General features: G+C 43.6%; 3 protein-coding genes and 1 long non-coding RNA gene across 7 annotated transcripts in view; 1 reads left to right on the top strand and 3 right to left on the bottom strand.

The window, feature by feature from the left end:
• dop1a (DOP1 leucine zipper like protein A) overlaps positions 1-96296 on the bottom strand; it is a 98428-nt gene extending 2132 nt beyond the window's left edge. Inside the window, exons 1-36 of one of the 4 annotated variants that reach the window (XM_055639496.1) lie at positions 95333-96296; positions 87149-87337; positions 82239-82420; positions 77938-78108; positions 75946-76135; positions 75167-75265; positions 73546-73645; positions 70941-71047; positions 69518-69629; positions 66320-66440; positions 63877-63996; positions 63046-63157; positions 58336-58365; positions 51673-51903; positions 48707-49328; positions 47632-47906; positions 45070-45222; positions 42009-42109; positions 40389-40648; positions 35397-37428; positions 33390-33501; positions 26778-26951; positions 25112-25237; positions 22669-22803; positions 21348-21403; positions 20349-20453; positions 17522-17588; positions 17258-17402; positions 13857-13939; positions 12626-12735; positions 10970-11119; positions 10707-10768; positions 8025-8177; positions 6585-6721; positions 4940-4995; positions 2754-2918 (exon numbers count right to left, since the gene is read on the bottom strand). In XM_055639496.1, the coding sequence (XP_055495471.1) occupies positions 2754-2918; positions 4940-4995; positions 6585-6721; positions 8025-8177; positions 10707-10768; positions 10970-11119; positions 12626-12735; positions 13857-13939; positions 17258-17402; positions 17522-17588; positions 20349-20453; positions 21348-21403; positions 22669-22803; positions 25112-25237; positions 26778-26951; positions 33390-33501; positions 35397-37428; positions 40389-40648; positions 42009-42109; positions 45070-45222; positions 47632-47906; positions 48707-49328; positions 51673-51903; positions 58336-58365; positions 63046-63157; positions 63877-63996; positions 66320-66440; positions 69518-69629; positions 70941-71047; positions 73546-73645; positions 75167-75265; positions 75946-76135; positions 77938-78108; positions 82239-82420; positions 87149-87286 (6992 nt within the window). In that variant the 5' untranslated portion in view covers positions 87287-87337; positions 95333-96296. The remainder of the gene's footprint in view (positions 1-2753; positions 2919-4939; positions 4996-6584; positions 6722-8024; positions 8178-10706; positions 10769-10969; positions 11120-12625; positions 12736-13856; positions 13940-17257; positions 17403-17521; positions 17589-20348; positions 20454-21347; positions 21404-22668; positions 22804-25111; positions 25238-26777; positions 26952-33389; positions 33502-35396; positions 37429-40388; positions 40649-42008; positions 42110-45069; positions 45223-47631; positions 47907-48706; positions 49329-51672; positions 51904-58335; positions 58366-63045; positions 63158-63876; positions 63997-66319; positions 66441-69517; positions 69630-70940; positions 71048-73545; positions 73646-75166; positions 75266-75945; positions 76136-77937; positions 78109-82238; positions 82421-87148; positions 87338-95332) is intronic. The other 3 variants (XM_055639498.1, XM_055639497.1, XM_055639499.1) reach the window with 3 other exon arrangements.
• Positions 96297-109445: 13149 nt separating this feature from the next.
• On the bottom strand, positions 109446-245516 carry LOC129699571 (zinc finger protein 292-like). The gene is made up of 8 exons (XM_055639495.1): positions 245335-245516; positions 203169-203323; positions 193031-193109; positions 161386-161521; positions 144671-144873; positions 142971-143107; positions 140393-140534; positions 109446-117033 (listed from the first exon to the last, which is right to left on the bottom strand). The coding sequence occupies exons 1-8, from the start codon at positions 245506-245508 to the stop codon at positions 110074-110076; spliced, it is 7986 nt and encodes a 2661-aa protein (XP_055495470.1). The 5' UTR covers positions 245509-245516; the 3' UTR covers positions 109446-110073.
• Positions 231232-244205, bottom strand: LOC129699572 (uncharacterized). Its single transcript, XR_008723882.1, has 2 exons — positions 238906-244205; positions 231232-231596 (listed from the first exon to the last, which is right to left on the bottom strand). It is a non-coding gene; the product is annotated as an uncharacterized LOC129699572 (long non-coding RNA).
• A 36136-nt stretch (positions 245517-281652) lies between the features above and the next one.
• Positions 281653-287299, top strand: LOC129699870 (uncharacterized). The gene is made up of 2 exons (XM_055640010.1): positions 281653-282231; positions 284083-287299. Exons 1-2 carry the CDS (start codon positions 281917-281919, stop codon positions 284392-284394), a joined length of 627 nt encoding a protein of 208 aa, XP_055495985.1. The 5' UTR covers positions 281653-281916; the 3' UTR covers positions 284395-287299.
• Positions 287300-288358: the final 1059 nt, after the last annotated feature.

Raw genomic sequence — 288358 nt, 5'->3', positions numbered from 1 at the left:
ATCATGGCTGATCATCTAAAATCAGTACCCCGTTCCTGCTTTTCCCCCATATCCCTCGATTCCATTAGCCCTAAAAGCTAAACCTAACTCTCTTGAAAACATCCAGTGAATTAGCCTTCACTGCCTTCTGTGGCAGAAATTCCACAGATTCACAACTCTTTGGGTGAAAACGTTTTTCCTCATCTCAGCCCTAAATGGCCTACCCCTTATTCTTAAACTGTGACCCCTGGTTCTGGACTCCAACATCGGGAACATTTTTCTTGCATCTAGCCTGTTCAAACCATTAACAATTTTATATGTTTCTATAAGATCCCCTCGCATCCTTCTAAATTCCAGAGAATACAAGCCCAGCCTACCCATTCTTTCATCATATGTCAGTCCCGCAATCCTGGGAATTAACCTAGTGAATCTACGCTGCACTCACTCAGTAGCCACAATGTCCTTCCTCAAATTAAGAGTATTGCACACAATACACCAGGCGCAGTCTCACCAGGACCCTGAACAACTGCAGTAGGACTTACTTGCTCCTAAACTCAAATCCTCTCGCAATGAAGGCCAACGGCCTGCTGTACTTGTATGCGTACTTTCAGTTACTGATATACAAGCACAACCAGGTCTCGTTGCAACTCCCCTTTTCCTAATCTGACCTAATTCAGATAATAATATGCCTTCCTGTTTTTGCCACCAAAGTGGATAACCTCACATTTATCCACATTATACCACATCTGCTCACTCACCCAACCTATCCAAGTCACCCTGCAGCCTCATAGCATCCTCCTCGCAGCTCACACTGCCACCCAGCTTTGTATCATCTGCAAACTTGGAGATGTTACATTTAATTCCCTCATCTAAAACATTAATACAGTGCCCTCCATAATGTTTGGGACGAAGACCCATCATTGATTTATTTGCCTCTGTACTCCACAATTTGAGATTTGTAAGAGAAAAAAAAAATCACATGTGGTTAAAGTGCACATTGTCAGATTTTAATAAAGGCCATTTTTATACATTTTGGTTTCACCATGTAGAAATTACAGCAGTGTTTATACATAGTCCCCCCATTTCAGGGCACCATAATGTTTGGGACACAGCAATGTCATGTAAATGAAAGTAGTCATGTTTAGTATTTTGTTGCATTTTCTTTGCATGTAATGACCGCTTGAAGTCTGCAATTCATGGACATCACCAGTTGCTGGGTGTCTTCTCTGGGGATGCTCTGCCAGGCCTGTATTGCAGCCATCTATAGCTTATGCTTGTTTTGGGGGTTCGTCCCCTTCAGTTTTCACTTCAGCATATAAAAGGCATGCTCAATTGGGTTCAGATTGGGTGATTTACTTGGCCACTCAAGAATGGACCATTTTTTAGCTTTGATAAAGTCCTTTGTTGCTTTAGCAGTATGTTTGGGATTATTGTCTTGCTGTAGAATGAACCACCGGCCAATGCATTAAGGAGGCAATTAAACACACCTGAGTAATTACAAATGCCTGTGAAGCCATGTGTCACAAATATTATGTGCCCTGAAATGGGGGGACTATGTATCAACACAGCTGTAATTTCTACATGGTGAAACCAAAATGTATAAAAATGGCCTTTATTAAAATCTGGCAATGTGCTCTTTAACCACATGTGATTTTTTTCTATTACAAATCTCAAATTGTGGATACAAAGGCAAATAAATAAATGATGGGTCTTTGTCCCAAACATTATGGAGGGTACTGTATATATTATAAATAACTGGGGTCCCACCACCGAGCCTTGCGGCAGTCCACTAGTCACTACCTGCCATTCTGAAAAGGACCCATTAATTCCTACTGTTTGCTTCCTGTCTGCCAACCAGTTCTCTATCCGTGTTAATACCCTACCCCTAATACCATGTGCTCTAATTTTGCACACTAATCTCTTGTGTGTACACGTTTCTAATCCTTAGTTTACTTTAGAGATACAAATTATACAAATAAATAAACTGCCCTATTCCCTCTGGCACTGATACAAAGCGGATAAAACAATAGAAGGTAAGTGAAGCCCTTGGTCAGAGTAGATTGAAACCTTTACCCCCACCTTGGGATAATATGTGCATGGGATACATGCAGAACCCCAAACTGCAATTACATTAATTAACAATTCAAGAAAGATGTCTTGCACTCATATCCATGAAGAGTTTAGTTTAGAGATACAGCATAGAAACAGGCCCACGAGTCCACACAACCATCCATTACCCGTTCACACTAATTCTATGTTATCCCACTTTCTCATCCACTCCTTACACACTGGGACAATTTATAGTGGCCAATTAACCTACAAACTCGCACATCTTTAGGATGTCGGAGGAAACACGCGGTCACTGAGAGAGCGTACAAACTCCACGCAGACAGCACCGATGGAACCTGGATCTCTGTCATTGAGGCAGTGGCTCTACCAACTGTGCTATTATACCACCCAAAGACTGTTCAAATATCTTCTGCACTGATAATGGAACATTGAAATTCTTACTTACCCATACTAATTAAAAACCTATTAACCTCAGCTTTTAAAATTCCCAATGACTTGGCCTCAACAGCCGTCTGGGGCAAGGAATTCCACAGATTCACCACCCTCTGACTAATAAAATTCCTCCTCATCTCATTTCTAAAGGTAGGTATTTTTATTCTGAGCTTAACTTTCAATTAACAATCAATAACACAGATGTTTGCTCCTCTTGCCCTGGATAGCATCCACTCAAGTGATAGTGATGTCAGTGTGGCACTTTTACTTACATCTGAAACTGGGGAAGGTTCTCAGAAGGTAAGGTCAGAGCCAAATCCAGGAACTTGCACGCAGAGAGATAGAGGCCAAGCCAGCGCTGGTTGTTGTAGGAGGTAGAGAACCCATTCCCACCCATGTAGGTGGTCTCTAAGCCCGATACCGAGGGGCCCGCAGTTCTGAAACGTAGAACAGATTGAACATGGTAAAACAGACACAAAAAGCTGGAGTAACTCAGCATGTCAGGCAGCATCTCCGGAGAAAAGGAATAGGTGACATTTCGGGTTGAGACCCTTCTTCATACTGAGCGTCAGCAGAAAGGGAAATGAGAGATATAGACCAGATTAATGGAATATATGCAAAAAGTAATGATGATCAAGGAAAGGTGGAGCCCACAATGTTGGCTGTATAACGAGTTATACGGACAATGAATCTCAACAGGACGACGGTGAAACCAGTACGACAACTAGAGTGGGGGAGAGATGGGATGCAAGGATTACAACGACTAGGGTGGGGAAGGGACGGAGAGAGAGGGGATGCAAGGGTGACGTTAAATGTTTACACTGCAGCTGCTCCCTGGGAGATTTTGTACCATCTCAACTCAGGATTCAGCTTGGAGCGGCAAACCCATGTGGGCGTTTCAAAAGGGCACTGGGCAAAGATCGAACACACAAGTACTGTGTACAGATCTTCATCTTTTAGCAAAGTGCTACTGTGTATCGTGGAATGCAACAGCAGAGGAAACCAATATCATGGAAGCAAGTGCAATTCTGATCATTTAAGTTATATTACAATTTTACTAAATACATAGAACAGTATTGCACAGGAGCAGGCCCTAACCCTAACCCGCCATGTCTGTGCTGAATATGACGCCAAGATAAACTAATCTTCTCTGCCTACATGCAATCCATATCCCTCCTTCCTCACATTTCCATGTGTCTATCTAAAACACTTAGACAATAGACAATAGGTGCAGGAGTAGGCCATTCGGCCATTCAATATGATCATGGCTGATCATCCCCAATCAGTACCCCGTTCCTGCCTTCTCCCCATATCCCCTGATTCTGCTATTTTTTAGAGCCCTATCTAGCTCTTAAAAGCATCCAGAGAACCTGCCTCCACCGCCCTCTTGAGGCAGAGAATTCCACAGACTCACCACTTTACCTGCTTCAATCAATACCATGTTTTCATGCCCTCAAACATGCTCTGTTGTTTGTAAATATTGAGAGTCGTCTTCAAAGTGGTGTGTTAATGACAAAAAACTTGCAATCTTAAAAACAATACGTATTTTCATATTTAAACTTCAACTGAAAATGGCAGATCAGAAGCAGAGACCAAGGGTCAAGTAACATGACATTCTAAGCCTACGTCTCCTAGGGGACACAGTGACGGAGCGGTAGAGTTGCTGCCTTACAGCGGCAGAGACCAGGGTTTGATTGTGACTATGGGTGCTGTCCATTCAGAGTTTGTACATTCTCCCTGTGACCGTGTGGGTTTTCTACGGGTGCTCTGGTTTCCTCCCACAATCCAAAGATGTAAAGGTTTGTAGGTTAATTGGCTTCAAAAATTGTAATGTCCCTAGTGTGTAGGATGTTCGTGAATGAGATGAATGCTGGTCGACGAGGACTTGGTGGGCCGAGGGGGCTTTTTTTTGCTCTGTAAAGGTGCTTGAGGTGGATGAGGGAGCAGTGGGCACCCATGGGATGGAGGTGGCGCCTTTCTGAAGGTTAAACCCTCTAAAAGTTCAGAGAATTAATCACGGAGTTTGTCACAGGGCTGTCAGCTTCACTGGTTATCTAACCTATCTAGCCTCCAGCAGTTTTATCTAGCCAAATGAATGGATATTTTGAACGCAGAGGTTGACAGATTCTTGATTAGTACGGGTGTCAAGTTATGGGGAGAATGGGATTGAGAATGAAAGATAGGTCATCCATGAATGAATGGTGGAGAAGACTTGATGGGCCGAATGGCCTAATTCTGCCCATCGACCTTATGAACTAACCTATCCATGCCTCTCATGATGTACTATACCTCGGTCATGCTGCCTCTCAGCCTGCTTTGCTCCAGAGAAAATAGCCCCTTCTATCCAGTCTCTCTTTGTAACTCAAGCCCTCCAATCCAGGCAACATCCTAGCTCTACCACTGTGCCACCCCAAACTGCTCAGTAGACAACAAATACATCACTTTGGGTGACCTTTACCTGGAAATGTCTTCATCTGCAGTTAGTTCCTGTTCAATCAGTAAAAATACCTGCACCTTAATAGAAGGAGGAAAGAAGCAGAAGATGGTGAATGTAATCGCACTACTGCAACACCTACTATTCCCATCCATGAGAGCTCTCCCGCCTCAGTCAGGGGGAAGTCAATGCAACAGAAGAGGTGGCGTAGATATAAATGATTGATTGATTGCATGGTACAGCATGGAAACAGTCTCTTCAGGCCCGCTGAGCCCACGCCGCATCGATCACCCGTTCACATTTATTCCATGTTACCACACTTTTGCATCCACTCCATACACTCATTTCCAGCATTTGCTCTGGTTTTGATTTTCACTGCAGGGAATGAATGAGAAAGTGAGATAACATGGGAGGGACAATTACAGAGGGCCACTTAACCTACAAACCCGCATGTCTTTGGGATGTGAAAGGAAACTGGATGAAACGCACGCGTTCACAGGGAGAACATGCAAACTCCACACAGACAGCACCCGAGGTCAGGATCGACCCTGGGTTGCTGGAGCTGTGAGGCAGCAACTCTACCAGTTGTGTCACTGTGCTGCCTTCCCCTTGTGAAGGCACCGATGGAAAGAGCTCACAAAGCTCTCAGTAACCCCTTTAATAATGGAAGCATTCGCTGCTGAAGGACACGAGCAGAAATGCTTGGACTGACGTTTGCAACAAGAATGTGGAACAAATGGCTTCCAAATGACATACATTTAAGGCAAAAGGTGAAAGATTTAATGGGAACCTGAGGGGTAACATTTTCACACAAAAAGTGGATGTATAGTACGAGCTGCCAGAGGAGGTAGTGGAGACAGATACTATCACAACGGTTAAGAAATATAAGACAGGTACATGGATATGACAGGTTTAGACAGATATGGGCCAAAATCAGGCAGGTGGGACTAGAGTAGATGGCGCATGTTGGTCGGTACGGGCAAGTTGGGTCGAAGGGCCAGTTTCCACGCTATGACTTGCTGCCAATAATGTGTTGAACACTCTCTGTGTGAACTGAGCAAGTTATATTGTCTGCTGAGGATTCCTTTGGGAGGAAAAGGGAACAAATGGCCAAGATCAGACTTTTCAGAGACTTGGAGGTTGCAAGATGGCGACTCTGCCTGCTGTTCCAGAAGGGGATCTACTGCATGCATGTATAGAGACACAAGGAACTGCAGATGCTGGGGTTTTGCTAAGAACATAAAGTGCTGGAGTAACTCAGGAGTCAGATGGCATCTCTGGAGGAAACATACAGGCACCATTTCAGGTTGGGACCCTTCTTCAGACTTGCATTCAGTGCTGCCTGACCCACTGAGTTACTCCAGCACTTTGTGTTCTAGAACATAGATGAGTACAGCACGAGAACAGGCCCTTCGTCCCACGTGTGTGCGAACATGATGCCATGACCATCACTTTTCCACCTGCACATATTCCATATCCATGTGCCCATGCAACAGTCTTTTAAACGCCACTAACGTATCAGAATCAACCACCACCCCCAGCCCGTTCCAGTTCTATCAGCATGAACACTATGATTTGACCAGATAGCATGAAATACAAGCATATTACTGTATCTTTGTACACATGACAATAAATCAACTAACAACAAAACGGGTGCGTGGAAGCTTACCAGTTCTGTGATCATGGTGGGCCACAGTGAGGTGAGATGACGTGCTGAGATCCGTAACAACAAGACACGGAAGAAGAGGAAGACCTGGGCGTGGAGAGTGGGGACCTGCGGAAGGCGGAGACTCTCCACCAGCCGTTCTGGAACAGAGCAGAATATCAACATCAGCCGACCACCCTGGCAGCTCACAACTTGCATAATTCTTTATTAGGACTTGGACTGAAGAAAGATTCTGACTTTCGACGTTACTTTACTTTAGATTTTACATATATAGTGTGGAAACAGGCCCTTTGGCCCACCGAGTCCTCACCATCCAGCAATCACCTTATACTGTACACTAGCACTATCCCACACACTAGGGACAAGTTGCAATCCTTACCAAAGTCAATTAACCTAGCAACCTGCATGTTTTTGGTTTGTGGGAAGAAACCGGACGGTCAAGGTTTCAAGGTCAGTTTATTGTCACATGTACCAATTAAGGTACAGTGAAATTTGAGTTACCATACAGCCATACTAAGTGAAAAGCAACAAAACACACAACCACATAAAATAAAAGTTAACATAAACATCCACCACAGTGGTTCCCCACATTCCTCACTGATGGAAGACAATAAAGTTCAATCATCACCGGGAGAACGTACAACTCTACTGACAGCGCCCGTGGTCAGGATCAAACCCAGGTCTCTGGCGCTGTAAGGCAACAACTCTACCACTGTGCCACAGTGTTGCCGTAAATCGTCAAAGGCAATGGTCAAATGGTGCTAAAACCTGGCGACTGTTGCAGAGACCGTCGGCTTTTTCTATGCATTATGTGCTTAACCAAGATTTATACTTATGTATGTCAAATCTTACTAATCTGTACATAAAAAAATAATCTCACTCTACTTGGTACATGTGATAATAAAGGAACTGTATGGTAAGGCAAAGAGATAGACATGATATTCAAGGTGCAGCCTGTATAATTGAACCAGGGTGCCTCTACTCTTGCACTAAAGTCTCTTGCAAGAAACAGCTATTTGCACATTAATTGCCCGTAGAACATTGTTAATTTTAATTCAGATGAAGGGAAGTGGGCACAGGCTTATACAAGGTTAGACTATGCATGTACATGATGGGCTGAATGCACACCTCTGACCTTCATAAAACTTTGTAATGTCAAAAGAACTAGTAGGATTATCATATGTATCATCAAATCCTAACAGTTAGTTGGTTGAGGAATGGCAAATGGGGATGTTCTCCGCGGATGCTGCCTGACCCGCTGAGTTACTCCAGCACTTATGTTTCTTTGGTATAAACCAGCATCGGCAGTTCCTTGTTATTACGTTTCTAGTGTGCAAGTTGGGGATATGGGACTAGCGCAGACGGGGCAACTTGGTCGACAGGGACGAGTAGGGCCGAATGGACTGTTTCCGCGCAATTGACCCCGGAGGGAGGCTCACTAACCTTGTATGTCCGGCAGATATTTCTGGTACTGGTCCACCTCGCTGCTGAAGATGGCAAAGGCCAGTCTCTTCAGCAGCATGGCGCGCTGTTCCAGCTCCGCCTCACGACTGGCAAACAAGTTGAGGGAGCTGCTCTGTGCCACGGCCACACGAGCTGCGGAAACACAGGAGAAGGCCATGAACACGCGGCAGCTGCTGCTGAAGCCCTCACTCACCTTCTGTCACACATTCCACAGGCAAAACCAGCAGCAATCCAACAGTTTCTCCTCTGCTTTCAGTATGGAAACAGGCCCTTCGGCCCACAGAGTCCATGCCAACCACTGATCATTCACACGAGTTCTATATTATCCCACTTGCTCATCCACGACCTACACACCAAAGCAATGCAGTCACAGGGAGAACGTGCAAACTCTGTATAGACGGCACCCATAGTCAGGATCAAACCCGGGTCTCCAGCACTGTGAGGCACCACTGTGTTCTTTGGGTGAAGGAGATACATCTGAGGTCTTTCAGATTTATTGGCAGCCAGCTTACATATGACCCTTGTGATATGAAAAATGTTGTTTTTGTTAATAGATGTTGCCTGATTTGCTGAGTGTTTACATCAGTTTCAGCTTTTATTTAACACCAAGTCCAGTCTTAGCCACCACTTTACTTCAATTGTTAAAGACTTTAGTATCACCCTTTAGTTTTCTCTCTTCTAGAAAACAGACCTGGCCTGTGCTGCATTAACCCTCCAATGCTTTGCTTCCTTCCTTATTGGACTTCTGAACCTACATGTCACCTTTAACCAAAATACACAAAGTACTGAAGTGACTCAGTGGGTCAGGCAGTACCTCTGTTGTGCTACTGCAAGTAAGATACAGGTGGAGGCTGGCAGATGGGTGCACAAAGGCCAGAGACGCTAAGGTTACAAAAGAAAGTCAGATAAGGAGACGATGCCAGTCCAGGTTGTGCATGGAATGTGCAGCCGCTCAGGAATGAGCCTTGCTGATCTTGATGACGCTGTCACCTTTAACCAAAATACACAAAGTACTGAAATGACTGTGAGGTCAGAGGAAGGGATGTATGTGGGGGAAAAAGCAGATAGTGGGAGAAATGGGCACTCATCATCCAGGTGGGGCAAAGGGAAGAGAGGGAGGAGAAAAAAGAAAGTAGCGATGGGGGTTGATTGTTAGTTACCCAAAATTGTAGAATTCAATGTACAGAATGTTGGGTTAGCTACCTAAGTGGAATATGAGGTGCGGTTCCTCCAGTTTACGTGGCCTCACTCTGGAAATGGAAGAGGCCCTGGACAGAAACGTCGGTATGGGAATGGGACCAGGCAATTGAAATGGGCACCTTTAAACTGCCACCTTTAATGATTGGTATCCTAGATCCGTTTGTTTCTCATCTCCCTTTTATTCATGTATAATCCTCATCATACAAGTGGATTCATTATTCTTCCTATCAAAATGATAGCATTAATTTGGCAATGAAATGCCCAGTACTTTTGGTTCACTGAAATGAAATAATCAGTTAAACAATATGGTTAACTTAAAAATAAATGTGGCATGTCTGAAATTGTTGAACGTTTTTGATTATAAACTCTGTGCATTCTGACTAGCAAAGATATCTGAAGAAGGGTCACAACCTGAAACATCACCTGTCCAATTTCTTTAGAGATGCTGCCTGACCTACTGAGTTACTCCAGCATTTTGTGTCTATCTTTGGTATAAACCAGCATCTGCAGTTCTTTTGTAAAGTGAAGATATCTGATTGCGCTTGCAGCTGTAATGAACCAATTGCTAACTAATTTTTCAATTATTCTATTTATTGGCCTTGTGTGCAAAATACTTCATACCGAAAAGAACAAATAACTTCCTTTTACACTCATGATACTGTTAAGACAATAAGATGAACAAGAAAGGTAAGGTACATGAGGATTAGAGTATTGTGAGCAGTTCTGAGCCCCATATCCGAGGAGGGATGTGCTGGCATTGGTGAGGGTCCAGAAGTGGTTTACAAGAATAATCCCAGCCATGATCATATTGAATGGCGGTGCAGGCTCGAAGGGCCGAATGGCCTACTCCTGCACCTAATTTCTATGTTTCTATGAACGTTTGACGGCACTGGGCCTGTACTCGCTGGAGTTTAGAAGGATGAGGGGAAGAACCTCATTGAAACTTATTAAATAGTGAAAGGCATGGGTAAAGTGGACGTGGAGAGGATGTTTCCACTAGAGGGAGAGGCTAAGACCAAAGGGCACAGCCTCAAAATAAAAGGATGTACCTTTAGAAAGGAGATGAGAATGAATTTGTTTAGTCAGACGGTGGTGAATCCATTACCTCAGATGGATTTTTTGGGTGGGTGTTTTTAAAGAGGAGATTCTTGATTAGTAAGGGTATTGCTATATTTAAGGTATGGGGAGAAGGCAGGTACAGGATACCGAGTTGGATGATCAGCCCTGATCATATTGAATGGCGGTGCAGGCTCGAAGGACCGAATAGCCTACTACTGCACCTATGTTCTATGTTTCTATGTATTAAAGGTTACGGGGAGAAAGCAGGAGAATGGGGTTGAGAGGGAAAGATAGATCAGCCGTGATTGAATGGCTGAGTAGACTTGATGGGTTGAATAGACTAATTCTGCACCAATGACATGAACTTATGAGCAAGGGCAGTAAATCAGTGCCGATACTTACTCATGAGGTCCCTGAACGTAGTTTTGTCATGGGTCATCAGATGGTCTATGATTCCTCTCCAACTGCAAAGTGTGAAATGTAAAAACACAAGTCAAATTTACTGTGCAAGCCTTTTCTCAAACTAGGCAGAGGCAGCATTTAATCAAAAATGAGATTATAGATATATATTACTAATATTCTTTTAACTGGAAGAAGTGGGTCTAACTCGGTTTGCTTTACGCCCACATAAACTGTTGAGACAAGCGACCCTAATCACTACTTACTGACTGACGCAGGATGCATCCATCTGGAAGAAGTTTGGGTCCATGAAGAGATCAAATGCTTCCTTTTTCCAAGCCCGCCTGGTATACTGATAACCGCTCAGGCTGCTGACCAGTTGCACGCATGCTCGGTAACTTGGGGCGTTGTGGGCACTGGAAGAGAAGCACAGAAATCACAGGACCAGAGGACTGTTGCCCTATGGTTCACCCCAAACAAACACACACAGTCCTTGTCATAGAAAGCAACAGAAAGTGGAAAGGGGGTCTCCTCCTCCCTTCCTCCCTCCACGTACAGAGCTCCACCTCAATTGGAATGAATCACCGATCTTTCAGCAGAAGACAGGAGTGGTGGAGCAGCGGAGGAGGACACCTACAGCTTCACTTGGCCAGGCCGACCCTGCAACGCTGCCAGGACAACAGGCCTTTATGGCCAGCTGCAGTATGGACTTTGAAAATGGTGTTAAAACCTGGCGACTCTTCTATATGGTCTGCCAGCTATTTCTATACACTGTGTACTGAATCTGGATTGTGTTTATGTACAGTGGAGATTTACTGAACTGTATGCAAAAAAGGAATTTCACTGTGTACCTTGGTACATGTGATAATAAAGAACCAATGAACCTTTGATAAAAAGCCAATTGGAAGCCGTCTGTTATCAGGCTTGTGAACGATCCTTCCACAAGTGAAGGTACTGTCCAGTTCACCTCGTCCCCATTGTGGACATTGGACTTTTATCTTTGGATTGATTTGCTACAATGCTGAGAACTACATTCTGCACTCTGAATCTTCCCGTTTGCTCTACCTATTATACTTGAGTTTGATGTAGAAGCAAAGTAGTACAGATGCTGGTTTACAAAAGAAGAAAGAGAGTGCTGGAGTAACTCCATGGGTCAAGCAGCATCTCAGTAGAACACGGCCAGGTGACTTTTCAGGTCGGGACCAACCAGTCCGAAGAAGGATCTCAACCCAATATGTCACCTATCTATTTTCTCTTGCAGATGCAGCCCGACCTGCTGAGTTACTCCTGCACTCTGTGTCATAAGTATGACTTGATTCTATTTATGTATGGTATATCTGTTTGTTTGGATAGCATGCAAAATATAGCTTTTCACTGCACCTTGGTACACATGACAATAATATACCTAAACCTAACTCCCTGCGCTGGTGAGTGTAGGAATAGGAAGAATGTACAGATAGTTACAATAATTGGCCTCTGTAAATTGCCCCAGTACGTAGGGAGTGGATGAGTAAGTGAGATAAAATAGAACTAGTGGTAAGATAGAACTCTGGGTGGCACAGTAGTAGAGTTGCTGCCTTATAGCGCCAGAGACCCAGGTTTGATCCTGACTAAGGGGGCTGATTGTACAGAGTTTGTATGTTCTCCCCATGACCGCATGGGTTTTCTACGGGTGGTCCAATTTCCTCCCACACTCCAAAGATGTGCAGGCTTGTAGTTTAATTGGCTTCTGTAAAATTGTCCCTCGTGTATAGAATAGAACTAGGGTGACCCCTGCCCGCCACAGACTCGGTGGGGTGGGCCGAAGGGCCCGTTTCAATGCTGTATCTCTAAATTAAAGTAAGAAAAATCCCACACTGGTCCAACTTGCTCTACAACAACAAAATCACAATCAGATTCCATGCAAGTGGTCAAGTGCATACCTGTGGTTGCGGAGGTAGGGTACCACATAGTACATGATGTTCACTAGTAAGGGAAGCACTCTCTCCTTTTCATCACTGTGGAACACCATGTCCAAAAGATGAGCCAACACCTGAAAGACAGAGAACTTCAACGGTGGTGCAACGGTAGAGTTACTGCCATCACAGCGCCACAGACCCGGGTGCGATCCTGACTATGGATGCAGCATTTTACGGACTTTGCACATTCTCTCCATGACCGTGTGGGTTTTCTCCGGGAGCTCCGGTTTCCTCCCACACTACAAAGACGTGCAGGTTTGCAGGTTAATTGGCTTCGGTAAAATTATAAATTGTCCCTGGTGTGTAGGATAGTGCTAGTATACGGGGTGATCCTCGCTGGTCGGCGTGGACTCGGTGGGCCGAAGGGCACGATTCTGCACTGTATCTCTTAATGAAACTAAATATCTCATCCTTTGAGTGCACAGTCTTTTACCCAGAGTAGGGAAATCAAGAACCAGGGGACATAGGTTTTACGGTGAGAGGGAAAAGGTTTAAAAGGAACCCGAGGGGAAATGTTCTCACTCAGAGGGTGGTGGGTATATGGAACAAGCTGCCAGAGGAGGTAGTTGTGGCAGGTACAATTACAGCATTTAGAAGACACTTAGACAGGAAAGGTTTAGAGGGATTTGGACCAAATGTGGGCAGATGCGACTGGCTTACATGGGCATCTTGGTCAGCATGGATGAGCTGGGCCGAAGGGTCTGTTTCTATGTTGTATGACTTAACAACAGGGTAAACTAAATAGGCTCACACCAATAATGTTATTGTGATGTGGTACAGGACTATTCTAATGAAGTCATAAGTTATAGGAGCAGAATTAGGCCATTCAGCCCATCAATTCTACTCCGCCATTTAATCATGGCTGATCAATCTTTCCCTCTCAACCCCATTCTCCTGCTTTCTCCCTGTGACCCGATACCCTTATCACAAATCTATCAATCTGCACCTTAAAAATACCCAGTCACGACCCCCACAGCCATCTGTGGCAATAAATTGCAGATTCACCCTTTTGATTGAAAAAAAAATTCTCCTCGTCTCCTTTCTAAAGGTACATCCTTTTATTCTGAGGCTACGGCCTTTGGTCCTAGACTCTTCCACTATTGGAAACATCCTCTCTATCCAGGCCCTGTCTGGTCTAGTCAATGTCTTCAGTAGGGGAAGAGAACAGGGAAGCATGATGCAAAGATTTACATACCTCAGCTAATAAAGTTAGTGCATGCACACTATAGACCGAAGGTGCGACACTGGATATCTCCATTACTGGGATCAACATGATGTCTAGAAAGGATAGAGAATAAAACAGCATTTACTGTACAGCATGAAAGCAAAAAAATAGTGCAATCATTTTTAGGGCATTTTCTCCAATTAACAATTAAATACCACAGATCATTGTCAATCTTGATTACAAAGATTCATTTTAGTTTGTCTACTTCATTCTTTAACAATATCCTCTGACAATGCCCTTTGTAATTGAATTTGTACTCTGTGCAAGATTCAAGCACCTGCAGTTTCTCAAAAGTAGTCATCTCCTGCCTTGGAACAGCAGCCAACATAATCAAAGACTTGTCCCTCCTCGATCATTCTTCCTTCTCTCTGCTCACATCGAACAGAACGTACAGAAGCTTGAAAGTGCACAACACCAGACTGAGGACCAGCTTCTTCCCCTCCGTTATCAGGCTTCTGAACGGTCCTTCCATAAGCCTGGGTACTGTCCAATTCACCTCTACCCCATTGCAGACATTGGACTTTGTCTTTGGAAATGATACACTACAATCCTGAAAACTATATTCTGCAATGTGGAGAATTAATCACATTCCGTTAATCAAAAATGCTGGAGAAACACAGCGGGTGAGGCAGCATCTATGTAGCAAAGGAAATAGGTGACGTTTCGGGTCGAGACCCTTCATCTATCTATGCTATATCTGAACTGTTTGGATGGCATGCAAAGCAAGGGTTTTCACATATCTTGGTACAGGTGACAATAATAAATCTAGACATTCATGTGTCTACAAGGCTGGCAACTAGTTGTCATTGACGATGATTATGAATTAATACCTCCCAACTAATGACAATTCACACGGGATGTCAACGAATATGCTCTTGAACAGTGTACAGTAGAGAGCACAGCCCTGGTTTGGCAACTTGAGCCCAGGAACAAAGAAAACTGCAAAAGTGTTGAACACTGGCAAGCCCATCACAGGTACTGATTACTGATCTCCCCACCATCAAAGGGATCGACAAGAGTCCCTGCCTCAAAAAGACAGCGAGCATCATCAGACACACCATCCTGGCCACTCTCTCATTTCACTCCTGCCTGAAAACTGTAACGTCCAGGTTCTTACCAACAACCATCGGGCTATTAAATACTACAACCTCCAAATAAGCTCTGAATTACATAGACGGGGTTACTATTTGTTTTTTTATATACACTGAACTTTTTTGTTGGTGTTTATCGTGGGTTTTGCAGCCAACTATGTTTACATATCTGTTGTTACACAAAAAAGCTGGAGAAACTCAGCGGGTGCAGCAGCATCTATGGAGCGAAGGAAATAGGCAACGTTTCGGGCCGAGCGGAGGTGTTCGGCGAAACGATCGCCCAACCTCCGCTTGGTCTCACCGATATAGATCTGCTGACATCTAGAGCAGCGGACGCAATAGATGAGGTTGGAAGAGATGCAGGTAAACCTCTGTCGCACCTGGAACGATTGCTTGGGTCCTTGAACGGAGTCGAGGGGGGAGGTAAAGGGACAAGTGTTGCATCTCTTGCGGTTGCAAGGGAAAGTGCCCGGGGAGGGGGTGGACCGAGAGGGAAGGGAAGAATTGACAAGGGAGTTATGGAGGGAGCGGTCTTTGAGGAAGGCAGATATGGGGGGAGATGGGAAGATGTGGCGAGTAGTGGGGTCACGTTGGAGGTGGCGAAACTGACGGAGGATTACTTCTTGTATGTGACGGCTGGTGGGGTGAAAGGTGAGGACTAGGGGGACTCGGCCCTTGTTGCGAGTGCGGGGATGGGGAGAGAGAGCAGTGTTGCGGGGTATGGAAGAGACCCTGGTGCGAGCCTCATTTATGGTGGAGGAGGGGAACCCCCGTTCCCTGAATAGTGAGGACATTTCAGATGTCCTGGTGTGGAACGCCTCATCCGTGGAGCAGATGCGGCGTAGACGGAGGAATTGGGAGTAGGGGATGGAGTCCTTACAGGAAGCAGGGTGGGAAGAAGTGTAGTCCAGATGGCCATGGGAGTCAGTGGGTTTATAGTGTATGTCGGTTAGAAGTCTATCACCTGCAATGGAGATAGTGAGGTCAAGGAATGGTAGGGAAGTGTCGGAAATGGTCCAGGTGTATTTGAGTGCCGGATGGAAGTTAGTGGTGAAGTGGATGAAGTCAGTCAGTTGTGTGCGGGTGCAGGAGGTGGCACCAAAGCAGTCGTCGATGTAGCGGAGGTAGAGGTCGGGGATGGGGCCCTGGTATGTATTGAACAAAGATTGCTCGACGTAACCTACAAATAGGCAGGCATAGCTGGGGCCCATGCGTGTGCCCATAGCTACGCCTTGTATTTGGAGGAAGTGGGAGGAGTCGAACGTGAAGTTATTGAGGGTAAGGACCAGCTCCGCTAGGCGGAGGAGAGTGTCAGTGGCTGGGTATGGGTTGCTTCTCTGGTCGAGGAAGAACCGGAGGGTTGTGAGACCATCGTGGTGGGGGATGGAGGTGTATAGTGATTGGACGTCCATGGTGAAGATGAGGGGGTGAGGGCCTAGAGAATTGAATGCGCGGAGACGACGGAGAGTGTCTGAGGTGTCTTGAACATAGGTAGGGAGGGATTTAACCAAGGGTGATAGGATGGAGTCAAGGTATTTGGAAATGAGTTCGGTGGGGCACGAACAGGCGGAGACAATGGGTCTTCCGGGACAATATCTATATCGGTGAGACCAAGCAGAGGTTGGGCGATCGTTATTAGGTTGGGCGAGTTATTAGATCTATATCGGTGAGACCAAGCGGAGGTTGGGCGATCGTTTCGCCGAACACCTCCGCTCGGTCCGCAATAACCAAGCTGACCTCCCGGTGGCTCAGCACTTCAACTCCCCCTCCCACTCCGTCTCCGACCTCTCTGTCCTGGGTCTCCTCCATGGCCACAGCGAGCAGCACCGGAAAATTGGAGGAACAGCACCTCATATTCCGTTTGGGGAGTCTGCACCCCGGGGGCATGAACATCGAATTCTCCCAATTTTGTTAGTCCTTGCTGTCTCCTCCCCTTCCTCAGCCCCCCTGCTGTCTCCTCCCATCCCCCAGCCTTCTGGCTACTCCTCCTTTTCCCTTTCTTGTCCCCACCCCCCCCCCCCCCCGATCAGTCTGAAGAAGGGTTTCGGCCCGAAACGTTGCCTATTTCCTTCGCTCCATAGATGCTGCTGCACCCGCTGAGTTTCTCCAGCTTTTTTGTGTAACCTTCGATTCTCCAGCATCTGTAGTTCCCTCTTAAACACTTTACATATCTGTTGTTCTGCTGCAAGTAAGAATTTTATTGTTCTGTTTTGAGATACGTGACAAGGAAAGAACACTCTTGACTCTTGTCATTCTATGCGACCGTTCCGTTAATCGTACCTTCCACGTTTCTTTCCAGGCTGCTTCCTTCCACGAGGATTTGCGGAGAAGGCTTCACCTCCAGGTTCCTCCTGAGCCAGGTGGTCTGCTCCAGCGAGGACCCTGCGATGATCCCAATGGCCTCCACTATCTTGTGGGTGACATCCTAGGAAAACAAAGAGGCGCACTCAGGCCGTTAACCTCATGCAGGGGAACTCAGATGCACAAGGACAGTTCTGTCCATTAATTTAAAAACCATATTTACAATATATTGACCACTCTGACCTGGAGATCCCTTTGGTCTTTTTTGCTTTCCAGATTGGGGTTCTTCATGATGAACTCATTGAGCACTCTAAAGACGTCAAAGAACAAACTTGTATTAAAGAGACTCCTGCATGCTTGGCACATGCGAAATGTCACGTGCTCATTAACTGTTTCTTCATAATGTGCTTTTTAATTTATAGGCAAAGGAGCCAAGTCAAAATCCTATAAACAGTAAAGGGCCTGTCCCACCAGCACGCGATAGCATGCGTCTAGCGCGACCAAACGTGGTTGCTTGAGGCGTAAGGCCTCGCGGGGCCAGTCCCACTTCGATCAGCGGAGGTGTATGGAGTTGTGCGGGGCTCCAAAACTCTTGCACTGTCCGAAAATCCCGCGCGACAACGGCCTGTCGGCCCGCAGCCGCATTGAGGCCGTACGCAACGTCTTGACGGGCGTATGCAGCGTCTTGACGGCGTATGCAGCGTCTTGACGGCGTACGTCTAGTGCGTGCCGTTGCGTGATGACGTCACCGCCCGACGGCGTGCAATGTTCAAATTCAGCGGCCCGCCTCCTGCCCAGCTGATTGGTGAGTATGATGTCGGGATCAGCCCCAGACAACTCCATACGCCTCCGCGGTTGGAATTGGGACCAGCCCCGCGAGGCCGTACGCCTCAAGCCACCACGTTTGGTCGCGCTAGATGCATGCAATCGCATGCTGGTGGGACAGGCCCTTAATGCAAATAACCTGCTAATTGGCTGTGGTGTTATTGATTAAAGAGTAAATGGTTACCAACAGTTACACACAATGCCTATAATTGTCTCCATACAATGTATTTTTTGATGTTGCAAATCCCCTACCTCTTGGGTCAACTGGCTACTTTACCTCTACAAATATAGACATTCAATAGAAAAAGATACAAAGTGCTGGAGTATCCCAGCAGGTCAGGCAGCATCGCTGTAGAACATGGATTGGCAATGTTTCGGATTGAAGAAGGATCACAACCTGAAACGTCACTGATCCATGTTTAAAGATGCTGCTTGACCTGCTGAGTTACTTTGTGTGGTTTCTTTTTTGCAAGACAACACCTGCAGCTCCTTGTTTCTCTATGCACTCGACTGCTTCGGCTGCAGATCATGAAACAACTTCAAAGAGCATTACCTCCATTTGAAACACCAAGCCCAATGAATTAATGACTAAAGAATCAAAATGGATTTGTGAGGCACGCGGTCATAGCGTGACAGTTGTACACACAGAAGAGGCCATTCAGCCCATCACGTCCATGTCGCCCATTGTACCTATCAACACTAATCCCATTTATCCACATTAGGTCCTTAGCCTTCTATGCCGTGGCAATTTAAGTAGTTAATTTTACTTTAGCTTAGAGATACAGCATGGAAGTAGGCCCCGTGGCCCACTGAGTTCATGCCAATCATTGATCATCCGTTCATACTAGTCCTATGTCATCCACTTTCTCATCCACTCCCTACACACCAGCGGCAATCTACAGAGAGCAATTAACCTACAAATCACAGATCTTTGGGTAACGGGAATACCTGGAGAAATCCCACATGGTTACAGGAAGATCGTGCAAACATATTTGTATAAGTGCTTCTTAAATGAAATGATGAAAAAAAAAAAATGAAATGATTCAATTTATTGTCATTGTCAGTGTACAGTACAGAGACAACGAAATGCATTTTTAGCATCTCCCTTGAAAGGGAGACACAGGGCGTCGCGGTGTGCCCGCGCCTGCCGCGGTGTGCCCGCGCCATGAGTATCAGCCTCCACCACCCACTCAGGCAGTGTGGACCATATTCCAGCAACCCCCAGACAGTTTGTTCTAAACTATACAATTATGGCTTGCAAATCTTTAGATGGGCATTGAGAACACAAGGAACCATATTTCAATGCAAGATTAACAACTTTATCATTCTTCACTTCACACTGGAGTTACAGATACCCGGATACTTTGACTTTTATTTTCTATCGCATCTTCTCTGTTGCTAAAGGATTGTGACTGGTGGACCTCCATCATATTTCATGACCCAAGTGGAGGCCAAGTAGTAGATCTCAGACCAACCCTGTTCTCCATATTTCCCTGCCACCTATACTCCCCCAGAGGCTTACTAGCAGCCCTCTGCGGTTGTACCACCAACCACCTGAACCAAGGATTGTCAATGGTTCAATTATACTTTATTGTCACCTACCTAGGTACAGCAAAATTCATTTTTTGCATACAATCCAGTAAAATCTTATTAAACACAAGCACAAAGTAAGTACAAGAGAGTAAGAATAGGCAACCATAGTTTGATTTAGTTTAGAGATACAGCATAGAAACAGGTCCTTCAGCCAACCGAGTCCGCGCCGACCACCAGTCACGGAGAACGTGCCACCTCTGCACACACAGCACCCTTAGTCAGGATCGATCCAGGTCTCTGGTGTGGGGAGGCAGCAGCTCTACTGCTACGCTGCCGTGCTGCCCTTAAACTGTATACCATGTATCCTTCAATTTTTAAACTTCTTAAAAATAAAGACTTAATCTAAAAACCTTTGGGCCAGATATGGTTGGTATTAGCGGCCCACTAAAACCAACATAAAGGTAGATTGAAATTCTCTGTTCTTCGGGCATAACAATATTTCCTGAACCTCTGTACCTACCACTTTAAAAGTTCCTTGAACAAATTCTTCGTTGAGTTTAGTTTGTCACGTGTACCTTGACATAGTGAAAAGCTTTTGTTGCGTGCTAACCAGTCAGCGGCAAGACAATACATGATTACGATCGAGCCATCCACAGTGTATAGATACAGGATAAAGGGAATAATGTGAATAACATTTAGTGCAAGATCTTACCCGAGGATGAGGAATTGTCCAGGAGGGGGTAGATAAAGTTGAACAGAGTCCTTCAGCAAGGTCAATAGTGACGGCCAGCTATCAACTAAAGTCTGTACTGGGATCCTGCAAAAGGGTAATACCTTTATGGTGCAGCCATCAGATAGTCACAGTCATCAAATGATATGGCACGGAAATGTGAGACGTATTTCCAATCTCACAATGTACCTTGATACAGTGAAAAGCTTTGGTTTGCATGCTATCCAATCAAATCAGATAATACTATACATAAACACTATCAAGCTAAACTCATGTACAAGTACATTAGGTAGAGCAAAGGGGAATATAGAGTGCATAGTTCTCAGCATTGTAGTGCACCGTTCCAAAGACAAAGTCTAATGTACGTTAGACTTTGGAGATACAGCGCGGAAACAGGCCCTTTGGCCCACTGAGTCCACGCCGACCAGCGATCATCCCTTACGCTAGCACTATTCCACACACTAGGGACAATTTACAATTTTAACCAATGCCAATTAATCTACAATCCTGTACGTCTTTCAAGTGCGGGAGGAGGAAACCAGAACACCCAGAGAAACCCCACACGGTCACAGGGAGAACCTACAGGCAGCACCCATAGGCAGGATCAAACCCTGGTCTCTGGCATTGTAAAGCAGCTGTATGTTCTCCCCGTGACATGCGTGGATTTTCGGTTTCCTCCCACACTCCAAATACTTCCAGGTATGTAGGTTAATTAGCTTGGTAAATGTAAAAATTGTCCCTAGTGGATGTAGGATAGTGTTAATATGCGGGGATCGCTGGTCAGCAAGGACCCGGTGGGCCTGGTTCCGTGCTGTATCTCTCAACTAAACTAAAAAACTAAACTATAGCTCAGGCCTTGCTCGAGTAGTGGCAACATACTTGTAAATCTTCTCTGCACACTTCCCAGCTTACTTTAGCATATAGGGAAGATAAATCACCTGGTTATTAGGTATAAATGATCATATAATTGAAGCAGATTACCTTTGTACATATGCATAGAAAAACTGCAACATACAGACTTCCAGCGAGAGCTGTTTCTGGAACATAAGGAGCATGGAACAGTTATAAGATGCGCAAAGAAATTTAAACATCGTTTTTTGAATCACATTTACAAAGTAACCTTTGGTTTCCATTATATTTTGATTGATACATGTTATTACCATCCCTGCAGTCCTCTCTGGAGCTTCGCTGTACATATATGCACATCTCTACAGCCAGTTGAAAGCATGGGTCCAAAGAAAAGCAGTGCAGGAGGGAACAGGTTGTAAATTATCCATTACAATGGATCATTTAAAACCCATCTTGCCACCGTCTAAAACTCTTTCCCCAAAAAATATCCAAGTCCATCAATGCAGAGTCACTCTGAAGAGCTACAATGTGAAACTATTCAGAATACTTAGTCTTTAGTCTTAAGAGATACAGCGCGGAAACAGGCCCTTCGGCGTTCACCCCTTACACCAATCTAAACACACTAGGGACAATTTTTACAATTTCCAAAGCCAATTAACCTATAAACCTGTACGTCTATGGCGTGTAGGAGGAAATCGGAGAACCCGGGGAAAACCCATGTGGTCATGGGGAATTGTACACACTCTGTACAGACAGCACCCATTGTCAGGATGGAACCCGAGTCTCTGGCGCTGTAAGGCAGCAACTCTACCGCTGTGCCATTGTGCCACCCCAATTCCTAATGACACCACTGTTAATTTTGATCCCGAGGCAACCTCAGAATAATATCCCCATAGTTGACCAGCAGGCCTGTATGATGTGTACATTATTCACAAGTTGCTGGTATCACTACAGCACTTTGACCGAGATGGTATAACATGAGTAGGAGACTGGGCTAAGGGGTTAAATGGAATACATTGCCTCCACAGTGTATGTGGAGTCAACACAAAATACATGGATTACATACGACATAGAACCAAGGACCAATTATGGGAATCGAGAATCGAAGTACAAGTTATGGGGAGAAGGCAGAAAATGGAGAAAGATAGATCAGCTATGATTGAATGGCAGAGCAGACTTGATGGGCCGAATGATCTAATTCTGTTCCTATAATTTATGAAATCCATGTCATTTTGCTACGACTCCATATGTACTGTGGAGGTTGATGTATTTTGCCACACCTCTTGACCTCACCTCCTGCGTATTTTATACCATGGCTTAGTATTAGATATTTTCAACTGGGGGAAAATATTTTGTCTACCCCAGCTATGCCTCATACTTTTGTATGCTTCTATAAGTTGTACACCAATTAATTAATAATACATAATGCGAGTCATATATTTAATACACATACCTTCTCCTTGGCTGAGGTTGGAGGCTGTTTTAACACTTCCTTCACAGTCTGTATAACAGTCTCAGCTCTCATTACACTAATCGAGCGCACAAGTTCCACCAACAATAACTGCTCAGAACAGGGTACAGGAATAACCTTTAAAAAAAATTAAGTTGAAAATGTATTTAACATCCTGCGTGTTGACATAAATCAATATACAGAAAGTCAGCCTGTCACAACAGTGGTGATGTAGAAACAAGGAACTGCAGACGCTGTTTACAATAAAATAAATAAAGTGCTGGAGGAACTTAGCGGGTCAGGCAGAATCTGTGGAATTCATTGCAACAGAAGGCTGTGGAGGCCAAGTCAATGGATATTTTTAAAGCTTGATAGATTCTTGATTAATAAGGGCGTCAGGGGTTATGGGGAGAAGGCAGGAAAGTGGGGTTTACATGGAAAGATAGATCAGCCACGATTGAATGGTGGAGTAGACTTGATAGGCCAAATGGCCTAATTCTGTTCTGACAACTCATGAATTTATGAACATGAATAGGTGATTTTTATAGATAAAAGCATGGAAACTGACCCTTCGACCCAGCTAGTCCGTGCCGACCAACATAACTAGCACTATCTGACAAGCAGGGGTCATTTTACAGAAGCCAATTAACCTACAAACCTGCACGTCTTTGGAATGTGGGAGGAAACCAGAGAAACCATGCGTACAAACTCCACATAGACAGCACCCGATGTCAGGATTGTATGCAGGTCTCTGGCGCTGTAAGGCAGCAGCTCTACCTCTGAGCCACTGTGCCACCGTTGTTTCTTTGGTGATGTTTCGGGTCGGGACCCTTCTTTAGACTGTGTGACTCAATTTGACGAATGGTCCCGACCCGACACTTCACTTATCCATGTTATCCGGTGATGCTGCCTGAGCCGCTGAGTTACTTCAGCATTTTGTGTCTTAACAGTAGTGATAATGGCAATTGCTATCAACCAATACAGGCACGTTGCATTTTACGTTTATCCGGAAAAGCAGCGCGTAATTCACAAATTAAAGATATAAATTTAAATATTTAAATAGGCTTAAATGTGAGTGCATTATTTCAAAAATACATCACGTAAATTTGGTTTTAGTATTAATTAAACAAGCGTGTTATTTCAAAAATACATAAATTAAACACACGTCAGATGCAATGTGCCTGTGCTCATCTTATGACAGTAGGTGGTGGTACCTTTTAAAAGTTAAATGTCATTATTTTGTTTTCCAGCCACGTAACACATGTGTTAATGGTGTGATTTTGTCAACAAAAAAAAGCACTACTATCAAGTTTAATGCTCAGGAATCTGGGAGGCACTAAGATATGCAGTGCTTGTGAACTCGGACAAATATGAAATTTATTTAATCTTCAATGCTCTCACATAATTCAAAACTGAATTAAAGTCTGTAAAATTGTGCCCAGTGTACATTGCAGGGCAAACATTTTTATCCTAAGCGGCAAATTCCCTCTGGCTGAGTGACTGACCCAAAATCCTGTTGAACATAGGGTCCCAACCTGAAACATCACCTATCCATGTCCTCCAGTGATGCAGCCTGGCCCACTGAGCTACTTCAGCACTTTGTGTTCTATCCTTTTTAGCTGCTGAGTGTTATGCATTTTGCCATTTACTTTACTTTAAACTTTAGAGATACAGTGTGCAAACAGACCCTTCGGCCCATCAAGTCCACGCTGACCAGAAATCACACCGTACACAAGCACTATCCAATACACGAGGGACAAATTACAATTTACAGAAGCCAATTAACCTATAAACCTGTACGTCTTTGTAGTGTGGAAGGAAACCAGAGAAACCCCGCACGGTCACAGGGAGAACGTACAAACGCTGTGCAGACAGCATCCACAGTTTAGATCGAACCAGGATCTCTGGCACTGTAAGGCAACAACTCTACAACTGTTCACAAGGAATTCTCCAGAATCAGTGAAGCAACGAAGAAGATGATGATGCTAGAATCCTGAGCAAAACACAAAGTACTGGAGGAACTGGTTTGGAGCCTTCTTCAGACTGATCTACAAACAATGAAGGGAAGTTAGACAAGTTTTTAGCGGCAATATTTTAAATACTTTCCATTAACCCATTAGGGTAATCTTCCAGATTAATTTGCTCAAGCTGCCCCATAAATGGGGCTTTTTTCCCCTGAGAGTGATACTTAAAAATCATTGAGGATAACGTCAGTGCAGATATTGAGAAACCATTCCCATTGGTGAGGGATCAAGGACTGGTGAGTGCAGGAGATTGGAAAAAGGATCAAAAAGTGACATTTGGAAGAATTTTTCTTACACTGATACAACATGAAACAGGCCCTTTGGCCCATCGAGTCCATGGCAACCATCGATCATCTGTTTACACTTGAAGATCCCCCCCCACACCCTGCTAGACACCAGAAACCAGCAGAGCGCAGTCCCACCTTGTTTCTGCTGGTATTTGAGTTCTCCCTTCTCTCATTCCAGACAAACGCAATAGCAGCCATGAAGTGTACGCCATGGTTCATAGAGATAGGACCAAGGAGCTCCAAGATCTGTTGCCGGAGACTCTAAATGGGATAGAAAGGACACGGACTTCATTGACAATGCAGGGAGACCATTCTCTGAGATAAAACCAGAGTTGAATTAACATTCACATTAATTATGAATGAATTAAAAATAAATGAATGAAGACATATGAATTAATGTTCATATTGCATTAAAAAAGCGAGCAGAAGTTACAAGATAGTCCTTTCATTTAATTTTCACACAATTGTATCATCTTTACAATTCAGCAAGATTGAATTTTGAAACATGCAAGATATACAGAAAATGCTGGAGTAACTCAGCAGGTTATTCAACAAGCATCTCTGAAGAAAAATAAAAGGTGACGTTTCAGGTCGGAAACTTTCTTCATACTGAATGAAGAGGTGGGGGCAGGGGAATAAACTGGAGGTGAGAAAAGGCCAGAACATGTTCTCTGGGGAAGAAGTGATAACAAGAGGGATGCAAGCACGCGACCAGTGGAACCGGAAGGACAACTAGTGTGGTGGAGGGGGGCAGGAGTTATTTGAAACAATCGAGAAATCAACGTTCACAGAGCTGAGTTGTAAGCTGCCCAAGCGGAATATGAGGTGCTGTTCCTCCAATTTGCGTATGACCTCACTCCTACAGTGAAGGAGACCCAGGACAGAAGGGTCAGTATGGGAATGGAAAGGGGAGTTTAAATGTTTGGCAACTGGTAGATTGCGTGGGCCAAGACAGACTGAGCGTAAACGTTCACTGAAACGATTGCCAATATATAGGAGCTCACACTGGGAACGTGGGTACAGTAAACACCCGTCAGCCTCTTAAGCTCGAGTTACATAGGCACTGTCGTAAACTGTGAATCAGTTTCTTCTGTCTCTGCTAAATTTGTATCAATCAAAGGCTGGATTTGGTCGCAAAAAACACCCTTGGTGGTTCTTGGGTAAATCTGACAACTGGTAACTGTACAGGAAATTGATGCCAGAGTTACCTTATACTTGTATCTCACTGACATGCTGGACACTCCGCTGAGTCTAGTGAAACAGAGTGGGGGGGATACACAGTGGATGGTATCCAAACACCCAAAGTAATTGGGATCAGTCTATCCAGTTACAAGTGGAGTTTCTACATTGTTGTGAACCACAATTATTGTCTTTTTATTCATGTTGTCATTACTTATTAAAGCTTTATAAAAAGATAGCCTTATAAGACCATAAGACACAGAAATATAGTGATGTCACTCGCAGCACGAGTAACAGCACGCAGACCCATTGTGACGTCATCAGCGAAAGACAGTTGTGTTTTAATTCAAGGTTTTGTCAGAGGCGGGGAACGTGTGGGGATTAAATAAGGTGCCGGACCATCAGTGGTGGACCAGTAATTTACTGTAGGAAGGAACTGCAGCAAGCAGTCATGCAGAATCTGGTTTAAACCGAAGATAGACACAAAAAGCTGGAGTAACTCAGCGAGTTTGACAGCGTCTCTGGAGAAAAGGAATAGGTGATGTGACGGTTCGAGACCCTTCTTATAGTCTGTAATTTAATGTATCAACTAAACAATGGGAACTTCCTGAACAGCACCCACCTTCGTGGAGCCCAGATTGATGGTAACAGCAGAGGCCACAGTGGTTCTCTCTGTTGAGTCCACTGCCTGTAGGACCCCCCACAGTAGGCTCACAGACGACATGATGGTGTACAGGATGAAAAGTATTCCATTACGTGCTTCAGTCAGGTACTTCTGGTCCACCGTGACCAAGAACTTAAAAGGAAAAGCAGGCAATTAACTTAAAAATCTTAAGCATAGTGTCAACCTCTTTCATTGTATTTCGGATATTCACAGTTATCTTGGATACTGCCTGCCTGCACTTGTCATGCTTTGATACCTCCAGAGGAAGAACTATTGAGGGTTAGAGGGTCTCAGTAGCAGGACAAATTTACATTGACCACACAAGGAATTGCAGATGCTGGAATCTTAAGAAAAACACAAAGTGCTGGAGGAACTCAGCGGGTCAGGCAGCATTTGTGGATGGAAATGGACAGAAGACAATTCGAGTCTGAGGAATTGTCCCGGCCCGAAATATAAGCCTTAAGTAGGGTCCCAATCTGAAATGAGAGTTTTTCATGTTCTTCAGAGATGCTGCCTGACCTGCTGAGTTACTCCAGCACCCTTGTGTTTTTATTAAAGTATTGATAATCGAGTTTTAATTGTACTATTATGTAATCTAAAGTCCTTACATAGAACAGTACACAAGAACATGGCCTTTGACCTACAATGTCTGTGCCAGACATGATGCCAAGTTAAACTACTCTCCTCTGCCTGCACGTGATCCATATCCATGTGCTTATCTAAAAGCCTCTTAAAAGATCAGGCAGCATCAGCAAAGATACAGCACTGAAACAGGCCCTTCGGCCCACCGAGTCCACGTCACAGGGGGACGTGCAAACCTCATACAGACAGCACCCGAGGTCAGGATCAAACTCGGGTGGTGCTGTGAGGCAGCAAATCTACTGCAGTGCCATTGTGTCATTATTATCAGATTTGATTGGATAGCAGGCAAACAGCAGCTTTGCAATGCATCTCAGTACACGTGACAATAATATACCTAAACGTAAAACCAAAGGTTCTCTCTGCGACCACGCACGTTTCCTCTGGGTGTTCCAGTTTCCTCCCACATCCCAAAGACGTGTGAGTTTGTAGGTTAATTGGCCTTTGTAATCGCCCCTGGTGTGTAGGGAGTGGATGCGAAAGAGGGATAACATAGAAGCAAGAGCCTTTGCATAACAGACTTTGTCTTCGCAGGCCTGGATAGAATTAATGTGGAGAGGATGTTTCCGCTAGTGGGAGAGTCTTGGACCAGAGGAAATAGTCTCAGAATAACAGGATGTATCTTTAGAAAGGAGATGAGGAGGAATTTCTTTAGTCAGAGCGTGGTCAATCTGTGGAATTCATTGCCACAGACGGCTGTGGAGGCCAAGTCAATGGATATGGTGGAGATTGACAGATTCTTGATTAGTACAGGTGTCAGGGGTTATGGGGAGAAAGCAGGAAAATGGGGTAGATTGATCAGCCATGAATGAATGGCGGAGTAGACTAGATGGGATGAATGGCCTAATTCTGCTCCAACAACCTGTGAACTTGGCACTCTGGTGAAAAGGTGACCAGAATACACTCAAATCGTTATCACTGCACTACATTGCATTAATCGATGGATGCAGCTCTTTGCAGTGGACTCATGCTCCAGTAACCTGACCTCCTAACTCGGCTTTCTGCTGCCTGTAACTCACCGAATTTCTCAATGCTGCCGCCTCTCCCTGTGTACATCTGGGGAGACAAAAGAGACGAAAGGGACAATAGCAGAAAAGTCGGATGAAAATGGAAGAGTGAGGAAAGAAACAGACAGTGGAGAGACAACAGCAGGAGATGAAGAGCCTGGCGAAAGGAAAAGAGATGGAGTTAGCAGGGAACGAATAGAGCATCATGTAAGTGACGTGAACATACAAGATAAATGGTAGGTCAGGAAAGGAGGAACGTTAGTGAAATAGTACAAGGACCCTCAGGAAACCTAAACTGGAGTTAGAGCAGTGCTCACTGTCTGGTTCGATGTCGGCTTGTTCAGGCCTGCCCTATAAGCACAGACAAGAGGTAAACTGTCCACCACCAACTACTCGTGAAAGCCTGGTTCAGACTCGTTCACACCTGATTCAGACCTCATTCAGGGCATGTCCCCCAACAACTATCACCAACTTCTACAGGTGTGCCGTAGAAAGCATTTTATCGGGATGCATCACAGCATGGTTTGGGAACAGCTCCACCCAAGACCACAAGAGATTAGAAAATTGTGGACGCAGCCCAGACTATCACGCGAACCAACCTTCTTTCCATTCACAATTCACGCTTCCTCAGCAAGGCCACCACCAGATTCAAGGGTGAATCTCACACCCAGTCACTCCCTCTTCTCCCCTCTCCCATCAGGCAAGAGGTACAGAAGTGTGAAAACGCCTGCTATCAGGCAATTGAACCATCCTATCAACAACTAGAGAGAGGCCCTGAGCTACTATCTACCTCATTGGAGATCCTCAAGCTATCTGTGATCAGACTTTACTGGACTTTCTCTTGCACCAAATATTATTGCCTTGAACATGTATCTGTACACTGTGAATGACTCGATTGTAATCATGTATAGTATTTCCGCAGACTGGATGGCATGCAACAAAAGCTTTTCACTGAACCTAGGTACACGTGCCAATAAACTAAACTATCTACTACTATTTGTGAAAGCCTGGATTTCGAGGGGAGTGGGCATTCCAGAATGAGAGCACTAACCTCTGGCTGATACCGACCGGCCAGTTCATACAGAATTCTTTTGAAAATTCAGAATCATAGAATTGTACAGAACAGTACTGGACCCTTTGGACTCACCTTGTCCGTGCCGACCATGATGCCCATCTATGCTAATGTATTTGCCCCCATTAAAACCCGTATCCCTCTTCAACTTTCTTATCCAAGTACCCCTTCAAATGCCTTTGAAATGTTGTAATTGTATCTACCTCTGGCAGGTACACATTCATTGGCGGGGGGGGAAGAGAGAGAACTATCCACCCTATCAATGCCCTTAACATTTTCAAACATCTCCAAGATCACCCCTCAGCCTTCTGCATTTGATTGAGAATAAACCCGGTCTATCCAATCTCTCCTTATAATTACAGTCCTCCATTCCGGGCGACATCCTGGTGAAAGAAACAAAGTGCTGACTCAGTGGGTCAGGCAGCATCACTGGAGAACATGGATAGGTGACGTGTCGAGTCGGGATTCTTTCTTCAGACTCTTTTTCCCGTCCCGAAACATCACCTATTAATATTCTCCAGAGATGCTGCCTGACCCACTGAGTTACTCCACCATTGTGTTTTTCTTTGGTATAAACCAGCATCTGCAATTCATTGTTCTAACATCGGGGTGAATCTCTTCTGCACTCTCTGTACTGCCACCACATCCTCCCTTTAATGTAATCATGTGGTACTCTACAATGATTTCTCCTCAACATTGGAGGAACCAAATGCAAATTGAGTGGGGTGACTGCTTTGAGGAACACCTCTGTTCAGCCAATGAGGCAATACCAACCTTCCCGTTTCCTGATACTTTGCTTTTCTATTGCATTCCCACTCGGGCCCATTGGTTTGTGGCCTCCTGTACCGGAACAAAGAGGTCCATTGCAAGCACCTCACCTCCTGTCTTTAGAGATACAGCGTGAAAAGAGACCCATCGGCCCATTGCGTCCCCACAAACCAGCAATCACCCCGTACGCTAGCACTATCCTGCACACGGTGGCAATTTACAATTTATAGCAGCCAATTAACCTGCAAACCTTTGGAATGTGGGTGGAAACCGGAGCACCAGTAGAAAACCCACGTGGTCACAGGGAAAACATACAAACTCTGTACAGACAGCACCCGTGGTTAGGATCGAACCCGGGTCTCTGGCGCTGTAAGGCAGCACCTCTACTGCTGTGCCACTGTGCCGCCTTGTCTGGGCATGTTGCAGCCTCTTGGACACATCTTTAGTTTCTACATCTTCAGGTAACCTGATTTCTCTGCATCAGTCATCCATGTGCACATAAACTGGAGCACCTTTTGAGGGGGTTAATCACCTACCTATTGGATCAGGGTAAGCTGGAATTCTGTCGGATAGAGTCAATTACTCGGGGGAAAACAACAGCAATAGGCAGTGTTAGTAACTACATTCAAACTCAGGGTTATATGGACTGAAACATTTTGAGAGATACCGCATGGAAACAGGCCATTCCAAGTCTGCACCAAGCATCGATCACCCATACCCGCTAGTTTAGTTTAGAGATACAGCGTGGAAACAGGCCCTTCAACCCACAGATTCCGTGCCTACTATCAATTCCCCATGCACTGGTTCTATCCTACACACTAGGGACAATTTAGAGAAGCCAATTAACCTATAAACCCACACCTCTTTGGAATGTGGGAGGAAACCGGAAAAACCGGAGGAAACCCATGCCGTCATAGGGAAAACGTGCAAACTCCACACAGACTGCACCAGAGGTCAGGATCAAACCTGGGTCTAGCAGTTGTGTCTCCCCCATTTCTTTCACAGACGCCACCTGACCCGCTGAGTTCCCCCAGAACATTGTGTTCTGCTATTCATTAGTTGTGGCTGCGACAAGTAATGAGATATATGAATTGAGGAATGTCATAGGATCACAGCACCATGCAGTGTAGAAAGTGATGCTTTCAGCTTACCGAGTACACAATAGCAATCAAGTTCCCGATTTTAATTTCCACACACTCCCATCAACTATCCCCAGATTCTACCACTCACTTGCACTCTAGAGGTGAACTAACCTACTGAAATGCATATCCTTAGGACTTTGGGAGGAAACCTGGGCAAGTTGTGTCGGCATGGGCAAGTTGGGTTGAAGGGCCTGTTTCTTTGCTGTATGTCTCTGTGACTCTAAAGTGCCGGAGGAACTCAGCAGGTCAAGCAGCATCTGGGAAGGGAATGGACTTCTTGAATCTGCAGAAAGGTCTCGACCAGAAATCTTGCCTGTCCATTCCCATCACAGATGCTGCCTGACCCTCTGAGGTCCTCTAGCACTTTATGTTTTGCACCACGGCATGGTGGCGTAGCGGTAGAGCTACTGCCTCACAGTGTCAGAGAACCGGGTTCGATCCTGACTACAGGTGCTGTCTGTACGGAGTTTGTACGTTTTCCCCGCGACCTGCGTGGATTTTCTCCGAGATCTTGAGTCTCCTCCCACACACAAAGACGTGTAGGTTTGTAGGTTAATTGGCTTGGTGTGAATGTAAAAATTGTCCCTAGTCTATGCAGGGTAGTGTTAATGTGCAAGGATTGCTAGTTGGTGCAGACTGGGTGGGCCCTGGGGCCTGTGTCCGCACTGTATCTCTCAACTAAAAACTAAACTGAGCAACCAGATGTTTAAATTAGGTTAAACAGTACACAGTAACGATTCAAAAATTATGGTGGAAGCATAACAATTAAACAAGCGAAAAGGAACGTACTCGGTTTGGAATTAGACTTTCCTTTGCATAAGGTATTCCTTTAATTCGCAAGTGGTACGTTGGAGCATACAAATGTAAGAATTATGTCATTAGACTCACGCAGTTGTGCTGTGAGTAACAGAACGCAATCAACAGTACAAAGCAAATCGGGCACCGCTCATAACAACTGGAACGTGGACTGGACTTGGAAAATGGCGCCAAGCATGAACCCTCTAGCATGCAGGCTCTGTAGAATATTTCTGTACAATTGCGAATCGGGGATGGTATGGCAATACTCTATTGGACTGTTTGTAAGAAATGAATTTCATTGTGAGTTTGCACTTTGCACATGTGGTAGTGAAGCACCATTGAAAGCAGCAACCTGCAGAAGCGGAATGCCTAAAACCCATGGCAATGTGGGCCCAACTAAAGCCATCACAAGGTGGGCTTTTGCTTTACAGTTGTTCCCCATACTGCATAATAATTCAAATACAGAGGGAAAGGCAAAGAGACACAAGGAACTGCAGATGCCAGAAACAAAAACAAAATGCTGGAGGAACTTAGTGAGTCAGGCAGCATCTGTGGAGGGACAGATGACATTGAGTTTGGTTGCTTCATCAGAGAAGAAGAAATATAAGGATCAATCACCAGAAAAGGTGTATCACTAAAATAATACCGTGACATTTTCTTTCCATTTCAGGCTGCGTTATTAGGTTACAGGATGCAGGGTGGCACAGTGGTGCAGCTGGTAGAGCCACTGCCCCACAGCACCAGATACCCAGGTTTGATCCTGACCTCGGGTGCTGTCTGTGTGGAGTTTGTATGTTCTTCCTATAACAGCTTAGGTTTCCTCTGAATGCTATGGTTTGCTCCCACATCCTAAAGACGTGCGGGTTTGCAGGTTAATTGGCCTCTGTAAAATTGCCCTCAGCGTGTTGGGAGTGGATGAGAAAGTGGTATAACATAGAACTAGTGGGAATGGTGATTGATGGTCGGCATAGACCTGTTGGGCTGAAGGGCCTGTTTCCATGCTGTATCTCAAAGAAAACATTAATTTCTTCATTTAAAAAAAATGATCTTAACATATTTATAGCCCCAGATAAATGATTTTTTTGTGTGATATAGGAATAGTTTTGCTGCTTGCAAAGTGTCAGTCATTGAATGAGTAACTCACCTGGTGGTACTGTATGGACGAGTCCAAGAGGCAGTAGTGAATAATTGTGGTCATGCCTTCTAGGAGAGTGAGAATCATATCAGGTGGAACACTCACTGCCATCCATGTGGGCCTTTGGAAAACCAGATAAAGTGGATTAGAATAGACTTGGACTTTCAAAACAAATCAAAAAGCTAAAAAAGTGTCAGAGTAGCTGAGCAGGTGAGCCAGCAACTTTGTAAGACATTGATAGGGTCCCGATCCAAAACATCGCCTTTTTCGAACTAAGTTGGTGACATTTCGGATCAGGCTCCTTCTTCTTAAGAAAGGTTCCGACCCAAAATATCACTGATTGAATCTGAAGATGGGTCCAGACCCCATATGTGTAGGAAAGAACTGCAGATGCTGGTTTAAATCGAAGGTAGACAAAAAATGCTGGAGTAATTCAGCGGGTCAGGCAGCATCTCTGGAGAGAAGGAATGGGTGATGGTTCGGGTCGAGACCCTACTTCAGACTGATCCCATTGCTTCTCTCCAGAGATGCTGCCTGACCCGCTGAGTTATTCCAGCATTTTGTGTCCAGATATGTTGTCTATTGAGTTTGAAGATGGGTCACAACGCAAAACATCACCTACCCATGTTCTCCACAGATGCTGCTCGGCATGCTAAGCTACTCCAGCACTTTGAGGGTTTTTTTTTTTAAATGTAAACCAGCATTTGCAGTTTCTTGCAATCCCAAAGAAAACATGTGAACAAAATACACCCTTCAATCTGTGCACTGATTTATTTCACAGGTTGCTTAAATTTGATCTGAACTTGATTGAAAGATACAGCATGGAAGTAGGCCTTTTGGCCCGAGTCCACACTGACCATCGTTCACCCATTCACATCTATATTACTAAAAGTCTGATCTTGACTGCTTTTGGCCCACTGTGCTGCGATTTCTGAGAGAACGTCGCCACCTCTGGCTGTAATTTTTTGCCACCTCGCTCAGAGCCCCCTTCTGCCTTCCTGGGCCAGAGGATTTTTCCCATCGATGAAAAATCAGAGAGATATTAATGTTTTTTTTGTTAATTGCCATTCTCTGTGCTGCCCCTGCTGGAGGGAGGGGAAGGGACTATAAAAACAGGAAGTGGTGTGCCTCACTCAGTCTCTGCAAGTTGGAAGAAGCCATCTCTCTGAGCTCTGAATAACACTGAACACATGTCTACTCAACTGTGAGTGCCCTTAATGTGGTTTGAAAATGAAAATATTGTTGGTTTGAAGTAAAATGGCACTGCCTGCAAATGGTTGTTTGGGGGGTTTGGGTTGAAGTGAAGACACTGCCTTGCACCCTGCTTGAAATGGTATGAAACTGCACTTGAATTTTGTGGCCTAGCACTCTGCTTGAAATGGAATTTCAAGGAATAGCTAGCTGTGAGTCAACTGCCAGCCCACCAGCCGTGAGTGAGCTGCCAGCACATCAGGCTTGAGGGACTGAACTGCCACCCCAAGAATCCATTTGTTCACACTAGCCCTCTGGAGACCAGTAGTCACTGCAGCCAACAACACCCATACCAGCGCTCCAGAAAGCCCCCCCCCCCCCAACTTGTCACCAATACTGGAATTGGTGGAGAGGTGGAATATTGCGTCGGGACACCACCCCTCCCGTGTGAACATGGGACCCAACGGGTCCCACTTAGTCTAGTTAGTTCTATATTATTCCTCCTTAGCGTTCACTTCCTACACGCTGGGGCCAATCTAGGGGCCAATTAACATCTTTCCTCCCACGTCTTTGTAATGTGGGAGGAAACCGATGTGGTCATAGGGAGAATGTACGAACTCCACACAGACGGCACCCGACTATTAAATTGCCCCTAGTGTGTAGGGAGTAGATGAGAAAATGGGATAACATGGAACTAGTCTGAACGGGTGATCGGGTGGTTGGCGTGGACTCGGTGGGCCGAAGGGCCCGTCTCCATGCTGCATCTTTCAATCAAATAGAATAAAAGATATCAAACCAAACCACTATGACATGTACAGCACGTACCTGACGTTTGACATCCCAGACTCATACTTGTACTGATGGATCAAGTTGTCCAAATTTCGGCCCAGCTGCAATGTCACGGCTGTCACCACTCTCTGCAGCACTTTCCCCATGTACGGAAGAACTGATGTGATCAACCCAATCCACTGAGGGTCCATTTTGCAGGAAAATGGTTGATTCAGTGCTTTAATCACAGCGGAGATGAACATAACCTGAGAGGTAATGGGTTGGGAGTGCAGGTATTGCAAGGAGATGTGCGGTTGTTGCGGATTGCTGTTCTCCAGATCAGAGGTGACAAATTCGTAGCCAGACTCGCCGTCCTCGGAGGCGACCATCACGCGGTACTCCAGCACTATCAGCCGCTGCACCAGCTTCAGTAACTGAGTCTGCAGCGTGCTGCAGTTGTCGATCTCATCCTCGGAAAAATTGATTATGCTGTCTTCAGACAGCCCCTCTTCGATGGCCGTGACGTTCTTCCCTGCCGTTCGCAGGTGGTGCCATTTCTGGGCACTGAAGACCGACGACAACAGGCAGTGGAGCACCACTTTCTGAACCTTGCATTTCAGTAACATATCCGAGATAAAGCTGGCAAAACCCTTGGCCGAACCCTCGGTCACCTTCGCGAGCTCTGTGAAGAGCAGAGTCAGGATCTGGATGCTGACAATCTGCAGGTTCCGGTTCCCAGACAGATCTTGTTGGGTGACTTTCACATGGGTTGGGTAGTAGCTCCTCAGGAAGTACAAACAGAGAGAGATGATGATCTCTATGTACATGGAGCTACGGAAGGCATGGCTGGAGTCAAGTGGTATGTGGCTGTAGAAGTCCCTGCCCATGACCGAGATGCGGTGCCTGGCCATGAGGTTCTGGAGCAGGGAGAGCTGTGGAGTGTAGGTATTATTTACGCTTGTGGTAGCGATTGCGTTCACAAATCCTGCCGGGTTTGCTTTCAAGATGGCTTCAATGGCAGACAGAGCGTGCAAAGCCCTTGTAGAATCGCACACTTGGAGGTAGAGCAAAACGTGCTGGTATAAAGGATGAATGTGAAATTTTGACGTTTTCCAAATTCCTGGCGATCCCACATCACTCTCCATTTCAGACACCTCTCCCTCACCACAGCTATACCAGTTCTCTAGATCGAGGCTATCACCAAAGAACACGTTAAGTGTCTTCATTTTCTCGTTCTGAGCTTTCTTCTTGTCATCATCCCTCTTTCTGTTGACTCTTACTTTGGGCTTTGCCCCGGGGGGTTTAGGAAAATCTTTGAAACCAAGCTCTGTGGCGGTTAGTTTCTCCATCGCTCGCCCATGTTGTCCTAACTGCTCACCGGTTGGGCTCTTTTTCAGTGCCTGCACCTCTTCCGCAGAGAGGCTGTAGTTAGGGGAAGGGTTCTCTGAAGTTGCAATTGCCGGTGACGATCTGGGTCTGCTTAGACTTTCAGTCACGCTCCCAATGCCACCATCCGTGGAGGCCATCAAACCCTCTGGACCGACACACTGAGCCACCTCATTCAGGGCACTTCGAGCAAGCATGCTTTTACTCTCACCTTGGACAGTGTTGTCTGCTGTCTGTACATTAAGGTTCGATCCCACTGCACTGATTTTAGTGGAAGTCAGAACCTGGTATTCAAGAGGCTCGGACTCATCTTTCAATCCATTGACAATAGCGTTGATCAAGTCTGAAACCACTTGCTGGACTATGTCATCCACCGAGTCTTCTGACCAAATCTGAGAGCTGCTTTTCGTTTTGGAAGTGCTCATGGTCATGGGTTCGGCCTCATAGCTGTTGTTGTCTCCGGCTGAGGATTGGGAGCAGCCAGATTCTGAACTGTGCAACATCTCAGCCTGCTGATCCTGCAGATCGGACTCTGACACTCCCAGGGGCAAGGTCTCGCTACTTGTGCTCAACATGGACAACCTGTCGCTCAGAGGGTTCACCGTGAAGCTGAAGCTTTCCATTTCTTCTGCAGCAAATAATTTGCTTGCAGGTCCTTTAGCAGATGGATGCTTACCAGAGTCAAATGACAGGTGTCCAAAAACTAGGGGATTAGAAAGAAAGTTAACTTTAATGCATATTAACTGGCTCTAACATTATTCACTTGAACAGAAATCAAATAAAGGCACTTCACATGTTAAGCATGTTTGATTCATGCATTTTTGGAACACACTTGTCATTTAATACCAAAGCCAGATTTATACACTCATATTTCTGAAATAATGCGCTCAAATTATTTCTGGAATAACACGTTCAAATTTACACCTGGCAGCCTAGTCGTGCATATAATAATTTACACATTTTTGAATTACGCGCTGTTTTTCCAAGTAAGCCCTGTGTGAAATGCATGATGTCTGTACATGGACAGGAAAGGTTCAGAGGGACACGGGCCAAATGCAGGCAAATGCGATTAGTTTGGAAGGACATTTGGTCGGAATGGATGAGTTGGGCTGATGGGCCTGTTTCCATACTGTATGACTCTAAAGGGCCTGTCCCACTGTACGAGGTAACTCAAGAGTTTTCCCGATTCGAACTCGGAGAATGTCCGTAGGAGTTCGTGGATGTCTCGTAGCGGCTCATACGAGTAAAAAGTAACAATTTTTTTCATCACGAGTATATTTTTCACAATGTTGAAAAAACGTCACGAGTTTACCGGATTCCCCGGGTACCTACCGTTACTCGTACGAGCCGTACGGGACATTCACGAACTCCTACGCACCCGCTACGGACATTCTCCGAGTTCGAATCAGGGAAAACTCGGGAGAACTCTTGATTTACCTCGTACAGTGGGACAGGCCCTTGAGTCTTAAATTATTAAGATGCAGTAGGCATATTTAATACCGACCAATTCCAGAGAACAATACATTTGTTCAAGATTTCTTTTCAATGCAGATACTGCTAGTTAATTTGGTAAACTCATGGTTAAGTTTTTCTTTCTTCATTATTAACAAATAGCACACTAATAAAATTATGTAATCTGAAAATGAAGACTTCAATAGTTCATAATGAAGCACATAAATAGACAAAAAATATTCAATTGTCAACTTTGGTATCAACTGGGAAAAAAATGTTGCGAATATTTGATTTCTTTTCTGTTATTATTATCACGTAAAATAATTAGCACTTAAAAGACTGTGCATGTGTTGGTTGGGGAAGATGGGAAGACTAGATCAGAAGAGGGTTTAAGACAGGAATGCTGCCTGGATTTGAGGGTATTAGCTACAGGGAGAGGTTGGACAAACTTGGATTGTTTTCTCTGGAACTTCAGAGGTTAAGGGGAGATTTGATAAAAAAATATATAAAATTATGAAAGCGATAGTTATAGTCCTTTATCATGGGGCCAAATTCTTAAAGACTAGTTTTTTTTTATTCGTATGGCTGGGACAAAGTTTAAAGGAGATGTGTGGGACATGTTTATTTTACACAGAGTGCAGTGGGTGCTTGGAATGCACTACAAGAGGTGGCAGTGGAGGCAGATACAGTAGTGGCATTTAAGAAGCTTTGAGATAAGTACACAGATATCCAGGGAATGCAGGGATATGGATCACATGCAAGCAGAGGGGATGAGGTTATCTTGGCATCATGTTCAGCACAGACATTGTGGGCCTAATGGCATGTTCTTGTGCTGTACTATTTTATGTTCTATATATGAGGGACTTTAAATTACATAATAAAATAATTATAACTCAATGATCAATACTTTAATAAAAACACAAAGCGCTGGAGTAACTCAGAGGGTCAGGCAGCATCGCTAGAGAACATGGATAGGTGTCATTTAGGTTGGGACCCATCTTCAGACTCACGTTTCGGGTCAGGACCCTTCTTCAGAACTAAATCCCCACCTGTCCATTCCCCTCCACAGGGAGACACAGTGGTGCAGTGGTAGAATTGTAGCTTTACATGCCAGAGACCTGGGTTCAATCCTGAGCGGAGTTTGTGCATTCTGGCTGTGACCGCGTGGATTTTCTTCGGTTGCTCGATTCTCCTCTCACATCATGAAAGGTGTGCAGGTTTGTAGGTTAATTAGCTTCTGTCACTTGTCCCAAATGTGTAGGGTAGAATAGTGTATGAGCACTTATTGATTGGCATGGACTCGGTGGGCCTACTTCCACACTGTACTGTATATCTAAATCAAACTAAACAGATACAAAACTAAGATACTACCTGACACGCTGACATACTCCATAGTTTTGTGTTTTAATTAAAATATTGATAATTGAGTTTTAAATGTTTTATTATGTAATCAAAAGTCCTTCTTACATAGAACATAAAATAGTACAGCACAAGAACATACTCACTCATAAGTTCATGTTATAGGAGCAGAATTAGACCATCATGTCTACTCCACCATTGAACCAGACTGATTCCTGGGATGTACCAGACTGATTCCTGGGATGTACCAGACTGATTCCTGGGATGTACCAGACTGTCTTATGAAGAAAGACTGGATAGACTTGGTTTATACTCTCTAGAATTTAGAAGATTGAGAGGGGATCTTATAGAAACTTACAAAATTCTTAAGGGGTTGGACAGGCTAGATGCAGGAAGATTGTTCCCGATGTTAGGGAAGTCCAGGACAAGGGGTCACAGCTTAAGGATAAAGGGGAAATCCTTTAAAACCGAGATGAGAAGAACTTTTTTCACGCAGAGAGTGGTGAATCTCTGGAACTCTCTGCCACAGAGGGTAGTTGAGGCCACTTCATTGGCTATATTTAAGAGGGAGTTAGATGTGGCCCTTGTGGCTAAGGGGATCAGGGGGTATGGAGAGAAGGCAGGTACGGGATACTGAGTTGGATGATCAGCCATGATCATATTGAATGGCGGTGCAGGCTCGAAGGGCCGAATGGCCTACTCCTGCACCTAATTTCTATGTTTCTATGATCATGGCTACAGCATCTTGTTTCTCCTTATCAATATTTTAACAAACTGTGAATTAAATGAAAATTCAAAATAGATTAATGACTAGACTTATCATATAACAATGCTAATTAAAAGGACACTCACTATCAACTGTATTGATTCCTCCAAAGTAATTGTTTCCATCTTCTTCCACAGGAGTGTTCTTGGGTTTTGTGACGTGCCACTCCATTTGCATCCGTTGCACAGAGATGCGCTGGGTTTTTGGGTGCAGGAGCAGCAGCAGGAGTGGTTCAAGGATTCTTGCAATGTCATGTCTCTGGATGACCTGATTCAGCCAAGCCTGAGCCACTGAACAAATGGAACCATCCGTACTGTTCAGGCTATCGAGCATTATGGAAAGAGATCTGCAAAACACAACTGTAAATGAAAGCCTATTTCTATTCTCCAAGAGATGCAGACTGACCCGCTGTTACTCCCAGCATTTTGTGTCTATCTTCAGTGTAAACCAGCATCTGTATTTCCTTGGTACACAAAAAAGCTGGAGAAACTCAGCGGGTGCAGCAGCATCTATGGAGCAAAGGAAATAGGCAACGTTTCGGGCCGAAGCCCTTCTTCAGTCTGAAGAAGGGTTTCGGCCCGAAACGTTGCCTTCGTACCTTCGATTTTCCAGCATCTGCAATTCCTTCTTAAACAATCTGTATTTCCTTCCTACACTAAATGTAAGCACAGCTTGGCAAATGCCTTGTTTTAGTTGTACAGCTTGGAAACAAACTTTTCAGCCCACCGAGTCTGTGCCGACCATCAATTATCCATAAACTAGGGCCTTTCCTGTGCTGTACTGATCAATGTTCAAGTGCAAGAAGTGGTTAGAAATGTTCTGTTGTTGAGATAGGATTAGGGTTGTGTAGGTTGGTTCAAGAACCTGGGAGGTAGCTGTTCCTGATGCTGGGGGTGTGGGACCTAACTAACTAGTGTTTAGGGTGTTTAGTTTAATTTAGTTATACGGTATGGAAACAGGCCCTTTGGCCAACCGAGTCCATGCCAACCAATGATCACCCGTACACATACAAACTCCAAACAGGCAGCACCCCAAGGTCAAAATCGAACCCGAGTCTCTGGCGCTGTGAGGCAGCAACTCTACTGCTGTGTCTCTCTGCCCAGAACTTTGACAGGAGTTGACGGACTGAGTTTTTTTGGAGAGGTTGGGCAGGTTGGGATTTAATTCATTGAGTCATAGAGTCATACAGCACGGAAACAGGCCCTTCAGCAAACACGTTCTTGCTGACCAAGATGCCTCATCTAAGCTAATCCCATTTGACTGTGCTTGCCCATATCACTCTAAATCTTTCCTATCCATGTACATGTCCATGTTAATGTCCTTACAGTACCTACCCCAACTACCTTCTCTAGCAGCTCGTCCCAAATACCCAACAGATCTGCAGATCTGTCCTGTATCCCAAATGTTAATTGTTCCACATTGGTGTCTGAGCCTTCAAAGCCTCAACACACCTCCAACTCTCTTATAATACGCCTCTGTGTGGAAAAGGTTGTCCCTCAGGTTCCCATTCAATCTTTCCCCTCCACCTTAAACCTGTCTCCTCTGGTTCTTGACTCCCCTACTCTGGGTAAAAAAAACAAACTCTGTGTTATGCAGCTCTCTGGCTCTATTATACAAATTGCATCTTGCATCTTCCATCTATTAAACATTCCATGTTTAAAAATACGATTCCACCACAATAACACAGGGCTTATAAAATCACTGACCTGTCAAAAGTGCGTTTAAAGGAAGAAGATTTATTGATGAGAAGGTCCCGAGTAATGTGCCAAAGCACTGAAAATTTTAAGTGTGCTTCCATTCGTATTTTCTATAAGAAAAGAAAGATAAACGTTAAAACCGCGTGCAGTTGCGGTAACACAATGCTCAGTTTTGGTTCCATTTTTACTTAAGCACAAGAAGAAATTGTCTGGCAGGTAAGCTGGGAAATGAAGGGGAAAAATGTAACCTCATTTGAAACCAGCTATAAAGAACTTGTTTAGTGAATCTGCAGATCTGTCTTCTTCTGTACCCCAGATTTTAATTGTTCCACATTGGTGTCTGAGCCTTCATCTTTCAAAGCCTCAACACACCTCCAACTCTCCTATAATAAGCTTCTATAAACCTTCTTCCTTGACCAAACGTTTGCCCTAATGGGGGCTTGACAAAAATGATTGGCTTCACTGCTATGAAAAACCATGTGATACTTTACTCAGTTATAGTCATACAGCAAGGAAACAGGCTCCTTCAGCTCAACTCGTCCATGCAGTCCAAGATGTTCCATTTAAGCTAATCCCATTTGCCTGAATTTGGTCCATATCCCTCTAAACCTTTCCTATCCACGTCACTGTACAAGTGTCTTTTAAATATTGTTACAGTATCTGCCTCAAATACCATACACCCACCACTCTCTGAGTGAAATACTTGTCCCTCAGCTTCCTATTAAATCTTGCCCTTCTCACCATAAACCTATGCCCTATGGTTCTTCATGCTTCTACCCTGGGTAAAAGTCCATTAAGTTAAAGGCTCCAAGTAAACAGTTGTTGCTAGTATATCCTCAATGGTAGTGATATAGTTTATAGTTTATATTTTATAGTGTAGGTAGTGATTTACAATTTTACATGTCAATTAACCTGCAAACCTGTACTTCTTTGAAATGAGTGAGGAAACCGGAACACCTGGAGAAAACCCACATGGTCGCAGACGGCACCCGTAGTCAGGATCAAACCCTGGTCTATTGTGCTGTAAGGCAGCAACCCTATCGCTGCACCACTTTGCTGCCCCTAAAATTAGTTTTAATATGTTTTCTGGGTGTTGCAAACAATACAATTGGAGACGTGTAAGATGGAAGAGAATGTTTATTGTAAGGGACTCATTTTGGTTCATTTAATCAGGTTTCTTTCACCTGTGTTATAGAGCAAACCTCTCCCCGCCGCCTCTCCCTCCCCCTCCCTCCCACCTGTCTCTATCCGTTACCTGCTCTCCCGTCTCCACTCGCCTCTCCCTCCCCCCTCCCCGCCTCTCCCTCTCCCCAACCCCCTGCCTCCTCCTCTCCCCTCCTGCCTTCCCCCTCTCCCTGTTGTTGATTCCATTAGGATGTGCTACCTCAGATCACATCCATGTTCAAAGGATCTCAACCACACGTTGTTCTTGCATTCACCCACAAAGGGCCCAACACATGCTGCAGGCCCCAGGATACTTCAATTTTACCCATATCAGCAAGGCACACAGATATATCTGGTGCCTGTCATTCGGAGCTTCACATGACTGCATGAAAAGAGTCACTGTGTCACTCCAGCTGTAGGTTTAGCAAGAGGTTCATGTTATTGGAGCAGATGTAGGCCATTCGGCCCATCAAGTCTACTCCGCCATTCAATCATGGGCGATCTATCTTTCCCTCTCAACCCCATTCACCGGCTTTCTCCCCATAACCCCTGATGCCTGTACCAATCAGGAATCTGTCAATCTCCACTTTAAAAATACCCAATAACTACCTCCACAGCCATCTGTGGCAATGAATTCCACAGATTCACCACCCCCTGAAGAAATTCCTCCTCATCTCCTCGAAAGGTACGCCCTTTTGCTTTGAAGATCAAATCCAACACTAGTGATCTCCCTCGGTGCCATTGGCTGCAGAATTATCTCAGATATACCGAGTTGAAACCTTGTACGACAGGGCGGCAGCGGTAGAGTTGCTGCCTTACAGCCCCAGAGACCCGAATTCGACCCCGACTACGGATACTGTCCACGAAAAACAACGCCCGTGGGTTTTCTCCGGGCGCTCCGCTTTCCTCCCTAATTGCAAGGACGTGCAACATTTGTAGGTTAATTGGCTTTTGTAAATTGTCCCCAGTGTGTAGGATAGAACTAGTTTACGGGGTGATTGCTGGTCGGTGCAGACTCAGTGGGCCAAAGGGCCTGTTTCTATGCTGTATCTCTAAGCTAAACGAGGCATAGAAACATAGAAATTAGGTGCAGGAGTAGGCCATTCGGCCCTTCGAGCCTGCACCGCCATTCAATATGATCATGGCTGATCATCCAACTCAGTATCCCGTACCTGCCTTCCCTCCATACCCTCTGATCCCCTTAGCCACAAGGGCCACATCTAACTGCCTCTTAAATATAGCCAATGAACTGGCCTCGACTACCCTCTGTGGCAGAGAGTTCCAGAGATTCACCACTCTCTGTGTGAAAAATGTTCTTCTCATCTCGGTTTTAACGGATTTCCCCCTTATCCTTAAGCTGTGACCCCTTGTCCTGGACTTCCCCAACATCGGGAGCAATCTTCCTGCATCTAGCCTGTCCAACCCCTTAAGAATTTTGTAAGTTTCTATAAGATCCCCTCTCAATCTCCTAAATTCTAGAGAGTATAAACCAAGTCTATCCAGTCTTTCTTCATAAGACAGTCCTGACATCCCAGGAATCAGTCTGGTGAACCTTCTCTGCACTCCCTCTATGGCAATAATGTCCTTCCTCAGATTTGGAGACCAAAACTGTACGCAATACACCAGGTGTGGTCTCACCAAGACCCTGTACAACTGCCGTAGAACCTCCCTGCTCCTATACTCAAATCCTTTTGCTATGAAAGCTAACATACCATTAGCTTTCTTCACTGCCTGCTGCACCTCCATGCCTACTTTCAATGTACCATGACACCCAGGTCTCGCTGCATCTCCCCTTTTCCTAGTCGGCCACCATTTAGATAATAGTCTGCTTTCCTGTTCTTGCCACCAAAATGGATAACCTCACATTTATCTACATTATACTGCATTATACTGGAGGCAACCATACCTTGTCTTTGTTGAGCAGTTGCTGACTTATGACATCTTCGCACACGCTGGAGGATGGAACGAGATTATGCAGCTGATAAAACAGTTCCACGCTCCTCTGATAATATTGGGGTGTTTTTTCCCCAAGCTGGTTCCAAAGTGCCACTGCCACTTGCTTAAGGGGAAAAGAAAAGAAAATCAATGCCAATTTAATTGTTAATTAATAAACTGTGCAGCATATACACTTGCTATAAATTTAATACTGACATTCCACCATAGATACAATATATTAATTTAACTTTCTTAATTTTAGGCTATACTTTTAGACAAAGACAAGTTAATGCATCTGTTCCTGCCAGCAATCTGTCCTGTGCCAGGACAACACGGTGGTGCAGCGGTAAAGTTGCTGCCTCACAGCGCCACAGATCTGGGTTCGATCCTGACTACAGGTGCTGTGTGTACAGAGTTTGAACATTCCCCCTTTGGCTTCTGTAAATTGTCCCAAGTGTGTAGGATAGAACTAGTGTACGGGGTGATCGCTGGTTGGCGTGGACTCAGTGGGTGGAAGGGCCTGTTTCCACATTGTATCTCTAAACTAAACATTTGCCCATTCTAGTTGGTTAGGTCCCACACCAACAACTTCAGAAACGGTTACCATCCTATAACTATCAGGTTCTTGAACCAACCTACACAACCCTAACCCGACCCCAGAACACCTCTTGCGTTAGATCATTGAACATAGAACATTACAGCACAGGAATGGCCCGCTCTGTTCACAATGTTTATGTCAATCATGATGCCAAGTTAAGCTGATCTCAACTACCTGTAAACAATCCATATCTTTCTATTCCCTGCACTAATGTGTGCCTATCTAAAAGCCAATTACACACCACTATAATCTCTGCCTCCATCACCATCCCAGGCAATGTGATCCAGGCATCCACTACTCTCTGTGTGAAAAACGTGCACACTCGCACATCTCCATTAAACTTTCCCCTCTCACCCGATAGCTATGCGCTCTAACGTTGGACATTTCCACTCAGGGAAAAAGGTTATGTCAGGGCTCGAAATTAACGGCTGTCCGGGTGCCAATGGCGACCTAAAACCCCACCGGGCAACCTAAAAGCCGTGCCATTTTGCCCGTCTTGGCAAGCACCCGTGACACCTATCGTTCAACTCTGAGCGGGCCTCCCTCTCTATCTCTCTCTTTGTCACTCTCCGTCTCTGCCCGCCATCCGTGTCCGGGTCTCCGTTCTCCAGCTGCTCCTCATCCGCCGGACCAGAGAGTTACGGAGGGAGCGGTCCCTGCGGAAAGCTGACAGAGGAGGAGATGGGAAGATGTGGCCAGTGGTGGGATCCGTTGGTAGACAAAGTTGGAAAAAATTAGCGGGTGAGGCAGCATCTATGGAGCGAAGGAATAGGCGACTTTTCGGGTCGAGCCCCTTCTTCAGGCTGATGTCGGGGGGAGGGCAGGAAAAAGAACGGAAGAGGCAGAGTCAGTAGGCTGTGGGAGAGCTGGGAATGGGAGGAGAAGGAGGGAGAAAGCAAGGACTACCTGAAATTGGAGAAGCCAATGTTCATACCGCTGGGGTGTAAACTACCCAAGTGAAATATGAGGTGCTCTTCCTCCAATTTGCAGTGGGCCTCACTCCGGCCATGGAGGAGACCCAGGACAGAAAGGTCGGATTCGGAATGGGAGGGGGAGTTGAAGTGCTGAGCCACCAGGAGATCAGGTTGGTTATTGAGAACTGAGTGGAGGTGTTGTGCGAAGCGATCGCCAAGCCTGTGCTTGGTCTCACTGAGGTTGATCATACGCTGAATAATCCAACCTGATTTTTATTTGGAAGTGGAAAGAAATAATAGAAATTACATTCATTGCAACGTGTAAAAAGAGTTGCGATACTGTATTGTAATTTTGCTGCATGTCATTGTGGTATATATCATGTCTTGATTGGTGAATATGTTTAGTTTGTGACTTTATTTGAAGCAGAAATAATATGTGAATGCTTCATTGACCATAATTCCGACTGGTAACTACGCACTTCGTCCGAGCACATTATCGCACGTGTCATGCAAACCGTCTTAAATGACCACCTAAACTGTCATTTGGCAACCTAAAAAGCTGCCTAGGTTGCCTGGCTGGCATCAGAGAGCCCTGTATGTGCTTGGGTCCTTGGATGGAGTATATAATGTTGTCAAAATACAATGTTTAAAGATTATAATTTAGTTCCAGGTACTGCAGCGGTAGAGTTGCTGCCTTACAGCGACGGAGACCCAGGTTCGATCCTGACTGTGTAGAGTTTGTACACTCTCCCTGTGACCGCGTGGGTTTTCTCCGGGTGCTCCATTTTTTCTCCCACATTTCAAACACATGCAGGTTTGTAGGTTAATTGGCTTCTGTCAATTGTCCTTAGCGTGTAGAATTGAACTAGTGTACGGGTGATTGCTGGTTAGCGCGCACTCAGTGGGCCAAAGGGCCTGTTTCCACGCTGCACCTCTAAACTAAACAGAAGCATTCCAAAATACAAGAGAAGGCAGAGAGTCTTCACCATTCACAGCTCGGGATCTTTAAAGACAGACTCACCTTGAAAAACTCTGTCTTTTGAACCATAAACTTGAGGTTTCCCTGCGTTAGTGGAGGCATGATGACCACCGCCACCGTGCCCTGGTTGGGACTCCGAGGCTGTGCGGATTCAAGGCTGTTCAAGCATTCTCCACTCACTACAGCAACGGACTGTGCGAGTCCAACTAAGTCAAGCACCAGAGAAATGGCAATACTCTGAATGCTGAAGTCGCTGGCAAAGCAGCAGGCGGTCATCAGAGTCTGGAGCCAGACCGGCGGCTTTACCGATGCACAATCTACACAAAGGAGAACAGACACGAGTCAAAACATTGTGCTGTCACAAACATTGAATCAACAGCAGACAAATAGCAAAAATTAATTCATCCCACTTGCCCCTCTCATCTCTCACTTTTGCTGCGTGCGTGATGGTCTGGGATGTGACTATGCTGTTAGCCGTAAATTTGAGCGCGTTATTCCAAAAATACAAGAACGTAAATCAAACTTTGGCATTAAATGAACAAGCGTGTTATTTCAAAAACGCGTTGGTCAAACACGCATAAAGTGCAGTACCTGTACTAACAGTGAGGATCACATAGTAAGCAGCATAAAAGCATTGGCTAACCTGAGATGCATGCAGGAAGCATGCCTGCAGGACGGGGCTCCTGCAACGGCGACTTCCCCCGCCCGAGTTGCGGGGTTGAAGAGCTCCTGGAGCGGGGCCTAACATCACTGCCCCGCGCGGCTGGAACGGCCGCGGGACACTGCGAGCGCACACCGGGGGCTCCAACATCAAGACCCGGTGTGCGACCTTGCACCACCCGGCGTGGCTTTAATGGCCGCGGGACAATCACCATCGCCAGCCGGGGGCTTTGACTTTGACTCTGACATCGGGGGGGGGAGAGTGCAGTGGAGAGATAAGTTTTTTTTTTGGCCTTCCATCACAGCTATGTGATGGATGTTTATGTAAAATTGTAAATTATGTTGTGTCTGGGGTCTATTTGTGTGTAATGTATGGCTGCAGAAACGGCATTTCATTTGGACCTCCAGGGATCCAAATGACAATTAAATAGACTATTGACTACTATTGAAAACTTACCTGTTTCTGACTTATTACTATGAGGTGAAGAGGCCTGACTTCCTTCTGCAATGTAAACAGGAAAGCTGGAGCACTCAAAGAATAGTTGGCATGCGGCAGTGAAGGACTGATGATGCTCCTTGGAGCCCAGATGTGGTTCTGTCACTGGAAACGTTGCATCACCTTTGCCAGCAAGGTCCTGCTCATTAGTCTGACTTCTCTCTCTACATGGGTCCGTGTGGAAATCTGTTGAAAATGCTTCGCAAACTGTTTCACAGGGAATAATGTAGAGGGTAATCAGCTGGGTCAAAAACTGCTCAAAGTATTCTAAACAATACTGCATTGTCGTCTTCTGAGTAGAGGTTGCCACGGGCACGGCCACTTTATCTTCCTGCGACGGGGAAGATGGGACCACGGTGTCCTCAGACCCAACAGTGGAAGCAGTTTCGGTCTCCGACGAAGTGCTGCCCTGTGGCACCGACCCAGAAACCTGTCCCTCAACTAGAACCTTGTCAAGGTCATCGGTCTTGTCCGCTTGGTACTGCACAAACTCTGTGAATCCACTCTCCGACGACTGGCTACTTGGAGGGTTTTCCCCGTCTTCAAACACGTCACCAGAAGCCCCAAGGCCGGCTGATGAAGCCTGGACAAAGAAATGAACGGCATGAAAACTATCAGGAAAATCAAGGAGAACATTTCATATTTCGACACATCATTTTTGGAGAGAAGTGCGAACATGATGAGATACGCCAACCACACAAATAAGGTTACAGATCAATGGGTGGGATGCTGTTTAGTTTCCTTTGAGATTCAGCTTGGAAAGAAGCCCTTCGGCCCATCGAGTTGACACCAACCATCAAACACACGTTCATATGTATCTCTCATCCACTTTCAATTCCTATTGCGGGCAATTTTACAGTGACCAATTAACCTGCAAATCCACATGTCTTTAGGATGTGGGGGGAAACCAGAGCAACTGGAAGAAACCCACGGAGTCAGAGGGAGAACATGCAAACTCCACGCAGACAACACCCGTAGTCAGGATCGAAGCTGGGTCGCTGGTACTGTAAGGTAGAGTTTATTATTTGTAAGTTATCATGTGTGCCGAGGTACAGTGAAAAACTTTGTTTGCGTTCTATTCGCTTAAACGACATTTGTTCACCAGAGAATGCTGCAAAAAGACACAAAGTGCTGGAGTAACTCAGCAGGTCAGGCGGCATTATTGGAGAACATGGATAGGTGAAGTTTTGGGTCGGGACCCTTTATTAGACTGATTGTGGTGGTGGGGGAGGGGGGGGGGAGAAAGCTACAAGTTAGGAGGATCAGGACAAACCTGGGCTATGATAGGTAGATACAGAGATGGAGGGGGGGGGGGGGGGGGGGGGGGGGTGGGGGGGGCAGAGGGGGGGCTGGACAAATGCCAGAGGTGAAAAGACAAAAGGTGCGATATAAGGACTGAAGAGATGTGAATTGTGAAGCTAGAGGAAGGAATATAGTTGGAAGGGGAGAAATGGGTGTGAATCCACGTGGGGCACAGGGAAGAGAGGGGGAGTGAAAATATATATAAATATAAGGGGGGGGGGGGGGGGGTGGTTAGTTACCTAAAATTAGAGAATTCACTCTTTGTACTGTTAGTTTGTAAGCAACCTAAGCAGAATACAAGGTGCATTTCCTCCAGTTTGTGTGTGCTCTCACTCTGGCAATTAAGGAGCAAAGAGCAGTAAGGGAATGGGAAGGAGAGTTGAAATGGTTGGCAACCGGGAGAACCAGCAGCAGCGTTGATCGAATGCTGGTGTTCTCACTTCACTTTACATTTCAGGTTTACAGCATATGCATTATTTTAATTTTGTTTCTATCTTACAGACGATTTTTCCTACTGGGCCATGCTGTTCTAAAGTCACATGCCCCATTCATCTCCCGATATTTGTGAGTATAACAGCCACAGTCATGTTGCAGCTTTATAGGACTTTGATTGGGCCGTATTTGGTGTATTGTGTGCAGTTCTGGTCGCACTATTACAGGGAGGATATGGAGGCTTGAGAAAGAGTGCAAAAGAGATTTACCAGACTGCTGCCTGGATTAGAGAATATAAATTATAAATGGAGGTTGAACAAACGGATTGTTTTCTCTGGAGCGTGGAGGCCGAGGGCGACCTGACAGAGGTATATAAAATAATGAGATATTATAGTAGCTAGTATAGAAAGACACAGCCCTTTTCCCCCGAGGTTGGAAATGTCAAGGACGAGGAGGCCTAGTTTTAAGATGTGAGGGGCAACATAGGTTTGTTTTGAAACACACAGGAGATTTGCGGGATTTTGATGGGCACATGAATAAAACAGGCAAGCAGAGGAGATGAGTTTTTTTTCTGCACAGACATGGGAAGGGGATACTGTGTGGTTTTACTTCTAAACACACAGATATTCGAAAGAGAGATAACTTATTCTAAGAGGACAACACTGTTTATTAGATGGTATCAAATATAAAACAAAATTAATTAAGTTTAGTTTAGACTAGTTTAGTTTAGTTTATTATCATGTGCACCAGTGTACAGTGAAAAGCTTTTGAGCGTGCTAACTTGGCATCGTGTTCTGCACCAGACAAGGTGGGGAGCCGAAGGGCCAGAAAAGTCCAATACTGTGTCTGGGGTTACGAGGTAGATCTAGGATCACTAAAATGGAATGAGATATTCCCCAAAATAACTTCAAATAGAGAGAAATCCTGGAAGTCCCTGCCCAACAGTTTGAATTCTGTTCTGGGAAGGCAATATTACACAATCTGACACACCTGTGTCTGACAATGAAATAATCAAAAAATGAAGTCTAGCAGGTAATAGGCTTGACACAGTGAGGAGGGTTATTTGTATAGGAAAAGGTATAGGTGAAAAGGTATGAATTAATTGCGAAGTTTAGTTTAGACTAGTTTTGTTTAGTTTATTATCATGTGCACCAAGGTACAGTGAAAAGCTTTTGTTGCGTGCTAAAATGTACCCTTTTCTCTTCCGTCTGTTGGGCAAAGTTGGAGTGTCCTGGGTAATGTAGTCTGTTCTCTGCCCCGGGTGACAGCAAGGGCGGTTGTACTTTGCTCAGTATCTTGGAACACAGCTTGAGACAGTCGGTGAGCTCAGAGAGGCACAAAGCCTGCAGGTGGCTGGACAGGGCAGACACCATCCGCACCAACAGCTGGGGCAAATGTTCCGTTTGGATCTCAATGTAGGTCTCCTAAGGACGAAACAGACGCCTTCAAGTAGGTTATTTAAAATAAGAATTGCAATTTGCCTTTCCAACATAAAAGATAAAATGGCAAACGTAGCTATTAATTATTGAACTGAACTCAATAAAGCTGGTAGACAAAAATGCTGGAGAAACTCAGCGGGTGCGGCAGCATCTATGGAACGAAGGAAATATGCAACGTTTCGGGCCGCACCCACTGAGTTTCTCCAGCATTTTTGTCTACCTTCGATTTTCCAGCATCTGCAGTTTCTTCTTGAACTCAATAAAGCTGGATTGTTCTCAATAATCTGCAAAATGGATTTTCAATATCAATTTACTTTGCTTGCACAAGAATTCAAGAGATATTTACACCTTCAGAGTTGTCCAGCTTCTAGTCACATGACTTTAACGCTCTTTCAAGACTGGAGTACTGAAGGGAAACAAATGCTCTGTGTCATATCCCAGACAAGCAAGCAGGATAGGTGAGAATTTCTCAACAGGTCATTGCTCTAGGTCATTAACCAAACAGGGTTAGTGTACTATTAACACAAGGCAAATTATAATCACCAAATAGTTGCAAATCAAGTTTGCAAACTGAAGAGGTGCTATACAGTCCTTGCATTGCTCACAAACCATTCATGTAATTGAACTGAATGACAACAAGCACAATGAAACAAAACGGGTTCGCCTAGATATTGTGTACTATCTCAGTGTAACCTACTGATCCTACACTTTTGTACTTCAGAATGATTGTGCTTGCGTATAGTAAGATTTTGACTGAACAGCAATAACCAACCTGATCTCCCAGTGGCTCAGCACTTCAACACTCCTCCAATTCCGAATCCTACCTTTCTGTCCTGGGCATCCTCCACGGCCAGAGTGAGTCCCACTGTAAATTGGAGGAGCAGCACCTCATATTTTGCTTGGGTAGTCTACGCCCCAGCGGTATGAACATTGACATCTCCACTTTCAGGTAGTCCTTGCTTTCTCCCTCTTTCCCCATCCCCTTCCCAGCTCTCCCTCAGCCCACTGCTTTCGCCTCCTCCTTTCTTCTTCCCGAACCCCCCCCCCCCCCCCACATCAGCCTGAAGAAGGGTCTCGACCCGTAACGCCGCCTATTCCTTCACTCCATAGATGCTGCCTCACCTGCTGAGCTTCTCCAGCATTTGTATCTACCTTTCCAGCATCTGCAGTTCCTTCTTATACAAAAATGAAATTTTGCTGAACCTAGGTACATGTGACAATTAAGCACCACTGAAATAAAACAATATCAAGACCTCAAGCTTTAATTGATTAAACTGATTTAAAGATCTTCTTCTTCTTCTTGCATATGGCGTGCACAGTCATCCACTCCCTACACGCCAGTGCCAATTCACAGAGGCCAATTAACCAACAAACCCGCATGTCTTTGGAATGTGGGAGAAAACCGGAGTCCTCAGAGGAGACCCACGTGGTCACAGGGAGAATGTACAAACTCCACACAGACAACACCCGTGGTCAGGATCGATTCTGGCTCTCTGACACTGTGTGGCAGCAGTTCTTCCAGATTATACCATTGTTAGCTGAATATAATTAGTCAAGTAAAATTAAAAGCAAATATTTAGCTTCATGAACAGCCAATTGCAGAAGGGATCAGGAGCCCCAACGTTTATTTTGACACACCTCATATTCCACGGGTAGCTTACAACAAAACAGTATGAACATTGAATTCTCCAATTTTAGGTAACTACTTAACTTTCCCCCTCTCCCTTCTTCGACCATTTAACACATCTTTTAATTTAGTTTTGAGATACAGCACGGAAACAGGCCCTGCAGCCCACCGAGTCCACGCCGACCAGCGATCCCCGTACATTAACACTATTGTACACACACTAGGGACAATTTACAATTTTACCAGGCCAATTTGTCTACAAACCTGTACATCTTTGAAATGTGGAAGGAAACCGGAACCCCCAGAGAAATCCCATGCAGTTCACAAGGGAGAACGTTTAAACTCCGTACACAGCACCCGTGGTCAGGATCGAACCCGGATCTCTGGCGCTGTAGGTCAGCATCTCTACCGCTGCATCACCTGTGCCAGACCTGGACTCACACCAATTTCTCCCCCCAACCACTCCCTCCACCTTCATTCCTTGCTCTAACTTCACAATTCGTAACTGTTCAATCCTTTTGTCTCACACATTCTGCCTTTTAACCTCTGTCCAACCATCTTTCTATCAAACAACCCTCCTCACTGTGTCATCCTATTACCTGCCAGGCTTTGTCCTACCCGCTACCCCTATCATCAGTTTAAAGAACGGTCAAGACCCGAAATGTCACCTATCCATGTTCTCCTGAGGTGCTGCCCGACCTGCTGAGCTACTCCAGCACTCTGTCGTCATTTCTTTTAGTTATTTCATTGTTCAGATACAGGCATCGTGGACAAAGCCACCATTTATTGCCTATCTGCAGTTCACCACAATATCAATCACTACAGTTCTGCTGAGAATAACCACTTAACGCTGTTGGGCAGGAACTTCCAGGATTTAGACCCAGTGATGAAGAAGGACTGGTGATACATTTCTGTCAGGGAAAGGTGCAACTTTTAGGGAAGTCTACAGACATCCCATCATCAACTAGAGAATGGTCCTGACCTACTGTCTACCTCATTGGAGACCCTTGGACTATCTTTAATCAGACTTTACTGGACTTTATCTTGCACTAAATGGTATTCCTTTTATCCTGTGTCCGTACATTGTGGACTACTTGATTGTAATCATATGCAGTCTTTCCTCTGACTGGATAGCACGCAACAATGAAGTTTTTCACTGTACCTCGGTGATAATAAAAAAAACTAAACTAGAAAGTTCTCCCAGGAGTTAGCCTCCATTATAATAGAAACAAGGAACTGCAGATGCTGTTTTACAAAGACGATCACAAAGTGCTGGAGTAACTCAGCAGGTCAACCAGCATCCCTGGAGTACATGATGGGTGACAGTTTGGGACCTAGTCAGGTTGAACCCGAAGAAGGATCCTGACCCAAAACGTCACCTATCCATGTTATGATATTATGATAGTGTGATGGTCATTTGTACCAATGCCATAGTTTAGTTTAGTTTAGTTGAGAGATACAGCGTGGAAACAGGGGCCGAAGCCCACCGAGTCCGTGCTGACCACCGATCACCCTGTTCACTGGCACTATCCTACACACAAGGGACTATTTATGCATTTTTACCAATGCCAAATAACCTACAAACCTGCACATCTTTTTAATGGGAGGGGGAAAGGGCACACGGTAACGGGGAGAACGTACAAACTACGTACAGACAGCACCCATAGTCAGGATCGAATCTGGGTCTCTGGCGCTGTAAGGCAGCAACTCTACTGTGCCACCATGCGCCCTAAAGACAGAGGTCAAAATGTACTCCACCGAGGTGATTGATTGATTCACTCACTATCTGTTAACTAGACAGCTGTCCAACAAATCTCAGTGAGTGTTGAAGCTACTAAGCCACTAACCGCTGTGCAAACTCTTGAAAAAAAACCCCAATGCATTAAGAATTGAATGAGTTAAAATGAACTTGCAAATTAATTCTAAAACAGTTTTATTTGGGAGTAATTGGTCATGGTGTGATTCTATTTTACCTTGCACAAAGTTGTGAGCAAATTACCATAATACAGAAAATAAAACTTATATGTTACACCACACTCTTCAGAAATGTTAATGCATGAATGGCAATGTTCAGATATAGCTATATCAGCAATAAGTATTATAATCAATAGGCTTATGTAGAGGATATGAAGCTCTCTAAATGGCTGAGATAATTTCTGAAACTATATAAAAATCTGCGTGACTTTTCTTGTGGCATCAGCAATAATAATCATATGCTCAAAAAAATATTAATTTAATGTTATCCAGTAGATTTGCACAAGTTTCTGAAAATTCAGTCTTCATTTCAAAATTTTATATGGAGGTCATGTTATTAAACTCCAGCAAAAATATATTTTAATCAAGAACTGAATTGGTATTAATCTGCAACAGGCCACCTGCAATAAACAGCAACAAATGACTCTTATCAAAGTAATAAGTACCATTTTACATCATAGAGAGCACTGTAAACTATCCAGTCTGACTCTTCGCAACATGTCCACAGCATTCCACACAGGGTCCACACACACCTTCCTCAGCACCTCTCCTCCACTATTCTGACTGAACTGCCAAACTATTTTCATATCAACTTTATTTTACCAGTTTCAATAATAATAATAATTCGCTGGACTACGCCTGAGATATATCCTTAGCTTTGTTCACTCATTCTATGAATGGTACAGCATGGAAAAAGGCCCTTCAGCCCATCAAGTCCATGCCAGTCATTGATCATCTGTTCACACTAGTTCTATGTTATCCCACCTTCCCATCCACGCCTTACACACATGGGGAAAATTTACAGAAGCCAATTAACTTACAAACCTGCACATCTTTGGAATGGGGGAGGAAACCGGAGTACCCAGAGGAAACCCTCACAGTCACATGGAGAACATGCAAATACCACACACAAACAGCACCCAAGGTCGGTATCGAACCCGGGTCTCTGGCATTGTGAAGCAGCGGCTTTACACCGAGGAGAAATTTATTTAGTCAGAGGGTGGTGAATCTGTGGAATTCTTTGCCACATCAGGCTGTAGTGGGTATTTTTAAGGCAGCGATAGATAGATTCTTGATAAGTACAGGTGTCAGAGGTTATGGGAAGAAGGCAGGAGAATGGGTTTAGGAGGGAGAGATAGACACAGCCATGATTGAATGGTGTAGTAGACTTGGGCCGAATTACCTAATTCTACTCCTATTCCTTATGTTCTTGCCCACTGCGCTCCTGTGCCGCCACTTAGCTCTCTTTTATTTTCCTCTGTGTAATTCCCTTGCTGACATAATTTGATCAGGTTCCACATATATAGGGGAGGGTGATCTTTAGCGAGATTGCAGAGAAGCTCCAGGTTGATATCTGAGTGGATACAGATGTAGGAAGGATGTAGAAACAAAGAACTGCAGATGCTGGTTTATGCTAAAGATAGATACAAAGTGCTGAAGTAACTCAGTGGGTCTGACAGCATCTCTGGAGAAAAAGGATGGATGACGTTTCGGGTCGGGACCCTTCTTCAGACATTCTATGTCGCCCCTAACCTGTTTATCTCTGACTCCAAAATTAAACTGGACCATCTGCGCTCTTCACGTAGTGTTTGGGCCAGACATAAGGTTCTGACCTCAGACCTGCTTCATCTCCACGACTGGCTACAGTCCCATGGCAGCACCCAACTCAAACCCTGTATCAGCAGGAATTTCTGCTGAAATTTTCCTCTGTGCCTTTGTAAATCCTAGACTAGACTATTTGAATATCCTCCTGGCTGACCCATGTTTCACCAGACACAAAACTGTGCGCTCAATCCATTTTCCTAAACTCACACTTCATGCCAGTGCTTGCATGCTGACACTGGCACCCAGTCCAATACTATCTGTATATACCAGGTTCACCGCCTGGATTACAGGGTATTAGCTACCGTATAAGGAGAGGTCAAACACACTTGGATTGTTTTCTCTGGAGTGTGGGAGAGGAATTGTGAGAGGTAAAGACAGGGTAGACAGCCAAAACCCTTTTCACAGGGTGAAAATGTCAAAGACTACAGGGGATAGCTTTAAGGTGAGATGTGCAAAGTTTAAAGGAGATCCATGAGACCATGTTTTATTTACAAACACCCTGCCAAGGGTAGTGGTGGAGGCAGACATGATAGTGGCATTTAAGATGCTTTTGGATATGCAGGGTATGGAGGGATATGGATCACGTGCAGGCAGAGTAGATTAGTTTCTCTGGCATTGTGTTAGGTCGGACATTGTGGGCTGAAGGGTCTTTTCTCATACTGCACCATTCTACGTTCAATGTATCATCTTTCAATCGAAGGCCGACATATAACTATGTTCAATTTTAAATAGAAAATTAGTTATCTCTCCATTTCCAGTGTCATTTGCCCCTTCAATGTTAATAGCTCCGCAATGGAGGCAGTGTTTTCATTCCCACGGTCTGTAGGCCCTAAAACCCCCTCTGTAAACTTTTCTACTTATATCTCCTCTTTTCTTTTTGCTACCTACTTGATATCTCTTTCATCAACCCATTGCCAAAAGATGCTTTGATTCAGTAACGTTTATGTTAGTTGCTTTGGGGTGCTTTGCTAAACAAATATCACAACAGAAATCTAGAGACAAGAAACTAGAGATGCTGGTTTACAAAAAATACTTTAACACAACATAAATGCAATTTATTAAAAAACTGAGCCAGAAAATGTAGCATAAACATTTGTTATATAACATGGGTCCTTGAACCCACTTCAGAACTGCATGCAATGATACATCTGTCGAGCTGATGAGGATGCAGAAAGATTAGATGAAGTGAGACAAGGATGCGAGTCCCATACCTGACACAGTACTCTCATACTTCGAGTAGGCTTTAAAAAAAAGAAAGCAGACAATTATAAAAAAAAGCATAGTCGTCACACTAACGATGACAGCAAGAAATTACTGCAGCATTCTTGATGAACCCTTGCAGTTCATACATTTTCTCTTTTCCTCTCCCTCTCAGTTTGCCCTGTTTCCAGTTGAATTGAATAGAATGCCTACATATAACTACGTTCAATTTTAAATAAACAATTCAGCACTTATTCATTGCAAATGAAGATGAGAACAAGATGATTAAAATATGAGCAACATATCCTATGAGAGAGATCCTTAAAAACAGAAGACTTAACAAATTTAATTCATAAAATCACACTCAAGTGACACACTGCTTGATATAGTTTAGTTTAGAGATACAGCGCGGAAACAGGCACTTCGGTCCACCGAGTCCACTCCGACCAGCGATCACCACACACTAACACTATCCTACACTAACACTAGGGACAAATTACAAATTTACCAATTAGCCTCCAAACCTGTACATCTTTGGAGTGTGAGATGAAACCGGAGCACCCAAAGAAAACCTGCACTGGTCACGGGAAGATCGTACAAACTCCATACAGACAGCACCCGTAGTCAGTATGGAACTCAGGTCTCTGGCATTGTAAGGAAACAACTACACTGGTATTTACCCGGTTTCTTATATCTGCCACAACTCCCAATAAGGAAGAGACAGAATCCTCCAACAATTTTGACCATTGGTCATTTAAGAGTGCGCTGACTGAGAAATAAGAAATTGTCCCTGATAGAACAGGGCAATGGTCCCTGATAGAACAGGGCAATCGTCTGTGTGGAAGCCCAGCAGGCAGATGGTGCCTTCACAAGAGCAGATAGAGAGAACACAGTAGCCATAGCAGTCATGACAATTCCACTATGCATATATCTGAAAGGGAACAGCCTTGTATTTTCTAAAGATGATTGGAATGGGGATTAACTTGATGGAAAGACACAAGGTGCTGGAGTAACTCATCGGGTCAGGCGACATCTTTGGAGAATATAGAGAGACGGCAATTCAAGTCAGGACCCTTCGTCTGATAACTTGATGGCACTTGGGTTTAATAATACAAAACAGAAGTCCCAAGTTGGATTGCGAACTTAGAATGCAATGGTTGAACTATGCATATTAAGGGGGGGGGGGGGAAAGAAAATTTCTATACTTACCTTTGAAAGGTAAACAAACATTTTTCTCCATAAATATTATCATGTCAATTATTGTATTTCACATTGGGTTTTAAAAACTAGATCTGACTCTTGAATCACAATGGTAAAATGGCAAAATCACATTGCTGTGTAAATGTATCTAAAATACTCAATGTTGTTGGTTTGCAGGTTCAACATCAATAGGAGTACAGGCTCCGAGCTTCCATGTATTTAGTGGTTATTGAACAGCTAATGAATATAACGCTGTTTTTGACCCATTACAGTGCCATTTGTGGGAGCTGGCTGGTGCGTTTCTGATATTACAATTGGGAGTACACTACAATGCTCAGGGACTGGAGACTGTGAGATGCTCGCTAGAGTTGAAAGCATTTCCGTTTCTTGCTAAATTAGGCCGTCGATAAAAAGTCAATGCTCTAAGTTTGAAATTAGGTTTGTAGTTGCCCCCTTGGAACTAAACATGCAATGCAATGCTGCAACAAAGGACACACAGGTCTGCGGATCAATCAAATATCAATCTGCCAGTCAAACTATTCATAGTCATACAGCGTGGAAACAGCCCAACCTGCCCACACCGACCAACATGTCCCATCGACACTAGTCCCACCTGCTGCCATTTGGCCCATATCGCTCTAAACCTATCCTATCCACATGTCCATGTGTTTCTTAAAAGTTGTGATAGTACCCGTCTCATCTACCTCCCCCGGCAACTCATTCCATACACCCACCACCATTTGTGTGAAAATATTATCCCTCAGGTTTCTATTAAATCTTTCCCGCCTCACCTTAAACCTATGTCCTCTGGTTCTTGATTCCCCTACTCCGGGCTAGAGACTCTGGATGTTTACATAGCTATACATAGCTCATGAAAGAAGCACAGACTTATATTAACTGGTGCAAATTAATCTGACGTGCACTCGGAAGCTCCTGACAAATCTACATGTGTGTACACCTAACCATTATAGTGGGCTCAGAATTTATTGTAGTCAGTTAGTAAAATCCAATCCTCCATTTTATTTCAATTACGCCTGACCCTTGAGAAGAAGTGGTTAATGGTACAGAAAAGGCATTACTATTTAATGTAGTTATATGAAATGCTACCAATGGACACCCTAGCAGATACAAGGGAAAACATTAATTGTAACGCATAGTCTGTGCAATGAGTGTATGAAGGAGGGAACAGGAGCAGGATTGTGGGGGATGGGCTTCATTTATGTCATGTGTGACATCAGGATTGACAGAGGAAGAATTAATTGCTGCTCTTTCAAGAACGACTGTAACCTGTAATGTACAGGCTCAAGAATGAGCTTCTTCCCAATGACCATCAAGCTATTGAACACTACAAACTTCAACTAAACTCCAAACTGTCTTGGGAACATGGGCTTTGTTTGTTTTTGCACAATAATTGTTTTTTAATTTATTGAACTTCTTTTGGTTTGTTTATTGTGTTTGGTTTATGAAGGGGTTGTCACGAGGAGGTAATGACTCCTTGCCAGAGAAATCTTTATTTTTGGAAAGGAGATAGAAATGGGCAATATGGGTTTGGGAAGAAAAAAATTCCATGGAATAAAAAGTATTTTGATTATAAAATGCGACACCATTAAGACCTACTAATAAAGGCATATTGGAGATCTCCAAACAAGCTTTAACATATTCAAAAATCATTCATAAAAAATTAGTATAGCCTTCAATACAGATTGCAATGTAGAAACGACCACTGCTGTGTGCCATTCTGAGGCACAACTAAACATGCCGACTAAGTTAGGAACACTAAATACTCCAATTACAAGTACAGGTCCGGCACCCTTGAAAGGTTCTGGATTGTCCGTTTTGCTGAACCAACAGAGATCGCCTTGGGGGACCGAGATACCAGCCCCAAACTCGGCAGTGGATGCCAGCTATGGGAACAGATCCACCAGCTCCACCGGACTGGAATTCCAGAGCCCAGGTCGCCGGCAAATTCGACCTGAAGACCCATTGAGGTCGGGATTGCATGCCTCAGCCAGCCTAGCTGCCACATTTTTGTTGGGTCTTCCCGGGGGGAGGGGAGGGGGCGCGGATTTTGTCTGGATTAATCGGTGGTGGACCTATCATACCCTTCTTCTCTCTTTTCTGTGCCTTCCCCACCCTTGTGCAAGCCTATTTCTCCCATTATCGCCCATCCCCCACAATCCTGCTCCTGTTCCCTCCTTCATACACTCACCTCCCATTCCTGAGTTTTCCCATTTCCCTTTTATCCCCCCTCCCCGTCTCCTTCCACCTCTACGCCTCCCTCTGGCTTTACATTTCCCCCTCCTCCTTGCCTTACACCCTTTTGTAACTTCCTCCACCAATCAGCCTATGCAAACCTCCCCTATACCTGTAGCCACCCATCATTTGCCAGGTTTTATCCCGCCTCCCACCCCTCTCTTCCAGCTTTCTCCCTCTATTACAATCAACCTGAAGAAGGGCACAAACCAGAAATACCATCTGTCCATTTCTGCCGGAGCCGCCAAGTTGCTCCAGCACTTTCTATTTTGCATAACATGCGATTCGTTGACAGCACTTCAAAATCTACACCAAAAGCAATCTAATTCAAGGGCTCGCTTCATGCTGTGTAAATGGAGTAAGACTACATGCAGCTCGACTTAACTACCACTTTGCTGTTCTTTCCCATAAAAACACTATATTTTGCCACGTGCCAAGAACAGCACGTTTTTATCTGAATAACTAATAAGGTACGTCAGCAGAGAATGTAGACATAAGGAACTGCAGATGCTGGTTTACAAACAAGGTCAGCGGGTCTGGCAGCATCTCTGGAGAATGTAGACAGGTGACATTTCATGTCGGGACCCTTCATCAGACAGTCATTCAGAGTTCTCCAGAGATGTTACATAACCTGCTGAGTTACACCAGCACTCCGTGTCTTTTTTCTGGTATTACCTACTGATGTGTTGCAGGTTCCCATAGTTCTCAGCATAAAGCCTAGCAGGTGTATACTATGGGCATTCGGTTAAAGGGTCAGGGCACTGCACAAGTTGCAAACATCAACAATAGCAGGGTGTTGCGATTAAAATCCCAGGCGAAGAAACTAAGACCATAAGGCATAGGTGCAAAATTAGTCCATTTGGCCCATCAAGTCTGCTCCACTATTCCATCATGGCTCATCTATTTCTCTCTCTCAACCCTATTCTCCTGCCAAAATCCAACCTAAAAAGAAAATTGTCTTATAGTCATACAGCATGGAAACAGGCCCTTCAGCCCAACTCATCCATGCCGACCAAGATGTCCCATTACCTAGTCCTATTTGCCGACATTTAGTCCATATCCCTCTCCTATCGTGTTGAATAAAATGTAACTAGAATGGTTATTAAATTGTTAATGCTAGCTTAAAGGTAGAATACACAAAGCAAATTCTAATCAGTAGCCACTATGTCAAGACATTGACCTGAACTGTACATTTGTGTTTGTAATCTCCAGTAGTTTTTAAATTCTGCTGCTTATAATGACAGAACATGATTCGGTGAGATCCTTACCAATGATACTATGTCCAAGAGGAAGTCCACCAAGAGACAGAATTCACCCAGAGAGTAATCTGACGCTTCCTTGCCACGAGACGAAGCCTGCAATCTTGCATTCAGTGTTCTCCTAGCGAGGGAAGTACAAGACTTTAGACTTTAGAGATACAGCGCAGAAATAGACCCTTTGGTCCATGCTGACCAGCAATTACCCCATATACTAGCATACCCTACACACTGGGGACAATTTACAAATTTTACCGAAGCCAATTAACCTTAATTCTTTGGTGTGTGATAGGAAATCGGAACACCTGGACGAAAACCATGGAGAACATACAAACTCCGCATAGACTGCACCCTTAGTCAGGATTGAACCCTGGTCTCTGGCGCTGTAAGGCAGTTACTCTAGCGTTGTGCCACCCCTACAAGCTTAGTATTATTTGTCAATATTAATGCAGACTTGATCTTCCTAATGTATCCTGTCATAAACACGCAATTAAAGTGGATACTAATAGAAAGATTCTTTCATTTCCGTGCTTTGTTCACACGAGCAAGATTGTTCTATGCTGGGTCAATTCTAAACTCAATCTCCAAATTATATTCTGCATCCCAATTCTCAATGCTCATTTTGCCTATTATTGACAGTTTCCTTTTTTTGTGGACAAAAAGTGCCGGCAAGCATTTTAATTAAAAAATCTCCATTCGTCATGCCCTTTGATTTTATTTAAGTAATCATTTTGGACAGGCTAGACCAAAATCTAGCAATCATTCCACTAAAGTCGTTCTGAAACCCTGAAATAGACAGTACGGCTCTGGAAAAACTGCAATAGTTATTTAATGATGACTTACCTACAACATTCTTCAAACCAACGAGCTATATAGTCCCACATATAATATGGTTCAAATGAATTAAACAGAAGATTTGCTGTTTTAATAAGCTCTGAAGTTTTTTTGTTCTCTCTCATTTTACTGAAACAAAGAAAAATATAATCAGTGCTCTGCTGAGGTTGGAAAGCATTGGTAATATTGAAATATTAAAATGCAAATGATTTTACTTCTTTAAACATAATTAGTGATTATATTTCCAATATATGGGCAGGTTTCCTCAACACCGACTCAATTTACACATCACGTTGCCTCTGGAAAGCAGCCAACATAGTCAAATTCCCAGGATGCCGGGAATGTCACATGTTGATAGAATGGAGCGGCTGGGCTTGTATACTCTGGAATTTAGATGGATGAAACATATAAGATTATTAAGGGATTGGACACGCTAGAGGCAGGAAACATGTTCCCGATGTTGAGGGAGTCCAGAACCAGAGGCCACAGTTTAAGAATAAGGGGTAGGCCATTTAGAACGGAGATGAGGAAACACCTTTTCACCCAGAGAGTTATGAATCTGTGGAATTCTCTGCCTCAGAAGGCAGTGGAGGCCAATTCAATGGATGCTTTTAAGAGAGAGCTAGACAGAGCTTTTAAAGAAAGGAGTCAGGGGATATGGTGAGAGGGCAGGAACAGGGTACTGAATGTGGATGATAACAGTGAATGGCGGTGCTGGCTCGAAGGGCCGAATGGCCTACTCCTGCACATTGTCTATTGTCAAAGACTTTTCTCACCCTGGCCATTCCTCCTTCTCCCCGCTCCCAAATGGCAGAAGGTACAGTGGCTTGAAAGTGTACCCCATCAGATCCAAGAACACCTTCTCCCTCTCTGTTTATAGGCTTCTGAACTTCCATGAGCTAAGGTACTGTCGATTCACCTCTACTCCATTGCGGACACTGGATTTTGTCCCTGGAACTATGATGCTACAATGCTGAGAACTATATTCTGCACTCTTGTATTCTGCACTTTCCATTTACTCGACTTATCGCACGAGTTTGGCTGAATTATATTTATGAACAGTATTATCTGATTTGATTAGACAGCATGCAAAAAAAAAACAACTTTACACTGTACATCAGTACATGTGACAATAATAAACCTAAAATATTCCCTCCATCTGCAAGTAATATTTCACACTAGTTAACCGTTTATTAATGTGGAGCAGAGAAGAGGACAACATCTTCAAAGTAGGCATACCGCCTGAAGAAGGGTTCCAATCCAAAATGTGACCCATTTCATTTCTCCAGAGATGCTGCCTGATCCACTGAGTTACTACTGCATTTTGTGTGTAACCATTTATTAATATAATTTAAAATACGTGTTCAGTCAAGCAGCCAGTAATCTACCGTACAAAATGAAAGGTTATACTGGATTTAATCTGTTGCACTGGAGTTAAGGGAAGAGCGTGCACTAATACACTGTAGGAGTTGGAACATATGCTGTTGCCCACATTCAAACTCACACCTCTTTACTTTCTGACCTACATTGGCTCGAGGTGAGGTGATGTTTCAGATTTAAACCTTTTAAGCTTCTTTTTAACTATGTGCAGTTCTTGTCGCCCCAATATGAGAATGAGGAAAGTTTGGAAAGGGTTGACCAGAATGATGCCAGGATTATGGAACATTGACTATTGGTAGAGGTTGGACAGTCTTTTCTCTGGAGCCCCGGAGGATGCTGGGAGACCCGGTAGAGGTACATAAAATTATGAGGCATAGAAAGGGTACTTTTTCACAGGATGGAAACATCAAATACGAAAGGGCAGAGCTTTAAGGTGATTAAGTTTAGAGAAGTTGCACTGGGCAAGTTTTTTTTTTTTTTCACACAGAGAGTGGTGGGTGCGTGGAACGTGCTGCCGGGAGTGGTGGTGGAGGCAGATACGATAGTGGTGTTTAAGAGATTTTTGGATGGGTACATGGATATTCCGGGGATGTAAGGATTTGGATCACGTGCAGGCAGATAAGTGTTGGCATCATGTTTGGCACAGACATTGTGGGCCGAAGTACCTAGTCCTGTGCTGTACTGTTCTATGATCTGTGTTCTAGGTTCCTACAGAGCCTTGATCATAGAGCAGGAAACTTCTTTACACAAGCTTTTCACTGTATCTCAGTTAATGTGACAATAATAAACCTAAACCATCAAAGGTTAAACATCCCCAGGTGAAACAAAAAATGAGGGAAACACTCAGCACAACAGGCAGAGAGGAACTGTGCGAATATTTCAAGTCAAAGACCCCTTGTCAGTCTGTTGCAATGAATCACAGGCCTTAAACATTGACTCCATTCTCTCTCCATTTCTCTGCCCCATTTACAGCATCAACAGCTTTTTGCTGTTCAATTCCAAGATATAATTAGTTCTGACAGAAATAATTAATTCTGATAAGTTTGAAAGAAACATAATTACGTTATTATACCTGCTTAACTGAGTCTGGTCTTTGCTGTAGGAAGGTTGTGTTTTCAGATTCAGTTCAGCTTTGCACTGTGAATGCAATGTCTTGAAAACTTCTATAAGTACATCTTCTAAGATTGCTGGCCCTGGAGTGACAGAAACAGCTATATAAAGACACGGTAGGAGGCAACTTCCGTTGAACAAAGCTTTCACAATGCAATTAGCAACCTCAAGAATCAACAGTGTTTTATTGTCATATGTCCTGAAACGGAACAATAAAATTCATACTTACAGCAGAACAACAGGTTTGCAAACACAGTAGACTTCAGAGATACAGCGCGGAAACAGGGCCTTCGACCCACCAAGTCCATGCTGACCAGCGATCACCCCGTACACTAACACTTGGGACAATTTACCATTTTTTACCCCAAAAGCCAATCAAGCTACAAACCTGTACGTCTTTGGAGTGTGGAAGGAAACCGGAGCACCTGGAGAAAACTTACATTGTCACAGGGAGAACGTACAAACTCTGTACAGACAGTACCTGTAGTAGGGTTAAACCTGGGTCTCTGGCGCTGTGAGGCAGCAACTCTACCGCTGTGCAACTGTGCCGCCCTTACTCAATAAATAATATAATAACCAACAAATAAAGTACAATACATAAAAAGCCCAATATAGTACAAAAACAAAACAAAGTCCAAAGTCATTAGTGCAACCCAGGCATTTCATTTTTCAGAGTTTGTCATGTTCAATAGTTTAGTTCAGTTTAAAAGTACAGCGTGGAAACGGGTGCTTTGGCCCACCCAATCCACGCTGACCAATGATCACATACAGTAGTTCTATCTTACACCCTTGGGACAATTTACGTCATTGGGATGTGGAAGGAAACTTGAGCACCTGGAGAAAATGTACGTGGACACAAGAAGAATGAACAAACTCCTTACAGACAGCACCCGTAGTCAAGAATGAACCCGGGTCTCTTGTGCTGAATTGCAGCAGTTTTCAGACTCCTATAACTTCTTCCCATTGGCAAGAGTGAAATAGGAGCATTGCTAGCATGGTGTAGGTCCTTGATGAATTCCCAACTGGTATTGGAGTCAATTGAACCAAGCAGCATTGCGTTCTCTCAACAATGCAAGCAGCAGGACGTTACATTAAGTTAATGCATTACAGTGCATATATCGTAGACTTATACAGAGATAGAGTATTTTCTGCTGACTGGTTAGCATGGCATTAAAGCTTTTCATTGTACCTCAGTACACATGACAATAAACTAAACTAAAAAAAACAGACCCTGGTGCCTAACTAACCCATGCCAACCAAGACACCCCATCTACACTGGTCCCATATGCCCGTGTTTAGCCCATATCCCTCTAAAGTTTTCCTATCCATGAACCATCCAAATGTCTTAGTATTAGCAGTGGCTTCATTCCACCTTATCTATACCACTCATGATTTTATAAACCTCTATAACATCACCCCTCAGCCTCCTTCGTTCCAGGGAAAATTGCCCCCCAGCCTCTGAAGTCTCCACTTATAGCTTTTCAGTCCCAGCAACGTCCTTGTGAATCTTTTCTGCACCCTCGTTAGGTTAATCACATCCTCCATACAGACTGGCCACCAGAACTCTGCACACAATACTCCAGGTGTGGTCTTCCCAAAGTTTTGTACAACTCTATCAGGACGTCCCAACTCTTGTACTTAAAACCTTGTCTGAAGAAGGCAAGTTGTACACTTTTGTACGCCTATGTTAGTACTGACAGGGAACTGTCTACTTGTACTCACCCCTATCTCGGTGTAGGAAGGAACTGCAGATGCTGGTTTAAACCAAAGATAGGCACAAAAAGCTGGAGTAACTCAGTGAATCAGACAGCGTCTCTGGAGAAAAGGTTGAGACCCTTCTTCAGACGGAGAGTCAGGGGAAAGGGAAATGAGAGATATAGACAGTGATGTTGAGAGGTATAGAACAAATATGTAAAAAAAGTAATGATGATAAAGGATAATGGCCTGTTCCTAATCAAGAATCTGTCAATCTCCGCCTTAAAAAAATCCATTGACTTAGCCTCAACAGCTGTCTGTGGTCAAGAATTATCTTCTATTTATTTATTTATTCTTTAATTGTTGTTTTTTGTTCTCTATCTACTGATCACTCGGTGAGAATGGCCAGGAACATCGGCCTCCGTAGAGGCAATTGCGATGGCCTCAATAGGCCTGACTTCGGGGTGAACTTGGGGTGGGGACTGGACATTGTGCCTTCCCCCACAGTGGTATCCACTGTGGGGGGGATGATTTTTTTTTTGTCTGTAATGTAATCCTGTTAGTCTTTGTCCAAGATGGCTGCCGTGGAGGGAGAGTGGATGCTGGCGCGCTTTGGCTGCTGCTGCTCTCTCTTCACATTGTGTTTTTGATTTTCTGTTTTTGGACTGAATTCTGTTTTTAGTTTGTGTCTCTGTGATGTCTTTATTATTTATTTTACTCTGATTATATGTTTATATTCCTGTTAATCTATGTAAGGTGTCCTTGAGATGTGTGAAAGGCGCCCAACAAATAACATTTATTATTATTATTACTGTGTGTTTGTTATGATAAAATTTGAAAAAAATGAAGCTGTACAATAATTGTATAATTGTAGATGCCGAGCGATTTATCCGTGTACAATTGCTTCTAATAAAAATAAATTATTAAAAAAAAAAAATAATAATTCCACAGATTCACCACCCTCTGACTACAAAAATTCCTCATCTCCTTTCTAAAGGTATGCTCTTTTATTCTGAGCTGATCCTAGTCTCTCCCAGTAGTGGAAACATCCTCTCCACATTCAATCCCTATTTGATAAGTTTCAATGAGGTTTTCCCCTCATCCTTCTAAAATCCACCGAGTGCAGGCCCAGTGCCATCAAACGCTCATCATATGTTAACCCATATATAGGACAAACAAAAGTGAGGACCTAGCACCGATCCCTGTGGTACACAACTGGTTACAGTTCAATCAATCAACCCTTCATTAGAAAGCATTCTCTTTCTCCTTCTAAGCCAATTTTGTATCCAATTGGCTAACACACCCTGGATCGCATGTAATCTAACCTTCCGGACCAACCTGTCACACAGAAATCTTGTCAAAAGCCTGGCATGCAGACAACATCTACTTTTTACCCTGACCACCCTCATCCCCTCCCTCCCATTTACTTATACTTAAGAAGTTATTCCAGTCCACAATACAATACCCAGTTCTGGCTTGTCGAGGAGACTGATAAGTATACGAAAGGGTTTCAGATCATGTGACGGTATACGTTCTTCCTCTCCGCATCCTTTTCCTTGCAAGATTCCTACCATGGCCTAAAATCAAGATGGGGGGGGGGGGGGGGGGGGGGGGGGGGGAATGAAGGGGAAATAAGTCAGGTTAATCGGTTCAACAAGAAAAATCACCAGGTATGCATTTTTTTTTTGTCTGTAATGTAATCCTGTTAGTCTTTGTCCAAGATGGCTGCCGTGGAGGGAGAGTGGACGCTGGCGCGCTTTAGCTGCCGCTGCTCTCTCTTCACATTGTGTTTTTCATTTTCTGTTTTTGGACTGAATTCTGTTTTTAGTTTGTGTCTCTGTGATGTCTTTATTATTTATTTTACTCTGATTATATGTTTATATTCCTGTTAATTTATGTAAGGTGTCCTTGAGATGTCTGAAAGGCGCCCAACAAATAATGAAAAACGCCCAACAAACATCCATGCAGCACAGAAACAAGCCCTTTAGCCCACGTCCATGCCAATCACAAACAGCATTTACACTTAGTCCTATGGGAATCCCATTTTAGTGTGCTCACATTCCCATCAATTCCCCCCACATTCTACGACTGTTGCATTCAGAGCGCCTGGAGTTACCCCCCACAGTCACAAGGAGATGTTTTAAAGTCCACATACAGGCCGCACGCGAGGTCTGGATTGACTCCAGATGTTGGAGGTGTGATGCGCAGACACAGGCCTTTCGGCTCACGATGCCGACCAGTGCTTTGCCCGTACACTAGCCGACACACACACACACACACACACACCAATTTACAATTTTACCAAAGCCAATTAACCTTCAGACCAACATTTCTTTGGAGTGGAGGAGGAAACTGGAGCACGTGGAGAAAATCCACGGGGTCACAGGGAGAACGTACAAACTCCGTACTGAGTTTGTCAACTCCGTACATTCAAATCTCTTGATTTCACATTTATAACTTCTGCTTTTGAAGGGTCTTCCCATATTTACCATGACCAGACATATTTACATCATTATCAAATGCCACGTTTTTCCAACCTCCCTTTATATCGACAGAATCCCAAAGTGTGGCACACTAAGTGGATTTGCTTTACTCCTGTATCTTATGTGTTGAACATTTAGATATCTCCCATTGCTGAACTAACTGAAGTTCAGGTAAATTCCTCTTCAGCACCTTGATTTTTGGCAAGTTTTGTCCTTCATCCATTTTCAGCATGAACCTGGTTAGATTCTGGTCACTATTTCTAACCCCCACCTCACCTCCTTTCCCTGTGCCACACCTGATGTACACACATTTCCCCTACAATTCCATCCCCAACAGATCTGAAAACCACCCCGAAAACCCCTCTGCAGAAAGAAGTTCTTCAAGGGCAAGAACAATAAATGTACCTGAATCAGTAGATCTTTGGAAAAGGTATTGAAATAGTAGATTGCATGTTCCTCTGGATTGCTGTGCCTTGTGCTTCTGGGGCCTATAATGCCATTGTTATCCAACCCTAAGTAAATTGAAGAATAGAGTTAAATGTACACAATCAAAATGTGTTCGTAGATCTAACTACTGCACCAATGCATTGACTTCAGATTAAGTACAAAAGCTTTTTACTTACCAAATTATAATCCATTTAAAGAATGCAAAATGAAAAGTTACATATAATTTGTTATTCAATGATTACAAAATTCTCCACAGATTTTTTGGCTTTTGGTGGAGTAAAATATCTTGACATTAAATGCTTACATCTTAGTATGAGTTGATGTATGTCAATGTGCCGAGATACAGTGAAAAGCTTTTGTTTGCGTGCTATCCAGTCAAATCAGACAATGCTGTACATGAATACAATCAGCAACACACAAATCCAACAGGTAGAGCAAAGAGAAATATATCAGTGTGCAGAATATAGAGTTACGGCATTGTAGAGTAACAGTTCCAGAGAAGAAGTCTAATGTCCACAATAAGGTAGGTTGGAAAAATCAGGACCACACCTTAGCTTATGGAAGAACCGTTCAGAAGTCTGATAACAGAAAGAAAGAAGTTATTCCTGAGTCCGGCGGTAAGTGCTTTCAAGCTTCTTATCTTCTGCCCGACAGGAGTAGGGAGAAAAGGGAACAACCGAGGTGGAAAGATCCTTGATTTCTGTTGACTGCTTTCCTGTGGCAGCGTGAAATCTGATTCTGAATCACACTGCCGGCTTCACATTCTTGAGAAAACACCCTGGATGGTTTATAAAATGTTATAAAACACTAATCCAGAGTCTCATTTAAATTCAACACACAACTGCTGCAACCAATTTGAAAAGAATGAAGTGGGAAACTGATCTGAAGACAAGACGGGCCACAACAAAAACGACAGTAATAGAGTTTTCCCATCGCCAATCTTTAGACTTTATTCTTAATTTTAGACTTTAGAGATACACCGTGAAAACAGGCCCTTCAGCCCACGCCGACCAACGATCACCCCGTACTCTAGCACTATCCTACGCACAAGGGGCAATTTACAATCTTACTGATGCCAATAAACCCACACATCTTTGGAGCATGGGAGGAAACACACGTGGTCACAGGGAGAACGTACCAACTCATTTATAATATATAGACTAATACTAAACTGCACGCATCGCAATTTAGCTACTCTTATAAAATTGTTACAGAAACATGCAAAATACAAAAAAATTCCGACCTCTCCCATTACAAGGAATGCGTGTAAGACTGAGTACAGAAACAGACGAGAATCCAATCTACACTTCTCAATGGGGCATTCTGTACAACAGCATCATCTACAACTGTGGATGGATAGGAACTGGTAACTCTTATTAGAGTTCTCATAGCTATTATCAGAGTTCTTAATTTGCCCACAGAAAATGTCTTGTGAACCATGTGATACACCATCCAAGATAAACACAAAATGCTGTAGTAACTCAGCAGTTTAGGCAGCAGCTCTGGAGAAAATAAATAGGTGACATTCCGGGTTGAAACCCTAAATGGCTCGATTGTAATCATGTTTTGTCTTTCTGCTGACTGGTTAGCATGCAACAAAAGCTTTTCACTGTACCTCAGTACACGTGACAATAAACTAAACTAAACCAAGCCACTTCAGATTGAGAATCAGGGGGAAGGGAAACTTGAGGTATGAAAAGGTTAAGAACAAGTTTCAATCCTAAAGGTAACCATTTCCTTTTCTTCAGAGATGCTACCTGACCCGATAAGTTACTACAGCATTTTGTGGTGTGGCGTAAACCAGCATCTGCAGTTCCTTCCTACACCATCCAAAAGACTTACTGATATTCAGAATGGAGACTGTTTGTCAAGGGAACAACAGGCATATACTGTTTAATATGTCACATTCAGATACACAGTTGTACCACAGTAAGTGTTCATGACCACGGAACATCACGAAGAATGGACAAAGAAACATTGATTACTGTCATGTATCCTGTATCTGTACACTGTGGAGGGTGCCATTGTAATCATGTATAGCCTTTCTGCTGACTGGTTAGCACACAACAAAAAGCTTTTCACTGTACCCCGGTGCATATCACAATAAACAATAAACTAAATAAACTGCTGAACATTGAAAAGAGCGTAGTATCTGGCAGCACAGTGGTGCAGCGGTAGAGATGCTGCCTTATAGCGCTAAAGATCAGGGTTCGATCCTGACTACAGGTGCTGTCTGTATGGGGTTTGTACGTTCTCCCCCATGAGGTTCCCATGAACCGGTTTTCTCCAGTTTCCTCCAACACTCCAAAGACGTACAGGTTTGTAAGTTAATTGGTGTGGTAAAAATTGTAAATTGTCCCTGGTGTGTGTGGGATAGTGCTAGTGTGCGGGGATCGCTAGTCGGCACGGACTCAGTGGGCTGAAGGGCCTGTTTCCGTGCTGCATATCTAAATGTCTACATTTTCACCATTCCCTAGAATGATATATATCGTCAGGTGAGCTGGGAATAACACAGTCAGAGTTAAAGCATAGGTATATACTTGCAAAAGTGCTTCCAACTCACCCAGAAGCCATGCATACAATCTGCGATTGAGGGACATATCTCTCCGGAGGACCACGTGTAAAGCTGCAGATAATATCTGTATCATATCAGGGCGCGTGGCCTTATGAAATAAAAGGGAAGAAAATACATTTGCATTAATGTAGGAGGTTTGATACTGAAGTACGTTTTGCTTTGCAGGACACCTCCATTTAGTCAGCTGATGTGTCCCAAACTTCCAATTGATTGTTACTTCAATTCTCCAGTTCTCCAGTTCACCCCCTCCCCAACTTCAACTTTCTCCACAATCCCAATGAATCTCAACATGAGGTACCATAACAACATTTAAAAAACATTGGACAGGTACATGGATAAGAAAGGTTTAGAGGAATGTGGGCCAAATGCAGGCAAATGGGTCTGTTAGGCCCACACCCCAGCTTAGAAGGGGCATCGTGGTCGGCACGGACAAGTTGGGCTGGTGTATATTAATATATTGCAGCTGAGTCTAAACTAAAATGCATGGACCAATTTAAACATTCAAATAATAATTAGTTCAGCACAGCAATCCACTGTTTTTCTGCCACTAGCCACCATGTAAAAATCCTGTGCTATCTCTTCCCTGACTTTTATTAATATGCAGAGATGCAATTCATCTTGGTTTAACCTTTCAACCTTCCTTAATATTCAAATTAAAAGATGCTTTCTTTTTTAAAAAAGTATGTTTATTTGTGTCATGAATTGTGAAATTATCCAAAAGCTTCCATGTGCAATGATATTTGCATCTTTAATGGGGCGGCACAGTTGCACGACTGGTAGAGCCGCTGCCTCACAGCACCAGAGACCCTGACTCGGGTGCTGTCTGTGTGTGGAGTTTGCACGTTCTCCCTGTGACCTCGTGGATTTCCTCCGGTTTCTACCACATCCTAAAGGCATACAGGTTTGTAGGTTCTGTAAAAAAAAAAATGGCCCTGAATGTGTAGGGAGGGGATGAAAAAGTGTGATAACATAGAACTAGTGTGAATGGGTGATCGATGGTCAGCATGGACTTTCCTTGCTGTATATTTTAACTACGAACAATAACATTCTTACCTAGAGATATCTGAATAATGCTGGGTTTTACATTCTTAAAAAAACACGTCCTTTTTGTAAGCCTTAGGCCCACCGATTCCACCCTGACCAGCGATCACCTGCATATTCGTTTTATCCAACAAACTTGGGGCAATTTACGGAAGCCAATTACTTTGCACGACTTTGGAATGATGGAGGAGACCAGAACACCAGGAACAAACCCATGTTGTCACAGGGAGAACGTACAAAATCTGGTCATCAGGATCGAACTTGAGACTCTGGCGCTGCAAGGCAACAACTCTACTGCTGTGCCACTATTCCACCCAATACTATTTCACTGACACGGCCAGCATTATCTCCTTGGGCCATATCCAGCATTGATTTCAAAGCCACTATTTTCATTGGCTAATTCACTCTGTAAAAGGTGTGTAGAGAAGGAGTAAACATAAATGTATTTGGAATCTGACGGTGATGCGGTGAGCCAAGTGTCACATTGTAAAGTTCTATGATTCTCTCAATATCCCAGGCATTTATAAATTTGACTTATTTTTAGGTTTCCTAATTGAAGTGTTCATACCTGATACAGATGAAAAGGGAAGCAGAACAAGATGAGATCCAAGGTGCTCCTCTGCACCAAGACACTGGAGTCCTGCACCGAAACACTGACTGCTTCAACCTACCAGAATGAACAAGAAAAATAGCAACGTTGTTCAAATCAAGAAAACTTAAAACTACTCTGGATTCAAAATCAATTATGATTGTTTATTCAGCACCCTTATGCAGTTTGTCTCGATGTTTGTCCGTTACTTTAGTTTAGACTTTAGACAAAGAGCTTGGAAACAGGTCCTTGCCGACTAAGCGGGTCAGGCAGCATCTCTGGAGAAATGGAATAGGTGAAGTTTTGGGTCGGAACCTTTCTTCAGACTGAAAGATCAGACTTGGAATGACGGTGGGTGAACTGGATGTGAGAAAAGAGCAGAACAAATCAGGGCCGGCAACAGATGACCTCAGGAAATGGTGGAGCCCATTATGGCCCATTGTTAGCTGGGGAAGGTGTGAGAACAAAAGGGATACAAGGAGGGGAACAGTCTCTTCAGATTGCATCCTGCCACACAAAAGTGTAATATATTAGGAACATAGAGCACGGAAACGGGCCATACCATCCCAATCAAAGGAGGATACTCAAGTATTTGAAAAGACTTTATGACCCAAGTTTTAACCAAAATCACTCAAAATACGTGTCTTCATCCAAAAGAAGCAAATTAATCTTACATTGACTTTTAGATTTAATTCACTTCACCATGACATGGATTTTTTTTTTTAAAGTGGTCTACATAGTAACAAAATTCTCAGTACCATCAGCTCAATGTCGCTACCAATGATGTAGAGTTGGTCTTCCATGGAAAGTTTCCGGTTTAGATGAGAAAGCACAAAGGTGATTCCAGGCAACCGTACAGCAGGACTGGTTAGAATACTCCCCCAAAGTGCACCATAAAACGCAGACTGTTCCACGGCAGCCGCTACCTTCTCCAGCAATGAGTTAGCCCTGTGTATAAAGAAAGACAATTTAATCATTGTAAGACACAGGGCATTCATCCGTGATAAACACAAAGTGCTGGAGCAACTCAGCGGGTCAGGCACCATCTCTGGTGAAAAAGGAGGGGTGACGTTTCGGCCCGAGACTTTTGTTTTAGCATTTATCACCAGCAATTTCATTTATCTAGGTAGCCAAACCATTTAGTCTTGTCTTATTTCTAGGAACATTATTATTCACAACTTGCAGAGGCAGCAATAACTTGCAAGTATTTTATATAAAAGGAGCCCTAACCTGCTCAATCTTTGCTGTATCTCTCCAGCAAACCATCACATCCTTGGGTATAAACAGCAGTTCAAAGGCATACATTTGAGGAGACTCCAGCTCTCAAACAAAAATATTTAAATACACTAATGGTGTGGGGCGGCACAGTGGCGTAGCGGTAGAGTTGCGGCCTTACAGCACCAAAGACCCGGGTTCGATCCTGACTACAGGTGCTGCCTGTATGGAGTTTGTACCTTCTCCCTGTGAACGCACGGGTTTCCCCGGCTGCTCCTGCTTTCTCCCACACTCCAAAAGACGTACAGGTTTGTAGGTTAATTGGCTTCTGTAAATTGTTCCTAGTGTGTAGGTTAGTGCTAGTGTACAGGGATCACTGGTCGGTGTGGACCACTGAAGGGCCTGTTTCCGCGCTGTATCTCTAAATTCTAAAAGATGTAAAAAATGCTGCACCTACAACTCCATTTTGAACGTTGGAGATTGCGGCAACAGAGATCAAAAGCAGCAATGGGAGGGATATCTATTATTTATTAATTCATAGTGTGGATGATGCAAGGAAAACCAATATTCATCACCAGTCCCTGATTGTACCTGACAAGGTGTTTCACTGCGTTCATCTGATGAAGACTTCCCACAGCGTGGTTGGTTCGAATGCTCCAGGATTAGCACCCAGGGATCAGCATAGGACAATAATACATTTAAGTCTGGGTAGTATGCAATTATAAGAGTGAGGACACACAGCTGGGGGATTGTTTCTAGATGAACGTACAGCTGACCAAAATAGAATATTATAAAAGAGTTCTTCAACAGCAATCAATAATAGAATATGGTTACTAGATGATGCTTAAATGATCTAATGATATACGGGTCTGTGATATTTTAAAATATGTGCCAAACAACCACACAACACTAACTAAGCTATGGACTGTCTTTGGTTGCACAAAGGACTTCAGGCTTTCTTGCACTATTGTTGGGGTTATTAATTTGTTGAATTTTTGTTTATTATATGTTATCTATCGTGTTTACAGATGACACTGCGGAAGAGTTGCCGTCTTACAGGGTCAGAAACCTGGGTATGATCCAGACTACGGGTGCCGTCTGTAAGAAGTTTGCAAGTTCACTCCTGTGACCCCCATGGGTTTTCTCCGGGTGCTCTGGTTTCTTCTCGCACTCCAAAGATGTACAGGTTTGTAGGTTAATTGGCTTCTGTAAATTGTCCCTCGTGTGTAGTGTGCGGGTGATCGATGGTCGGCATGGACTCCGTGGGCTGAAGGCCCCGTTTCCATGCTGTATCTCAAAACTAATTGGCTTCTGTAAATTGTAATTTGTCCCTAGTGTGTAGTATAGTGCTAGTGTACAGGGTGATTGCTGGTCGGCACGGACTCGGTAGGCTGAAGGGCCTGCCTCCATGCTGTATCTGTAAAGTCTAAAGTCTTGTCATCCTGCTGCAAATAAGACTTTCATCGTTCCATTTTCGGTACACATGACAATCAAATACTCGTGACTCGATAAATACTCAACTCACAAATCCTCACCTGTCATAGTATTCAGATCCTTCTTCCAGGCCTGGTAATGTCCCAGTCAACAGTCCCTGTAATCCTGGCTTCAGAGTTTTGCCCAGTGGCAGGAAGTAGACTTCATATAAACTCAGAAGCGCAGGTTTAACAGACATTGCCGCGTTGCCAAGAAGTGGGAAAAGGCCAGAACTGAGGAGAGAGTAAAATAAATTCCAATTATTAAGGATGCTACAAATCATTCTCCCCATCTCTACTGAATGCACCAGCTCTCACCGGATAAGACGCAAGAAACTGGAATCTTGTCTTGAACAAAGAGACGCACCACCAGAGAGACACTCGTTGGGACTGATCACTCCGAGAAGGATCCCGACCCGAATCATCACCTGTCCATTCCTTTCACAGATGATGCCTGACCCGTTGAGTTCTTCCTGCACTTTCATAAATTATAGGAGCAGAATTAGGCCATTCGGCCCATCAAGTCTACTCCGCCATTCAATCATGGCTGATCTCTTTTCCTCTCAACCCCATAAACCTGCCTTCTCCCCAAAACCCCTGACACCCTTACTAATGAAGAATCTGTCAATCTCCGCCTTAAAAATATCCATTGACATGGCCTCCACAGCCGTCTGTGGCAATGAATTCCACAGATTCACCACCCTCTGGCTAAAGAAATTCATCCTCATCGCCTTTCTAAAGGTACATCCTTTTATTCTGAGGCTATGGCCTCTGGTCCAAGACTCTCCCACTAGTGAAAACATCCTATCAATGGCTTTCTCCTGATGGACCCAAGACAGTAAAGGAACTTTTTTTAACATAAATGAATGACTTGAACCACCAGTCACACTGGGTGCCACTAGAGTCATGTCCAAATTAGAATGGGACACAGTCAAAGTTCCTTTCCCTTATGCCGCTGTCCCACTTAGGAAACCTGAACGGAAACCTCTGGAGACTTTGCGCCCCTACCCAAGGTTTCCGTGCGGTTCCTGGAGGTTGCAGGTGGTTGCCGGAGGTTGCAGGTAGTGGAAGCAGGTAGAGTGACTGATAAAAACCTCCAGGAACCGCACGGAAACCTTGGGTGGGGCGCAAAGTCTCCAGAGATTTCCGTTCAGGTTTCCTAAGTGGGACAGGGGAATTAAGGACATCAATGAACACATTGGGCTTTCCATAGATTGAACTGACTGAAAGATTCAGCTTGGATATAGGCCCATTAGCCCACTGAGTTCACACTGACCACTGATTACCCTTTCTGCAACTCCCACATCTGCCTCCTTAACCAGCTCAGAACCACAGGGACGTACAACATGGAAACAGGTCATTCGGCCCATCATATCTATTCTAACCAGTGGGCACCCAGCCATTCTAACACCATCTCCAAGCACTTGGCCCATATCCTCATATGCCCAAGTGCTTCATGCGCCATTCCAGAGTATTCTTAAAAGCTGTCAGTGGCCCAATTTCAACCACTCTCTCAGGGAGTGCAATCCAGGTACACACCACACTCTGGGTGAGAAAGGATGCCTGCTGTAATCCCCAAAATATTTTCCCTCTTGCCTTAACTTCATCTTGTTTTACTTACTTTGATGAAAGCATAGCATCATTGATCCTAAGGGACTATCTAAAGACGAAGTTGTGCAAAATCTAAGGTCGGCAGTGTGATATTCAACATGTTCACACGTAGGGTATAGGCTACATGGAACGAGCTGCCAGAGGAGGTACTTAAGGCAGGTTCTATAACAATATTTAAAGGATACTAGACAAAGTGGGACCCGTTGGGTCCCTGTCACATGGGAGGCCTGGTCCCCCAACGCGACCCTTTTCCCAACGTAATATTCCACCACGCAACCATAGCTCCCACGGGAGGCCTAGACCCCTAACGCAACCTATTTCCCAACGCAATATTCCACCACTCACCCATTCCCCCAACGCAAGGCATTACCCAACACAATAACTTGTAAAATATCCCATCAAAGTGAACAAAACTTGATACAACACACCACGGGACAATGGTGAGTAAGGTGGTCTAAAGATTGTAGCACCATCATGTACCGTTTTGATGTAATTCAGGGCATGATTCACACGCAGACACACAGACTCACAAACAAAATGAGAGTTTTAGTAATATACTAGACTAAGTGGGACCCGTTGGGTCACAGTCACACAGGAGGCCTGGTCCCCTAACGCAATCCGTTCACCCAACACAATATTCCACCACTCACCCGTAGCCCCCAACTGCGCAGGCTCGGCTCATTTCCCCTTATCCCCCAGCACTCCATCGCCCTCTTCACCCTCCATCTTCTTTCCCCACTCCTCCTCTCCTCCCCTCCCCCAATCCCTCCCTCCCCTCCCTTTCCCCTCCCTCCCTCCCCACTACCTCCCTCCCTACCTCCCCCTCCTATCCCTATATCCTCCACCCCTCACCTCCCCCTATCCCCCCCACTATCCCTCCTCATTGCCCTCCTCTCTATTCCCCACTCCTTACTTCCCCCACTCCCCCCCCCCCTCCTCCCCCACTCTCCCTCTTCTTTCCCCCTCTCCTCCTACCCTCCCCCAATCCCTCCCTCACCTTTCCCCTACCCTCAGTCACCCCCTCCCTCCATAATTCCTCTCCCCTCCCTACCCCCCTCTCTCCCCCCCCAACCTCCCCTATCCCCCCCCCCTCCCCTACTCTCCCCTCCCTCCTCTCCTCACCCCCCCCACTTTCCCCTCCCTCCCTACCCCCTCCTCTCCTTCAATCCCCCCCCACTCTTCCTTCTCACCTCCCCAGGATCTCGAGGTTGCCACTCCTCTCCCTTCTTGCACACCCCGGAGGAGCATCAGCCATCGGTGCCCTCAGAGCCAGGCTCAGCGCCGAGGCCTCAGGATCCCCGGCAGGAACGCCCTGCCGGCAGACAGGCAGGCGGCAGGAAGGTGGGCGCTGGCAGGGATGTGGGCCGCGCCAGCAGGAAGGTGGGAGCTGGCAGGCAGGCGGGCCGCGCTGGCAGGGAGGCGGGCGGTAACTGACAGCTGAGGTTTTTAAACCTTAATAACTTTTAAAATATACCACCGATCAGAACAAAACGTGGTGCATTTGCAGCACAGGACAACGGAGAGTAAGGTGGCGAAAAATCGTAGCACTATCGCGTACCGTTTTTGCGCAATTGTGCAAATAACGCAAACCAGAAGATAACAATATGAGAGTTTTAGTTATGTATAGATACTAGACCAAGTGTCACACGGGCTAGTCCCCAAACGCAATATTCCACCACTCATCCGTAGCCAATTGCGCAGGCGTGGCTGAAGGGTTCCCGTTGTGACGTCAGAGATCCCCGTTCTGACGCGAGTCACGGCAACCGTCCCCAACTGCGCCTCGCCATCCCTTCCTACACCTATCCTCCTCCTTTCCCCCCCATCCCCCAACACTCTCTCCCTCCTCTGCACCCTCCCTCCTCTTTTCCCTTCCCTCCCTCCCTCTCACCTCTCCCTCCCTCTCCCTCACCTCTCTCCTTTCCCCTACCCTCAGTCACTCCCTCCCTCCATAACCCCCCTCCTCTCACTCTATCTCCCTGCTCCCCCACTCCTCACCTCTCCCCTATCCCACTAAACACAATGTTTAAATAACACTTCTCCTGCCCGCTCTCCTTACAACAATGTAACAAATCTCTCATCGCACTGGGTGGAACACTGTTGACGGGCAGTTTATGTAAATTAGATCCCATTGTGACGTCATATGCTGCTAACTGCCAGTGGAACACTGGTGAGGGACAGTTTATGTAAATGAGATACCATTGTGACATCATAGCTGCCAACTGCCACTGCCACTGCAACTTCAAACTGGATTTTGTAAAGTTAAAAACGCGAATAACCTGTAAAATATAACATCAATCTGAAGGAAACTTGATAAAAACACATTACAAGACAACTGTGAGTAAGATGGTAAAAGAATTGTGTACCGCTATCGTGTACCGTTTTGGCGTAGTTCCGGGAGCAAATACACGCGCACGCAGACACACAGAATCACAAACAAGATGAGGGTTTTAGATATATACTTATATAGATTTGAATAGGTACATGGATAGGAAATGTTTAGAACCAAATATGGACATGAACCAAATATGGACTCGTGGGACTCGCGTAGATGGGGCATCTTGGCTGGCATGTGCATATTGGGACGAAGGACCTGTATACATACTCTTATGACTCTATGACCATTTGCGGCAATGTTTTTACAATCAAATTACTTTTAATTACTTTGGACATTAGTGACCTGATGTCTATTGCACTCATTCCTTGCTTTCAAACATGTACTTCAGTTCTTTTAAAACAAATTAACCTTTGCACACCTGTACAAGAAGAGATCTTTGGCCAGTCTTTTAGAGCCGATAATTTTGAAAATGATCTCGTAGGTCTCCAGAGCTTTTCGGTGAACACCACTGGGCAGAGCTGGGTGAAGACACTGGGCCAAGCGCTTGCCAATAGTTAGCTTCTTTGGGACCACTTGGTACTTTGCATTGTTCTGTAAAACCTGCATGTAAAAAACAAAATCAGTGATCAGACACTAGATGTTCGATACTAAGACAACAATCCTTGCACAGAGTTCAAATCTAGCCAAACCTATGATGGTATATTTCGCACAAATTTCAGCTGCCTATAAATAAACCCTTAGATTTTCTCGGGAACAGCTCTGTTATCAGGCTCCTGAACAGTCCTTCATTAAGCTAAGGTATCAACAGCTGGAATGTTTGTCTTTGGAAAGGTCTACAATGCAGATAGATCTTGCACTTTCTCCCCATGCAATTGTATCTGTACCGTTTCTGATTTGTTTGGCTAAAAGCCTTGTAACTCAGGCGGCATGGTAGCATTTCAACACTAGGGTTACCGATTATTCTCTAATGCAGGCATCATTTAAATTTGTAAATGAAACATTACTCTTAGCAAATAATAGCAGTGTGCCCTGGAATTCATTTTATATTGGCTTATTGTTGTTAAACCCCTGTAAGATGCAAGTTTTATTTCTAGAAATTAATTCTGTACAAACGTTCAGACTGCTGAAAAAAATGTAACTAAAAGCAGTCCTCAACCAGATTATTTTCTTGTACACACGAGCAGAGCCACATTTAAGTTCAAAGAAACAAAAAAGCATTCGGCATTGATAAGTATGATTAACTGTCCTTTAATTACTGAGGTTCAGAGCTAAATAAAGGTCTAGGTTTCTCTTTGCTCACAATGAGTTTGTGGAATAAACGTTAGAATGTATTCCTCAATGTGAAATAAATGGACTTCTGTCAGAACGAGCAATATCTTGACGAGATGGTACATTATTGTAGATGAAATTCAGCATTATTACATGTACAAACCTACAGGTAGACAATCTCTTTGTTCACACGCATATTTATCAATTGAATTGAAAGATACAGCATGGAAACAGCCCCGTCTACCCACCGAGTCCACTCCGACCATCGATCACCCGTTCACACTAGTTATTATGTTATCCCACTCTCACATCCACTCCCTACACACCAGGGTAATTTACAATGGAAATTAATTAACAAACCCGCATGCCTTTTGGATGTGGGATGAAGCCGGAGCACCCGGAGGAAACCCCGTGCGGTCACGTGAGAATGTACACACTCCACACACTGACAGCACCCAAGGTCAGGATCGAACTTAAGTCTCTGACACTGTGAGGCAGCATCTCTACCAGCTTTGCCACTGCGCCTCCCAATATTTAAAAACTGAACTAAAAGCAATCCTCAACCAGATTTGTTTATTGGACCTAGTGAGCAAAGCTGCATTTGAATCCAAAAGAGCAGATTTCTTTCACATTAGTTAATACATTCTATTGTGATTTTATGCCATTTTATTCCACAAACTCATTTACATCCTGAATTTTTAAGAGCATTAAAAATGCAATAAGAACTCTCTGAATTCAACTGCTTAAGTTGCATCAGCATTTCAATACGGGATTTAGCCCATTGTGTGTAGGCTGAAAATAATTATTGTATTATTCTTTGAACTTGTAATTGTCTTCAGTTGCTACATTAGGAAAGCAACTGTAGTACTGGAGTCATGATGATCTGTTGTAGAAAGTATTATGCATTATTCTGCAGCTGAAATTTGTGGGTGTATGGAACAAGCTGCCAGAGCAGGTAGTTGAGGCAGGTACTATAGCAACATTTAAAATACATTTGGACAGATACATGGATAGGAAAGGTTTAGAGGATATGGGCCAAATGTGGGCATTTGGGATTAGTGGAGATAGGGGCATCTTGGTCAACATGGACAATTTGGGCCAAAGGACCTGTTTCCGTGTTGTATGACACTTTTTGTAGCTTTTCACTGTACCTTGGCACACGTGACAATAAACTAAACTATGACTCAGTAAAGTTTTATAACTTTGTCGGCGCCAAAACGTGGCAACATTTGTGTACTGCCTGGATGAGGTCTGCTGCATGAGTTTACTGGGTTGTATGCAAACCAAAGCATTTCACTGTACCTAGGTACAAGTGACAACAAAGTATAATTGAATAGCTACTGATCAAAATTGGTCAAATTATTTAATTGATCATCAGTAAAGCATGACAGGTATTTACTTATTTCCTCTTCCCACAGTCTGTACTAACCATTGTGAGTGATACTTTTGCTTATAATTTTCTTTAAAAGAGCAATACAGAATTTTTAGATTTAGACTAGTGTTATAGCATAAGAAAAGCAGCCACGGTTGTGCAGCAGTAAAGTGCTGCCTTACAGCAAATGCAACGTCGTAGACCCGGGTTCGACCCAGACTGCGGGTGCCGTCTGTATGGAGTTTGTATTAGTTCTCCCCGTGACCGCGTGAGTTTTCTCAGAGATCTTCGGTTTCCTCCCACATTCCAAAGACGTACAGGTTTGTAGGTTAATTGGCTTGGTATTAATGTAAATTGTCCCCAGTGTGTGTGTACGATAGTGCTAATGTGTGGGGATCGCTGGTCGGTGCGGACTCGTTGGGCTGAAGGGCCTGTTTGCGCGCTGTATCTCTAAACGAATCTAAACTATATTAGACCTAATGTACAAAAATTGCGCTGCAGAAGATGTTAATAACATTTCTTCTTGACTCATCTATGGTTTTCCTATTGATTACAACCAATTGATCTATGACCATTGTTGATGTGGCAATTTCACCTCTCATTCTTTAGCACAAAATCTAGGCTGATACGGTAGAGCAGTGCCAACCAACATGCCTAGGAATGTTTGTCCCATTTCCCTACGTTTGGCCCAGATCCCTCTAAACCTTTCCTATTCATACACCTATCCAAATATTAGACATTCAATTGAGAATGGTCCCAGGTGTGGCACCATTTTAAAGAAGAGTTGTGGCCATTATTTGTCTTTCAATTTACTTCCTTAAAACTAATTATGCTCCATCATCTCAATGCAGTCGAAGATACATACAAAAAGTTGGGAGTAATTCAGCGGGACAGGCAGCATTTCTGGAGAGAAGGAACGGGTGACATTTCGGGTCGAGACCATTCTTCAATCTGTCCCGCTGAGTTATTCCAGCATTTTTTGTCTATCTGTGGTTTAAACCAGCATCTGCAGTTCTTTCCTACACATCTCAATGCAGTCCACGGGGACTTGCGGTGTGTTTTTCCACAATACAACCTTTAAAGACGTTATGTGTAGCCTAGATTCTGCAGTTCAGATATAAAAATGTTTTTTTCCCCTTTCATCAGCTGTCACTCATCAATTCATTTAGTGAAATTAAAGATATTATAGAACTTGCATCATGATGACTAATTTAGTTTTGTCATCAAAATATTCAGTGGAAAAACTTAATTTGAATAAGATTCCAGTTTTGAAATTCGACAGTTTCTTCCCAGCTGTTATCATGCAACTGAAGCATCCTAGCAACTAGAGAGTGGTCCTGAGCTACTATTTACCTCATTAGAGACTCTCGGACCGCCTTTGATCGGACTTTGGTAGACACAACATGCTGAAGTAACTCAGCGGGACAGGCAGCATCTCTGGAGAGAAGGAATGGGTGACGTTTTGGGTCTTCAGACACTTAATCGGACTTTACTAGACTTCACCTTGAACTAAACATTATTCCCTTTATCATGTAACACTGCGGATGGCTTGATTGTAATCATATATACTTTCCGCTAATTCGTTAGCATGCGACAAAAAGCTTTTCACTGTACTTGGTACACGTGGCAATAAAGTAAACTAAAACAACTCCTGTACATGGCAACTGATATAATTGACACAGAGGACTAATACTCCATATTCGTTGAAGTAGCAACACCTAAGAAAATGGGCAGTGTCTTGGTTCAACATCTCTTCTGAAAGACAGTGTAGCACTCTTTTGCTTCTGTATTGGTGTGTAAGCTGATATCTATGCATCTGATCATAAGACATAGGAGCAGAATTAGTCAATTCAGCCCATCGAGTCTGATTTGGATCATGACTGATATTGTTTCAACATAGACCACAGTTTTTAAAAAACTTTATTGGAAGTACATTAATACTCCCAGATTATCCCGATATTCTGTTTGCATGGATTAACTACCAACTTTCCAGCAGAGAATAGACCTCTAGAAAAAACTCGTAACTGAGCTATGATGTAAATGCCTAAGAGACCAAATTGCTGATGTTACTTATATAGCTGACTTCAGAGAGCTCTTCGGTAAGCAAAAAACATTAACGAATTCAAAAACACGTGACCCACATTTTCTTCCCAGCTGTTATCAGGCAGCTCAACCATCCTATCAACAACTAGACAGCAGTCCTGAACTACTATCTACTTCACTGGAGAACCTCAGACCATCTTTCATCGGACTTTACTGGACTTTATCTTGCACTAAACGTTATTCCCTCCATCATGTATCTGTACATTGTGGACGGCTCAATTGTAATCATGTACAGTTTTCCACTGCCTGGTTAGCATGAAACAAACGCTTTTCACTGTACCTCGGTACACGTGACAATAAACAAAACCAACTTCATTCAGGCTATCGATGTGTCATCTATATGTCTCATTTCCCTTTCCCCTGACTATCAGTCTGAAGTAGGGTCTTGACTCAAACCGTCACCTATTCTTTTTCTCCAGAGATGCTGCCTGACCCACTGATTTATTCCAGCTTTTTGTGTCCAACTAGATTAGGTTCAATATGTAATATGTAGTAGAAAGATCAGGAACATTTCAACTTCATAGAGTAGTAATTTTACAATTTCATCTAAATCAATATTAAAAGTTCTCAGTTCCTGTGCTTACCTTGTTAAGTTTACCCAGTGCCGATATTAAATCTGCCCATTCACTAGAATATTCAAAGCTTTTCAACGCTTTATCCACTGCTGCTATGTAGTTTCTGTATTTAGAGTCGCCCAGTAGCTCCAGTTCCTCCGTGTTCATCCTTAATTACACGCCTGACGTCCAACTCCAAACTCATCAAAGGTCATTTACCTGGAATGTTAAAGAATGTTAAACAACAAATATGAAGAAAATCCTTAAATTCAGCAGGAAATTTTATTTAATTAATAGATGTTTAATTGAATGAAGCTTTATGGTGGTTTCCAATATTGCTCTGAAGAAGTGTTCATAAGTTCAAAAGTTATAGAAGCAGAATTAGGCCATTCGGCCCAACGGCTCTACTCCACCATTCAATCATTGCTGATCTACCATTATTTTTCAACTCCATTCTCCTGCATTCTTCCTGTAATATTTGACACCATTACTAATCAAGAACCTGTCAATCCCCACCTTAAAAATAGCCAACGACTTGGGCACCACAGGCCTCCGTGGCAATGAATTTGACAGATTCACCGCTCTCTGACTAAAGAAATTCCAGCTCATCTCCTTTCTAAAGGTACATCCTTTTATTCTGAGGCTATGGCCTCTGGTCCTAGACTCTCCCACTCATGAAAACATCCTCTCCACATCCACCACTAATGGAAACATCCTTTTCACAACCAGAGGATGGGGTCCGAGAAGTCTGAAAAAGGGCCCCGTGCCTAGTCATCACCTATCCACGTTCTCCAGGGATGCTGCCTGACCCGCTGAGCTCCTCCAGCACTCTATCTTCTTCCGTTATTGCTACATTGCCTACTCTCAATCAGCAAGAAAGTGTCAACAATCCTGCTGTCTTGTCCCAAGTATTCCAGATATCAAGGAGTCCGAATAAAATTCATGTCCATGGGTATTAGTGTATTCAACTGTATCGTAGAGGAAAATGGTTCATCCGTCGTAAAACATTAGAAGAGGATTGACTACCCGCCATTGCAGTGTTCAGTTTTGTTGACAAGTCCTCAGATGTGAAGCAACTGGTGTCAGAATACAGCATGTGCTGGATGTACAGGCATGAGTTAAATAATCAAAGCAAGTCTCACCGACTTTTCTTTACATTCAACAGTATTACCAATACTCGGACTCTAACCTCAGTAATTGCATTTGGTGTTCCCATAGTGGTCTCCTGCACATCAGCGAGACCAAGCGTACAATCAGTGACAGTTTCACCAAACATTTACGCTCAGTCCACCAAGGCCTATTGGATCTCCCGGTTGATAAAAACAATTTTAACTGTCCTGGACCTCCTCCATTGCCAAAGGGAGGCCACACGCAAACAGCAGGAACAGCACCTCATATCCCACTTGGGTAACTCACAACCTAATGGTATAAACATTGAATTCTCCAATTTCAGATAACTAGCCTGCAAACATTGACGTTTGGCGTAGACTCTGTGGCTCAATGGGCCTGTTTCCATGCTGTATCTTTCAATCAATCAATTTAGAAACTTTGTCATTCCTTCATTGTCAATGGGCATTAGCAGCCCCACAGGGACCTCAGAAATTCAAGAAGGTGATTCACTACAACCTTCTCAAGGCTAATTATGCGGGTAAATTATTGCTGGTCTTGCCCATAACATCCAGATATCATCAAAAAACATTGTCTGTGCAATTTCTTCTTAATTTAACAGAGAATTAAGTGATACATTTGCACAGCAGAATTTGGAAAATTACTATACTGCCATTTAAGAGGTTTTTGGATAGACACATAGATCTCCAGGGAATAGAGGGATTATGGCTCACATGTTGGCAGAGGAAATTAATTTAACTTGGCAGCATGGTCGGAATGGAATTTGTGGGCCGAAGTGTCTGTTCCTGTGCTGTAGTGTACCTTTCTATATTCTATGTTCCAAAGCAGACATTGCTTGGTGGATTTACAGTGCCCTCCATAATATTTGGGAGAATGACCCATTTACCTTATTTATTTACCTCTGTACTCCACAATTTAAGATTTGGAATAGAGAAAAAAAAATAACAAAGAGGATTACCAATAACACAATTCTGGAGATAGGTCCATAGAGTTAATTAATAAAATATTAAGTAAGGTTAATTTCTGCACCCTGATAGATTTAGTTCATCCTCTCTTTTCCTATTGATCATTAAAAACTATTCAACATTATTAAAAATGTACAGATTTGATTAAGCTTTTACTGCAGGTACTGCATGAATTATAGTTGGCAACATTAAGAAATTTGATTCCAGTCACAGCCATCTAACCCAGAGCATTGCATTTAATGAGTAGCGGAAGTGGATTTACAGTGCCCTCCATAATATTTGGGAGAAAGACCCATCATTTATTTATTTACCTCTGTACTCCACAATTTAAGATTTGGAATAGAAAAAAAAAAATAACAAAGAGGATTACCAATAACACAATTCTGGAGATAGGTCCATAGATTATAGAGTGTAATTGTTCATCCAGTCCTGGATTCAAGTTTCAGTCCAGCTTCTGTGTTGAACCAGTTTACCCTTTTAGAAAATCAATAAATGGAGACCATATTCTAGCAAATAGTTCTGATTTGTCAATTAAGACAAGTCTAATTTTTTCCAAGTGTAAGGTCTCAGACATTTCCGTGATCCACATGTGGGGGTTGTTGGATTTTTTCAAAATTTTAATATTAATTTTTCCCCAAATGTTATACTATAATCAAGGAAATGTATTTGATTTATTGTAAGTTTTATGCTTTGTTCTGATATTCCTGATATTATTAGTTTTGGGTCAGGATCCAATTGGGTGTTAACAATTTAAAAGATATCTGTCCAATATTTTTAATTTTTATGCAGTTTACAAAAATATGAGTTAGATTAGCTTCTAAGCATTGACATTTGTCAGATAGGGGAGATGTTTGGAAAAATTCTGTTTAATTTTGTTTTAGAATAGTGCAATCTATGTAGTACTTTAGATTGTATTAAAGAGTGTCTGGCATTTAACGAGCATTGATGGATATGTTGTAAATTTTCAATTTATTTTGTAAACTTTCACAAAATGTCTTTTAGACATTGCAATTGTACTCGTCTCAACTATCCTTCTGACAGCTCATTCCATATATCTGTGTGGAAAAATTGCCCCTTAGGGCCCTTTTAAATCTTTCCCTCTCTCCTAAAAACCTATACCCTCTACTTCCAGCCTTCCCTACCCTGGAAAAAAGACTGTAACCATTCCCTTATCTATGCCACTCATTATTTTATAAACCTCCGTGTGGTCATCTCCTTCTGCCTCCCACACACCAGCGAACAAATCCACAGCCTATCCAGCTTCTCCCTATAACTCCAACCCTCCCGTACTGGTCACATCTTTGTGCATCCCTTTGTTGTATCATTCTCAGATTCTAAAGAGCAATGGCTGATTTAAAAAAAGATTTGAAGTATGCTGTAATGCATTTCCATCCGTCATACCACCCTCACACACACATCCAAGGAAATTAGTAATTTGAGGAAATGAGACTGGGCGGTGCAAGTAATGCTGCTGTTGCACCACGCTAGTGACCCTGACCTTTACAGCTGTCTCCGTGGAGTTTGTACATTCTCACTGCGAGTGGATGTGTTTCCTCCAAGTGCTCCCCTTTCCTTTCACACCCTAAAGAACGATGGGAGTTGTTCACTGCCTGTTGTAAATTACTTCCAGTGTAGGTGGGTGGCAGGCAAATTGGAGAAGTTAGGAGAAGGTGAGGCAGAACAGGCTACAGGGAAATAAGGTGGGGGGGGGGGGGGGGAGGTCGTGAAATAGGACTGATACACAGAACCAAATGCTCTATAATATGTGAAAGATCCAAGCACTTTGAACCTTGGCATATTATCTTTCTAAAAATTGCACTGCCCTGATAATACTGAGTGGATAGCACGCAACAAAAAGCTTTTCACTGTACCTCGGTTCACGTTACAATAATAACTAAACTAAACTGATAGCAACCAACACGTTTTGATATAACCAACACGTTTTCCCCATAAAATACCGTAACCTTTTATTTATGGCCTGCACTACAATTGTTTTTTTCTTGACTGTTATGCATTAAGGGTTAACTGAGCACTCTCTGTGAACAAGTGTTCAGTTCCACTTACTAGTTTTGGTCACATTCACCGCAAAGTGGGGATAACTAGGATTTAATATTCCATACGAATCTGGCATCAAACAACAACTAGGGCAAAACACAAGGTCAGACTTAAGGCACCAAAGAATAGAATAGTCTACCCATGCTTCCTCCCGCCACTCCTCAACCATTACAATCATCCACCCAAATAAAAAGCAAGATGGATTGGAAGCTTCAACGATGATAGACGGAACAAAATGCTGGTATAATTTTAGATCCAATGCAACACAAGTCACAATTCTAGTGAAAGGAACAATGTGTTATAGCACATTGATTAATAAACATACCAAATGATTTTGCCTTGTTTGTTTATGGGTGATTCACAAGCTGACAACCCAGTAATGTGATGTGGGAGCCAACGTAAAACATCACAGATAAATTGAAGAGCATTCACAGTATATAGGCCTCCATTTTTGCCTGCTTTCCTTCATACAAACAACAAAAATGTAAAATGAAAATCCTTGCAAATCTGGAATTTGAATTCTTATTCCCACATACAAATTCATATTGAATCCAATCAGTGCAGTGAAATTACAGACCATACAACAGTCACAAAAGCTTCCTTGTACATCAGTTACTCTGCAGCCACATGCTGTCAGTAGTGGGTGGGCCTTCACAGACAATAAGCCAGTTATTTTGCTTCCTAAATTATCATCTCAATTGTAGTTTACAAGCATAAGATTGTTTTCTTTAAAATCATCTATTCTGCAACGTAAAGAATGCAAACCATTCTCTAAGTTCCAGAGGGGACTTTCTTTCCAGTTAAATAATTTCACTCTGATAGAATCATAGAATTGTTCAGCTCATCTGAGTAATTCAGTGGGTTAGACTAGCACATATCTGGAGAAAAGGAATAGGTGACATTTCGGGTCGGAACCCTTCTTCAGACCGAGAGTCAGGGTAAAGGGAAAAGAGAGTTATGAAAATGTACATAGTAAAATGATTGAAAAATATGCAACAGCAACGATAAACAAGGAAGGGTGAAACGCACAATGGTCCATTGTTGGCTGTTGGGAAGGTAATAACCTATTTACTGACTGCCGGAGTGCAGGTAAGGGTTGGCAGTGGTAGCGGTAGCAGGCGTGGCCTGGAAACGGCTGGGTAGGGATTGTGGTCAGCCTGGCGGTGAAGCAAGGCGGTGAAGGCCGATTGGTCCATCCGCTACAACCAGAATCCGTTAGAAAGAGGTTCGTAAAACAAGGGTTTACTGTAATTTATTTCTCAACCTCAAACATTCATAGTCATCCACACATGACATGGGAAGCCAGATGACTCTGGAGAAGCCAAGAGTGACAATTTATCACACAGTAACTAAACATCCAGACAGCAGCAGCCTCAAAGTTCAGCAATCAGATCTAGACTTCATAGAAAAGAGTAACGCCAACCAATTACAGAAGAAAATTCTTACTGTAAGTTAGGCGGGCAGAAAATTTGCACTTCATTTTAGAAATCTTAAAACAAAAATTTAAGTTGCAAAGTGTCAGATGGATTGGTGCAACAAATCAGACACCTAGCAAAAGAAAAAAACTATAAAAGAGCCAACCTAGAGTTTTATGGAGGAATAAAAACAGAAAAGCTTCAAGAACTCAGTAGGGTAGGTAGCATCTGTGGAGACAGAAACCAAAGGTAGGCCCAAAAAGCTGGAGTAACTCAATGGGATAGGCAACATCTCTGGAGAGAAGGAATGGGTGACGTTTCAGGGTCGAGACCATTCTTCAGACTGGTTAGGGATAAAGGAAACGAGAAATATAGACAACGATGTGGAGAGATAAAGAACAATGAATGAAAGATATGCAAAAAAGTAAAGATGATAAAGGTAACAGGCCATTGTTAGCTGTTTGTAGGGTGAAAATGAGAAGCGCTTGGGCAGCTTACAGCCCAGTGGTATGAATATTGATTTTATCTTATTTCAGGTAGCCACTGCATTCCCTCTCTCTCTCTCTCTCTATCCCTCCCTCGCCCAAATCACACTAGCTTCTCGTTTTCACCCTACAAACAGCTAACAATGGCCTGTTTCCCTTATCATCTTTATGTTACCAGACTTTGAATAATGGCGCCAAAAATGGCAACGCCTACATGTGTGATATATGCAAAAAGAATTTCACTGTGTAGTTGCATATGTGACAAATAAAGCACCATTGAACCCTTGAACGTGTCCAACAATAACTTCTCAATTGCCATGTATGCTGGTCTATCTGTGGTTTAAACCAGCATCTGCAGTTCCTTTCTATACATCTCAATGCAGTCCAAGGGGATTTGTGGTGTGTTTTTCCACAATACAACCTTTAAAGACGTTACGTGTAGCCTAGATTCTGCAGTTCAGATATAAAAATGAAGTATTTTCCCTTTCATCAGCTGTCACATCAATTAATTTAGTGAAAAAATATATTATAGAACTTGCATCGTGATGACTAACTTAGTTTCGTCATCAAAATATTCAGTAGGAAAACGTAATTTGAACAAGGGTCCAGTGTTGAAATTAGACAGAATATTTCTGAAATATAGTGAAATATAGTGAACATCTCTGATTCAGGGACAGTTTCTTCACAGCTGTTATCATGCAACTGAAGCATCCTATGAACAACTAGAGAGCTGTCCTGAGCTACTATTTACCTCGGACCGCCTTTAATCGGACTTTGGTAGACACAAAATGCTGAAGAACCTCAGCGGTACAGGCAGCATCTCTGGAGAGAATGAATGGGTGACGTTTCGGGTCTGCAGACACTTAATCGGACTTTACTAGACTTCATCTTGAACTAAACATCATTCCCTTTATCATGTATCTGTACATTGCGGATGGCTTGATTGTAATCATTTATACTTTCCGCTGACTAGTTAGCATGCAACAAAAAGTTTTTCACTGTATTTGGTACACGTGACAATAAAGTAAACTAAAACAACTCCTGTACAAGGCAACTGATATAATTGACACAGAGGACTAATATTCCATATTTGTTGAAGTAGCAAAACCTAAGAAAATGGGCAGTGTCTTGGTTCAACATCTCTTCTGAAAGACAGTGTAGCACTCTCTTGCTTCTGTATTGGTGTGTAAGGTAATATCTATGCACCTGATCATAACACATAGGAGCAGAATTAGTCCATTCAAGGCATTGAGTCTGATTTGGATCATGTCTGAAATTGTTTCAACATAGACGAGAGAGAGAGAGAGAGTGAGTGTGTGAGTGTGTCCAGCTCGCGCGGTTTCAACGCTGACGGTCGATCCAGCTCGCTCGTTTTCCAGGCGAGTGCCCTTGAGCTTGAAGGTCGAAGGCACTCTTCTTAACTCGCGGTTTAGGTCGCCGCAGTGCGACAGCCCCTTTACGAGGATCTTGCCAGGACGCGAGGGCCTGGCCTATTGGGAGAAATTGAGTAGGCTATGACGCTATTCCTTAGAGTGCAGGAGGATGAGGGGTGATAGAGGTGTATAAAATCATGAGAATAGATGGGGTAGACGCAGTCTCTTGCCCAGAGTAGGGAAATCGAGAACCAGAGAACATAGGTTTCTGGTGAGGGGGGGGGGGGGGGAAGTTTTACTGGGGCCCTGAGGCATACCTTTTTCACATAAAGAGTGTTGGGTGTATGGAATGAGCTGCTGGAAGAAGTAGTTGAGGGGGGTACTATTGCAACGTTTAAGAAACATTTAGGCAGGTACATGGATGGGACGGATTTGGAGGGATATGGGCCAAATGCAGACAGGTGTAGATGGGACATATTGGTAATTGTGGGCAAGTTGGGCTGAAGGGACTGTTTACACGCTGTATGACTTTATAACAACTTGGACATCATGAAATATGGCGCCAAAACATGGCGACTCTTTGTCTACCGTCTCAAAGTACTATTCCTATACACTTGTACTTAACTAAGGCTGTGCTTATGTATAGTAATATTTTTTCTAAACAATATGCAAAAAGAGAATTTCACTGTACATCAGTACATATGACAACACAGTACCATTGAACTACGTAGTGAAACATTGTCATGGTCAACATTAGACTGGCGGGGTGCCTCTGACACCAGTGAGCACTTACCTGCCACTACCCGGATGTTGCCTGCTATCACCTCACGCCTCATTGCCCAATCTCACCACTGCACAAATTACTGCAGTCATCTCCTCTTCTCCCATTTAGTTAAGATGCCGATTGTGGACAGGACGGGCCAAGATCAAATGGTAGCGATTCCAGAGACTTCTCCCACAACCCTAAAATCTCAGCAGTAACTGACCCTGTGGTAAATCAGCTGCTGCAAACTTGACAACGACCCGGCAATAAACCTGTTCACTGCGAACCAGCTGTAATGTAGTGGATGTAACAGACAATCCAGAGCTAATCCAGTGGATAGTACATGGTTATAATTCAGTGCACAGCACCCTGCAATAATTCAGTGAACAACCTAATGATAAACCCAATTGACAGGAATCCTGTAGATAACCTGATGGACAGGTGATTGACAGTAATTCATTACCTTGTGGTAATCCAGCGAATAATACCTGGAGAAAATCTCAAGGACAAATATCCTGTTGTTAATCCATTTGATGGTTCCTGTGATAATCTTATAGGCACGTATCCTGTGGTTAATCCATTGATAATCTGATGATTATCAGTACCTGGTGATAATCTCCTACACAGGTAATTTGTAGTTCACCCAGTAAATTATACTTGGTAATAATCTTGTACACAGGTACCCAATAGTTAATCTAGTGGATGATACGAGTTGATAATATACCACAGTGGTTACTCCAGTACACAGTATATGGTGATAATCTTGCACACAGGTACCCTTTAGTTAATCCAGTGTACAGTTCCTGGCAATAATTGTATCACAGGTAACCTATGATTAATGCAGAAGCCAGTATATGGTGATATTTTGTATGCAGGTATCTTGTAGTTCATCCAGTGGATGGAGCCTGGTGATAATTTGTACAGGGTTATTCTGATAGTTCATCCAATGATACTCTATGGTTAATCCAGAAGATGGTCACTGGTGATAACTTGTACACTGCAGTTAATGGAATGGACAGGTGCCCCGTACTTATTCCAGACGACAGTATGTGGTGACAGTTTGCACTCAGGTATCTTGTAGTTATTGCAATGGGCAAGTGTCCTGTAATTAATCCAGATGGCGGTAGCTGGTGTTAACTTGTACACAGATACCTTGTAATTAATGCAATGGACAGGTGCCTGTAATTAATCCACAAAGCGGGCACCCAATGGCAACTTGCACCAAGGAATTCAACGGACGGGTGCCCTGTAGTTTATCCAGAAGGCGGGTACGTGGTGATCGTTGACACCCCGGTATCCTGAGGCTCATCCAGCGGCAGCGACCTGGAGGTGATGCGGCGGACAGCGCTGCCGTGTCCGGGGAGCGGGGGGACGGGGATCCGCCGACTATCTGGGAACCCCGTAGTCCGGCATGGCCCGGCGGGCGAGTCCCGGCTGCCGCTACCACCAACACCACGACCACCAACACCACCAACACCACGACCACCAACACCACCAACACGACCACCGTCAACGCCGCCGCCGCCGCCGCCGCTCTCCGGCTCCAAGCGCTTCCCAAGCTGCCGTGCGATGTGTGCGCCGCTCTCTCCCGTCCCCCAGTCCCGCTCCGGGCTCCTGCTACACTCACGTCCCACTATTGGTTCCCATCACGAATGATGCACCCGGCCTTCATTTACCCGGCCTAAGCTGCTCCACGGAGGGACACCCGCACCACAGAAGACAAGGGCGTGGAGGGGAATAAGTGTCCAAGGGTCAACAAGTCACGTTGCAACGTCATAAGACTTTTATTAAGCCACATTTGGAGTATTGTGTGCAGATCTGGTCGCCCCATCACAGGAAGGATGTGGAGGCTTTGGAAAGGGTGCAGAGGAGGTTTATCAGAAATGAAGCCTGGTGAAGGGTTTCGGCCCGAAACGTTGCCTATTTCCTTCGCTCCATAGATGCTGCTGCACCCGCTGAGTTTCTCCAGCTTTTTTGTGTACCCTGGATTAGAGGGGTTCGTCTTCAGGGAGACGTTGCACGAATTTAAATAGTTTCCCTTGGCGGTCATAGGCTGAGGGGAGACCTGATAGAGGTGTATACAATTATCAGGGGCATAGATTGGGTAGACAGTCAGAACCTTTTCCATGTCAAAGACGTGCGGGCATATCTTTAAGGTGAGAGGGGCAAAACTTAATGGCGATGTGCAGTGCATGTTTATGTACACAGAGCTGCCTTGAATGTGCTGCCAGGGGTGGTGGCATAGGCAGGTACACTTGTGGCATTTAAACGTTTTTAAGGGGATGGAAGGATATGGATCACATAATTTTACTTGGACTCATGTTCTGCACAAACATTGAGGGCTGTAGGGCCTGTTCTATATGTTTCATAATGACCGTGTTTTACAATGAAGAGTTAAACATTGATGAGATTCATAAAATGCGAGGATCAGCATTCAATTTGTGCAAATCACTGCTTAATGTGCTTAAGTACTACTTAAGCGATTTAACCAATAAGAGCACGTCAATGGATTCCGTGAGAACATGAATAGGTGATTAAGTTATGTTTTGGGTCAGGACCCTTCATACTGGAGAAGTGTCCTCACCCGAAATGTCACCAATCCTTGTTCTCCACAGATGCTGCCTGACCCGAGTTACTCCAGCATTTTGTGTTTTTTCCTTGGAAAACCTACAACTGCATTCCCTTGTCTCTACAAAAGCACATTAATAGGGAGGTTGCACGGCAGTCGGGTCACGTACTGTTGCTACACTACGCCAACTGGAGTACACGTGATGAACTGCAGGGAAGCACTGACCATTGTTTCCAGCGTAGTGGGCCCGTTAAAACCCGCCGAAATTGTCAATTTTTGCACTGTAAATAATTATGGAAATCGGGATAAGTGTGAGAGACATTTAGCCTACTTCAGAATTCCAAAAGTGAGGAGAAATGACAGTAGATAGAAGCGAGAGCTGAAGGGACAACAACAGCCGAAGTGCTTGGCGAACATTGGCGGTACAGATATCGAGATTTAAAATATAGGGAATTATCACGTTTGCTCACTGCATTTTCATCAACAGGCATTATAAGATAGTTTTTTCTTGATTCCTTGGGCATCTAAAAAGTTTCAGAAGTGATAAATCTGGCTGTAAAATTTTTAAATCGCCCATGATTCTCAAGTGGGTTTTTACATACAAAAAGAAAACGCCTCTGAAGCAAAATTTATTTTAAAAAATCGCAAACCATACGTGGGTTATGAATTACATTTTACTCAGATTCAAGCCAAGGAATGGCATTTCTTAGCTGTTAATTGGACATAATCAACCTCAGCAAATTGACAATATCCTATTGATAGGGAGTGGGTGTTTAAGCTGTCAGAACATTTTATTATTTGCCAAAATATACATTTCAATAGCATAATGATAGAAAACTTACTTTCCCACACACCACTCGTAAGTCTGGAGATTTTTTTAATGATAAATTTAGCCAGAAAATTTTTCTTTTTGCATGTAAAAACCCACTTCAGAACCATGGGCGATTAAAAAATTTTACAGCCAGATTTATCACTTCTGAAACATTTTAGATACCAAATGAATAAAGAAAAAACATACATAATGCCTTACTGTTGATGAAATGCCGCGAGCAAATGCGATAATTCCCAATATTTTCCAATTTGATATCTGCACGGCCAATGTTCGCCAAGCACTTTAGCTGCTGTTGTCCCTTCAGCTCTCACTTCTCTTTATCTTCATTTCTCTTCACTTTTGGAATTCTGAAGTGGGATAGATGCCTCTCACACTTACCCCGACTTCCACAATTATTTACAGTGATAAAATTCACCATTTTGGCGGTTTTTAACAGGTAAGAAAGTACTCGTTTCATGTATTAACAACATATACCGGAAGCTGCGATGTCCTCCAGATGGATCGTTCATCAAGCTCTTTGGCCCGGTGACCTTACGTGCATCCCCCCCTATAGTGGGTTGTCCAGCAACTACCATAGATTTTCCTGTGCATCTTTCATTTTAAAGTAAATATACACTTGGACAAGGAAAGAGTTTACTTTGTAGGTCTTTGCAGACAAAATTAATTCCTTATTATTCATATGAAAAGAATCCTGGTAGAGTGATTTACATCAGTTCTGAGTTCCATACCTACATCATTCCGCTGGAGGGAAAGATTACAGCAAACTAACCTGAGGGTTCGGTTGGAATGAATCTGCCAATTTATTTCTGAAGTGATGAATAATTTAGTCAGCTGGCAACTGGTTTCTGCGGGCTTTTGTTGATTGGGATCATTTAATGGGTTAATTGGTGATGCTGCTTAACGGAACACCCATTTATGATGTGTCATAATGGTTGTTTGTTACTTTGGCCACATAGAATGCCTGCTTGGGCTGAACCTGCCTGCCTTCACTTCCAGCACTGTGTGGAGCAAAGCTCCTCTAGTATCTTTGGTGTGGAGTTTGCACGTTCACCCTGTGGCCGCGTGGGTTTTCTCCGGGTGCTCTGGTTTCTTATCACGTAGGTTACCAGAATGCTGTCTGGATTAAAGGTTATTAACTAAAAGAGGAGGTTAGATAAACTTGGATTGTTTTCTCTCGAGTGTCAAGAGGCTGCGGGGAGACATGATGGAAGTATTTAAAATTATGTGAGGCATAGATAAGGTAGACAGTCAGAACCTTTTCTCCTCGGTGAAAAAGGCAAAGACCAGAGGGCACTCCTTTATGTGAGAGGAGCAAAATTAAAAATGATGTGCGGGGCATGTTTTTGACAGTGGAACGTGCTGCTAGGGGCGGTGGTGGAGGCACAGTGGATGGCTCGATTGTAATCATGTATATTCTTTATGCAATAAAAGCATTTCACTGTTCCTCAGTACACATGACAATAAAATAAAATCAACTAAGACATATAATAGTGGTATTTACTAGGATGGCGCATGGACATGCAAGGAATGGAGGAAATGGATCACGTGTTGGTAGAGAAGATCGGTTTAACTTGGCATCATGTTTGTTGCATATATTATGGGTTGAAGGGCCTGTTCCTACGCTTTACAGATTCATAATAACTTGGCTCATTGCAAGTTTTATAGTAACTTTGCCTTTATCTTTGCCCTAATAATTTTATAAAACTTTTATAATGTTGCCATTCTACTTCCTGCACTCCAGAGAAAGATCCCAGCCAATCCAGTCTCTCCTTATAACTCAAGTCATCCAGTCTCATTAAAATCTTTGTGACTATTATAAGTGCCAGGAGTATCAGTGGGAACTGAATTGTATTTCTAGCCCTGATGCTTGGCTTTCTCTCTGCACGAAATTGCAGAGTTGTGGATATAACCCACTCTTTCACACAGACCAGTGTTCCCACCATTGACTGAATCTACACATCACACTGTCTGAAGAGGGCAGCTACACTGCAAACATTTGTGATGTGGAAGGCAAACATTTATGGAGTGAAGTCTGTAGGCCAACAACAAATTGTCTCTGACAAAAATGGGAGGGTGCAGAACAGATTTCTCATGAATTTGCTGACAACGAGACAAGACAGTGTTCCTAGGCAACAAATTCAGTGTTTTACGTTGGTTGTACTTCTGCACTAAAAGTAATTCTGCCTCTTGCTGCGTAACCTTGGTTACTGATTGGTTAAGTATGCCACCACTCTTGATTAATTCAATAAGCTTCTACGACATTTTCCCAAACTACACAGTGCCAAATGGAGAATGGGATCTTTGAATTTTATATAATGAGTATGATATATTTCTATACATATAGCAACCCACCTACACATCCAGAGGAATGTTCTTTGGAAATTACTGTGGCACCAGTGAATTTCATTTCTGAAAATGTAGACTCAGATTAGTTTCTTATATACACCAGGGTGCATTAAAAATCCTTGTTCGCATGATGATGTAAGAGAGTAAACAGTATACATGGCAATGATAGTTAAAGCAATAAATACAAAAGCAAAACAGCAGGATGGTGCAAAGGTTGTAGAGCAATCTGAAGAAGAACAATTTAACAATGACTGAATGAGGTAGAGTTAATAGTGAGAGTGCACGGCAGAACCTCCAGAAAGGGGGTAAGAAAAAGGTGATTGGTTCAGGAGTCTGATAGCAGTGAGGAAGAAGATGCGAGTGGCATAGTGGTAGAGTTGCTGCCTTACAGAGACAAAGACCCGGGTTCGATCTAGACAATGGGTGCTGTCTAGATGCATGGACAGTGGAGGAGAGGTGTGGATGAGGAGTATCTGGCGAAAGGCTGAAAACAGGTCCAGGAGAGCTAATACACCGTCACCAAAGATGCCATGTGAACTTTTGGAAAGGGTCATTTTAGTTCTGTGGCCGCAACAGGCATCTGACCAGAGGTTTCACAATGGAACTCTGCAGGACAAGGAAACTCAAGATCTTGGATTAACCAAGTTTGCAACTATTCATAATGCTGAAAAGAGCATTCTTCCCAAGCTACATTTTCACTTGCAAGGACATCTGCTTTGGTCCACTGCGACGCCTATAGGTACAAAACTCATGGCAGATTATGCATCTTGCAGGCTTTTCAAGAACAATCAATCAGCCACACACAATGGGGGTGGGGTGTCAAATGGGATAGTCGAGGATGGAGTTAAAGGGAAAGGGTTTCTTAAATGTGTGAGTGTAGAGACAGAGGGGTGTAAAATGAGGGTAGAAGCAATAGGTAGCAAGGTGAAAAGTAAAAGTGGCAGGCAGACAAATTTTGATTTTTGCCCTGGATTTGGCTGCCTGCCACTTTTCACCTTGCTACCTATTGCTTCTACCCTCATTTTACACCCCTCTGTCTCTACGCTCACACATTTAAGAAACCCTTTCCCTTTAACTCCATCCTCGACTATCCCATTTAACACCCCACCCCCCTTGTGTGTGGCTGATTGATTGTTCTTGAAAAAGGGCCAATTTTCAACATAATTGTATAAGGGGTAAGAGTGTTGTAAAAACAAGCCTGAAGGCTTTGTGCCTCAATGCAAGGAGCATTCGTAATAAGGTGGATGAGTTGAATGTGCAGATAGCTATTAATGACTATGATATAGTTGGGATCACGGAGACGTGGCTCCAGGGTGACCAAGGCTGGGAGCTGAACATCCAGGGATATTCAATATTAAGGAGGGATAGACAGAAAGGAAAAGGAGGTGGGGTAGCGTTGCTGGTTAGAGAGGAGATTAACGCAATAGAAAGGAAGGACATTAGCTTGGAGGATGTGGAATCGATATGGGTAGAGCTGCGAAACACTAAGGGGCAGAAAACGCTAGTGGGAGTTGTGTACAGGCCACCTAACAGAAGTAGTGGAGTTGAGGATGGCATCAAACAGGAAATTAGAAATGCGTTCAACAAAGGTAAAACAGTTATAATGGGTGACTTCAATCTACATATAGATTGGGTGAATCAAATTGGCAAGGATGCTGAGGAAGAGGATTTCTTGGAATGTATGCGGGATAGTTTTCTAAACCAACATGTAGAGGAACCAATGAGAGAGCAGGCTATTCTAGACTGGGTATTGAGTAATGAGGAAGGGTTAGTTAGCAGTTTTGTTGTGCGTGGCCCCTTGGGCAAGAGTGACCATAATATGGTTGAGTTCTTCATCAGGATGGAGAGTGACATTATTAATTCAGAAACAAGGGTCCTGAACTTAAAGAAATAGTGACTTTGAAGGTATGAGACGTGAATTGGCTAAGATAGACTGGCAATTGATTCTTAAAGGGTTGACGGTGGATATACAATGGAAGGCATTTAAAGACTGCATGGATGAGCTACATCAATTGTTCATCCCAGTTTGGCAAAAGAATAAATCTGGGAAGGTAGTGCATCCGTGGATAACAAGGGAAATCAGGGATAGTATCAAAACAAAAGATGAAGCGTACAAATTAGCCAGAAAAAGCAGCCTACCAGAGAACTGGGAGAAATTTAGTCCAGCAGAGGAGGACAAAGGGCTTAATTAGGAAAGCGAAAATAGATTATGAAAGAAAACTGGCAGGAAACATAAAAACTGACTGTAAAAGTTTTTATAGATATGTGAAGAGAAAAAGATTAGTTAAAACAAATGTAGGTCCCTTGCAGTCAGAAACGGGTGAATTGATCATGGGGAACAAGGACATGGCAGACCAATTGAATAACTACTTTGGTTCTGTCTTCACAAAGGAAGACATAAATAATCTGCCGGAAATAGCAGGGTACCGGAGGTCAAATGAGATGGAGGAACTGAGTGAAATCCAGGTTAGCTGGGAAGTGGTGTTAGGTAAATTGAATGGATTAAAGGCCGATAAATCCCCAGGGCCAGATAGGATGCATCCCAGAGTACTTAAGGAAGTAGCCCCAGAAATAGTGGATGCATTAGTGATAATTTTTCAAAACTCTTTAGATTCTGGAGTAATTCCTGAGGATTGGAGGGTAGCTAATGTAACCCACTTTTTAAAAAGGGAGGGAGAGAGAAAACGGAGAATTACAGACCAGTTAGTCTAACATCGGTAGTGGAGAAACTGCTAGAATCAGTTATTAAAGATGGGATAGCAGCACATTTGGAAAGTGGTGAAATCATTGGACAAAGTCAGCATGGATTTATGAAAAGTAAATCATGTCTGATGAATCTCATAGAATTTTTCGAGGATGTAACTTGTAGAACCTGTGGATGAGTTATACCTGGACTTTCAGAAGGCTTTCGACAAGGTCCCACATAAGAGATTAGTATACAAACTTAAAGCACACGGTATTGGGGGTTCAGTATTGATGTGGATAGAGAACTGGCTGGCAGACTGGAAGCAAAGAGTAGGAGTAAACGGGTCCTTTTCACAATGGCAGGCAGTGACTAGTTGGGTACCTCAAGGCTCAGTGCTGGGACCCCAGCTATTTACAATATATATTAATGATTTGGATGAGGGAATTGAATGCAACATCTCCAAGTTTGCGGATGACACAAAGCTGGGGGGCAGTGTTAGCTGTGAGGAGGATGCTAGGAGGCTGCAAGGTGACTTGGATAGGCTGGGTGAGTGGGCAAAAGCATGGCAGATGCAGTATAATGTGGATAAATGTGAGGTTATCCACTTTGGTGGCAAAAACAGAAAAGTAGACTTTATCTGAATGGTGGCCGATTAGGAAAAGGGGAGATGCAAAGAGAACTGGGTGTTATGGTACACCAGTCATTAAAAGTAGGCATGCAGGTGCAGCAGGCAGTGAAGAAAGCGAATGATATGTTGGCATTCATGGCAAAATGATTTGAGTATAGGAGCAGGGAGGTTCTACTGCAGTTGTACTGGGTCTTGGTGAGACCACACCTGGAGTATTGCGTACAGTTTTGGTCTCTTAATCTGAGGAAAGACATTCTTGCCATAGAGGGAGTACAGAGAAGGTTCACCAGACTGATTCCTGGGATGTCAGGACTTTCATATGAAGAAAGACTGGATAGACTCGGCTTGTACTCGCTAAAATTTAGAAGATTGAAGGGGGGATCTTACAGAAACTTACAAAATTCTTAAGGGGTTGGACAGGCTAGATGCAGGAATATTGTTCCCGATGTCGGGGAAGTCTAGAACAAGGGGTCACAGTTTAAGGATAAGGGGGAAATCTTTTAGGACCAAGATGAGGAAAACATTTTTCACACAGAGAGTGGTGAATTCTCTGCCACAGAAGGTAGTTGACGAAAGTTCATTGGCTATATTTAAGAGGTAGTTAGATGTGGCCCTCATGGCCAAAGGGATCAGGGGGTATGGAGAGAAGGCAGGTACAGGATACGGAGTTGGATGATCAGCCATGATCATATTGAATGGCGGTGCAGGCTCGAAGAGCCGAATGGCCTACTGCTGCACCTATTTTCTATGTTTCTATACGATATGAAGACAGGTCAATGAACTGACTTAGCTTAGTCTTTGGCTTTCATAGTATTGGAAAAGGTGTCAGACATTAACAGTCAAAGACTCAGCTGGCTTGGGACCATTTCCAGGATATTCGAGATATGTTGATAGTCTATCACCAAAATGGAAGATGTTATACTTGAAGGACTTTGAAACAGCAACAGTGAAAGAAAACGAGAAATGTCTGAGATTGGAAAGAGAACACTTTTATAGGGCTACTAGATTAAGTGGGACCCGTTGGGTCCCATGTTCACACGGGAGGGCTGGTCCCCCGATGCAGTATGGGTACTGTGGGCTGAAGGGACTGGTTAGTATGGACATTGTGGGCCAAATGGATTCTTGAGGTGGCAGCTCAGTCACTCAAGCCTGATGTGCTGGCAGCTCACTAATGGCTGGTGGACTAACAGTTGACACGGCCATTCTTTGAAATTCCACTTCAAGCAGGGTGTAAGGCAACCAAATTCAAATGCAGTTTCCTACCATTTCAAGCAGGGTGCAAAGCCACCAAATTCAAGTGCAGTTTCTTACCACTTCAAGCAGGGTGCAAGGCCACCAAATTCAAGTGCAGTTTCTTACCACTTCAAGCAGGGTGCAAGGCCACCAAATTCAGGTGCAGTTTCCGACCACTTCAAGCAGGCTGCAAGGCCACCGAATTCAAGTGCAGTTTCATACCACTTCAAGCAGGATGCAGGGCAGTTACCACAACCAACAACAGCCATTTTTTTTTTGCATTGCAGCCTTTCAAAGACGTTACCACCACCAACAGCCATTTATTATTGCAGTGCAGCCTTTCAAAGCAGTTACCACCACTAATAGCCATTTTGTTTGCAGCCTTTGAAAGCAGTTACCACCACCAACAACAGCCATTTTTTTGCAGTGCAGCCTTTGAAAGCAGTTACCACCACCAACAACAGCCATTTTTTTTGACAGTGTAGCCTTTCAAAGCAGTTACCACCGCCAACAACAGCCAGTGTTTTTGCTGTGCAACCTTTCAAAGCAGTTACCACCACCAACTGCCAGTTTCTTTTGCAGTGCAGCCTTTCAAAGCAGTTACCTCCACCAACAACAGCCATTTTTTTTTACAATGCAGCCTTTCAAAGCAGATACCACCCCAACAAGCCATTTATTTTCCAGTGCAGCCATTTAAAAGCAATTACCACCACCACCAGCCATTTGTTTTTGCAGTGCAGCCTTTCAAAGCAGTTACCACCACCATCAACAGCCTTTTTTTTTTTGCAGTACAGCCTTTCAAAGCAGTTACCACCACCATAACAGCCATTTTTTTCCAGTGCAGCCATTTAAAAATGGTTACCACCACCAACACCAGTATTTTTTTTTCCCAGTGCAGCCATTTAAAAGCAGTTATCACCACCAACAGCCAATATACACTTTTTGCAAGCATTTTAGAACCAATAGACACTTTTTGCAAGCATGTTAGATCCAATAGACACTTTTAAAGCAGTTACCACCACCATCAACAGCCTTTTTTTTGCAGTGCAGCCTTTCAAAGCAGTTACCACCACCAACAGCCATTTTGTTTTACAGTGCAGCCTTTCAAAGCAGTTACCACCACCAACAACAGCCATTTTTTTTCCAGTGCAGCCATTTAAAAAAAGTTACCACCACGAACAGCCATTTTTTTTTGCAGTGCAGCCTTTCAAAGTAGTTACCACCACAACAGCCAATAGACACTTTTTGCAACATTTTAGAACCAATAGACACTTTTTGCAAGCATGTTAGAACCAATAGACACTTTTTGCAAGCATTTTAGAACCAATAGAGACACTTTATGCAAGCATTTTAGAACCAATAGATACACTTTTTGTAAGCATTTTAGAACCAATAGACACTTTTTGCAATCATTTTAAAACCAATAGACACTTTTTGCAAGCATTTTAGAACCAATAGAGACACTTTTTGTAAGCATTTTAGAACCAATAGAGACACTTTTTGTAAGCATTTTAGAACCAAGATACTTTTTGCAAGCCTTTTAGAACCAATATACACTTTTTGCAACCATTTTAGAACCAAAATAGACACTTTTTGCAAGCATTTTAGAACCAATAGACACGTTTTGCAACAATTTTAGAAACAATAGACACTTTTTGCAAGCATTTTAGAACCACATTAAGGGCACTCACAGTTGAGTAGACATGTGTTCAGTGTTATTCACAGCTCAGAGAGACATGACCCTCAGGCAACCTCCATGTTGCAGAGACTGAGTGAGGCACACCACTTCCGGGTTTTATAGTCCCTCCCCCCTCCCACCAGCAGAGAGAATGGCAATTAAAAAAAAAACATTAATATCTCTCTGATTTTTCATCGATGGGAAAAATCCTCTGGTCCCGAAAGGCGGAGGGGGGCTCTGAGCGAGGTGGCCAAAAATGACGGCCGTAGGTGGCGGCGTTCTCTCGGAAATCGCAGCACAGTGGGCCAAAAGCGGTCAAGATCAGACTTTTAGTAATATTGATGTCCATCCATATCTTTACGAGCACTTGATATTTTGTTTTTAAAATTCTCTCACCTTTTAATTTTGTACCATTGGGAGTCCTATCGCCATGTTATCAGTTGCCGATCTCCAACAGCAATTTGGAAGAAATATTAAACCAAACATTTGAAAGGTAGATATTTATCATTGGTGTCCTGACCAATACCACTACTCATCACTAAATCAGACACTTGGATATTATCACAGCTGTGTGCTAAATTGTCTACGTTATAATAATGACTACGCCTCACTGGGTGTTAAAGAGTTTATGAGAGTTGAAGCAGTTGTTCCTTTTCAAAGGCAGCTTCTTTTCCTGTTTTCCTCTGGTTCTCTTGACAGAGTGTGGAAATGCTAAAAACACTCTGCAAACGAGTAATCTTTTAAAAATATTAATTAACGATCGGATAAAAACTCTCTTCTTTTCAATTCAGTCATGCAGCATGGAAATAGACCCTTCAGCCAAACTCGTCCATGCTGACCAACACGCCCCATCTAAGCTATACCCATTTGCCCACATTTGGCCCATATCCCTCTAAAACCTTTCCTATCCATATACCTGTCCAAATGTATTTTAAATGCTGTTATAATACCTACCCCCTCTGGCAGCTCAATCTATATATATGCACCACCATCTGAGTAAGTTAATTTGGAATTAGGTATATGTAATGTATCAAATTTAACAAACCAAAAATCGATGGGAATTTCAAGTTGACCTTAAAGTAGGGGGAAAAAAATCAGTAGTTGTAGTGAGAGCAGGTAGTCTCAGCATTAAAAATTAATTCCTTAAGCAAATTTATTTCAATATTTTTTATATTAATTTAACAAAACAAATGCATTATTTAAAGTGACATCTAATTTTCTATTTTAACAACTCACCTAAACACTACTGCATTATTTACAATAACAATACTGTATTCAAATATATAAATGAGATACAATTATAAATACAGGCTAGTATACAAAAGAAAGGAATGTTTTCCCCAGTTACAGACTGTCAAAAAAAACCCTTTGTTTTCCCCTGATACCATGTTATATGTTTTGATTAAACCTTTGGCAAGTTGCACTGTAAGCTGTACATGTCAAGATGGATTTCTGGTTTGTCAAATGGACAGTACTATCACTCTGCTGATCCGGCGATTTAAAACGGTATGGGAACTCACACCAGACACGTTAATATCCTGAGCAGCTATTCAAAGAACGTTCAAACACTCAATATAGGTAGTTAAGTTCAGAGACAAAATAACTAACTTCAGCAACAGAGCTCCAGGGCAGTAGAATTGTGTGTAAATATAGCATTGCTCCCAGCATCAACGTATCACACTGAATCACGTTGCAGCGTGACCTCTGAACATTAACCTTCATTTATATTCAAATCTATCACCCAGCTTTTCACATGAAAGTTGTCATCGGGAACGTTGGTTACTGCAAAACCAATCATCAACACTACTTTTACTCTTAGGTCGGGTACTTAGTTTCAAACATTTTCTACAGTATAGTATTGACAGTATAAATCAGGAATTCTAGTCCTGACCTGTTTCCATTGAAGATTTTTATTAGATCAACCATTTACCAATTTTAATAGAGCTTAGCTATATTACACTGCTTGTATTGCTGGAGCTTGTTCTCAAAACTCTCACAAGATGGGGTTGTAAGAGAGAGTATCCCATAATGTACATGCAAAGTAGTTTGAATTCTCTGCAAAACTTACATACTTCTTCCCACTCCAAAAATAAAAATGGTTGAATATCGTTTGTAATGTTGTATCAGATAGAACAAAATATAGCAGAATTAATAAAATACAAACCATTGTAAACTTTGCAAGAGACCTTTATTATAGTGACGTCCAATATTGTGCAGAACCAGCCTGGTAGAAGGTCAAGAACTTGAAACATTAGCTCCACATCTCTCTCCATTTGGATGCATAACTTGCTGATTATTTCCAGCAGTTTCTGATTGTATATGTGTACAATTTATATTTATGGATTGTGACTAGAAAGGCTTTGTAGTAAATGGGATACAATCTCTTTAAATATGTACAGAATGATAAAAGTACAGTTCAAGCCATATCATACAGTATTTTCATCATGCTCAGGAATACTGACCTGTCAGGTTATTAAACAGAACCTCCACAACATTCCAAGCCTAGTCCCTCCTTTGTATACAATTGTCTTGATAAATCACATTTGTTTTATATAAACAGAGCAACCGTTCTGTGTCATAATTTAGTCCCATAGGGATTCCGTTGAATACATTGAACATGGCCACTGCCACATTAGATTTTGTTTAAAAAATTATATTAAAAAAGACATTTACAAACATGCTTTGGTTAAAATGTACAGGCATCCTTTTGGTTCAAATACTATCAAGGATCAAATGAAAGCAAATTACAGCCTCTAATGCCTCTTATTTACTTCAATACATACACTAAGTCTTACAGAATTATGTACTCTTAACAGCGAGTCTTTCCTTTATACTCTTAACTTGGGCCAGCATGTTAAAGTCTACCTTTACTCGCTTCAAGACCACTGTGGGTTGCATGTGCTGCAGCTGTTTCTCGGTAAGCTCAACGCAGTTTGAGTCTGCCTTGTCCATTTTAAATTTGATGTTCTTTAAAATGTGTACAGATAAAGGTGTCGCATAATTAGCCAGGGTCCGTTGTTTGGTGCTTTGATCACACAATTTATTTGCAACGGGCTGCCTGTTGTTGTCGACATGAACCAACAAATGGACGTCTTTTTTGACAGGATGCTTTGTTGCCGATCTATCCCCATCACCTGCCAATGCCAAGGATGAATTTATTAACCTGCTGCCCACCATTTTCTCAGTGTTAACAGCAGGACCTTTATTGGTCAGAGCTTTTTTCTTTTGCTTCCGAGCAGATTCCTCGAGGAACTTCAGGAAAGAAAATTCAAATCCCATGGGCTTAAATGTACTTAAACCTAAAGGCTTGTGATGATGTGCCTTGTGTGTGCATGGGCTGCCCTTTGGAGGACAAACCTTTCTCTGATGGAGAGTTTGGTTTGAATTATCTTTCAACAGCTGCACGGGGGTTTCATCAATTAATTTCTTTTTCCTTTTATTCTGTGTGCCCTCTTCTGTACCTGAGAGATCCAGGAGAAGACCTGATCTTTTCTTACAAAGCTGATGGCGGCTTACATCAGTGAATTTACACTCACCAGCCATCTCTTCCTGCTCAGTTTTAATGCATGTGCTACCGTTGCCCTTAATAAGTTTAGCATTAAGCAGCTCTGAAAATTCATCAACGGAACTCCTGAAGGAGGTATCAATCTCCAGCTTTTTACTGAACATCTCAGTCTCACCTGGCTTGATCTGCCACTGAATCACATCTCCACTGACAGCATACTCCACTGATCCTTCTTCATGGCTAATTATGTCTTCAGCTAATTTTCTCCCTTGGACATTCAGATACCTCCTGCAAGTTATCAGATGATTGTGGTACTGACTCACAAATGCACTGGATATTTTGTGATGAATCCTATAATGTTTTACCAGGCTGTGTTCACTGGTGACGATGGATGAACAATTCTCAAACATACATGGATATTGCTCTTTCGGAGACTTGCTGCTACACATGGCCAAGGCTTGGATCTTACTTTTAAAAGTATATCTACCAACTTTTTTGGGGTTGTTTAACTTATCATCAATTTCACCACTTTTCATATTGCTGTCATCTGAAACAAAATATTCACTTGATATACCCTGATTCATAGCATCTTCACTTTCACTCAGTTCCTCAGTTTCCAAATAACTTCTTCCATCCACAAAATCATCTCTTAGAAAGTTCTCTTGATCTGATGGTATGATTCTCCTGGGTCTCATTAAATGAGATTGATGAAGTTCCCTGTGCTTTGTAAAGATATGCCGTAAAAGATTCGATCTGGTGGCATAGGTACGATCACAGCCTTTACAGTCGCACTTAAAACATGCTGCATCGGCATCACTTTGTGGACTTTCTACGTCTATGCCATGGGCCACCAGAAGGTGTTTAACAAAGTTCCAGAACACGGTGAATGAAGATGTGCACTGAGCTTGGTCGCAATGAAACTTTCCATCACTCGAAGACATAATTTTTCCGATTTCATCCGTGGCAAGATTGTGAAGCCCAGAGTAGTGTTCAATGAGATCAGTAGCTCCTTGGAAAATCCTGCAACATTCAGCAATCTGGCATTGAAACTCTTTGACCTGGATGTTGTCACTTTGGTTGATTTCTTGTTTTATTTGTGTATGAAGCAGCTGTTGGTCAAATTGGTGCACAGCCCGATAGTGCAGAATTAGATTTTGTTGTATGGTGAAAGCGGCAGAGCAATCTTTGTGAACGCACCTGTACGGTTTGTGAAAGTTATTGACATCACACACTGTCCTTAATTTTGCAGTTGACTTTTTGCACTTCTTTTCTCCGGGCACCTTGGTAAATGCTGTTATACCTCCGGCTTTTTCAGATTGCTCAAAACCTCCCTCATATTTCCTTCCCCGCAGTGATATATCCAATGGTTGCACTGTAACACCTTCAGGTTTTTCTAGACGGACAAAGGGGTCCTTTGTTTGCACGGGGTTCATCTCTGCTGAGAGAGGGGTGCCCGGCACCCCCATGGGTGCTGGAGAGGAGCTTGGCAGTCTCATGGTCACTGGAGAGGGGCCCGGCATTCCCACGGAGAGTAGTGAAGAACCCAATGGCCTCACAGACATGACAGAGGAAGTTTGCGGCATGATGGCCAATGTAGAGGAACTTGACTGTCCTAGATTTGCGGGAGAAGTTCCAGGCAACGTCACGGACACCAGTGATGATCCCGCTAATGCCACTGACAACGGAGGCATTCCAGGCAATGTCACTGACACCGGAGGCATTCCAGGCAATGTCACGGACACTGGTGAAGTTCCTGGCAATGCCATGGTCACTGGAGAAGTTCCAGGCAATGCCAAGGACACTGAAGAAGTTCCCGGTAACGCCATGGATACCGATAATCCCGGCAATGCCACAGACATCAGTGACGATCCTGGCAATGCCATGGAAACTGGTGAAGCACCTGGCAGCCCCACAGACACAGCAGAGGAACCCAAGAGTCCCACAGAAATGGGCAAGGAGACAGTCGAGCCCATGGACAACAATGAGAGGTCTTCTGATCTGGACGGTAGTGGGAAAATAGCTTGTGGGTTTGATAGTATTCTGGAGATGGTCAGTGGCCCTGCAGGCCGGAATGGGACATCTGCTGTAATGGGCAAAAGAGCCGGTGCCCCATGTACTGGGATGGACTGTGGCACTGCTGGCAGTGGGGATGCACAGTGTTGTGGTGTTGTCAGAAGGGCTATGTCCGGTAGCCCTGCTGGTATGGTGGAGACATCCTGGGGCTTCATGGACACTGGCAAAACAGGCTGCGGCCACGGCAATAGTGGTTCAATGGCCAGCAGCTCTTTGTTTGACGGAGGGCTACTGTGCGGCGCAACGGGCAACGGTGTGCCCCCTTTGGGCCCTGCCAGGAGTAGAGGGATCTCCCGGGACCCTGCAGTTGGTACGAGAGCGCCTTGTGGGCCAATGGGTTGCACTACAGTATTCTGGAGTTGTGCTGTTAATGGGGAACAATCCTGCAGTCCAGCCAGAAGCATCGGGTCATTCTGTGAGTGTCGCTGGTCATAAAGCACTGCCTTTTCACTATGTGCCCCATGTAGATGGAGACTGATCCCAGCATTAATCTCAGTGGGAGCTGGAGGTCCTGTCTCCAACTCATTCAGAGCAATTGGTTCATCCTCCCGTGTACCATTAATGGCAGACTGAGGCATGACTTCTTGCAGTGATGGTAAAGAATCTGTGATCTTAAACTGGCCCTCCAATTTGCTGCAGTATACTCTTTTAATTCTCAGTTTGACCAGCTCCTCCCGTGTTACGTGATGCACCAACTGGTAGTGGGCTCGAAGGTTCGAGTTCCTTGTGAAGGTTTTCTGACAATTTGGAACGTGGCACCTAAATGGAGCGAATCTCGTCTGATACATCTTTATTTCCATTATTTGCTCCTTGGAATACTGATGCACTTTGACATAATGATTCGTCAGGGCATCTTTAGTCATTGCACTGTAGATGCAGCCGGCTTCCTGGCAAATGAAAGGTTTGATGAGGTTGACTTTCACTTCTTTCTCATTCTCGGCTTCACCGACCTGCTGCGACGTGTTGGTCTGTGCGACCGTCAGGCATTGATCTATAATATTGGGACCACTGGTACAATTGTTCGTTGAGGTATGTGCCACAATGTTCAAGGAGGATGCTGGTGTCCCTGAACACGGGGTTTGACATGGTGCACCACCTGTGTAAAGCTTCTCATGGTACTCCAAGTTCAGGTTCTGCAAGCCCAACAAAACTTCAGCTATTCTTATATCTAATGTCCTAAGGTCTTCAGAGTGAGATGAATTCTGACTCGTTTCTATCTCAGGAAGGGCATCGTTGGTAAAGAACACAGATGGCTCACAGCTGCTTTCCAAATTTTGTGGGTCAACCTCATTGTCAACATATGTTCCTGAACAGAAGTTGGACTCAAGTGGCTGTTGCATGGGTTCACAAGATGAATATGCAGTCGAGCTGCTCATGTCTAGCATTGGTGGGACCTCAGTGCTGAGTGGCATGTCTTCAGCAGCCACAAATGACCTTGGACTACACACAGTTGTGAGTGCCTTTGATATTGTCATGTTGGTTGAGTTTTCCTCTCCTGCACCCATCTCAAATTGGGGCTGGAAAGTCTGCTGAATTACCGGTGAATCAAACGTTCCAGGAAGGCTGGCAATTGGGAGAGTCGTGTTTGGCTCAAATATACTAGGATTGTAGTTATTCTCCTGTGCTGATGGAAAGAGCTCATGACCAGCAAATTGCTCTGTACTGTCCCCCATTTCCAATGACTGAAGGAATGTTTCACCAGTCAAGAATGTATCCGAGATACAGGTAGGTTCGTGCGCTTGTGGCGTGAACACATCCGATGAAAGGATTTTTTCAGCCATATATAGAGCCTGTCCGTTGTTCTGATTTACAGCTGAAGAGATTTCCTTTTTATCATAAGGCTTACAAATTGCCCGCCGCGATAAATGACCTCCTAGAGATTTGGGATTGGTAAATTCTCTGTAGCATCTGCTGCAGATAAACTTGTCACCTTTGATGATTGCAGGCCATTTTGCACGCTTGTTGTGCGTGTGTTTTCTCTTCCGGGATTGAGCCAGGTTCTCGCTTTCAACTGTTAAAGCCGTGGATACGGGCAGCTGACAAGTAGCACCTTCTGCGTTCAAGGAGCCTTCAGCTGTCGTATCTGAGATCCTCTCATTTGGAAAGTACAATGTATTTGAAGGCTTTTCCTGATTTTGACATTTCAGGGGATTTCTGATGTGCTGGATTTTTGGTAAATTCTGTTGCTGCTTCATGATTTCATAGTATTCAGGATGGGCAGCTTTGATATGTTTGTTCACGCTACGTGAGCAGGTATAGCTCCGACTGCAGCCGTCAACCTTGCAGTTGAACCTTTGGACTAATTTTGAGGCTTCACCAGCTGAGGTTTCTGCAGGCCATGTTGGAATAGGAGCATCCTCCCCTTTACACACAGTTTCTGGCATAACACTACGAGTTAGGTGGATGCTCGCTGTTTCTTCATTCTTCACAGTAACACAGTGCTCATCTTTAGGAAGATGATTGTGTTCTTCAATGGAAGGTAAAACATTCAGTTCCTCTGACATAGTAGGTTTAGGTTTGGCAGTTTCCTTTGGAACACAATCAATAGTAAAACCATTCTGGTAAACATGCGACTCAAAGCGTGGCTCCTCTTCTGTCTTTATTTGTAATAACAGACCACGCTGATCAACTCTACTTGAAGCAAATTGGTCTGCTTGAAAAGATGAACTATTTTCAACTTCAACCTTCACACAAGTGTGTGTGGTGTGACCAACTTCATGCTTTTGCAGTTCACTCTGGGAGTAGTAGATGTTTCCACAGTTTGAAAACTTGCAGGTATACGAGGAATTGTGGTAGTGTTGTGCTTCGTGATCATACAACAAATAAGACTCTGTGAAAATTCTTCCACAATTCTGAAACATGCACTTAGCTTTGAACAGCAGATGGTCTTTCCTGTGTCCTACCAATTCAGAGTAAGTGCCAAAGCTTGCATTGCATTCCAGTTGTATACAGACATAGGGCTTTGGGCCGCAGTGGATTTGCAAATGTTCATTCAGGTGAGAAACACTGACAAAACGCCTGCGACAATACTGACAAACAACTTTATTACTTTGCATTTTGAGAAACCGTTTTGCTTCTTCATCATTACCATGACCTTTCACATGTGCAATTAGGTTTTTAAAATACTTGAAGGTTTTGGTGCAGATAGTTACGGGACAGTTAAAATCTTCAGTTAAATCCACTTTTTGTGCAGTTATCATTGCAGGTTTGTATGATTTGTCCTTGCCTTCATCATCAGAACCATCGCTATCACTGAAGACTACAAAATCCTCACCATATAAGTTGTTCCTTTTAATAGGACGATGTTCTTGCTTCTCTATTTCAGCCGTTTTTTTATCTGCGGTACTGAAGTCAATCAAACTCTTTGAAGGCCTCCCAACCCTCCTTTTTGGTTTGATAGAAGCCATTCGCTCTTTACAAGACTGCTTAATATGAAACGTAACATGTGGAACAAAAATCTCCTTTTTCTTGAAGCTTTTGGCACATATGGGACAGTAATAGTTTCCGTCCTTCACGTGAGTTTGTGCGTGTCGGATAATTCGGTGGCCCAGAAACTCTCGGTCACATAACACACAATACTGCATATAAGCCTGCCAATTCTTAAATCTGGCAGACACCACGCCTTTCTCCATTTTACGTTTTTCCTTTGTCTCCACTTTTTCAGATGAACCATTCTGTACTTTCATAACATCACTGTAAAATTTAGGAAGTCTGTTGAGTGAATGTTCTTTCATACCGTCTTCTGGATGGCTCTCATTGCTTTCGAACAGGTCACTGTCATTAAGTTCATCAATTGAAGACACAATGGATGCTTCCTCTCCCATCAATGCCAGGCAATGACGCTTCAGAGTCTTCCAGTCCCAAAATTCAGGATCAAAGGGCCAATGAGTTTTCAAAACAAGGAGGAGTTCACACCTTAGTGAATTTGGGATCGGACCATTTTCGTCGTCATACTTCTGATCCGGCTGGTTGTACAAAGTCTCAACTGCATAGTATGCTTCGACTGTAGGCTCGAGGAGGAATTCGGTCAGCTGGCATGCACGTCTGACCTCTAAATAATCAGGCAGCAAGCACGATACTGTCTTGCAGATTGATGTTTTTACCGAAGGATTTTCATTTGATTCCATGCGTAGTGCTCTCACACACAGCTCAATGCAAGCTGAAAGTCCAGCATCCCCTGCCTGTAATGGAAATGCAATAGGTTACTGCTCAAATCTTGATTTGATATTATCAAAATGTGATCACATGGATAACTCAATTAAGAATCACACAGTTTGCACTGATCCTAGATAAAAGAAAGATTTGCTTTCCAGACTCATTATCCACCTGAAAACTAAACAGCAAATACACAGTTCACTTGTAACATAACATTTGATTTCCATTATCATTTATTATGTGGTAATATTGAATCTGTTCCAGGGATCAAATGAAGAACAATCCGTTAAAAATGTAACTTAGAAATTAACTTAGGGCTCCACAGTGGCGCAACGGTAGAGTTGCTACCTTACTGCGCCAGAGACCTGGGTTCGATCTTGACCACGAATGCTGTCTGTATGGAGTTTGTGCATTCTCCCTGTCAACGTGTGGGTTTTTCTTCAGGTGCTCCGGTTTCCTCCCACACTCCAAAGGTGTACAGGTTTGTAGGTTAATTTGCTTTGGTAAAATTATAAATTGTCCCAAATGTGTAGGATAGCATTAACTAATGTACAGGGTGATCGCTAGTCGGTGCGAACGTGGTGGGCCCAAGGGCCTGTTTCCTCGCTGTATCCCTAAAGACACAAGCAATGCTGGGAACTGGGAAAAGCACTACACATAACGATACAGCATCAGAGGTATTTCTGTCTAATGTTCGTTGATGCTTCATACCTAATGGCGAGAGCAGGAACAGGGAGATATGGGACCTGAATGTGTGGCTGAGGAACTGGTGCACAGGGCAGGGATTTAGATTCTTAGATCACTGGGATCTGTTTTGGAGTATGGGGGAACTGTACAAAAGGGACGGATTGCATCTTAACAGGTTTGGGACTGGCATTCTGGCAGCCAGGTTTGCCACTGCTACACGGGTGGTTTTAAACTGAATAAGGGGGGTGGGGTTTCAAATGGGATAGTTGAGGATAAAGTTAAAGGGAAAGGGTTTCTTAAATGTGTGAGCGGAGAGACAGAGGGGTGTAAAACGAGGGTAGAAGCAATAGGTAGCAAGATGAAAAGTAAAAGTGGCAGGCAGACAAATCCAGGGCAAAAATCAAAAAGGGCCACTTTTCAACATAATTGTATAAGGGGTAAGAGTGTTGTAAAAACAAGCCAGAAGGCTTTGTGTCTCAATGCAAGGAGTATTCGTAATAAGGTCGATGAGTTGAATGTGCAGATAGTTATTAATGTACTATGACCAGTATGAAGTGTTTAAGAGGGAACTGCAGATGCTGGAGAATCGAAGGTTACACAGAAAAGCTGGAGAAACTCAGCGGGTGCAGCAGCATCTATGGAGCGAAGGAAATAGGCAACGTTTCGGGCCGAAACCCTTCTTCAGACTGATCAGGGGTGGGGGTGGGTGGGGACAAGAAAGGGAAAAGGAGGAGTAGCCGGAAGGCTGGAGGGGGGGAGGAGACAGCAGGGGAGCTGAGGAAGGGGAGGAGACAGCAAGGACTAACAGAATTGGGAGAAGTCGATGTTCATGCCCCCGGGGTGCAGACTCCCCAAACGGAATATGAGGTGCTGTTGGGATCACGGAGACGTGGCTCCAGGGTGACCAAGGCTGGGAGCTGAACATCCAGGGATACTCAATATTCAGGAGGGATAGACAGAAAGGGAAAGGAGGTGGGGTAGCGTTGCTGGTTAGAGAGCAGATTAACGCAATAGAAATGAAGGACATTAGCTTGGAGGATGTGGAATCGATATGGGTAGAGCTGCAAAACACTAAGGGGCAGAAAACGCTAGTGGGAGTTGTGTACAGGCCACAGGCCAAAACCTAACAGTAGTAGCGGAGTTGGGGATGGCATCAAACAGGAAATTAGAAATGCGTGCAACAAAGGTAAAACAGTTATAATGGGTGACTTCAATCTACATATAGATTGGGTGAATCAAATTGGCAAGGGTGCTGAGGAAGAGGATTTCTTGGAATGTATGCGGGATAGTTTTCTAAACCAACCTGTAGAGGAACCAGCGAGAGAGCAGGCTATTCTAGATTGGGTATTGAGTAATGAGGAGGGTTAGTTAGCAGTCTTGTTGTGCGTGGCCCCTTGGGCAAGAGTGACCATAATATGGTTGAGTTCTTCATTAGGATTAGACATTGTTAATTCAGAAACAAGGGTCCTGAACTTAAAGAAAGGTAACTTTGAGTGTATGAGCCGTGAATTGACCAAGATAGACTGGCAATTGATTCTTAATGGGTTGACGGTGGATATACAATGGAAGGCATTTAAAGACTGCATGAATGAACTACAACAATTGTTCATCCCAGTTTGGCAAAAAAATAAATCAGGGAAGGTAGTGCATCCGTGGATAACAAGAGAAATCAGGGATATTATCAAAACAAAAGATGAAGCGTACAAATTAGCCAGAAAAAGCAGCCTACCAGAGGACTGGGAGAAATTCAGAGTCCAGCAGAGGAGGACAAAGGGCTTAATTTGGAAAGGGAAAATAGATTATGAAAGAAAACTGGCAGGGAACATAAAAACTGACTGCAAGCTTTTATAAATATGTGAAGAGAAAAAGATTAGTTAAAACAAATGTAGGTCCCTTGCAGTCAGATATAGGTGAATTGATCATGGGGAACAAGGACATGGCAGACCAATTGAATAACTACTTTGGTTCTGTCTTCACTAAGGAACACATAAATAATCTGCCGGAAATAGCAGGGGACCGGAGGTCAAATGAGATGGAGGAACTGAGTGAAATCCAGGTGTTAGGTAAATTGAATGGATTAAAGGCTGATAAATCCCCAGGGCCAGATAGAGAAAACGGGGAATTACAGACCAGTTAGTCTAACATCGGTAGTGGAGAAACTGCTAGAATCAGTTATTAAAGATGGGATAGCAGCACATTTGGAAAGTGGTGAAATCATTGGACAAAGTCAGCATGGATTTATGAAAGGTAAATCATGTCTGACGAATCTTATAGAATTTTTCAAGGATGTAACTAGTAGTGTGGATAAGGGAGAACCAGTGGAAGTGTTATATCTGGGCTTTCAGAAGGCTTTCGACAAGGTCCCACATAAGAGATTAGTATACAAACTTAAAGCACACGGTATTGGGGGTTCTGTATTGATGTGGATAGAGAACTGGCTGGCAGACAGGAAGCAAAGAATAGGAGTAAACGGGTCCTTTTCACAATGGCAGGCAGTGACTAGTGGGGTACCGCAAGGCTCAGTGCTGGGACCCCAGCTGTTTACGATATATATTAATGATTTTGATGTGGGAATTGAATGCAACATCTCCAAATTTGCGGATGACACGAAGCTGGGGGGCAGTGTTAGCTGTGTGGAGGATGCTAGGAGGCTGCAAGGTGACTTGGATAGGCTGGGTGAGTGGGCAAATGCATGGCAGATGCAGTATAATGTGGACAAATGTGAGGTTATCCACTTTGGTGACAAAAACAGTAAAGTAGGCTATTATCTGAATGGTGGCCGATTAGGAAAGGGGGAGATGCAACGAGACCTGGGTGTCATGGTACACCAGTCATTAAAAGTAGGCATGCAGGTGCAGCAGGCAGTGAAGAAGACGAATGGTATGTTAGCATTCATAGCAAAAGGATTTGAGTATAGGAGCAGGGTGGTTCTACTGCAGTTGTACAGGGTCTTGGTGAGACCACACCTGGAGTATTGCGTACAGTTTTGGTCTCCTAATCTGAGGAAGGACATTCTTGCCATAGAGGGAGTACAGAGAAGGTTCACCAGACTGATTCCTGGGATGTCAGGACTTTCATATGAAGAAAGACTGGATAGACTCGGTTTGTACTCGCTGGAATTTAGAAGATTGAGGGGGGATCCTATAGAAACTTACAAGATTCTTAAGGGGTTGGACAGGCTTTGAGAGGCTGGTGAAGAATCACATCTGCGCCTTCCTCCCTCGGAACATGGATCCGTTGCAGTTCGCATACCGTCCGAACAGATCCACGGACATGTGGTCTCCCAGGTCTTGCACACCGCTCTCTCCCATCTGGACAGCCAGAAGGGGGGTTACGTGAGGATGCTGTTCATAGACTACAGTTCAGCCTTCAACACGATAGTCCCCACCAGACTGGCTGGGAAGCTAATGGAATTGGGGCTCAACACCTCCCTGTGTGCCTGGGTCCTGGACTTTCTCACCGCCAGGCCCCAGGTAGTCAAGATGGGAGGGAATACATCGAAATCCCTCACCCTGAGCACAGGATCGCTCCAGGGTTGCGTCCTCAGCCCCCTATTGTACTCCCTGTACACACATGACTGTGTGGCTAGGTTCAGCTCCAACTAATAATTAAGTTTGCTGATGACACTGTGGTGGTGGGCCTGATCTCAGACAACGACGAGAAGGCCTACCGGGAGGAGATGGCTGATCAAGCACTCTGGTGCCAGGATAACAGCCTCCTCTTGAACATCAAAAAAACGAAGGAGCTGATCATGGACTTTAGGAGGGCACATCATCCGAGGACGTACACTCCATTGAGGATAAATGGCGATCCTGTGGATAGGGTGAACTGTTTTAAATATCTGGGAGTCCACATCTCCGAGGATATGACATGGGCATCACACGCCTCAGCACTCGTGAGTAAGGCAAGGCAGCGTCTTTACCACCTCAGGCAATTGAGGAAATTCAGAGCGTCTCCGAGGATCCTCCAGTGCTTCTACGCAGCGGCGGTGGAAAGCATCTTGTCCGGGAACATTACCATCTGGTTTGGGAATTTCTCTGCCAAGGACAAGAAGGCTCTGCTGAGAGTAGTGCGTTCGGCCGAACGCACTATGGGAATTTCACTCGCCCCCCTGCAGGAACTATACAACAGGAGGTGCAAGTCCAGAGCAAATAAAATCATGGGAGACCCCTTCCACCCCTGCAACGGACTGTTCCAGCTGCTACGGTCAGGCAAACGCCTCCGTTGCCATGCGGTGAGAACGGAGAGGTTGGGAAGGAGTTTCTTCCCAGAGGCCATTCGGACTGTAAACACCTACCTCACCAGGGACTAACATTACTGAACGTTTTTCCTTCCCTTATTTATTATGTAAAAGAATATGTGTGTTATGATTGTGTTTATAATTTGTTTGGTTGTTTGGTTGTTTGTCTTTTGCACAAAGGTCCGCGAGCATTGCCACTTTCATTTCACTGCACATCTCGTATGTGTATGTGACAAATAAACTTGACTTGACTTGAGGCTAGATGCAGGAAGATTGTTCCCAATGTTGGGAAAGTCCAGAACAAGGGGTCACAGTTTAAGGATAAGGGGGAAATCTTTTAGGACCGAGATGAGGAAAACATTTTTCACACAGAGAGTGGTGAATCTTTGGAATTCTCTGCCACAGAAGGTAATTGAGGCCAGTTCATTGGCTATATTTAAGAGGGAGTTAGATGTGGCCCTTGTGGCTAAAGGGATCAGAGGGTATGGAGTGAAGGCAGGTACAGGATACCGAGTTGGATGATCAGCCATGATCATATTGAATGGCGGTACAGGCTCGAAGGGCCGAATGGCCTACTCCTGCACCTATTTTCTATGTTTCTATGTCTATGTTTCTACAAAAATTCATTCTTGCATTGAGTTAGTGCTCGTGCACTAACAACTCGACTGCGATCATTTAACAATAGCCAGTGTTTCTAAGTGTAGATGAAAAAACAAATAAAATTAGAAAATGCTGTAAACAACAGCAAGAAGAAAGAGAATGAAGATTAAAATTTCAGGTCTAAGATTCTTGGTCGGAACTGGGAGAGATGAAAAAGGTCTTTGCAATTTGCGGTGAAGCTGATGTGAGGAATGAACAATTTGAAGGGAATATCTGAAATAGAGAGAGATCGGTTCAAATGGGATAATGGGGCAGTTAGTGGCTAGTTCGGTTTCTTCATCAGTGTTGTGTGTTACTGAAAGCAGAGCTGCCGGTCAGGTTGTACTAATGGAAAGAGAAACCTGAAGTTGGAAAATTCAATGTTGATTTAAGTTTAGATCACACGCTCTTCTCTGTGTAAATCAGAACCGTCCAATGCTACTGCAGGTCATCCATCTGTCATTTTGGCTCAGTTTTTTCTCTCTATTAGTACAGCCCAAACAACCTGACCCACAACGCTGCTTTAAGGAACACAGAACACAGGCAAAGAGGCACAATTAGCCTTCAGCTGCCCCGTTAACCCATTGAACATGGTCTCACCATATCACACCTTTTCTCTTTGTTGTTTCTATTGTTCCAACCATCTTCCCTGAATCTAAACATTAGCTTTTTTAAAATTAATTCTCGTTCCCAGTTCTGATGACGGGTCTCAGACCCAAAACATTTCAGTTTGACCCAAGATGTGTAGATATAATTTTAGCAACAATGCCTCACTAAGGTGATTGCCTTAGTCATAACAATTATTATAACGCCTCACTGACAAAGAGTGGCTCCACTCAGAGTTCATGGAAATTTTGTAAACATCTTAAGAGAACATTTGATTAATCAGCAGCATTCTTTCCCAGAGAACCTCCAGATTATCTGTGGTAGACAGTGCAGCACAGGAACAGGGCCTTCGGCCGACAATATCTGTACCAATTCTGTGTAGGAAAGAACTGCAGATGCTGGTTTAAATCAAAGGTAGACACAAAATGTTAGAGTAACTCAGCGGGACAGGCAGCATCTCTGGAAAGAAGGAATGGCTGACATCTTGTGTCAAGACCCTTCTTCAGACTGGTGTCAGGGGAGTGTGCGGTACAGAGATAAAATGTAGTCAAACCGTAAGACTGGTGGGAGAACTGGGAAGGGAGAAGGGATGGAGAGAGGAGGAAAGTAAAGGCTAGAAGTTAGAGAAGTCAATGTTCATACCGCTGAGGTGCAAGCTACCCATACGAAATATGAGGTGCTGTTCCTCCAAAAGGTCAGATTGGGAATGGGAGGGGGAGTTAAAGCGCTGAGCAACCGGGAGATCAGGTAGTTTTGGCAGACTGAGTAAAGGTGTTCAGCGAAACGATCCAGCCGATATACAGGAGTTGACACCTGGAACAGCAGATATAGTAGATGAGGTTGGAGGAGGTGTAAGTTAACCTCTGCCTCACCTGAAAAGACTGTCGGGGTCCTTGGGCGGGGTCGAGAGGGGAGGTAAAGGAACAGGGGTTGCACCTTCTGCAGTTACAGGCGAAGGTACCTGAGGAGGGGGTGGTTTGGGTGGGAAAGGACGAGTTGACCAGGGAGATGCGGAGGGAATGGTCTCTGCAGAAAGGAGTGGAGATAGGAAGACGACGTGGCTAATAGTCGGATACCAGGTAATCTGAGATGTCCTTATTCTTTAGGGAACGGGGGTTCCCCTCTCCCATTATAGATGAGGCTTTCATTAGGGTCTCGTCAATATCCCGCAGCTCATCTCTTGCTCCCCCTCCCCTTATTCGTAACAAGGAAAGAGTCCCCCTTGTCCTCACCATCCACCCCATCAGCCGTCGCATGGAGCATATAATCCTCCGACATTTTCACAATCTCCAACGGGAACCCACTCCTGGTTACATCTTCCCATCTCCACCCCTTTCTGCTTTCCTGTTACCCATTCCTTCTCTCCAGTGTCTGCATCAATCATGATGCCTAAACCAAAATTCATCTGCCTGCACATAATCTATATAATTCCCTGCATACCCATGTGACTATCTTAAAGCCTATTAAATTCCCCAAATGGATTTGCTTCACCCAACACTCCATGTAGCATGTTCCTGGCATTCACCACCCTCGGCATAAAAAACTTGCCCCGCATATCTCCTTCAAACTTTGCCCCTCTCACCTTATAGCTATGTCCTTTGGTATTTGATTTTTCTATCCTGGGAAAAAGGTTATGTCCACCCTACATATGCCTTCCACACTTTTATCAGGTCTCCCTGCAACTTCAGTGTTTCCGAGAAAACAATCCAAGCATATCCACAGTATCACTGGTTCATCACTTCAGACTCCCCAGCCCCGCACGGCCCGATTTTACCTTCTCCCCAAAATTCACAAACCAGACTGTCCTGGCAGAGCCATTGTTTCTGCGTGCTCTTGTCTCACCAAACATATTTCCACATACCTCGACTCCATCCTACCCCCTTGGTCAAATCCCTCCCTACCTATGTCCAAGACACCTCACACGCTCTTTGTCTCCTCCATGACTTCCGTTTTCCAGGCCCCCATTCCCTCATCTTCACCATGGATGTCACTCTACTCCATCCCCCACCAGGAGGGTCTAAAAGCCCTCTGTTTCTTCCTCGACCGTAGAACCAACCAATCCCCGTCTACTGATACTCTGCTCCGCTTAACGGAGCTGGTCCTTACCCTCAACAACTTTTCCTTTGACTCCTCCCATTTGCTCAAAATCCAAGGCCTAGCTATGGGCACGCGCATGGGTCCCAGCTATGCCTGCCTCTTTGTAGGGTACGTCGAACAATCTTTGTTCGAGGCGTACCGTGGCCCTATCCCCGAACTCTACCTCCGCTACATTGACTCTACCTCCTCTACCTCCTGCACCCACGCAGAACTCACTGACTTCATCCATTTCACCACTAACTTCAATCCGGCACTCAAATTCACCCGGACCATTTCCGACATCTCCCTATCGTTTCTTGACCTCACTATCTCCATCGCAGGTAACAGACTACTGACCAACATCTACTACAAACCTACTGACTCCCATAGCTATCTGGGCTAAACTTCTTCCCCCTCTGCTTCCTGTAAGGACTCCATCCCCTACTTCCAATTCCTCCGTCTGTGCCGCATCTGCACCCAGGATGAGGCTTTCCAAACCAGGGCATTAGAGATGTCCTCATTCTTTAGGGGACGGGGGTTCCCCTCTTCGACTATAGATAAGACTCTCACCAGCGTCGCTTCTATATTCCGTAGCTCCGCTCTCACTCCCCATCCCCCCCACTCGTAACAAGGACAGAGTCCCCCTTGTCCTCACCTTCCACCCTACCAACCGTCACATACAACAGATAATCCTCCGACATTTTCGCCACCTCCAACGGGATCCCACCACTAGCCGCATCTTCCCATCTCCTCCCCTTTCGGCTTTCCTCCGTAACTCCCTAGTCAATTCGTCCCTTCCCACCCAAACCACCCCCTCCCGGTACTTTCCCTTGCAAATGCAGGAAATGCTGAACTTGTCGCTTTACCTCCCTCCTTGACTCATTCCAAGGACCCAAGCATTCTTTCCACGTGAGCAGAGGTTTACCTGCACCTCCTCCAACCTCATCTATTGCATCCGCTACTCTAGGTGTCAACTGCTCTACATCGGCGAGACCAAGCGCAGGCTTGGCGGTCGCTTCGCCCAACACCTCTGCACAGTTCGCATTAACCAACCCAATCTCCTGGTGGCTCAGCACTTCAACTCCCCCTCGCATTCCATATCCGACCTTTCTGTCCTGGGCATCCTCCATGGCCAAAGTGAGCCCCACCGCAAATTGGAGGAGCAGCACGTCATATTTCACTTGGGTAGTTTATACCCCTGCGGTATGAACATTGACTTCTCCAATTTCAGTTGTCCTTGCTTTCTCCCTCCTTCCCCTCCCCTTCCCAGCTCTCCCCCACCCTACTGTCTCCACCTCTTCCTTTCTTCTTCCCGCCCCCCCCCACCCCCACATCAGTCTGAAGAAGGGTCTCGACCCGAAACGTCACCTATTCCTTCTCTCCATAGATGTTGCCTCACCCGCTGAGTTTCTCCAGCATTTTTGTTTACCTTTGATTTTTCCAGCATCTGCACTTCTTTCTTAAACAAACTCTGTAGCTAATACCCTATAATACCCTGTAGCTAATACCCTATAATAGTAAGATTAAACGAGAACTTACCAGTTCGAAGTTTGATCGTTATTTTATGAGGAGTACGTTGAGGGAATACGTGAAGAACCCCGCCAGGACGCATGCGTGTCATTCTTCAAAGCAGCGGTGTGAAATCACAGATAACTGTAATGACTTAAACATAGTAAGATTAGAGAAGAAATACCAGTTGAGTATATGATCATGGGTGGGAGCGGAGGGCACGTATTCCCTCAACGTACTCCTCATAAAATAACGATCAAACTTCGAACTGGTAAGTTCTCGTTTAATCTTACAATTTTACTTCGGAGTCACGTGAGTGACTACATGAAGATTTCAAAGCTCTGTGATTTCATGCCGTGGAAACGAGTCCATGCATCACATCTGCCTTAATGACTGTAGGAGGAATTGTGTCAACATATTTTAGACATGAATCCGACATTGAAATCCATTAATTGATTAACACAAATTATAGCCCCTATTTATGGGGTAATTAAATTACAGAACATAAATTGTTTCTGCAAATGTTCCAGGTTTAATGACTGGTTTATGATAAAATAGTTGGAACGTTTTTCCCCTGACCATCCTGCTGCCTTGAGGATTTGGTCTATTGGTACATCCAACTGCATAGCTGCTGATGTAGCTGCAGCCCTGGTGGAATGAGATTTAAAAATATTAGTATCCATCCCAGCCTGTATTAGAACCTGTTTCAGCCATCTTGAGGTGGTCTGGACCGTCACTCTTTTGTGTGGTTGCTTATGGCTGATTAAAAGTGCCTTCTCATTGCCTCTGATGATTTTCGTGTTCTCCATGTATAACGACAAATGTCTTACTATACAGAGACGATCATCTGTTGGGTAAGACCTAAATTCTATATTGAGGCCTGCTGATCCCTGTCTGTTCTGCTTTACTAATTCATAAATATGAAACGTAATATTTTCAGATGAAGAAGTCATGTGTCCAGTCTTAATTTATGTAATGACTGTACCCTTTGTGCCGTGACCAATGCCATTAGCATGACTGTTTTTAATGTCAGTCTATGTAGGGACAGAGCTGTTGCTGGAGACCAATTCCTGAGCATCTTTAGGACAATACTCACATCCCATATTTGGGAGTACCTGGTTCTTGGGGGATTGGTATTAAAAATTCCCCTCATAAGTTTTGTTACCAGTGGGTGAGTCCCAACAGAGTGACGCTCTGTTCCTTGCCATAGATAAGTTGATAGGGCACTTCTGGCGCAGTTGATGGCACTATAACTGAGCCCCTCATCATAATGGAGGCCTGCCAGGTATTCCAGAACAGACGGGATGTTCATATCTCTGTAGGTGATGCTGTTTTTGTGATAATACATCTCCCACTTCCTGATATAGACCAGATACTGTTTTTTGGTGGACTGTCTGTCGCCCGCCGAAATCATGTTCACTGTTCGGTCCGCCAGTCCCAGCTGTAGTAGTGGTATTTTTAAACTCTACAAATTAATTGGCTATATTTAAGAGGGAGTTAGATGTGGCCCTTGTGGCTAAGGGGATCAGGGGGTATGGAGAGAAGGCAGGTACGGGATACTGAGTTGGATGATCAGCCATGATCATATTGAATGGCGGTGCAGGCTCGAAGGGCCGAATGGCCTACTCCTGCACCTAATTTCTATGTTTCTATGTAATAAATTCAAATAGTTATGGCATGGGTGGTTATCCCTTGTTACGGGATGAACCAATAAGTCTGGTCTATTCGGGATGGTGATACATGGTTCTAATACTATGTTCAGTATCACTGGGAACCATGGTTGAGTAGGCCAATCGGGTACTACCAAAATACCAGACGCAGAGTCTTGCTGTATTTTCCTTAATACCCGACTGATGAGGCAGAAAGGAAGGAATGCATGAATAAACAATTTCCCCCCCCCCCCCCAATGCAGCAAAAATGCATCTGTCGCCACTGCCCCAGGGTCTGGTTCCCACGAAACATAGTTTGATAACTGGTGATTAAGCCTGGATGCGAATAGATCGATATCTAGTGTTCCATATCGTGCTGTAATATCAGCAAATACTTTTTATTCAACATCCATTCGGTGTTTTCATTAAATTTGCGTGACCTGGTGTCTGCCACTAAATTTAGTTTACCTGGTAGGTAAGTAGCTGATATCCAAATATCTCTCTGGATACACCACTGCCAAATTGTATTAGCCAGATTGTCACATGATGTTGATTTGTTTCCACCCATGTGGTTGATATATATATATTGATATATATGCAGATGATACCCAGCTTTATTTGCGGCTGAGGGGGGAAGATGCCTTTTCTGTAAAATCGCTTCTGTCTTGTCTTGATGACATTAAGTCCTGGTTGGCCCTAAACTTTCTTGGATTTAATGAAAAGAAGACAGAGGTGATTTTATTTGATCCCAATGGCTGCTGTGAACCTTCATTTGTTGATTTAGGTCCATTGTCAAGGTACGTGAAGCCAACAGTTGTGAACCTGGGTTTTAGGATGGACAGTGACTTTAAATTAGATCGCCAAATATGCGCGGTGGTTAAGTCCAGCTTCTTTCACCTAAGGAAGCTGGCGAAGGTGAAGCCCATTCTCGAGCGGCAGCATTTTGAGACAGTAATCCATGCCTTTATTACATCTAGGCTGGATTACTGTAACGTGCTCTATTTTGGTGTTGCTCGTTCTTCACTGGCTCGTCTCCAGTTGGTTCAGAATGCTGCTGCTCGCCTTTTAACAGGGACTCGAAAGAGGGAGCACATATCGCCAATTCTGGCCTCCCTACACTGGCTCCCGGTGCACTTTCGGGTTCATTTTAAGATATTGTTATTTGTTTTTAAATCTCTGAATGGGCTCGCCCCGCCTTACCTCTCTGAGCTGCTCCACCCATACGCTCCTGCCCGGTCCCTCAGGTCAGCTGGTCAGCTGCTCCTGGAGGTACCGAGGTCTAGTCGGAGGCTCAGAGGGGATAGAGCCTTCTCTGTTGCTGCTCCGGCACTCTGGAACACCCTGCCGTTGCACATCAGACAGGCCCCCTCACTGTCCATCTTCAAATCCAGTGTTAAAACGCATTTGTACTCCCTGGCTTTTGACCATGCCTGAGGCTTTGCTTCTGTTTGTGGTGTTTTTGATGTTTCTTTATTTTACATGTCTTTTCCTACTATTTCTTTTGATTGTTATTTTTGGTGTGTATTAACTTTTTTGTCAATGATTAGTGATGTACAGCACTTTGTTGCAGCTATGTTTGTTTTTAAAGTGCTCTATAAATAAAATTATTATTATTATTATTATTATTATTATTATATGCCACCACGGTGGTATTGTCAATCTGTAGTCTAACATGCTGGTGATATGACCCAGTACAATATGACCTTAGGCCATAGAATGCACCCAACATGTCCAGGTAGTTTATGCCCAGTGTTAGTAATAATGATGTCTCCTGAGCAGTTCATCTACCTCCACAGCTGGAGATGGAATTGGTGGCACCCCAACCAAGTGCACTGGCATCAGTTTGCAGCACCATAGAAGGGTTGCTGATAATGATTGGATTGAAACAAAGCCAAATGTTATCTATCCACCATTTTAGTTCCATTATAGCTTTGATTGGTAGCTTCATTGGTCTGTCAAAATGACCAGCATTGATTTTGAGTGCTTGTATTTTTGCTCTCTGTAAATGTTGGTAATGTAAAGGTCCAAATTGTGTGGCTGGAAAAGCAGCCACCATTTTGCCAATTACTTTTGCTACCAATTTGATGGACGGTTACTGATGTCAATGATGTTATTGCAAGCCTCTATTAAGTCTATAGCCTTTCCCTTTGGCAAAGTCACTGACATGTGAACTGAGTCAATGGTGAACCCCAAATAGTCCATAGTAGTGGAAGGCGTTAATTTAGATTTAACTGGATGGATAATAAACACCAGTTTTTCAAATAACTGTTTTGTGGCTGTTACAGTTTGTTTGGCCAATTCCAAAGTTTTGCCCACAATAAGTATGTCATCTAGATATGCCATGACCATGTGTTTTCGTTTCCGTAGAAACGCTAGGGCTGGTTTCAAAATTTTAGTGAACAGCCTGGGGGCTGATGTTAACCCATTTGGCAGCGCTCTATACTGCCAGAGCTGTCCCATCCAGTTGAATTTTAAGTAACATCTGTGGTCACCTCGTATAGGCACTGAATAGTAAGCATTTATTAATCGATGCTAGCCATGAAGTAACCTTTGGAAATCAATTGTTTAGCAGTAACAAAGGTTTCCATTTTAAAATGAATATATTGTACAAATGTATTCAATTTGGTCAGATCTATGATGATGCGACAACCACCATCTTTTTTGTTTTTGGTAAAGATATTGGATACGAATTCTAGCGGTTCGTGTTGGGATTTTTCAATTACCCCTTTTGCGTAAGGCCGCTCCAGTTCAGCATGCGCTTCTGATTTTTCTTTACCGGAAAGTACGAACATTCGGTTCGGTATATGTTGAACTGGAGGGCTGTACTTGTATATCCCTGGATACTGCTTAAAATATAAGTATCGGTAGTTAACATACTCCATGCATCCAGAAAGGGGAGTCATTTCCCCTGAACCTCCATGCTCCCTGCAATTTGTAGGGAACCAGACCCACCTACCTCCATAGTTACCAGTGGCAGGTTTACTTCTTTTTGTAAATCCTTCGTTGATGTTGAGGCGTCGGTGTCTGGGTTTGTGGTTTGGTTGATGTTGGAGGTTTGCGTATCTTCCAAGAAGGCCGGTCTGGGCCATGGCCTAAAAAAAGACTCATGTTTGGTGTACCGGACCTTCGAGCTTTCACCTGTCGGTCTTGTTCTACTGGTGGGTGCGTAAGGGTACTGTCTATGGCCGTGTGTTGCAAAGCAGTGCCAGTGCATCCTGTTGGTCCTGCGACATGTCCTTCTCATCCACTATGCGGGTGAAAGCTGTTATCCCCGCTGTTTAGGAGTTCCCATATACAATTATTTATTACAGGAACATTCAGGGATATACAGTTACCCGATGTCAGGTATCCTCCAGGTTTTGGCCAGTCTGGTCTGGCTGTATGAAGTTGGACACCATGTCCAGTAGATTTTCACGTTCCTGCACCCCCTGCACAATTGATTTCTGTTCTGCAAACCCCTCTTCAGGATCGGCCCAGAACTGACCCCCAGTACTCCCCTCTGACGAGGGAGAAGCACTGTGCAGCCCTACAAGAGGTGCTGCTGTGGGTTTTACATAGAGCCCACAGTGACTCGACTCCATCTCCCGGAGCCTGTCACGTTGGAGCAAATGCTCCACACATCGCTCCATCCGGCTCCAGCGCTCACGGTCGCTGGCCGCCCGCGGCTGCTCAAAGTCGGACTCATCTGAGTCCACGACTTTGATGGTTTTTTGTTTTGCCTTACCGCCCGGCCGCGGAGTGGATCTGGCCAGTGCGGAGGCGACATCGGGCACAACTGATCCCATTATAGGTGATTCAAGTGCCGCTGGCCGCTGCTGACCCACCAGTTTGTCGCAGCCCTCGTTGGTTTCTTCGACTTTTTCATGTTCCCTACCTGTAATCAGCATGGGAAAACACAAAAAGACCGCAGAGTACTCTTACCTGCAGGTCCTGGTTTAAATTGTCGCCACGGGGGAACGTCGTTCCACCCCGCCTCCTGCCGTTTTCGACTTGTCAAAGTCGACGGCCCCATTCTGAATAGTCTCCCGCCCGGCCGTGGTGTTCTGGCCGGCGCGGGACCAAAAGTCGGCACAGCTGATCCCACTTACGGAGCTTGTGCCTTCAGCTGCTGCTGGCCCCCGCAACTTCGCAGTCCTCCCCAGCCAGCTTTACTCGCAGCACTTGTGGACACTATTTTGTCCAGCATCCCCCCCTGTGTAAAAACAGCACGGGGACAAAAACTACCGCAGAGTAAATCACTTACCTGCAGGTCGCGGTTTCAAACTTACCGCTGTGGGGGAACGCTCCACCCCACCTGTCGTTTCGCAAGCGTGAAAGCGATATGACGTGCATGCGTCCTGGCGGGGTTCTTCACGTAGTCACTCATGTGACTCCGAAGTAAAATCCAAGCATCATTGTGGTAAATCTCCTCTGCACATTTTTCCAAACCTCCACATCCTTCCTGCAATGGGGTAACCAGAACTGTATGCAATATTCCAAATGCAGGCCAATCAAATTCCTATAAAGCTGCATCATGACTTCCTGACTTTTGTACTGAAAGCCCCGACCAATCATTCATACCACTTGTCCTATCTTTTTCAGAGACCATCCTCTTTTCAGCCTAAACCTGATTCTCAGAGTACCTCACCTACTGGCGTGCCGGATTTAGACATTTAGACTGAGAAAATACAATTCTTAACATGCCAGAGAGCAGTTAATTAAGCAGCAATGGTTACAGAGCTAACTGATGAAAAGTGAAATACTCAGCTGTTTAAAATGAAGGCATTAACCAAAAATCTGAAAGATTGGGTAATGCCTACACTAATCAGTCAATTCTGCACATCATCTGTATTGCTGTTCAAATGAATCATGAACAATCCACTGCACTGATCTTGCTGCCAATTCACATCAACAAACTAGGCTTAACTGTTTTCCCTTGGCAGATTAGGAAATCACCTTGAAAAATAAATGTAATTTGCCCCCAAAAAATTGTTCTATTAAAATACAATAAAAAAAACTGCAAGGTCCACTGAGCACATCTTTCAAGAATTAGTCTTTTTAAGAAATTCTGCTGATCAGATTATGGCTATATCCTTTTCACCCCAAATACTGTATAATTTATTTCAGTGAGATACACAAGCATTTTTGGACTAATTGGCTAAAAATAATTTAGGAATACTGATATTTTATCTTGGCATTTAAGAAAATATAATGTACCTTAATTTTATTTTCTTCGGCAGATTGAAAATGCAGAGATCATCATCCAAATGATCTACTTTGAAAAATAATTACTCTCTTTCACACCACATTGGAAAGAAACCGAAAAATTGCCATCACTCTAAAACAACAGATATCTCTTCCCTCCAACAGAATCACATACAATTGGGATCAGACCTCTTGAATAACTGGATTGCTAGGTTGCTGAAATAATCAAAGGCAGGAACAGCAGAGGTCATAATTTGTTAATCGCTGCTCACAGGAAAAGTGTCAGATACTAACAGTTGAAAGGTTCTGGTAGAGAAGCTGGGACTGTTCACCTTGTTTTACGTTTAAGTTACTGTCACATATTGCAAGGGAGTCTGAGAAGATTAGGTACAGGTGCACAAGATCATTATAGAGCGAGTTAGGACAAGAGGTTGAATTTGTTTCAAACAGTGGACACAGCAAAGACTAGAAATAACAAACAAAATAATGGCCACGATTTGGGGAATGTGAAATTTGAAACTTATTGCCTCAAAGAGTGGTGGAAACCACCCCCTCTCCTGGTACTTTCCCTTGCAACCGCAGGAAATGATACACTTGTCGCTTTAACTCCACCCATGACTCCATCCAAGGACCCAAACAGTTTTTCCAGGTGCGGCAGAGGTTCTCCTGCACCTCCTCCAACCTCATCTATTTCTCTAGGCGTCAGCTGCTCTACATCAGTGAGACCATGCGTAGGCTTGGCGATCGCTTCGTCCAACACCTCCGCTCGGTTCGCAATAACTAACCTGATCTCCCGGTGGCTCAGCACCTCAACTCCCCTTCCCATTCCGAATCCGACCTTTCTGTCCTGGGTCTCCTCCATGGCCAGAGTGAGGCCCACTGTAAATTGGAGGAACAGCACCTCATATTTCGCTTGGGTAGTTTACTCCCCAGCGGTATGAACATTGACCTCCAATTTCAGGTAGTCCCTGCTTTCTCTTGCTTTCTCCTTCTTTCCCCTCTCCTTCCCAGGTCTCCCACAGAGCACTGTCTCCGCCTCTTCCTTCTTCCTGCCCCCCCCCCCCCCACCACCACATCAGTCTGAAGAAGGGTCTCGACCCAAAACGTCGCTTATTTCCTTTGCTCCATAGATGCTGCCTCACCCGCTGAGTTTCTCCAGCATTTTTGTCTACCTTCGATTTTCCAGCATCTGCAGTTCCTTCTTAAACAATCTTTCTCTCAATGTCAGCAAGACAAAGGAGATAGTGATCAACTTCAGGAAGCGAAGCAGTACACATACCCCAGGTTGCATTGATGAGGCTGAAGCATAGATGGTTGAAAACTTTAAATTCCTAGGAGTCAATATTCAACAACTCCTCCTGGACCACCTACATTGAAGCAACGACCAAGAAAGCACACCAACGCCTCTACTTCCTTAGAAGTTCGGCATCTCCCCTACAACACTCACCAACTTCTGCAGATGCACCATCAAAGGCATTTTATCAGAATGGATCAAAGCTTTGTTTGGGAACAGCTCCATCCAAGACCACAAAAAATTGCAGCGAATTGAGGACGCAGCCCAGACCATCACACAAACCAACCTCCCTTCTATTGACTCAATTTATAGCTCATGCTACCTCGGCCAGAGGAGCAGCATAATCAAGGACCGTGGCCACTCCCTCTACTTCACTCTCCCATCGGGCAAAAGGTATAGAAGTTTAAAAGCGCACACCTCCAGATTCAGGGACAATGTCTGCCCATCAGTTGTCAGGCAACTGAATCATCCTACCACAACCAGAGAGCAGTCCTGAACTAGTATCTACCTCTTTGGTGACTCTCGGACTATCCTTGAGCGGACTTTGCTGGCATTATATTGCACTAAACGTTATTCCCTTATCATATATCTATCTACTGTAAATGGCTCAATTGTAATCATGTATTGTCTTTCAGCTGACTGGATAGCACGCAACAAAAGCTTTTCACTGTATCTCGGCATACGTGAAAATAAACTAAACAACATCATGAAAGCTCTACCCAAAAAGGTGGCAAAATATTATAATCAATGTACAAGTTATCAAGAATGAGAAATGTTATAGATTACAGAAAAAAACCTGGCAAAGTACTGAGCATAACTGCTTGCTCAATGGAGCTACAAACAACAGGGGAAATGGCTGCCTTTGCTGCTGCAGTTTTCCAGGATTGCAGAGAACTGCTTACAAATGCACACTGGTTTTAATCTTCTTGAGGCTTCTCACAGTCTATTTACTTCACCCATCCTATTAATGTATGTTGTTGTTCATTTGTACATATTTAGCTAGCCCTTAAAAGGAATATTTCATATCACATTAAAGTCTTGCTGTCAAGGAAGCAAGCTTCACTGCTTCCGTAATTGTTAATTGAATTGGCCATTGCTTTTGCCTGTAAAATAATGACTATATTTTTAAAGTAATCAGCTGTGGCGTGCTTCAAGCATGGACAGCCTTATGTAAGCACACATTCTAACAATGCATGCTCATTGTATAAAAGCAAGGAACTTTATAAAACTACCTTTCATATTTTTACTTAAGAAGGAATTGCAGATGCTGGAAAATCGAAGGTAGACAAAAGTGCTGGAGAAACTCAGCGGGTGAGGGAGCATCTATGGAGCGAAGGAAATAGGCAATGTTTCAGGTCGAGACCCTTCTACAGACTCTGAAGAAGGGTCTCAACCAGAAACGTTGCCTATTTCCGCTCCATAGATGCTGGCTCACCCGCTGAGTTTCTCCAGAATTTTTGTCACCTTCATATTTTTACTTATTTATTATGAAACAATTGATACAATAATGGTTTATATGAGGCTCTTAGATAGGCATGAATATGCAAACACATGCAAGTAGAAGGGATTATTTTCAATAGGCATCATGTTTGGCACAGACAATGTGGGCCAAACGGTCTATTCCTGTGCTGCACTGCTCTATGTTCTCTGTATGAAACTTGAGACAAACATTCAACCCATCAGTCCTACTCCCCCTATCCTTATTTCCCTGTGACACTGCGGTGTATTATCTCTCAGATGCACATCAACTCCCCTGTGATTCTGAACCTCAACAAGTGATAATTTACAGTTGCCAATTACCCACCCAATATGCCTTTGGGATGCGGGAACAAAACTGAGCATTATGGGGAAACCCAGAAGTGTTGACATGGTTAGAAGACTTCCAAACAAGGTAGATCGTGTCTTAAAATTGTCCATTTTGAAGAAGCATTTTGGCAGGTACATGAATGGGATAGGTTTTGAGGTATATGGGCCAAACGTAGATGGGACTAGTGTAGATGGAACATGTTGGATGGTGTGAGCAAGTTGGGCTGAAGGGTCTGTTTCCATGCTGTATGGCTCTATGAGATGGTATAGATGATTGATAACGGTAGGGCAGTGGATGTTGTCTACATGGACTTAAGTAAAAACTCAATTTGGTGCCTCATGATAGGCTTATCCAGAAAATTAAGGCAAATGGTGACTTTGGTAGATTGGATTCAAGATTGGCTTGGCCACAGAAGTGGGTAGTGGTGCAGGGATGTTCCACAGGGAACTTCTTGGATCTCTGTTGTTTGTATGATACATGTATGCAAATCAATGGCGAAAATGTAGGTGGCCGATTAGTAAGTTTGCAGACAACGCAAACATTGGACGAATTGTGGTCAGTGGGGTAGGTTAAAGGACTCAGAAAAATATAGACTAGTTGGAAACACGGGTATAAAAATAGCAAATAAAGTTTAATCTGGACAACTATGAGCTGTTGCACTTTGGAAGGTCAAATGCAAGAGGAAAGTATGCAGTAAATGGACAAGACCTTGGGTACACTGATGTACAGAGCAATCTTGAAATCCATTGCTCCCTGAAAATGGCAACACAAATAAACAGGGTGATAACGGCAGCACACGGCTTGCTTCCCGTCAACGGTCAAGGCATTACAAGGCATTAAATCCCTTCTTAATGATGTTGAAGCGGGCTCTTCTGTCTGTACATGCTTTGTTTGATGATGTTTTGACTGACTCTATTTATATGTTCTCTGTTGTTTTTAAATTATTGTCTGTAACTGTGGAACTGTGCTGCTGCCTGTCTTGGCCAGGACTCTCTTGTAAAAGAGATTTTTAATCTCAATGAGACTTCTCCTGGTTCAATAAAGGTTAAATAAAAAATATAAAAGAAGGGAAGTCATGTTGCAGCTTTATATAACTTTGGTTATACCCGAGTAGGGTGCGGAGTTCTGGTCACCCCATTACAAGAAGGTTGTGGGAGCTTTGACGAGGGTGCAGAATAGGCGCACCACAATGTTGCTTGCAATATGAATTATACGGATTGGACAAACTTGGATTATTTTCTCTCGGGATTCAGATGTTGAGGGAAGATCGTATAGAAATTTATAACATAAGAGGTTGAGATAGGTCATAGTCATTCTTCTTCCCCTTAATGCATCATAGAATGAAGCCCCCGAGCTTGGAACTCAAAGGATTGCAACCTCCATCAGAGGCAGGTCAGGTTATCTCACGAAGGTAGTATTTACAGCCAAGAGTCTTACAATTTAGCGTAATGAGTGACAAGTTTCAGCAGCAAATTAAATGGGGAGATACTGGAAATTAATTGCATGGCAGCATATCCAAGTAACTTGAGTACTGATAAAGGTCAAGTTGTATTAAACCTTTGTTTGAGCGCCTCTTTTCCCAAAACGTCAGTTGATAACCGATATATGCCCTTCATAATATTTGGGACAAAGACCCATCATTTATTTATTTGCCTCTGTACTCCACGATTTGAGATTTGTAATGGTAAAAATCACATGTGGTTAAAGTGCACATTGTCACATTTTAATAAAGGCCATTTTTATACATTTTGGTTTCACTATGTAAAAATTACAGCTGTGTTTATAGATAGTCTTCCCATTTCAGGGCACTATAATGTTTAGGACACAGCAATGTCATGTAAATGAAAGTAGTCATGTTTAGTATTTTGTTGCATATCCTTTGCATGCAACGACTGCTTGAAGTCTGCGATTCATGGACATCACCAGTTGCTGGGTGTCTTCTATGGTGATGTTCTGCCAGGCCTGTGTTGCAGCCATTTTTAGCTTATGCTTGTTTTGGGGGCTAGTCCCCTTCAGTTTTCTCTTCAACATATAAAAGGCATGCTCAATTGGGTTCAGATCAGTTGATTGGCTTGGCCATTAAGAATTGACCATTTTTAAGATTTGAAAAACTCCTTTGTTGCTTTAGCAGTATGTTTGGGATCATTGTCGTGCTGTAGAATGAACCGCTGGCCAATGAGTTTTGAGGCATTTGTTTGAACTTGAGCAGATAGGATGTGTCTATACACTTCAGAATTCATTATGCTACTACCATCAGCAGTTGTATCATCAATGAAGATAGGTGAGGTAGTACCTTCAGCAGCCATACATGCCCAGACCATAACATCCCCACCACCGTGTTTCACAGATGAGGTGGTGTGCTTTGGATCTTGGGAAGTTCCTGCTCTCCTCCATACTTCCATCACTCTGATATAAATTAATCTTCATCTCATCTGTCCACAAGACCTTTTTCCAGAACTGTGGTTGCTCTTTTAGTAAACTGTAACTTGGCCATCCTATTTTTGCAGTGGCTTGCATCTTGCAGTGTAGCCTCTGTATTTCTGTTCATGAAGTCTTCTGCGGACAGTGGTCATTGACAAATCCACACCCGACTCCTGAAGAGTGTGTCTGATCCGTCGGACAGGTGTTTGGGGATTTTTCTTTATTATAGAGAGAATTCTGCTGTCATCAGCTGTGGAGGTCTTCCTTGGCCTGCCAGTACTTTTGCGATTAGTAAGCTCTGTAGAGCTCTTTCTTCTTTATGGTTCCAAACAATTGATTTTGGTAAGCCTGTTTGGCTTATGTCTCTAACAGTTTTATTCTTGTTTTTCAGTGTCATAATGGCTTCTTTGACTTTTATTGCCACAACTTTTATCCTCATGTTGATAAACAGCAATAAAAGTTTCCAAAGGTGATGGAAAAACTGGAGGAAAGATCAGGTGCTGTGAGCTCTCTTGTACCTGCCTTAAGGAGCCATTTAAACATACCTGAGCACCTGTGAAGCCATGTGTCCCAAACATTATGATGCCCTGAAATGGGGGGACTAAATATAAACACAGCTGTAATTTCTACATGGTGAAACCAAAATGCATAAAAATGGCTTTTATTAAAATCTGACAATGTGCACTTTAACCACATGTGATTTTTGCTATTACAAATCTCGAATTGTGCACTACAGAGGCAAATAAATAAATGATGGTCTTTGTCCCAAACATTATGGAGGGCACTATAAATTGCATTTAGAAAACCAGTAGGGGAGTTGTCCAGCTATCTGGACCAACACCATGATTGTAATATCAGCTTAATTGACCTTCTATTATAGATATGTAGGAAGGAACTAAATGCTGGAGTAACTCAGCAGGTCTGGCAGCATCTGTGCAGAAAAAGAATAGGTGGAGTTTCAGGTCAGACCAGCTATTTTTGATGGGTGTATATGTATGGTATCTTGCTGTGGAAACCTGTTGCCATATCTATTTAAAAAACAAGTGACTACTTTCAAAATTAATTAATTGACCTAAGAATTTTCAGACAACTTAGGATGTGAAAAGACACTGTATAAATGCTAGTTTGGTCTTATCTATAATTGCAATTTTGTGAAAACTAAGGATTCCAGCATCAAAGCCTAATCATTCTATCGTGTTCAAACCAGGAATTAAATTGTAATTCGTTTCCAAAATGTATGTCACGCAACTTTGCGGCAAAAATGTATTCATACCTCTGACTGTATGACTTTAATTAGGAAGAAGATGTGATAAACAGTTTTAGATAACATGGAGAACTGCCGACAGCACTCCAGAAAGGTAAATGAAGACGATTCCATCCGCTGCTGCAATTTGCTCCAGAAGAGTGTCAGCTCCCTGAAAACAAAACAAAAGTCATTAATAACTTTGTGCACTAGGGTGGGGCACAAGGAACAATATGGTCAACACATTAATTAAAAAATAAAAGGCAGAGTGCAGAGTTGCTACTTAGATTGGATTAATTTGCTTGCAGAAGCCAAAATGTTAAAATGTCATTTCAAAATTTGTGGGCAACATCAAATTTGGGCTAATGATGTGGAAGGATGCAACAATTTACAAGAAGCCACGATAAACTTAAAAAAAAGATGATGCACATTATAATTTAAATAGATGTGGAAGTGGTCTATTTGAAGAATAATGAAAGTGGCATATGGTTTGCATATTGAGTCTAAATGGAGCAACAAGGTCCATGAATTTGGAGCTCCAATCACCAAAAGTAAAATTTTATTGAGAACTAGCCCAAGTGGGATCTGTTGGGCCCCATTCCCCCAACGCAATAATCCACCACTCACCCGGGGGCGGCATCTGAGGAAAGTTCTAGAATTTATTTTTTGTAAAATGGTGTGGGGCGGTGTTTGCACTGGTGGAATGAAATCAATCTCAATGAAAAATTCTTTAAATAAGGTAAACACAATAGTGTTTATGAACACTATTCAATGAACATGGAAAAATCTTAAATTGATTTTTTGTCATAATAAAACCAAACCTTAAAATAAGCTAAACACAAAGTTAGGTGTCAATGAACAGGGAATAATTGGATCAAAAAGTATATTTTATATCCGAATAAAATCTATGTAAATAAAAATTGCGGTCTTTTTTTAAAATAGCATTTTTTTAAAATAAGCAAAACACAATGTTGTCAATGAACCTAATCACACTGTTAGTCGTCAATGAACCTAATCACACTTAGTCGTCAATGAAAACAAAAGGATTCGAATAAAATCAATGTTAATAAAAAGCGGTCTTTTTTTAAAAATGCAACTATAAATAAAATCTGTCTTTTTTCTTTAAATGTTATATACAATGATAGCAGTTAATGAAGACTGAAAAATAATGAAATCAATCACAATGAAAATTGCATTTAAAAAAAAAATGAATCTTATCTTTAAAGAATTAGCAGTTTATCTACTGGACCAGTAAAGAAAGAGCTGGGGACAAGCGGCGTCGGAGGAAAGTTCTGGAATTTTTTTTGTAAAACGTTTTGGGGCGGCATCGGCGCTCCACGGACTCTCTCTCTCTCTCTCTCTCTCTCTCTCTCTCTCTCTCTCTCTCTTTTAAAGTTAAAGATGTCAATAATACCAGAGACAGGAGCCCCCTCGGAGCCAACCACCCCCATCAACCCCACAAGGGAAATGTGTGTTGGATGGAGGACTGTTGAGATCCCATTGTGACATCATAGCTTCAACTGCCAGCAACTGCCAGCATGTGGAATGTTCACGGCAGCGTATGTAAATGAAATCCCATTGTGATTGGAGGACTATGAGATGCCATTGTGACATCATCATTAGAAGCTGCTAGAAAACTCACAGCAGAGTGACAGTTATTCTTCTCAAACTGGGCTTTAAGAAACTTGTAAATGTCAATGACTTGTGAAATACAACATCAAATCTGAAGGAAAGTTGACAGGGCCGAACGGCCTGTTTCGAAGTTGTATAACTCTATGACTGTATCTGGTGAGTGGTTTTAAAAGGCTGACAGAAGGATGACGTGGAGGTCTTTGGAGAGGCTCTGGCAGATAAAATGTTTAAATGGTGTCAGGGGTTAGGGGGAGAAGGCTGGAGAATGAGGTTGAAAGAGAAAAATAGATCAGCTATGACTGAATGGTGGAGTAGCCGATGTGCCAAAAGGCCTAATTCTGCTCCTATAACTTACAAAGTTATGAATATGAGAATCTAAAATTAGAAGTCATAAGTCCAAGACAATTATTAAACCCAATTAAAGGGGTGACAATTTCTTTTCCAGTGGATAGAATGGGGTATTTGCTATCATAAAGAATGGCTGAAGGAATTCAGAAAAGAGTGGTTTTGATGGAACAAGAAAGGGGTAAATACCAGAGGTACAGATAATTTAATGTGACATAAGGAGGCATTTTTGAGCAGCAATTTGTTAACTTGGAATGCACAGTCTGCAAGGGTCTGTAAGAAAACACAGTCTGTAAGAAAACATTTAATCGGGACTTTTAAAAGAAAACAGGATAGATTATTGAAATAATTTTTTTTTTAAGGAGATAGTGGGAAAAACTGGAAATTAATAGTATAGTTCTACCAAAGATCTAGAGAAAACACAATTACTAGATTGTAGATTAAGTTGTATTTAAGTAGACACTTGCTAAGCACATGACGCAGAACGAATGGAAGGATGAGCTGATATTCTCTGTTCTCTCTACACATGCTTGCTTTCTCAGCTTCCCAATTCTGATGACGGGTCAACAATGTGAAACGGGAATTGTTTTTCTGCAGAGCAGAAAAATCAATGGTGAGAATAGCGACTGACCAAGCACAGTATAGATCTCCTTCCTGAAGCTGCCGTGTGAGGAAGGCTGTGCATAAGATGAGGGCTAAATTCTCCTCCCCATCTGACTCCAGATTACAAATCATCTCCAGTGCATCCTTGCAGTCAACAGCAGAGATCTTTAAAGGAAAAAAAACCAAAAAAACATGGGTTCAAATTAGAATATATTTTCTACAATAGCCAATTCAGCAATAGAACAAACAATCAAAATGTTGGAATATTAAAAAATTATAACATGTATTTGCTTCATATTGTGTGGATGGCCATTAATGACATGCATTTACCAGCATCCATTTGTGCTCAACGTCTACTAAAAATGACGAGAGAGCACTGAGCAGGAGCTGATTAGAGTTCAGGACTCAGTTTCAAAATCTTTTTTGACAGATTGAGGTGGCCACGTTAGCACCAATGATACCATGTGTAAAGAAAAGGGGAGGTGCTAACACTACTGTGTATAACACTAGAAATGTTGAACATGGCACTCAGTATAATTTTGCACATTTTTATTTAGCATGTATTTTGTAATCTGAATAAAGTATACAGAGGCTTGTTAGTGCCTAGAATGTGCCGCCAGGGCTGGTGGTGGAGATAGGCACGTTAATAAGCAGGGAATGGGGGCAGGGGGGAGAGATATGGATTAAGTGCAACAGATAAGAGTTGGTCTTGGCATCACGTTTGACACAGACATTGTGGGCTAAAGGGGCAATTTCCATGTCGTACTGTTCTATGATGAGCATTTTTGGAGCCAATGCCTCAATAGAAAAAATACTGGGGATTATTTTAATTCCATTTCCTGCTGTCATCCAGAGCTACAAACACTTATCAACATTTCTCTACCCTTCAATGTTTTCTTATTTTAAGGGTATGATGGTGGCACAGTAATCCAGGGACATGGATTAAAATCCAGAAACTCGAATTCAACCCCTACCATGGCTGCCGTAAAATTTTAATTCAGTTAATTACACAACTGAATTAACAAAAGGTTCTTGAAGCTTACAGAAAACAGCTCTAGCAATGCTCAGACTGTGGTGTCCTCAACATCGGGAAGATTAAAGCGATCAGCTTTGGTGAGCACCTCTGTTCAGTCTTCAGGTCTGGCCCTGAGATCCTAAGAGCTTGTCATTTTAATTATCTCACTCTTATCTGAAACATCCACTGAGTTTTCCCAACAGGTGCTGCCTAAGCTTCTGGGCATTTCCAGCATTTTGTGGTTTCATTTCAGATTTCCTGTATCAGATTCAGATTTCCTGTTATTTTGGCTTTGCAATAAATTTGTTTTCCCTTTAAACTTTTGTGAACGTTGCAATCTCACCCATCAACATTTATCTTGAAGGAAAAACCAAGAGGTGAACATCAATGTGATCTAGCATTCTGACCATGTATCTGGGAATCCATTGCTCCATCTACATTTACTGTGATACAGCTGATGTTGTTTTATTTTTTAATATTTAAGCATTTTAAAGGCAAGGACAACAAATAAATACATTTTATTAATAGCCTTAGAGTTAAATGTTAATTGATTGCAGATATATATCAAAAAACTGTTTGAAAATGGTATTGCTGAATGCGAAGGACTCAGAAAGAATACACATGTATGCCATTGTAGTCATTTGATTTTTTTTCTTCAGGGAACTGGCTCTAAGAAAAAACAAGGAGGATATCAGTAACTTAGTCATGCTTACCTCATCCATCAAGATTTCACTCGATGATGAAGTACAAAGACAGGTTAGGTAGGTCTGTTTAAAAATGCTCTTTGTCCCAATTTCTGGATGTTCTGCACAAACTTTTGCCAACTTCGTAGCCTGATCAAATCTCTTTCCTTTAATGAGGTGTCGGATTCGCATTTCAAGAAGGGCTGGACCCTCCTGCGTCAGAAATTCATTCACTGCAAAGATCACAATATACATCAACATCCACAATGTTTGCTGCTATCAAAGAATTCTATAATTTACAGGTTTTTGTAGTCTACTGTCAACTTGTGTCGCCTAGCTCCACCCACTGCACTTGAAGCACTCACTGCATTCTCCATTGCACAGCAGGTGCAGAGACCCAGGCGTTTACATAAAACATCAGAAGGTGGGATCAGGTACAACATCAACCAGCTGCAGAAATCAATCTGAACCCAGAAAGGTTTTACATTCAGTAAATAGTTAGATAGGGCAGTCTGCCGAAGGAATGGTGGTCATGGTGTCAGATGAATTCTTGACTTTCCTCAAATTGTATCATTCAATCTTGTGCTTCACACGGGCAAGTGGACATAATTTTGTGGTTTAGTGGCAATTTGGAAAGATGTCAGTTTTGACAATGCAGCCCTTTCCAAAGTATTGCATGGCAGATAAAGCAGAGATTAAAGTATTACATAGACTTTGCAAGATGAAGAGCACATGTTTACGGGAATCCTCAACCAGTCTTGATGACATACAGCACAGAAATAGGTCCTGTGGCCTAACTTGTCCACACCTGAATGAGAAAGAGGGGTTGCACCTAAACCCTTAAACTGGAGGCAACCAACATCTTGCAGGGATGAAATCATCTCCCTTACATGTGTCCCCTTACAGGTTCCTCATGGTGTGCTGGCCTGGAAGGTTGGATCATATGGGATCTAGGTTAACCAAGCCAATTGGATACAACATTGGATTAGTGGAGGGTGTCAGAGGGTGACGGTGGAGAGTTGTTACTTAGATTGGAGGCCTGCGACCAGTAGTGTGCAACAGGGATCAGTGCTGGGTCCACTGATGTTTCTCATTGATATTAATGATTTGGATGACAATGCTGTAAACATGGGTGGTAAGTTTCAAAATTGACGATGCAGTGGACAGTGAAGAAGATATCTAAGATTGCCAAAGGATCGAGATGAAGTGTGGATGTGGGCCAAGAAACAGTAGATGGATCTTATCTATGACAAGTGCGAGGTATTGCATTTTGGAAAGCTAAACTAGGGCAGGACTTACATTGTAAATATGGTAACCTTCATTGGTCAGGGCTTTGAGTGCAGGCATTGGATGTCATGTTATTACTGTACATGTCATTGGTGAGAGGGAGTGGGGCATAGAATGACAGTGCAGCAGATTGCAAGATAGAATCTGATGAAGAAAATAGGATAAGCATACCCAGTCTAAAGAACAGAGACAGGTGGAGAAATGAGAGAGGGCTGGTAGATTTAACTGCATTTACTTTAATGCACAAAGCCTCACAGGTAAAACGGATGAGCTGCATGCCTGGATCCGCACATGGGGATATGGTATTATTGCAACCAAAGAGAAAAAACATCCTGTTTTCTTGCTCAGGGTTTGGCAACATGGTGCTGTAGACAAGATTTACACTGGACAGAGGCATTATTAGAGAAAATATCTCACCTCTTGAGAATTTAAAGTTCTGCTCATCTGAGATCAGTAATAAACTAATCTCTCTAGGTTGCTGCAATACTAATTTCTTACCAAATGGTGGCGTGATTACCTTTTTCAAACATATATTGAAATATCAAATGCTGTTTGTGAATTTATTCACTATGTGGTGCTGCATACAACTTCACATTCCAGCCTGAAATCACATGACAGGAATAACCACTTGCAGAATAAATCAGTGAGCCTTTTAGTTCCATAGTGCAAAGCAACCACATTACTAATTGCCTGAAACGTTCTGGATTAACTCAATGGGTCAGGAATCATCTCTGAAGTAAGATGGATATTGTTTTGTAATTGCTCAGATTGATGTGGGAGCGTCAGCATTAGTAACATCGCCCTTATCCAGAAAGAATGATGGGATATGTTTCATTTGGCTCATTTCAAAATATCGAAGAATGATTTTGATATATGATTTTTCCCCAATTTTCCTAGTTATACTTAGTCTTGTTAAAATATACAAAATGTTTCATTTAATTTTGCTTTAACCCTTAATGTAAACCTCAAAGAGGCAAATACACTGTCTCCACCATTCAAAATCTGGCTCAAAACATCGCCTATCCACTCTCTCCTCAGATGCTGCCTGACCTGCCGAGTTCTCCCAAAACGTTGTCTTTTGTTTAGTTTAGTTTAGAGATACAGTGCGAAAACAGGCCCTTAGGCCCACCGAGTCTGCACCGACCAGCGATCCCCGCACATTAATACTATTCTGGGCTCATGTTGTAGACCTTCCCGTGGTGAGCCCTGTCATCTGACCTCAGTCAGGGTAATGACAACAAACAGAGACAGCAGCAGTGCCGCAGCTTAGCGTCAACCCTGGAGCATGTGCCCTTTTTAGGGTGGGCACCGACAGATGTCGAAACGGATGGCATTACCCTGCTGCAGACTTCTGCTGCCTCAAACGCAAGAAGAACACTATCCTACACGCACTAAGGACAATTTACACTTATACCAAGCCAATTAACCTACAAACTGGTACCTCTTTGGAGAGTGGGAGGAAACAGAAGATCCCGTACAAACTCCGTACTGACAGTCAGGATCAAACCCAGGTTGCTGGCGCTGCAAGCGCTGTAAGGCAGCAACTCTATCGCTGGGCCACTGTGCCGCCCGTTTTGCTCCATATATAGCTGTTTTACTTCAGCTTTTTTCTAACGCTTTACAGAAATATTGGTTGATAAAAAATACATCTATTGATGCTCCTGAACACATCATCAGTGATGTAATCTGGGGTCATTGGGTGTTTCGGGGCTTTCAACATCAGACACCCTCACCCAGGCGACCCAGCCGTGGTTGATCAGACCACGACTTGTGTTCAGGTGGCATTTGCTCCTCCCCATGGACCTCCTCTCCTGATCCAGAGCCAACTCGAGGCCTTCTCCGCTGCCTCTGTGGTGTTCTTGATGGCTCTTCTCCTCTCCATTCCGTTGATGCCCAGCGCACTCAAGGCTTTGTAGAGCAATTGGCCTGCAATACCTCTGCAACTAATCTCGATGGGCATACACCTTGCCTTCCAGCACTGCTTACAGCAGTCTAAGTTTATGTCATTGGAAAAACACTGTTTTGGGCTTTTTTTTTCATTGTGTTGCCAGCAATAGCTGAACAAATACATTCAGGGATCTCCTTCCCTATCCTGCTAATGATGGAGCTTTCATTATCAAACAATCCACCAAATGGCTGATTCTGGACAAGTGCGATTTGAGATTTGAGTTGAGATGCTGCAGTAAATTATATCATAAATATATTTAAAAGTGCCTTGAAAGAGGAATGTTAAAATAAATAGCGAATAAGCAGGTGAATGTAATGAGATCAGGATGTACGAAACTATACTGCCACAGACTTGTTCTCTCAAAATTCCATCATTCTAGTTTCCTGTAGTATTATGTTTATATAATTAAGATACAATTTCTGAAGATTACCACCATCTTGAAATGGTGCAAATGTAATACAACTGCAATGCGGCATTTATTATATCAATGTTACACCCAACTGACAGTTTTTGGTACTGAATGACATGTGCCAGTTTGTAATGGGTTCTTACAAGTGGATACTCTATCCATCACAGTCTCTCCCCGCTGCTTGCTGACTTTTCTAAGGTCACGAATACCAACATACAGGGAGGTTTCCACTTAACAGTAACAAAGCAGATCCAACCATGATATACAGTGCCCTCCATAATGTTTGTACCCATCATTTATTTATTTGCCTCAGTATTTCACAATTTGAGATTTGTAATAGAAAAAAAATCACATGTGGTTAACATAGAAAAATAGAAAATAGGTGCAGGAGGAGGCCATTTGGCCCTTCGAGCCAGCACCACCATTCATTGTGATCTTAGAAATTAGGTGCAGGAGTAGGCCATTCGGCCCTTCGAGCCTGCACCGCCATTCAATATGATCATGGCTGATCATCCAACACAGTATCCCGTACCTGCCTTCTCTCCATACCCTCTGATCCCCTTAGCCACAAGGGCCACATCTAACTCCCTCTTAAATATAGCCAATGAACTGGCCTCAACTACCCTCTGTGGCAGAGAGTTCCAGAGATTCACCACTCTCTGTGTGAAAAAAGTTTTTCTCATCTCGGTTTTAAAGGATTTCCCCCTAATCCTTAAGCTGTGACCCCCTGTCCTGGACTTCCCCAACATCGGGAACAATCTTCCTGCATCTAGCCTGTCCAACCCCTTAAGAATTTTGTAAGTTTCTATAAGATCCCCTCTCAATCTCCTAAATTCTAGAGAGTATAAACCAAGTCTATCCAGTCTTTCTTCATAAGACATTCCTGACATCCCAGGAATCAGTCTGGTGAACCTTCTCTGCACTCCCTCTATGGCAATAATGTTCTTTCTCAGATTTGGAGACCAAAACTGTACGCAATACTCCAGGTGTGGTCTCACCAAGACCCTGTACAACTGCAGTAGAATCTCCCTGCTCCTATACTCAAATCCTTTTGCTATGAAAGCTAACATACCATTCGCTTTCTTCACTGCCTGCTGCACCTGCATGGCTACTTTCAATGACTGGTGTACCATGACACCCAGGTCTCGCTGCATCTCCCCTTTTCCTAATCGGCCACCATTTAGATAATAGTCTGCTTTCCTGTTTTTGCCACCAAAATGGATAACCTCACATTTATCCACATTATACTGCATCTGCCAAACATTTGCCCACTCACCCAGCCTATCCAAGTCACCTTGCAGTTTCCTAGCATCCTCCTCACAGCTAACACTGCCCCCCAGCTTAGTGTCATCCGCAAACTTGGAGATATTGCCTTCAATTCCCTCATCCAGATCATTAATATATATTGTAAACAGCTGGGGTTCCAGCACTGAACCTTGCGGTACCCCACTAGTCACTGCCCGCCATTGTGAAAAGGACCCGTTTACTCCTACTCTTTGCTTCCTGTTTGCCAGCCAGTTCTCTATCCACATCAATACTGAACCCCCAATGCCGTGTGCTTTAAGTTTGTATACTAATCTCTTATGTGGGACCTTGTCAAAAGCCTTCTGGAAGTCCAGATACACCACATCCACTGGTTCTCCCCTATCCACGCTACTAGTTACATCCTCGAAAAATTCTATAAGATTCGTCAGACATGATTTACCTTTCGTAAATCCATGCTGACTTTGTCGAATGATTTCACCACTTTCCAAATGTGCTGCTATCCCATCTTTAATAACTGACTCTAGCAGTTTCCCCACTACCGATGTTAGACTAACTGGTCTGTAATTCCCCGTTTTCTCTCTCCCTCCCTTCTTAAAAAGTGGGGTTACGTTTGCTACCCGCCAATCCTCAGAACTACTCCAGAATCTAAAGAGTTTTGAAAGATTATTACTAATGCATTCACTATTTCTGGAGCTACTTCCTTAAGTACTCTGGGATGCAGCCTATCTGGCCCTGGGGATTTATCGGCCTTTAATCCATTCAATTTACCCAACACCACTTCCCGACTAACCTGGATTTCACTCAATTCCTCCAACTCCTTTGACCCGCAGTCCCCTGCTATTTCCGGCAGATTATTTATGTCTTCCTTAGTGAAGACGGAACCAAAGTAGTTATTCAATTGGTCCGCCATATCCTTGTTCCCCATGATCAACTCACCTGTTTCTGACTGCAAGGGACCTACATTTGTTTTAACTAATCTCTTTCTTTTCACATATCTATAAAAACTTTTGCAGTCAGTTTTCATGTTCCCTGCCAGTTTTCTTTCATAATCTATTTTTCCTTTCCTAATTAAGCCCTTTGTCCTCCTCTGCTGGTTTCTGAATTTCTCCCAGTCCTCTGGTATGCTGCTTTTTCTGGCTAATTTGTACGCATCATCCTTCGCTTTGATGCTATCCCTGATTTCCCTTGTTTTCCACGGATGCACTACCTTCCCTGATTTATTCTTTTGCCAAACTGGGATGAACAATTTTTGTAGTTCATCCATGCAGTTTTAAATGTCTTCCATTGCATATCCACCGTCAACCCTTTTAGAATTAATTGCCAGTCAATCTTGGCCAATTCACGTCTCATACCCTCAAAGTTACCTTTCTTTAAGTTCAGAACCATTATTTCTGAATTAACAATGTCACTCTCCATCCTAATGAAGAACTCAACCATATTATGGTCACTCTTGCCCAAGGGGGCACGTACAACAAGACTGCTAACTAACCCTTCCTCATTACTCAATACCCAGTCTAAAATAGCCTGCTCTCTCGTTGGTTCCTCTACATGTTGATTTAGATAACTATCCAGCATATATTCCAAGATATCCTCTTCCTCAGCACCCCGGCCAATTTGATTCACCCAATCTATATGTAGATTGAAGTCACCCATTATAACTGTTTTGCCTTTGTCGCACGCATTTCTAATTTCCTGTTTGATACCATCTCCAACTTCTCTACTACTGTTAGGTGGCCTGTACACAACACCCACCAGCGTTTTCTGCCCCTTAGTGTTTCGCAGCTCTATCCATATCGATTCCACATCCTCCAAACTAATGTCCTTCCTTTCCATTGCGTTAATCTCCTCTCTAACCAGCAACGCTACCCCACCTCCTTTTCCTTTCTCTCTATCCCTCCTGAATATTGAATATCCCTGGATGTTCAGCTCCCAGCCTTGGTCACCCTGGAGCCATGTCTCCTTGATCCCAACTATATCATAATCATTAATGGCTATCTGCACGTTCAACTCATCCACCTTATTACGAATACTCCTTGCATTGAGACACAAAGCCTTCAGGCTTATTTTTACAACGCTCTTACCCCTTATACAATTATGTTGAAAAGTGGCCCTTTTTGATTTTTGCCCTGGTTTTGTCTGCCTGCCACTTTTACTTTTACATGGCAGATCGTCCCCAATCAATAACCCGTGCCGGCACTTTTCCCCATATCCCTTGATTCCACTAGCCCCTAGAGCTCTACCTAACTTTCTCTTAAGTCCATCCAGTGATTTGGCCTCCACTGCCCTCTGTGGCAGGGAATTCCACAAATTCACAACTCTCTGGGTGAAAACGTTTTTTCTCACCTCAGTCTTAAATGGCCTCCCCTTTATTCTAAGACTGTGGCCCCTGGTTCTGGACTCGCCCAACATTGGGAACATTTTCCCTGCATCTAGCTTGTCCAGTCCTTTTATAATTTTATATGTTTCTATAAGATCACCCCCTCATCCTTCTAAACTCCAGTGAATACAACCCTAGTCTTTTCAATCTTTCCACATATGACAGTCCCACCATCCCAGGGATCAATCTCGTGAACCTACGCTGTACTGCATCAATCACAAGGATGTCCTTCCTCAAATTAGGAGACCAAAACATTACTCCAGATGTGGTCTTACCAGAGCCCTATACAACTGCAGAAGAACCTCTTTACTCCTATACTGAAATCCTCTTGTTATGAAGGCCAACATTCCATTAGTTTTCATCACTGACTGCTGTACCTGCACGCCAACTTTCAGTGACCGGTGTACAAGGACACCCAGGTTTTGCTGCACCTCCCCGTTACCTAACCTAACCCCATTGAGATAATAGTCTGCCCCCTTGTTTTTGTCGCCAAAGTGGATAACCTCACATTTATCTATATTATACTGCATCTGCCACGCATCTGCCCACTCATTCAACCTGTCCAGGTCACCCTGTAAACTCCTAACATCCTCTTCACAATTCACATTGTCACCCAGCTTTGTGTCATCCGCAAACTTGCTAGTGTTGCTCCTAATTCCCTCTTCCAAATCGTTAATATATATGGTAAGCAGTTGCGGCCCCAACACCGAGCCTTGTGGCACTCCACTCGCCACTGCCTGCCATATTGAAAAGGACCCGTTCATTCCTACTCATTGCTTCCTGTCTGCCAACCAATTTTCTATCCATGTCAACACCCAACCTCCAATACCATGTGCTCTAATTTTTGTCACCAGTCTCCCGTGCGGGACCTCATCAAAGGGTTTCTGAAAGTCTAGATGCACTACATCCATTTTACTTCCTCAGAAAATTCCAGAAGATTAGTCAAGCATGATTTCCCTTTCATAAATCCATGTTGACTTGGACTAATGCTTTTACTGCTATCCAAATGACCTCTTTAATAATTGACTCCAGCATCTTTCCCACCACCGAAGTCAGGCTAACTGGACTGAAACTCCCCGTTTTCTCTCTCGCTCCTTTCTTGAAAAGTGGGATAACATTAGCTATCCTCCAATCCACAGGAACTGATCCTGAATCTATTGAACATTGGAAAATGATCACCAATGCGTCCACTATTTTTAGAGCCACCTCCCTGAGGACCCTGGGATGCAGACTATCAGGCCCAGGGGATTTATCATCCTTCAGTCCCATTAGCCTACCCAATACTATTTTTCGCCTAATGAAAGTTTCTTTCAGTTCCTCTAACCCATTAGATCCTCTGTCCTCCAGTACATCTGGGAGATTGTTTGTGTCTTCCTTAGTGAAGACAGATCCAAAGTACCTGTTCAACCCCTCTGCCATTTCCTTGTTACCCATAATGATTTCACCCATGTCTGCCTTTAAGGGACACACATTTGACTTTGCTATTCTTTTCCCCTTAACATATCTAAAGAAGCTTTTACTGTCCTTTTTTATAATCCTGCCCAGCTTCCCCTCATACTTCACCTTTTCAGCCCGTATTGCCCGTTTTGTTTCCTTCTGTTGTCCTATGAAAGTTTCCCAATCCTCTGGCTTCCGGCTACTCATTGCTGTGTTATACGTCTTTTCTTTTAGTTTTATTCTATCCCTAACTTCTCTTGTCAGCCATCTTACTCCCCTTAGAATCTCTCTTCCTTTTTGGAATGAAATGATCCTGCGCCTTCCAGATTATGCCCAGAAATTCCTGCCATTGCTGTTCTACCGTCATTCCTGCTAGGATCCCTTTCCAGTCTACCTTGGCCAGCTCCTCTCTCATGCCTTCATAGTCCCCTTTGTTCAACTGCATCACCTCCACTTCCATTTTACCTTCTCCTCCTCAAATTTCTTATTAAAACTAATCCATTAATCAACAACAACTAATCATACTAATCAACTAATCATAAAACTAATCAAAACTAATTAAACTGCACATTGTTAGATATTAATAAAGGCCGTTTTTATACATTTTGGTATCACTTTGTAGAAATTACAGCAGTGTTTATACATAGTACCCCCATTTCAAGGCACCATCATGTTTGGGACACAGCAATGTCATGTAAATGAAAGTAGTCATGTTTAGTATTTTGTTGCATATCCTTTGCATGCAACGACTGCTTGAAGTCTGCGATTCATGGGCATCACCAGTTGCTGGGTGTCTTCTCTGGTGATGCTCTGCCAGGCCTGTAATACAGCCATCTTTAGCTTATGCTTGTTTTGGGGGGTAGTCCCCTTCAGTTTTCTCTTCAGCATATAAAAGGCATGCTCAATTGGGTTCAGATCGGTTACTGTTAGCCCCAAATTTGTTATTACATATTTTACACTTGGTATGTCATCGAGTCATACAACACAAAAATAGACCCTTTGGCCCAACACATCCATGCCAACCAAGATGTTCAACTACACTTTTCAGTCTGAAGAAGGGTTTCGGCCCGAAACGTTGCCTATTTCCTTCGCTCCATAGATGCTGCTGCACCCGCTGAGTTTCTCCAGCTTTTTTGTGTAACCTACACTTTTCAAACACCATTTGCCAGTGTTTGATCCATATCCCTCTAAATTGTTCATATCCGTGTACCTGTCCAAATGCCTCTTCAACGTTGCAATTGTAACTGCTTCTTTTGGCAGCTCATTCCACATGCCCACCATTCTCTGTGTGAAAAGCCTTCCTTTCAGGTACCTTTTAGATCTTTCTCCTCTCACGTTAAACAGATGCACTCAAGTTTAAGACTATCCTGCCCTGGGAAAAATACAGTGACCATTCACCTTGCAATGCCACATATTTTATAAAGCTCTATAGGATAACTCTTCAGATTTCTGCATTTCAAGTAAAACAGCCACAGGCTATCCAGCATTTATCAAGCCCTCCAGTCCCAGTAACACCTTAGCAAATCTTCACTACACCCTTTCCAACTGAATGGAATCATCCAGTAGTTGGCAACCAGAACTGCAGAGTACTCTAAAGGGCCTATCCCATTTAGGCTATTTTTTAGGCAGCTACAGGCGACTAGGCTGTCGCCACATGATCACCGGGGTGTCACCTGTATGGTCGTGAATAGTCTCCTCAGTCGCCCAAAGAGTCGTAGTGTCTTTCTGGTCGCCGCTGCATTTTCAACATGTGCAAAAACTTTTGCCGACAGTCGGCGACGGTGGGTTGACGCCAATAAGCATAGCTTGACTTCTCCTGACGTAGGTGCTGTCATAGGTTGTCGACAATGACATAAGTTGACTTCGGTTGTCGCCTGTGTAGTCGTAGGTTGTCGTAGTTGTGGTCGTAGATGGACGTCCTAAAGGACCACCGGTTGTCGGTAGCTTGACGTCGACTAGGTGGTAGGTTGTTGTAGCTTGTCATAGACATTGTCATAGGCATTGTTGTAGACATTGTCGTAGAGGGGTCCAGTCGCCGGTTTTTCGGTGACCTGCTACGACTATGATAATCGCCGGCAGTCGCGTAAAAAAAATCGCTTAAGTGAGGTCTCATCAACAACTTGCAGCATTATAACATACTGTCTCAACTCTTGTTCTCAATGCCTTGAACTATGAAGACAAGCGAGCCAAACATCTTCTTCACCACCCTGCCTACCTTTAGAGACTTTAGAGATATACAGCGCAGAAACAGGTCCTTCGTCCCACCGAGACTATGCCGACCAATGATCCCTGCACACTACCACAAGCCTACGCACCAAGGACAATTTACAATTTTACCAAAGCCAATTAATCTACAAACCTGCACGTCTTTGGAGTGTGGGAGGAAATCGGAGCAACCGGAGAAAACCCATGCGGTCACAGGGAGAACATACAAACTCCATACAGACAGCACCCATAATCTAGATCGAACCCGGGTCTCTGGCGCTGTAAGGCAGCAACTATCACTACGTCACTGTGCTGCCCTACCTGGGACACCGCTTTCATAGAACGATATACTTGTACTCCTAAGTCTATTGTACCCTATTCTACAAAACTCTCCAGGCCCTACTATATTATTGTGCAAGTCCTGCCCTGCTTTAACTTTCCAAAATGCAACACCTCACACTTGTCAGAGTTAAATTGTCAGCATTTGAATAGACAAGTCTAGGCTGGTCATGACAAGTGCACCTAAATGCCACGGAGATGGGCTGTGTTACAAAAGTGTCTTTGATCGAATTCTCTGATCAAGTTGCAACTTCCGATATTTTTCTTTTCTAAATGAAGCTATAAAATCAAAACAAATTTTGCTTAACGGATCTCCGAAACTTTGTTATTGTACCTCCAGAGTGTAGCCTTTGGTGGGGATGCAGGCATTGGTGAACAGCAACAGATGGGTATTTATTGTGCTGCACTTGAAAGACTTCAAGTTTTTTTTACACAAGCAGTGGGGTTATTTATGTATTGAATATTTTGTTTATAATATATTATCTATGGGTATTGTGTTACAAGTTGCTGCAAGAATTTAGTTGTTCTGAGGTTAGTACATATGACTATAATATATTCTTGACTCTTAAATTAGTTACTTCTTTTAATTTAGAATACTAAGGTAATTAAGTGTCAACCACGGCAGCAAAACTCAGCCCTCTGGTTTGTTCTTCCTGCTCTGCGTGGGATATTTGGGAGAATTCCAGTATCCCCGTTGACCAAGTGTGTCTAGCTGCAACTTCTGACTGGAGTTGCAGGTGGATTTAACATAAAATATCTACGATGCTGAAGACATTGTGGACTGCAGTTTAGCCAGCCGGCCACCCCACAGTTATCAGTTATTCGTTGCATGGGCAGGAAATTGTTGGGTGACCACCAGGCAGAGCCAGGTAATTACAGGACAGTAAATCTAACATCAGTTACAGAAAAAAATCCAAGGGACGGGATTAATCAACATTTGGAAAGGCAGGTGCTGCTCAAGGATAGTCAGCGTGGCTTTGATGTACGGTAATCCTGCCTGACTAATTTGATTGCTTTTTTGAAAAAGTAGCAAAATATATTGGAGCAGATTGCAGTTGATGTACTCTCCATAGACTTCAGTAAAGCCTTTGAGAAGGTCTTACAATGAAGACTGATCCAAAAGGAGAGAGCCCATAGAATCGAATGTAAATTGGATCCAAAGTTACCTTGGAAATAATAGACAGAGGGTGATGATGGAGGGTTACTTAACGTTGAAAATTAAGGTAAGAGGCATGATTAATAAGTCTGCAGAGAACATAAATTGGTAGTGTTGTTGATACCGAGGAAAATGGATCCTGAACAGCTGGGCGGAGTAATGGCAGATGGAATTTAATGTTGATCAGTACTTGATACATTTTGCGAGATCTACTAAGGGCAGTATATTAAGGCTATTAAGCAAATACCATGAACGGTAGGGCCCAATGGAGAATTGAGGAACAAAGGTGCCTTGGTTTACATGTCCATAAATTCCTAAAAATGGCAGCACAAGCAGAGAATTTGGTGAAGGCAGCATCAGGATTTCAGCCTTCACTACCTGGGGCACAGGCTATAAGAGTATGGAAATCATGGTACAACTATAACATTTTCAATAGGCCACACTTTGGAATATTGTCAGTAGTTCTGGTTGCCTTAATGTAGGAAGGATGAGATTGCATTAAAGTGCAAACGAGCTTTACCAGGATGTTGCTTGGGATGAAGCATCTTGTGAACTGAGATTGGATAGGCAGGAGCAGCAAGGATACTGAGAGGGACACTGGATAGAAGTAAATGAAATAAGCGAGTTCGGTATTCCGACTGCGCATGCCCAGGTCATAGGTCACTCGCCATAAACATTGTTGATAGCAGAGCATACAGACCTTCATTTCATCTCTATTTTCCAGCTTTGATTCTTCTAGGTAAGAAAATACTGCTTTCAAACTTTGAATGAGTTGTATGTTTGTTCCTTTGCACAAAGCTACGATGATTTTGTCGTTTTTATTGCTTTATGCTTCGGAGATCGTGCTGCTGCGTGGGGTCGGGGTCCGTGGTCGAGGTCGGGCCCAGGTCTCTGGTGCTGCGGGCGCTGTTTAGTTGGTGCTGGGACATTCCCAGTCCCCTCCCGGGTGTCCCGTCCCTGTCCGGGGACGGCCGGAGGCGTCAGCCCAGGCTTGAAGCCGGCGCGATGCGGGAGACGCTGGCTCCAGCTCCACTCTGTTCCGGCTCCCAGGGGGGCCGTTCCACAGCGGGCCAGGGACAGTTGGCTGCGCCTCTCTCCTTGACCAGTCGCTGTGGGTTTGCCCCCTCGGTGCCGGTGGGAGCCGAGCGCCAGTCATCGACGGGGATGCCCACGGGGTGCTGCGGTGGCTCGGCGGGTCAGGCAACATCTCTGGAGACGGGTCTCGACCCGAAACGTCACCCATTCCTTTTTTCCTAGGATGCTGCCTGTCCAGCTGAGTTGCTGCAGATTATAATGGAGTTATTTACTGTCAGAGCTCACGTGACATTTAAACTATGTCTGGATGAATCACCACAAGCAAAGGAGGCTGCAGACCAAGTGTTGGTAAACAGGATTAGGACAGATGGGTACCTGATAGCCACATGGACACAGTGGGCGCATGTGCCCATGTATGTGCTGTATCACTGTGTAAAAGCACTGCACTGTGCAATGGAAAATTCTACACTTTAAAAAGTGCCATTACTTGTCTACCATAGTCTGGTAGAATATGGCATAATTTCTTACATGGATTGAGCATTGTGCAATAACTGTGGTTTGCAAAGAACTTGCATAAAACTGAACAATAGCAAAGCGGATAAAACATAGATGTTCCAAGGATCAGAGATAAGAGTTTGAATCCCTCTCTTAGGAATTGAGGTATTTAAATTAATATAAATATATTGGACTTAAATGCTAGCATAATAGTGCACATGAAACCACCAGACTATCATTAAAACTTATCCTGTTCATTAGAACGGCATTTATAAAGTTGTGGGGCTTATTGGGGCACAACTGTATTCCATCTTAATTTATAACTCAAAGTTCAAAATAGTCTTCACTCTTCTAAACCATCAGATTAGTAGGGCAGGCAGAAATGAGAAACAAATGTCAGGAACAGCACCAAAAGAGGTATCAAACATTTCCAGCTAAACTCAAAGATGACTCACTTCCCTAGACTCTCACGACATTGAATGGGCACTTGAAGAGCCCTACAACAGAGAAGACCGGAGCCAAGCACTGGATAATCGGTATGTGATGACTTGATCTTGATACTGTGGGCCAAATACCTGTTTTCATGTTGTGTGAAACTGTGACTTTTGGTTTCCTAACCCAAAAAAAAGAGTATAATTGCCAAAAGGGATACAGCAAAGTTTCATGAGGTACACAAAAATGCTGGAGAAACTCAGCGGGTGCAGCAGCATCTATGGAGGGAAGGAAAAAGGCGACGTTTCGGGCCGAAACCCTTCTTCAGGCTGAGTTTCATGAGACTGTTTCAAGGGATGGTGGGTTTGCTGCAGATTAAAATGTGAATCTTAAACACACTGGACTGACGGCAGGTTACTTCTCAGATTATCACCATTGATGCCTGTACATTTTTTTTGCTATTTTCAATAAAAAAATTATTGGCAATGGAAGTCCAATAAACTGCATTACATTAGCAATCCTAAACAACCCAACATTGTCAACTATTTGTGCACTTTCAGCTTCTATGCCTCAAAGGTTTCTGGTTACAAAAGTCCTTTTAATTTGCCACTAATTGGCAACAGGAAAGTCATACTACCGCACTTATATGTGAAAAACAACTAAACTGGTAAATGGACATTTCGGGAAAGGCTGCAATAAAATTGCACCTGTGGAACTTTATTCAGGTTCCAGATCCATGCTTGGAAATATCCAATGCCAATTTAAATTATTTGACCCATATCCCAAAGCCTTTCTTATCCATATACCAGTCCAAGTATCATTTAAATTCTGTTATAGTATGTCTCAACTACCTCCTCTGGCAGCTCGTTCCAAATACCCGTCACCCACTGAGTGAAAAATTCACCCCTCAGCTTCTATTAAATCTTGCCCCTCCCATCTTAAATCTATGTCCTCTGGTTTTTGATCAGGGGGGGGGGTCAATCTTTTGACCCTGGGTAAATTATTCTATGCATTCACCCTCATAATGTTACACATCTCTCTAAGTTCAACCCTCAGCCTCTTGTGCTCCAAGGAATAAAGTTCCAGCCTGCCCAACCTCTCCCTATAGCTGACCCCCTCAAGTCCTGGCAACATCCTCCTAAATCTTCTCTGCACTTGTTTCAACTTAATGACATTCTTCCTATAGCAGGGTGTCCAAAACTGATCACATCAACCCAAATCTGGCCTCACCATCATCTTGTAACATAATGTCCCAACTTCTATACTAAATACCTTGATTCATGAAGGTCAACGCACCAAAAGCCTTCTTGACCACCATATCTACCTACTTCTTCTTCTTCTTGCGTATAGCGTGCACAGCCTAAAGTTGTAAGACAACTTGTTCTATTTGATTGTGCACGCCAGGTTGATTGCATTTGTCGAAACAGGGTGGACCACGTGAAGGTTGCAATCTTCCACCTGTGATACCACTTTCAAAATAATATACCTGCACTCCAAGATTCCTCTGCTCCACAACACTCCCCACAGCCCTCCCATTTACTATGAAGGTCCTGCCTTGGTTTGACTTCCCCAAATGCAACACCTCACACTTATCAGCATTAAACTCTATTTACCATCCCTCAGCCCTACTTGTCTAATGATCAAGATCCTGCCGTCATTTCTGATAACCATCGTCACTCTCCTCTACACCACCGTATTTACCCGTGACGTCGCTAAGATGGGCAAGATGGAGAGCCTGTAAGATGGGATATTTGCCTTCATTAGCTGGAATACAGAATACTAGAGCAGGGAGGTTATGGACTAACTTTGTAAAACATTAGTCAGGCCACAGGTGGAGTACTAATGTAATTCAACTCATCACTCTAATAGGAAGGCATGTTTACACTGGAGAGTGCAGGAGAGATTTACCAGGACATTGCCTGGGATGAAACATTTCAGTTATGAAGAGGGACAAAATAGATTGGGTTTGTGTTTCTTTGAGGAGCCTGAATAGCTTGATAGAGGTTTAAAAATTTATGAGAGTGTTACATAGGGTAGATTGGAGGAAGTTTCCAAAACTAGAGGGCATAGGCTTTGGAAAGGATCTGAGGAAGAACTCTTTCATTAAGAGGGTGGAAGGATTCTGAAACACATTGGATGACAGTGGAACATACATTCTCACAACAGGCCTCTGGAAATTGAGACACTATGACCCAAGTGCTGGTAAATTAGATTAGTATAGACAAAAACTTGATAGTCGGTGTGGACATGGTGGGCCAAAAGGGTCTGTTTCTGTGCTCTTTGACTCCTACATCGAAGAAAACTTCCCAAATCTTCTCAGGACTGAAATACTTCTTGTAAGGTTTTTCTCGTGTCCTACCTTTATCCTGTTGCAATGGCTCTTGGGAGAAAATGTTGTCAAGTACAGAGTTCTTCCAAACGCCACCCTCCTGGGCAAGTACAGCCAGCATTTGAAGTTCAGGGTTCCCATATTCTGATAGTACTTTATGAGCTGCCTGTAAAAATAAGTCACAATACTTAACTTAATTCCACAAGAAGACTGTTGAGACTTTTCAGATGAAAGGGGAAATACAAAACGCTAAAAAATTGTTTCAGCATTCAAATGTTTTCCCAAGAATGATCTATGAAATAAATGTGCCAATCACTTAAAGAAAAATTAAGGTTAATTGAGTGATGCAAAATATCACAAAAAATTTAACTCAACATAGACTTAATATATATTTAGACACACACACACAGGAAGAATGCTCACGGCCAGAAACGTCACCAATCCATGTTCCCCAGAGATGCTGCCTGTGTCCATTATATGTAAACCAGAATCTGCAGTTCCTTGTATCTACAGTGCCCTCCATAATGTTTGGGACAAAGATCCCATAATATATTTATTTGCCTATGTACTCCGCAATTTGGGATTTGTAATAGAAAAAAATCACATGTGGTTAAAGTGCAGATTGTCAGATTTTAATAAAGACCATTTTTATACATTTTGGTTTCACCATGTAGAAATTACAGCAGTGTTTATACATAGTCCCCCCCATTTAAGGGCACCATAATGTTTGGGGGACACATGGCTTCACAGGTGTTTGTAATTGCTCAGTGGGTTTAATTACCTCCTTAATGCAGGTATAAGGGAGCTCTCAGCACTCAGTCTTTCCTCATTACCTTTGGAAACTTTAATTGCTGTTTATCAACATGAGGACCAAAGTTGTGCCAATGAAAGTCAAAGAAGCCATTATGAGACTGAGAAACAAGAATAAAGTTGTTAGGGACATCAGCCAAACCTTAGGCTTACCAAAATCAACTGTTTGGAACATCACTAAGAAGAAAGAGAGCACTGATGAGCTGACTAATCGCAAAGGGACTGGCAGGCCAAGGAAGACCTTATTTTGATTACAGAAGAATTCTCTCTATAATAAAGAAAAATCCCCAAACACCTGTCCGACAGATCAGAAACACTCTTCAGGAGTCAGGTGTGGATTTGTCAATGACCACTGTCCGCAGAAGACTTAATGAACAGAAATACAGAGGCTACACTGCAAGACGTAAACCACTGGTTAGCCGCAAAAATAGGATTGCCGGGTTACAGTTTGCCAAGAAGTACTTAAAAGAGCAACCACAGTTCTGGAAAAAGGTCTTGTGGACAGATGAGACGAATAACATATCAGAGTGATGGCAAGAGCAAAGTATGGAGGAGAGAAGGAACTGCCCAAGATCCAAAGCATACCACCTCATCTGTGAAACACGATGGTGGGGGTGTTATGGCTGCTGAAGGTACTGGCTCACATATTCATTGATGATAGAAATGCTGACGGTAGTAGCTTAATGAATTCTGAAGTGTATCGACACAACCTTTCTGCTCATGTTCAAACAAAAGCCTCAAAACTCATTGGCCGGCAGTTCATACTACAGCAAGATAATGGACCCAAACATGCTGTTAAAGCAACAAAGGAGTATTTTAAAGCTAAAAAAATGTTCTATTCTTGAGTAGCCAAGTCAATCACCCGATCTGAACCCAATTGACCATGCCTTCTGTATGCTGAAGAGAAAACTGAAGGGGACTAGCCCCCAAAACAAGCATGAGCTAAAGATGGCTGCAATACAGCCCTGGCAGAGCATTGCTAGAGTAGATACCCAGCAACTGGTGATGTCTATGAATCGCAGACATCAAACAGTCATTGTATGCAAAGGATATGCAACAAAATACTAAACACGACTACTTTCATTCACATGACATTGCTGTGTCCCAAACATTATGGTACCCTGAAATGGGGGTCTATGTATAAACACAGTTGTAATTTCTACATGGTGAAATCAAAATGTGTAAAAATGGCCTTTATTAAAATGTGACAATGTGCACTTTAACCACTTGCAATTTTTTCTATTACACATCTCAAATTGTGGAGTACATAGGCAAATAAATAAATGATGGGTCATTGTCCCCAACATTATGGAGGGCACTGTACATCTTGAAGAGTTTATGCAGCATCAAAAAGCTCAATCATGGAATGGATTCAGCACTTCCCTGACAAATAGCAAAACTCTGGCCACACTTGCTTTGTCTAGAGAAGTTAAGCGCAGCATGCAGGCTGAGTTCCATTAGCATGCCTTGAAAAAGATTCCAGCTTCCATGTGTTGAGTGGGTTCTTCCGTACTACTGATTCACTGACCTTATCGCATTTAATCTGTCAAAATATTAGCCTTCAAAAAACGATCTCCAGTTTAGTGCTGTCAGTTCCATATCTTTTCCTGCTTTGCAATTTATACATTTTATATACTTCAGATATACTGGGTTCCCTCGGCATATCTATTTGCATGCTCTCATTGACTCATACAGTGCAGAATCATTCAGTACACGTTCCTTTTGGCCCATGTCTTAAATGCCAACAATGATGCCTATCCATATTAATCCAATTTGCCTACATTTAGTCCATATCTCTCCATGCTATTCCTATTCCAGTACTTGTCTAAATGTATTTTAAATATGGTAATTGCATCTGATTCCACCAACTCCTCTGGCAGCTCGTTGCAAATATGTTTTACCTCAAGATATCTTTTAAATTTCTTCCCTCTCATCTTAAACCTGTGCCCTCTAGTTTTAGATTTCAATGACCTAGGAAAAGAACTGGATATCAATCCCATCTATGTCTCGCATAATTTAATAAATCCCTTTAAGGTTATTCTTCGGTCTCCTAGGTTGCAGAGCGAATACACCCAACGTATCCAATTTCTTCTTGTAACTACAGCCTCTGTTCCAGGCCATTAGCCAAGACTTTACCAAAATGATCCCTTTATTTCAAAATGTTGCTCACCTCAGGGGAGTACAGGGAGAAGGCAGTCGATTGGACGGCTTAATGCCCATTTTTAACAATATCTCAAGACCTCATAAGCCTGAGGCCGAAGTTGAGGACTTCCAGGGTCATTTTCTCTTAACCATTTACCACTCTGCTGACATCACTGTTGCATTTAACCTTCCAAGGGACCAAAATGAAATTACAGGAGGGCGATAGAATAAACCTTGGCATTTGCTGCGATTATGACTGCCTCACACTCTTGCTCGTCGGTTGAACAGTTCTTGATATTGAGTTACGTCAGATTTACTGGCGAAGAGTACATCTCGGAGATGCGTTGTCAAGCATGGAACCCAAGTTAATATAGAATTTCTGACCAAATTCATTGTTATTTTTCCTCATGGAAGTTTGATGTGACTTGAATTGTCCAACAAGCCACTTAACAACCGTCATTCGAAAAGCAACATCTGTGCATTTAAGGGGATTACAGCCCTTTAAGGAACCAGAATCTATTCAAGAATACATTCTTTAAATAGAAGATATTCCAACTTAGTACCGTTTTCTACATTGGATTATAATTTAAAACATGCGCGTTACATTAATCAGGAATTTGAGCTGGTAAGGACAGAAATGTCTAAATTCCAAAATATGAATGAAGTTTTGGGCTCGAGGTGACTCAAGATCCATCACTCTGCAGTTGATTCTAAATTGCTATGAATGGATAATGCATGCCAATTTCCTTACCTAAAGGTAATGAACAGTCAATTTTGGCAACAATTGAAAAGTCTCACTGTTAGCATTACTAATCTCAGTGATATTTCTTAATAATTTAAATTCACTTTCAAACATAGAACAGAAAAGCACAGGAACAGACACTTCAGTTCACAATGTCCATACCTAACATGATGCCTGGATAAACTAATCTCCTCTGCGTCCATGTGATCCAAATCCATATCCATATGCCGATTTAAAAACCTCTTTAATGGCCCTATTGCATCTGCCTCCACCACCACTCCTTCCAGAATGGAAATTGAATTTAATTTTCAGGCATTAGTCCAGGCCTCCTTGTCCCAGGACAAATTAATTGTGCAACTATTCGTCTGGTTTTAACCTAACATATTCCGACAGAAAAGCCAGAAATCTCCAGGACCAGACAATGTTTCCCCCTCTACCCTCAAGCTCTGTGCCGAACTACTGGCACCAGTCTACACAGACATTTTCAATCAGTCCCTACAAACCTGCACTGTCCCTGCCTGCTTCAAAATTTCCACTATTGTCCCTGTACCAAAAAAGCCAAGGATTACTGATCTTAATGACTACAGGCCTATCTCACTGGCCTCTAATCGTGAAAACCGTTGAAAGACGCGTTGGCCCACCCGAAAAATATCATAAACCCCCGTTGGACCCTCTGCAGTTTGCATACCGGGCCAATAGATCAGTGGATGACGCAGTCAAGCTAGGCCTGCACTTCATCCTCCAGCACCTAGACCGCCAGGGGACCTATGCAAGGATTTTGTTTGTGGATTTTAGCTCTGCATTCAACACCATTGGGCCAGAGCTAATACACTCAAAACTCTCCCAGTTGCCTGAACCCCTCTGTCAATGGATCACCAACTGCCTGACTGACAGGAAGCAGAATGTGAGGCTGGGAAAGTACATCTCGGACCCCTGACCCTCAGCATAGAAGCACCGCAAGGCAGCGTACTCTCCCCTCTCCTTTACTCTCTCTACACTAACGACTGCACCTCCACAGACTCCTCTGTCAAGCTTCATAAGTTTGCAGATGACACAACCCTGATTGGACTGATCCAGGATGGGAGGGGGGGATCTGCCTACAGACTGGAAGTGACACAGCTGGCGTCCTGGTGCTATCGCAACAACCTGGAGCTCAATGCTCTTAAGACAGCCTCTACGCGGCCTCCTTCACGAGTAGCTTACAGGCTCGTAAGCCCATAAAACAAAACCAATGTCTTTACCAAGTCTGCAGACCGCTAAAAGCCATGCCTCCCCAGGCCAGGCGGCACCGTTAAATGCCACCAACTGTTGAAGTTTAGCGCGACTGCAGCTCAATGTTGAAGGCCTTACCACCGCCAAGCTCAACGTCATCGAACAGATTGCCATCAAAACAAGGCGACCATAGTTCTACTGCAGGAGACTCACACCGAAAACAAGAACTTCTTGAAACTTCCTGGGTATACCCTGGCCGGTCACACCGCCGACAAACATCATGGCATAGCTACGTTCGCTCGTAACGACATGGCCTGGTCAGCCATAGAACAGTTCGCAGAGGATGCAGAGGTAGAATGGATCACAAACAAAGTGCAAGACACTACCATCGTCAACATTTACAAGCCACCTCCGAGCAGGTTGGTCCCAACATCTCTGCCAGATGTCCCAGCCCCTGCCGTGTATGCTGGTGACTTCAACAGCCATCATACACACTGGGCATACAGCAGCTCCAACACTGACGGCGACATCCTGGCAGAATGGGCCTCGACCGCCGATGCAACACTCCTATACGACCCAAAGGAGCCTCGCACTTTCTACTCTGCACGCTGGAACAGCACCACCAACCCGGACCTGGCCTTCGCAAAATGTCGCAACAACGAACCGCTCCCAGTAAGATGCATCCTGGACAGGTTTCCCCGGTCACACCATCGACCATCGCTCATAACCATTCCATCTCTGGTCCAGCCCGTGGAAGGGAAAGACGTCAAGAGGTGGAACTTCCGGAAAGCAAACTGGGTCGGCTTCACACAACAAGTGAATAAGGCAGCCGTTGGCCTCCCACACCCACGCCCCACCAACCTGAACAACGCCTACGACTCATACTGCAAGATGCTGCTGGCCGCATCCCCCGCCCGCGGTGTACGTAAAGCCTATGTTCCTTGCTGGGATGACGAATGTGAAGACCTACTTCGCGCCCACACAGAATCACAAACCAGCAAAGACTGGGTCAAAGCAGCGAACTACGTAATCTGCAACTAAATGCGAAACGCAGGCAAAGATGGACAGAGACAGTGGAATCAATTGATTTCACACACTCCAGCCGCCAGGCGTGGCAGGCCATGAATAAGCTGATGGGCAGGTCGACAACCCCAGCATAGTGCCCCATCACTGCAAATTCCATCGCATCGCTATTGCTGAGCAATGGCTGCTTCCCCAACGCAGACAAGGACTTCACCAGAATAACATCGGTGAGAGTCCATGAGCTACACAGGGCCCCGAGCTGCGACTCCAACCTATCCCATGATTTCACAACACAAGAAATCGAGCAGGCCATCCGACGGCTGAATACCCATAAGGCACCAGGCACTGACGGCATCCACCCAGAATACATAAAACACCAAGGCAAGAAGGCAACTGACTGGCTGTGCTCCTTCCTCTCCACGCGTTTCCGCTGCCTGAAGCAGCCAAAGATCTGGTGCCGTGCCAAGGTGATCGCTCTGCCGAAGCCAAACAAGCCTAGCGATGACCCCAAAGGATACCGACCCATCTCACTGCTGTGTGTTCCATACAAGCTCCTGGAACGTCTCCTCCACACACGTCTCAATCCAGTGATCGACCCCCAGCTGCCTAAAGAACAGGCTGGCTTCCGAAGCGGTAGGTCAACGGCGGACCAAGACATAGAGGACAGCTTCCAGGCAGGGGAGAAGGCAGGCACTGTCTTCTTGGACCTCACAGCTGCATATGATAATGTCTGGCTGCGTGGACTACACATGAAGCTTCTGGAAACCATCCCAGACAAGCACGTGGTGAGCTTCATCATGGAGATGCTGAGCAACCGCAGTTTCAGGCTACACACCAACAACGGGCAATGCAGCAGGGTGAGGAATCTTAAGAAAGGCGTCCCACAGGGCTCAGTGCTGTTCAACATCTACATCCATGATCTGCCCGCAACCCAGTCAAAGAAGTATGGCTATGCTGATGACTTGGCCATCCTACTCAGTAAGCCATCCTGGGAAGCAGCAGAAGGGGGCCTCTCTGAAGACATGAACATCTTCATGTCTTCATACCTGAGGAACTGGCGCCTTAAGCTCAGCATGGGTAAGGCAACATCTTCAATGTTCCGCCTCAACAACAGGAAGCGACCCGCGAGATGAACGTCATGGTGGATAATGCCCGGTTACGGTCCCAGCCTGTCCCCACGTACCTCGGCGTGAAGCTCGACAGAACGTTGTCATTCAAACAACACCTGGAAGGTGCCAAATCAAAGACAAGCCGCACTGATACACCACCTAGCCGGCACCACATGGGGAGCCACGGTGAAGACACTGCGCATGTCCACAGTGGCCCTGGTGTTCTCAGCCGCTGAGTACTGCGCCGTAGCCCTCATGCCAAGAAGCTGGATGCTGCACTCAACAGCGCCCTGCGGACTGTCTCCGGATGCCTACGAGCCACCCCAGTAAACCAACTGCCGTCCTCGCTGGCATCGCCTCAGCCAACATCAGACGAGAAGCAGCCATGCTGGCCCTCTCTCGAAAGGCACAGACCAGTGAATCCCACCTCCACGACGAGTGCGCCTCAAGTCACGGCACCCCTTTGCCACGCAAGCCCAAGAACTGCTCTGTACAACTCGAGTACCTGCCGTTGGCTTTACAAGTTCCGACGTTCCCGCTACGTTAATTCTACGTGATTACCACGAGTTTGATTTGTTTTAAACTTGGGATCACTCGTGGGTGGACTTGCACCGTGAGACAGGGCCATTACAAGGTCAAGTCCTGGGATGGCGGCACTGTCATATGCTGAGAGAATGGAGCGGCTGGGCTGTACTCTCTGGAGTTTACAAGGATGAGAGGGGATCTTATTGAAACATATAAGATTGCTAAGGGTTTGGACAGGCTAGAGGCAGGAAACATGTTCCTGATGTTGGGGGAGTCCAGAACCAGGGGCCACAGTTTAAGAATAAGCGGTAAGCCATTTAGAACGGAGACGAGGAAACACTTTTTCTCACAGAGAGTTGTGAGAATGTGGAATTCTCTGCCTCAGAGGGCGGTGGAGGCAGGTTCTCTGGATGCTTTCAAGCGAGAGCTAAATAGGGCTCTTAAAGATAGCGGAGTCAGGGGATATGGGGAGAAGGCAGGAATGGGGTAATGATTGGGGATGATCAGCCATGATCACATTGAATGGCGGTGCTGGCTCGAAGGGCCGAATGGCCTACTCCTGCACCTATTGTCTGTTGTCTAACACCGGCTGACGATTCTAAGGCTGCCTGGGTCAAGATGAGATGGAGAGACCAGTGGAAGTCAGCGGAACCATCTAGGCTATTCACGCACCGGACGCTATGGAGGGCCTCATGGACAGCGCCTCCTGCGAGTGTGGGGACCCAACACAGACAGTGGAGCACATAGTCACCAGTTTCCCCAAACACCGGCCACCGAATGGTGAACGAGGTCTGATTGACCTGGACAATGACACGTTAGCCTGGCATGCCTCAACGGAGCTGCAGGTCTAAAACACATACGACAGAAGAAGAAGACAGTGGAATTGATTGTAGACTTTAGGAGAGCTCCCCCTACTCACCATCAACAACACCACAGTCACATCTGTGGAGTCATTTATGGATGGTTAGGAACCATCATCTCCAGGGACCTGAAATGGGAGGCCATCGACTCCACCGTCAAAAAGGCCCAACAGAGGATGTACTTCCTGTGGCAGCTGAGAAAACCCAATCTGGCACAGGCAATGATGGTCCAGTTTTATACAGCCATCACAGAGTCTGTCCTCACATTCTCATCATGGTCTGGTTTGCCTCAGCCACCAAGCATGACATTCGAGGCTGCAGCGCTTCGTTCGATCAGCCGAGAAGGTTGTTGGCTGCAAACATCCCCCCGTTGACAAACTGTACACTGCAAGAGCCAGGAAACAAGCAGGTAAGATCATCTCTGACCCCTCTTAGCCTGGCCACAAACTCTTTGAAGTACTTCCTCTGGAAGGCAACGCCGGACTATCAATGCCGCAACAACCAGACATAAAAACTTTTTTTCCACAAGCAGTAGCTCTACTCAACAGCCAAAAGTCTATACCCTCCATTTGCTCTGGTATTTCATTTTATTCTTCACATGTTTAAATTATAATGTTTTATTTTTAATTGTCTACTGTATATCGTGTTGTTATCCTTGCGAGCAAAGCATCAAGGCAAATTCCTTGTATGTATACATACTTGGCTAATAAAATTTATTCAATTCAATTTCACACACCCCAAATATTACAAAATAAACTTTCCTCACCCCTCACCCTCAAAGAGGAGCCCAACCACCATTCTCTTGAAAAGAAGCATTAATTTCAGAAAAATTAAGAAAACGTTTCTAAAATTCTATTTGAATAAAAAAGGAATAAACTTGGTCACAATATCTCTATTTTTTACATTTATATTGTTTGACATTTTATTGGTAAGTATACCGAAAATGTTTAAACTTCACAGAAATGGGTTTTTTTAAAATTCAAAATCAGCTAGGTCCTCAGACACTCAAAGATCCTGACAGAGCAGCCATGTTAAAGTACAACAAGAATTCTTAAAAGGATGATCAGTGAATAACATTGTACAAACAACAACAATATTTGTACTGGAGGTGCACATTAAGATAGACACAATGAAACTAAAATCTCACTGCATGGCTGAGTGATGCTGTTAAGAACATATTCAACGTAAAAACACAACCCAAAGTCTTTCATGTTCTGGTGAACATTCAAAATTGTACACTGGGCCATTTTAACACCTATTATTTGTGCATGCATCCAAAATTGTGGTCAGAAAATAGATATGAAGCAATACCTTACAGATACAGAGATAGGCAGAGAGGTTCACTGAACGAAACCTAAAGCATAGATCCTAAGCAATTGAAGGAAAAAGCCATTAATATTGTAGTGATAAAACCTGTGTTCCTTTATTCCAAGAGAGTATATTTTACTGCAAATATTTTTCCATAGAATTTCTATCAATAAGCAATGACTGGTAAAAACTCACCAACAAGCTGGAATAAAAACACAATTATAAATAGCTTTAAACCAGGGGTTGGCAACCTACGGCCCTCGGGCCGAATGCGGCCCGTAACCCGAAATCAATCGGCCTGCAGGCGAATTTGTTTTCCCGTAATCATCTGGCCCGCTGAGCATCTCGAGCAGCGGCCGAGCTCTGGCTGTACCGCATCCTGCGCAAAGCCGCCGGCATGGCCGCGCACCTTCTGTGAACACGTTTAAGAAAGAACTGCAGATGCTGGAAAAATCGAAGGTAGACAAAAATGCTGGAGAAACTCAGCGGGTGAGACAAGGATTGCATGAGGTTGCCTCACCCGCTGAGTTTCTCCAGCATTTTTGCCTACCTTCTGTGAACATGTGATTTGATGCCTGCCATCCGGGGCGGGATGGGGGCAGGATCCATGTGCACACGTGATAGATGTGGCTCGCCATCCGCTCACAGACATGCGTCCTGGCCCCTATGCAGAACAAAGTTGCCGACCCCTGCTTTAAACCTCGGCTAAGAGGGCAGCAAAGTGGCATAGCTGGTAGAACTGCTGCCTTACAGCGTCAGAGACCCAGGTACAATCCTGATATTGTTTGTGTGAAGTTTGCATGTTGATCCCTGTGACCAGTTCCTCCGGGTGTCCAGTTCCCTCCCATGTCCCACAGACGTAGAAGTTTGTAGGTACATTAGCCTCTGTAAAATTGCCCCGAGTGCGTAGAGAGTGGATGAGAAAGTGGGACAACATTTAACTAGTGTGAATAGGTGATTGATGGTCAGCGTTGATTCAATAGGCTGAAGGGCCTGTTTCAATGCTGTATCTATAAAATGTCAGTCATATGAAACTTTTAAACCTGTATTTGCAAATGCTGAAAGTAAAACATAGAAATAGTTGCACCTTCAATTCAATGAGTCTGGCTAAGAGCAGTGGAAATGCTTGCGACATAACACATATTTGATTACAAACTTGGCCAAGTGTGGGGTGTGGATGGAGGAAGGAAGGCAATGCTTTGATCAACATACAATGATTTCTATTAGAAACATCTGGGAATGTCAGGCAGGGGCAGGCTTCGGTTTTAGTTTTGTTCTGTTGCGTTCCTCAAACAACTGGCAAAAGTCCCAAACATTCACAAGTTGGACTGAAAATAATGGAAATACAAAGAATTTAAAATGATCTAATGTAGATCATTATTAATTCATGAGAAATTCCAGCAGTTTGAGTAAAATAAGATGTAGCACAAGTTACGATTCTCCACAAATAAGCAAGTTCGGTATTCCGACTGCGCATGCTCAGGTCATAGGTCACTAGATATCAAACAGTCTTGGCAATAGTGGTGCTGCATTGTGTGCAGGCTTGCGTTTCGTCCGTAGTCGAGGTCAGGGTCGGTTCTCCATCACGGCGGGTGCCGTTGAGTTACTGTTGGGCCGATCCTGTCCCCTCCTCAGTAACCCGTCCCTGTCCGGAGGTGTCCAGGGTGGTCCTGGGCTGGCGGGGCGGCCCCGGACTTGCAGCAGCTGGCTCCAGCTCGGCTCTGCCTGTCACGCTGGGTTGGCCCCGGCAGCCTTCCAAATCCACCCCCCTCCCCTCAGTCCGACACCGAGATCCTGCTGAAGATGGGCAGCCAGCAGCTCTTCTCGAAGACGCGCGACTCGGAGCCGCTGCTGCTGGAGTCGTCCTGGTCGGAGAGTCTGCGGATGGGCTCCTGACGGCCATGGAAGGCCAGGCGCCCGCTGGAGCTGCGGTTACTGTTGGTGATGGTGGTGCTAGCGGCAGCAGCAACCACCACCCCCTCCCTTGCCCAGCCCCAAGCACAGAGTCCTGGCCAGCTCTAACTCCAGGTTGGGGCTGAAGGCCGCCCGCAGCGCGGCCCAGTTTAGCGCCGGGCCGGAGGAGGCTGAGCCCAGGTTGGCGCTCTGGTGCAGGCAAGGCTGGGGCCCTCGCTCCTCCTCGGGGTTGTGGATGAAGTGGCAGTGGGTACTGTAGAGGCAGAAGCCGGTGGTGTGCAAGGTACGGCTTGTAGTGGCTGAGGCCGTGGGCGAACTGGCACTTGTCGCCGTAGCAGCCCATCCAGTAGCGGGTTCCTCTGGAGTTGGAGGGGAGTTGGGCTGGAGTTGGAGCTGGCTGTGGGTCTGTGGGCTCTACAGGTCTGTGGCCGCTGATGTTGTCGGTCCGGGCTGTTGGTTGGCCCGGCCGGAGAGGCGGAGGTGAGCTGGGGCTGGCGCTTCTCCGGGCTGGGCCTGGGGGCCGGCATCCCGTTAGTCCGGATGTCTCCAGCCGCCCCCCAGGCGGGGTTGGGACACTCGAGGGGGCGGGGTGGGTTCGACCTTTGACAAATTGCATGATTCCTTGCGTTTTTTGGAATACCGAACTCGCTTATTGCTGAACCATTTATTTTGCTCCATAACCGGACTTGCTAAAACTGATGTCTCTACTAGGCTTAAGATTTAACAATAAACTTATTAGCAATTGTGAAGTTGTTAGATTTATCACAGCATTAAAACTAATTCCCATTTACAGCTGGTAGCTGATGTAAAAAGAATCTTCCCTTACCTCCAAAATTACAGAACAGCTGCCTTCTCCCAGATCTGTGCTAATCCAAACCATGCTTTAACATCCAAATCCCTTCAATTCCTTCCACTCTTGTAACCATACATAAATGTCATTCAAGTGACCCTTAACATGCTGGCAACCTTTGACATGTACGACTGTCCCATGTTGGTTCCTCCAACACCTCAGTAGGATTGTACTCATCTTGACAATCAGTGATAATGTTCTCCTGTTCTATCAATGCTACCACCCTCTCAGAAATATCATCCAAGCACCAGCTTCCATACAAGATAATACCAAATTCCATCTCCACTGCCAGCTCCTCTGCTGATCCCTCCAATATCTCCAAAAATGTTAGAACTGATAAGTTTCCTTCAATAAAACATTTCTGGACGAAGCCATCGTCTTCAGCGACAGCACCAGCTCAAATTCTTCCGCACAACAAACCATCCTTCAGGTACAGGCCCGAAACCAAACTTCACAGCTTGGTACCATTTTGACACCAAAATAAAATTCTCATGATATAGATAGATTTTTGATAATGATCATCACAATCAGTTCTAATTATAAACATCATTTAAGTCTATCTCTGCCCAGCATATCTATTGAAATTTTCAACCACATCCCAATTGCTTCACAATAGAACCATCTCAACATGCTCTCGTGTGTCAGAGATTGAGGTGCACCTGATAGAAGTATGCACAATTATGAGAGGCATGGCAAAGTTGACAGTCAGAACCTTTTTAAGGTGAGAGGGGGAATGTTTGAGAGAGGTGTGGGGCGATTTTTTTTAAACACAGAGAGCTGGTGGCAGAAGCACATATGATAGTAACATTTAAGTGACTTTTAGACAGGCACATGGAGGGATATGGATCACGTTCAGGCAGAGATTAGTTTAACCTAACATTACGTTTGGTTTATGTTCACTCCCAGACACTCTTAATTTCTACTGAATATAATCCTGACAATCACCCAAAATTATTCTCCCCCATTCCCCTAACTCAGATAAGCACATACATCTATCTTTTGTGCTTCTCTGTTGAGCAACATATTTTTGAACTCCACCATAGCCTCGTCTTCCATCCTTTGTCTGTTGTCTCCATCAGGTTTTAACCTTCTCATGTTTACACTCCTACGACTCTAGGATCTTGAGCATCCCCAATTTGCAATTTTATCATTTGTGTAGGAAGGAACTGCAGATGTTGATTTATACTGAAGATAGACGCACAGTGCTGGAGTAACTCAGGCAGCATCTCATTTGTTCATTTCTCAGAATATAAAAGATGCTAACAAAGCCATAATTTGTGGACCATGTCCAACTGCTAAACCCGTGTACCATTTCTCATTTCAGCTGCTTGCTTTATGATATGTCTGTTTAGTGACTGACGTACAGGAACACCAAGATCACTTTGTGCATCAATTCCAAATCCACCGCCATTTAAATAATATGATGATTTATATTTTTTCTGTGTAGGAAGGAACTGCAAAGGCTGATTTACACTAAAGATATACACAAAATACTGGAATAAAACAGCGGGTCAGGCAGCATCTCTGGAGAAAAGGGTTGAGACCCTCCTTCAAATATCACATTCAGTTCCCTCATTGATGTATATTGTATAGGCAGCATTCAAGCACTGACCCCCATGGCATACCATTAGCCGTTACCTGTCGCTCGGAAAAAGACCTATTTAGTCCTACACTTTATTTTTCGTCCTCAAATCAATTTTCAACCCATGGCAGTAAATTACTCCCAATTCTATAAGCTTCAATTTTGCACTTATTTTTAATGTTGGAAGCCTCTGACCAGTGGTGTGTCACAGGGATTGGCAATGTGATCCTTCTGCTGGTTGGTATATACATTAACTTGGATGCCAATATAAGAGTTATGATTTGCTGATGACTTGAAAGTTGTGGTGTTGTTGATTGCGTTCAGTACCAACATAGGCCACACCATGATAATGATCAGCTGGTAAGTTTGGCAGGGCAATGGCAGATAAAGTTTTATCCTGACAAAGTTGTGCATTATCGACGAATAAGGGTAGGAGGTATCATGAATGGAAAGGCCACACACAGTAGTTGGGAACAGATGGATGATGGTGTGCAATGCAAGGGTTCCTGAAGGTCATAGGACAGTTGGATAATGTGGTGAAGGCAGCATATTTAAAGGATACCATTAGCCAAGGCATCAAATGTAAATGCAAGGAGGTCTTTAGTCAAGATGAAAACTTTGGTTAGGCTACAGCCGGAACATTATGTATAATTTTAGTCGGCACAGTTGAGGAAAAATATGATAATAGACAATAGACAATAGGTGCAGGAGTAGGCCATTTGGCCTTCGAGCCAGCACCGCCATTCAATGTGATCATGGCTGATCATCCCCAATAAGTACCTCATTCTTGCCTTCTCCCCGTATCCCCTGAATCCACTATTTTTAAGAGCCCTATCTAGCTCTCTCTTGAAAGCATCCAGAGAACCTGCCTCCACCGCCCTCTGAGGCAGAGAATTCCACAGACTCACCACTCTCTGTGAGAAAAAGTGTTTCCTCGTCACTGTTCTAAATGGCTTACTCCTTCTTCTTAAACTGTGGCCCCTGGTTCTGGACTCCCCCAAAATCGGGACCATGTTTCCTGCCTCTAGCGTGTCCAAGCCCTTAACAATCTTGTATGTTTCAATGAGATTCCCTCTCATCCTTCTAAACTCCAGTGTACAAGCCCAGCTGCTCCATTCTCTCAGCATATGACTGTCCCGCCATCCCGGGAATTAACCTTGTAAACCTACGCTGCACTCCCTCAATAGCAAGAATGTCCTTCCTCAAATTAGGGGACCAAAACTGCACACAATAGTCCAGGTGTGGTCTCACTAGGGCTCTGTACAACTGCAGAAGGACCTCTTTGCTCCTATATTCGATTCCTCTTGTTATAAAGGCCAACATGCCATTCGCTTTCTTCACTGCCTGCTGTACCTGCATGCTTACTTTCATAGACTGATGTACAAGGACCTCCAGATCCCGTTGTACTTCCCCTTTTCCCAACTTGATGCCATTTAGATAGTAATGATATAACTGAAGTGGGAGCAGAGGAGATTCACCAGGATGTTGCCCAGGTCGGAATATTTCAGTTACAAGTAAAGACTAGCTAAGCAGGGCATGTTTTCCTTGGAGTAGAGGAGACCGAAAGGTGAGCTGATAGATTTATTTAAAATTACAAGGGAATTGCAAGAAATGTTTTCCCTTGACAGAGGTGTCTTGAGACCTGAAGGGATAGGTTTAAGGTGAGAAGTAAGTAGTTTAGAATGAACTCGAGGAATTAAGTTAAAGTCACAGCACTTTCGGCCCAACTCATCCTTGCTGACCAATATGCCCTATTTAAACTAGTCCCATTTGCCTACATTTTGGCCATATCCCTCTAAACCTTTCCTATTAACATACTTGTCCAAATGTATTTTGTATGTTATTGTACCTGCCTTAACTACCTTCTCTGGCAAAGAGGGACTTTTTCAACCCAGTTGCATTCTGGATCGCAATGGCCGAGAAGGTGGTGGAGGCAGAGACGCTCAAACATTTAAGAAGCATCTGGATGAACAGTGAAATTTCCAAGGTAAAGCAAAGCATGGACTAAGTGTAAGTTAATGGGATAAATGCAGGTAATTATTTGATGGTCAGCTGTTTTAGTGGACTGAAGGGTTTGCTTCAGTGCAGTATGGCTCTATAAAATGACATTTCTGACCTTTCAAATTTCCCAAAAATATTATTTTGAGCTGAGACCCCTGGCATAAGCAAGTTTGTTACCAAAATGGACACTGTTTGAATACTTTTTAACTTTTAAATCAATTTTATAACCTGGACTCATTTCACTCTGGTCCAAAGGAGAAAATGTAGCACCAATTTGCAGGGAAGAAATGACTGTGGGCTTGAAGTGAATAAGAAAATCAAAAAAAGGAACCAAAGTACTCTTTGAAATGCCCGATTAGCATGCTTTTTGGGGATTCTTCGTATTAGAGCCAAATAAACTAAAATCCATTTTATGAATCTGCTGTTTCAAACAGTTGCAATACATATTTATATTCACAGGGCTGAGAATCCAATCTGACAGATATTTTGGAAATAAAACCCGAGACCAGTTCAATCTGTGAATTGATCCGTGTTGCTATGGTGACAGCAAAGCATGGGATTAGCTGTACCCATTAGCTCTCACATCACCTCGTGTTCATGACCAAAATGCTCCAAAAGATTGTGCATTGTTTTGTCTGGATATTCTCCGAAGCTTAAGATACCGCTACTTACGGGGAACAGAGATAACAAGCTAAGCCTCAGCTGCTATTTGGCTCCACAGGTATTAGTGAACACCACTCCAATTTATTTGCCTTTCATTGTCAAAAAATGAAATCTTTTAACTCCCTTCAGCTTTCTCGAATGGCACACGTATACATCAGACTGAAAAGGTGAATTTACAACATGTACCCAGGCTTTTAGAATGCAATCCTTTACCAGCCATCTGCCTGTGTGTGATGATAGTATTGCAAAAGCTAATTTCCAGACTAATGGAAATTGCCAATATTACCCCGCTGCACAAGAAGGGAGCAAAACAGAATAGTGGAAACTGTAGACCAGTTAGTTGGACTTCAGTGGTTGGTAAGATTTTAGAGTCCATTACAAAGGATGAGGTTACATAGAAGTTCATGATAAAACTTAGGCCAAAGTCAGCATGGTTTTGTGAAGGGGAGATCTTGCCTGACGAATCTGCCGGAATTCTTTGAAGAAGCAAATAGCAGGAGAGACAAAGGAGAGTCAGTGGATGTTGTTTACTTAGATTTTCATCATCAGGAAAGACATTGATAAGCTGCCACACGAGAGGCTGCTAAGGAAGGTGAGAGGCCATGGTATCAAAGGGCAGATATTAGCATGGATAGCAGGTTGGCTGGATGACAGAAGGCAAAGTGTGGCAATAAAGAGGGCTTTTTCTGGATGAGCGAAGTTCTGCAGGGATCAGTGGCGGGGCCGCTACTCTTCACGTTGTATGATTTGGATGAGGGGATTGAAGGCTTCATGGCCACGTTTGCAAATGATACAAAAATAGGTGGTGGGGCAGATAGTGTAGAGAAAACAGGGACTCTGCAGAAGGGACAGGTTGGGAGAGTTAGCAGAAAAGTGGCAGATGGAAATGAGGAGTCATGCATTTTGATAGTAAGAATAAAGACGTAGATTATTTTCTAAATGGGGAGAGAATCCAGAAATTCAGAAGGTACAAAAGGTCTTGGGAGTGCTAGCGCAGGATTCCCAAAAGGTTAATTTGCAAGTCGAATTGGTAGTAAGGAAGGTAAACCACAATGCTATCATTTATTTCAAGAGGGCTAGAATACAAAACAGGAATGTAATGCTGAGCCTCTATAAGGTGCTGGTCAGGTCGCATTTGGAGTAATGTGAGCAATTTTGGGCACCATATCTGAAGGATGTGCTGGCTTTGGAGGGTACAGAGGAGGTTTACAAGAATAATCCCAGGAATGAGTGGGTTAACATATGATGAGTACTTGACGGCACTGGGCCTTTACTCGCTGGAGTTTAGAAAGATATGGGGGAACCTCATTGATGCAACCAAGGGGAAGAATCTCAGAATAATGTTGTTAATTTGGGATTCAACAGGTGATTTTATGCAGAAAGCTGCGGATCCTTAAGATTTTTACATACCAGGAGAATTAAGGGAAATAAACACAGGCAGGAGGAGAGTAGACAAGGTGCCATACAGAGCCTTGTCTGAAAGAATGATGGACCAGGTACTCAGGATGAGATGCCTATTCTTGCTTGAATTTCTTAATAATCAGAAGACGAGTTAAGAATATGGTGAAAGTTTTACATGGGCTCTTTAGTGGCAGGAGTGATGTAGTAAATGAATTAACTAGACAAGGATGTAGCAAAAATAATGATTTTATTGGAAGTACAATACTTTTGTATTGACAAATAATTTTCTGTAATAATATACCCTGAAACAATAAGGAACATGCCTTATTAGATTTCCTGATAAATATTTGGCAGATGTACTTTGCCGCTTTGTGTGAATTTTTAACCAATTGTGATAATAATGTGTCAGAAATTAAGGTTGTTTTTGGAAAGAGAAAAGAACAGCTTAAAAGATACTAAATTTAGACAAGGCCAACATCAACATGAGAAGCACTGAACACAATGGGATGTTTTCAGAAGTCTGTTTGAGAAACGGACCCAGTTTATATTATCAATGGAGCTTTAAGGAGTTCAGTTATACAAGCAGGCATATCATTCGATATATTCCAAGATACTAGTTTCACACTTCCCTTTCTCTTGCAAAGATGCTGATATAATCGATGCTAGCAAATCTAAAGATGGACAGTGCAGATCCAAAAGCTCATCTATATCTAATACCGTGATTCCCTTCCACCTGTCTTCCCTCTCTTATTTGGTACAGCACTCTCCTTTTATATGAAGCCCAAACTCTCAGCCACAAACATATCATATTCCCTATCTTGAAGGCAGGGCATGCACAACCACATTGAAGTTACAGCCAAGAGAGCCATTCGAAGTCTGTTCCCTCAGGAAATTCAGCATCACTCCATGACTTTTACCAAAATCTAGATTTCTACAGACCATAGAAAGCATCCTATCAGGAGTCATCACAGTTTGGTTTTGCAAAACTCTGCCAAAGACCGCAAGAAATTGTAGACAGTTGTGAATGTCTTGCAGTCCATCACACAAAGCCTCTCCAACATCGATTTCATCTACATCACACTGCCTTCAGAAAGCAGCGAACATAATCAAGGATCTTTTTCACCCGTCTCTTTATCTTTCTCCCCTCTCCCAGCAGGCAGATGATACGAAAGTTTGAAAGAACAGAACACCAGTTTCTGTAGAAGGGTTCCGACCCAAAGCATCACCTATTCTTTTTCTCGAAATACTGCCTGAGCTGCTGAGTTATCCTAGCATTTTGTCTGTATCTTCAATATAAACCAGTATCTGCAGTTCCTTCCTACACAAAAGTTTCAAGAACAGCTTCTACTGCACTGTTATCACCCTTCCATAAGATAGGTGTAGTCCTGATCTTCCAACTGATCCCATTGGACTTTTTCTTCAACCGTAAAGCTGTAATATTATAAAACTATCATGTACTCTGGTAGTTTTTTCTTTGAACTGCCTGCTTTACTTGTATATGGCTTGATTGTACTCATTTATGATATAATGTGACTGGATAGCACATTAACGTAGCTTTTCACTGTATCTGGGTATAATTTGGCAGATAATAAATCAATACCAAATACTAATACCATTGGGGTTAAGTGAATCATAGTTAGGGCAGGAAGGGAGAGAGTGGCTGAGATGCCAACTCCCCAAAGAGCATGGTCACATGCAAGATCTGCCTCAGAGAACTTGGGACAGACACAAAAAATGGTTGAGGGAATTAAATGTTTTGTACGTTAACAAGCTCAAAAACACAAATAAAAGATATAGAAGCACCTTATCTAATATTGGTGAAATAGTCCATTTCAACCCATATACAGTGCCCTCCATAATTTTTGGGACAAAGACCCATCATTTATTTATTTGCCTCTGTACTCCACAATTTGAGATTTGTAGTAGAAAAAAAATCACATGTGGTTAAAGTGCATATTGTCAGATTTTAATGAAGGCCATTTTTATACATTTTGGTTTCACCATGTAGAAATTACAGCAGTACATAGTCCCCCCCCCATTTCAGGGCACCATAATGTTTTGGACACAGCAATGTCATGTAAATGAAAGTAGTCATGTATAGTATTTTGTTGCAAATCCCTTGCATGCAATGACCGCTTGACGTCTGCGATTCATGGACATCACCAGTCGCTGGGTGTCTTCTCTGGTGATGCTCTTCCAGGCCTGTATTGCAGCCATCTTTAGCTTATGCTTGTTTTCAGGGCTAGTCCCCTTCAATTTTCTCTTCAGCATATAAAAGGCGTGCTCAATTGGGTTCAGATCAGGTGATTGACTTAGCCACTCAAGAATGGACCATTTTTTTAGCTTTGAAAAACTCCTTTGTTACTTTAGCTGTATGTTTGGGACCATTGTCTTGCTGTAGAATGAACCGCCGGCCAATGAGTTTTGAGGCATTTGTTTGAACTTGAGAAGATAGGACACACTTCAGAATTCATTATGCTACTACCATCAACAGATGTATCATCATTCAAGATAAGTGAGCCAGTATGCTCAGCAGCCATACATGCCCAGACCATAACACCCCCACCACTGTGTTTCACAGATGAGGTGGTATGCTTTGGATCTTGGGCAGTTCCTTCTCTCCTCCATAATTTGCTCTTGCCATCACTCTGATATAAGTTAATCTTCGTCTCATCTGTCCACAAGCCCTTTTTCCAGAGCTCTGGTTGTTCTTTTAAGTACTTTAACTGTAACCTGGCCATCCCATTTTTGCGGCTAACCAGTGGTTTGCATCTTGCAGTGTAGCCTCTGTATTTCTGTTCATGAAGTCTTCTGCGGATAGTGGTCATTGACAAATCCACACCCGACTCCTGAAGAGTGTTTCTGATCTGTTGGACAGGTGTTTGGGTATTTTTCTTTATTATAGAGAGAATTCTACTGTCATCAGCTGTGGAGTTCTTCCTTGGCCTGTCAGTCCCTTTGCGATTAGTAAGCTCACCAGTGCTCTCTTTCTTCTTATGATGTTCCAAACAGCTGATTTTGGTAAGCCTGAGGTTTGGCTGATGTCTCTAACATTTTTATTCTTGTTTCTCATTCTCAGAATGGCTTCTTTGACTTTCATTGGCACAACCTTGGTCCTCATGTTGATAAACAGCAATAAGTTTCCAAAGGTGATGAAAAGACTGGAGGAAAGACTAGGTGCTGAGAGCTCTCTTATACCTGCATTAAGGAGGCAATTAAACACACCTGAGCAATTACAAACGCCTGTGAACCCATGTGTCCCAAACATAACATGGGAAAAGGGGAAGTACAACGGGATCTGGGGGTCCTTGTACATCAGTCTATGAAAGTAAGCATGCAGCTACAGCAGGCAGTGAAGAAAGCGAATGGCATGTTGGCCTTCATAACAAGAGGAATCGAATATAGGAGCAAAGAGGACCTTCTGCAGTTGTACAGAGCCCTGGTGAGACCACACCTGGAGTATTGTGTGCAGTTTTGGTCTCCTAATTTGAGGAAGGACATTCTTGCTATTGAGGGAGTGCAGCGTAGGTTTACACGGTTAATTCCCGGCATGTTCCCGATGTTGGGGGAGTCCAAAACCAGAGGCCACAGTTTAAGAATAAGGAGTAAGCCATTTAGAACAGTGACGAGGAAACACTTTTTCTCACAGAGAGTGGTGAGTCTGTGGAATTTTCTGCCCCAGGGCGGTGGAGGCAGGTTATTTGGATGCTTTCAAGAACCTAGGGCTCTTAAAAATAGCGGGGTCAGGGGATATGGGGAGAAGGCAGGAACGGGCTATTGATTGGGGATGATCAGCCATGATCACATTGAATAGGCTGGCTCGAAGGGCCAAATGGCCTGCTCCTGCATCTATTGTCTATTGAGCCATACAGCGTGGAAACAGGCCCATTAGCCCAATTTGTCCACACCGACCAACACGCCCCATGTCAATGAAAGTTGTATGCCCAGATGGCATCTCGGGGCGAGTACTTAAGTCTTGTGCTACGCAGCTAGCTCTGGTGCTCACTACAATATTCAACCTCTCCCTGGCCAAGTCCTTGGTCCCTGCCTGCTTCAAAAGATCCATCATTGTACCTGTACCAATAAATGCCTCCCCAGCTTGTCTGAATGACTACCGTCTGGTGGCCCTCACCTCGGTAGTCATGAAATGCTTTGAGAGGCTGGTCAAGAAACACATCTGCGCCTTCCTCCCTCGCAACATGGACCCGCTACAATTCGCATACCGTCCGAATAGATCCACAGACCATGCGGTCTTCCAGGTTCTGCACACCGCTCTCTCTCACCTTGACAGCCAGAAGGGGGGCTATGTGAGGATGCTGTTCATATACTTCAGTTCAGCCTTCAACACGATAGTCCCCACCAGACTGGAATTGGGGCTGAACACCCCCGTGTGTCTGGGTCCTGGACTTTCTCACTGCCAGGCCCCAGGTAGTCAAGATGGGAGGAAATACGTCGACGTCCCTCACCCTGAGCACAGGATCCCCCCAGGGTTGTGTCCTCAGCCCCCTACTGTACTCCCTGTTCAGCTCCAGCTCAATAATCAAGTTTGCTGATGACACGGTGGTCCGAATCTCCGATAACGATGAGAAGGCCTACCGTATGCGTATGTGACGAATAAACTTGACTTGACGTTATACTCTTGGTATGTCATAGAGACATACAACACAAAAATGTTCGGGTCTTTGTCCCAAACATTATGGAGGGCATTGTAGCATCAGATGGCCAATGGGTCAACTACCAATGCAGAACAATTGGATTACTAGAGTCATACATAATTAACCATAACCAAATGCTGCATTGGGACCTCTGACATTCATCACCGTGACTCCAGGATCCATTCAAATCAGGTAGATTTCAGTCCTTTCAAATAATGTAAATGTCTGAGCCATGATGAAAGTGTGCTTGCAAATTCACAGAAATAATGAGCCAATGTGTCACTCATGGCATCACAAACGCCTTAACGTCATGGCATCACAAATACACCCTTCATCAGATGGGACCTTTTTAGTTGGAGTATGATGTCTCTGCTCTTGTCCTCAAAGCCATTGCACAAAAAGATAAAAACCCGCATATCAACTTCCACCGATTTGCACAAAAGGACATCCCTCCGCTCTCAGATTCCTTTGAATATCAACACCTTTTTAATTTACCGCAGCTTTTAAAAAGTTAATCAATGTAGCCTTCACAAATTCCTAGATTACATTCAATTTGCTGTGTGCTCGCCAATTTATCATTTTTATCACCACTGTAGATTCTCTGCATCTTCCTCAATGCTACCCAACTGCATATCAGCAAACTTGGATAATGTTATTCTTGAAACCCTCATCCAAACCAATGATATCGATTAAGAATATCTGGGGCTCCAACATGGACATCTGTAACACCCAGGATCTCATCCCCTGCTCCTCCCCACCCACGACTTAATAACCAATTTATTGCTATCATCTATTTTTATCTGTTATTCAATCCTCAGCCCGTTGCAGGAAATTGTCCCCAATACCACATGCTCCAATAATGTGGCACCCTATCAAAGGCCTTCTTAAAATCCAAATGCACCATGCTCGTCGATTCATGCCTATCTGTTCTGCAGGTGCAATGTCACAAAATACCAACAGTTGTATGGACCCTGTCCAATCCCATAAATATTTTCCAACTGGCTTGTTATCAGTTCCCTAATAAACGGTTCCAGTATTTTGCCTTAGACCAATGTACGACTAAGTATTCTATTATTTTGAGGGTTGGTTTTATTTCTCTTTTTTAGGCAATGGATGACATTTGCTACTTTCCAAATTGTTCTAAAATCTACGAAGCTTTAGTAATATGTGAGAGAATAGTTCCAGAGAAATAAGGAAGGGAATGGGACTGGTGGTTTGATCTGAGATTATTGACGATGGCTGAATGACTCCAGAAATATTGTAAGAAAACGAGATGCCGACAACGAGTGCATCCACCAATTAATTGCCAACTCCTTCAAAACCTAGAAAGCAGGTTATTTGGTTCTGAAATATCAAACTTCCTCTTACAATATTATTGGCTTTTACTGATGCCAATTTCTTTCAATCCTTGATATATCTCATAATTTCTAAGATTTAAAAAAATTCTGTATTTCTATTTTGTTGCCATCTCATTACTCCCTAATGTGACATCATAGCTCAGATGAAACCATAATTTTTGCTAAATCTTTAATTCTTATGCACTGATAGAGGCTCTTATATTTTTTTTGTTTTTCACAGGTCAACAAAGTATTGTACTCTTGCCTGAATTCTGAAACTTATCAAACCCTTAATCTTATTGGTTTATTTGACAATAAGCCTTTTCTAATCTAATACTACCTTCCGTTTCTTTTGGTTGCAAAGCTGGAAAATATCTCCACATTACAACACATAATCCTCCGAAATTTCCACCACCTCCAAAGGGATCCCACCATGAGCCACATTTTCTCATCTCCATTCCTTTCCGCCTTCTGCAGAGACCATACCCTCCGCAACTCCCTGGTTAACATCCATTCCCACCCAAACCACCCCCTCCCCAGGTACCTTCCCCTGTAACCGCAGAAGATGCAAAACCTGTCGCTATACCTCCTCCCTCGACTGTCCAGGAACAGCGACAGTCCTTTCAGGTTCGGCAGAGGTTCACTTGCACCTCTTCCAAACTCATCTACTGTCTCCGATGTTCAAGATGTGGACATTTATACATGGGCGAGACCAAACGCAGACTGGGCGATCAATTCGCGGACCACCTTCGCTTAGTCCGTTTGAACCACCCTGATCTCCCAGTTGCTGGACACTTTAATTCTCTTTCCCATTCCTACACAGACCTTTCTGTCCTCGGTCCTCTCCATTGTCAGATCGAGGTTAATTGCAAATTGGAGGAACAGCACCTCATATTTTGCTTGGGCAGTTTACAGTCCAGTGGTATGAAAATTGATTTCTCGCACTTCAGGTAGCCCTAGCATTGCTTCTCTCTCTATCCCTCCCCCTCCCAATAGCCTCTCATTTTCACCCTACAAACAGCTTACAATGGCCTGTTGCCTTTATCATCATTATATTTTTGCATATCTTTCATTTATTGTTCTTTATCTTTCCACATCACCGTCTATATCTCTCGTTTCCCTTACCCCTAACCAGTCTGTAGAAGGGTTTCGACCCGAAACGTCACCCATTCCTTCTCTCCAGAGATGTCCCGCTGAGTTACTCCAACTTTTTGTGTCTATCTCCAATTGGTCCTTCTTTTAACTAAAAGTGTTATACTTTCCTTTTTAAACCATGTATTAATTTGATATATTTTGTAACATATGTTGCTGGACCACCATAGCCAACTCATTGCTCATGTCTTCATATTTTCTGTTATTCAGATACAAGACTTGTTTCAGATTGAATTTTGAAACTTTATATAAATTTCTATCATATTAGGAACATTCTTCTCCATTGTCTCATTTATTATCAATGAACCACATTTCTCATTACACAATACCAGTCAAAGAAGTCTTCTCGTGTTCAAGAAGGAACTGCAGATGCTGGAAAATCGAAGGTACACAAAAATACTGGAGAAACTCAGCGGGTGCAGCAGCATCTATGGAGCGAAGGAAATAGGTGACGTTTCGTGCCGAAACCCTTCTTCAGGTTGATAGTGGGTGGGGAGGGAGAAGGAAGGAAAAAGGGATGAGGAGGAGCCCAAGGTCGGGGGGATGGGAGGAGACAGCTCGAGGGTTAACGAAGGAGAGGAGACAGCAATGGCTAGCAAAATTGGGAGAATTCAATGTTCATGCCCGCCGGACACAGGCTACCCAGGGTTGATGATTCATATGATTCAAGATTCAAGATACATTTAATTGCCACGTGTGCCAGATGGCACAGTGAAATGAAATTCCCATACAGCCATACAATAAAAATAAAGAACACAACACACTATAGAATTTAACATAAAACATCCCCACACAGCAGAATCAAAGTTTCCCACTGTGTGGGAAGGCACCAAAGTCAGTCTCTTCCTCCACTGTTCCTCGTGGTCAGGGTTCCAACGTGCTGTTCCTCCAATTTCCGGTGTTGCTCACTCTGGCAATGGAGGAGACCCAGGACAGAGAGGTCGGATTGGGAATGGGAGGGGGAGTTGAAGTGCTGAGCCACCGGGAGTTCAGGTAGGTTCTTGCGGACTGAGCGGAGGTGTTCGGCGAAACGATCACCCAACCTCCGCTTAGTCTCACCGATGTAAATCAGCTTGCATCTAGAGCAGCGGATGCAGTAGATGAGGTTGGAGGAGATACAGGTGAACCTTTGTCGCACTTGGAACGACTGCTTGGGTCCTTGAATGGAGTCGAGGGGGGAGGTAAAGGGACAGGTGTTGCATTTCTTGCGGTTGCAACGTAAAAAGTGCCTGGGGAAGGGGTGGTGCGAGAGTGAAGGGAAGAATTGACAAAGGAGTTGCGGAGGGAGCGGTCTTTGCGGAAGGCAGACATGGGGGGAGATGGGAAGATGTGGCGAGTGGTGGGGTCACGTTGGAGGTGGCAAAAATGGCAGAGGATGATTTGTTGTATTTGCCAGCTGGTGGGGTGAAAGGTGAGGACTAGGGGGACTCTGCCCTTGTTGCGAGTGCGGGGATGGCGAGAGAGAGCAATGGTGCGGGGTATGGAAGAGACTCTGGGTCTCTTCCATACCCCGCCACACTGCTCTCACATAACTACAACTCTGTCATTGCCATTAGATTGTACACATTTATTTTTACATGTGCCATTAATGCCCCAATAGGTGTTTGAAAATGAGCCTTCCACATTGTACTCATACCAATTTTCCATACTCTGACTCCCCCTTTGCATCCAGATGCTGGTTGACCCACAAATTCTTCCAGCGATTTATTTTGTTCCAGACACCAGCACCTGCTAATTATTGTGCCTTGAATCTGAACTCTACTCATTATCTCTACTGTCACCCCGAACTCTTAGTTTTGTTTTCTCAATTTCCTCTCTTTAAAAGCTTACATTGCTATTTTAAAGCCAACAAAAAAAAATCTCTCTATTATTTTCCATATTATTCCCCTTTTCGAAATGAGAAAAGGGAAATGAGAAAAATAAGGCACATCTTCAATGAACAACTCATCGCTATTTATTTACTTTATTTCTGTACCCTTCAAAAAACTTAAACAAAACATCTCTCAGTCTTGAGTAGAAAGAAAGAACTGCAGATGCAGAAAAAAATAAAAGTAAACAAAACTGGGAAGGCGGCTCAACTGCGGCTGACGAGGGAAGTCAAGGATAGTTTTAAAGCCAAAGAAGAGGCATATAAATTAGCCAGAAGAAGCGGCAAATCAGAGGACTGGGAGAAATTTAGAAATTTAGTGGTGGATAGGCGACTTTTCGGATCGAGACTCTTCCCCCAAACGTTGCCTATCCATGTTCTCCAGAGATGCTGCCTGACCTGTTGAGTTTTCTCCAGCATTGTGTCCTTTCTCTGTCGAGTGGCTGGCACTAAAGCTGAGGAACACAGATATAACTGGAGCTTTTATAAAGAAATTCAAAAAGAAACAAGCAAGGATGTGGGACTAACTGGAATGCTTGTCGAAAGAGCTGATGACAATCCAATAAACCACTGCATTTCTTGCTGTAACAATCTAAGATTTCCTGCAATCAATTGTTCTAATAATTTTATACAGCAGATAATTAGAAACTATTCCTTCTAGTGAATGATTTAGAATAATCTCTTAATAAAAATTAAGAGTTATGTAGTTTAGAAGATAATTCTTTTGAAGCAGATTACAGTTACCAACACCATAGGCAGACTATCTGTTAAACACAGAATGCCACACTGTTTATTTGGTTGAGGTACAATGGTTTTCTTTAATTCAGTGAATTAATGAACCTTGCTTCAACATATAATTGTAAAGATCCTCCTTATTTATAATTTAGTGACCTATTGCATCAACTCTTGATCGAATCAACCATAACAGTTTTGTCGACAAGATTATCAACTCACTAACTAAATGGTCTAAAAAGATTAAATGGAAAGTTTAATATCTGCGAGCATTAAATAGAATTAAAAAAAAAATTACAAAAGCAATTCACCCTGAATTAGAAGGCCGAATTTTGGAAATTAAAGAGCTTAAAATATAGCCACTTCACGATAAAACAAAAACTATTATAATTTAAATCCAAAATGTATGAAATGGGGGATTGGGGGTATGAGGGGGAGAATGCTGCTTGATTCACTGAGTTCCTTCAGCATTCTGTTTGTGGTACCAAATGTCAAAGTTGTAACTAGAAGTTGCCCAGAAACGTAGTTAGTTCTGGATTATAAGTCTTCAAAACTACATCTGAGACGACATTTACTGGATCTAATGCATTCAGACATTTCTGAATATCACATATTTGAAAACTTGGTTCTATGATGGTCAAAAACACAGGAGAGGATCAAGATTAATCAGCCACTGAGAATTTCTGGCAGCAAGATGGTAGACTTACTTGGCACTTGCTGTGAAGTTTGCAATTACAAAAAAAGTTTTCTAGAGCCTCCTCTTCCAATTAGTCATTAGATATTGCATCAGTATTAAAAACTAGTTTCAGCAGGACTGCAGAGCTTTGATCAGAGTTGTTAGTTCACTGTTTGGCATACGTAACATGCTGCATTATACAGTAACTTCAGTAAGATGGAATTCCAATTTTTGATACTTCTGATGCTGCAGCTGAAATATTCAACCGTTTTCACTGAAGCAGATACAAGTGTCTAGCTCATTAGTATTGGTAGAATACCGGGTGTTCAAGACCATAATTTCTGAAGATGTGGCAGAATACAATTCCATTGCTGCTGATCGACAATGTCACAGAATTTCAGTTTTGAGTTATTTAATCTATATCACTTATCATGAAAGTGATACTGAAAATAATGGGGGAGCCCCTCAGGCTGAAGATGGGGGATTGTCTACACAGTGACTGAGCTGTGGATATTCCTACTGAGCTGTGGACATGGTCCACAAAGCTGGCTGAAAATTACAGTTCTGTAAGAAATACACTATCAGGTTAGCGGACCATCCTACCAGTCAGATTCTCTTCATTCAGGTCCAAGCCTGCAGATATTCATTAGGACTCTGCATGTTCGACTGTGTTGGAGATGGTTTTAACATGTCTACCACAATACTTGCTTTGTTTTAGTGGCCTGATACAACAGCCATTTTCGACATCATTTCACAGGACACGCACATGCTATAGATCTGGAATCATATATAGACTGCACAAGTGTTGGGAATTTTGATTGCTTGCTGTCATCTTTTTAGTCCCAGATGTATCTAATTAACAGAGTTTAAATTCACTGGCTGCAAAGATGGAATTCAATTCATATTTCTACTTCATTATTGGTTTTATTAGTCCAGGAATTGTGGCAAAGAGGAAACATTGTAAAATTGAAGTCCAAAAGAATGGATGCTTGTGAATGTTGCAGACTAATCATCTCCACTCCAGAACATCAGTACATAATTTCATCAGGGCAACATCCTACACCAACTAATTTCAGCCATGTTGTAAATACTGTAGAGAGTAGAAATGTTAGCTGATGAACATAGCATCTAGCTACAGTTTGCATCAACCCAGAACATCAGCTCCCCTTCCCCTCCCCAGAGACAAATATGATCTAATATTTTTATCGTCTTGCATTTGTCAGGTCTACAAACCCCATAATATTTTGCTTTGCCCAAGATGGTGAACCAGTCATGTCTGCATGCAACACAGCTTAGCTCAGGATGCCAAATGGCTGGTAGCAATCTCAATACTCAAATATCAAGCAATGATAATCTTGTCCAACAGGTGAGAATATCCTAGTTAATAATAAATTCTAGTGCAAAATATTTTATTAACTAAAGGATTAGCTTGACTTTTTTGGGTTCTGAATAAGCTGAAGTTGCAAAGCTGTGGGAATCAGGAAGATGGAGGCCAGCATTCAAGTTGCTCTGATAGTGCTTCCTGTTATACCCAAGAAAAAGACGATTGACAATAGTGAGAGAGGATGTGTTTCCTGTAGCTTCTGTAAACAGAAATTATCTGGCTGTTACATAGAAACATAGAAATTAGGTGCAGGAGTAGGCCATTCGGCCCTTCGAGCCTGCACCGCCATTCAATATGATCATGGCTGATCATCCAACTCAGTATCCCGTACCTGCCTTCTCTCCATACCCCCTGATCCCCTTAGCCACAAGGGCGACATCTAACTCCCTCTTAAATATAGCCAATGAAGTGGCCTCAACTATCCTCTGTGGCAGAGAGTTCCAGAGATTCACCACTCTCTGCGTGAAAAAAGTTCTTCTCATCTCGGTTTTAAAGGATTTCCCCTTTATCCTTAAGCTGTGACCCCTTGTCCTGGACTTCCCTAACATCGGGAACAATCTTCCTGCATCTAGCCTGTCCAACCCCTTAAGAATTTTGTAAGTTTCTATAAGATCCCCTCTCAATCTTCTAAATTCTACTGATATTGATGATTACATTGTTAAGACGGAATTGCAAATTTTGAGCTTTTGACTAAGTTCCTGTTGTTTCAAAGTTTGTGATCAACAGTTTGTGATCGATATGACCACAAGATGACAAGTATTGTACTAGTGACAAGTATACTTTGAATGGGTACAGCCTGTGATTGATTTGTGTTAAACGTTATTGCTGCAACTCTGTATAAACATGTGACTACATTTCCAAAATACTATAAAATATGCTGTATGTCTTCATTCATTAGAGTGTTTGGCTCAGAGAGAGTTAAGTGTCTGTTGCATACTTGACTCTGTATCCCTGACACTCTCGCCGGCTGATGATCAGTAAAGTTTGTGTTGGTTTACCTAACCCTTGTGAGTTATCTGTCTTTAAGAAATTAACCTTAACACAGGCACCTAGCATTTCCCCGTGATACTCAGTAATACACCCATTATCAAATTCTCCAACATCAACATCCTGGGGATGGCATGGACATCGCTGAACATCCTGGGGATGGCATGGACATCGCTGATCAGTAACATATGCATTGTGATTAAAGGGCCAGAATGGACGATAGGCATTCTGTGGCAAGTGACTCACATTCACAAAGTGGCTAATTTCACAAGATAGCTTTTGGAATTTCTCAGTGAGAACCACAAAATGTCCTTATGATTTTAAATAGTTCCTAGCTTCATTTGGGAAGTACTCTCCCTAGTCCTTATTATTCACATAAAGGAAATACATTTGGTTCATCATGCAAGGAACGACAATAATATAATTTGCTTCATATGATCAAGAGGCAATCAATATTTGCCTGTAAAAAACTATCAATGTCTCGTTTTAATTAAGATAGCTCAGTATGTTAACATGTGAAACATTGCATTTTTCAAGAGAGAAATGGGAACATTAATGCAAAGATCATACAAGAATCCATTAAATACTAACTGAATCGAGTCACTTTTGTGTTAAAATGTACATTTTCAAAATACCTTCAACAGTTCTTTGCAATTTCCAAAAAAATTGCCTAGTAACATATTTATCAGGATTGGACAGTGGAATGTTTGGATAGCACATGGTTCACAATCAGCTCAACTTACCTGTACGCAGGCCTGAAACTGCTCCCAGAGTGTGTCTGGAACTTCATCAGGCAGGCAAAGCAAAAGCTCAGTACAGCTCCTGAATGGATTAAAAAGATTAAAATTGAATTATTTAATTGATCACATACAATAGATTTGCCCAGACAATATTTTCTAAGAGCTCCAAATGTATATGATTAGACCTTTGCAGATACTGTAACCAAAATACCAGGTTCACCTCAAAATAGGACTCACCTTCCACCCTACCAGCCGTACACTGCTCTCTCTCCCCATCCCCCCCATTCGTAACAAGGGCAGAGTCCCCCTTAGTCCTCACCTTCCACCCCACCAGCCGTCACATACAACAAATAATCTTCCGTCATTTTTGCCACCTCCAACGGGACCCCACCACTCGCTACATCTTCCCATCGCCCCCCCCTGTCAGCTTTCCGCAGAGACTGCTCCCTCCGTAACCCCGTGGTCAATTCGTCCCTTCCCACCCGAACTACCCCCTCCCCGGGCACTTTACCTCGCAACCGCAAGAAATGCTACACTTGTCCCTTTACCTCCCCCCTTGACTCCATTCAAGGACCCAAGCAGTCGTTCCAGGTGCGACAGAAGTTCACCTGCACCTCTTCCAACCTCATCTATTGCATCCGCTACTCTAGATGTCAGCTGATCTACATCGGTGAGACCAAGCGTAGGCTTGGCGATCGCTTCGCCGAACACCTCCGCTCGGTCCGCAATAAACAACCTGATCTCCCGGTGGCTCAGCACTTCAACTTCCCCTCCCATTCCGAATCCGACCTTTCTGTCCTGGGCCTCCTCCATGGCCAGAGGACCGCCGGAAATTGGAGGAGCAGCATCTCATATTTCGCTTGGTTAGTTTGTACCCCAGCGGCATGAACATTGACTTCTCCAATTTCAGGCACCCTTTACTGTCTCCTCCCCTTCTCAGCTCTCCCTCAGCCCTCTGGCTCATCCTCTTCCTTTCTTCTCCCCCCCCCCCCCCCCCCCCACACCCTACATCAGTCTGAAGAAGGGTTTTGGTCCGAAACGTTGCCTATTTCCTTCGCTCCATAGATGCTGCCGCACCCGCTGAGTTTCTCCAGCATTTTTGTCTACATTCACATACTCGTGCTACTTTAAACACTTTAATTCCTCTTCCCATTCCCACACTGACATGTCTGCCCTAGGCCTCCTCCATTGTCAGAGTGAGGCTGAACGCAAATTGGAGGAAGAGCATCTCATATATCGCTGGGGCAGCTTACAACCTCAAGGGAATTAATATTGATTTCTCTACGTTCAAGTAGCCCCTGAATTTCTTCTCTCTTCTCATCCCTCCCCACCCAAGTCACACCAGCTTTTCAGCAAACAATGGCCTGTTTCCTTTATCATTGTTATTTTTTTGGCATATCTTTCATTCATTTGTTCTATATCTCTCATTTCCCTTTCCCATGACTTTCAGTCTGAAGAAGGGGCTCCTGCATTTTGTGTCTATCTTCGGTTTAAACCAGCACCCGCAGTTCCTTCCTACCACAATTATATTTTGGTTTAAGCAAAATAATTAGATTTTCTGAGATCGTTAAATCCAAAGTGAAAATAAAATTCGGGGTTTAAGCACAAAATTTATACTTTCGTGAATATTTAACACCATTTTTAAAAATGAACTAATCATTACCCTATCAAAGGCTGATAGTTATTAAAAATGGACTGTATAACTTGGAGAACATATGCCATATCTGACTGTAACATGGCAGTGTATCTTGCACATTAATTTACAATAGGGATATGGATATAAAATGCAAATTCACTCAAGACAGACACTGCTGAGTCACCCTACTCAATACAAGCCCACATTGGCCACATACACTTAGAAGAGCCTAAAAAATAACCATTGAAGCAACAAAAAAAAAATGGTAGCCTAAAATAGTTTACGGTCCTTTACCTAGTTTTACAAAAAAAATTGATACCTAAACATTATCCTCCATGCAGAGTGCAGCTCTGTTTCTCATACAAAAATATATCAACACAATTTCAACAATATTGAAAACTAACAAAAACAAGATTTATAATAGAATGTAGTCGTTTTGTGTGAGAAATAAACACTGTATTTATATGACAAGCATGCTGATTATCCTCTATTCAGAGTAACAAACATCTCATGCAAAGTTTAATTTCAATATTGTAACAGTCAGAATAAATAAACTTAATAGTGTTTTACAAAACAAGGGCCTTCAAACCATACTACTGGCTGACTGGCTCAACTATCCAGTTGAATAAGCCAGTTCGGTATTCCGGCTGCGCATGCACAGGTCATAGGTCGCTCGGGCTAAACACTCGCGGCGGCCGTGCCGCTGCATGGGTGCAGACCTGCCGATCGTCCCCATCCAGCCGCCGCTGGGCTGTTTCCCGTCCCCTACTGAGTGTCCCGTCCGGGAGTGGTGTAACGCGGAGGGATGCGCTGGCTCCATCTCGGCTCTGCCTGTCCCGGCAGGGCGCTGGCCCGTCGCAGCGGCGGCCCAGGCCCGCAGGCGGTGCGGAAAAGAAGCACCAATTCCAGCTCAACCCCGCCAGCCCCCGCCAGCGGGACAGGCAGAGTCGAGCTGGGGCTGGCAACTCCCCTCCTCGCTGGCTGCGAACCTTTGTATAGAAGACCCTCCTTCAGATTTTCTACACATTAGACTTTTGCGCCGTGGTTGGGATGGATGGGAGCGGTGATTTCCACGAGCACAAGGAACAAATGACCTAAAGTTTGCGTTGAGTGAACTGTTCTTAACGTCCTCGTCGTACACCGGTGTTTTGTGAGAGTGGTTGAATCCCAGCTTCAGCTCAATCAACGTCGGTCACATTATCCGGTCAAGCGGCGGGGGATCAGGAGCTGATGTGAGGCATCAGCGATGCTCTGGAATCCTAGTCGGCCGCCGCCGAACAGCGAGATCCAGGAGGCAGTGCCCGACCCGGGGAGTGGAGGTGTCAGTTCTTCCAGCGAAGAGGCACTAGCTACCATGGCCGCTCACCTGTCGGGCGCTGACTGCTCGATCCCGGGATCCAACCACCCTCACAAAACGCCGGTGTATGACGAGGATGGTAAGAACACTCAGTTCACTGAATGCAATTTGCTCCTTGCACCCGCCAAAATCTCCAGCGAGGTCGAGACGAGGGGGTTCTGAAGTTGCATTCCCTTGATTGTGAACATTTTCACGATTCTCCTAGAAGCAATGAGCCACAGCTTTACCAGTGGTTGTCTGTCTACCTGAAACCTCTCACCGTCTCTCCCTGTCTCTCACTCGCATCTACCCCCTCTCTCTCGCTGTTACACCCCGCTTTCCCCCGCTACCAGGCACTCCGTTCGCTTTTTTAATTCTCAAATTACCTTTGAAAAATCCCATGATTCCTTGCGTTTTTAGGAATACCGAATTGACTTATTCTTGTCTTTTCTTCATTTTTCCTGAACCTGCCTTTGCAAAGATTCTGTTTTCACCATTAAAATCTGGCATTGCAGACATGACTAATAAATCTTCTGAGCGCAGCTCTCTCTCAATCTCTTCCAATGTTCTTTTGATGTTTTTTTTCAATTTACATCCACTGGTTACCAGCTCATTAACTGTTTTAAATGGAAGGCATTCAAATATACAATACCCTAATAACTGCAAATTATTCATACTCACAAGCTAGCAATGGATTTAAAAGCACACTCTATGACCAAGTGACAGGCAAATCCACAGACAAGCATTAATTCAAGCATATTCCATCATCATATTGCTTTAATTCCACAGAAGAAAATTTTATACAGTCTGCAAGATTGTCTATAACTCTTAACTAGATCTCTTTCATGAAGTGAAAGCCATACACCTATCTTTATTGGCAGGATGGCAGTGAAGAGAACCAAAACAGCTTCCAGGTCCTGGGCACACACATCTCTCATGATCTGTCCTGAGCCCAATACATCAATGCTATAAAAAAAAAAGCCCAACTTGCTTGTACTTGCTCAGAAGTTTGAGAAGATTCTGCATGTCGCCAGATATTCTATCGAACATCTTCAGCTGTACGATGGAGAGCATGCCGATTTATTCATTACAACCTCGTTTGGTAATTAGAACACTCAAGAATGAAGACATGGCAGGTTTGCACCAACATTCTGAATAAACTAGATCATAACGATTAATTTACTATATGTTTGTTTGTCATTGTTGTTGCATCTAATGTGCCTATAAAGCTGCAGCAAGTCAAGGGCCTGTCCCATTATGGCAACCTAATTTGTGAGTTTAGAAGAGTTTGCGCTCGCCACAAACTCGCAGCATGGTCGACACGTGGTCTTAGGAGGTCATTGGAACTCTCCCTCATGTTCGAGAGAAGTTCCCGCATACTCGCGACCTTAGTTTGGTCGAGGAAAATTTTTCAGCACGCTGGAAAATTTTCTGCGAGTAAAAATTGGTCAGCATGGTTATTTTGAACTCATAGCGCAGTGGTAGTGGGGTCGCCATGTAGTTATAGGTAGTCGAGGTGGCCGTAGGCAATCTCTTTTTCTGACCGGGCATTTTAATTGGCTCGTTGGAGTTTTCAGAACCCCCCCCCCCCCCCTTCTTTCCCCCTCCCCGCTCTCTAAAGGACTTACCGTACAGGCCCTTTATACGTTCACTCTTGTGATTCATATCTGCCACATGTGAAAAGAGAGAGAGAAAGAAAACGAGAGCAAAAGAGAGCAAAAGAGAGAGAGAGAGAGAGAGAAGGAGAGATAAAGAGAGATAAGGAGAACGAGAAAGAGAGAGAAAGAGAGGGACAGCCAGACAGAGAAAGAGAAAGAGAGAGAGAGAGAGAGAGAGAGACAGACAGACAGCCAGACAGAGACAGACAGACAGAGAGAGAGAGATTTCGAAGCAACTTTTTAAAGGTTTTCAGACAGCCAGACAGAGACAGACAGAGAGAGATTTTTTAAAGGTTTTTGTCGAACGAAGAGGGACAGGCAGTGAGAATTCAAAGTTTGACAATGTCGGACTGCACTGCGCCTCATCGTGGGTGGGTTGCTCCTTGGCTTCCTCGGGTGCCTGATGCAGGATTCCCTCCCCAACAGGAATCTCCCCCTGCTCCATATCACCCGAGTGGTCCCCAACGCCACCCTCCCCAGAACATGGGACCGGGGCCCCGAACCAGAGGGCGGGAATCTTCCTCCACCACAATACTCCCCTCCCCCCTGGAGGGTTCCTGTTCGTCCCCCTTCCGCTCTTCCCTAGAGATATTCCTCCTTCTCTTTTTCGATGTAGAGGAGTTTACAGACTCTGGGGTCGCCTGATCAACCTTCCTCTGTGGCACCACCTCCTCCCGCCCCCGGATGGATTATGGGACTCGCGGACTCTTTAACGGGCGGTGATGGGATGGGTGGATCATTCTTGTCCCTGGGGGTTTTGTTCCCCAGGTGCTTCATCTTCTTTGCCACCTTGCCCCCCCCCCCCTTCTTTACCCACGTACAGGACACCTGCGGGCTTGGCCGCCACGCCACGGCAGCCGAGCAGTCCTCCTGGTTGATCTGGGGGGGGGCAAGTAACATCTTACCCCATGTTCAAAGGGCAGGTTCTTCATGGGGAACCAGGCCCCAAGAGGAGTAGCCGAAGCAGCTGCATGAGCATAGCTCCTGGAAGGCCCCGGCTCCCCAGAACCACTGACCCGGCATGGTCTCAGGCACTACAATTGAACAAACTTAAAAACATAACTGACAGTCAAAATACAGGTACTGACAGTCAAAAATGGCACAAAGCCAGTGTCCAAACACAAATATGGAACAGTTCGAGAGAGGCAGCGAGTGATGTTGCCTCGGACGTTGATAATGGCGGCTCCCCCACAAAGCTGCTGCGTCTCCACCTCTTTGCCCAGCTAGACCGGCACCCCTGCGATCCCCGGCGAGCCGCAGACCTTCACAGACAATCCCAGCTGTTCCTCTGCTTCTCCAGCAATGAAAGGGACTTGCCTGCAGTCTTTGATGTTGGAAAACCTTCTCCCTCCGAGAGAAAGGAGACTTCATCAGCTCCAAGCTCCAAGGCCACAGGAAGATGTTGAGACGGTGCAGGTTTGGAATTCCTCCCACACCACACGAAAGCCAGACCGGCCCGGTTAGCACCGCCGAGGCAGTAAGGGGGGGGGGGGGGGGGCTGTTCTGGACGCAGGTGTCAAAATCCAGGAAGATTTTCTCCCCCCTTTTGGTGCGCTAGTTTCATGGCAGGTTGCCAGCCACAGTTGTGGGAGCTCGGCAGTTAGTTGATAAGACTGCTCGCAGTCCCAAACCATGTTACAAAATCATCAAACAACTATGTTACAAATATTCTAATGGCTACTATACAACCCCGGTAAAGGGACAAGATGACCAAGCATGACCAAGCAACATGGCAGAACAGTCGCATACAGGTAGAAGGAAGTGGCCTTCAGAGTCCTCAACCTCAGTGGCAGAACCACAAAATCTCGAGACTTCAAGTGAAGCGAGGGCAAGGCAGCTTCCTCCTAGTATTCCCATTCAACTTATGAATTAGTATTGCTTTATTGTTAAAACAACACTGAAGATAGCAAAATCACCAACAAATAAACCATTATCTGCCAATAACAGTCCTAATATAAGGTAGACAAGTGCTGGAGAAACTCAGCGGGTGCAGCAGCATCTATGGAGCGACGGAAATAGGCAAGGTTTCGGGCCGAAACCCTTCTTCAGACAGTCCTAATATAATTAGTCCCAACAGTCCTAATATAATTCACCACAGCACAGTCTTTCAGAGATAAAGTCACTCTTCTGAGAATTGGAAAACTAGATTTTTTTTAAATCACAATAAGTGCACTATTATACAACGGTTAGGTAATCAGAGCAAGTGTAGCACCAGAGGAGCAACTTGTGCATAGGGCTAGAGAATGTGCTCTAACTCTTAAATCAAAACGTCTTGCCTGCATTAACTGAGAAGCACATTTCAATTGGAGAATTTTGTGTTGATGTGGGAAAGTGAAATCTAGAACATGTGATCATAGTCATTAAAAAAGAGGATGTATTAGATGTCTTGGTGGACTGATATGGATAAATATTTGGAGCCTAATGTGTTCTATCCCAGCCTGCAAAGGAAGGCAAGTGAACAGCTTGCTAGGATTCTGACAAAGAATTTTAAATAGCGAGGATACCGTTCGGCTACAGGATATAATGAAAAGTTATAATGAATTGGGCAAAGCAATGGCAGGTGTGATGCACTAGGGCAAATAAAGGTAATACGAATGCCATGAATGTTAGGGACCCTTGGACTACTAAGGAACAGAAGAGTCTTGATGTGCATGTCCAAGGATTACTAAGATAGTAACTCAGTTATAAGTTTAGTTTACGTTTAGTTTAGAACATTCAAGACAAAGGAGTTACAGAATTACACTAACATTCTGAAAAAAAACATAATGATTAATTTATTATATATTTGTTTGTCATTGTTGTTGCGTCTCATGTGCCTGTAAAGCTGCAGCAATACTTTCCCTGTTCTTATTCATATCTGCCACATATGACAAATAAACTCTCTTGATACTTCTACCTCCGCAATCAATAGTTTAGTTCAGTTTAGAGATACAGCGCAGAAATAGGCCCTTCGGCCCACCGAGTCCACACTGACCCGCGATCACCGTACATTATCACTATCCTACACTCATTAGGGACAATTTACTATTTTACCAAGCCAATTAGCTTACAAACCTGGGGCGTTGGAGGAACGGAGAACCTAGAGAAAACCCACGTAGGTCACGGGGAGAACGTACAAACTCTATAAAGACAGCACCCGTAGTCAGGATCGAACCTGGGTCTCTGGCGCTGTAAGGCACGAATTGTATTGCTGCGCCACGCATGGTGAGGTGGTGTATGGGATATTTGCCTTCAGTAGCTGGGGCATAACAGCAAAGAGATTATGATACAACTTGTCAAACGCTGGTTAGGTCACAGCTGGAGCACATTAGTACTTGGATTACATTTATTATCTATCAATGTGTTATATTATAATTATAATTTACAGAACCTGAGAATATGATAACCAATCCATCCACCACCTCCAAGCCATATCCTTCAAAACCTTTGGACTTAATTCATCAATTTTCACTTCCATTTAACTTCTCCCGTGCTAGTTTTCTTATTACAAATGTTAGTTTCTTTTAAGCTCCTTGTATACACTGGACTTGTTGTTCTTGACTACTTCCAGACGGTTTCTGTGTCTTCCATATAAATGGAATAAATATGTAATTTTTATGCCATTTCTTTATTCCTTAATTTAATTTCTCGTGTTAGTTTCTAGGAAATGCACATTAACTTTTGCTAATCTTTTCCTATGTTTACATATAGTTACAAATTTTCTTAAAGTCAGTTTCTATGTTTCTTACTAGCTTACTCATCCTTCCTTTTAAATATCTTGGTCTTCAATTATGAAATGTTCCCAGCTTTGTGCTTTTCTCTGCCAACATTACAAGCATTGGGTGTCACGGTGGCGCAGCGGTAGAGTTGCCAGAGACCCGGGTTTGATCCTGACTATGGGTGCTATCTGTGCAGAGTTTGTACGTTCTTTTCGTGATCTGTGTGGGTTTTCTCGGGATCTTCGGATTCCTCCCACACTACAAAGACGTACAGGTTTGTAGGCTAATTGGCTTGGTAAAATTGTAAATTGTCCCTAGTGTGTGTTGGATGGTGTAAATGTGCGTCAAAGGGGCTGTTTCCACGCTGTATATCTAAACTAAATTACATGCCTTGCTATTCATCTAATATCAAAACTACATTTAACTTCTCTTGGTAGCATTGGTTACTCAAGTTAGAGAAAAGGGAGAGCACAGGAACATGACACAGTAAATATCAAGGGTGGAAAAGGAGAAATACACCAGATTGACGTGTGTTTGAGATGTTTGCCCTCAGAAGGCATGAACAGCTCCCTTTAAAAAAAATAATTGATCTTTCATTTACTTTTCTGAATGTTACAGACAAAATAAAACACATTTCTTGCGAGTGGCTCTGGGGTTTACATGGGAAACCTGTCCACCCTGTGGCACCTCCTGCAAAGCTCTGTGTTCCTGCAATGGCTCAACCATTTTCAACAATTATTTTCATTTATTCTTTTTCCAGGATATCAATGTCACTGGCAAAGCCAGCATTTGTTGTCCATCTCTAATTGTCTTTGAGGTGGCGGCAGTCAGCGGCTGCCTAGTACTGTTGCAGTTCTTCATGTGAAGACTGTGATGCTATTGGGTAGAAATGTCCACAATTTACAGTCAGAACCTTTTACCACAGGATGGAAATGTCCAAGGCTCGAGAACATAGCTTTAAGGGACAAAGTTTAAAAGGAGATGTGGGGCAGGTTTTGTTTACACAGAACGATGGGTGCCTGGAAAATGCTTCCAGGGATGGTCATGAAGGCAGATACGATAGTGGCATTTCAGAGGCTTTTGGATAGCCACAAGAGTTTGCAGGAAATGCAAAGTTCACAAGCAGGGAGAGGCATTTAGTTTAACTTTGCATCATATTCTGCATGGATATTGTGGGCTGAAGGGCCTGTTCTTGTGCTGTACTATTTTATGTTCTCTGTAAACATTGATGATGAGGGACCAGAGATACATTTCCAAAACAAAATGTTGTGCCACCAATGTGGCAGGATTATTACTTGACACTTATCATGCCATGACAGAATGCTGTCTAGATCTCACTGTAAGTAGGCATAAAGCAGGCATCTGCACTATCAAACAATGGTATTCAGATGCTCCACTGTTCGGATATTTTCTGTTAGATTAATAGTTTTAGTGGATAGAATTTCTATTCAGCAATTGCACAATTTCAGGAGAGGGAAAAACCTGAAAATCAGAAATTTGAAAAGTCTGGCAACAAGTTGTTTTTTTTTTAACAAACTGAAGAATGGTGGAATATGCAATAGATAAAATTTATTAAAGTCAACTATCAACATTTCATTACTGGAAAATATTTTTACATAATCAGTCCAACTGCACAGTTCACAAATTTAATTAGCACTCCAAGATCCAACTGTTTTCAGTAGAATAATTCTGCACTATACACTTTAAATTGCAAGACTGTCTACTTAACTCTTACCCAAACATCAAATAACTAAGTTCTACATCAAGATAAGCAGAAATTCTACTCCCATTTTTTGCTGTTGGTAATACTTACAATGCTAGTCGGTCAAGCACAAAGCACACATTCTCACACTCTGCAGTGAGGAAAGGCCGTGCCTTTGAGTAGTTCTGTATGGCCACAGTATACACTTCCAACAGAGGTAAAGGATCTTCAGAGATTTTCCACTTCCCAGCATACTGTACAAGTGTCTGAAATAAAATGTTAAAAGTGAACGCTTGCAAACAAAGATGATGTGTAAAGTTTACTCATAACACCAAGTGATACGTTTCTGACAAAACAAGCAATTTTCCAGTTAAAGTATCGGGTCTTCAATGTCAAGTTTACGGAAAAAACTAGATATGTCAATTTTGACATAATACCTGACAACATTTTTCAAAAATTAAATCCACATCCAATAAGTACTAAGTTTTAATACTTCTCAATTCTGTAGCAAACAGTTCAAAAATGTCTTGTGTTACTAGAGCACCTTTTCCTAAAATATCCGAAAGTGCCTCACAGTTGTAACCAGGCCAGGCACTAAACCAAGAGAGACAGCCTCTCAAAAATATACTTAAAAAATTTACAGCAACTGACAATTTTTTACCTTTTATAACGTGGTAAAGGCAATGTAGGAAAAAAGACCAGTTAATTTTCAGAATTAGTCATGGAATCGTCCAAGATGGAAACAGGTCCTCCAACCCAACTCTCCATGTCGAACAAAATGCCCCATTTGAGCTAGTCTGCCCACGTTTGTCCCATTTCCCTCTACTGTCCTCTTATTCTGGTGTTTACGACCGAGACTACTGAAGGCACAGTGCCTAAGCTTTTCTTATCCATGGAAGAACAGCATCTCATTTTGCAATAATGAACACTGAATTTTCCAATTTCAGCTAAACCATCGCCCTCCTAAAAGTGTCTCCACTCCTTCTACCCTCTCTAAAGGACTTACCGTACACTGTGCCAGCCGTCTTTTACCTTCCTGTTCATTGTGGGTGTGAATTTCAGACAGCGCTCCCCCACTTTAGGGCTTTATTCTTTGGAGTGCAGAAGGTTAAGGGGGGACTTGATAGAGGTTTTTAAAATGATGAGAGGGATAGACAGAGTTGACGTGGAAAAGCTTTTCCCACTGAGAGTAGGGAAGATTCAAACAAGGGGACATGACATGAGAATTAAGGGACTGAAGTTTAGGGGTAACATGAGGGGGAACTTCTTTACTCAGAGAGTGGTAGCTGTGTGTAATGAGCTTCCAGTGAAGGTGGTGGAGGCAGGTTCGTTTTTTATCATTTAAAAATAAATTGGATAGTTATATGGATTGGAAGGGAATGGAGGGTTATGGTCAGAGCGCAGGTATATGGGACTAGGGGAGATTATGTGTTCGGCACGGACTAGAAGGGTCGAGATGGCCTGTTTCCGTGCTGTAATTGTTATATGGTTATATGGTTAGTTTCCCTGGCCCCCGCCTTTGCGATGTGTGTGTGTGTGTGTGTGTGTGTGTGTGTGTGTGTGTGTGTGTGTGTATGTGTGTGTGTGTGTGTCTGTGTGTGTATATGTGTGTCTGTGTGTGTGTGTATATGTGTGTGTGTGTGTTTGTGTATGTGTGTCTGTGTGTGTGGTCGATCCAGCTCGCGGTTTCATCAGCCTAGGAGGAGCCATCTTGGGGAGCGGCTGCTAACCAGCAGCCGTCCGTTTACTTTGCTTTTTAAAAAAAAAGTTTTTAGTAAGTCCTGTGTTTCGTCCGTTGGAGAAATTGACTTTTTAATGTGGGGGGTAGGGGGCAATTTTACTTCTAGGTCCCTACCTGGTCGGTGAGGCAGCTTTTTCTCCGGGCTGCCCGTCGACCCGTCCTCGTGGCCTACCAGCGGGCTTGGAGCGCCGTTTCCTGGCGGGGACCGCCCAGCACCTCGGCCTCGGCGCAGCGCTGGGGCGCTGTTGCGGAGTGGACGATGCCTTGCCTGGGTCGCCACGCTGGATCGACACGCTGGTGCTCCAGTGAGCTGTGACCGCCGTGTTCGACACCTCCGGGCTGCGGGGCTGCGGAGCGGAGCGGGCGGCGCCGATTTCAACATCGGGAGCCTGGGAGCTCAAGGCCGGCGCGGCCTTGTCGGCTTCGGAAGCCGCGGTCTCCAGCTAGGATGCGGCCGTTCCAGGTGGCCCAGCCGCTGAGAGGACTCTCCCGACACGGGGCAAGATCACCCGGTGAGAACGGCCAGGAACATCGGGCCTCCGTAGAGGCAATTGCGGTGGCCTCAATAGGCCTGACTTTGGGTGAACTTGGGGTTGGGGACTGGACAATGTGCCTTCCCCCACAGTGGTATCCATTGTGGGGGGATGATTTTTTTTGTCTGTAAGTAATCCTGTTAGTCTTTGTCCAAGATGGCTGTCGGAAGGGAGAGTGGACGCTAGCACGCTTTAGCTGCCGCTGCTCTCTTTTCACATTGTGTTTTTGATTTTTTGTTTTTGGACTGAATTCTGTTTTTAATTTGTGTTTCTGTGATGTCTTTATTATTTGTTTTATTCTGATTATATGTTTTTTTATTCCTGTTAATCTCTATAAGGTGGCCTTGAGATTTCTGAAAGGCGCCCAAAAATAAATATTATTATTATTATTATTATTATTATCATCGCTGACAGTCAATCCAGCTCGAGTTTTTTCAGGCGAGTGCCCTCGAGTTTGAAGGTCCAAGACAGTCGCTGAAAACAGGCTTTCCCCACTTATCACATCCTGCCTTTATAAACGTCTCTTCCCTTCTCTCCCTGGCCCAATTCATCTGACCATCAATCTTTCCTTACTCATCACTTGTCAGCTCTTGCTCCACCCCTTCCCCTCACCTTTCTCTGCCAGCTATCTATCCTCTACTCTGGTCTTAACAACCCAAAATATAATCTGAAGAAGAGTACCGACCTTAAATGTCACATCCATATTCTCCAGAAATGCTACTTGAAGAAGCAACCTTCTGGCCCTCTATGCCCAAATATAACACTCAAGACTTACACATGTTAGTTTCTTTTAGCAGCTTGAGATACATTTTTACCAGGTCAAGCAATTTATTCATACTTTAAGACTGCAGCCCTCATAAGATATCTTCACTATATGCATTATATTCAGTGCTTCACATTCTGCCTCCTTCATGTCATTTTTACATCATTGTCCTCTTTCATGCAGACAATTTCAAAGTATTTATTCAGAACATCACACATCTTCCGCCTCCATACAAAGGCTGCTGTTTAGGTTTCTGAAAGAACACTCTTTTCTTTAATCATTTTTCCCTTTTCACTTTTCTTATTTATAGAAATGTTACTATTTTCCTTGACTCTACTTGCCAATATTTTTTGTGAACCATCTTTGCCTTCCTAATTTCCTTTTTAACTTCACACCTGCATTTTCTGCACTCTTCCAGGCATTTGGCATTGAGCTCTCTGCATTTGACATTTACTGTTTTAGCCGTACAGCACAGGAACAAGCCCTTTGTCCCGCGTCTGTTCATCTACATCCTATTTGCTTGCATAAGGACCGTTATTATGCCTTGTCTATTTAAGTGTTTGTCTAAATGTCTTTCTTTTTTTTTTCTTCTTTTTTTTTTTTTTAATTTTTTTTTTTTTAGCAGTACAGTAAATCACATTAATACATCGCATATATCTTATTACATTATGTTGTACCACTTCATTTTTTGAGCTTTAAAAGAGAAAGAAATAAAAGAAATAAGAAAAGTAAGCAAGAATCGTGAAGGTGCAGGAAAGTGTTGGGAGAAAAGAACCCCTTAGGGAAGGAATTAGAGAAGGAAGCAAAGAAAATAATTAAGACCCTAGAAAGAAAAGAAAAAAAAGGAAAAAAGGAAAAATCAGTCACTCTATTGTAACACAAAACTCCGCAAAAAAGGATATACCAACCATGTTTTTATTAAAAATGTATTTTATACCCCCCATTACCAGGTCCTGGTAGCCTTTATATTTTAACTTATTATTGCACCTTAGCTTGTAATAGTTCCATAAATGCAGACCACGTCTTTTGGAAGTGATCTGCTTTACCTGCTAGGAGGAGTCTCATCTCTTCCAAGTGTAATGTTTCGAACATGTTTGAAATCCACATTTTTGTTGTTGGTATTGGAGCATTTTTCCAAAATTTAAGTATAAGCTTTTTTCCGATTATTAGCCCATAATTAAGTAAGTTCTTTTGAAACATATTTAATTCAGGGTTACCTTCCGATATTCCAAAAATGATCCATTCTACTCTGGGTAGAAGTTTTGTTTTAAATAATTTTGTAAAGATTTCAAATATTTCGTTCCAGGCATCCTAAATGCCTTTCAAACGTAATAATTGCATCTGCAGCAGATTGTTTCAGATATCTCAATCACAGTTTAAACAACTTACTCCTCCGATCTTCTTTAAAACTCCCACCTCTAACTTTAAAACCATACACTTTAAAAAAAATCAGCCATGATCTTGTTGAATGATGATGCAAGCTCAAAGGATAAAATGACCACTTTCTGCTGCTATTTTTTAATACACTTATCAAAACTATTCCCACTTGCAAACAAAGTAAACAGCAGCAAGGCAATGGTTTGAGTAACATTTTGAAGCAGATAATTCTTAGTGTGGGGGGAGGCCATTGAATCCATTCATTCAGACAAGCTCTCTGTAAAACAATCCTGTTACTTCTACTCGCTGGCTTCTTCCCATTACATTTACAAACTACTTGTCCTTGAGCCATTATAATTATAATTATTTTTAAATGTTACAATTGGCCATTTTCATCATGCATAACGGCAGTGAATTCCAGAAGTAATTTAATACTAGTTGATTTCAGGAAGGAGCTATTTTAGCCTGGTTCCAGTATTCCATTAATTAAATCTGAACTTAATGGAATATTCACGAGTCAATTTTGATTTATTTTGTGCGCAGATGGATTGCAATTGATACCAACTAGAAAGCAACTTTCAATTAATCCATAGATCAACTGAAGTTGTGCTGAAAATGAAATTCCATTTCATCCCATTCTTTCTGAAATACAAACTTATTCTGTTTTGATTTTGTCCCCTGTTATTATCGCACATTCTAGGCAAAGGGTTAAAAATGGGATCACATTGCAAAAAATAATTGAGTGACTAATATTACAAGTATTAAAAATAAACACATTTAAAAAACAAAACAGTGCAACTTTCTCTTTCCAGTTATATATATATATATTTAAATTAGCTTTTGTTCCTTATTTCAAACTAAACAGTTTCCTTTTATAACCCAACCTATTTTACCACTGTAATTTCTAAATAACTCGAAAGATGTCCCAAATTTTATGCCTAACTGCGAAGGATCAATCATATCTATCTATCTATATATTAAAACTGTGTGTGGGTGTGTCAGATGGCCTTTGATTCCTTGCTCTGCCAAAACAACACCGAAAAACTCAGAGATTCTTTCCATTTCGCTAGCGATTTCACTTTTACATTCACTCACCACTCCTCATAACATTTGGACATTTTTAGGTACATGTTTTTAAAATAAAATCACCCCCACTCCGCCCTCTCCCTCTCCTCTCCCCCCCCCCCCCATACTCGGGGTCTGAAGCGCCGAGGATGCGAGCCCATGGAGCTCCGAAATATCGACAAAGGTCTGCAGATGCCCGCCCGCCCGCCCGCCCGCAGCTTTGCTCGGGGTCCACGCCCGTCCACATCCTCGCTCGGGTCCGGCGCCTGATGGGAGGCTGCTGCCGCGGGCCAAGCCTGCTCGACACCCGCCGCCTCGCTCGGGGTCCTCAGGTCTATTCCCGCCCGTGGCCTCCCTCGGTTCCATGTCCGCCGCCCAGTGCCTAGTGGGGAGGCTGCTGCCTGGGCTGGAGCAGAGCCTGGAGCTGGAGTGAGGGCCATACCCGGGTTTTGGGATGGGGCAGTGACCGGGACCAATAAGAAGCCGCCCCACGCCCGCCAGCAGTCTCTCTGTCTCTGCCCTCTCTCTGTCTCTGCCCTCTCTGTCTCTCCCATCTCTCTCTGCCAAACCGATGACTCAGTATACCAGGGGTCTCCAAACGATGCCTCTGTCCTCTCTCTGTCTCTCTCCTCTCTCACTGCCCTCTCTCTCCATCGGCCGGCCCTCTGCTGCATTTGATCGTTCGCTCCGCTCGCACCAGCATGGTCGCCTACTCAATAGACGCCGCAAATCGGAAACCCCAGCTCCAAAAGGCAGGAAGCTCCCTTGCCTCTGTGCCCGCCCACCCGTTCCAACCCTCCCCATTGTTCAAATTGCACAAATAACCAAAGATCCCATAGCGGCTAAGCAGCTATATGATCTTTGGAAAGAACGAGTGTTCACAGCCGCCGCTCGAACACAGCTGCAAACCGAACCCCTTTAAAAAAATCTTACGAGCAGGCAAACAAATTGGAATAAAATTTGCGACCCACCCCCTCCCCTCTCTCTCTATCCCCCTGTCTCCTTCCCCCCTCTCTCCTCCCTCCCCTCTCTCTCTCTCTCCTTCCCCTCTCTCTCCCTCCCTCCCCCTCCTCTCTCTCCTTCCTCCCCCCCTCTCTCTCTCTCTCTCCCCTCTCTCTCTCTCTCACTCTCTCCTCTCTCTCTCTCTCTCTCTCCCTCCCCTCCTCCTCTCCCTCTCTCTCTCTCCACTCTCTCTCTCTTCTCTCCCCCGCTCTCTCTCTCTCCCTCGCTCTTTCTCTCCCCTGCTCTCCCCCCCCCCTCCCCTCTCCCCCTACCCCCCCCCCCCTCCCCCTCCCCTAAACCCCCTCCCCTCCACCCCCTTCCCCCCTCCACCCCCTCCCATCCCCCCACCTCTCCCCCTCCTTTCTCACCCCATCTCCCCCTTCCCTTCCCCCCCCCCTCTCAGCCCCCCCTCTCTCTCCTCCCATCTCTCAACTGCCTGTCACCCTGCAGGCGCATTGAGGGCGTACGTAGCGTCTCGACGGCCTACAGTGTCTCGACGGCGTATACCTAGCGCGTGGCGCTGCGCGATGACGTCAGGCCGCCCCCCCCCCTTGCATCCGCGCATTGCGGTAACAGACCCAACGGGTCTGCATTTGTTCTAGTTTACTTTTAAAACTCTGTGTGTGTGTGTATGTGTGTCATTTTGCATTTGAAACGTATCTCCTCGAAAACCAGACGCAAAAATGGGGAGATTTTAATATATTTCGGTAGGGATTTACCTTAGGATTTCAAAAATCCACTCCTCAATTATTTCCCCAGATGTGCACAAAACTCACTTTTTAAAAAATAATCGCCGCTTGCCAGTTGCTCACGTCACAATGCCCACCAATCGTGGCCCACCTGCCTCCTGGCTCCGCCCCCCGCTGTGGATTAAAGCATTATTTCTTTTTTTTTTTTTTTCCATAGTATTGAATTTTATTGTTTCTCTGTGTCCCTTCCCCCCGCCACCCCCGTTCTTTCAAAGGTGCAGAAAGAACGAGCAGGTTCTTCAGATCCCGAGGACACCTGCTTTATTTTGTGAAGTCAAGCCCCTCCCCGCTGTGTGTGGGAGCGGGAGTGGTTAGTGTGTGTGTGACGATGCAGGCTCCTCCCCCCGAACTCCAGGGAGCTGCCGTGCATGAGACTCGCGTGCAGAATTTGGTTAACTTTCTGAATGAACGCAGGGTGGCGGGGGTGGTTAGTGTGTGTGACGATGCAGGCTCCCCCCCCTGAACTCCAGGGAGCTGCCGTGCCTGAGATGCGCGCAGCATTTCGAGAACTTTCTGAGCACTTCGGCCAAAGATCCAATAGCGAGCGGTTGAAGCAAGCTGGGATTTCAAGAACGTTCCACAAATCGCTCATCAACCGGCATTCTGACTTTGCTTGTGAAGAGCAAAGTGCTGAATTCCATCTCTCTCAAGATAAGAATCTGATTCAATTTCATTCCTTTGTTTTAACTTCAAAACCGTTGCGTTTTTGTGTTCACCGAAGTCTACTAATTTTTAGATAACAGTTATAGATTTAACAGACAGCTCTTTTTACTTTTTCAGCAGTTTGTTTTTGTGTAAGACTTCATTTTGAAACAATTGATCTTTCTGGCTCCATTGACTTTATAAATCTTAAAGAGTACATTTAATTTCAAAGATTATTTTTTTTTAGATTAACATCTGATTGAATTTCATTGTTAATTACTTTTTTTTTCATTGCATTGAATTTATTGTTTCTCATTTAACTGCACTAATTATTGTTGATTGTATTGTTTTTCATTGCATTGACTCCCAACTCCTCTCTCCCCCCCCTCCCCAGTGTGTGTGGGGGGTGGTTAGTGTGCGAGTGAAGCCGCAGCATCCCCCGCCCCCCCACCCCACAACTGTGTGTTGGGGGAACAGAAACGCATGTCCTCGAAAACCAGACCCAAAAAACGGGGAAATTTTTACATATTTCGGTAGCGATTTACCATATGATTTTAGAAATCCTCTGTAAATTTGGTCAATTATTTCCTGAGATATTCACTGATATTGTTCACCAAACTGACGATTTTTACAAATCAAACCGCTGCCCAGCTGCTGACGTCACAATGCCTTTTGCTCGCCAACCCTCCCCCCTGCTCTTGATTAAAGCAGATGCTGTCAACGCGCAGGCGCACTTTCCACCACACTCCCCCTCCAGACTCAGTCATTTTTTCATCCTCCCGCAGTGCTCGCCCCTATGCAGCGCAGCGCCCAGCCCCGCCCACAGCCTAGCCGCTGAACGCGAAGCACGCTCGCGCTTTGGCTTGGGTTCTAGAACATGGCGGCAGCGGCCGTTTTCGTTGCGCGGGTACGGCGCAGCGCATTGGGAAGGTGGCACTGGAGGCCATTACTCCGTCTGGGAGGGGCCATCTATGGAGACCTGTGATTCCTCCGTTGATCGCAGGGACAAGGGGAATCGTGACACCTTTTCCTCACTGGTGATCCCAATCCCACCTGGCGATCTCTGGCCGTCATGGGAGACAACCTCCTTTCCGTCTCCCCCGCCCGATCGTCTGTCACACAGGTGGGTGGGCTTTCCCATCGCAGAAGCCACGATGTGTGTGTGTGTGTGCGTGTGCGTGTGTGTGTGTGTGTGTGGTTGGTGTGTGTGTGTGTGTGGTTGGTTAGTGTGTGTAAGATTGGTTAGTGTGTGTGAGGCTGGTTAGTGTGTGTGTGACGCTGCAGGCCGCCCCCTCCCCTCGCAACCGCGCGTTGAGGGGACGGGACCCAACGGGTCCCACTTGGTCAAGATAAAACTAAAATTGGTCTGATATCAGTTAGCAACCATGAGTGCATTTGTATGAATTTTGTGATATTTAGTGATACAAGCATTGTTAATTTATGAAGGGCATCTCAACTAACCTTTGTCCACTATTAATTTGACCAAGAATTTACATTAGTTCTTCTAAGAAAATCCAAAAATAACTATACTGTATGTAGTTCACTGGTACAAAATAACAATAAAATTAATTGTGCGTAACCAAAGAAACGCTGTGCCCAACTATCTGACTTTGGATAAACAGTTTTGTATCTTTCCTTATCATTAAATAAAAGCTTTAAACCGGAAACATTATGCACTCACATTTTGACTAGATCTATAATTTCAGTGGCATTCCTGCAGTTTGTGTTATACAACTTGAGTGTAACCATTAATGGAAGAACCATGTGCTCTTATGCAAGCCAGTAACAGGAAAGATTAATACCACTGTGCGAGTACGACATTCCAATTTCAAAATATCAATTCCACACCAAATGGAGACAATACTAATGCATAGCAAACGCACAGGCAGAATGGTTTCAAATCAAATGAAACTGGTTCAGAACAGAGCTGATAACAGTCTAAAATGCCCCTTAATTGGGTCAGAATGGGAAGGGAAAATAAGTATTTGGGTTTAGATTAGGTTCGGACAGGCCAAAGAGACATTAGATCCTGTCCAGGTTTTAATTTTAATATCCAACCCAAGCACAATCCAACCAGAACACAATCCAAAGGAGGAGGACTGACTGAACTTTATTGCCTTCCACCACATTGAAGAATGCTGTGGTGGATGTTTGTGTTAAATTATATTGTGTATTGTGGGTTATTTTTTAAGTGTATCGCTGCTGGCAAATTCATTTCACTGCACCTTCGGGTGCAATTGACGAATAAATTTGACTTTGACTTTCAATCAATTATATATTAACCTGCACACATTTGCTGAGAGACAGATTTAAATGGAATGGACAAAGTCACAGCACTGAGCTCATATCTAAATTAATCATAGATCTCTCTGTTGCAATAGCATACATTTCAGACATTCAACAAATAATGGTTCTGATATTTCAAGTGAAAGATTAGATTTTTTACAGCAATGGGCAAAGTGAATTAAAGAAATAATACTTTTATTATTTCCTCCTGCCTTAAGGAACTTCCATTACAGTGATCACAATTAAGAGGGCGGCACAGTGGGACAGCAGTAGAGCTGCTGCCAATCCTGACCTCGGGTGCTGTCTGGGCAGAATTTTCACGTTCTCCCTGTGGGTTTTCTCCAGGTGCTCTGGTTTCCTCCCACATCCTAAAGACGTGCAGTTTCTAAGTTAATTGGCTTCTGTAAATTGTCCCTAATGTATAGGACAGAACTAGGATAGTGGTGATCATTGGTTTTGGGGCCTGATTCCATGCTGTATCTCTAAACTAAACAAAAATAATTCTGATGGAACACCTAAAACCATTTTATTTCACTCATCAATCTGAATATTATTACTTATCATTATCTCAGCTCAAACATGCTTTTAAAATCCCTTTAAGCAGAACTTTTGTTTTGGGAAAATGGTGCATATAAATTAGATACATGAAGATTAGATTACTGCTCAGCCTTGACCAAACTGAATTAGGATACCTACTCAAGAGGGTAAATTGATCACTTCTGCCTTTTGGTTGTGTTCCAAGTCCTATCCTGATTTCCAGTGTTGTCCTGTGAATTTTGCCCATTCTGTCAGCCCATGGGCTTCCATTGACTGCTCCAGTTTCCTCCCACATGCAAATCGATAACATAATCGGCTTCTGTAAGTTACCTCCCGCATGTTGGTGAGTGACAGTTGAAGGGAATGTGGGGAGAATTGGATAAAGTTAGTGTAAGATTGGTGCAAATGGATGGTCAATGATTGACACTGATTCATTGGCCTGAAGGGCCTGTTTCTGTGATGCAGAACTATAATATTAGATTTATGAGACAATATATTAAACAGTAAAATAAACTTCCCCAATTCCATGATAAACATTTTCGCTAAATATTTTTTTTTAGATTTTCCACATACAGAAGATTGAAAAATCTAACAATGTCCCATAAGTGCTTTTTATTCATTGTATTCTCACAAAACCCAAAATAATCCCCTCATTAAATTAAATGCACGAGCTGGGTAAAAAAGTCATTATTTTTTGCAGCCAAATTCAAGACTAAACATGACCAAATCAAGCAATTTTCCAAACTGCACAGGCAGCTGCAAGCAGTCTGAAGCAGAATGACATGCAAAAATAAATTACTCCATCTGTGGGGGATAAATTCCATTAAAATGAATGAAGTTAACAACACTCTTGAGAGTAATGTAATGTTCCCATTCAATTATGCAAACAAAAAATATTGGAGGTATTAGATTATTTATGTAATCCTCATATCAACAAAGAAAATTAATGCAAAGTAAGAATACCTCCCTGTGATGGCACATTTAAGTGAAGTGTTTTTATACTATGTGGAAGGTACAATTAATGTTTCAGGTGCAAGATCTTCATTAGAAAAGTAGAAGAGTGTTCAACCAGGCGATAGCTCTGCTTCGCTTTACATAGATGCTGCTGACGATGTTGCCAGCATTTTCTGTCTTTAATTACATAAAATCTATAAACCTTGTTACAGAATGGAAAACATTCCAGCAATCACCTATCAGATTATTAATAATTGTTAAAACAAATCATTACCAAAGCATCAATTAAAGCCAGAAATGCTTGTTGCAGATTAGGAAAGCAAGAACATTTGTTACACAAATTTCCATCTTGGGTGTCAGACACTACAGGTCATAAATATTCTGTAATGAATGAAATTCCCCTGCTGCGTTTTCTAAATTAAAGCAAGGTACCTCATAAAAGATTATCATAATAACGGCAGATACTTGAAAGCACATAAAAATACTTCAAAATTAGTATTTTAACTGAACAAAAACAGAATTAAAAACAACTTTCAATCAATTCAGTGGCAATGACAACTAAATCGAATTGGAACAGTTTTAAAGAAGTGATTATGAGAAATGGGGAAACATCAGGCTGGCTCAGTGAAATGTTCTTCCTTAAAAAAAAGTGTAAAGCACGAAAACAGCTTTACCCAGGCTCGTAAGAAAATAAAAGCTGTTGACTAACAGTCAATAAAAATACATTCAAGGTTCCACTTTAAATTGAATCCAAATGTACCCTAGTCTCGAAAATATCACAGTTGCATTGTGCTATAGAGGCAAAATATTATTTTGCACTACTCAATAGGGAAATTCTTCTTGTATTCTAATTAATATTTAACCCCAACCATAATCAAAGGCAGATTAATTAGTAATACATTTATTCCTCACTTTGAGACCTTCAAGAGCACAAGCTGAAGACGACAGTTACATGCAGATGAAAGAGAAAAAGTTAGTTCCAGTATGTGAAGATTTATCAGCAATCCCAATGGCATGGACATAAGTAGAAAACGTGAGCAATGTAGATGGCTCTGAAAGTAATGTAGAGAAGGAAAATTGAAACGTTATAAATAGTGCAGAAAACCAATTGAATAAGCGAGGTCGGTATTCTGAAAAACGCAAGGAATCATGGGATTTGTCAAAGGTCAATCGCAATAAAGAAAAAGCGAACAAAGCGCTGGCTGTATAAACTGTGTATAAATTCTGATCTTTCGTTATCACTTATGTGTAAAAATATATTTAATCTGAGGAACAGGGGTGCCAGATACTGGCAGAGCGGGGTGTAACAGCGAGAGAGAGAGGAGGTAGATGCGAGTGGGAGACAGGGGGAGAGACTGGACCGGCGGAGAGACATTCTCGGCAGCTGAACTGCTGCGCGTGTACAGACCCGCATTTCATCCGTAGCTAGGATCGAACCCGGGTCTCCGGCACGGCAAGCGCTGTAAAATTGCTACTGGACCGTCCCCGTCCGGGGGCAGCCGGAGATGTCCGGGGTGACCCTAGACTGACGGGACATCAGCCCAGAGCAGTGGCGGACCCAGGTTTACAGCCAGAGTGGAGAAGCACTAACTCCAGCTAAACTTTGCCTGTCCCACCAGGTTAACCGACAGCCCTGGACTGACAGGTCACCGGCCCGGAGCAGTGGCGGCCCCAGGCTTACAGCCCGTGTGGAGAAGAAGCACTAACTCCACCTCAAGTCTGCCTATCCCGCTGGATTAACCGGTAGCCCTGGTCTGACGGGACACCGGCCCAAAGCAGCGGCGTCCCTAGGCTTACAGCCAGCGGGGAGAAGAAGCGCCAACTCCAGCTCAACTCTGCCTGTCCCGCCATCCCTGGACTGACGGTCCGCGCCGGCTGTATGTGTGGGGCCGCCTGCTCGGGGCCGGTGTCCCATCAGTCCAGGGTCACCCCGGACATCTCCAGCCGCCCCCGGGACAGGGATGGGACGCTCAGGAGGGGACGCTCCAGTACCAATTCAACAGCACTTGCAGTGCCGGAGACCCGGGTTCGATCCTGATTATGGATGAAACGCAGGTCTGTATACACGCTGCAGCTGAGATGCCGAGAATATTTATCGCAAATGACCTATGACCTGGGCATGAGCCATCGGAATACCAAACTCACTTATTAAAGTTGCTGAATGTATGTCAAGAGGCAGCTGGTAAATTTAGCACTTATGTATTTGTGTCATAGCAATCTTTTTGTTTAAACAAGTCTGACAATGCGACAAAAAGAATGATGATTAACAAATTGTAACTAGAACTGAAATATAGGCTGCATTGAAAGATGAAACTTCAAGGGATTTAACACTGTTACAAGCAGATTAACTTTTTTTATTCCAAGGCTAATTTGATACAGATGTTAAAAATAAAAAGATGAATATTACAAGCCAGTCTGACTAACACAGGTGACAGTCAAATTATTGGAAAAGAGTCCAAGAGGCATGAATTAAACAGCACCAGTGCGGATAGATTGGTTTCTGAATAACGATTGAATGTTTTGAGTAACAAGGAAGACTGATTGAAGATTGCACACTTGTTTTGGTAAATCCAGTTTTACTTGGATTGTCAGCAGATTGATTAAAAAACTAAAAAGACAATGAATCCAAGGGGAAATAATGTTGAATCCAGAATTGGCTCCGTGATTGGATATGTTAACACTATGACAGATACAAAAAGACAATAATTATACTAATTTTGGTGAGTCTAATGCCAATAATGATACTATCACAGATAAAGAGGAGAGACTGGCTTTGCTTTGATGTTTTCTTCAGAGCAGTGGAAGGCAAAGCAACATTTGAGCAAGTTGTATAAATTTATGAATATTGGTAAACAGAAACAACTTATTTCCCAAGCAGAGGACAAACAGGGGGCATAGACGGGAGGGGGCTTGAGGAAAAACAATTTGCCAAAAGTTCTGTGGGATCTGGGTCCTTGTCACAGGAGACAAAATCCGCATTTAAAAAGTACTTGGATGAACCTTTGAAGTCTCCTTCATCTTCACGATTCACACAAGGAACTGGGAGCAGCATGAATGTGGCTAGTTTGATTTTTGACTATATGGACAAAATTGACCAAATGTCAACCACTGTGTCATATGATCCTGTAGTCAGTGATGTATAGTGCAGAAATAGTGTGTATAGTCCCTTTGGACTAACACATCCATTTGCCCTTATAGACTAATCCCATCATCATTTAGACTGTACCTTCCATGCCGTGCCTATTTAATCGATTGTCTATATGACTCTTAAATGTAATAATTGTATCCGATTCTACCACCTCTTCTAGCATTACATTCCAGATTTCAACATACTTTGTATAGGCGGGGAAAAAACCTTGGCCCAAAGAGCTTCTTTGACCTCCCATCCTTAAAACTTTGCTTGCTCATTTTTCATATTCCTAGAGTGAAAAAAACTCTGACTATCTTTATCATTTTGAATATTTCTCTCAACTCATCCCTCGGTCACCTCTACTCTGCCAGAAAAAAAAGAGTAGCATGTCCAATCTATCCTCATTACCAAGTCCTCCAACCCTGGTGAACCTCCTCTGTGAATACTCCAATGCAGTCTAACCAGTGTTTTGCAAAGTTGTTACATAATGTCCCATCTCTGAAATGCTTTTCCCTAACCTATGAATGCGAGCATGGCATCAGATTAATTGAATTACATCAATTGAATTAACTGGCGCTTCGAGTCGGTTGCCCTGCCAGCAGCATGTTCGTTATTTCGACTTTTTTTGTTTTTTTTGGTGTGTCTAGTGTTAGTTTAGGTGTCTCTTGGTGCGTCTTGTGTGGGGGGTGGTGGGGGTGGGAGGGGAGGAAAGGGCAGAGCTGCCAAGTTTTGTCAGAGCATTTCAGTATTCGAGTACCTGAAAATCAGTATTTTGCTGAGGAAATCAGTATTTTTACGCTGTGCCATTTTGCTGAAAACATTTTTTTTTAAATGTGCGGTCAAACCCATGTAAGAATACAAGAATGCATAACTTTGATACCAATTGACATGTCTTCTACACACCTTACTTGACAGTGCATTCATTGCCATCTCTTTCTATACTGCTGTTTGAATGGCTGCTTCCTGCTTTTAGCACCAGACGATGATGTAGAAGCCATTTTGGAAGCCTCCCTCTCCCTCCCTCGCTCTCTCTCTCCCTTCGCTCCCTCTCTCTCCATCCATCCCCCTCCCTCCCCATCCCTTTCTCCCTCCCTCTTTCTCTCCCTCCTTCCCCCTTTCCCTCCCACCCTCCCTCTATTATTCCCTTCCTCCCTCCCTCTCCCCATCCTCTCCCCCATGAACCCACCCACCGTTCTGTAAAATCAAGGCCAATCCCAATGTAACTGCAATACCACTGGTAACCTTTCACCACTAGGCTTATCCAGAATCCTACCGCTGCCTGAATAATATAGCAATGTTACAAAATTTTGAGATTTGAAAAATCAAGTCTGCAATTTATCCCATCAGATAAAGCATTAAAATAAGTTTAATTTGACACCTAATTCACTTTTATATCTTCAGTATTTAAAATGTTATGGCCATTTTCATACTCGGAAATTAGCATCTTGTTCCCTATTGCTTTTCCATTGACTTAACTCAAAAGCTGTGATCGAGGACAGTCAAAAGCCCATAACGTTCTTAAAAATTAAGAGAACTGAATGAAATTGTCAGTTATTGTAGATTGAAACATTCTGAAACAAATATGAAACAATCTTACTTGGATGACCTGAAATTAAAGCATAACATTAGTTAGTTACCTAATTGTAGCTAATTACAAAATTAAATTACTAGATCTAAACATCTATCCATTTCGTAAGAAAAGGTTAACATTTTGAAATAGCCTAAGTGTCCAAATAACATTCACACGAGAATTCACAATATAACATGATTTTTAAATCTCATTGTCATGAATTTATAGGCCAAATGGAAGGAATTTACTGTTTAATTCCCGTAAATTAATGGGCATTTAAATCATCTTGCGAGTGGGTTTTTGTGGAACGCGATCGATTGGAACGTTGCGGTTGCAGTGAATTTGAACCCCATATCGGCAGGAAAAACACTGCCGGTACATATGGAGCCAAAATCACATTTTCGCCAATTAAATTTGGATTAAAGTCATTCTAAGAAGCAAGTTGATATGCAAAATAGATGACTTACATTATGTTTTGGCCCCTACTTGAGATACTTGGTAGGCCTTGTTAGAAGTAGCTTTTTATTTTACTCCAGGGATTAAATTGTCCAGCAATTTAAAAAAAAACCTCCGAGAACGGAAGTCCGGCCAATTGTTCTGCAGCAGCTAGCAACCCGAGGTAAGTTCGCCTCCGACAGGCAGGAGAAAACGGCATTTTAATCCCGCCCCCCCTTCAAAGGCGCCAAAGTCGCGCACACAGCCAGTGGCAGAACTGCAGCGCCGCTGAAGGTAAGTATTGTAACATCGCTAAATAATAATCAAAGGCTCAAAGAGAATTCCAGGCTCATTGTTATACGAGAATTTTCCTGAACAGTCTGTGACCCATAGCGCTGTGGCCATACCACTATTCGTAAAGCCTGTAGTGCTCCAGCTGGTAGCGCTATATTTAGAATGCACAGTGAGCAGCCGGCAGCTCTTTGTTTAAATTCCCACGCTTTAAACTGACAGCGCTCTGTTTAAACCTGGAGCGGGACAGGCAGCGACTCTGGAGAGAAGGAATGGGTGACGTTTCTGGTCAAGACCCTTCTTCATACTGAACTGAACTTCGTATTTAAAATCCATATTTAACACAAAATCGTACATTAGTATTCTTATCGCAACTATGGACTTGAGCCTCTAGTGTCCTAACATTTATTGCATTTGCCTTACCCTGATTTGACTTCCAGAATGTATCATCTCGCAGTTGATGGGACTAAATTCTATCTGTTAACACCGTGTCCAACTTTCCATTTAATTTGATTAAATTCATGCAGTTGTAAGTCAGTGTGATTTCCATTGCGTTGCTTGCACTGGAAACCATGCCAAATTCAATGGTTAAAAAGAGGAATAGTTTGTTACGTACTTTTTTCAACTGCAGGATGAGCTACTTGCTGCTACCTTAGACAACCTAAAGGTATTCAGAACAAACTGCTTTAGCTGACAATTATTGCAGATGTAATTTTTGCCTCCTAATTGCAAGATATTTTCCTGTAACCGTACATTAAGAATCAACACAGCAGCGTAACTGGCCTTTCTGCACACCACATCCACCCAACCGTGTATAGTAAGAAGTGGACACATGGTGCATTAAATTAAACAAATATGAATTAAATAGTGAAAATAAATGTGGATAGACAATAAAAATTGAAGACCAGGCCTAAGGTATTAATGTTTTAAATAATATTACATAATCTTCATAATTATTCAGTATATCTTACATACTATGTAATATGTTGCAACATACTATGTTGGATGTATATGTTACTTCCAAGGAATATAAATTGAATGCAAACTTGTCCGAAGAATGGTCTCGACCCGAAACAGTACCCATTCCTTCTCTCCAGAGATGCTGCCTGTTCCGCTGAGTTACTCCAGCTTTTTGTGTCTATCTTAATGCAAACTTCTGCTGTGCTACTTCATAAAACTAAATAATCAGCTCTCTGGTCTGCAGTTTTAAGATACCAAAAGTTAGATTTGTGGCTGATTTTGCAGGAATTGGTCACATTTCTTAACTGAAGATTATGACTGAAGACTCCCTTTCAATCTGTGAATAATTATTTTGTTCATTTCGGGTGTGGGTCGTAAGTCTTTCTACCATCCTCACCCTCCACCTTGTTGATAATTTGATGCACAACATGTCAACTGCAGTGGGCGATGGTTGAGACCTCTTGCAGGCATCAAAAGCTGCCTGCTGGTTCTTGATCACATCTATTTAATATCTTCCCTTGATGATGACAAGTTACAATGCTACAGCTAAGCCAAAAATTAACAATTTGATACTGAACTTTCAATAAAAGGAATGTAATTCTAAAAATTTGCAGGAGTTTTTATTCTTTGTGACAGTCTTTAAAATTTTCCATTACTAACTGCAAACCATGTACATCTACCTTGAGACCAAGTGGGCCTCCTGCTTCAGAATAAAGCCACATTTGCTCCTATTGTTTCATATTGTACCTGCAGAATTGTTTCGAACTTTGGGGCACTTGGAATTAAAACATAATTTTGATTACAAAAGGTATTTGTCAGTTCCCCATAACATCTGAACAGCTGTAGTCTAAACCTATTTTGGAAGCCAACTCAAAAAATTGGTTTATACAGACATAGAAAGCTATTTGACATCTTTGCTAACAGAAAATGTTATATTTTTGCAGTTGGTTAAAGGCAAGCAAACAAACTAGTATTGAAAAACTTTGCACGTCAATCCTATGTAGTTGATAGAAATCACATCCATCCCCCAGTGTCCGAATGAGCCTAATTCAACAATCACCATGCAGCTCACGTGAAATGTTTACGGGTAAAACCACCTCGCTGGGTTTACCCTTACACCATAGGTAATCCTCACTGACATGCCATGCTATGTTTCCACCTGTTCTAAAGGAATATGGATATTGCAATAGCTTTGGCTTTGGTTTGCTGCGGATATGGAATTTTAATTCCTGAATACGAGTTTTGTAAAACATTAGATTATCTTACAAACAAGGCATCTAATCAATGAGCTGCCTTCAAAGTCTAAACACTGGCGATGTCCCTCCAAATAATCTTGCAAGGTTTTCAGTCCATCATTATCAGGCATGATGCGGTAAGTAAAAGGATGTTATTTTTTCTCAGATACACCACTCTGCTCTTCATCTTTGCCAAAAGGCCTAAGGATACCCCTGAATACATCTCTAAATATGGACAGTGGAATATGTGGCAATAAATTTCATATTAATGGTGATGTAATATTCTCACTAGAATTCTTAGAGACATAATGCTATCCAATATTTCACATTTTCCGTTTTTATTATACACATGCAAGTTCTAAATAATTTAAACATTATATTAAACCACAAGCTTAAGATTTAAAAGAAAACAAACTGTAGGGTGAACCGGAATTCGATATGCCACAACACTGAAGTTCTGCTGTAAATCACTACAACTGTAATGAGTCATTCTGGTTTATGTTTTACTAGTTTATGCTCTGAACCACTACAAAACACCCACAAACCCCACTATGGACTTTACAGACCGAAGAATTATCATCACACCTTACTTCATGCTTTTCTGGTTTGCACAAGCCCCCCCAAAAGAACATCTCATTGTAAAGGAGACAAAGCTTTCAGATTTTTTCCCGTCACTGAAAAACAGGTTGTGGTTCAAATAAATGTTCAATTTTACTTGCAAATTCAATTATTTTGAATTTTTAAATAATTATTTTTTCTGCTGCCCGAAGGAGGATATCTGTTTCCTTCGTTTAAAATGTGTTGTTTAAACATCTCTTTGTTTAAAGGTCCGAATGTAATGCACTCTTGCTGTTCCAATCTACTCTTGCTGAACTTGAATAAGGGGAGGTTGAATTACAGAGGAACAAAGGTTAACATCAAATAGCTTTAGAAGATCCTGAATCTTTCATTTCGCATAACTAGATTTTTTTTAAATCCGCAAATTTTCATGTAATCAAGATTTAAAGAGGAAGTGGATGCTACAATCAAGAGGAATATTTTGTGGTTATAGGGGTAATAGCTCCACAAAACCATTTGCAAGATATCTGTAGTTTCACAGCTTAAACCATTTTCTCGCTTCAAAACACTTCAAAATATGCTTCAAATGTGAATGTGCCATGTGCCTTTCCACTACATCATTCTTGGAGAGTGGCTGGCCTATCTCATCTTGGGTTTAGGTTTATTATTGTCACGTGTACCAAGGTACAGTGAAAAGCTATGTTTTGCATTCTATCCAATCAAAATAATACAATAAAGCTAAACACGACAGTTGAGAAGCCTGTAAGGGGAAAAAGCTGTTTCTGACAGGCGAGTCACTAGTCAAAAACAAAAATCATACAAATATAAATCCTAGTCCTTCTTTTCAAAGTCATAGATATGAACAAAAGGCTACAGAACTAGGAATTTTAAAAGTTATTTTAAACCATGGATTTTTGGGAACCAAATTACCTTTCCCCTAGCTCAATTTACAGTAGTTGGATGCCTTCCAAAATCTTCTCTGTCTAGTGTTTATACTTTTATTTACATTATAAGAGTTGAAATATTACTCAAAGATAGGGTAAACATATGTATCAGAATCTAAGTTTTTTGGAGAGTAATATCAACCTTGCTTTTCAATTTGTTTTAAATTACAGACTGTCATGATAATTGCATCAGAGTTGGGCACAGCAAACAGCAGACATTATTACCATAAAGGTAATAGGTAAAGGTGAAATTTAAACCAGGAAAATGTATCTTCAAACAGGATTCAAGGTTGGTTGGTTATTGCAATACTTATCTAAACCTTTAAGAATAAGGGGTAGGCCATTTATGACTGAGATGGGGAAAAAGGGGGGGACGTTTCGGGTTGAGACCCTTCTTCAGCCGCCTGACAACCTGCCTAAAAATAATATCCAGTTACAATCATTAATTGTGCAGCAATAGGATACTTAAATTACATTCCAAAGCATTTATTGCTTTTAAAAAGCTTGTGTATGCTCAAATTATATTATGCAGGATATTACTGGGATAATTTTAGCAGCAATACAATTAAGGGCATAGGACAAATGTATCCAAATAAAAATATTCAAGGTTTAAAGTAGAAATGATCAATATTATTAGTCAAAACAAAATGGAGGTAAGCCGATTACCCATTTATAGAAAATTGTTCTCCAATGTAGGAGATGCTGGCAAGACTATATTTATTGCCCCTCGTATTAGTGTTTTTGACAATAGTGATTTCCAATGCTACTTAATAAAACTTTGATAGTTTGGGATTAGATTTCATCCATGGATGAGTTTAATAATAAATTTGGTACTTTGGTCATAGCATAGCTTGATATTGACACAGCATTAACAAACTCAGCAGCAACTACAGTAGTGTTTCAGATATTAACAACAATCATTGTGCACACTTAGTAGCCTTGTACCATGGACCAAAAAATTCCAAACTCAATAGACAATAGACAATAGGTGCAGGAGTAGGCCATTCGCCCCTTGAGCCAGCACCACCATTCAATGTGATCATGGCTGATCATCCACAATCAGTACCCCATTCCTGCCTTCTTCCCATATCCCCTGACTCCGCTATCTTTAAGAGCCCTATCTCGCTTTCTCTTGAAAGAACCGGCCTCCACCGCCCTCTGAGGCAGAGAATTCCACAGACTCACAACTCTCTGTGTGATAAAGTGTTTCCTCATCTCTGTTCTAAATGGCTTACCCCTTATTCTTAAACTGTGGCCCCTGGTTCTGGACTCCCCCAACATCGGGAACACGTTTCCTGCCTCTAGCATGTCCAAAACCTTCATAATCTTATGTGTTTCAATAAGATTCCCTCTCATCCTTCTAAACTCCAGAGCATACAAGCCCAGCCGCTCCATTCTCTCAGCAGATGACATGTCCCAATCCCGGGAATTAACCTTGTGAAGCAACGCTGCATTCCTTCAATAGCAAGAATGTCCTTCCTCAAATTTGGAGAGCAAAACTGCACACAATACTCCAGGTGTGGTCTCACTAGCACCCTGTACAACTGCAGAAGGACCTCTTTGCTCCTATACTCAACTCCTCTTGTTATGAAGGCCAACAGGCCATTTGCTTTCTTCACTGCCTGCTGTACCTGCATGCTTACTTTCATTGACTGATGGACAAGGAACCCCAGATCCCGTTGTACTTCCCCTTTTCCCAACTTGACACCATTTAGATAATAATCTGCCTTCCTGATTTTGCTACCAAAGTGGATCACCTCACATTTATCCACATTAAACTGCATCTGCCCACTCACCCAGCCTATCCAAGTCACCCTGCATTCTTATAGCATCCTCCTCACTGTTCTCACTGCCACCCAGCTTTGTGTCATCTGCAAATTTGCTAATGTTACTTTGAATCCCTTCATCTAAATCATTGATGTATATTGTAAATAGCTGCAGTTCCAGCACAGAGCCTTGCGGTACCCCACTAGTCACTGCCTGCCATTCTGAAAGGGACCCGTTAATCTCTACTGTTTGTTTCCTGTCTGCCAACCAATTTTCTATCCATGTCAGCACTCTACCCCCAATACCATGTGCCTTAATTTTTCCCACTAATCTCCTATGTGGGACCTTATCAAATGCTTTCTGAAAGCCCAGGTACGCTACATCCACTGGCTCTCAATTGTCCATTTTCCTAGTTACATCCTCAAAAAATTCCGGAAGATTAGAGAAGCATGATTTCCCCTTTGTAAATCCATGCTGACACGGACCTCAGCAACGGTTATGTTATTAAATTCGAACTGAATGTTACAATGCATTATTGGAACACATCTAGGCGGCAGAGCTGCTGCCTCACAGCGCCAGAGAACCAGGATCAATCCTGACTATGGATGCTGTCTGTGCGGAGTTTGGACGTTCTCCCTGTGACCACGCGGGTTTTCACCGGATGCTCCAGTTTCCTCCCACCTCCCAAAGGCATACAGGTTTGTCAGTTAATGGGCTTCTGTAAATTGTCCCTAGTGTGTAGGATGCAAAAGTTGGAGAACATAGAACTAGTGTATGGGTGATCGATAGTTGTTGTGGGCTCAGTGGGCCGAAGGGCCTATATCCACGCTATTTCTCAAACCTCAACATTGTTCCTCAACTTGTATACTGTGACGGTGCATACCTTTGGAAAATGCAGCACATTGAGGAAAATAAACACCTCCCCATACAACAGGATTTTACCAGTCCCAACTAAAAGTACAGCTGGATTAGCAGCAGAGTTTGGACAAAAAGAGTTCAAAACTATTTCTGGAGATTTTTGTAACCAATTCATGTTACCGTGACATGAAGTCATGTTACCTGCCCCACCAGAGGAGAGAAAACAATCGATCACTGTTAAACTTCAATCAAAAGCACATATCGCTCTGTTCCCCCAGGCGGCTCTGGGTCTCTCTGATCATTGCATAGTTCACCTTATTCCAACCTACAGGCAGAAACTAAAATCTGCTCAGCCTGTGATCAGAACAATGAAAAGGTGGACAAGCGAGGGCATTGAAAACCTACAGTCCTGCTTTGACTGCACTGATTTGAATGTGTTCAGGGAAGCAACCACAAGCCTCGATGAATATACAGATACTGTGACATCATATGTCAGCTTTTGTTAGGACAGTTGCATTCCCACTAGGACTCAGGTCTAGTTAAACAACAACAAGCCCTGGTTTACAGCAGAACACGGACAACCCTGCCAGTCTGATGATGAGGCCTACAGGAGGGGGGATGCAGACCTATACAGGCAGGCCAGATACAAGCTGAGAAGAGGAATCAGAGCTGCCATGAAAGGTACTCTGAGAAGTTGAGGAGCAAGTTCTCAGCTAATGACTCTTCTTCAGTTTGGAAGGGCATGCAAGAAATCACCAGCAACAAGAAACCTTGGCCAATCGTCAGCTGACCAACGACGTGAACGAGTTCTACTGCAGGTTCAATAAACAGAAACATAATCCTGGTACCCCCTCCCCCCCTCCCCAATCACTACTTAACACCCACTTACAGCCTGAATCCAGTCTGCAAAGACTGGGCCTCGTCCACTACCCACCCCTTCCTTGCTGCCCAACATCAGTCTGGCCACTTCTCCATCACCAACAATAGAAATTGACGAGGTGAAGAGGCTATTCAGAAGACAGAAAAGCCGGAAATCTCCAATGTTTCCCCCTCTACCCTAAAGCTCCTGGTGGCCGAACAACTGGCACCCTACACAGACATTTTCGACCAGTCCCTGCAAACCTGTACTGTCCCTGTCTGCTTCAAAGTCTCCACTATTGTCCCTGTACCCCAAAATACAAGGATTACTGGTCTTAATAACTACAGGCCTGTCGCACTCAACCTAGGCCTACACTTCATCCTCCAGCACCTAGACCGCCAGGGGACCTATGCAAGGATTTTGTTTGTAGATTTTAGCTCTGCATTCAACACCATTGTGCCACAGCTACCACACTACAAACTCTCCCAGATGACTGTGCCTGAACCCCTCTCTCAGTGGATCACCAACTTCCTGACAGACTGCACACTGAGAGAGGGGTTCAGGCACAGTCAACTGGGAGTTTCGAGTGTGGTAGCTTTGGCACAATGGTGTTGAATGCAGAGCTAAAATCCACAAACAAAATCCTTGAATAGGTCCCCTGGCGGTCTAGGTGCGGTGCTCCTATGCTGAGGGTCTGCGGGTCTGAGATGTGCTTTCCCACCCTCACATGCTGCCTCCTGTCTGTCAGGAAGTGGGAAAGCACATCTCAGACCCGCAGACCCTCAGCATAGGAGCACCACAAGGCTGTGTACTTTTCCCTCTCCTTTACTCTCTCTACACCAACGACTGCACCTCCACAGAGTCCTCTGACCAGCTTATCAAGTTTGCGGACAACACAACCCTGATTGGACTGGAAGTTCACAAAAATGCTGGAGAAACGCAGCGGGTGCAGCAGCATCTATGGAGCGAAGGAAATAGGCAACGTTTCGGGCTGAAACCCTTCTTCAGACTGATGGGGGGTGGGGGGGAGAAGGAAGGAAAAAGGGAGGAGGAGGAGCCCGAGGGTGGGGGGATGGGAGGAGACAGCTTGAGGGTTAAGGAAGGGGAGGAGACAGCAAGGGCTAGCAAAACTGGGAGAATTCAACGTTCATGCCATCCGGACGCAAGCAACCCAGGTGGAATATGAGGTGCTGTTCCTCCAATTTCCGGTGTTGCTCACTCTGGCAATGGAGGAGACCCAGGACAGAGAGGTCGGATTGGGAATGGGAGGGGGAGTTGAAGTGCTGAGCCACCGGGAGTTCAGGTAGATTATTGCGGACTGAGCGGAGGTGTTCGGCGAAACGATTGCCCAACCTCCGCTTAGTCTCCCTGATGTAAATCAGCTGACATCTAGAGCAGCGGATGCAGTAGATGAGGTTGGAGGAAATACAGGTGAACCTTTGTCGCACCTGGAACGACTGCTTGGGTCCTTGAATGGAGTCGAGGGGGGAGGTAAAGGGACAGGTGTTGCATTTCTTGCAGTTGCAACGGAAAGTGCCCGGGGAGGGGGTGGTACGGGAGGGAAGGGAAGAATTGACAAGGGAGTTGCGGAGGGAGCGGTCTTTGCGGAAGGTAGACATGGGGGGAGATGGGAAGATGTGGCGAGTGGTGGGGTCACGTTGGAGGTGGCGGAAATGGTGGAGGATTATTTGTTGTATTTGCCGGCTGGTGGGGTGAAAGGTTAGGAATAGGGGGACTCTGCCCTTGTTGCGAGTGCGGGGATGGGAGAGAGAGCAGTGTTGTGGGGTATGGATGAGACCCTGGTGCAAGCCTCATCTATGGTGGCGGAGGGGAATCCCCGTTCCCTGAAGAACGAGGCCATTTCCGATGCCCTGGTGTGGAACGTCTCATCCTGGGAGCAGATGCGGCGTAGGTGGAGGAATTGGGAGTAGGAGATGGAGTCTTTACAGGGGGCAGGGTGGGGGGACGTGTAGTCCAGATAGCCATGTGAGTCAGTTGGTTTGTAGTGTATGTCGGTCAGAAGTTTGACCCCTGCGATGGAGATGGTGAGGTCAAGGAATGGTAGGGAAGTGTTGGAAATGGTCCAGGTGTATTGGAGTGCCGGATGGAAGTTGGTGGTGAAGTGGATGAAGTCAGTCAGTTGTGTGTGGGTGCAGGAGGTGGCCCCAAAGCAGTCGTCAATGTAACGGAGGTAGAGGTCGGGGATGGGGCCCTGGTACGTATTGAACAAGAATTGTTCAACGTACCCGACAAAGAGGCAGGCGTAGCTGGGGGTGGGGAGGAATCTGCCTACAGACAGGAAGTGACACAGCTGGCATCCTGGTGCCTTCATAACAACCTGGAGCTCAATGCTCTTAAGACAGTGGAATTGATAGTAGACTTTAGGAGAGCTCCCCCTCCCCTCACCTTACTCACCATCAACACCAGAGTCACATATGTGGAGTCTTTTAAGTTCCTTGGAACCATCATCTCCAAGGACCTTAAATGGGGGGCCACCATCGACTCCACAGTCAAAAAGGCGCAACAGGGGATGTACTTTTTGTGGCAGCTGAGGAAACATGATCTGCCAGAGGCAATGATGGTCCAATTCTATACTGCCATCGTAGAGTCTGTCCTCACCTTCTCCATCATGGTCTGGTTTGGCTCAGCCACCAAGCACAACATCCGGAGGCTGCAGCAAATCGTTCGATCAGCTGAGAAGGTTGTTGGCTGCAAACGCCCCCCCCATTGACTAACTGTACACTGCTAGGGACAGGAAATGAGCAGGTAAGATCATCTCTGACCCTCTCACCCTGGCCACAAACTCTTTGAAGCACTTCCCTTTGGAAAGCGACTCCAGACTGTCAAAGCCGCCACGGCCAGACATAAAAACAGCTTTTTTCCCCACGAGCAGTAGCCAAAAGGCTGTAGCCTCCTTTTGCTCTGGTATTTTATTTCATTCACATGTTTAGACTATAATGTTTCATTCTTAATGTTTTATTCTTAATGGTTTACTGTATGTCGTGCTGAGTACATTTAGGGCAGAGATGAACAAAGTTTATTTCTGGAATCAGCAGATCATTGCTGGAATGTGTCGTTGAGTAAATCTTATTGATCTTATTGATGTGATCTTATTGAATGGTGGAGGAGGTATGCCCTATTCCTACACTTTGTGTTGTTTGGTGACCGTCAATTGAAATATCTAGGGCATATACCCAAATCACATTTAGAGGAGTTTGTAAATCTTTTCTTAGCCCTTACATATTTAAAGTACGTACATGTACTTGTCTGTAAACTTTTTTCTTGAACCCAGGTGTTACATTGGCAGCGAGACTTGTATGCCGATTCTAATTAAGTACAGGAAAGCTCCAACAGTATTTTGTGCTATTTATTCAATCATACTTCCTTGCGTGGGGTTTTAAAACACTGGCAACATTTGCCTGCAAAAATGTTTTGTGCAGATGCTAACAATCCAGCAAATTAGCTCAGTATGTTTTTATCCAGTACATGTAAAATTGTAGTTTTAGTATTAGTCGTGGGGGGGGGGGCGTGGGGAAAGGGGGGGTGCGTGGGAAAAGGGGGGGGGCGTGGGGAAGGGGGGGGGCGTGGGGAAGGGGGGGGGGGGGGGGAAGGGGTGGGGGGGGGGGGGGGCGTGGGGAAGGGGGGGGGGGGGGGGTGGGGGAAGGGGGGGGGGAAGGGGGGGGGCGTGGGGAAGGGGGGGCGTGGGGAAGGGGGGGGCGTGGGGAAGGGGGGGGGGGTGGGGAAGGGGGGGGCGTGGGGAAGGGGGGGGGGGGTGGGGGAAGGGGGGGGGGGGGGGGGGTGGGGAAGGGGGGGGGGGGGGGGGGGGGTGGGGAAGGGGGGGGCGTGAGGAAGGGGGGGGCGTGACACAAATCACGTGTTGTTTTGTATAGTTTAGTTTATGGTCACGTGTAGCGAGGTATAGTGAAAAGATTTTATTGCATACCAGTCAGCGGAAAGATTATACATGATTATAATTGAGCCATCCACAGTGTACAGATACATGATAAAGAGAATAACGTTTAGTGCAAGATAAAGTCCAGTAAGGTCCGATTAAAAATATTCTGAGAGTCTCCAATGAGGTAGATAGTAGCTCAGGACCGCTCTCAGGTTGTTGATAGCGTAACATAAAGTCCAGTCAATTCCAATTAGACAATTCAAAGGTCTCTGATGAGGTAGGTGGGAGATCAGGACCACTGTCTAATTGGTAAGCGGATGGCTCCGTTGCCTGAAGAAATTGTCCCCGAATCTGGAGGCATGCATTTCCATACTTCTGTGCCTCTTGCCTGATGGGAAAGGGGAGAAGAATGAGAAGAATAAAGGGTGAGACTGATCCTTGATTATGCTGGTGATCTTGCCTAGGCAGCCTGAAGTTGATTGAGTTAATGGAAGGGTTGGTTTGCATGATGGTCTGGGCGACAACTCTCATGGATGGACCTTACTGTGTTGCATCATGCTGTGTTACATCCCAATAAAATGTTTTCTATGACACATCTGTAGAAGTTTGTGAGGGATGCTGGGGACATGGAAGTAGAGGCGTTGGTGTGCTTTCTTGGCCATTGCTGTGATGTGGCTAGTCCTGGACAAATTGCTGGAGATATTTATTCCTAAGAAGTTGAAGCTTTCAACCATTTCTATTCAGGCACCACCAATGTACCAATAGTGTGTGTACAGCTTCATTTCCTGAAGTCGATCACAATCTCCTTTGCGCTGCTGCCACTGAGGGAATGATTGTTGCATTGGCACCAGGTTGTGAGGTTCTTAATCTCCTTCCTATACTCTGTCTCATTGTTTGATATCCAGCCCACTACATTGGTGTCCTCTGCGAATTTGTTAATTGAGCTAGATCGATATTTGGTTGCACAGTCATGAGTGTATAAGGAGCATGGAAGGGTCAATTGATCAGTATTATCAAGTATTCCTAGACTATCCCCCTCGCTATGAACAACATTGATTTTTGTGTCGTCTGCACACTTAACAATCATACCACTGACGTTCAGCTTTAACATATTCATGATGAAGGATCCGCAGTTCTGTGGTGTTGAATTTTAAATATTTAAAATTTGAAGAAATTCCCCTTTAACTCCATTTAATCTCACAATAAAGGATCACACAGAATTGACTACCTCCAGAACCCACCCCCCCCCCCCCCCCCCCCCCCCCCCCCCCTCCGCGCAGCAGAGAAACAACTTCTTCAGTCAAAGGTAGACACAAAATGCTGGAGTAACAAGCAGCATCTCTGAAGAGAATGGGTGACGTTTCGGGTCGAGACCCTTCTCAGACCGAAGAAGGGTCTCGACCCGAAACATCACACATTCCTTCTCTTCAAAGATGCTGCCTGCCCCGCAGTCACTCCAGCATTTTGAGTCTACCTTCGATTTGAACCAGCATCTGCAGTTCTTTCCTAAACATATTCAGTCAAGCCTCTATAGTCCTCTACATTTCAATCAGCTTTCATTCTTCTAAAAAAAAAGAATGTATAGGCCCAGGGCACTTCAACTTTCCTTAAGTGAACATAGGGGGATATCGCGGGGCTGGTCGACTTCGGAGCGTGGAGCGCTGTGGTGGCGAGCGGCTGCGACCCGACTTCGGAGCTTCGGAGGCTCCGGCTGCAGGCCCTGTGGACGGTAACATCGGGAACTCGCAGGCCCCTGGTAGGAGATCGTTTTCGGATCTCCCGCAACGGCAACTTCTCCCGCCCGAATTGCAGGGTTAAAACGACCCGGAGGGGGGCCTTACATCGCCCGGCGTGGGTTTAACGGCCGCGGGACTTACCATCGCTCGCCGGGGGCTTTAACATCGGGAGCCCCGGTTGCCTCGACGCAGCAGTTGGACTGCTAGACTGCAGGAGAAGAATAAAGACCAGGGAAGAGACAAGATTTTTGCCTTCCATCACAGTGAGGAGGTGTTTGGAGATTCACTGTGATGGATGTTTAGGTAAATTGTGTTCATTGTGTGTCTTGGTTTTTTTTTAATGTTATGACTGCAGGAGCATAATTTCATTCGAACCATGTCTGTTTGAATGACAAAAAATGGCATTCTATTCTATTCTAGTGGTGTACCTAATAGAACTTCAGCATCAAAGCTCCATTAACCTGGGTTCAATCCTGTCCGGGGCTTTTTATGCAGATTTTGCACAGTCTCCCCACAATTACATGCTTTTCCCCCTGGTAATCCCATTTCCTCCCATGTGCCAAAAATAGGTAGCCTGGTAGCCAGTTGAACCGGTAAATTGACCCTTGTGTGTAGGCAAATCATACAATCTGGGGCATAGAATTGAAGGGAATACAAGAATAAATTGTAATTAATTTTAAATTAGTGTAATGGTTACTTGATAAGTGTTTGTGGACTCAAGTGAACCCAAGGGTCTGTTTCCATCCTGTTCAACATTAAAGCTATCCTTCCTGAATATATTGTGCTCTGCCATGGTAATTATTCTTTCCTGGATAAATACACCAAAATGGTACCCACAACTCCAGCTGTGACCTCACTAATCTCCTGCAAAGCTGTAATAAGACATCCTTGTTTTCATTATAATATTCTCCCTGTCATTAATTACTTGCAAATTTTGTCTTTTTTATACGACACCCCGAGTTCTCTGGGCATTATCTTCCATAGAAGAATTTCCATTCTTCCTAGTAAAAAGGATCGCTCATTGTGTTCTCTATGCACTTTATATCCATTTACTTAACCTGTTTAAAAGCCGCTACAGACTTTGAACGTTACTTGTATTTCAATCATGTCAGATTCAATCATTTCAGTCAAGTCACAAATGTAAATTGTAAATAACAGAGGCCCAAACATTGGTATTTGTGCACTCCACACTTCAGCAGCGTTTTGGAAACACTGACTGGAATATGTTTGCAGTTCAGGCCAACATTGACTCCCACACGGACATTGACTCTTATACATCCTCTGTTTTGGAATTTATCAACTCCACCATCAACAGTGTCACCTCCCTCAAACGGATTAACACATTCCCGAATCAGAGGCCATGGATGACCAGCGAGGTCAGGCTACTGCTGAAAGCACGGGACACCGCTTTCAGGTCAGGCGATGCTCGAGCCTACAGTTCATCCAGGGCTAACCTGAAGTGGGGCATCAAGAAGGCCAAGCATAGCTACAAGCTAAGGATTGAGGAGCACTTCAATAACAACTCTGACCCCCGACGCATGTGGCAAGGCATCCAGGCCATCACGGACTATAGATCCACCAACACCACATTCTGCGACGCCTCCTTCCTTGAGGAGCTTAACCACTTTTATGGCCGCTTTGACAGGGACAATCAAGAGATGGCCATCAAGGCTGTGCTCCCTGCTGATCACCAACCCCTCACACTCACCCCCATCGACGTGTATGCAGCACTGAGCAGGATTAATGCACAAAAGGCTGCTGGCCCTGACGGCATCCCCGGGCACGTCCTCAGGGCCTGTGCTGCGCAGCTGACAGACGTCTGGGCTGACATCTTCAACCTGTCACTTGCCCAAGCAGTTGTCCCCACGTGCCTTAAAACCACCTCCATCGTGCCAGTGCCAAAACACTCCACTGCGGCGAGCCTCAACGACTTCCGCCCAGTTGCACTTACTCCCATCATCACCAAGTGCTTCGAGAGGCTGGTCCTGGCACACCTCAAGGGCTGCCTACCTCCCACACGGGACCCCTATCAGTTCGCCTACCGCAAGAACAGGAGTACGGAGGATGCCATCTCAACGGCACTTCACTCCGCCCTCTCCCACCTAGACAACAGAGACACCTACATGAAAATGCTGTTCATCGACTATAGCTCAGTATTTAACACCATTATCCCCTCAAAACTGATCTCCAAACTCAGCGACCTGGGCATCGACCCCTCCCTCTGCAACTGGATACTGGACTTTCTAACTAACAGACCCTAGACTGTTCGGTGAGACAACCACACCTCTTCATCCCTCACCCTGAACACTGGCGTTCCACAGGGCTGTGTGCTGAGCCTCCTCCTCTACTCCCTCTTCACCTACGACTGCACACCTGTACATGGTACTAACACCATCATCAAGTATGCATATGATACAACGGTGATTGGCTTCATCAGCGACAATGATGGCCTATAGGGAGGAGGTCCAGCCCCTAGCAGCATGGTGCACTGACAACAACTCCAAGAAGACCACGGAGCTCATTGTGGGCTACAGAAGGTCTAGGGGTGGCACGCACACCCCCATCCATATTAACGGGACGGAGGTGAAACGTGTTTCCAGCTTCAGGTTTCTGGGGGTCAACATCTCTGATGACCTCTCTTGGACCCACAATACCTCAACACTGGTCAAGAAGGCTCACCCGCATCTCTTCTTCCTGAGGAGACTAAACAAGGTCCATCTGTCTCCTCAGATTCTGGTGAACTTCTACCGCTGCACTATCGAGAGCATCCTAACCAACTGTATCACAGTATGGTATGGCAACTGCTCTGTCTCCGACTGGAAAGCACTGCAGAGCGTGGTGAAAACTGCCCAACGCATCACCGGTTCCTCACTCCCCTCCATTAAGTCTGTCCAGAGCAAGCGCAGCATCGTCAAGGACTGCTCTCACTCCAGCCACAGAGTGTTTACCCTCCTCCCATCCGGGAAGCGCTACAGGTCTCTCCATTGCCGGACCAGCAGGTTCAGGACCAGCTTCTTTCCTGCGGCTGTTGCACAACTTAACTCTGCACCTTGGTGATTGCCAGTCACCCCCCCCCCGACACTCCTTCCAGCAGAAAATTGCACAACTGCTACTGTATGTACATATATATATTTTACTGTTCCATTATTCTGTGTTCGCTCTTCTGGGTGAGATGCTAACTGCATTTCGTTGTCTCTGTACTGTACACTGCACAATGACAATAAAGATTGAATCTGAATCTGAAGTCACTAGTTTTCATTTTGCAACCCATTTCTTCATACGGTTTCCTATCAGTTAACCAACCGCCTATCATGTTAATACATCTCCCTCAGGACCATGATGCCTTATTCTATAAATAACCTTTATTGTGGCATCATATCCAATTTGCAAATTCAAATGCACTGCATCCCTGGTTTGTTTCCAATTAGTTTTACCACAGAACAACTCATGTACATGCTGAGCAGTCAAGAAATTCCCTGATGTTCACATATGTTGATATGAAAGGCTACTTGGACAAGCCCACTTTAATTTTTGAGATAAGCTTAAACTCCTTTAAAATATTCTTGCACTACTATTTAGAATTGCATATACAACCACCTCAATGAAATCCCCCTCAATTAACAATTTCAAGTTTCTTTCGTGCAAAAATCCTGCGAGTCAGTCTTATGGCTCTTTACATTACCCAAGGGTTTATAGGGAGGTTTCACGGCAGTCAGGTCACGACCCATGACCCGTACTGTTGCTAAGCTGCGCCAAGTGGAGTACACGCGATGAACTGCAGGTGAGCACTGACCATTGTTTCTAGCGTAGCGGGCCCGTTAAAACCCGCCAAAATTGTAAATTTTTGGCTGTAAATAATTATGGAAATCGGGATAAGCGTGAGAAACATTTAGCCTACTTCAGATTTCCAAAAGTGAGGAGAAATGACGGTAGATAGAAGCGAGAGCTGAAGGGACAACAACAGGGACTAACTCTACAGAACGTTTTTCCTTCCATTATTTATTATGTAAAAGAATATGTGTGTTATGATTGTGTTTATAATTTGTTTGGTTGTTTTGGTGTTTGTCTTTTGCACAAAAGTCCGCGAGCATTGCCACTTTCATTTCACTGCACATCTCGACATGTGTATGTGACAAATAAACTTGACTTGACTTGAACGGCCAGAGTGCTTGACGAACATTGGCCTTTTGCTCACTGCATTTCATCAACTAAGGCATTATTTGTGTTTTTTCTTGATTCCTTCAGCATCTAAAAAGTTTCAGAAGTGATAAATCTGGCTGTAAAATTTTAAAATCGCCCATGGTTCTCAAGTGGGTTTTTACATACAAAAAAACGCCTCTGAAGCATAAATTTACAGCAAGATTTATCACTTCTGAGACTTTTTAGATACCAAAGGAATCAAGAAAAACCACAAATAATGCCTTACTGTTGATGAAATGCAGTGAGCAAACGCGATAATTCCCAATATTTTCAATTCCGATATCTGCACGGCCAATGTTCGCCAAGCACTTTAGCTGTTGTTGTCCCTTCAGCTCTCGCTCCTCTTTACCTTCATTTCGCTTCACTTTTGGAATTCTGAAGTTTAGTACATGTCTCTCACGCTTACCCCGACTTCCACAATTTTTTACAGCGCAAAAATTTAACATTTTGTCCTCCAGATGGATTGTGCGGCTCCGTGCGTCAAGCCCTATGACCCAGTGACCTTAACATGCACACCCGCTATACATTTTCCATTGAGCATAACAGATACAGTCCATGAATACACATCCTTGTCTTCAGACATAAATGATAAAATCTCCTGACATTTACCAAAATACCTAATTGATTTCAAACTTTAAGGATTTTCCAACATTTTACCACTCTGTGATTGTACATTTAGGATACACTGTGAACACAGCATACACTTGAATGAACTGCTAAATATTCCAGAGAAGGCTTCAAGTACTTGGCTTGTGAACAGGCTAATTAGGTATTCATAAATGACTATGCATGTAAAACTTAATTGAACAAAAATAATTAAGGTATGGTGAATAAACATTAAGACAACAGAACACTGTTCAGCTTTGTAAACACACAAAGCAGATAATCTCATTGCAGCAGAAGTGTTATGAAGGGTTAGTCACAAAACCAATACAGTTTTTGGCAATAGATATAAAATTACATTGTGCAAAATGCATACTGTTTATACAGAACACGCTGACACAATGAAGTAGATGAAGATCAGTATTTCCAAAATCACATTCTCTCAAGCATGACAAATGATTCATTCATCTAAACATAATTTAGCTCAATTACAAAATGTTTATTTTCAATAGATTATTTATGGAAACAGACACAATGATGAGGTGTGGAACAAATGGAGTGATTGCTCATATCCAGCTGCAAAGGTTAGTTAAAAAGATAATAATACAGTGCCTTTATTATTAAATATAAAAAATCAACGAGTATCAGTTTTCAAACTTTCTATATCCTTCTCATCATTGGAGGAACATTATCTATTCTGCCTAATAAAGGAAGCAAAGACAATTTAAATCAACTAGTATACGGTAAGGTATCTCCAACTATACAACACTTCAAGAGGTGTCAAAAATCTAAAATTATCTGAAATGGCAATTGTATTCATGCAGAGTTTATTGCAAACACTAAATTCCACGATAGACACAAAATGCTGGAGTAACTCAGCGGAACGGGCAGCATTTCTGGAGAGAAGGATTGGGTGGAATTTTGGGTCGAGAACCTTTATTAGACTGAAGAAAGGTATTGACCCGAAACATCACCCATTCCTTCTCTCCAGAGATGCTGCCTGTCCCGCGGAGTTACTCCAGCTTTTTGTGTCTATCTTCAGTCTACACCAGCATCTGCATTTCCTTCTTACACACTGTAAATTCCACATGGACCTTCAGTATTGTGACGTCCACTGCCCACAATCATTGCCAAACCCAGCTGTTACCATACACTTACAATGCCCACATTTTAAAAGGTAATCTTGTTGGTTGAGGTAATGCAAGAGTAGAGGCTTGGCATGGTGCTGAGGTTCCTTGGAATGTAAATAAGACCCAGTCAAACCAGAAAGAGCTCCACCCCTGAAGCTCCTGATTTTTTTTTTACAGCAAAGCCACAGATATGGCTTTGTCATCTGCCAAAAGTGTCAATGTTTAAGAGTTTATATTCTATTCAAAAACATCTTTACTTTTTAAACTAGAAAATCAATCTGAAAACAATTAAAATTTAAACAAAATTGCAACATAATCTCTTTCACAAATCTCCACTATAAATAAAGAGATTGCCTGAAAGTTCAGACTTCCAGTCAAGCACGCACAAACGCGCCAGCACTTAAAATGCTTCATTTCCACATGGATCTGCTAGCCAAACCCAGCAAAATCCAAGAAGATATTTTGCACGAAACATACTGTGAGGCTTAATGACATTATTACATTATCCAACAGAGAACGAAGATTCCTTCATCACCCACCATATAACTGCTTTCTGCTAAACAAAAATTGATTGACAGTTTGAAAACAAGACGACATAAACCCACATTCGATTTGGGACTTACAACTCTAAATGAGAAAATTAGACCCCAAATTCTTGGCCCCATTGCAACATCTGAATACAAATGAAATGCTATTTGTTCAGAGTGCAACATGCCTCATTTATAAAATAAACTAATCAGTTGGTTAGAATTTACAAAGCTGTTCAGTTCAAAAGGAGCTCAACTGTGAAAACATTTCAATAGAGAGGTCTAGATACAGGATTTAATTACGTTTTCCATCAAGTCACAAACCAGAATCCAGTTCCATTAGCTAGCAGGCAAAGGAGGTTAACATTGCCTGCAGAAATATCTGGCATTCCACCCTAAAGCAATGCATCAATTTACTTACTTTCTTGTACTATTTGGGAAGCCAAGTTCAAGATACTAATGACAAAGAGACAGCCAAATATCAAGAATCAATGAAGTAACACTCATCATATAGTATTGGTTACTTTGCAACTGTAGAGAAATGTACAGACTAGCATAAAGGAAGTACATTCTGAACAGAAAGTGTACAATGTAGGGGAACTTGTCCCAAGTGTGTGGGATAGTGCTAGTATACTGGGTGATCGCTGGTCGCTGCGGACTTGGTCGGCCGAATGGTCGGATATCTCTTTATCTCTAAAATCTGGCACAAAAATTCGAAGTAATTCTCATTGGTTTTACCTGGCAGTGGATGAGAAACAGCACTACAGGCGAGAAATAGCACTACAGGCACCTAAAGACCAATATCAAACATGACATTTGTGACCTAAAGAGCAAATGATGGATAGAAAAGGCAGTGATAGTACATTTAAAGGAAGGACAGGCAATCAGCACTGGCTGGAAGGAACAATGAGGGAAAAACTCCTCAACTGCAGCTCTGTCCTTCATACGAGTACCTCTCACGTTATCCCACAGGAAATCCATCCTTGCTGTGATCCTCAACCAACATGATAACATGTTGTCTGAAAAGATAACATGGATTTAATCATGGTGTAGGTCAGCTAGATCAAACGCAGACTTGGCGACCATTTCACTGAACACTTGCACTGTGTCCACTGAGGCCATCAAGATCTCCTGGTTACCATCCATTTCAATTCCACTTCCTTTTCTGACCTGTCTGTCCCGAGCCTCTTCCATTGCCAGTGAGGCCACACACAAATTGGAAGAACAGCATCGTATATTTCGCTCGGGCAGGTTACAACCTAGCGATCTGAACATTGAATTCTCTAATTTTAAGTAACTCCTATTAACACTCCTCTCTTGTCCTGTTCCTCCATCCTAGGTAGACAAAAATGCTGGAGAAACTCAGCGGGTGAGGCAGGATCTATGGGATGAAGGAATAGGCGACGTTTCGGGTCAAGACTCTTCTTCAGACTGATGTTCCTCCATCCTAGTTATTTAACCAGACCCACAGTTCACCACATTGTATCCCTCTTTAGATCACACCTTCCATAGCCAACAATGGCCCAACCAGGGCTCCACCCTGCCTAAGGTCATTTGTTGCCAGCCCTGATTGGTCCTCGTCTTTTCTCGTCATCAGCTTTTCACCTCCACCCCCTACTTTCAGTGTGAAGGGTCCCGACCCAAAACGGAAGTACTTTGTGTCTATTTATGGTTTTTACCATGTCAAGATAAATATAGCAAGCAACCACAATCACTGTACATTACCATTTTGACCTCACTCAAGCCAATCATGTAGAACTATAAAGCATTCAAATGTGGTTATCCACAGACATTGATGAGTTCTTGCATTTTATGTCTGTACACAATGCAAGCTATAATCATATTCAATGGGTCTATAATAAATCCACACTATGCAGACCATCAACAAGGGTGCAACATTTTATTTAAGTCTATTTTGAACGTTATTAGTCCATTAAGTGCCAAATTAGCCGAAAACATACAGTCCAAAGTTAAAATGAAAACATTTGATAACAATGCTCAATATCACAACATACACATTTTCTACATCACTTTACCAGGTGTGAAACTGCATATGTCAGTCTTGAGAGACTGTAGCCATTTTATGATGGTTTTGTTTTAATTCTTAGCCTTGAAGATTGGCCACATTTGTTCTACATGAAAGACCTGTGTTTCAAGTGCAACAACCATTGCAAGTAGCAAATGAATCACCACTACCAATGCATGTAGTAAATTAATCACCATTAAAAGCTAGTCCATTATCTGTATTAAAAACTATCTAGCCCTGAGAGGATTACTAATAAAGGTAAATGTACATGCCATTCATCTCTGCAAGGATGGAGGAAACTTCATTTGGTGTATAGCTATACAAATGCATCCTTGATTAATTTGATAGAGGCAAATTAAGTTTCAGAACAAGCAAATGCTTACAGAAATATCCATTAAATAACCAGCAAATTGCAAGGCAGCATATCATCTGCACTGATTATATCTTCAACCAAAACAGCATTGCTAAAGAAATTGAGACATTTAGAAAGTAAAACTTATTTTCAGTTATTTATAATATATGGGAAATAACATTTTATGGAAAAAAAGAAGAAGAAAAAAATCACAGAACCTTGTTGATGTACAAAAATATGGCAACATAAACTAAATTGATGGCACAAAAACAATCTTGGATAATACTCTCCAAAGCAAAAGCAAAGCCGTGGCACTGCTTTCATTTTGTGCAATAAATTGCTTACTCACATAAATGTTTACGTTTCCTTTTACCACTGAAACTGATTCAATCATTAGGAAGTAAATACAACAGAATAAAATTAAGATAATCACATTACATTTGACAGGAAGACAGCATCACAACCTTTTGTTGCAACGACTGAATATATCGAATGTCATTGAGCATCCAAAGATTTTTAATGATAGCTTGGGGGCTTGGTTTCACAATTCTATTTAAAAAAAAAGTAGATCTTTGATTATATCAGACAAAATTCTGACATTTATTCATTACAAGGGATTTTCTTCCTGTTTTGGAGATTTTATTTTTCATTCCTTAAGGGCCTGTCCCACCAGGCGATTTTTTAGGAGACTGTCATAGTCGTAGCAGGTCGCCAAAAAAACGGCGACTGAACTAATGGGCCTGTCCCACTTACACGCTTTTTAGGCGACTACGACAATGGAATTCACCGAAGTCAGCATCGGCGACAATCTACGTCATCCTGGCGACAACCTACTCCACCTTGGCGATAATCTACGACAACCTACATCAGGAGAAGACAAGCTACGACAAGCCCACAGTCGCTGAAAAGTTTTGAACATTTCAAATTCCAACGGCGACTCTTTGGACGTCTGAGGAGACTACTCACAATCATGCAGGCGACAGCCTAGTCACCAGTGGTCGCCTAAGTGGGACAGTCCCTTTACTTTGCCTCAAAGCCTACAAGTAACCAGACCATCCTCATGATTGGCACTATAGTTGCATAGGATAATATAATACATTATAGCCTGAACAAAACTGCAATACAGCCAAAGCAAAAAATAATCTTATCACTCTTCCTGCATCAAATGTTGGCAGATTGCTTTTTGTCTCATAAATAAAATCTGTTTGAATAACAAAGTAAATAAGATAAATGATGGCACCAGCTGTCACACCTATACGCAAGGGAATATGGAAATCAAAAATGCACTAAAGCCATTTGTTAGATGGCTATAATTTATCAAATAGTTCTGCAAGGAAATGTATCCATTGATCAACTGATTACATAATGTATAGACCAGAAGTGCTCTAAAAATAACCCAATAATAAAACATGTACAAATCATCCGACACTTCTTTGTACAAATCATTTAAAAATTCATTATCTCTCAAGGACAAGATTAACATTCTGCACAACCAACAAATTATGTTTCATTACACATTATTTACATTGCATTATTACATTGCATTATTTACATTGCAAAATCTGTAGCCTCCCTTTGATCTGGTATTTTGTTGGTTCACATGCTTGATCAATGGTGTTTTATCATTAATGTTTAGCGTTTTCTGAGTCATTCGTAACTGTCACTGTATGTCATGTTGTTACTTGTGGGCGGAGCACCAAGGCAAATTCCTTATATGTGAATACTTGGCCAATAAACTTACTTACTTAAACTTTTTTTTTTAAGTTAAGTACCTGCACAAACAGCTGGCTAGCCACTACGCTGCATTCTCATATTGATAGGTAACGTAGTTTGGCTGTACCACATTAAAAGGCTCTATCTGTTGCTCAATATAAATATTTGTTTTCACATTTTGCATTAGTGAACATCCATCCTGGTTACTCTCAAGCAGCTACATTGGGCAGACCATGTTGTTTACATGCTCGACAGATACTATTACAATATGTTATGGCAACAGATTACCAGATGAACAGAATAAAGGGTTTGAATCAGTGCTCAAACTCTTAAAATATATTCAAGGCTATGCAACAGGAGCACTTGAAACCTGGTGCAAATAGTGAGAACCCACTATCTCACAAACGACCCATCCTGCAATCCTGTCAGACATCCATTGTGCATCTGAGGAGGGAGGGGGCTGCCTATTCCTCATCGGCTGCCCCAGAACCCAGAAGTCAATCTCAAGAGACTGTGGAAACAAGTCATTCTCAAGAGACTGCCCAAGTCAATGACAACAAACTCAGCCCAATGCTCACTGTAAAGCACACTGACTAAACTAAAAATGTAAACGCAGCATCACAATTAGAAAGTGAAATAAAAACAGAAAAAGCAAAAAAAATACTCGATCACTCAACAACTGTGGAGCGTACAGAGTTAATGTTTCAGGTCAATTACCCTTCTTCAGAATTGTCAGCAGTCATGTAGCGTAGTTGACCTGAAACTTAGACTACGAAATGCTGGAGAGAAGGAATGGGTGACGTTTCGTGTCGAGACCCTTCTTCAGACCAGAAACGTCATCCATTCCTTCTCTCCAGAGATGCTGCCTGGTCCGCTGAGTTACTCCAGCATTGTGTGTCTACCTTCGATTTAAATAAGTATCTGCAGTTCTTTCCTACACTTAAACTCGGTATCTTGTCTCTTTCTTTCTTCGTGGATGTTGCCTCTCAGCATTTTTCGTTTTTATAAAAATCGGATTTCCAGCATTTGCAATTATTTTTGTTTTCCCATTAAAACGTAGGTGTTATTAAATCAATGTCTTTATCTGTTCGGTTATCTGATCATTTTCATTGTAAACTCTCGAAAGTACGGACTTCCCAAGGCCTCAAGTTGCAACTTCCACTGAAAATGCAGAAGCGACTCGATGTTAAACATAAACTTTACTCTCTCCAAAACTTGGGCTACTGAACCACAAGACAGTTCATACATGCCCGAACGACCGAAATAAAGCATCTAAAGCTCGTTTCGGATTTGCAAACAAATCAGAGAGGAGGGGGAGGGTTAGAGATCGATATTTTAATGTTACCGAGAAACCCAAGATCATCTTTCTCTTGTCACATTTTACACGAGATGTTTCAGGAAAACACACACTGGAGGGAAGTGGGACAAGTCGGGGGGCAGCTAGAGATGTGGGGACGCCTTGGTACCCCAGCTAATAGTCAGCTGTAGCTTGATGTCGAGCGCCAATCCCTACCCCCCCTCTCTCTATTTACCATCTCCGGCTCGCAGCCGCCTTCTTTTATTATTAAGGGATTGCGCAGCCAGCGCCGCAAAATATGTTTTTCGGAAGAGAAGAATGAAAGGAAAGAAAAACAAAGCTCGAATTCTGGAGGAGGCCCCGGGTGGTTAAAATAATAAACCCGCGATCCGCCGCAATTAACAAAGAGCGCGGCGATGGCTAGAGCCGCTAACCCGCCACCACCACACATATTTATACAGCAGGAGGGAGGCTCCGCTAATTAAAGGCACCAAGGCCCTCCTCCCCACCCTCCCTCCCTCCCGCCCGCCCCAGCCATTCACCTGGCAGAAGCGCTGGCAGTAATCCCCGGACGACTGCACGGACACGCCGAGCTCCCGCAGCTCGTTGCCCAGCTGCCGCAGGTTGCCCATCAGCTTCCTCACGTCCGCCTCAACCTCGGCACCCGCCATCTTTCCGCTGTGCTCATGCCCGGAACTCGCCCTCCCCCATCCCATCCCCACCCCCCGTCCCTTCCCCTCCCTCCTCCAGGCCTACTCCTACTATAACTACTACTACCACCACCCCCCCCCCCCCCCCCCCCCCCCCCCCCAACCCTATCTTTACCCCCCCCCCTCCCCCCCCCCCCACCCTCGGCACCGCGCGTAACGTGAGGCGGCGTAACGCTGTTGGCGACGGCGCCGCTCTGATTGGCTCGGAGCCCGCGCGACTGCGATGTGCCGCCATAAAAAGGGGGCGGTGTCACGTGAGGGGGCGGGCGCGCGCGGGCTCAGGCTCAGGCACGTGGCCTCGAGGATCGCGACTTCACTCCCGGGCCTGGTTCGGACCGGGGGTAACATGTGGGCGGAATGTTACAGCAAGAATCGGAACGTGTTGGAAATGGCCCAGCGTTGTACATTTAGCGTCAAACTAAATACCTGACGAGATATTTGAAGAAATATCCATTCCCTCTCTCCAGAGATGCTACCTGACCCGCTGAGTTGCATCAGCATTTTGTGTCTACGGTGTAAACCAGTATCTGTAGTACATAGAAATTAGGTGCAGGAGTAGGCCATTCGGCCCTTCGAGCCTGCACCGCCATTCAATATGATCATGGCTGATCATCCAACTCAGTACCCCGTACCTGCCTTCTCTCCATACCCCCTGATCCCCTTAGCCACAAGGGCCACATCTAACTCCCTCTTAAATATAGCCAATGAACTGGCCTCGACTACCCTCTGTGGCAGAGAGTTCCAGAGATTCACCACTCTGTGTGATAAAAGTTCTTCTCATCTCGGTTTTAAAGGATTTCCCCCTTATCCTTAAGCTGACCCCTTGTCCTGGATTTCCCCAACATCGGGAGCAATGTGTACCCATCAGGACTACACATCAGGGCTGCCACCGTCTGTCTCACGCATTGAGTAGGAATGTTACAAAATGTTGAGATTTTAAAAATCAAGCCTGTAATTTATCCCATCAGATAAAGCATAAAAATAAGTTTAATTTGACACCTAATTCACTTTCATATCTTCAGTTCATATCACCAGCTCCATGATGTTAGGCCCAACGACATCGGAGACACGACAGGGAAAAAGTCAGGTCCACGTACAGTGAAGAGATAGGTTTCCTCCACCACACCCATCCCTCACATATACACAGCTAAAAAATAATAAAAACTAGAATCAACACATACATTTAATGAGACAAAAATTAAAAAAAAGACAGACGGACTGCAGTCGAGCCGCTGCCGTTAGGCGCCGCCACACCACAGCAAATTAAAGCATATAATTAGTTACCTAATTGTAGCTAATTACAAAATTGACCGTTGTGACATAAATAGTAATAAACACCCAGACTGCCTTGAAAATTCAAAAATGTAATATTCTCAAGATCAGAACTTTAATATTATTCAATAGTCAATAGTCAATAGTCTATTTAATTGTCATTTGGACCCCTGGAGGTCCAAATGAAATGCCGTTTCTGCAGCCATACATTACACACAAATAGACCCCAGACACAACATAATTTACATTTTACATAAACATCCATCACATAGCTGTGATGGAAGGCCAAAAAAAAAAACTTATCTCTCCACTGCACTCTCCCCCCCCCCGATGTCAGAGTCAAAGTCAAAGCCCCCGGCTGGCGATGGCAATTGTCCCGCGGCCATTAAAGCCACGCCGGGTGGTGCGAGGTCGCACACCGGGTCTTGATGTTGGAGTCCCCGGCGTGCGCTCGCAGTGTCCCGCGGCCATTCCAAGCCGCGCGGGGCGGTGCTGTAAGGCCCCGCTCCAGGAGCTCTTCGACCCCGCAACTCGGGCGGGAGAAGTCGCCGTTGCAGGAGCCCTGAAAAGCGGTCTCCCTCCAGGGAGCCGCGGGCTCCCGGTGCCGCCGTCCACAGACCTGCCGTTGGAGCCTCCGACTCTCCGGTAGCAGCAGCAGCAGCAGCAGCAGCAGCAGCGCTCCTCCACCGCTCCACCCGCTCCGGACTCGGCCAGCCCCGCGACGTTGACGGTGAGTCGGCACCTGAGTCCCCGGCTTCTTCCTGTTGGAGGCCGCTCCTCGTTGCGGCCTCAACAACAACTGAGACCCGACGAAAAAGGTCGGGTCTCCAGTGCAGGGAGAAATTTAAAAGTTTCCCCCCCCTCCCCCACCCCCCCACACACACCCCAACATAAAATAACAAAAACTACATATAAACATAGACAAAAAATAATAAAAACGCGGACAGGCTGCAGAGGCCGCTGCTGACCAGAGTCGCGCCGCCTACCGGATGCTATTCTATTACTAGACCAAGTGCAGACCCGTTGGGTCTGCTCCCCCCAACGCAGCCGTTCCCTACCCGTAGCCCCCACGGGAGACGTGGTCCTCCAACTCAAGCGGCTCAGGAATCTGCAGTGCAGTTGTTTTTAAATGGTGTCTTTGAGGCGAGATGCGGGCGCCGGCAGCCGTTATGGTCGCTGGCCAGCAGGAGGCGACAAAATGAGTGAGTGGGGGGGGGGGGGGGGGAGAAGGATTGCATTAAACATGTGTACATAAACACGACAAAATTTAATGAGGAGTGGATACTTGGAATGAAAAGTGAAATATCTACCGAAATGGAAAACATCAGGGCGTTTGTGGGTCGGGTGTTGGCGTAGCAACGAATCAAAGGCTGGCAGCCACAAGTCAGAAACACACACAGCCAGCCAGCCAGACACACACAGAGTTTTAATATTATACTAGACCAAGTGCAGACCCGTTGGGTCTGCTCCCCCAATGGTGTGATCCCCCAACCCAATATTCCACCATGCACCCGTCTCCTCCAATGGAACTGAAGCCGTTCTCAAAAGTAAGATTCCAGCACTGCCCTGCCTCTTTAAAAAAAAATCCCTGCCTGCTGCAGCAGTGAAAAGTTCAGTGTTCCTGTCTTGCAACATTGTTTCGAAGTGTGCACAAGTGTGTTGGAAGCTGAGGAAGGAGCAGCCGTCAACGAATCAAAAGGCAGGAAGAGATCCGTACTGCAGGCGGACGGACGGATTTGAGTTTTATATATATACTAGACCAAGTGCAGACCCATTGGGTCTGTTTCCCCAACAGCGTTTGCGGGGGGGGGGGGAGTAGGGGATGCGGCATCACGCTCAAATTAACCACCCCCCCAAACTCACAGGTGGGGGAAGGGGGGGGGGGGGGGGGGGGGGGTGAGAAGAGGGGAGGGAGGGGAGAGGAGGCGGAGGAAACATGACAGATTTTGGAGGGAAAAGAGAGCGGGGAAGGGGGTGAGAGAGGGGGATTGGGAGAGAGATGTGGGGGAGGGGGGGATGGGGAGGGAGGGAGGAGGGGGAGAGGGGGGTGGAGGGAGAGACGGGAAAGAGTGGGGAGGTACAGTGAGGAGGAGAGGGGGTAGGGAGAAGGGGGCGGGTGGAAAGAGGGAAGGGGGTGGGGTAGAGAGGGAAGGGGGGTGAGGGAGAGGGGTGAGGAGAGGGAGAGGGGTGAGGAGAGGGAGAGGGATGAAGAGAGGGAAACATAGAAATTAAGTGCAGGAGTAGGCCATTCGGCCCTTCGAGCCTGCACCACCATTCAATATGATCATGGATGATCATCCAACTCAGTATCCTGTACCTGCCTTCTCTCCATAACCCCTGATCCCTTTAGCCACAAGGGCCACATCTAACTCCCTCTTAAATATAGCCAATGAACTAGCCTCAACTACCTTCTGTGGCAGAGAATTCCAGAGATTCACCACTCTCTGTGTGAAAAATGTTTTTCTCATCTCGGTCATAAAGGATTTCCCCCTTATCCTTAAACTGTGACCTCCTGTTCTGGACTTCCCCAACATCTGGAACAATCTTCCTGCATCTAGCCTGTCCAAACCCTTAAGAATTTTGTAAGTTTCTATAAGATCCCTCCTCAATCTTTTAAAATCTAGCGAGTACAAGCCAAGTCTATCCAGTCTTTCTTCATTTGAAAGTCCTGACATCCCAGGAATCAGTCTGTTGAGCCTTCTCTGTACTCCCTCTATGGTCTGTTTCCCCAACGGCGTTTGCGGGGGGGGGTGAGAAGAGGGGAGGGAGGAGGAGGAAACGGGATAGATTTGGGAAGAAAAGGAGAGCGGGGTAGGGGGTGAGGGATGGGGAGAGAGCTTTGGGGGATGGGGGATGGGGGGGTGGGGAGAGGGGTGGGGGGGAAAGAGGGGAAAGAGTGGGGAGGGAGGAGGAGAGGGGTAGCGGGAGTGATGGGAGAGGGACAGAGGGATAGGGGAAGGGTGTGGGGGGAGAGAAGGTAGGGGGTGGGGGTAGAGAGGGAAGCGGGTGGGGGAGGAGAGAGGGATGGGAGAGGGGTGAGGAGGGAGGGGGAGGAGAGAGTGGGAGAGAAGTGGAAGAGTGGGGAGGGAGGGAGGGGTAGAGGGGTAGCGGGAGTGGTAGAAGAGGGGTAGAGGGGGGGAAGGGGGTGGGGGTAGGAGAGAGGGGGGGGTGGTGGTAGAGAGGGAACGGGGGTGGGAGAGAGAGAGAGATGGGTGGCAGAGGGAGAGGGGTGAGGAGAGGGACACATAGAAACATAGAAATTAAGTGCAGTAGTAGGCCATTCGGCCCTTCGAGCCTGCACCATTCTCCATTCAATATGATCACGGCTGATAGAAACATAGAAACATAGAAATTAGGTGCAGGAGTCGGCCATTCGGCCCTTCGAGCCTGCACCGCCATTCAATATGATCATGGCTGATCATCCAACTCAGTATCCCGTACCTGCCTTCTCTCCATACCCTCTGATCCCCTTGGCCACAAGGGCCACATCTAACTCCCTCTTAAATATAGCCAATGAACTGGCCTCAATTACTCTCTGTGGCAGAGAGTTCCAGAGATTCACCACTCTCTGTTTGAAAAAAGTTCTTCTCATCTCGGTTTTAAAGGATTTCCCCCTTATCCTTAAGCTGTGACCCCTTGTCCTGGACTTCCCTAACATCGGGAACAATCTTCCTGCATCTAGCCTGTCCAACCCCTTAAGAATTTTGTAAGTTTCTATAAGATCCCCTCTCAGTCTCTTAAATTCTAGAGAGTATAAACCAAGTCTATCCAGTCTTTCTTCATAAGACAGTCCTGACATCCCAGGAATCAATCTGGTGAACCTTCTCTGCACTCCCTCTATGGCAATAATGTCATTCCTCAGATTTGGAGAGCAAAACTGTACGCAATACTCCAGGTGTGGTCTCACCAAGACCCTGTACAACTGCAGTAGAACCTCCCTGCTCCTATACTCAAATCCTTTTGCAATGAAAGCTAACATACCATTCGCTTTCTTTACTGCCTGCTGCACCTGCATGCCTACCTTCAATGACTGGTGTACCATGAAACCCAGGTCTCGCTGCATCTCCCCTTTCCCAATCGGCCACCATTTAGATAATAGTCTGCTTTCCCGTTTTTGTCACCAAAATGGATAACATCACATTTATCCACATTATACTGCATCTGCCAAACATTTGCCCACTCACCCAGCCTATCCAAGTCACCTTGCAGTCTCCTAGCATCCTCCTCACAGCTCCCCCCCTCTCCATACCCCCTGATCCCTTTAGCCACAAGGGCCACATCTAACTCCCTCTTAAATATAGCCAATGAACTGGCCTCCACTACCTTCTGTGGCAGAGAGTTCCAGAGACTCACCACTATCTGTGTGAAAAATGTTTCCCTCATCTCAGTACTAAAGGATTTCCCCCTTATCCTTAAACTGTGTCCCGCTTGTTCTGGACTTCCCCAACATCTGGAACAATCTTCCTGCATCTAGCCTGTCCAACCCCTTAAGAATTTTGTAAGTTTCTATAAGATCCCCCCTCAATCTTCTAAAATCTAGCGAGTACAAGCCAAGTCTATCCAGTCTTTCTTCATTTGAAAGTCCTGACATCCCAGGAATCAGTCTGTTGAGCCTTCTCTGTACTCCCTCTATGGTCTGTTTCCCCACGGCGTTTGCGGGGGGGGGGGGGGGGGGAGAAGAGAGGGGGAGGGAGGGAGGAGGAAACGGGATAGATTTGGGAAGGAAAGGAGAGCGGGGTAGGGGGTGGGGATGGGGAGAGAGCTTTGGGGGAGGGGGGATGGGGAGAGGGGTGGGGGGGGAAGAGGGGAAAGAGTGGGGAGGGAGGAGGAGAGGGGTAGCGGGAGTGATGGAAGAGGGACAGAGGGATAGGGGAAGGGTGTGGGGGGGGAGAGAGGGGTAGGTAGGGGGTGGGGTAGAGAGAGGGAAAGGGGGTGGGGGGGGAGAGAGGGATGGGAGAGGGGTGAGGAGGAGGGGGGGAGAGAGAGAGGGGAGAGAAGTGGAAGAGTGGGGAGGGAGGGAGGGGTAGAGGGGTAGCGGGAGTGGTAGAAGAGGGACAGAGGGGTAGGGGGAAGGGGGTGGTGGTAGAGAGGGAAGGGGGTGGTGGTAGGGAGGGAACGGGTGGGGGAGCGAGAGAGATGGGTAGCAGAGGGAGAGGGGTGAGGAGAGGGACACATAGAAACATAGAAATTAAGTGCAGTAGTAGGCCATTCGGCCCTTCGAGCCTGCACCATTCTCCATTCAATATGATCACGGCTGATAGAAACATAGAAACATAGAAATTAGGTGCAGGAGTCGGCCATTCGGCCCTTCGAGCCTGCACCGCCATTCAATATGATCATGGCTGATCATCCAACTCAGTATCCCGTACCTGCCTTCTCTCCATACCCCCTGATCCCCTTAGCCACAAGGGCCATATCTAACTCCCTCTTAAATATAGCCAATGAACTGGCCTCAATTACTCTCTGTGGCAGAGAGTTCCAGAGATTCACCACTCTCTGTTTGAAAAAAGTTCTTCTCATCTCGGTTTTAAAGGATTTCCCCCTTATCCTTAAGCTGTGACCCCTTGTCCTGGACTTCCCTAACATCGGGAACAATCTTCCTGCATCTAGCCTGTCCAACCCCTTAAGAATTTTGTAAGTTTCTATAAGATCCCCTCTCAGTCTCTTAAATTCTAGAGAGTATAAACCAAGTCTATCCAGTCTTTCTTCATAAGACAGTCCTGACATCCCAGGAATCAATCTGGTGAACCTTCTCTGCACTCCCTCTATGGCAATAATGTCATTCCTCAGATTTGGAGAGCAAAACTGTACGCAATACTCCAGGTGTGGTCTCACCAAGACCCTGTACAACTGCAGTAGAACCTCCCTGCTCCTATACTCAAATCCTTTTGCAATGAAAGCTAACATACCATTCACTTTCTTTACTGCCTGCTGCACCTGCATGCCTACCTTCAATGACTGGTGTACCATGACACCCAGGTCTCGCTGCATCTCCCCCTTTCCCAATCGGCCACCATTTAGATAATAGTCTGCTTTCCCGTTTTTGCCACCAAAATGGATAACATCACATTTATCCACATTATACTGCATCTGCCAAACATTTGCCCACTCACCCAGCCTATCCAAGTCACCTTGCAGTCTCCTAGCATCCCCCTCACAGCTCCCCCCCTCCATACCCCCTGATCCCTTTAGCCACAAGGGCCACATCTAACTCCCTCTTAAATATAGCCAATGAACTGGCCTCCACTACCTTCTGTGGCAGAGAGTTCCAGAGACTCACCACTATCTGTGTGAAAAATGTTTCCCTCATCTCAGTACTAAAGGATTTCCCCTTTATCCTTAAACTGTGTCCCGCGTGTCCTGGACTTCCCCAACATCTGGAACAATCTTCCTGCATCAGACAAATGCAATTCAGGACTTTTCACTTCACAAGCAAATCAGAAATGACAGTTAGTGAAGAATTTGAATAATCACTGAGCGTTCTCTATGGCAACAATGTATTTGAGCATTGGGCATTGTGACATCACACGATGGAATGTTCACCGGGGCTGTGGCTCCTGCAACGGCATATGTAAATGAATCCATTCCGATTGGCCATCTGTGAGCATCGGGCATTGTGACATCACACGATGGAACGTTCACAGGGAGCTGCTTGTGTGGATGAGAATCCAGTTTCTTTTTGAAATATTGAGGTGGGGGGGGGGGGGGTGTAGGATTTGATTAAAAAAGCGTACTTAAACACGACGAAATGTAACGAGGAGCGGATACTTAGAAAGAAAAGCGAAATCTCTACCGAAATGGAAAAGACGTCGGCGATTCTGCGTCCGGTTTCGGAGTTCAAAGGAGCGTCAAAGGAAGAAACGCGGCGGACGCCGTACGGCGGCAGGCGGACTGATTTGAGTTTTATATATATATAAGAACGATAGATAGATAGATATGCTGTAAGTCCGTAACAGATAGGTAAATAAATTACAATTTCTAGCAATAGACCAAGTCTTTATGGAGAAGATCAGTTGCTAGCTGGTACATTGGCATATCATAATCAGTAGCATCATAATACTCCTCAGTTTGTAACCAATAAGCAACTCTGTACACCTTGTTTTTCCTCAACTTTTCTGTTTTGGCATTGTAAACTACAAGTTTTTGCTCTTCAAATCTCGCATGACATGCCTTTCTGCCCACTACTTTCCCATTAAGAATGTCCTGTAGATCATTACATTTGGAGTAGTCCAAATTCGGATAATCTCGGCGAATGCTGTCTAAATCAGTCTCTTTTGCTGGGCATTTGGATCGACAATTTTGCATTTCTTCTTCGGAGGCATCTGTTTAAAATGTAAAGGAAAAAAAAACACTGAACAGCATTAACGGAAACAAGTTATTATTTGCAGTTTTAGAAAAAAGGTAGAAATGATAAAGTTAAACGCTAAAACAAATAGTAAACACCCAATAAAAAATCATATTCATCAGTTTCATTAAATCAATTAAATTCATCTAATCAATTAAATTTGTCCGTCACGTTGAGGGCGTGAGAAGTCGCTTTTTACTTTAATCGATTAAATTGTCCAGCGATTTAAAAGAAAACGGGAACGGAAGTCCGATCGATTTTTCTTCATCGACTAGCAGCCCGGGGAAATCCCTCTCCGACAAGCGATACAAACCTGCATTTTAATCCCGTCCCTCCCCCAACAACCCCTCAAAGGCGCTGGAGTCACACACACAGCCATTGGCAGATCTGCAGCACCGCTGAAGGTAGGTTTTGTAACATCGCTACATTGAGCGTGAGACTAACGCATTTCACCCAATTCTCGCTCTCTGTCGTGAGAAATTGTGTTCAACGAGAATTTCAATACTAATACCAACTGCTTGTGTGAGCGTCTGTTGACAAAACAGCAGCATTCTTATTCTCTCTTATTCTCACTTGACCGACAACCGTCACACACCTCCAAAGCATGTCCCCATGCAAATTTACATGGAAAGACATGGACCGGGCAGTGAATGCCATACAGTGTCTCCCAGAGCAGCAAGTGAAGCTATCTCCTGCTCCCGGTGGCAGCCAAAATTTAAGGATTTGCGGGAAGCGGCTGATAGGAGCGAGGCCGGCGAGCGGCAGGAGAGAGGTGTTCAGATGGAGAGCACTGCTAGATGTGAGCGAGGAACTGAGGCCATTTGTCTGTGATGTCTGGATCCCAATGCTCAACGCTTCGTGTTTCAGAGTAGGCAAATGTTATTGATTTGTAATTAGCCTGATTTGACAAAACCTTAATTATTTAATCCGGAATATCCAGGGGGATGGGGTAAGTGTAATATTAAAATGACGTGCAAGGTGTCAGGCTGTCTGTCACAACATACAGCCCCGATAACCCATTATTTCCTTCAGTTAAATATTGGGAAGATAGCACTATTGTTATTTGCCACTCAACTATTACGTTTGTTTACCTCACTGACTATTTCTAATCCACTCCCCCAATTCTTTTGACAGGTTGAATAGAAATGCCCCAATCTCGTTGTTTTATTAATTGAACACATGGATGAACATCCTCAAGGAGTGTAATCAGATGGAAACTGATTCAGATACGATGTTTAAGAGCTTGTTCCAAGAAGGGGCATATTTTAAAGGAGTGACAGAGATACTTGCAGAGGAATGTGTGAGGAGGTTATTATTTTGGGGGGAGGAGAGGGGGGAGGGAGAGGGGGAAGAGGGGCAGAGAGAAGGAGAGGGCGGACTTGAACTCGGCGAATGGGGCGGACCCTGAGCGGACGGGGCGGACGGCGAGCGGGCTGCGCGAACGGCGAGCGGCTGGCGGGCAGGCGGCGACCAAAGGGGGGGGGATGATGTCACTCGCAGTGCATGAAACAAACCCATTGTGCCGTCATCATCGAGACCATCTCATTTAGATTCAAAGTTATTTCAGATTTATGAACATTGTGATTAAGAACCGGAGAAATAATGCATGAATTTTTCAGATAAGACGATTTTGGAGTCCACGGGATAAATCTACCGGAATATGTAAATATTTTACCGTTAGTGCGTAATTTTTTCAAGAAGATTGATTATACATACACACGCATCCACACACATGCACATCCAAGATCAGAGTTTTATAATTACAGAGAAGATATGATAATAATAATATATACTAAATGGGACCTGTTCGTCCCTGTCCCACAATAACCCATTCTCCCTACGCAATATTTGACCACTCACCTATAGCCCTCACAGGAGGCCTGGTCCCCCAACGCAACCCCTTCCCCAACGCAATATTCTATCACTCACCCGTTCCCCCAATGCAACCCGTTCCCCCAACGCAATATTCCACCACTCACCCATAGTCCCCAACTGCGCAGGGGCGGCTCATTTCCCCTTATTCACCCTCCTTTTTAAACTTTAAAAAAAATCCAAATGGACTTGCTGTCAGAAAAAAATGTCCAATTGCACCTGCTGCCAGGACTCAGTGTCCTGGGATTTGCAACATTGCAGTGGGCAGAGCCAGCAATTGGATTTGGCTTTTTTGCAATGAGAAGTTAAGTGAAAAGTTAATTTTTTTAAGTTGTACATGTGAATAACTTGTAAAATATACCATCAATCTGAATGAAACTTTGATACAACACACCACATGACAATGGTGAGTAAGGTGGTCCAAAAATTATAGTGCTATCGTGTACCATTTTGGTGTAATTTCAGGATCTCAGTCACTCACACGGAGACATCCAAACAAACAAGATGAGAGTTTTAGTAACATACTAGACCAAGTGCAGACCCTTTGGGTCTGTTCCCCAACGCACCCGTCCCCTACCCATAGCCCCCACGGGAGACGTGGTCCTCCAACTCAACCCATTGCCGAAGGTAAGTTTCGAGCACTCCTTAGCAGCTCGTGAGCCTCCCCCAGCACTGGAGTTGAAAAAAATCCCAATACCACCTCCCCAATTGCAATACCAATTGCCCCTTCCTTCTCCTGTCATGCAAGGAGCTATGATGGCAACATTGTTGCAAATGTGCACTTGCTGTGAGATGCCTTTGAGCTGAAAAGTTCAGAGTGTTCCTGCCAGTGCTCCAGTCTTGCAACTTTGTTTCGAAGTGTGTTGGAAGCTGTGAGGAATGATTTTAACGGGAAAAACCATTTTAAAATCAAAATTTTGTCAGATTTTTGAACATTACCATTAATAACTCGAGAAATAAAGCATGACATTTTCAGATAAGGCGTTTCGGACTCCAGGGGAAAAATCTCTTCCGGAATATGTAAAGATTTTACCATTAGCATGGCGCTTTTTTTCAAGAAGATGTGATTTTATACACAAACAAATAAACACACACACACATCCAAGATTAGACTTTTAATAGTTACTCGACCAAATGGGACCCGTTGGGTCTCATCCCCTCAACGCCCGGTTGTGGGGGGGGGGCGCACTAACACTACACACACACTAACCACTCCCCTTGATATTATATTAATATTATTCATTGGCTCCTTTTACCCCATCCCTGCCCTATCCACTGATGCATCGCTCCCAACTTGCAGGCACATCTAGGAGGAGGGGGGGGGGGGGGGGTAGAGAGAGAGGGCAGAGACAGGGAGAGAGGGGCGGAGAGAGAGAGAGGAGAGAGGGGGGGGAGAGAGGTGTGAGGGGGGGGGGAGAGAGGGGTGGGTGGGGGAGAGAGAGGGGGGGGAGGGGAGGGACGGGGAAAGAGGGGAGAGGAGGAGGGGGAGAGAGGGTGGGAGAGAGGAGAGGAGGCCGGGGGAGAGAGGGTGGGGAGTAGAGGCCGTGGGAGGGGGGGGAGGGGAGGGGGGAAAAGGAGGGGGGGAGGAGGAGGGGGGGGAGGAGGAGGGGGTGGAGGAGTTTTCAGCTATGATCTTTGGTCTTCAGTCGACGCCCCGACTTTTAAAATAACGGGGGGGGGGGGGGTGGGGGGTGATGTCACACACAGTGCGAGCAAGAATGGCAGGCAGGCAGGTCCATTGTGAGGTCATCAGCTGTTTTCTTTCAAAGTTATACACACACAATTAATGATGATCTCTACAGCTTACCCTCTTAGTCTAGTTCAGTAAAACACTAAGTCAAGCACTGGATCAACTAATTCTTTATTCTCGCTAGCACAAACGAACTTCCTATACAATACCTAACCAACATTGCGGGTCCGATCCTTGTCTCAACTCATCCAAGCCCCTCAGCTCATGCGAGTAGACACCTCCGACAAGTCACACAGTCCCGAGTGTACTCCCAGAAGATCGACTCCGATACCTGTGGTGTCCCCCCTTTTATAGGGTATCGGACCCATGGCACAAAACTATAAGGGGGGGGGGGGGGGGGGGCAACCCCTACAAGCCAATCACAAACATTGATCATATAATACATTTATTGGCAGTTTCCTAACCCAATCACAACGTACCCCATTACATTGTTTCCACAGAAAGTTCTATTTTGAAGACAGTTTACTAAAGTAAAGAAACATTTCCCCAGGTAGTATAAACAATTTGAACACGGCTCCATACTTTAACCAATAACAGCACAAACACTCTGCAACATAATTAACAATACTTTACAACACCCCATCCTATGACCAATCCTAATCATGCATTTGCAATCCTGCTCTGCTCTTCTGCAAAACCCTCATACATATTAACAATAAGGACAACTGGACCTCACCTTATCCTCAACGTCCTCCCATTGTCCAGACACCTTGGACTCATGACTCATAGCCCTGCAACTTTTTACAGAAAGAGGACAAGCAGGCTTTGCAAATACAGAGATTCTCCATTTTGTGATATGTTTTATTTGGCCAATATTATCACACACACACACATCCAAGATCAGAGTTTTATAATTATAGAGATATGATTATATATACTAGACCAAGTGGGACCCGTTGTGTCCCTGACACATGGGAGACCTGGTCCTCCAACACAACCCATTCCCCCAACACAATATTCCACCACTCACCTATAGCCCCTACTGGAGGCCTGGTCCTCCAAAGCAACCAATTCCCCAATGCAATATTCCACCACTCACCCGTTCCCCAACTCAACCCATTCCCCCAATGCAATATTCCACCATTCACCCATAGCCCCCAACTGTGTAAGGGCGACTCATTTTCCCTTATCCCCCAGTCGGGAGTTTATGAAAATGAGATCCCATTGTGACATCACAGCTGCTAACTGCCACTGCAACTTCAAGTGATTTTTCTCAAACTGCACTTTGTAAAGTTAAATTTGTGAATAACTTGTAAAATATACCATCAATCTGAACAAAACTTGATACACACGCCACAGGTGAGTAAGGTGGGGCAAAAATTGTCGCGCTATAGTGCACCGTATCTAAATCTAAATTTTATTAGTAGGATGGAAGCTGCATACCAAATCTTGTTGCACTTATGTGCAATGACAATAAAATATTTTATTATTATATTAATTGTGTATTCCTTGGATTTAAGGAAGTGGAGGTAGCCCTGCCAGGTGAAAAAGTTTGATTTTGAGAGAAAGGGAGAGCAATGCATTTAATGGTGACGGATGTGGAAGGTGAGTGGATGGTTTAACTGGAGATATGTTGTGGTAAATGGAAGCAAAGATCAGACATCTGGAGTTTTGAAAATACAGCTGTAAATTGAATCTGTAAATACAGCTGTAAACGAGTATTGTTTAATAGAAGCAATTAGGTTTAGCAGGGGGAGTGATATGTGTTAACAGAAGTGATTAGGTCTCGTGATGAAATTTGTTGATTTTTTTGCCCGAATAGCTTCCTCAGTGTATTTATGCTTGCACTGAAGTACAGGTAATATTCTGCCAGTGTAAGCTGGGGTACAATGATGGTGCAGCAGTCGAGTTGCTGCCTTACAGCATCAGTGACCCAGGTTCCATCCTGACTATGGGTGCTATTTGGACGTTCTTCCCGTGACTAAGTGGGTTTTGTCCAGGTGCTCCGGTTTCCTCCCACACTCCAAAAAAGGACAGGTTTGCAGGTTGATTGGTTTAGGTAAAAATTGTAAATTGTCCCTAGTGTGTAGTATAGTGCTAGTGTATGAGGATCCTTGGCCAGCACAGACGCAGTGGGCCAAATGACCTGTTTCTGCGCTGTATCTCTAAACTAAATTGTATTCTCAAAAGTTTTCATTTGAAAATTTACCATTTGTGCTCCGAATGCAATATGAAAATCTGAAATCTCAAATGCTCAAGTAGGGGACTTACGTTTAGAAAAGGACACGTCCCCAATCAAGAAAAGGTATCCTGCTTTTCTTGTTCAAGATCCCTACTCCACAGCTATCATTCTCCACAATAAGCTTTCACAAAGAAAGAAGAACCTTTTCAATTAAGATCCTGCATTTGTTTTTCATGAAGGCACCTAAACTTCATTTTGTAATTAACTCATTTATTTCCCCAATATTCTCCATTTTCCAACAAGTTATTGAACATGCTGACTCTTGAGAGATTACTTTTCATTGGTATCAAGAGCCCTTTGGTACCTTGCCCAATTGATTATTATTCATTTGAGGATCTTGGCAATCACTCTTGGTCATTTGTTATCTGCTTCCCTTTGCAATCCACTAAGTAGTTTACTCTAAAAATACATGATCTACAGTATTATATAGCATTACTTTCAGAGGTGTTCAGTGAAGTTTGGATATTCTGGGACAATGCCATCCTTATCACCACAGTTCCAGCAAATTAATTTGTAATTTGTTTATTAAAGCATATATAAAGCAATATATTTAAACATTATTTTGTTAAGGTTCAAGCTGTTTGCAATTTGTCCATGTCCAGTATATGGAATTCGATGAGTGTACCTCATACTTTTACCTGACTTGTCTTCTCTGTGATATTAATCCTTAAAGGACACAAAGTGCTGGAGTAATTTAGCAGGTCGGGCAGCATCCCTGGAGAACATGAATAGGTGACGTCTTAGGTCGAGACCCTTGTTCAGGCTAATATTCTTTTCCTTAATTTTCCTTAATATAGGAATTTGCGCATTCTTCTTATGACCACGAGGGCTTACTCCATGTGCTTTGGTTTCCTCCCACATCCCTAATGTTTTTGGAGTGGGTGAGAAAGTGGGATAACAAAACTAGGTAATCCATGTTCGACGTGCATTCGATGGGCTGATGGAGTCAATTCCATGTTGTATTTCTAAACTTAATATCGACTTGAAATATCACCTATTCCTTTTCTCCAGAGATGAGGTACTCCAGCTCTTTGTGTCTACCATTTTTCTTCTTGACTGTGCCTTATAGCTAATCATTATTGTGCAGTTTATTTGCAGTTTACAATATTACTAAATACTCAGCATCACAAGTCAAATTGGGGGAAAAAGTCATTGGGTAAACAAGAATATATTTTTCTCCTACATATGTCCTTACAATATAGGAGGCCATTCTGTCCACTGTCCATGACAGCTCTCTTCACAATTCTTTTCCGCAATTATAGAAACTGTAACTTTACACATGAGCACCAACCACTCCCTAATTTTCCCACCAGCCATCTAAACTGGATCAATTGCCATGGTATATCAGCCTAACAGTAATTGTTGAGATGAAAAACTGCAGAACGTCGAGGAATCGCAGGCAGTCTTAAATATAGAACATGCAAACTTCAACACAGACTGCACAGAGAGTTCAGAGATTCACCACTCTCTGTGTGAAAAAAGTTCTTCTCACAATTTGTAAAGGACATTAAACCTTTGTCCTTATTTAATGATTCTTAATCCAACCACTAACATCAACAATCTAAATGCATCGAGCCACAAAGACCTGAAGAAGGGTCCAAACCCCTATAACCCCTCTCCTTCTCCTAAATTCTGCTGCCCAGTCTATCCAGCCTTTCTTTATAAGACGAGTCCTGATAGCAGGAATCAGTTTGGTGACTTCAAGTCTCTGGCACTCCCTCTTTGGCAATAATGTCCTTCCTCAGATTTGGAGACCAAAAACTGTACGCAATACTCCAGGTGTGGTCTCACCAAGACCCTGTACAACTGCAGTTAGAACCTCCTCCCTGCTCCTATACTCAAATCCTTTTGCAATGAAAGCTAACATACCATTCGCTTTCTTTACTGCCTGCTGCACCTGCAGATGCACTATTTGTCAATGGTTTGGTAAAATAAATCCATGGCCAACTATCGGTCTCGCTGCATCAACCCCCTTTGTGAACCCCCAAACGGTTCTTTCTGTAACTTTACACATCAGCACCAACCAAAGAATTTTCCCACCAGCCATCTAAACTGGATCAATTGCCATGGTATATCAGCCTAACAGTAATTGTTGAGATGAAAAACTTCAGAACGTCGAGGAATCGCAGGCAGTCATAAGGAGAACATGCAAACTTCACACAGACTGCACCGGAGGTCAGGATTTAACCTGGGACTTGTGAGAGACCTGTTCTTACAATTTGTTGTGTACATTAAACATTTGTATATTTATTGATTCTTAATGCAACCAAAGCAACATTAAATGCACGACGCACAAAGACTGAAGAAGGGTCCAAACCCAAAACCTCGCCTTTCCGTTTGCTGCCCAGATGCTGCCTGACCCGCCGAGTTCGTCCAGCACTTTGAGTTTGACTTCAAGCTCTGGCATCCACAGTTTCTTGTATGTCAATTAAATGTGAGCAGTCCTTCAGAAATGAACAGACTTCCCATTGGAAGGGAACAACAATGCAGTTAGAAATGTCCAAACTATGTTTAGTTTGAAAGACAGAAGAACTGTGGACATATTTAGAAAATGGGATGAATATTAGGAACATGGCAGATGGCACAGATTTGTTATGTGGGTTTTTTCTAAAATAAATCCCTATTGGCCAACTATCGAAAAGGCACAACATTCTGTGAACACCCCAAACAGTTGTGTGTTATCTTAATCAAAGGGTTTAAAGAATTATCCCTCAATTCTGGAAACTGAATCAAGAAGTCTTTCTTTATGTTTATTTATAATTAATTAATTAATAATTATATATCATTCATAATTAAATCTAGTACAAAAAGCATGGGGAAAAAATGGAGAGAGGCAAAAAATATTTAAAAGAATATATTTTGGAAATGTGATAATAAGTGAACAATAAAGTATATCAATGGCCCATGCAGTTTTTCAAAACTGAGTAAATTGGCAGATGTAAACAATTTTGTGTGAATGTTGTTAAAATCAAATTCATTTTTCATCTTGCACTTAATGTACTTTAATATGTATTTAAGAGATAATAAGGTCTGGAAGTAGAATCGCTTGTTTTTTGAGACCTAATGAAAAATAGAGCGTGATTGAAATTAGTGGAAAATTAAGCTCATACTGAGAGTTACATGGTCTAATATTTCTTCCAGTTCCTCCTAAAAAGTAATGTCTGGAAAAACCCAGACAATTGCCTTGCCATCCACCTATGCGTTTTGCACTCTTGGATGCTAGGTCAGCAATTTACATTCAGGATGAGGCCAATTTTTTTACAGCTTCAGTGCTGATCAAATAACCCACAAACACCATAAACACAACACCCGTAGTCAGGTTCGAACTGGGTCTCTGGCGCTGTAAGGCAGCAACTCCACCGCTGCCCATCGGATAGGATGGAGATATGGAAATTAAAGGATATGGATTATGTGCAGGGAGACAAGAGTTGGTTTTGGCATCATGTTCAGCACAGACATTGTGGGATGAAAGGTCTGTTTTGTTGTACGGTTTTATGTTCTATGAAACGTAATCTCCTCCTCTTTCCACAGATTCTGCCTAACCTGAAGTATTTCCAATATTTTTTGTTTTATACCAACCTCTCTTCCTGACTATGACCACCACTGAATACAGGTAACCCCTGAATTAGAGCAGTTACGTTTCTGAAAATTTGCCCTTGTAGAATTCACAGATCACTACCTAAAAATTGAAGATATAGAGAGGGGAGAGGAGGGGAGATAAATAAATATCAAAATTGCTGATGATACGGCTTCACATTACAGAAAATAGCAATAGGGCCTGCTTTCTAGCAATGCACCCACCCACATCTTTCGATTTTATTAATAACAATCCATTCCCCTTTTCTAATCTTCATCCCTTGCCACACAACACTCAAATCCAAAGCCCTTCTCCCTTGCAATCTTGTAAGTGTTATCAAATCACAATTAGCTTGATTTCCTCAGGTGCTTCACACAGTATATTACAGGACAGGAACAGGCCCTTCGGCCCACAATGTCTGTGCCGAACAAGATAAACTAATCTCATCTGCCTGCACATGATCAATATCCCTCCATTGCCTACATATCTACACGTATGTGCCTATCCAAAAGCCTCTTAAATGCCACTATTGCATCTGCCTCTGCATCCGCCACCATCTCTGGCAGTGTGTTCTAGGCACCCACCACTCTTTAAAAAAAAATGCCCGTACATCTCCTTTGTGGAAAATGCAAAGGAACGGCTTTTTGTTGTAGCAGGTCTTTTCACTGGTGTGCAGCGCCTTGGGCCTTGTATGCTACTAAGTTTCCCAGTGATTGACTGAAACAAAACACTTGTTGGCGCTCTGCAAACATGCTGATTAGCAACCTGGAAAAGGCACATTTCAATTTTGAGATGTCTTTTAAATTAAATTCAATAATGAAAGCTCAATGTTCATCCTTCTAGTTGCTGACAAAAACACAGTTTCTTTAGAGTTGAAACTGCCAATATTAAATCCACACAAAAATCTTCAGGATTGATCAGTCTTAATGGTTGTATCAATTTGTTCTGGATTTCAGGTGACACATCAGGAGTAGAAGAGTCCCTACCAATTTGTTTCAAATTCCGATCACACATGTACATTATGTTCTTTATAAATACTTATACCATACATTTAGACATTATTTTTTTTTGTGTAAAAAAAGACACAACGTACTGGTGTAACTCAGTGGGTCAGGCAGCATCTCTGGGGAAATTGTAAAGTTGACATTTTGGGTTGGGACAAGGGTCCCCCAACGTGAAATGTCATCTATCCATGTTCTCCAGAGATACTGCCTGACCCACTGACCTGCTAGAGGCCCACAACAGTCTCCGACTTGCCTGGAACAGGCACCACTCTTAAGAACTAGAGTGTGGAATTTGGAAGTGGTGCCAAAACACAGCACCGTGACGGAGGGGGCAAGAAGAACAATGGAGGACCCGGGGGGAGAGAATAAAGGAGGATATGGCGTGGGATACTATGTAACTTTGTATGCGTCCTTTATGTGGCGACTATTGTATGCCTTGCGTATGCAAGCAAAGAATTTCACTGTGACTTGTCACTTGTGACAATAAAGTATTCAATCAATCAATCAAGAATTCCTACCACCAACTTCTCAAGATCAGTGAGGGATAAATCACTTATCTTGCCAGCGGCATCTGTACCCTCCCCAAAAATAATTATAAATAGGGAATGAGCAAATATGAGGGTGAGTAAAACACAAAATGCTGGAGTAACTCATCGGGGCAGGCAGCATCTCTGAAGAAAAGGAATAGGTGACGTTTCGGGTTGAGACCCTTCTTCAGAATTCCTTTTCTCCAGAGATGCTACCTGACCTGCTGAGTTACTCCAGCATTTTGTGCCTATTGTTGGTGTAAACCAACATCTGCAGTTCCTTCCAAGTGAGTAAGAAAGATGATAAATCTCTAAGGAAAGTAGGCATGGAAATTTCTGTTTACATAGAGAGACACTCACCTGTTTAAATTTACTTGCAATCCATGTTCAATTAGACTTTGTTTGTGAACCAAATTAGCAATAATTAACAGTTGAAAAGCAATCGTGCACAATGGCATTAGAGAGGGCCTTGGAGATGGTGACAGGAGGCTACCTTTCTGTTTGCTAATAGTGTGTAGCAGTAGCAACGAAACACAAAAACCCAAGGTTATGGTGGATTTTACAACAACAGTTTGCGCATTATATCTCAGTAGAGTGAATAGTTTGTCACAAAGAGCATCGAACCACACTGATTTAACAACCATGCTGTATAAAAGCTAAATGTGAACAAAAATGGCACATTCAATATATCCCATTTAGAACATCATGCTGAACTTTTCTTTCCCTTTTGTTTAATAGAGCAAGAACCATCATGTTGCAAATGTATATGTAGATCATCCGCTTCAGTTTAAATTAAGTTCTAATACTAATTGTCCGCTTACATTTCGGATGCATATGCCACCAGTGGAGTATTCTACATCCTGTTGCATTGTGAATACATTATATATTGGTTGCCAGGATGGTCGAATCACTACTAGCAATGCAGGTCCTCAGCCATGAAGTCTGATGCTTGGCCCCCTCTGGGCACACAGCTCTTGTTAAATATATGCACACATACATACATACACACCAGATCCTGACTTGATGCTGGCTCTGACAACCCTTCCTGTAACCGATCATGAATACAAAACCTCTGGCCGTCGATCTATCCCTATCCCTCCACTAACCCAATCCAATCCATGAGATCCCAATTTTCTTCACGGAATACTTAAGTGTGAATCTCCAATCCAATCCATTAGATCACAATTTCCTTTAATTTAGGATAGTTGAGTTTATTATTGTTAGGTTATACTGACACTGTACCTAGGATTACAGTGGTACAGTGAAAAGCAGTTTGATGTGTGCTATCAAATTCACGGAAAGATGATATATGATTACAATCAAGCCATCCACAGTGTACAGGTACAGGATAAAGGGTAAAACATTTTTTGTGAGATGACATCCAATAAAGTCCGATTACAGATAGTTCAAATGTCTCCAATGAGATAGGTGGGAGGTCAGGACCACTCACTAGCGGGTGAGAGGATGGTTTAGTTGCCTAAAAACAGTTGGGAAGAAACTTTTCCTGAATCTGGAGATAAGCATTTTCAAACTTTGGTCCCTCTTGCCTGATGGGAAAGGGGAGAAGAGAGTGTGGTCTTTGATTATGCTGGTGGCCTTGCCGTGGCAACGTCAAGTGTAGATGGAGTCAATGGAAGGGAGACTGGTTTGTGTGACGATCTAAGCTGTGACCACAACTCTGCAATCTTAAGCGGTCTTGGATATGGCTGTTTCCAAACTATGCAGTCATGTAACCTGATAAAATACCTTCTATGGCGCATCTGTGTAAGTTGGTGAGGCTTTTTGTGGACATTTATAAGACTTCTAAGGAAGTATAGGCATTGGCGTGCTTCCTTCCTTCCCCCTTCCCAACACCTTTTGAAGCATTGACCTTAAATTAGCCGTGACCTGGGGGAGGTGGCATGTGGCAAAAAGGCAAAATAAACATTTTAAAGGTCGAGCCATGCTCTGCACCCGAGGCCCAGACTAAGTCAGGATGATCTGCTTCATGTAGCATAAAAGCAGGCCTCACATCTTACAACGATTTGCTTCTATATGAGTGATCCACGTCACCTGCAGGCCATGCACGTTTAAAGGAACATTATGTTCATGATGTCAAAAAGATTATCACATTGTGATTGGTGTCATTGCACATGTCTGAACATGGGCATCATATGGTTACGTTTAACAGTATGTTCAGCTACTATACAAAACTGCTGCATTCTGCCAAAGATTTTCTTGGCTGCCGTCTGTAGTTCTGTGTCTTGAGTTAATCAAGTTGAGTCTGAAGAAGGGTCCCGACCCAAAATGTCACCTATCTGTTCTCCAGAGATGCTGCCTGATCTGCTGAGTTACTCCAGAACTTTGCGTCTTTTTTTTTGTCACATTTCAATGTCTATGTAATTCTCAAATATTTGTGAATCAATAAGAATATTGCCTACAAATTTTCAAACCAGGATTACTCTGGCCTAAACAGAAGTTACCCACTTGATGTAATGGAGACAGATTTCCATCAGTACAAAAATATAACTAGACCTCCTTAATTAGTAAATGGCACTAAATGAAGCCTCCAGATGGTAGTATGACCCATTTTAAAATAATACGGGTCATCCCTGTTTTTGCCCTGTATCTCTGTTAAAGTAGCTATGCATTTTTTGGTCACCATTGGTTCTTAGAAGCATTCTCAACCTCCTTGACATGGTGGCCATTTAATGTATATCACAGTATGTTGATTGTTAGAACTTTACACAATGTGTGTGAATTTGTGTGGTGGACTGATCACAATTTCCCATCATTTTAGACTTTACCATGTTATAGCAAAGATGTTGTCGTTGGAAAGGGTACAGAGAAGATTTACAAGGATGTTGCCAGGACCCGAGGGTCTGAGCTGTTGGGAGAGGTTGAGCAGGCTGGGAGTCTATTCCCTGGAGCGCCAGAGGATAAGGGGTGATCTTACAGAGGTGTACAAAATCATGAGAGGAATAGATCAGGTAGACGCACAGTCTCTTGCCCAGAGTAGGGGAATCAAGGACCAGAGGGCATAGGTTTAAGGTAAAGGGGGAAAGATTTGAGAGGAACCTAAGGGGTAACTTTTTCACACAAATGGTGGTGGGTGTATGGAACGAGCTGCCAGAGGTAATTGAGGTAGGCACTATTGTAACGTTTAAGAACCATTTAGACAGGTACATGGATAGGACAGGTTTAGACAGATAAGGGGCAAATGCTGGCAAGTGGGACTAGTATACATGGAACATGTTGGTTAGTGTGGGCAGGTTGAGCCGATCGGCCTGATTTCATGCTGTATGACTCTATGACAATGACCTCCATCTGTGATTATCGCTCCTGAATGATCTGATGATTGGGTCTCCGGACTGCTCGGCTGAACATATCTGTTCCTCTTCCCTATGGAGCATGAGAATGTTGAAGTGCTGATGTGCTGATTGAAGACCATTGGGGAAGACTGCAGCTCAGATCACTATGAGTGTGCAACACTACCACTGCATGGGACCAGCAAATCATGGAAAACTGAACACTTCCCAAGGTTAGGACGCAAGAAACTGCAGATGCTGGAATCTTGAGTAAAACACAAAGCGCTGGAGGAATTCTGTGAATCAGGCAGTATCTGTGGAGGACATGGATGTCCTCCACAAATGCTGCCTGACTCATTGAGCAAAGGGCCTGTCCCACTTACGTGACCTTGGTACGCAAATTACGCGATTTCATACGTACGCACAGCCGCCTGGAGCGCATGACGTCATTTGAAGGTGGATGCAAAATGCAGGAGTAACTCAGCGGGACCGGCAGCATCTCCGGATAGAAGTTTTGTGTTGAGACCCTTCTTCAGTCTGAAAGAAGGGTCTTGACCCAAAACGTCATCCATTACTTCTGGTCCCGCTGAGTTGCTCCAGCATTTTGTGTCTATCTTCAATTTTCTTGGCCCCGCTCTGGGAGTAGAAGTGGGGGCGGATCCGGACCGCAACAGCCGTGAGCCCCAGGCCGAGCTCGGCGATCGTTTGCCTGCTTCTGCTGTCATTGGAGGTGAGACGTTGCGTCACGCCAGGGTCTTGGGCCTGTCCCACTTTGGCCGTCAGTTCCGCAACAGGCCGTTGGTGAGCCAAGATTTCGTTCACTACAAACATTTTGGAGCCCCGCGCGATGTCGCGCACAACTACATACCCCTCCGCGCTTCTCACATGGACCGGCCCCGTGCGGACATACGATGCCCGTGCGACTAAACGCGACCACGAGGTCGCGTAATTTGCGTGCCAAGGACACGTAAGTGGGACAGGCCCTTTACTCTGAGTTTTACTTCCTTGGGTTTCTTTGAGAATTCTACTTCATTGGCTGGAAGCTTGCCATGCAACTGTCACAGCAAGACTTAATTGTTCCGTGTGTCAGCTAGACAGCAGCAACATTCATCACTTCTACGTGGATTACTACTAAATGCCCACCTTCAACTGACAAAGCCTCCTACATACTGGACGATATTTGGAAGAAGCACTGAAAGTAGCAAGACCATCGATTGTACTCTGGGTGGGACATCTTTAGTTTAGTTTACTTTAGTTTAGTTCATTGTCACATGTATAGTGAAAAGCTTTTGTTGCATGCTAACCAGTCAGTGGAATGACACTACATGATTACAGTCGAGCCATCCACAGTGTACGGGATACATGACATCGGGAATAATGTTTAGTGCAACATAAAATCCAGTAAACTCCGATTAAAGATAGTCCGATAGTCTTCAATGAGATAGATATTAGTTCAGGTACACTCTTTAATTGGTGATAGAATGGTTCAGTTGCCTGATAACAGCTGGGAAGAAACTGTCCCTGAATCTAGAGGTGTATGTTTTCACACTCCTATACCTCTAGTTTGATGGGTGAGGGGAGAAGAGAGAGTGACTGGCGTGTGACTCATCCTTGATTATACTGATGGCTTTGTTGAGGCAGCATGAGGTGTAAATGGAATGGAGGTTTGTATGATGGTCTGGGCCGGTCAAGACAGCCAAGCTAACTTAGTGCAAAAGGACAAAGGTGTTTAATTGGGTCTGTGGCAGGTAATGAAGAAATCTACCAACTAGAGGGATAAACCTACTTGACATCACTCTCGCCAGTCTACCTGTGTTCGATGTGCCTCTGATAGAAATTACTAAATACTAAGATCACCTGGTTTGTGTGGGACTAAAATTATGCTGAGAACGATTGATCTGGAACAGATCCCTCAGCCCAGAACTGGGCATGCATGAGATACTATGGGGCCATCACCTGCAACAGGAAGGCACAACACTGGCATAAGTAACCTTACGCCTTGCCACATTCTCCACTGTTCGGCCACAGTCAGTTTTTCGAATCAATCGTCCTTGCTTCTGAACATGTTACTGTTTGATTCACCTTTTTTTTTTACCCCATGAAGGATATTGGACTTTGTGTAAGGAAATGATGCGCTACAATGCTGAGAAATATTCTGCACTCTGTATCTTCCCCCATTTGCTATATCTATTGTACTTGAGTGTGACTGATTGAATGCATTGCATCATCCACACCCCTATCTGAGATCGGAGCCCACTGTAGGCCTGACTGTTTCTGAGCCTATCCCATTATCCTAATGCCCCAGTCCCACTTAGGAAACCTGAACGGAAACCTCTGGAGACTTTGTGCCCCACCCAAGGTTTCTGTGCGGTTTTCTAGGTGGTACAGGGGCATAATTGGAAGTCAGGCTTGTCAATGCCAACTATGTTGAGGAACCTGTCCACCACAAACATTGACGTAATATCACTATATGTGCAGAAGCCAGAAGTCTAGATTCATCACTAATAGCTCTACTCCTTCCTCACGTAGTGTGCACCTGCTAATGTCCAATATAATTAGTAGGTTTAAGAGGAAATTGATTCTGTTCCCTGTTAATCACGAAAATTGCCTACCATCATATTGAATGAATCAGAGTTCATCTATCTTTTTCATTGGTAGCACTTGTGTAATGATTCTCTGTTGAACAGCGAAACATATAGCCTTTATTTGTAGCGTGCAATAATAAAAAAATAAACTATTGCTTTTATTTTTGAAAATCTTGCAGGAAAAATAACAGTTATTGCAAGTCAGAGACTCTCTAACTAACCCCCTTTTTCCCACTGGCACAATATATTTTATTACACGATTTTCTAGAATGTGAGATTTATCAGCAAAGCAGCTATCATGCCATTGCAAAACTGCTTATACTGTTCGAAGTTCCAAATACAAACTGCTGGAAGCTCAACAGATCTGGCAGCAGCTGTGGATGGAAAGGACTTGTCAATGTTTCAAGTCACCATAGCAAGCTATGATACACCACCCCCCCACCGGCCAAACCTAAATATGCTGAATTCCTTGAGTCTTTTGAGGAAGTAGAGGTATTGGTGTGCCTTCTTGCTGGCTTCTTGCTGGATGAGGACAAATTGTTGGTGATATTTACACCTAGAAACTGGGAAGCCCTCAACCAGCCCCACTATCACTTTTATACAGACTGGAGAGTGTACTCCACCCCACTTCCTGAAGTTGACGACCAACTCCTTTGTTTTGCTGACATTGAGGGAGAGGTTGTTGCCCTGACACCATGCTACTCAGCTTTTTGTCCTTCCTGTACTCTGCCTCCTTATTTTCAATCCAGCCCAAATTAGCCAATTATGTTTCAATTGAGCTGAAAAAAAGGTGACCATGCCACTGGCAATTTTCTCTTCCCAACACAGCTAAGGAAATATGTCTTTGATACCTCTTCATTGGTGGGTCAGAGTCCTGACACTTCCTAATCCAATTCAAGGCAAATATGTAGAAACAAATATAAAGGGGAAATCTTTTAGGACTGAGATGAGAAAAACATTTTTTACACAGAGAGTGGTGAATCTCTGGAATTCTCTGCCACAGAATGTAGTTGAGGCCAGTTCATTGGCTATATTTAAGAGGGAGTTAGATGTGGCCCTTGTGGCTAAAGGGATCAGGGGGTATGGAGAGAAGGCAGGTACAGGATACTGAGTTTGGATGATCAGCCATGATCATATTGAATGGTGTTGCAGGCTCGAAGGGCCGAATGACCTACTCCTGCACCTATTTTCTATGTTTCTAACTGCAGATGCTGATTTATACCAAAGATAGACACAAAGTGTTGGAAGGCACAAAATGTCTGCAGAAGGGTCCTGACCCAAAACGTCACCCGTCCTTTTTCCTCCTGGGATGTGGGCTTGACCTGAAGAGATACTCCAGCACTTTGTGTCTATCTCTAGGCAAACTTGTAATGTTTGCAGTATTATCTTGTTCAGGTTATAACACAAAGGGATAATTTAAGAGGCATCTAAGAGATATTTGAGTGGTGTTTAAGACATTTTTGGAAAAGCACATGGATATGCATGGAATGGACGGATATGGATCATGTACAGACAGATAAGTCTCCTCAATGAAAGGCTATTCAGCCTCAAATAGATGCTTGCTGGTAATTAATCTGCCTCGTAATGATCCTTGGAGCTGAGGTTCGCGTTGGAGCTTCAACTCTTGGACCAAGATGGTGCTTATACTAAATGTTGATTCAGCTCAAAACTCCACTTTGGTTATCCTGGAAACTGCAGCAACCAAAGCTGCCGACGCCAAATGTTCTACCTATAGCTTTAAGATTTGGCTTGAAACTTACCAATTTAGTGCTCTGTCCCCACCTGTGATTTGCCTCACACTCCTCTTCATAAACCTCAAAGGAAGCCTAATTAACAAAGTGTCCTCTTCCATTTCTGTATTTTTCAGTTTTATTCAATACACTGCTCCACAATTTCAGATCACACCATCTGGTTTCCATCTCATGCATCTTCATTTGTCCTATTATCAACATTTGCTTTGCATTATCATCACTTTTGAGGTTTAATCTCTCCTACCTTAACCCTTATTACAAACTTTATTAGTGTTATTTGCTCTCACCCCTTCCAGTTTCTGCATTTACTTAATATTTGTTCCACTTCTATCTTTTCTGACCTAAAATGCTTATTTTGTTGCTTTCAACACAGATGCCACCTGACATGTTTAAAACATTTCAGACGCTACTTCCAACAACCTGAGTGCATTTTGCTAGACACAGCAATGATCAATGAGACTGCCTTAAAGTAGAGTTTAAATAATGGAGCCAACAGTCATACTGTCCTGTGCCCACAACTGCACTGCTTAACACTAGGAACTGCAGATGCTGGTTTTCAAAAAAAGACACAAAGTGCTGGAGTAACTCAGGCAGCATCTCTGAATAAGTCTGAAAATAGATCGGTCTGAAGAATGATCCCGACCCAAAAGGTCACCTATCCTTGTTCTCAAAGATGCTGCCTGACCAGCTAAGTTAATTCAGCACTTTATGTCTTGCACTGAATTTGAGTCAGTTCCATAATTGAGATGATTGTTGGCTCATCTACCAAACAAGAAAGGCTCAAATTTCCTATTTTCCCTCCCAGGCTCATGCAGACGAACAGCAGTCTATATCTATTTTTAAGTTGGGTCAGTCATTTGTCCTTAAATTGTACAAGGACGAACGCATAATGCCAAGGATTTACAAAAGGTAATACTGTATGATAACTAGGAGCACCTAAGTCCGATCTATGACACTCGAGAAGGAAAAGATAATCTCCTTGGATCTAATTCCCAGAAAACTAATTGTATGGAGAGCACCATTAGATTCCCAATGTTGGAATACGTGATTGCAGATCCACTTCTGTGACCAGCACACAATTTTCAGTCTCGTGCCCACAAACCCACCCTGATTCTTTGACTGTCGACCAGCATGGATTTACGAAGGGGAAATCATGCTTGACTCATTTTCTGGAATTTTTTGAAGATGTAACTAGGAAAATGGTCAAGGGAGAGCCAGTGGATGTAGTATACCTGGACTTTCAGAAAACATTTGATAAGGTCCCACATAGGAAATGTGGGCAAAATTAGGGCACATGGCATTGGGGGTAGAGTGCTAACATGGATAGAGAAGTGGTTGGCAGACAGGAAACAAACAGTAGGGATTAACGGGTCCCTTTCAGAGGATGGCCTACTCCTGCACCTATTGTCTATTGTCTATTCTCTATTGACCTATACAGGGATGAATTAACATTGACCAATTAACATACCAACTGGACCATCTATGGGATGTGGTAGCAAATTGGATGATTTAGAGAAAATACAATGATCAGTCCTCACCCAACACATCACATGTCCATTCTCTCCACAGATTATGCCTGACCTATTGAGTTCCTCCAGCACTCAAATTCAGTGTACTAACTTAGCTGGTCAAGCAGCATCTTTGAGAACATGGATAGGTGACCTTTTGGGTCGGGATCATTCTTCAGAACGATTTATTTTCAGACCTATCTAGAGATGCTGACTGACCCGCTGAGTTACTCCAAAATTGTGTGTCTTTTGTAAACCAGCGTCTGCAGTTCCTAGTGTTTTTCTCAAAATTCCAGCATCTGTAGTTCCTTGTGTCTCAAAAATACAACGTGATATTGCTAGAGAGAGTGCAGGGGACTTTTACAAGGAAGGTGGCAGGGAATTAAAATTGTAAATGTAAAGTGAAATGGGTAAGCTGGGTGGTTTTTGTAAAGAACAATAAAGGCTGGGGGTGTCTTGGTTGGTTGAGATGTTTACTAGGTCCTTGTTATTTACTGATGCTCTCCGCAGAAGCATGTTCTCTGTGAGGTCAGGGTCGGGAATGCGGGGAGGTTTGTGAAAAGAGATGTCGTCTGAACTGTAATCTGGATGTGCGGCCAGGATTGTGCTGGGTGAGCAAGCAAGCCAGGGTCAAGGTTGGGAGCACCACGGTCTAGGAGTCCAAGTGGGCTAGTCACCAGCGTCAGGATCTGCAGTGCTTTTATGTTTCAGCTTATTTTGATGAGCTAGTACAGGGCAGCACAGTGACACAGCTAGTAGAGCTGCAACCTCACAGTTCCAGAGACCCAGATTCAATCCTGACCTTGGGTGCTGCCTGTGTGGAGTTTGCTTGTTCACCCTGTGACCGTGTGGGTTCCTCCCGGGTGCTCCGTCTTCCTCCTGCATCTGAAAGACATGTGGGTTTGTCGGTCAACTGGCCCGCTGTAAATTGCCCTAATGTGCAGGGTGCAGATGTGAAAATGGGATAACATTGAACTAGTATGAATGGGCGATAGTTGGTTGGTGTGACCAAACAGCCTGTTTCCATGCTGTATTTCTAAACTAAACTAAACTAAACATGCAGGCTGGAACTTGCATGGAAATTTTATCTACGGAAATGTTAACTGCCGTATGTCCGAGCCCTTATCCTCTGCAAATAACAAGGACTTTGTCTCCAAGATTATGAGGACCACACTGGAGTAGCAGACTGGATAAAGTAATTGGAAAATATCTACTTCCATTAAACTAGAAGCCAAAAGTCAGGGGCATAGATTTAAAACAAAGATTAGAGAGCAGGGGAGGAGAAAAAACGTTTACACAGAGAGTGATGAGGACAAAAACTCCCATCACTTAAAAAGTGCCTCGATGGCATTTGAGAAGGTGCTAAATATGAATGAATGAATTAATTAATTAATTAATATGTTTATGAATAAGTTTATTGGCCAAGTATGTACACATGCAAGGAATTTGCCTTGGTGCTCCGCTCACAAGTAACAACACCACATACAGTAAACCATTAAGAATAAAGCATAAAACACCCAGATTATGACACAGAACATAGAACAGTACAAGAACAGGCGCTTTGATACACAATGTCTGTGCCAAACATGATGCGAAGACCAATTCCTATTTACATGCACATAATCCACGTCCCTCCATTCCCTGCATATCCATATATCTATGCAAAAGTCTCTTAAAGACTTAAAAGTCATTATTGTATCAGCCTCAACCACCACACCTGACAGTGTGTTCCAGGCACGTTCCTCCATGTAAAAAATCTACCCCGCACATCTCCTTTAAATTTTGCCCCTCTCACCTTTAAGGTGTGCCCTCTAGTATTTGATTTTTCCATCTTGGGCAAAAGGTTCTGACTATCTTTCTTATCTATGCCTCTCATTGGAATTGCCCTGCTTTTTATGGACTGTGCGTAATGGAGAGTTTGACTAATTTGCTCTAAATTGAGAGATCCATGATGACGCACAAGCCATGCGACACTTTGTGTGCTGGTCACAGAAGTGGATCTGCAATCACGCATTACAATCACTCCACTCTTTTAAAACTCTACTCCAACAGCAGCATTTCCCTTTATCATTCATCTGAACACTATGAGTGGCTTGATTGGAATCATGTATGTTTTTTCCGCTGACTGGTTAGCGCGCAACAAAGACTTTTCAGTACAGGTGACCATAAACTAGACTAAACGCAAGCATTCAGCAGTTCTGCCGGGGTTGTATAAAGAGCACTCAGCCATTTCTTGATAACACGTGGAATGAAGTTGAAAACTGTCTTCTATGATGGTGGGATGTTAGGAGTGGACTGAGATAATTGAGTAGGCCTTGTCATTTACACTCAAGCTCTGCTGCAACAGCATCGAGAATGGGATGTTCATTAAACCTCCTCTTCCCATTAATTAACTATCGTTCATGTGTATTGAAGGAACAGTCCATAGTTACAAATAAGTTACTTGAATGTCGTCTCAAATCCTTCCTAAAATCATTGCTTTGTGGCCAAATTCCTCCTGTAACAGTGTTCAGTACTTGCATTATAATATTCAATCATCATTTAGTTTAATTTCTGTGCTATTTTTTGCCAGGACTAGCATTTTTTTTCACCTTTATTGAAATGACTGATGGAAAGTGAACATGACTTTCATTTAAATAAAGCGAATGCCCTCTAAAACTCTCAATTATCTTGTGTTTTACTCATTCCCAGCTCTGTCTACTTCCATATGTGTGATTTTTAATAATTCAGAAGCAAAAATTAGAATTATGTGTAAACGAGGACTATTACATTTCAATTCTGGAATAAAAGTGTAATTTATTTTTAATGTGTCCCCTCAGTAATTACATCACAAAATGACCTGTGCGTTACAACCATTCATGTTATGGAAATTTGCCCTTATGGAATTCACAAACCATGACCCAAAAATGTGAAGTACGGCAATAAAATTGGAATTTCTGAAAATAAAGTGCTGCCGGGAATGGTGGTGGAGGCAGATACAATTGTGACAATGAAGAGATTTTTTGATAAGCACATGAATATGAAGGGATATGGATTATGTGCAGGCAGATAAATTGTTCTTGGCGTCATGTTCGGCACGGGCATTGTGGGCCTGTTCCTGTGCTCTACTCTTCTATATTCTATGAATCCTGACAATAGACAATAGGCCATTTGGCCCTTCGAGCCAGCACCACCATTCAATGTGATCATGGCTGATCATCCACAATCAGTACCCCGTTCCTGCCTTCTCCCCATATCCCCTGACACCGCTATTTTTAAGAGCCCTATCGAGCTCTCTCTTGAAAGCATCCAGAGAACCTGCCTCCACTGCCCTCTGAGGCAGAGAATTCCACAGACTCACCACTCTCTGTGAGAAAAAGTGTTTCCTCGCCTCCGTTCTAAATGGCTTACTCCTTATTCCTAAACTGTGGCCCCTGGTTATGGACTCCCCAACATCGGGAACATGTTTCCTGCCTCTAGCGTGTCCAAGCCCTTATACAATCTTATATGTTTCAATGAGATCTCCTCTCATCCTTCTAAACTCCAGAGTGTACAAGCCCAGCTGCTCCATTCTCTCAGCATATGATAGTCCCGCCATCCCGGGAATTAACCTTGCAAACCTACGCTGCACTCCCTCAATAGCAAGAATGTCCTTCCTCAAATTAGGGGACCAAAACTAGGTGTGGTCTCACTAGCACCCTGTACAACTGCAGAAGGACCTCTTTGCTCCTATACTTAACTCCTCTTGTTATGAAGGCCAACATGCCATTCGCTTTCTTCACTGCCTGCTGTACCTGCATGCTTACCTTCATAGACTGATGTACAAGGACCCCCAGATCCCGTTGTACTTCCCCTTTTCCCAACTTGACGCAATTTAGATAGTAATCTGCCTTCCTGTTTTTGCTACCAAAGTGGATAACCTCACATTTATCCGCATTAAACTTAATCTGCCATGCATCTGCCCACTCCCCCAACCTGTCCAAGTCACCCTGCATTCTCATAGTATCCTCCTCACAGTTCACACTGCCACCCAGGTTTGTGTCATCTGCAAATTTGCTAATGGTACTTTGAATCCCTTCATCCAAATCATTGATGTATATTGTAAATAGCTGCGGTCCCAGCACCGAGCCTTGCGGTACCCCACTAGTCCCCGTTTTCTCTCTCCCACCTTTCTTAAAAAGTGGGATAACATTAGCTACCCTCCAATCCACAGGAACTGATCCTGAGTCTATAGAACATTGGAAAATTATCACCAATGCATCCACAATTTCTAGAGCCACTTCCTTAAGTACCCTGGGGTGCAGACCATCAGGCCCTGGGGATTTATCAGCCTTCAGTCCCATCAGTCTATCCAACACCATTTCCTCCCTAATATGGATTTCCTTCAGTTCCTCCGTCACCCCAGATCCTCTGGCCACTTTCATATATTGTTTTAAGAAATAATCTGTACAGTTGAATTCCTTTAATATCCTTAGTTCTTTCCAGTGGGATTTACCTGACTAAACTGCTGCTGAAATCAAGCTGTAAAATTGCTTTGTAAATCATTTTGATGGGATAGCCAATTGGTTTAGAACATAACTGGACCAAGATCTGATAGGAATAAAAGGATCATTGAGAATATTCTGTTTGGAGGAATGACAAAGTTCATATGGTCCTGGATTACTTGGATACACAAACCTTTGGAAAAATTATATGTACAGGATTACAACAGCCATTTATTCCTCACTTCGAGCGATTTTGTGGATATGCTGATGAAGTTTGATTTAGAGTTTGGTTTAGAGATACAAACCATGATAGTGGTGTTTAAGAGGATTTTGGATAGGCACATGGAAGTGCAGGGAAGAGAGGGATATGGATGATGTACAGGCAGACGAGATCAGCTTAAATCAGCATCATTTCAGTGCAAACATTGTTCCTGTGCTGTACTGTTCTATGTTTCATGGAAACAGTAACTTTGGATTACCTTCCCAATTTAAAATCTTTACAGGCGTAATGGAATGTGTTGACAAGATTAATAGTCATAGATTATTTCCATTTCAAAATGGTAAGTTTAAGATGAAAAGAATCAATGTGGCTGTGGAGTGAATGTAATAGCGTTCAAATGGCATTCAATCAAGAGAATGATTGAAGCAGACTCCCCAAATTAATAAAGTAAAGAACATTTTAGAATGGTATATTGAATCATAATGAAGTGAGATAATAATGTGGTGCAAGTTACAAGACATTTGAACTGATACATGGATAGGAATGGTTTAGAGGGATCTGGGTCAAATGTGGGCAGATGGGACTCATGTAGATGAGGCATCTTCGTCAGCATGGGTTGTTTCCATGCTCAATGGCTCTATGACTAAATGTGGTGAACAAATTGTTTATATGTATACACATATAAATCAGGAGCATGAATGGGCCACAGCCCCTCGAGCCTCCTCTGCTGTTCACCAAAATCATGGCTGATCTGATTGTAGCCGCAGTTCCACCCTCTCCCCTGGTCTATCAAGTATTGATTTGCCTCTCCTCTCACAATGTTATGATTTGTGCATTTTCCAACAAAGAATGTGGGCAAAGGCTTGTAAGGGAGTAGAACTGTACCGGTGATCGACTATGTGACTTGCTGCTGTTTGCTTCATTCACTTGCAACCTGGTGGTGATTGGAAACCTACCATGAAGGGAACGATGGGACAAGGCTGCACCTGATCTGTATCTTAAGAAACTGGTCCGGTCACAGATCCTTCCTTGGATACTTGTTGGGCTTTTAATGATTAAATTTGGACAATAACCTTTGAAGTAACTAATGCCCGAATTGCTTTATTATTGTAATACTAGGAATTCAATGTCACAGTATCTGAAACAGCTGGATGCTCAAAGAAAAAGTACTTTTCTCTAATCTCTTTTAAAGCATATGGTGGCTGAAATGAAATTCAGCTACTTATATGTGGGATTATCTGACAGAATTGACCCTGAGTGGGGATTTGGATGAGGAGGTAATTACGTCAATTGTGCTATTGGTTATGCAATGTCTGTTCTGCTGCATCTGATAGAAGGCGCAATGGGTATAAAGGTTGTGAGATCCAGCATTGCCACAGAATGTAAGGAGGGTGCCATCAAAAGACAGGCAGACGCACAGAACATCGTCACAACTGCTCCACGCTATCTTCAGATTCCAGAACTGGACAATGGTGAGAGATGGTGTTCACTTATATGCAAAATCTCAATGAAGTGAAAGTCTTGTGCAGTAGTAGTAGCATTAGGCTTATTTTGTATTTTATGATGCACTTACATTACATAGAAAACTGTAAGATATTACGGTAGTGGCATGTAGATAGAAACAAACACAGGTTTCAGTCAAGCATTGGCCAGTGTGGGTCTTCTATATATTACAAAGGTACACTGCGCACACTCACACACATATTCACGACACTAACGTATGAATATATCACATGTTACAAATCACCTCACCTGGTACTCAGTTATTAAGGATACAGTTACCATTATATACACTACACTACAAACACTAATAACAATTTTACAAAGAAGGCATTTCAATAAGGCATTAGACATGTTTTGCATTTAATGATATACTTAAACAAATGATCCTTTGACATAGAAAACTAATAAGACTTTTCCATAGAAGATATTTTAATTGTTACTGATATTCTGCACTACATTATGCCCTCTGTGCTATATTCTGCACTCTGTATCTCCCCCTTTGTTCTATCTATTGCACAAGTCTGAATTGATTATATCTAAGGCATAATTGATCTGTTTAAATAGCATGCAAAACAAAGCTTTTCACTGTAGCTTTGTAGCTTTTCATTGTAAATGTGATAATAATGCACCTAAACCTAAACCTGATACATTGGAAGCATTTATGCAAACCTAATTGTTATATTTAACTACAGTTTAATTTTCGTTAAAAGCCTTCTCACTGCTCAGTCACAAAGCTACAGGTTCAAAGCCCAGCATAGATTTCAACATGAAGGCTGATATATCTGTGGAATATGAGAGTGGGCACTGTCTTGCAAATCAGTAACCAAAACACAGCCAATTAAAATCTAAAAGCTGCAGATGCCAGAAATATGAAATTAAAACTGTTGGAAATACTCACTACGTCAGTCAGCCTCTGTGGAAAAAGAAACACCCTTACAGATGCTGAGTGCATCCAGCATTTTCTGGGTTTTTTTTGTGTAAAATTCAGCTGATCTGTGTTTATGCTGCAGAACTACTGAAGGAAGAAAGGGAATCACTAAGCCAACATCCCACTCGCAATCAAAACCATTCTCGTTCTTTGTTTAAACAAAACACAAAGTGGGTGGCACAGAGGTTCTGCTGGTACAGCCTCACAGCTCATATAGAGGTGTATAAAATCATGAGCGGAATGGTGAATGCAAGTTTTTTTACCCAGAATCATAGGGCAGAAGAGATAGGTTTAAGGTGAAAGGGGAATGATTTAATAGAAACCCGAGGGGTAACTTTTTCAAACAGAGAAGGTGGGTTCATAGAACGAGCTGCCAGTTGATGTAGTTGAGACAGGTACAATAACAACATTTAAAAGACACTTGAATGGGTACGCGGATAGGAAAGGTTTAGAGCTATATGGGCCAAATGCATGCAGGTGGGACTATGTAAATGGGGCATCATGGTCAGCATGGAAGAGTTGGGCCGGAGAGCCTGTTTCTGTGCTGGATGACTCTATGACTCTAGCGGTATGGACAGTTTAGGTTGATTTCATCATGAGACAAAATATTAGTGGTAATTATATATAATGGTTGGCCTTTATGTTTCAGTCTGTTTACAAGATGCTTGATTGCATGAAGTGTGGCGGTCTGGTTCTGATTGTTCTTCTCGTGATGAAGCACAGCTTTAATTCCTTTCCTGAGGTGGAGGCTGCAGCTGGAGGTGAGATTCACACATTGCCAGTGGTTGTTTCAGGGTGGCACTCTGGCACAGCTGTAGAGTTGCTGCCTTACAATGCCAGGGACCCGGGCTTGATCCTGACTGCAGGTGCTGTCTGTACGGAGTTTGCACGCTCTCCCTATGACAGCATGGGTTTCCTCCGGGTGCTCCGATTTCCTCCCAGACTCCAAAGAAATATAGGTTTGTAGGTTAAATGGCTTCAGGAATATTGTAAAAGTGTCCTTAGTGCGTAGACAGTGCAAGTACGGCGTGGACTTGGTGGGCTGAATGGCATGTTTGTGCACTATATCTCTAAAGTCTAAAGTAAAAATTAGCATCTGTAGAAGCATGAGTTGAAAACAAAGGATAGAGAGCCAGCAGAGATAAAAACACTGTCGCTGTTACAACCTGGTTCTCAGGAGATAAATCATTGTCTTGGAATTTGCTGGGAAATGTTCTTTCCCCAGTTACACTGTAAAGACCCATCAAGTTTGGGATTCATGTGTCACCGTTGAAGTCCCGACAAAGTCATATCAGTCCCGATCGTGACATAATAGCAGAATTAGGCCATTCAGCCCATCATGTCTACTCTGCCATTCAATCGTGGCTGATCTATTTTTCCCTTTCAACCCCATTGTCCTGCCTTCTCCCTGTAACCTTTGATGCCCTTCCTAATCAAGAACCTATCGTTTTCAGCTTTAAAAATATCCACTGACTTGGACTCTGCAGCCACAGATTCACCACCCTCTGGATAAAAACATTTCTCCTCCTGTATAAAGCCCCCTTATTTAAATTTGGGTATGTAGTAAAGCTGGGAGAGCTACCCTTACAAGGCTGATTAAAACAGCCTGACAAACTCATGGGACCACAACTGTACTCAGTTGGAAGTGAATAGTTCGGGAAGTCCTCAACGTATCACTGAACAAGAGAAAGCTGCAGAATGGAAACATGGCCCTTCGGCCCACCGAGTCCATGCCGACCGTAGATCAGTTATTGACGGCGGTTCTATGTTATCCCACTTTCTCACACTGGGTAAATTTACAGAGGGCCAATTAACCACAAACCCGCACGACTTTTGCAATGTGGGAGGAAACCCACACGATCACAGGGTGAACATGCAAACTCCACACAGAGTTCAGCATCAAGCCCAGGTGTCTGATGCTGTTAGTTACAGCTCTACCAGCTTCGCCATAGTGTTGTCTTCTGAACCTCATAAAATCTTCAGGTTAAAACATGGTCAAAATACAGGGTGCTGCTGCTACGACTTGTAGCGCTCCCTCTGCTGAAGACTGAACACCCCACCCCCTAGACATGGGCACTGAATGTGCTCAGAGTGAGGTCAATGCTGAAGAACAGCTCAGCAGCACCACCAGGAGGTAGAGGTAGGTATAGCAGCAGAGGGAAGATGTCTGGGGGAAGTGTCACTGATAGTTGGGGGGAATGAAGGCAACAAAGGCAGCCATTGGATCTACTGAGTCCACTTAAGAATAACAGTCAGAGGTTGAGGGGAGACTTGACAGAAGTACATAAAATTATGAGAGGCAAAGATAGGGTAGAGTCAGAACCTTTCTCTCAGGGTGGAAAAAAATCAAATAGAGTATAGCTTCGTGAGAGCACTTTGTATCTTTCGTTATTATTCATGATTGTTTAACAAGCTTTCATGGGATAGGATGCCAAAAGAATAGCGTGGCTTGTTATTGTCTTGGACATGACCATAACCAATTTGGTTTAGTGTAGTTTAGAGATACAGCATGGATAGCCCCCCTGCCCACCAACTCCGCGCCGACCAGCGATCCCTGTACATTAGCAATATCCTACACACTAGGGACAATGCACAATCTTTACCAAACCCAATTAACCTACAAACCTGTACATCCTTGGAGAGTGGGAGGATACTGGAGCACCCGGAGAAAACCCGCACATGGGGAGAACATACAAACTCTGTATAGACAGCTGTCAGGATGGAACCCGGGTCTCTGGCGTTGTAAGGCAACAACTCGACCGCTGTGTCACGTGCCGCCCACGTGTTTCATCTGACAGTAACTTAGGCCAGTCAGATCATGTTGTTTGTAGTGAAAGTTTTTATAGGTTGTGTTAAATCCAGGATCTGGAATGTTGATCCAAATTTGTCCTTTCTTCCCAAAGGATGCCCGGACTGCAGGCTGAAGGAGAACAGCCGGTTCTCAAGGCCAGGGATACCCATTTTCCAGTGTAAAGGCTGTTGCTTTTCCCGTGCTTATCCCACACCAATGAGGTCCAAGAAAACAATGCTGGTTCCCAAGAACATCACTTCAGAGGCTACATGCTGCGTGGCAAAATTATTTTCCAGGGTAAGAGTTTTGGAGGAAATAGAAAAATAGAAATAGAAAACCTGATTCAAGAAAAGAATTTGGCAGTGAGACTGAAAATGTAGCCCATTCTTTCACCCAAACAAATGGAGCACCTGCTAAAATAATGAAATACGTTTCAGGGATAGTATTGCCAGCACCTATTCAAAGTTTAGTATCTAGAAAGGTGTTGGATTTACAAAGGGTACTGTTAGCTTTCTGTAGGAAAAGGTCCAGCTGGAGAGCACAGGAAAGGTTTCGAGAGACATGGGCCAAACGTGGGCAGGTGGGTACACAAAAAAGCTGGAGAAACTCAGCGGGTGCAGCAGCATCTATGGAGCGAAGGAAATAGGCAACGTTTCGGGCCGAAACCCTTCTTCAGACTGAAGTAGGCCGCCTGAGTTTCTCCAGCTTTTTTGTGTACCTTCGATTCTCCAGCATCTGCAGTTCCTTCTTAAACAGTGGGCAGGTGGGACTAGTGTAGATGATGCAGTTTGGTCGGCATGGGCAAGTTGGGGTGAAGGGCCTTTTTCCTTGCTGTACGACTCAATGACTATGAACTGGGTCTTAGGGGAGTCAAGAAGTTTGGACTTAAGAGATGCAGCGAGGGCGGCCCTTTGACCCACTGAGTCCGCACCGACCAGCGATCGCCCTGTACACTAACACTATCCTACATGCTAGTAACAATTTTTACAACTTACTGAAAGTCAATTAACCTACAAACCTATACGCCTTTAGAATGTGGGAGGAAACCGGAGCGCTCACAGAAAACCCACGCAGTCACAGGGAGAACGTACACACTCTGTATCGACAGCACCCATAGTCAGGATCAAACCCGGGTCTCTGGTGCAGTGAGACAGCAACTCTGCCACTGTGCTGCCCTAAAGTTAGATTGGTTGTGGTGCTCCAGGGGATGTGGGTGGGTATTTGGAATGAGCTGCCAGAGCGGGTAGTTGAGGCAGGTACCTTGACAACATTTTAAAGACATTTGGATGGGTACATGGACTGGATAGGTTTAGAGGGATATGGGCTGAGTGCAGGCAGGTGGGACTAGTGTATATGGGACATCTTGGATGGCATGGACAAGTTGAGGCCGAAGAACCTTGTAGACATAATAGTACCAGAATGTTGATGTCCCTCATGCAATTGGTAATGGAAGTTGCCAACTTCAGTGATGCTTAAATAGGCATGGAGAGAGATGAAAATGATTTTCTCACATCTTTCATTCGACTTAGAATAATTTGCAGAAGACCAATAATGGGACCATCATGGTTAGGAATGATTAGCGGCAGGGGGAGTTTCTTAATTCCTGTAAGCCAGCTCCCTGTATCCCTGCTCTGCCCAACCTGCTGTCTTTTGTACCTGCAAGAGACTTTGCTATAATTGCCTCAGTGCTGTTTATTAACTTCAGGCTGTTAATGACTCTAATAGACTTGCCAGTGGGAATTCCTTTGTATGTGAGCTGCCCCAGGGAGAAGGTAGACCTCAGAAGAGATACTAACCAGATTAAGCTGCATCATAGCCGGTTCTGTCAACACCTCAGGGTATGGTTACTTCGTGAAACTATTTTTTTTTAGATGCTGGAAATAGAAACATAGAAACATAGAAAATAGGTGCAGGAGTGGGCCATTCAGCCTTGCGAGCCAGCACCGCCATTCAATATGATCATGGCTGATCATCCAAAAATCAGTACCCCGTCCTTTGATTCCATTAGCCCTAAGAGCTAAATCTAGCTTTCTCTTGAAAACATCCAGCGAATTGGCCTCCCCTGCATTCTGTGACAGAGAATTCCACAGATTCACAACTCTCTGGCAGAAAAAGTTTTTCCTCATCTCAGTCCTAAAATACCTACCCCTTATTCTTCCCTTAATCTGCAATAAAGACAGAATTATCTGGAAACACTCATCAGTTTGGGCAGCATCTGTGTAAAGAGACACAGAATTATCATTGCAGGTTAAAGACCCTTCATCAGAACCATGTAGGAAGGAACTACAGATGCTGGTTTACCGAAGATAGACAGAAAATGCTGGAGTAATTCAGTGGGTCAGGCAGCATCTCTGGAAAAACGGAACAGGTGACGTTTCGGGTTGGAACCCTTCGTAAGTCTGAAGAAGGGTTCCGACCCGAAACGTCACCTGTTCCTTTTCTCCGGAGATGCTGCCTAAGTCGCTTAGTTACTCCAGCACTTTGTGTCTGCCTTTGTAATAAACCATCATCTGCAGTTCTTTGTTGCTGCAGTGAAAAACTTTGTTTTGCATGCTATCCAGTCAGATCAGATAATACTATACATAAATACAACCAAGTCAATTCAAGTATAATAGAAAGAGCAAAGGGGAAGATACAGGATGCAGAATATACAGGATGCAGTTCTCAGCATTGTAGCGCATCAGTTCCAGAGACAAATCCAATGTCTGCAATGGAGTAGAGGTGAATCAGACAGTCCCCTAGCTTGGGGAAGGGCTTTTCAGAAGCTTGATAACAGAGGGGAAGAAGCTGTTCCTGAGTCTGGTGGTGCGCACATTCAAACTTCTGTACATTCTGCCGAACCGGAGCAGGGAGGAGAAAGAATGACCGGAACGGGATGTCTTTGATAATTTGGCTGCTTTTCCGAGGCAGTGTGAAGTGGAGATGGAGTTAAGGATCTTGCCATTAATTGTTTATTGTGTGTTGTGAACCTTTTGAGCAATACCTAGTTTTGACTCCCCTCATAGCTTGGTGAGTGTGCAGAGTATCATTGAAGCTCATCAATCAAGGGGTGCTCAGGTCTTTCTCAAATCTAGATGGTAGGGAAGGTGCAGATATCTTCAGAGTGCATGTATTCACGTGTGGACAGTAGTGACCAGATTGTCTGGGCAACACAGTGGAGCAGAGGTGGCACAATGGTGCCGCTGGTAGAGCTGCTGCTACACAGCAGCAGAGACACAGGTTCGATCCTGACAATGGGTGCTGCCTGTTTAATTTGTAAGTTCTCCCCATGACCTGCGTGGCTTTTCTCTGGGTGCTACGGTTTCCTCCCACACTCCCACAAGCCTTTCTTGACGTCCACTGAGTGAGGGCTATATTTATGTAGTGATGTTTGTATTTAACCTATGAACTACTGTTGCTTGTTATACTATTCTTACACCAATGTAAAGCACTTTGGACAACGAGAGTTGTTTTTTAAATGTGCTATATAAATAAAAGTGACTTGACTTGACGTCTCCAAAAACATACAGGTTTGTAGACTAATTGGCTTGGTAAAATAGTAAATTGTCCCCAGCGCGTGAAGGATGGTATTAGTCAGCAGGGATCGATGGTCAATGCGGACTTGGTCGGCGGAGGGGCCTGTTTCTGCTCTATATCTCTAAACTGGACTAAAATAAACTAAAAGGATCTGGAGGTTTTAAGGTTAATTGGCCTCTGTAAATGTCCCCTGTAGAAACTAGGATGTCACAGAACTAGTGTGAATGGTTAATTGATGGTTGGCATGGACTCAGTGGGCTGATGCTTAGTTTAGTTTAGAAACAGCGTTCGGGAAGACCAGGCCCATTTGAGCCCCACCAAGTCCGCACACTAACAGCAGCATCCTGCACAATTTAAACACGCCGTACTATAATTCACTAGAGGACAATTTTATAACGAACACCCAAGACCAATAATCTACGACCTGTACTAACGAACCTGGTCCGGCTTTTCAGTCGTGGTGGGGAAAGCAGCCCAACTCGAAGATCTGGGAAGAAAAGAACCCACCATCACGTCACGGGTGGACGAGGAGAACGTTATAAACTCACATACAGACAGCACCGTAGTCGTCCGTTTGTACACGGTAAAATGGTACGGAGCTGCAAAGCGCGCTGTAAGTGACAGCAACTCTTTGATTTTTTCTTTTCTAGTGAGACGGGATAGTCAGAGGTTATGGGACAGGAGAAGGCAGGGAAGCATGAGGTAGGGATTAGGGAGCAGTGGATAGCATCCGCCATGATTGAATATGGTGCGAGTAGTAGACTTGATTTGGCCA

The sequence above is a fragment of the Leucoraja erinacea genome, chromosome 8 (genome assembly GCF_028641065.1).
Source record: "Leucoraja erinacea ecotype New England chromosome 8, Leri_hhj_1, whole genome shotgun sequence".
NCBI classification, from domain to species: Eukaryota; Metazoa; Chordata; class Chondrichthyes; order Rajiformes; family Rajidae; genus Leucoraja; species Leucoraja erinaceus.
The sequence above is the reverse complement of the archived record's forward strand: the minus strand, read 5'-3'. Positions and strand labels throughout refer to the sequence as shown.

Coding starts and splice junctions, on each gene's coding strand:
- LOC129699571 (XM_055639495.1), bottom strand. CDS start 245,508: ATGGGATGGGGGAGGGCGAGTTCCGGGCATGAGCACAGCGGAAAGATG. Junction 193,110..203,168: donor GTGCTTGACCGACTAGCATT/GTAAGTATTACC, acceptor TAATCCATTCAG/GAGCTGTACTGAGCTTTTGC. Junction 144,874..161,385: donor GCCATTGCAACAGGATAAAG/GTAGGACACGAG, acceptor TGATCTTTGCAG/TGAATGAATTTCTGACGCAG.
- LOC129699870 (XM_055640010.1), top strand. CDS start 281,917: ATGTTTCAGTCTGTTTACAAGATGCTTGATTGCATGAAGTGTGGCGGT. Junction 282,232..284,082: donor CTCCCAGACTCCAAAGAAAT/ATAGGTTTGTAG, acceptor ACAGTAACTTAG/GCCAGTCAGATCATGTTGTT.